A 261,527-nucleotide genomic window follows, 5' to 3' on the forward strand; every position below is an offset into this window, starting at 1 on the left:
AAGAACTGGAAAATACTTAAATTTAGCAAGTCCAAAGTGCATCTAGGTCATCTTCTATTGCCTTAACTTATGTATGTCCTGACACTGGATTTCTATGATGATGGAGGAAAGAGTGAGACTGGTGACCCTGCTCAGCTCTGCTTCACTCAAATTATGTGAAAGTCAAGATATTATCCTTATGATGTCATTGGTCTTAAGAAGGAAGGATGAACAAAAAAGTGTTGCCTTTTGTCAGAATAATAAATCATAAGCTTATTTCTGAAAAATGCAAAACAAAATGTGTCTGGATAAGGAATATAAAAGGCATTCATTTTGGAGAAGAGACAGCAAAAGTTACTTCAAGACACTGAAAGAACATTGCTGGGAGGAATAGGGTGGTCAATTTGGGTTCAGCAACTGAAAGGTAAAATATGCCTTCTAACAGCATCCTATTATAATTAATTATTCTTGCTAAGTGTTAAATCCAGTCATCTCTGTATTGCTAAAGAACTAAAAGTCTATTCAACACCCCTATAAATTTCAGCACCCTAGGGCAAAGCCCTAGTTGTTCTACTTCAATTACAGCTCTGACCTTCTTTATATTTTCTGTGATGTAGGTAATTACAAAGTAGAACATGTGCATGCAACTTGAAGCACAGGGAATAGTCAGTAGGTGGTAAGAGTTCCTGCTTTCTTCTCAAACAAACTGAATTCTAATGGGCCAATCTAAAGGCAAGAATGAATGAATATCTCTAGTTCTCTTGGGCCACTGAAGCATACAGGTCTTTGCAAGCAAGTCATGAGCACTTCTTTTTTCCATGTATAAGCGAACAAGCTCTTAGCAAAGTTTAATGACAGAGTTGAGACCAAAGATTCCACTCTAACTAACAATCCTAAGTGAAATAGGTTTGATAGTCTCACTTCAGTGCATATGATGAAAGCACTCTGGCACAATTGATAGGATGTTCATGAGGAGGTAATATACAAATCCCCAGATTAAATTACTTTTCACCCCCAAGAGATATTTATAGTAGTGATCTATCAAGGTTACAATGGAATGTAGTGACATGACAGTGAGAATGCTACCCTTATGTAGGACTATAAAGATCCCTTAGGTTTTTACCCTATTTTAACTGAAAAAATTTTCATTATAAAATATTTTTATTATAAGAAATTAATTCTAAAGACTCATCTTCATTTTAAAATTTTAATTAAAATATTAAATATGCTATTTATTCTGTTATGAAAGAAATAGCTCTTGCGGTTTAAAATAAAAAATGAAAAAAATACCAGAAATATGAAATAATTGTATGCACATACACATAGATTAATTTTATTGAACACAATAAGCAGATTTTTCTGCCTATCATTATCAATTATTGCTAATATCTCATAATTATCATAGTGAAAAATTGACTTTTATAGGACTTTTCATGAGAAAACCACAAATTCAGTGGAAAAAAAATAAGAGATCAAAATAACAATGCTTTTTTATTTCCCTACAATTTTTATTTAAAGGAGTTAATTACAATAAAATCAAGGTTACTGGAATATTTCCTCACCCTAAGTACTAAATATTTGCCAAGCTTAATTGTTTCTTCTTAATAAATAATCAAAAAAGAAGTAAAATGATTTAAAAGTTCAGTTAACACCTTAATTATCTAGCAACCTTGATTATCTGGAACACAGCCAGAACCCGCATTTAAGCAAAAATGGTATCAGAGGAGCCAAAATAAATGACACTGAATCCATGTATTTCAACATTTTAAAAGTTCATACATTTTAATTTCATTAAGACCCTGCATACTTTGATCTCCCTCTCTCCCTCCCTTTCTCCTCCCTCCCTTCCTCTCTCTCTCTCTCTCTCTCTCTCTCTCTCTCTCTCTCTCTCTCTCTCTGTCTCTTTCTGTCTCTCTGTCTCTGTCTCTGTCGGTCTCTGTCTCTCTCTTTCTCTCTCTGTCTCTCTCTGTCTCTCTGTGTCTCTCTCTGTCTCTGTCTCTCTCTCTCTCTCTCTCTCTCTCTCTCTCTCTCTCTCTCTCTCTCTCTATCTGTGTCTCTGTCTCTCTCTCTCTCTCTCTCTCTCTCTCTCTCTCTCTCTTACACACACACACACACACACACACACACACACACACACACATTCTAAAAGGCCTAAATGGTTTCCCAATTAACAGCAGATCAGAAGCACAAGTGAGTAGAAATTATGGAACAGTCAAAACTAGGCTTACTAACAACAGTAAGTGATGACTGGCAATCTAATAACAAAAGAATGGGCAGGAAAATTATTAAAGGCAGACACAAGGGCTAAAAAATAAAAGCCCACAAGACTAAATATATTTAGGGTAGAGGCAGATAATCCTAAAGGTATCAATATTCCTTGATCCTGAAGGCATCATGATTTCTCCTGGATTATAATCATTGATTATAATCATAATTATAATCATTACATAATCATTATAATCATAATCACTATGATACTTTTGTAGAAAATCTTTAAGTCTAATAGTCTCTATTTAAATGTGAATATTAGCCCCCTCTGCTTTTTCTTTCATTGCTTTTCCACAGATCTTTTAGGAATAGAAAGGAAGAATTTAGTAAGAAAATTCATTTTGAATTTTTGCCTGCTTCCCAGATCATCATGGCTAAAAACTTTCCTCTCCTTTTAGTGCTGATGAGTCTCTCCATCCACAGGTTGACTAGTCCTCATACGGCAGAAGATCTGTTGACAGGGCAATACTCAAAGGTTTTCTAGCTTTATAGACTCTGTCAGAGTTTGCACTCCCCTAGTACCACCTCTGAAAGCCTAAGGATGCCACTATGACACAGTGAACCGTCAGAGGAGGAATTCAGGGAAGATTTCCATCCAAAACAAAAGAAAATAATTTTCCTTAAAGTTTTAGTGTTGAAAGGGGATATGTCTCAATTTGCTCATATTTAATACATCCCCTGTTGAAACCAGATAAGTGAGGTGTTAACATAAAAAACACCATATAAATATATTTGTGATCATGGTCAGAATAAAGAATTGCTACACATATCCCTTGCTGATGAGCCAAGTTTTAGGTGAGACAAATAAGTTGGGACATATATGTGTGAGGATAAAGCAGCAGCGCTGGTTTTCATGTAGGGTTTATGGAGCTCTTTCTCACTACAAAATAGAGTCTCAGAAACTTATTAAGTCACAATTAAGTGTAGTGATTTACATTGTAAAGTGAAACTGTGCCCTGAACAGGAGAAGCACTAGGAAAAATTTCCTCCTTCAAGAAGAGCTTGATAATATGTTGAATTTACATAGTACCTGCCTTCCTTCTGGAGAATCCAAAGTGTATTCCCATTTTTTCTATTATTTTTTTCTCACTTAACTGTATATGGGGAGAATGCCTCCACTAGAGGACTATAATATCTGAAAAATAACCTTAGATTTTCTAAGGTTTTGCTGATGAAGATCAAGTTTTCTCAGTTCCTCTCATGTTCTGATAGATCCTTCATGTCACTCATCTGTTTCTGCCTATAAATTCACTACAGGGTATATTCCCAATGCTCTGAGCACCTTCTTCCAGATTTCTTGGCACCTAAGTGACATAGTAGGTAGAGTGCCAGGCTTGGAGTCAGGAAGACCTGAAATCAAATTTGGCCTCAGGCACCTAAAAACTAGGTAACCCTGGTCTTTTAACCTCCATTTGCCTCATTTTCCTCATTTGTAAAATGGGATAATACTACTACTTATCTCTCAGGGTTGTTGTAAGAATAAATGAGTAATATTTTGTGATGTTTAGCCCAGTGACTGGGCTATATGCACTATATAACTTTCAGCTATTATTATTAGTTACCAATGGAGCCTGCACACCATTCATTATTTATCTCTCTTGCTTTATGATAGAACCAAACCATCTTCTTATCTTTTTTCCATCCAATCTCATATTTTTCTGATGATCCCCTCCCCTTTACTGCTTCTTATTTGTAATATGTGTTTGCAGCCAGCTCATGTTCCCCATGACCCTAGTCTAGCCTTTCCATCTTGGATGTTCCTCAGCTAGAATCTAGACAGCATCCCCAAAACATAGTGGCACTTAAAAAAAAATTCACCTTTGTTGCCAGAAGTAGCTTTAGGGTGTTAGGCAATTTCCCAAAAATAATCCAGTCCATTGTCCTACTAGTCCTCCAGACTCCATCAAGATGAAGAGGGTTCAATGATGGGCTTAGCTAACACCAAGGTTCTAGACATCTATGGCTGTCATCAAGAATCAATTGTTGCTAGTTGAAGAAGCTCAGCAGCACCAAGTGTTTTGGTTTTGTTTCATTTTTTTTCCCATCAGTAGCAACTCATTAAGATCAACTAATAAGGTAGAGAGAGATCTGATCTCCACAGCTGGAGGAAATACACATTAAAAACACCAACCTTTTATAATTCTGAGGTCTCAAATGCAATACAACTGAGTTATCACTATGTACCCAGTTCTGTGTTCGGTGCTATAGGAAGCCTTTTCTGATCTCTCCATGTTCTAGAGACTTCCCTTTAAGGTTTGTTTCTAATTTATCCTATATATAGCTTTTAGATTGTGACTCCTCAAGAGCAGACAGTCTTTTTGCCTTTTTCTGTATCCCTACAGCTTTGTGCAGTGACTGTCACATAGTAGGCACTTAATAAATATTTACTGACTGACTGACTAAAGAATTGGGAGAAGGATAAAGAATGGCCATGACTTCAGGGAATTTACAATCTCATTAAGAAGATGAAAAATGCATAACTCTGATAGTAACATATGATATTATATGATTAAATGCCAAGGTGACTGGCAAGAATAATAGTTCTGAACAAGGAGATATTAAAGTGACTGACTGGTACGCTTGCTTTGACAGCATATATACTAAAAGTGGAATAATACAAAAGAGATTAGGATGGCCCCTGTGTAAGGATGGCATGCAAATTAGTGAAGCATTTCATCTTTATTTGATATTGTATTGATTGCCTTCTCAATGAGTGAGAGGAGCAAAAGGGAGAAAAAGAATTTAGAATTCAAATTTTTAAAAGAGTTTAAAATAAATAAATAATTTTTTCTGAAAAAATTTTAAAGAAAAGTGACTTCAGACTCATGGTATTATGGATTTCTAAAGGGAAGGGTCTCATTGCTGTAAAGTAGAATAAACATGAGTCTATCATATAAAGAAAGGGAATGAGGCATTTATATAGGGCCTATTACATGCCAGAAACTCTTCTAAAACACTATTTTAGAAATATCATCTTATTTGATGTTCACAACAACCCTGAGAGATAGGTATTGTTATTATGATCCTCATTTTATAATTGGGGAAATTGAGGCAAATGAAGGTTAAGTGCCTTCTCCAGGATCACACATCTACTAAATATTTGAAGATGGTTTTGAACTCAGATCTTCCTAACTCCAGTCCCAGAGTTCTATTCCCTGAATCTCTTAGGTGGTGCCTAGGCTATACATACACACAGGACTCCAAAGCTGACTGTTTTGACTGAATCAAATAGGAATGTCTGTCAAACAACAAGGTTAAACATTATATTTTCCCACTGAATTGATGGCAAATTGACTAAATTGACCAAACATATGTTTCTTTGATGATGCCGTATCCACCTTCCCCAAATGAATTTATCTAAAAAAGACAGTGATACATAGAAAAGAATTCTGCACTAGGAATCAAAAAGAGCTGGATTCAAATTCTATCTTTATTATTATCTAGTTCTGTGACCTTGAGCAAATGATTTGCTGGCACTTCGGTTTTCTCATTTAATAATCTATAGATTGGACCAAATGTCCCTTGTTTTTAGCAATTATTTATTACTGGGCAGTTAGGTGATATGGTGGAAAAAACAATGATCTTGGAATCTGAAGGATTCAACCTCAGAAACTTTTTAGCTGTGTGACAGTGAACAAGTTATTTAACCTTTAATTGCCTCAAAAAGAGAAAAAGGAAAGGAAAAAATAGTTACCTAATATCTAATAGCACTGAGTTAACATGGTGGATATAAAAGATGCATAAGATATAGTCCCTGACTTCAATCCTATTATGGAAGCAAAATTCACATTAAACAGATAATAATACAATGCATTTTACAATTAAGTACCCTCAGTACCAAAATATAGGAAGCAAAAATCTCCCTACTATGTACTTGATGAGTATTTATAACAATCCAATCCAACAATTAAGTACTTCTTAAGTGCCTACTATATTCCAGGCACTGGAAAAGCAAAGACAAAATGAAAAATTTTCCCTGCTGTGAAGGAGTTTACATTTTACTAGAAGGATACAACATGCAAAGAAGAATATATATATATATATATATATATATATATATATACATATGCATATGCATATATACAATAATTTAAGGAAAAGAAAGTAGTAATTAAGGACAGCAAAAGGACCTTGTATATAGGTAGTATAGCAGGAATTGATTTTGAAGGAAGCTAATTCTAAGAGATGGGAGAAAAAAAGGCAAGCCTGTCCAGGGATTGGAGGAAAGCCAGCCTGTATAAAGAAATGCAAGAAAGCTAGGGCTAAAATGCCCAGTTTGGGTATCAGCAAGTAGACAAGACTGAAACACAAAGTATATGAAGATGAGTAATATGGGAATAAATTTTGAAAGACAAGTTGAAGCCATATCATGAAAGGTTTTAAATGCCAAGCTGAGGAATTTGTGTTTTATCCTCAAGGCAATTCATGGATAAATAAAATGTGAGTGCTTTCAGACACCTGGAAGAAAGGTAACTACTGTATATAAAAAGTGTTATTGCAATATGTAAATTATACATGAAAAACATAAACACATAAGAAAGTGACAGCTTGTAAGCATGCATATTGGGTAAAACTAGACCTAATGTAACCATACATTGATATTATTATGAGTTCTCAACAAGGCCTGAATGAAAAAGACAGGGACATCTTTCAGTTTTAGAGATCAAAGCTTTTCACGGGTAGCATTCCAAAAGAACATGAACTTTAGAGCTTAAATCATTAGAATTAGGAAAGGACAAAAAAAGCTTTGCTAAACTGGTAAGTCCCAATTTTTGTTTCTTTGTTTTTACCAAAGATAGTCTATCCCTTGTTCATGAGACATTTGTTGATTACATATTGCAGTGCTAATTCTATGCATCTGAAAAAAACCACCATAAAAATAGCTGTAGCTTATGTGTTAACATTGGCTGGATAAAGGGGAAAAGAAATGATATGAAGAAATTGAAAAGACACTCCAAATTAAGTCAATATATATTGGTGACTTTGGCAACAGAAGAAAAAGGTGATGATGGGGAGAGGAAATTATAGAGGCCAAAAAATTTGTAGATAATATAGAAATCCCATGACTCCGTATCACGACCACTTTCTTCCCAAAGAAGGGGGAGGACTGACTGACAGACATAAGATATGGCAAGCACCAAATAAAATCAAGAAAAATGAAATTGATCACATTTTATCTGAAAGGAAAAGACTTGTGAATGTAGAAGTTATCTTTAAGTAAGTGGTTCTGAGTAATCACACCATCAACACAGAGACAAGATCAGAATGTACAATAAAGAAAAAAGAATTAGAAAAAGATAAGGCATATGATAAAAAAAACATTTACTTCTGAATTACTTAAATAAGTTATTAAAATTATGAAGTGAGAAATAGACAACAGAAATTACATCAACACTATAATTTCATTCAGAAGTTAAACCAATGTAAATTAATTACTCCAAGAAGCCCAAAAGAGCCCAGAAAGCATCTTACTTAGCCAACATCTGACTTACTTGACAGATGGACAGAGATAGCTGCCAAATGCAACACCAGGCTGGAATTATAAATTCATCTATAAAATCTTTTGAAGAAAGATGATGAACAATTATAAGTAGCAACATCTTACAAAAAAACAAACAGTAGATGATAAATCTAATTTGAAGAAACTAGTTTAAATGATAAAACTACTTTAAAGACAGAGCAAAATATTCAACAAAGCAATGTTACTCTGAAGATGTTAAAAAAAAAAAAAAAAAAACCTGGAGTACAAAGAGAAGAAAAATAGAAAAAAATATTCAAAATTAATTTTAACAACATTAATGATAGTAAAACCATTAATCACAGTCCCTTAGGTGCTCATAGAGAAGGTAGAAATGTCATTAAGGAGAACAAAGACAGAGAAACCACTTTGACTAAGTGCCTATGGAGGAAATCTATGCTGGAAGTAATATGGAAGTAAGGACATGGAGGGAAAAACATTCGAAGTATCTAAAAGACAAGGAAAAAACCTTGTTAAAACTAAAGTAAGTTAATCAAGAAAACATTATAACTAACAACCTATATAACTATTCTTCCAACTATACTTAATTTTTATGATAGTTATTTATACATAAATCAAGGACACAGTAAAAATATTTAGTAGGAGAAAAGCAGGCTTTCAGAAGTGATATTCTACAGCAGACCACATTTACTATCTTACAACTAAGTTTAAAATGTAGAGAATATTAAATGCAATTTTGCTCATTGCTTGTTAATTATCACTTGTTAATTTCATAGAACAAAATGCTACCTTATTGGCCCTTTCATAGGAAGTTATCTCCAATTATAAATCAAAATTGTTCAGGATTCCAAGTAACCTGCTGTTAATAAACTTCAGGGAAGAAATGCAGCAAGGAGATACATTCACCACTTTCATATAGAAATCCAAGGTATAGTCTAAGTAGAAAGGGGAATCCCTATGGAATCTTCAGCTACGAAATAAGGGAGCTGCATTAGGTGATCTTTAAGGGTCCATTCTAACTATACAGTCTTATGTACATGTCTCTTCATCTCTAAAATATGGAACCAAGGTAAGAATATTCCAAAATTCCCTTTATATCTTTAACCTTGTTGTCTTGTTTTGAATCTAGAAAGTTAGTGAGAGAAGGAGGAAGATACATGTGGATTTTACTTTAGATAGCAGTAATATGAAAGAAATCAGGTCTTTACTCTTACTCATAAGCCAAAGAAAGAAGCAGTGTGTTTTTTCATGTGGAATCTTTTCAGTTGGAATTTTTCATTTCTTTTTATCTTTTTTGGGGGGGGGTTATTAATTTAAACTTTGACACAGGGACTGAGATTTAGTTCAAAATAGGGTTGGCAATATATGTTAGATCTTCTCTCCAAGTCCACTTTAACCTTATGTTTCTGTATTCTTATCCTGGGCTATCTAAGCCATGCCATTGTAAATACTGTAATATTAAAAAAACAAAGCTTATTCATCAGAGCATATAACTTGGACAGATATGGCAAATGGAAGTTGAACTGTATCCAGAATTGAACAGGAGGAAGACAGCAGGTTGGATTGCCTTTGGGAAATTGTAAAGTTCTACCAATGACCCCAAACGTCTCCCTGAAACAAAGAACCATTTTTTTCTAAAATATTCCTCCAGCAAAGTTGTATTTCTACAAGTCTTGGAATATATCACAGTCTCTGGATAACTGAAGAAACACCCAAAAAACAATGGAAAAGCTCACAGTATATGAGCAGGCTGCAACATATCAGAGATAAGGAATTATGGCAATGAAGTCATATAAAGGACATTATCATAGCACTGTTTGCCAGAAAAAAAAGACGGAATGGTCACATAGCAAGAGTGAAGGACAACCCATGGGCCCCTTTGGTGTTCTCATGATACCAATAAATCTGGAGGAAAGATCCTTCCTGGTGAGTTCCATGACATGATGCCCATGGAAGAATTATGAAAAATATAAGCAAAAATCTTATAGGAAGGACAACCCTTAGATGGGTTGCTGTCTGTATAACTGGATTTCATATTGATGAAATCATGGAATCACTGTAAGGAAATGTTAAAAATTTAGATCAATTTGGACCAATTCTTCAAGCTCCAGCTCAAGTTCCACTTCCTCCATTAATCTTCCCTGGCCACTCTAACCTGTTCCTGTAAACTCATAGCATTTATCTTGTATGCTTGACCTTGTGCCCTTTTTCAAATTAAGTCTTCTTTAAAATACTGTTTTCTTGTGTGGTTAACTTTCATATGTCAATGTCTTGTCTATCCAACTAGATTTTGAACTCTGAGGATTGGAACATTTTCTTTTACATATCCCTATTGTATTTAGTGCATAATAATGTCTGTTAAATTTATTAGAATGACTCAATTGTAAATTCAACTGTGATATTGAGATCAAATGTATTATTTTCATTTCCAAGGTGTAATATGTGCCAAGAATTCTTCCAGATTTCTCCCCCAAAAAAAATCATAACAATAAGTCGACAAAGCCTAGGACCAGTGAGAAACACAAGTTTTCACAATGAATCATTTAATAAAGTAAGATTTAGAATTTATAGTACCTCATCTTTTACTTAGCAAATTGAAACACATCACATTTCTTGGGCTGATTATAATATTAAATCTTGCATTTTATGACTCAAGAAGACCTAAAGTGATTTCCAGGAGAATTTTTAATAGGATATAAGAACTCTTTTGAAAAATGTAAATGTATTTAGAGCTTGCTACATGTATATTTAGTTGCAGAGTATACTTTGCTTCATGTAATATAGTATGAAAAGGCAGATTGGTGTAGTCTGTGTATGAGCACAATCACAATAATAATATCTATGAAAATTCAAGTAAAAAAGAATACAATTCAACTTAGACTTCAGAGGATTTGTTGAATTATAGCTCTAAACTATTGGCAGACATGGTGACCTAGTAGATGAGATATCTCTTTTTAAATAAAGTGTTGATGTTTACTTATGTATTATATATATATATAATTTTTACTTATATATGATAAATGTGAAATATATATAGAAGAATTGCACATGTTTAATATACATTGTATTACTTGCTATCTAGTGGAGGGGATAGGGAAGGGAAGGATCAAAATTTGGAGCACGAGGTTTGGCAAGGGTGAATGTTGAAAACTATCTTTGCATGTATTTTGAAAATAAAAAGCTATTTTAAAAAAAAATTAATTTCTGCAGATGGATATAGCTGCCTCATAGCTGAGGCATTAACTCATGAAGTCTAACAGGGGAATTCAGACATAATGTCCTCCCCAAACCTCTGCTTCCTACTTAGAGGATGGGAAATCTCCTAAATAGTATGATGCCAGAGTCTTTTAACCAGAGAATTTCCTAGTTCATGTTAGTATTCTAAAACCTGACCTTCCAAAGAGAGAAGGGGATTTCCTGACCAATGTGACTCTTGAAAAATGATATCCATGTGACTTCCCACAATTGTTGTTGTTGTAATTCATCCTTCTTTTTTAGAAAAGACCAGTGACATAATGGGTGGTGTCTTGATGCTCAAGTGAATTGGATTTAAATGAAATAGAGTTGCACAAAGTTGTCAGTCTCCCTTCTAGAGTCATCAGAGTTCAGTGGCAAAACAAAAAGTCTGGATGACTCACCAAAAAAAGAGAGTGGGATGAGCAGCAAGGTGATGCAGTAGATAAAGCACCAGCCCTGGAATCAAGAGGACCTGTGTTCAGATTTGGCCTCCAACACTTGACATGTACTATCTGTGTGACCCTAGAAAATTTACTTAACCTTAATTGCCTCATTTAAAAAAAAATTAAAAATAAAAGTCAGGATGGCTGATGATGACTTAGGATGCAAAGGATAACCTTGGTATCTTTAAGGTCTGACCAAGGTCTAACAGCTCACAGCATCACCTTCATAGCCATTGGAACAAATTGTTCTTATCTACCTATTCTGCCAGTGGAAGCTTTTGAACACTTGGTGTAGACATTCCCCCTAATTCACCAAGAGGCTGGAGGACTGTCAGTTACCTTCAAACTGCTTTAGTCCATCTGCTGAGACAGTCAGGTATGGCCACCCCACGAGCTATATAGCTTCTTGGAATCATAGCTGGAGGATCAGTAAGAATGAAAATCATAGCAAAGGGGTACAGAAGACTTGCATGTACTTTGTTCCTCCCATTCCTGAGTTTTAGGGATGATTTAAGTCTAATAGAAAGGGGAGATCACTTGTCTAGTAGCTGAAGAATGTTCACCTTTTTGAAGGAGTCCAAACCACATGGTGCATCATAAGTCTGGGAGGGAAGGACTATGCTATCTATATCTTAGGGGAAAGTTGGGTGGTCAATAAAATGTCATGGTATTGCCCAATAGGCATTTCTTCCAAATGGAATCCCAACTATAGTCTGATGTCGAGTCAGAACAATTCTAGGACACTGATAGGGAGAAAATAGGAATTAGGATTCCCCAGAGAAAAGAGATAATTACACAATTGTTGACAAGCTATTGCAGGTTCCTCATGTGTTTTCTGTATCTGTTTAGAAACTCTTTGGAATTCTTTTAATCTCTTACGTTTTCTGCAAGATGAAATAAAAGTTATACTTTACTTGATACACATTTTTTACCTTGAGTGTTTATATAGGAACTAGCAACTCTTTTGTTGTTGTTATTGTTCTTCAGTTGTTTCTCAGTTGGGGTTTTCTTGGCAGAGATAGTCATTTGCCATTTCCAGGCATTTTTCGATTCCTGAAAACTGAGGCAAACAGGATTAAGTAAATCGCCTAGGTCACACAGCCAGTAAGTGACTGAGGATAGATTTGAAGTAATGAAGATGACTCTATACACTGTGCCATCTAGTCTATTTATGAAAACCTATACAAAAGATATATTTAGACATTTGTCAGAGTATATTGCTGATAGGTGGATAATGAATCAAAAGAGATATCAATTTTTAAGGATACCTCCAGATTTGTTTGTATGAACTGAACAATTGAGCTACTTGTTTTATATAAAATGAGGGGAGTAGATTAGATGACCTGATAATCCTTCCATTTCTTAATCTATGGTCTGTTCTTCTTTTTGGATCAATGCTTAAAATCCTGAGGAAATAAAATATTTATATTTTGATCTTCTTTTAACTATTCACTAAATGTTTTTGTTAGAGCATTATTGATAACTTAACTAAGTAAATTATTAAATTATTCATACCAGAATAGGCTGTCACAGATAGAAAAAAGATTTACACAGCAGAGTGGGAAGATATGTCGCCTTCTTCCATGCCTGAGTGCAAATCTTGCCATGTAGCCTCAGACGGAAGCATAAGCATGGATGGGGAGAAGGCAGAGTTGGCAGCCCATGTAACTGGGTATGCTCCTGGTCACACATACCACTGTTACACTTCCCCTGTGGCCACTTTCCTGATCCACTTTTAAAGCCACATAGGAAAGCTGCACTGATGGCACTTTCTAGGGAGAATTCAGGAGTGGGTCAAAAGAAGGGTTTTCTCTTCTCTGCACTCAGGCAGCTGCCCCTTGGAGCATGAAGCAAAGATTCAGATGAAACAGACTGAAACAAAAGGCCATTTAATCAGAGAGCAGTTGTCCTCTTAAATTTCTCCAATGTGATGAATCATAACAGAAGGCAAAAAGGCAGATTGAATCATTGTCAATTCACCTATCAATGCAGAAGATGATCACTTAACTTTTCTTTCATCAGATCTGAAATTGTTAACAAAGAAGATTTCCATCTTTCCAAGATGGAAATATAAAGTGGAAAGATGAAAATCTCCCCCCACCCCCGGCCCATGCATAATAAAAATTAAAGCTCACTCTGTAAAAGGAGCATGTTGATTTGGGAGGTTGACTCTGAAAGTAGACATTTATACTGAATGAATATATTTGAAATCTGTTTGATGCTTTTGCATAATAATAATAATGGTTAATAATAGCTAGCATTTATATAGTAGTTACTATGTGTCAGGCATTGAGTTAAACACTTTGAGATTTTTATATAATTTGTTTCTCATAGAAAACCAGAGAAGTAAGTACTATCATTATCTTCCTTTTTTTACAGACAAGGAAATTGAGGCAAAAAGAGGTGAAATTACTAGCCCAGGATCTCAGAGCCAGTAAACATCTAAGGAATCCTTTTGAAAATAGTATGTAACTAGAGGAATCATTTGAGCAATATATTTTAAGTGGAGGAAAATTTCTAATTTATCAAATCCATTACATTTTAGGTTTTTCTTTTTAATCAATCACACTTTTAATAGGAGTGATTGGGATGAAAAGAGGCTGAGAAATAACTTCTTGACTATTATGGAAAAAGAGAAAAGGAGACTTGTATTTTGTTTTAGCCTAGGAATAAAAGGTATTCACGGCTAAAATAGTTTTAAGGTTTTTGATTTGTTTGGTTTTTTTGTTGTTGTTGTTGTTTTTTTTAATGAGACAAAGTATCCCTATCGCACCCAAGCTGACGTGCAAGGGCCACTCATGAACTTGATGTCAATATTGATGAGCATGGACACTTTGACCTATTTCATTTCTAATCTCAGCCAGTGTCTCTGAACAACTTGAGGGCTTACCATATTGGTGCCAAACAGCATAGACACCCAATTGGCTTTAGCCCTTCTTTAGCTCAGAACTCTTAAGCTCAAACAGCCCACTGACCCTCATCTTTCCCAGCTGTAGGGAATTACAGGAATATGCAATCGATCCTGGCTGAAAATAAATTTTTATAGGGAGAGTAGGGAAAGAAAATGAGGGTAGGGGAAGAAGAGAAAAATCCAAAATAGCTAAACATTGTTCAAGAAACCCTATGCCCAAAAGAAAATATTAACAAGATTTCTGCTTAAAAAGAGAAAAATAATTTTAGTATTATTTAATGGAGGAATGTGATATCTGAGTCCAAAATGCAGGTATATTCCAAAGAGTAGCCATGATGACTTCCTCTCATCATCTCACTCAAGTCCACTACTAAAAACTATTTCAGAGATGAGGTGATATTTCAGTTTTCTGCCCTTGGGCTCTATGTTGAGACTGTAAATATTAAAGGGGTAGTTTCACAAAGCTATGGCTGACTGTGAAATAATAATTGGAATAGACACCACTAGTTTGTGTCACAGAATTGGGTGAGTAATTATATAATGAGTGAGACAAGTGAAGATGGAGACAGAGATGTATATACACTAATCTTTTCTGTTGGCCAAATGAAGTTCAGTAGGCTAACAAATATGCTGAAGGTGTACTTGTGAACTATATACATTGTCCTCTACTTAACTCTACTAGAGAAAATATATTTTTCACATATCTGAAACTAGTAATGTGAATAAGTCTATTTTAAAAGGTAATGTTGCTAGGGATGATCTTCCCTCAGACTGATTCCATCCATGTAAGGAACTCCGAGTATGGAAACTCTTTCCACAAACGCACCTCCAATGCAAATTCCCCCAGAGCAGAAGGTTTCTCCATCAAAGAAGATTATATATAGAAAATATTCATTTGCAACTTATATTCACAGAAAGTTGCCTGGGATCACTGGGAAGTTAAATGACTTGCCCATAATTGTTTATTGTTGTTATTCAGTCTTGTCCAACTGTTCATGATCCCATATGGGGTTGTCTTGGCGAACATAATAGAGTAATTTTTTCTCCTGCTCATTTTACAAGTGAGAAACTGAAGCAGACAGGGTTAAGTTACTTGCCCAACACCACACAGATAGTGTCTGAGGTTACATTTGAACCCAGAAGATGAGTCTTGCTGATTATAGGCTTCAGCACTCTATCCACTGTGCCTCTTACCTGCCCCTTGACCATGGACACAGTCAATATATGTCAAAAGCAGGATTTCAATTACCCAAGTATTCCTGATTCCTAAGGCTGACTCTCTGCTCTATTCAATCTATCATGTTGCCTCTCTTGAGTTAATGTATTGCCATTTTCCTTTATCTTCAAAATGCCACTAAATTTATGACACCCTTCCCTATTTCCTGTGAAAAGAAAAGATAAGAAAGTTATTAAGAACAATTTCTATAATTTTTAGGTTGTAAAAATATCACGTTTGTTTCTCTGTTACAAATGATAACATACACAATAGGTCTGTTTTACTTTAACAGCACATAGATATGGAGATCAGTTTCACTAACCTGAAAAACGACTTGACTAGGAATTTTCTTTTCTTTTGAAACTTATTAAAAATACTCATGTACCACATTTTTGCCTTCACTTGATATAAGGATTATAACACCAAGAAAGTGTCTGGTTCTTGGGGGATGTTCTTTGAAAGCCTGGAGAAAATCACACTCCTAGCACCTGAAGGATCAGTAGAGGATAGTTCAATTACAGTCAGAAAGTACTGCAAAGAAAATTCGTACATAATTCTCACAGTGCTCATTACCTTTGGCTTTCTGCCTTAGCAACTGCCATGTACTACATCAAGCGTGTAAATGTTCATTGCAGAATGCGCTCTTGGCACAACCTATGGGCCCTTGTGGCAGAGACTGGGTTAAGAGAAAGCAAGCACAAGACATCTGAAACATGGTCCCCTAACTTTTCAAAAGGTTGAGGTTTTAATCACATGACATATGTTGATACTAATAATAATGTCCAGCTATGCTATGTAGCAATTAATTAATTAATATACATAGCAACCCTATGAATAGGGATGCAAACCTTACTGCCATCTTCCTTTGGAAATTTTCTATTGATGTTCATGGTGGAGCTGTTTGTTTTTTAATGAAAGGTTAAAGAATTTGTTCAAAGTCATATTTCAAGCCTGCCACAGAATCACAAGTAGGACTCATGGTTCTAATCTCTTAGGTCTATTAGGCTGTGCTGAAGTCAGCAGAAGTTGTCTACCCTGTTCTTTCATCTCGTATTTTCTTCCCCCTGTCACATTTTCTTTGGTTTCAAAGAGTACAGACCAGAAAACAAGTGCCAGGGCAATTAAATTTTGTCTGCTGATAAATGAACCTCATTGTGATAGTATAAAATAGGAGCCTCCCTCTGTCATGGAAGTATTCCCCTCAAGAGCACTGCATGGGGAATCAAAGGACCTGAGCTCCAGTCCTAGCTTCTTTACTAACTATGAAGATTTAGGCATATTACTTTATGTCTTTGATACCCTGGTTGTTTTATCTGTAAAATGAGAGTTGAAATTGATAAATGGTCAAAGCAGACTTAAACGGGCAATTTTCCAAGGAAGAAATTCAAGTTAGCAATAGCCATATGAAAAGATGTTCCAAATTGCTAATTAGAGAAGTGCAAATTAATGCAACTCTGAGATTCCACCTCATACCCATCAGATTGGCAAAGTTGACAAAAAAGGGAAAATGAGGAATGTTGGAAAGGATGTGAGGGCAGGGGTGAGAAGGAGAGGGGAAGGCACATTCACACATTGTTGGTGAAAGTATAAATTAGTCCACCTGTTTTGGGAAATAATTTGGAACTCTGCCCCTAACTACTAGGCCTATACCCTCAAAGAGATCAAAGAAAGAGGAAAAATTTCTACATGTACAAATAAATAGACATGTATATTGTATATATATATATATATATATATATATATAATACATTTTTTGTTGTTCAGTTGTTTTAATCATGTCTGACTCTTCATAACTTCATTTGGGAGTTTTTTGGAAAAGATATTGTACTGGTTTGCCATTTCCTTCTCCAGTTCATTTTATAGATGAGGAAACTGAAGCATACAGGGTTAAGTGACTTGTCCAAGGTCCTACAGATAAGCAGTATCTGAGGCCACATTTGAATTCATGTCCTTCTGACTCCAGGACTGGCATCTATCCACTCTGTCACCTACCTGCTCATATAATATGTGTGTATACACATGTATCTGTATATATATATATATATATATATATATATATATATATAGATAGATAGATACATCTGTGTATGTATGTGTGTAGCTAAAGAGAGAGAGAGAAAGAGATGTAGATAAACAGAAAATCTCTTTTTTGTGATTAAAGAACTAGAAACCAATGGAGTAACCATAAAGTGGAGAATAGCTGAATAAATTATGGCTATGAATGTGGTGAAATATTATTATGATATAAGAAATAAGAAAAAGGTCAGTTTCCAAAAACTTTGGAAAGATTTAAATGAAGTAGCATAGAGTGAACAAAACCCAGAGAACAATTTATATAGTAATAACAACTTTGCAAAGGCAAAACCTTGACAAATAAGAACTTATGAGGCAGCTAGATGGTACAGCAGATAACTGGGGTCAAAAGAATCTAGTTCAAACCCAACTTCAGATACTTACTAGCTGTGTGACCTTGAACAAGTCTTAACCCCAATTTCCTTGCTTAATGAATGAATGGTTAAATGGATAAGTGAATACATAAATAATAACTCTTATCAGCATAATCAACAACCTCTACTCCAGAAAACTGATAATAAGCATGCTATCCACCTTCTGCAGAGAGCTAGTCAAGTCAAGGAACAAAATGAGGCTTTTATATATCTAATATATACATATATATATGAAATGCCCAATGTGGAAATTACTTTTGCTTGACTATGCATGTTTGATACAAAGTTCTCTCTTTAATGGGGGGTAAGGAAAGGTAGAAGGGAAAGAAAATAGATTTTGGTTACTTGAAAAACATTTTTTTCAAATGAAAGAGTTGAACTGGATATTCTCTAAGGTTCTTTCAGAACTCTAAAATCTGGTAATTAAATTGTCACCTGTGTTTTTTTAAAGTTTCATCTTGAAATTATAAAATGAAGTTATCTCAACTGAAAGAATATCTTGTAACTTTTTTTTCTTTTTGCCATTCTGTAATAGTGGCTAATTTTTTTTTAAATTTAATAGCCTTTTATTTACAGGATATATACATGGGTAACTTTACAGCATTAACAATTGCCAAACCTCTTGTTCCAATTTTTTTTTTTTTTTTTTATTTAATAGCCTTTTATTTACAGGATATATACATGGGTAACTTTACAGCATTAACAATTGCCAAACCTCTTGTTCCAATTTTTCACCTCTTCCCCCCCACCCCCTCCCCCAGATGCAGGATGACCAGTAGATGTTAAATATATTAAAATATAAATTACATACACAATGAGTATACCTGACCAAAACGTTATTTTGCTGTAGAAAAAGAATCAGACTCTGAAATATTGTACAATTAGCTTGTGAAGGAAATCAAAAATGCAGGTGTGCATAAATATAGGGATTGGAATTCAATGTAATGGTTTTAGTCATCTCCCAGAGTTCTTTTTCTGGGCATAGCTGGTTCAGTTCATTACTGCTCCATTAGAAATGATTTGGTTGATCTCGTTGCTGAGGATGGCCTGATCCATCAGAACTGGTCATCATATAGTATTGTTGTTGAAGTATATAATGATTTCCTGGTCCTGCTCATTTCACTCAGCATCAGTTCGTGTAAGTCTCTCCAGGCCTTTCTGAAATCATCCTGTTGGTCATTTCTTACAGAACAGTAATATTCCATAATATTCATATACCACAATTTATTCAGCCATTCTCCAACTGATGGACATCCATTCAGTTTCAGTTTTTAGCCACTACAAAAAGGGCTGCCACAAACATTCGTGCACATACAGGTCCCTTTCCCTTCTTTAGTATCTCTTTGGGATATAATCCCAGTAGTAACACTGCTGGATCAAAGGGTATGCACAGTTTGATAACTTTTTGAGCATAGTTCCAAACTACTCTCCAAAATGGTTGGATTCATTCACAACTCCACCAACAATGCATCAATGTCCCAGATTTCCCGCATCCCCTCCAACAATCATCATTATTTTTTCCTGTCATCTTAGCTAATCTGACAGGTATGTAGTGGTATCTTAGAGTTGTCTTAATTTTCATTTCTCTGATTAATAATGACTTGGAGCATCTTTTCATATGACTAGAAATAGTTTCAATTTCTTCATCTGAGAATTGTCTGTTCATATCCTTTGACCATTTTTCAATTGGAGAATGGCTTGATTTTTTATAAATTAGAGTTAATTCTCTATATATTTTGGAAATGAGGACTTTATCAGAACCTTTGACTGTAAAAATATTTTCCCAGTTTATTGCTTCCCTTCTAATCTTGTCTGCATTAGTTTTGTTTGTACAAAAACTTTTCAGTTTGGTATAATCGAAATTTTCTATTTTGTGATCAGTAATGATCTCTAGTTCTGCTTTGGTCATAAAGACCTTCCCCTTCCACAGGTCTGAGAGGTAAACTATCCTGTGTTCCTCTAATTTATTAATAATTTCATTCTTTATACCTAGGTCATGAACCCATTTTGACCTTATCTTGGTGTACGGTGTTAAGTATGGATCAATGCCTAGTTTCTGCCATATTAGTTTCCAATTTTCCCAGCAATTTTTGTCAAACAGTAAGTTCTTATCCCAAAAGCTGGGATCTTTGGGTTTGTCAAAGACTAGGTTGCTATATTTGTTGACTGTTTTATCCCTTGAACCTAATCTATTCCACTGATCAACTAATCTATTCCTTAGCCAATACCAAATAGTTTTGGTAACTGCTGCTCTATAATATAATTTTAGATCTGGTACAGCTAAGAATAGTGGCTAATTTTATATGGCTAACTGAAGTCTAATCTTGCACTCCTGTTGCAAATCAATAAAAACCTAAAAAACTCAAAATGTGAGCAACCTAGATATAGACACATTAACTGTCAGGTGAAATATATAACATACTTTGAGAAATCAAATTTTATTTAAGTTGACTTGAGGTATGCACAATGTATTAGTATATGTTATATATGAACAAATTCAATAAGCATTTTAAAAGTATCCATTCTGTAAAGAGCAGGTCCTGGATTTCCAGAGCTTACAAATTTGGGCAAGATTCTGCTCCAAGGAAGAAAATTTACAAAGTCATTAATTAGTTTGGAATCACTGGACAATTTATCAGTTCTAATTGTTTGCTAATTTTTTTCTGTTTTTATTAAAGTTGATGCTTATGACTAAATGTATTTGTATTTTATATAATTTAGTTTCACATTGTTAGATATCCAGACTTAATTAATATTATAAAATACTAGCATTTATAATGAAGACAAAGACTCCTCATAAATTTTTTTTCATAATTAAAGTCTTCCTTTAAAACGTTTTTCAAAGAAGTTTATCCAAAGGACCTATTTTCACAAAATTTTCCAAAAGATCTGTTTATAGCAGCCTTTTCTCTGATAGCAAAGAATTGGATATTGATGAGATGACCATCAATTTGGGAATAGCTGAACAAGTTGTGATATATAATAAAATGGAAAATATTGTGCTAAAATGATAAGCAAGATGCCTTCAGAAAAACCTTGAAAGACTCATGAATTAGTGTCAAGTGAAGTGACCAGATCCAGGAGAACATTGTACACAGTAACTGCAATATTGTATAATAATCAAGTATGAATGACTTAACTATTCTCAGCAATACAATGATCCAAACAATCCCAAAATGTTGACATGATGACAAATGATATCCACCAGAAAGAACTGATGTTTGAATGAAGACCAAAGCAAGGATTTTTCACTTTTTATAGTTTTGTGAAGTTTTTGTTTGTTTTCTTTTTACATGACTCCTATGGAAATGTATTTTACATGATTGAATATGTATAGTCTGTATCAAATTGCTCACCTCAAGAAAGGGTGAAGGGAGAGAAGAAAGGAGAGAATTTGGAACTCAAAACTTTTAAAAATGAATATCAAAAATTATTTTCACTTATAATAGGAAAAAATAAAAGATTATTTTCTAAAAGAGCAAAGTGGTTTCACCCAAATGAGCCAGAAGAAAATATCTGCTTATTTGGAATTATGCCCCAAAAGCTATAAAACTGCATCCCCTTTGACCCAGCAGTGTGTCTACTGAGTCTTTTCCCAAAGAGATCATAAAAGAGGGAAAAGGACCCATATGTGCAAAAATGTTTGTAGCAGCCCTTTTTGTAGTGGCAAGAACTAGAAATCTAGTGGATGTCCATCACTTGGTGAATGACTAAATAAGTTATGGTATATGAATGTAATGCAATATTATTGTTCTATAAGAAATAAGCTTGCTTATTTCAGAAAAGCCTGGAAAGACTTGCATGAACTGATGCTGTGTGAAATGAGCAGAACCAGAAATACCAAATATACAATACTTGTGCACAGAACACAGTAACACCAAGATTATGTGATGATCAACTGTGATGGACTTGGCTCTTCTCAGCAATGTGATGATTCATGACAATTTCAATAGACTTGGGAGGGAAAACACCATTTGCATCCAGAAAAAGAACTATAGAGACTGGATGTAGATTGAAGCATAGTTTTTTCACCTTTTTTTTGGTTTGTTTATTTGATTTTTCTTTCTCATACTTTTTATTCCTTTTTGGTCTGATTTTTTGCACAATATTACAAACATGGAAATATGTGTAAAAGGATTGTAAAAATCAAATTGCTTACTTCTTGCAGAGGTGGGGGTGATAGAGGGAGAGAGAAAAATTTGGAGAAGGTGATGGAAGAGAAGAAGATAATGGAAAAAGAGAAGATAGTGGAAGAGGAGGAGAAAATAGAAAAGAAGGAAGACAAGTTATGAATGCTATTATGTCAAAGAGACAACTTTATATTTTATTGAGAAAGTGATAGAGAATCACAGCTCATTGAGCAAGGGATACTGATCTGTTCCACAACTCCAAATTATAGATACCTATGAAATACAGATTGAAATATGGCATTCCCATATCAATAAAATAGGTAACAATAACAATTATTAGGAAAATATATATGCATAAAGTTTTTTTTAAAAAAAAGAAAATAATAATGTTTAGGTAGTACTTTAAGATTTGCAAAGTTTATTACATATGTCATCTCATTTGATCCTCACATAACCCTACGTAGGTAGGGTGTGTGTGTGTGGTTTTTTTTTTCACACATGAGGCTAAGAGAGGTTAAATGTGACCTTCTAGGGTCACACAACTAATAAGTAATTGAACTCAGGTCTGCCTGATTCCAATACTATATTACCCAGATGCTTCATTAAAAAAGAGTTTCAATCAGAGAAATTCCAACTCTGACTTGCCTAAATCTGGAATTTAGCTTTCTTTCTCTGCATTCTTTCCATTGATAGTTGGCTTTTTTGTAAATAAAAATTTCAGTTCAATTTTGGACATATTGTTATAATATAGCCCATTATTGTACATATTAATCTCAGTTAAACTGAGTTCCTCCTGAGTTGGATGGGGTGAAAAAACAACCATAATCAATAAAATATAGTTAATTAATTAGATATTAATCTTGTCTTTCAGAATCAGTAGAGAGAGTTCCTAATTTACCATTGGATTAAATTGTAAAAATTCACTTATATGTTAGATATCTGGAATCTAATTTGAAAGATATTCTCCATATAATAGCTAGATTCTTAGCTCAGCCCACAAAATACCATTTTATCCATAATGTAGTTCTAATAATATTGTAGACTTTTTTCCACCATTTGTAAGTATTTGGAAAGGAAAAACTAATTCAAATTTTCAACATAGGGGGCTAAGCACACATTTTTCCCAACAAATCTATTTCAATAAAATTAAGAATTCTTCAAGACATTAGACATGACTCCATTTTCAAATACAGGAACCATGGAGGAAATGATGCTTGTCAAGGAATAGGATAGAGATAGGGCTACAAATATTAGGGATAAAGATTAAGAAAAAGATGCATATGGTGTTTTCTCAGACAAAAGTGTTTTGAGATTAGTGTGTTTAAGGATGAAGAATCATGGCACAGTGATCAGAGCACCAACCCTGATTAGTTCAAATTCTGCCTTAGATACTTAACACTTACTAGCTGTGTGACCCTGGACAAGTCATTTGATCCCAATTGCCTCATAAATAAATAAATTAAATTAATAGGAATGAAAGTTTGTTTTTGTTTGGGGGGGGGGGTTGCTGAGGCAATTGGGGTTAAATGACTTGACTAGGGTCACATAGAAGAATGAAAAATTTTAAACCACTAAAACAAACATAATTTTCTCTTCTTGTGTAAAACACATAGTTTCCCATATAAGATATGTATGCCTAAGTGAGTTATTTGAATATAAACTTGGTTTGTGGGATGCAGAGCAGATACCTCTGGAATCGTCCTTTTCTCTTCAAGGAAGATTGGGATTTCTGCCCGAAGAGGAGCAAGAGATAAGTACCAACTGAATACTTGTTCCTTCCTTCATTCCTTCACTTAACTCTAAGAGAGATATCAGACTAGAATTATATCTATCTGCTTCTTCAAATGTTATTGATCTAGGAGTACAGTTTAAAGGATTTAAAACAAAGCTATTTCTATGTTTGCTTTTTCCCCTCTTTTAGCACTATTTTATTTTTCTCAATACATGCAAAGATAGTTTTCAACATTTATCTTTGCAAACCTTGTGTTCCAAATTTTTCTCCCTCTCTCCTCCTTTCTCCCCAAGACAGGAAGCAATCCAATATAGGTTTAAAATTCCCGATTTGCTTTTAAGCTCCACATTTAGATCTGATGTTGTCTTGGCCCTTTCTCTGTAAACACTGGTTAGCAGAAAAGATCATCACAAATAGCAAATAACAACCATTATTTATTCAAGAAAGCAGCAAATAGAAGTGGGAGAAGTTATACAAATTGTTGTGTAAATTAGAACAAACCAGAAAAAACACAAGAGTTGAATGAACTCTTTAAATGGGAGTGAGATCAGATCTTAACTCTTTGATCTCACTTTAGGGGAAATTCTCCAGTCTCTAGGGAGGTGAGCTAAAAATCAGGGATATGTTGAATTGCCAGTTTCTCTAACATGTTTGTAGCTTTCAAACTCTTTCTATTAAAATATGTTCTCTGTCTTAAGGGTCTTCTTCACCTGAGAAGCTCTGTCACTATCTGATGTAATCTGGAGCATTGCACCAGCATTTTCCTCCACCAAATGGGAATCACATCTCCTTCCACATAAGTAGCACATACATAGTCCAGAGTTTTGGTAGAAGCCCTTCCATTCTCAAAAATGTCCTCATATTGACTCTGAGATGAAACCTATCTTAATATTAGCATTAATACTTTATCTCTCTTCCCACAGATTCCACTCTCAAATTGTGTTGAAAGCAGAGAGGATTTGGGGAGGGGAGACAAGAATGTGAATCAAGTTTTCTCAGCAAGTTGGATGGGGATAGTGATGGGTGTGGCCTTAATACCAGCCCAATTTTGAGGGCAGAATCTTCCCCAAAGAACTGCTACCTCAGGTTCAAGATACTCAAAACCAAAGCTCATGAGACTAGTAGTGATACATTTAACTTTAATAGTCAGCCAGAGGACACATTTAGTTCCATGCAAAAAGCATTCAATGAAGTGGTTAGTAAGAAAGGCAGCAATAAAACCTTTTTTCCATAAACTTGAGATTTATTCTCCCACAAATCTGTTTTCAATGGGAAGAGAAGACCCAATGTTGGAGAGATACACACATTGGGAGCATGTATGTGGCCTGGTGGAGCTATGGAGGGCATTTAGATAGTGAGGACACACAATTCCTGAAAAAGGCATTTTATGTCTATAACACTGCAGAGTTGGTAAGGATGTCAAGCTGCTCCCCAAAGGTCCCTGCTGGATACAGTTCTACTGGACATGTGTTCTCAAACAGCATCATAAAGCTGGCTGGCTGTTATTCCCACCAGCTGCTGATCTGCTGGATGTGTTGTTTTTGGCAGAAGTAGCTCCACAAGGGGCTTCTCTTCTAGATGTTTATGCCCTGCCAGAGGGTGCCAGGTCCCACAGGGCACACAGCTGTGGAATAGCTCTCTCTTCCAGTTCCATGACTCACCTGATACCCTTGGTTCACTCTTCTTCAAGAGAAAAATTGAATCATCAGAGATCTTCCAGCTCAAAAGCCATAAGACTTAAAAAAAAAAAAAAAATACTGCTTTTAGGGAAGCATCTACCTTTAGTCACAGGACCAAAAAAATCCTAAAAACCAAAAAATTAAAAACTCTTTTCTGCTTCCTCCCCCATTCATTATGAAGGAATGAGAAGTGTTGTTTCCTTTAGAATACTGATGTTGGGCTTAGTCTCTCCATGAGAAACATCACCCTACCTCACGGGGAACATTCCCTATGTCTTTTAATTTTAGTCTCTGGAACTTAGATCACTCCTGTTCATTATCATATAAAGCAGCATGATAGAGTAGAAAATGTTCAGTATTTAAAACCAGAAGATCTGGTCTCAAATCCCAATTCTGCCAATTATAACCTTTTTGCCCCCCTAGCCTTAGTTTCCTCTTCCATAAAAAGAGGATATTGGACAAGATGATCTCGAATGTTTCTTATGGCTTTAACTCTATGTTCCTGAGAACTTCCCGCCAATAACTACCAAACTTCTTCTGTCCTCCCATATATATGAATAAGCAGGTAAAAGGGCACAGATATTTTTCAGTATATATGTTTGTGTTGCGTGTACAGATACACAAAGATATGTATACATGTATTATGTTAATGAATATATATAAATATGTGTGTATATGTATAACCAAAGTGCAAAGAGGCTTGGAACTTGTCCCAAGATTGGGCTTGGTTCGTGGCAAGAGAGACTTAATAATTAGTCAGACCCTGAGGGCAAAGTCAAAGGGTGGTGGAAGGAAGAGAAATAATCCTGGAAGAGAGGGACTTCCTATAGTCGTTCCAGCTGCTGAGGTCTCTGGCCCTCAGCTTCTTTATCTACCAATTGAAAAATGGAGCCTAGAGTTTCTAAAATCTCTTCCAGTTCTAGATCTATGATCAGTGGCTTTCTATGATAAATTCCAAGGAGAAATGTGTCTCTCAGAAAAGAGTGCCCAGTAAAAGAGAAAGTTGTTCTTCCTTCTTTGCCATGTGTCAAACCCCCTACTTTGTTCCCTAGATATTCTTACTTATAGCTCTGATATACTGTAATCATAAGGATCTCTGACACTGAGTAGGTGAGAAGAGCTCATCTGGGATATAACTAGAGGCAATTCCTAAAACATCAGGAAGTTGCTATTCTACTAAAGACTAGACCATTACTAGAGAAACAAAGTAAAACCAAGCAGAGAGTAGTTTGCCCAGAACGTGGCTATGTCCAGGCTGTGCAGAAAGAGAAAGAAGTACGCCTTAGTGTAGTACTATTAGCACCTCTAAATTTGAGCCACCTGGCAGCAAAGCCCCTGATCACCCTGCCCTAGTTACAAGTTTGCCATCTATAATTTTGGCTATTCCACATTGCTCAAACTACTACAACAAACCAAGAATTTCAGCCAAAACACCACAAAACTTCAGCAGTTTCTAGAATTCTTAAATATAACTTGAGCCAACCATATATCCTTTTGGTAGAGGCTTTTAGAATTATTTTTCTTTAAAATGTATGTTTAAGATTATTACCATTGTATATATAACATATAGAAGGCTAGCCTTTGAATCAATATGACCTGACTCCAAACCCTGTTCTAACATATGCTGGCCAAGTCACAACTTCTCCGTGCTCCCAAGCACCTCTCTAACATAGGGGTTCTTAACCTGGGGTCCATGAAGTGTGTTTTTTTTTTAGTATACATTATTTCCTTTGCAAGCTCACATTTTATTTTATGCATTTAAAAAGAATATTCTGAGGCTTCGTCAAACTGCCAAAGTTGACTATGACACAAAAAGGGTCAAGAACCCCTGTTTTAAGACTAAAAATCGCAGAACAATTGGTGATCTACATTGGTACAAGGTGTTTCCTCCCTGGGAGTTCCATATATCAGTGAAATCCCAGATCTAGATTACCTCAAAATCATTACACTATTAATGTTCCCAGGCTTTCACGTATAGTGTCTACTTAGCCATCTATCTTAATAGTATTGCTGGATTACTAGAAGATAATATTAAGTAAAAATTTACTTACCATGTACAAAATTCAAGGGCCTTAGTTCCTAATTTTTATTGGCTCTAATTCTTTTTTCTTCATTTTTGATAAAGACACTCTGCATAGCTTGTTGTGATGATCTTGTTAATGGGATTTTTTAAATTCAGTTTTTCTTTAATAGCCACTAAACAGCTTTACCCATCCTAATAAAAAGAAGATGGCCTCATGTTCCAGGATACTGCCAGTGACTTCTGCGTGGCCTGGCACCAACCTATAGCCTGACTTTAGATTCAATCCTGTTAAATGGAGGTCCGAGGCTACTGACCAGTCACACAAATTGGTCTTACAAAGTTAGCTAGCTGATGATAATGAATTACATTTTAAAATGTAAGGAACAAAATATTTACTCAAAAATAACTCATCATACACTCGGGTTCTTTCTTTGTCAGGGATTCATAGGTGTTATCCCAATATTCTGTGTCAAATATTCTGTGACAATATTATCTGAACAGAGAGAAAGGAGTTCATCTACGTTTTGGAAGGATAAGAAGATATGATCAAAATATGAGGTGCTATTATTTGAGCAACTTAACCATAAGCTGCCAAGGAATAATGTATATACAATAAACTATAATGTGTCATTATCAATCCACACTCTTAATTGTTTCTTCTTGGGAGGTTAATGGTGGCTTTTTATCAAATCTTGTGGAAGGAAGATGTAAAGGGAGATAGATTGCAAAAGATAAGGATAATGGGTGAATAGATAATGGAAACTAACATCTCTAGCCACTGAGGAAAACCCAGCAGTGCCCCATATCATGCTTGTTTGTTGAAATCGTCTTCTTGGTGGCCATTTTGTGAGTTCTGAATGTCTAGCAGCCAGTTCTAAGCAAACACACATGACTGATTAAAGAAGAAAGGGAACTATTTTTACAGGGGCCATTAAACTTTAACTACCATCTGGCAGCGAATGATTAGAGAAGATCAAAATTAAGGCAGTCAACACAAATGCCGTATGGTTACCTCAGGGAATTAACATGGATAAAGACAGTGAACTTGTGGTTCAATAAATAGACAGACATGAGAGGGAAGTGATGAACACATCCTTTATAGTTTTGGACCTCATGGTCATATTCATTGCCAAAGGAGCTGAAAGGAAGAAGAAATAACAAAGTGGCCATGAGAAAATTTGAAACACCTGGGAATTATCAGATGCTCTGCACCCGTCATAAAAAAAGAAAGTTAAAGGGCTACCCAGGACCACACTGTTTGGGTTTCCTCTCTGCTCAGGAAGGAAATGTTTATAGGAGAGGTGTGATGAACTTGGCAGGTAGTTAATATTCAGATTAGATGAATATTTTAAAATAGGAAACAGTTTTATATACTCTTAAGAAGGAAGATATTAGTGAAGTTATTTTGTGAAAGTATTAAAACTCTGGAAATTCTGATTACTGTTGTTTACACACAAATTAAAGGAGTCATTTGGGAGTTCATGTAGGGGAGGGGGAGAGAAAAGAGAGAATCCTTGAAAAAAAGCAATTGGTAAATTAAGTAAATTTTTTTGCCTTTTTTACTGGGTACTTGTCTTTTTTTATCAATTGATATGTCCACTTAACATAAATTCAGCAGCATGTGACATGAAATACAGGTGTAAACACATAGGAGAGAAGTATTTGTTTACAATTATAATAGCTGGAATTTAAAGAGCATTTAAGGATTGAAAAAGCACTTTATAAGATAACTTATCTTAATAATCTTAGAATACAGGTGTTATCTTTTCCTCTATTCTTCAAATAAGGAAACTGAGGCTGAGACACACAATTTAGCAAATATATGAACTTAAGTCTTGTGAACTCCAAGTCCAGCACTAAACCCACAGTGCCACCTAGCTGCCCAAGATAAGGGAATGTGTGTAAGAAATTATAACAGGAATACAGAAAAGTATGGGAAGACACAAATTGATGCAAGGTGAAGTAAGCCGAACCAGGAAAACAATCTGCTATACACAACTACAATAATGTAAATGGAAAGAAAAACAAATCAATACTGAGTGCCATAAAATTATAGTGATGAGATTTCACCACATAGGTGAAGAATGTGAGGGCATTTCTTCTCCTTTGAAGAGATGGGTGATAACAGGGAGAGAACACTGAGTAGAAAGAATGTCATATCTTTTATGACTTCTTTAGTTTTGCTGAACTTGTTTTTTGTCTTTTTTATTTTTTGCTATAAGGGATGGTTTTCTGAGGAGGGGGGAGAGAGGTATACATTGGAAAAAAGCAAGTGATTTTCAAAAGAAAAAGAAAATTTATTTTTTAAATAAAATGATTTATTTTTAAAATTGCATTGGGAGGCAGCATAGCATGGTCAATACTTTGGAGGTAGAAAGAACTAAGTTCAAGTTCTATCTTTAACACATACTAACTGTACAATAAGCAAGTGACATAGTTCTTAGTGTTCCAGCTAATTCTCTAAGCTTATCAACTGGAGTGAAGTTGCTTCACTGATCTTCATCAGAAGAGGCAGTTTCCACACAGGAAGCTTCCCATGCTGATAAAATCACAGATCTAAAGGACAATTACATTATTATTTCTCTCTCTTTCTTCTCTCCCTTCCACTTCTCTTTCTCTTTCTTTCCTTCAAGGTAGGGCATTTAGAATTTTTAAGAGATTATAGGACACAAAAGTCTAACTTTAGGCAGTCCTGAGGTAACTGCAGCAGGTGGGTAACTCAATGGGTTTTCATCTTGATAATCATTTGTCCAAGATAGAGACCTACCCACATTATTAATGTTGCTAGAATGAAGGGAACTGATTTTTTGTCTCTTTATCTGGACATAGTTAATTTCATCCACTAAAACTAAAACATTCCAGATCAGAACAAAGGTAAAAGCATGACAACAGATACACTGGATATAGTAAGCAAAACCAGGACAACAATCGATTGTACACAGGTACAATAATGTAAACGGAAAGAATGACAAAACTATCAATACTGAACACTGTGAAATTATAATGATCAAATTTCACCATATAGATGAAGTATGTAAGGATATTTCCTCTCCTTTGAAGAGGTGAGTGATAATAGGTGTGGAACACTGAAGAGAATGTCAAATCTTTTTATAACTTTGTTAAGTTTGCTGAACTGGTTTTGTGATTGTTGTTTTTTATTCTTTGCTATACAGGATGGCTTTCTGGAGAGTGGAGGGAGAAGTATAGTGGAGGGAGAAGTAATAGAGTGAAAGGTACCTTGGAGTTCACCTTGTCCAATCTCCTGACTTCACAAATATGGAAACCAAAATATCAATGAGGTTAAGGGGTTTACCAGAAGTCAGTTAGGCAGTCAATAAATACTTATTCAGCCCCTACTATGTCCCAGGCATAGTACTAAGCTTCAGTGATATGAAGAAAGACAAGACAGTCTCTAACCTTGAGAAGCCCACAATCTAATGGACACACAGTGAGTGGGCAGCATAGCAAAAAGTAGAACTCAGTTCTCCTGCCTATCTCTCCAGAGACATCATTCCACAGTGTCACAATAGTCCTCTCCACTTCTATTTTCCAACTAAGATTTCCTTTTGCCCACCCATTTTACCTCAAAGACATACTCAGAAATATAATCTTTAACCCCCTTTCTTACTTAGTTGATTTGGGCTCAACTTTCAGCTGGGAGCTGAGGATAAAAGTTCAGTGAGTCACAAATATGTGAAAGAAACCTGTTGAAGCTAACCAACAAGAGAAAAAAAGATACTTCTTCTATTCAAATAAAAATCACATTTGTAAAGCGGTTAGTCCAGTGCCTGCACAGATTAGGTGCTTAATAAATGCCTGTTTCCTTCTTTCCTTCCAATTCTATGAAAAGAATAATTGATACAAGGACTATATTAGATAGTATTAGAATTTATCTGTACAAGGACTTGCACAAATAAAAATTAATGGGGGAGATTCTTGTTCTGATTTTTTCTAATCTTAAAAATGTTTCTGCTTTCTTTGTTGATATTTCCAGGAAAATATTTTGCTTATTTTTAAATGTTGTGTGTGTAAGCCACCTTTTCAATACTTAACTCCAGTACAAAAAAATTTTCAATTAAAATTAAATTTATGATATGATTCACACATATTCATCCCATGTGCTAGAGCATCCAGTGTGAAATGCAAGATAATTCAGTGGCATGCCAGAAACCTCACCCATTTCCTTATGCTTTTGTACTTCTGGAATCTCTAAACATCTGGTGATTTTACCATCAGGAAATAGTGCAGTGTCCATCTGTTAATTCAGGCTTTTGCTTGATTCACCTGGGATGATCAACCAGATGTGGGCGTCCTTTACATTATTAATTATTTTCAGGCTTTCCTTTGTATATGCCTTAGGAGGCCAAGGTGTGAGGTACAGACTTATATAAAATCACCAAAAAAGTTAAAAAGTAACATTTTTTTCTTTGTAGGTATAAACAAGTGAAATGCATTTAGTTTATCATGCTGAATTAACATCACAGAAATAAAAGTACCATATGTCATACTTTAAAAAAAAATAAGTTATTTGTAAAGAACTTAATCTTTTCTATTTTATATTTTGAAAATACTTGACAATATTCCTCATCTTCTCCTCCTTGGCTCCAGTGTCTGATAATATATATATATATATATATATATGATCTTTTTCATCAACATGAACATTTCTACTTCTGCCCTTGATTCTGTTCTTTCCCATTACATCCAATACATTACTACTACAGTTATTCCTTCTCTCTAATTTTCAATTTTTCCCTTTCTGGTGGCATTCTCTGCTGCTTGCAGATGCTCCCCATCCTTAAAAAAAAACTTCACTTTACTCTACTAAGCTCTCATATTATTATCCTATTCCTTGCCTCCCTTCCAGCTTAACTCCTAGAAAAGTTATCTCCATTCCTCTCTCCTCTCTATTTCTTTACAGTATGTCTTCAAATCTCATTACTCAAACAAAACTGCTTTCTCCAAAATTAGCAGTATAACTCCTTAATCCTTAACCTTATATCTGTGAAGTTTTTGACATTGGTGACTATGCCCTTTCCTTCTTGGGTTTTTATAACAAGTGCACTGCCCTTGTTTTGCTCCTTTCAAGGTGACTGAGCCATCTTGGTCTCTTTAACTGGATCATCATCCAATGTTATCCTTGGCGCCTATGAATGGTTGCAGCCCAAGGTTTGGTCCTGGGCCTGTTCCTCCTATACATCTTCTACACAAAACCTTTCCTCATCTCCTTGCTGCTAGTGCTTTTTTCTTCTAACCCCTCCCCAAAAAAATTACCTTATATTTATTTTGCATATATTTATATAGATACCTGTTGACTCCCCTAACAAAATGTAAGTTTCAGAAGAGTAGCAATTGTTTCATTTTTGTCTTTTTTAAGTCCAGCAACTAAGGGTTTTACACCCTTAGTAATGCACATAGTTGGAATCTAACAAATGCTTGCTGATTGTCTAAATAACCATAGAATCGACCATTATCTCTCCCTCTCCCTCCCTTTCTCTCTCTCTCTCCCTTCTTTTTTCCTTTTCTCTTTCTCTCTCTCTCTCTCTCTCTCTCTCTCTCTCTCTCTCGCTCTCTCGCTCTCTCTCTTTCTCTCTCTGTCTCTCTCTGTCTCCCTTCTTTTTTCCTTTTCTCTCTCTCTCTCTCTCTCTCTTTCTCTCTCTCTGTCTGTCTCTCTCTCTCCCCCTTCTCTGTTTGTCACTTCCTCTCTCCCTTTCTCCATATATGTATATTAATCCAGTCATAACCTCTCTCCCAAATTTCAGTTTCATATCTCTAACTACCTATTAGTCATCTAAAACTAGATGTCTTCTAGACATCTTAAACATTGATGTGTCTAAAACTGAACATGTTATATTTCACCAAAAGCCATCCTCCCTCTTCCTAACTTCTCTATTATTGTCAAGAACACAACTATCCTCTCAGTTCAACCTAGGTGCAATCTTCACTCTCACTCACCACTATTCCCATAGCAAATCTGTTGCCAAGTCCTCTCATATCCCCCCATATACTTTTTTCTCTCTTCTAATGTTGTGTCCTGTTGGTTCAGGCCATAATCTGCATAACAGCCTTTCTGGTAGATCTCTTTGCCTCCATTCTTGCCCCAATCTAATCCATCCTCCATTTAGCTAGTTTTCCTAAACACAAATTTAACCACATTAACCCTTATTCAGTAAACTCCAGTGGCCCACTATACAAATATGAAATTCTCTCTTTAGTTCTTAAAACTTTTCCTAATCTGGTTCTTTACTATCTTTCCATTCTTCTTAGACTTTCCTCCCTTCCACATATTCTAATTCAGTAGCACTGTCCTATTTACTGTTCCTCTTACAAAAGTCCTCTTGTGACTCAATGTATTTTCATCAGCATTTCTACCTGCTGGGAACTCTCCATCTCAGCTCTCTCTTAGCTTTCATGGTGTCTTTCAAGTAAAATCCTACATTCTTCAAGAATTTTACCAGTTCCCCTAAATGCTAATGCCCTCCCTCTAAGATTATCCCTAAGAAAATATAGATAGACATAAGTAAAGATAGAGATCGAGATGATATAGATATTATTTGTACATCATTGTTTGCTGTCATGTCCCTTATTAGATTATGAGTTTCTGGAAAGCAGGAACTATTTTTGTTTTTCCTTGTATCCCTAACATTTAGCATAATACCTAGCATACAGCAGCCAATTAAATATTTGTTGACTTTAATTTATGAGGCCCCTACACTAATCTTTTCCAACATTGTAGGAGCTATCAGAGTTTGATTTTCCGCAGTATAGACTTAAAAGGAGCCAAGGTTAGTCCACTCTATAAGGTACCTGGATATGTGCTTTTAGTGGAGGGTATATCCAACAATTAACTAAAAAGAGGAAAATTTTTCAATTGCATAGAAACATATTTTATCTAATTTTAATATAACTTCTAAATGATTGCTTTTCTCCAACAGTCTAGCAAAAGTTTCTTATGAATGGATGAATAAAAGGACATTTATTAAGCATTTACTATGTGCTAAGTCCTCTGTTATTTACCAGAGACAAAAAGAGAAAAAGTGAGAAAATCTCTGCTCTCTAGGGGGAGACACAGTCTCAGAAAATGGAAATATCTAAATGTCATTAAGATCCTCTATTCAATTAAATGATTAATTAATGTTAATTGATACATAGGACCTGAGTTCATCTAATCCAATTCTTCATTTGATAGTGGAAAAAAAATGAAGTCTAAAGAGACCAAGGGCCCTCTTGAGGTCATACACCTACATGTGACAGATCTGGGATTTAAACCTACTTGTTCTGATTATAAATACAGCATTCTTCCCCTCCCCCTTTGCCATATAGCCTCTCAATTGAGGCACTTACAGAGATTTTTGCTACTTTTAAGACACCTGAACCATTCCCAATAAGATCAGGAGTGAAACAAGGTTGCCCACTATCACTGTTACTATTTAATATTGTATTAGAAATACTAGCTGTGGCAATAAAAGTTGAGAAAGAGATTAAAGGAATTAGAGTAGGCAATGAGGAAACCAAACTATCACTCTTTGCTGATGATATGATGGTATACTTAAAGAAGCCCAGAAATTCTACTAAAAAGTTATTAGAAGACACTTGGTCCTTGCTGCCCCTCTTCACAGCTCTTCCCAGATCTCCTCCCTGCCAAAATGATCTTCAATTTTCACATGATCCTTACTTATTTATATAGGAATTCCTCTAATAATAACAAGATATAGAAAATTGACTCAAATTTATAAAAACACAAGCCATTCCTCAATTGATAAATGGTCAAAGGATGTGAACAATTTTCAGATGAAGAAATTAAAGTGATTTCTAGTCATATAAAAATGCTCTAAATCATTATTGATAAGAGAAATGCAAAATAAGACAACTCTATATACTTCTCAGATTGGCTAAGATGATAAGAAAAGATAATATACATGTTGGAGAGATATAGGAAAAGTGGGACACTAATGTGTTGTTGGTAGAGTTCCACTGGATCTGTATTCTAAAGAGATCATAAAAGAAAAAAAAAAAAAAAAAAAAAGGAAAAGAAACCACATGGGCAAAATGTTTGTAGCAGCCCATTTTATAGTGGCAAGGAATTGAAAACTGAGTGGATGCCCATCAGTTGAGCATGGCTGAATAAGTTATGGTATATGAATGTAATGGAATATTATTGTTCTGTAAAAAATGTTGAAGAGACTGATTTCAGAAAAGCTTGGAAAGACTTACATGAATTGATGCTAAATGAAGTGAGCAGAACCAGGAGGACATTTTATACAACAATCAGATTAAGTGATGATCCAGGACAAAATAGTTAATGATTATAGTAATCTAGTGTTTGACAAACCTAAGAACTCACTATTTGACAAAAACTGCTGGGAAAACTGAAAATTGATATGGCAGAAACTAGGCATTGACCAACACCTACCAAGATATCAAGTTATATATCAAGATACAAGGTATACCAAAATATACATAAGATAAGGTTGAAATGGGTTCATTATCTAGACATAAAGAGTGATATTATAAGCAAATTAAAAAAAATAAAGAATAGTTTACCTCTCAGATCTGTGAAGAAGGAAGGAATTGGTGGCCAAGGAAGAACTGGAATACGTTATTGAACACAAAATAGATAACTTGGATTATATCAAGTTAAAAAGTTTCTGTACAAACAAAACCATGCAGACAAGATTAGAAGGGAAGCAATAAAATGGGGAAAATTTTATATTCAAGGGTTCTCATAAAGACCTCATTTTTAAAATATATAGAGAATTGATTCAAAATTTATGAGAATTCAAGCCATTTTCCAATTGATAAATGGTCAAAGGATATGAACAATCTTCAGATGAAATTGAAACCATTTGTAGTCATATGAAAAAATGCTCTAAATCACTATTGATCAGAGAAATGCAAATTAAGACAACTCTGAGACACCACCACACCTGTCAGATTGGTTAAGATGACAGGAAAAGATAATGATAAATGTTGGAGGGGATGCAGGAAAACTGGGACACTAATACATTGTTGGTGAAGTTGTGAACTGATCCAACCATTCTGGAGAGCAATTTGGAACTATGCTCAAAGGGATATCCAAATGTGCAAGCATCAAGGATTTTGATCAAAGCAGTGTTTCTGCTCGACTTATATCCCAAAGAGATCATAAATGAGAGAAAGGGTTCCCCACATGCAAAAATGTTTGTGGCGGCCCTCTTTCTAGTGGCAAGAAACTGGAAACTGAAGGGATGGCTGAATAAGTTATGATATATGAATGCTATGGAATATTAGTGTTCTATAAGAATCAATCAGCAGGATGATTTCAGAGAGGCCTGAAGAGCCTTACATGAGCCACCTAGCTAAGTGAAGTGAGCAAAACCAGGAGATCACTGTGCACAGCAACAAGGTTATATGAAGATCAATTCTGATAGATGTGGCTCTTTTCAACAATGAGATGATTGAGGCCAGTCCCAATGATCTTGTGATGAAGAGAGCCATGTGCACCCTAAGTGCAGGGAACTGAGTATAGAGCACAATATTGCATTTTCACTCTTTTTACTGTTTATTTGCATTTAGTTTTCTTTCTCATTTTTTCTTTTTGATCTGATTTTTCTTGTGCAACATGATAATTGTATAAATATGTATACAAATATTGGTTTTAACACAAATTTTTAACATATTTAACATATTGTATTACTTGCCATCTAGGGGAGAGGGTAGAGGGAAGAGAGGGAAAAATTTGGAGCACAAGGTTTTGCAAGGATCAGTGTTGAAAATAAAAAAAAACTGTAAAAAAAATTTTAAAGATTATGTGATGATCAACTGTAATGGACTTGGCTCTTTGCAACAATGAGGTGATTTAGGGCAATTCTAATAGACTTGTAATGGAGTCATCCACTTCCACTATGGATACTGAATGTTTCCAAATATATAACATAATATTTTCACCTCTTGTTGTTATTACAATTTGTTTGCTTTTTGCTTTCTCATTTTTTTCTCTTTTTGATTTGATTTTTCTTGCACAGAATGATATGTTTAAGCTATATTACTTGCTATCTGGGAGAGAGAGGTGATGGGGAGGAAGGGAGAAAAATTTGGAACACAAGGTTTTGCAAGGGTTAATGTTGAAAACTATCTTTGTGTGTATTTTGAAAAATAAAAAGCTATTATTACAAAAAAACAAAATAAAATAAACAAATCTGATTTTCCCATAAAAAAAATAACAAGATTACATGTGATGTTTTATTGTTACAAAGCATTTCATATACATTATGTTGACCCTCTTAACCTTATTATTCTCTTCAAACTCAATATGCATCAAAATTTACATTAATTTTTCTACATCTATTTTGTGTCCTAAAACAAATCTTCTGAACTCATCTTCTGAAATTGCCAAAGTACAGGTTTGAAGGTCAAAGTGCTTTAGAATAAGCCCAAACCTATGACCAACTATAACAAAGGATAAATAATGAAGTGTGATGCCCACCTTAATGGAGAAGTGATAGATTCAGATTTGGAAAGGGAATCTTTCTCCCTCTCTTTATCTATCAAGTGTGGGATAAATGTGGGAGGGAAAAAATACTCTTTTATGTATTGAAATTAAAATTTCAAAATAAAATTAATGGAGTAAATGCAATAATCACTGTTGTTCCTAGGGAAACAAATGATCAAAAACAATTCTCTCCTTTTAATTGTTGCATGAAGGACTATGGAAACAGAATGTTGAATATACTGTCGGTACCATTACCACTACCACTAGAGATAAAAAACAAAAAGGAAAATGACCTAAGTGTACAAAAATATTTATAGCAAACTCTTATCTGTGGGAAAAGAATTAGAAAAAGGGGATGCTGTACAACAAGAGAACTGTTCGGTTCTGCACACATATATTGTATCTAGAATATAGTGTAACATATTTAACATGTATAAGACTGCTTGCCATATAGGGGAGGGGATGGAGGGAGGGAAGGGAAAAGTTGGAACAGAAGTGAGCACAAGAGATAATGTTGTTTAAAAATTACCCAGGCATATGTTCTGTCGATAAAAAGTTAAAAAAAAAAAAAAAAAAAAGAAAGAAAGAAAGAGGGGATGCCTATCAATTGGAGAATGCTATTGTACTATAAGAAACAATGAGCAGGATGATCTCAGAAAAATCTAGAAAGACTTCCATGAGTTGATGCAAGATGAAATATACTATTGATGCAAGATGAAATATCCAAGACAATTCTGAAGGATTCATGAAGAAAAATGCTATCCACATCGAAAGAACTAATGTCAAAAATGCAAATTGAAGCATTTTTGAGATTTTTTTTTAGTCTATGTTTTCTTGCACAACATATCTATTATGGAAATGTTTTGCATAATTACACATGTATAATGTATATCAAATTTCTTGCCTTTCCAATGTGGGGGCAGGGAGGAGTTGAGGAGAAAAGAAGGGAAAAAATTCAGAACTCAAAGTTTTAAAAACAAATGTTATATAGGACTGCTTGCCATCTAGGGGAGGGGGTGGAGGGTGGGAGGGAAAAATCAGAACAGAAGTGAGTGCAAGGGATAATGTTGTAAAACAAAAATTACCCTGGCATGGATTCTGTCAATAAAAAGTTACTATAATAAAATTTTAAAAAAATAAAATAAAATAAAAACAAATGTTAAAATTTGTTTTTCCATATAACTGAAGAAAAAAATAAAATATTAAATAAATTTAACTTTTTTAAAAGAATATACTTTGTAACAAAGTTACTGGGTCACTCGTTTTTGCCTTATAGATTTGTTTTGTTTCAAGAGATTATTCTTTCTGGGACAGATATGGAAATACATGGAGAAATTATTGTGGTGTAAAAAAAAAAAAGGCATCAATAAAACTTTTAAAAATATAAAATAAAACCAATAGAATCACATTTGTTACATTACTGCCATGTTTATTAATATTTCATATTTATGTATTTTATAAGTGAATATGATGGAGAAACTTTGGTAACTCCTGGCATTTTAAGACTTCATATGGTTTCAGATTAGACGTCTAATTTGTGAATAGTCCTGTAGATGGTTTTTCCAGATTGCAACCAGTTCCTTAAATTCCTGCCAAACAAATAACAACAGATATATTTTTAGGGATTTGAAAATTGCAGTAGAACAACTTTTTTTCCTTTGTTAGGATCTAATAAAATAACTAAAAGCCTCCTTCCTATCTTCCATGTAGGCAGACCCAGGCCTGTCATTCATTCAACCTTATACTTCTTCAGGTTAAGACTATTCATTCTATTCTAATTCATCTGTCTTTCCTACAAGGGCCTAATTGTTCTTGGATCCATGCCAAACACAGAGATCTGACCCCACCTGAACGGTATTTGAAGTCAGAGATAAAAGATCAATTAATCGTTCCACTCAGCAACTTTAACATGCATGGTTGGTTAAAGTCAAGAATCTCCACCTTTCTGAGAATCTGAGAGACAAATTCTATAAAAATGTTTTCATTGCCTGTTTTCAAGAGGTTTCATATATTTGATTCTCTCTCTTTTTCTGTATTAACTTAGTATCTTGTTTTCACTATTATGTCATGAAATTTTTCTCTACATGTAACTGGAAAATATTCCAAAGAAAATCAATTAGGGAACCGTTCCCTGAAGTTACATGGACTAGTATTCTGGCCCATAAACTGAATAATGTCTAACTCTGGGAAATTCACTTAAAATATATATAATGTGCACTCATCATTTCAGCTATTTCTCATTGATAGGATGAACCAGTACTGGAAACTTATAATTAGGTGTGTCAAAAATTAATTTATCAATCAATTATTTGAGACTCAAAATACATTTTTCTAGAAAAAAGAATGTTATAAATTGTTTCTAAGTTTTCAAACAAGCCCACAATTGGCATATTTAATCCCAAATGTAGCTCAAATGCTATGTATCTGCCATTTTTCAGTAGCAAAAAATAATCTACACACATCTTTTTTTTTCTAAATGTATTTCCAAACACATACACAAAGAGTTTCCTGACGTGTTCTAATTCTAATTACTAAACAAAGCTGGAAAATAATAGATACTTAATGTTTACAGAATTATTGAATGATAAAGATAAATATGAAGTAGGTTTTTAAAATTATCTTAAACTGATTTTTATGGGGAAAACATATTTAGAGAAAGGTTTAAAAAAAAAGGGAGACATAAGAAATTCTTGTAGAGATTCTCAAAGTGATCCTAGACATTATATTAACGTAAGAGTACATTAGATGTTATGGAATATCATTGTGTAAGAAACGACCAGCAGAATGATTTCAGAGAGGCCTGGAGAGACTTACATGAACTGATGCTAAATGAAAGGAGCATGACAAGGAGATCACTGTGCACAGCAACAACAAGATTATATGATGATCAATTCTGATGGATGTGGCTTTTTTCACCAATGAGATGATTCAGGCCTGTTCCAATGATCTTGTTATGATGAAATCCATCTACACCCAAAGAGAGGACTATGAGAACTGAGTCTGGTTCCCAACATAGTATTTTCACTTTTTTTTATTGTTGTTTGCTTGAATTTTATTTTCTTTCTTTCTTTTTTGACTTGTCCAGGGTCATGCAGCTAGAAAGTGTTAACTGTCTAAACCAAAATTGAACTCAGATACTCCTGACTTCAGGGCTGGTCCTCTGTCCACTGCAACACCTACCTGCTCCCATTTAGCAACTTTCAAAGATTTCACAAAAATGTTAAATCATAACACTAACTTTTCCAATTAAAAGTAATTCACTATATTATGTATTTGTTTATATTGTGAAAACAAGTAGTATTCTCCATATATATATATAAATAATTTACATATTAGAGGGTAATAAGAAGAGTATATATATATGGACAGAACCCTTTCTAGTGCCTTATGCTATGAGCTTGCTAATGGGTACCATGACACATTCTGTCATTTCTCATCCCATAGGAGCCTGTGTCAAAAAAGTACTACCCAAGTACTACCCACTCAGTTGACTTTAAAAGGAAAAGCAGTTGTCATTATCACTTTAGCCTTCTACTCTTTTGAATATAACTTAAGACTAAGCAGTCTACTCTCCTTTGGATTTTTTATAAACAAGTATAGAATTCTATAGAATTACCCTGGAAGTTATGGAGCCTCTATATGATAATATGAGCACATACTTCTCTAGGTGACCTGAGATCTCAGAACCATAGCTGCCTCTTCTGTTTTGTCTTTCTTTCTCTGAGCACAGCTGACGAAACAGCAATCCTGAATTGGGCATTTCAAGCCTTCACAATTATCTTATGTACTACAGGGATTTGGAGTCACTGAGACGTCCAAGTGATTGACAGCAAGGGTTCTCCCTGAAGTTATTACTATCCTTCTTGGAGTGACCCCCATCAGGATGATGAGTCCAAGCTATGTTCTAATTTATTAGAAGATATGGACCTTGACAGAATTGTTCAGACATTGCAGAATCAAGGTAAAGGTCAAATGGTCAAAGTGTTTTGTGTTTTCATGTTTAGAATTTAAACATTAGTATTATTAATTAATAATCTAAATAACAGCCTTCTGGGAGAATATAATAAGAGAAACAAGTTATATTTTGAAGTCTTTGGCAAGATGTGCTTACAAATCTCGTATTTTTCACATTTCTTTCATGGTATAAGAAATACTTTTCCTAAACATGATGATCTACTTTGGACATACAGCAAGTGCTGTTTTAGAAGAAACCCTGAAAATTCCTTTTAGAGAAAGATTAGGCCTCTGCCAGACCTAAAATTTTGTTTAAGAAGTAGCAGAGAAGTTTTCCTTTACTATGGAGGCATAATTTATCAGAGTTTAGAAGAGTTTGAGTCTTTTGGGGGAACCAAGTTCTCCCAGGTCTGAACTCAATATATTGGAGCCCCTTATTGGAAGAGAGCACCCCAGCACAGCCCCATGATTATCATTACATAAATATCTATTTATGAAAAACAGTATAACAGACATAAATAAAAAGCTGACCTTGGAATCAAGAAGATTGGTTTTCAAGTCCCACGCTTAACGCATACTAGTTATATGACTCTGGATGTACCCCAGACAACTATCTAAGTTTGTAAGTTGCAAAAGAATTATTGATATGCATTAGTAAAAATAAAAACAAATTTTAAATCTTCTCTAACAGTACTCTATACTAATGAAATCACACAGGTATAGTCAGAAAAAAAAATTTGTCATAATAATTTAAAATGCCAAAGCAAAGAAAATGATAAAGATGAATTTTTTTTTCATTAGAGAACACCAAAAGATATTTACAAGGGAAATCCTACAATGAAACGCAAATTACGGTAATGACAATTTTACAGGATTAATTGTATCTAGTCAAATCCCTACAATTATAAAGACATTTATAAAACACTGAATTCTAGAGTTCCATTCCTAAGGGCCATTAGAATAGTCTGTTTTCCCAAAGGGAGAATGCTCTCCTCCAGTGCTAAGTTATAGTTACTGAAGCAAAATGAAATTGAAATACAACCAAATATTTGTTTTATTTATTTTTTAATCATGTCTGCAAACATCTGCAGATGTGCTCCCATGTAGCAAAGCATGTGGCCCAAAGCTGGAGCTGTTTGCAAACAGCAGGATGATCAGGCAGAAGAAATGACACTTGCTGTGTGATGAAAGCTGCCCTTCTCAAGCCATGTTTGGTTAGCACCTATGCCCTGCTGAAATTGGCCTAGCACACTCTCCACTGGCATTCTGCCAGCCTAACAGATGGGAATGAATGTAATACTGCCAGAAAAATCAGGATATGCAGTAATTTTCAGCATTGGGGTTAAATTTCTTTCCAAGAACACTATCTGTACTGAAACTACATGGTGATATTGATGACTTTCATGACTTGAGCTGCATTAATGAAAATTTAGATTGGTTTTGAAACTAATCAAAATACATAACCCAGAGGATCCCTAAATGCCTTCCTAAAAGTGCCAGAGTGAAAAGTTTCAGACACTAGTATAGGAATGCACTTACAGACCTTTGCCAAAGTAATTCTATAATTTAGACCAATTCTGATAAGTAGATCAGTTGAGTAAAACTTGTAGAATTGCATGAAACATTCTCAGCTATCCTTCACTATGTACTAGTTATGTATTTTCAACTAAAAACATTCAAAGTCCATTTTTATCTGAGTGCTATTTTTTAAATGTCACAATTTTCTAATTTGCTGTTACAAGGTTTAAGACTCATAAAACTGAACATTTTCTGCTCTGATGTCCAAATGATAAATGTAGAACAAACCAAAAAGCAACTGTTGCCTCTTGTAGGAAGTCTCTCCTCTGTATCTTCTTTTCAGGAAAAAAAAAAAAAATGTAGCATTTCGAGGCAGGGAAAACCTGGGTCCCAATTCAACTTCTGACATTTACTAATAGAGTGACTTTGGGCAAATTAAGCATCCCCTCTGAACTCCACTTTTCTTTAACTATAAAATAAGGGTATAGGTGTAACTTATAGAACCTTGTTGGGTTGCCAAAGAATCAAATAAGATAATATATATGAAACATTTGATAAGTCTTAAGGAACTATCTTAATGTTAGCAATTATTTTTCATTTCATGAACACAATGCTCTAAGTAACATTTGAACAAGATGAGGGAGATCTTTCAAGACAGTTGTGAAAATCGAGTAAGGCTTCATCTACTTCAGAGTTTGAAAAGGCCTGAAGGACTTTGTGTATTGACTCAAGGGCATACTTAAGTCCTCTTCCTGCTATCCTCCCACTACATCATTTTCTCCCTATTTCAATCAAATACGGGCAACTATGTACTTATTGGCCAAGTTCAGTTTCTTGGGTAGTTCCCTCGTTTAGAATGTGAGATCCTCAGCCAATGAAGATGAGGGTCAGTGGGGAGGAGGTATTTGCGTTAGGGATTAAAAGTGTTAACCCTGCCCCAGAAGGTGTTTCCTCCCTTCTTTTGTCTGCTCTATCCTGTGGGACGCCGTTTTTGTCAGTTTATTAAAACAAAATGTTGGTAGCTTACTTTATGGGAGGTAGTGGTTATATCTCCGTACTTAAATGGTATATTACTTTCTAGAAGTATTGGATAATTTGTAAACTATGAGTTATGCCTTAAAAATTTGTCAGCTGTTGGGTATGTATAAGTTTTATGAAATTTGGTTAAAAATCATTTGCAAACCTTGAAGTTTAAACTTTAAAAATTTTTTTTTGATTTAAAGGGACAAGAAAAATTATTTGCAAAAGCAATTAATAGTTTAAATGGAGCATCTAGTATTGGTTTGGGAGTGGTTAAAGTATGTTGGAGAAGATTTGAGCAAGTAGGCATTGGGAGGAGAGAGATAGAGATGGAACAGGAAGAGATGGTGTGAGAGAAGGAAGAAGAGAGAGGAAAATAGCTTTCCAGAAATGGGGAACAAAAAGGCACAAACCCCTAGTGAATTTGCCATTTGCCATGGAAAAGAAGATACCCCATGAGGTTGGGGCCTGTCTAGCTGGCAGACTGGATCCTGGAGGAAATGGCACCCTTAAAAAGTTAGCTGTGATAAGTTGGGGTCGGGAAGCATGGGGGAATGAGGGAAGGGCGACCACGTGGAAAGGGACAATATAACCCCTCTCCCCCCCATTAAGTATGGTGGCTTTTTGGCAAACTGCAGCCTCTTTGCTGGTTTGAATATTAATTACTTCTACTGTTTAAAGGAACAGCCTACATTTATATGCTATTAATAAATGAATGTTTATTTTTATTTTTCAAGTCTGTAGCTGCTCTAAGACGTTTGTTGAAACTAAGTTTTCTGAAAGTAATTTATTTCTACTAAGATCCCATCAGTCTAAAGCAAATTATTTAATGTTTATTTACGTGCATAATAGTCTCCTTGTTTAAGGAATATGATAAAGAAAAACAAAAACAAAAAAACCTAGAGCAGGATTTTAATTTGATCTGATAATTTGATAGTTATTTCCAAAGTTTAATTCTTTTTTCTAATGAAGAGAGTATTAATGTTAAATCTCAAAGTTTCATTTATGTGGAAACAGGATGGACAACATGCGATTTTTTCTTTGTATTGAGTATTTTAAAAGCAAAATGATCTGTGTAGTATTAAACTTAGAACCATCTACTTAGATATAAAGGAGAAGCTGTATAAGCTGTGAACTTTCTAGGATGAATCTCTTACTGTGATCCTTGAGAACTAGATTCATCTGAAGCTTTGATTAATGATAATTGTTGTGGGAGATATCTTTTGGGACTAAAGCTGATATTTATTTGGAGTTTTGAATTCAGGTATGATTGTCTGCATAGATCATCAAATTCCACCATCTGAAAGGAATAGACTCTGAGCCATGAAATTCCAACTTCTTGGACCTGCTGCTGCAAGTGCCCCTTGTCTATGACTCACTCCTCACTCTTTTCAGTCCAGACGCCACTGAGTGGGTAGTCAGCTCTATGCCCCTGGTCAGGCTGAAGCAGCTTTTTGGTTTGGTCTTATAGCTATTAGTGGTATTATGTTACTCCCATTAGGTTGTTATGATGAAGAACCTTTATAAATTCTAAAATGCTAGAATTTACATTTGTAAATATATAATTACATGTGTAATTATGAGCTATTACTAATTATTATCTATAGACAATAGTTAGACCAGAATCATGTTCTCCCAGATTAATGTCTGTCCTTTTCTACTATACTTCATTCCACACCAGCACTTTTGTTATGAATCCCATTCATGACAGATTCCCAGCATGTAGTATGTTACTACAATGGTTGATGAGATAAAGGTTTTATATCTTTAGGTTATAGACATTCCTTCTTAATGTATGACAGGATAAAATGTTTATCCATTTTAGATGTCATTAGAATATCAGTAACCTCCCTCCATTGTGTCATCCTAGGGGCTTCCCCCATTAGGTTATCCCCACCCGGGTACCGCCCCCATTGTGTTGTTGTTCTTGTTATCCTATAAAAGGCTTGCCCTCTGATGCTTCAGGTCTGGACTCTGAGATGATAGTCTCATCTAGCCCTGGACCAACCATGGATCCATTGGTCCCAGTATCTCTCTCCATTTAATAAATTGTTGAATTGGTCTCTAATCTCTGTCTTGCTCAGTTTCTCCAGCATTACAAAGGGTCTCTTAGATTGAGGGTGTTAAAAGGACAAGGGTGGGAGCCAACGGCCCAAGACCTACAGGAGCCAGAAGGGGATGAGGAATTCAATAGGGGATGTGAAGTTGAGAGATCTCGGTGTACAAATAAGAGGGAGGACTGAATGAGATGAGGTGAGATCTTTCAAGACAGTTGTGAAAATCGAGTAAGTCTTCATCTACTTCAGAGTTTTGAGTAGGCCTGAAGGAATGAGCATTGATTTAAGGGCATACTTAAATCCCCTTCCTGCTATACTCCCAGGACATTATTTTCTCTATTTCAAATATGAGCAACTATGTACTTTTTGGTCAAGTTCAATTTTGGGGGCAGTTCCCTCCTTTAGAATGTAAGAATCCAATGAGGATGAGGATCAGTGGTGGGGAGGGAGTATCTGTGTTAGGGATTAAAGTGTTAACCCTACCCCTAGGAGGTGCTTCCTCCTTTCCATTCTCTGCTTGACCAGAACATATAATAAACTTAAAGCACTCTCCAGCTTTTTTATTAAATGGTGATCCTTCATCATTTCTGAACCACACACATTCAGGTTCTTAGAAACCATTTGTGTATGCCATCTAATCAGAATCAATGCTCATTAGTCCCTATTTTTCTGAATCTCCAGTAAATAACAAGGAATCAAAATAAGCAACAGGAATTTTTAAAATCTGTTTTCTTTTTTAAATAGAATATTTTTTTTCAATTTCATGTAAAGATAATTTTAATGTTTATTTTTTATAAAATTTTGAATTCCAAATTTCCTCTTTTTCCCTTCCTAAAACAGTAATTTTTTGATATATGTGCAGTCATATTAGTCATCATGTGAAAGAAATAAAAAATTACAGTTTGCAAAAGGAAAACACGGCATACACACACACAAAGAAAATGAAAGTATTTCCACTTTTTTCTCTAGATATAGATAGCATTTTCCATCATGAGTCTTTTGGAATTTACTTGGATCATTATATTGCTGAGAAAAGTTAAGTCGATCATGGTTGATCATACTATAGCAACAACAATTTTCCATACCTGTCCTAAAAACTAGTTACTATTTATTGCCTGTCTCTGGGGAATACTGATGAAGCCCCTATTAAATGTTCTGTCTTCCTAACCCATCAGAAAGGGGATTCATAAATCTTACCAAAACACTGATGTGTATTAGAAATTAGCATCTGCAAACTATTTGGTTTCATAACCTTTCTCTCATATTAGCAGAATGAAGAATGCAGCTCACCATAAGAGAATGCAGCTTACCCTACGTTATGGAATCACTTGCTTACTTCTGTGCTGTAGCCTGGAATAAGTAACCTCAGCTAGTGAGCAACCCTTTACCCTCAGCCACTCAGGGTCACCTTCCTCCCTATCAGGATTTAAATTAACATAATCTTGGATAAAGCAAGCTTTAAAGCAAAGGACTTTAGGCTGTTCATATTAAAATAGACTATTTTTCTCCCTGTAAAAGAACTTCCTTAAGCAGCAAGCAGAGCCAAAACATTTACCCACTGGTTTACATATCTTCATTGATTATTTGACAGAAAAGCAGGAAATATAAATCTAAAGTGTTAAGAGTTACTAGTAATGATAATATTTATGCTACCTATTTTATTAGGTTGTTTTGATGAAGAACCTTTATAAATTCTAAAATGCTAGAATTTACATTTGTAAATGTATAATTACATGTGTAATTATGAGCTATTACTAATTATTATCTATAGACAATAGTTAGACCAGAATCATGTTCTCCCAGATTAATGTCTGTCCTTTTCTACTATACTTCATTCCACACCAGCACTTTTGTTATGAATCCCATTCATGACAGATTCCCAGCATTTTCCCTCTTAATAACTATCATTTTGCTATTGAATTCCCTAGAGATCTTTCCAGACTTGAATCCTTGAGAGCAATGATTGACATTGAGGAAACAGGCAATAAAAATAGTTTCTTAGAGACCAGTGATTCAAACTACTCCTTGTATCCTATGATAGTTTCCTATCCAAGCAGAACTGTTTTGTACTTTGTGAGTGGGAGGTAGAAAAATGGAAGCATGGGGAAAGAAGCACAAATTAGATAGAATGGTGATAATTCTTGGACCCTATAGGAAACAGAGGAGAGGACATGAGATACAAAACTTCTTTAACATAGGAATGAGAATGATGGCTTCTTTTGTATATGGTATATTTCAATTCTAACCACAAATCCATGAAAGATTTTCCATATTTCATCCATCAAAAAACAGACCTTGTAAGGAAAAATACTTTAAGTCACATCTAGAATAGTTTCCATCTTCCATAAGGTTGCCAAAATAATCTTCCTAAGGAGAAGGCAGTTATCCATCTCAAAAACCTTCAATGGTTCTCTATTGACTAACATGTAAACTATGAACTTTTTGGTCAGGCATTAAAATTTTGTTGTTTTTTTCCCCCCAGGGCAGCTAAGTGGTACAGTGGATGGGGTACCCATCCCTGGAGTCAGTAGGACCTGAGTTCAAATTTGACTCGGATATTTGACACAAGCTGTGTGACTCTAGGCAAGTCATTTAACTCATTGCGTGGGGGGGTGGATGCCAAAAAAGGGGGGGGTTAATTATCAAGGATTTTTTTCTCCCTCTTACCTTTTCTCCACTCCCATCCTCACCCTTTAATTTACATTTCTATATTTTCATGTGGCTATAAATAACTGGGATTTCTTCCCATGAGAACTGTCTATTCATGTTGTTGTTCAGTAATTCCAGTCATGGAATATTACTGTTCTGTAAGAAATGACCAACAGGATAATTTCAGAAAGGCCTGGAGAGACTTACATGAACTGATGCTGAGTGAAATGCAGGACCAGGAGATCATTATATACTTCAACAACAATACTATATGATGACCAGTTCTGATGGATCAGGCCATCCTCAGCAACGAGATCAACCAAATCATTTCTAATGGAGCAGTAATGAACTGAACTAGCTATGCCCAGAAAAAGAACTCTGGGAGATGACTAAAAACCATTACATTGAATTCCCAATCCCTATATTTATGCACACCTGCATTTTTGATTTCCTTCACAAGCTAATTGTACAATATTTCAGAGTCTGATTCTTTTTCTACAGCAAAATAACGTTTTGGTCAGGTATACTTATTGTGTATCTAATTTATATTTTAATATATTTAACATCTACTGGTCATCCTGCCATCTAGGGGAGGGGGTGGGGGGGTAAGAGGTGAAAAATTGGAACAAGAGGTTTGGCAATTGTTAATGCTGTAAAGTTACCCATATATATCCTGTAAATAAAAGGCTATTAAATTAAAAAAAAAAAAAAAAAAAGTAATTCCAGTCATGTCCAACTCTTTGTGACTCCATTCAGGGGTTTTAGACAAAGATACTATAGTGGTTTGCAATTTCCTTTTCCAGCTTACTTTTCAGATGAGAAAATAGACAAACAGGATTAAGTGATTTGCCCAGTCACACAGTTAGTGTCTGAAGTCAGATTTGAACTTAAAATCTTCCTATCTCCCAGCCCAGAGCTCTATCTACTACAACCCAGTTCCTCTGTGTATTCATATCCTTTAACGATTTAATTGGGGTATGACTCTTATTCTTATCAATTTGAACAGTTTCTTATGTATCTTGAAAATGAGACTTTTTTATTAAAGCTTTTTATTTACAAAACATAAGCATAGGTAATTTTTCAGCATTGATTTTTACAAAACTTTCTGTTCCAAATTTTTCCCTCCTTCCCCTGACTCCCTTCCCTAGATGGCAGGTAGTCCAATACATGTTAAATATGTTAAATCCAATATACGTAGACTTATTTATACAGCTATCTTGCTGCACAAGAAAAATCAGATCAAGAAGGGAAAAAAAAAAACCTAAGAAAGAAAACAAAATGCAAGCAAAACTCAACATAAAAAATGAAAATGCTATGTTGTGGTACACACTCAGTTCCCACAGGCCTCTCTCTGGGTGTATATGGCTTTCTTCATCACTGAACAACTGGGAATGGTTTGAATCATCTCATTGTTTGAAGAAAGTCATGTCCATCAGAATGTATAGTCTTCTTGTTGCCATGTATAATGATCTCCTGGTTCTACTCATTTCACCTAGCATCAGTTCATACAAGTTCTCCAGACCTCTCAGAAATCATCCAATTGGTCATTAAGGAGTGGGAAAAAGTCTGTACTGAAAAAGAGGAAAGGAAAGATATAATGGAAAAATTAGTTTACATGAAGAGGTACAAAAGACCTATTACAATAGAGGAAAGGAAGGGAGGGGAATGAGCATTGTCTAAAGCTTTTGGCTCTGAGAGAATAACTTAATCATTCAGTTGGATATAAAAATTTACTTGACCCTATATAAAGAAGAGGAGAAAGAGGAAAAGTAAAGGGAAGGACAGGGAGGGCAAAAACACTAGCGGAAAAAGGTAAGAGAAGGGGGAAAGGATTGATAGAAGATAAGGTAGTGGGTATCCAGGAGTGGGTTTAAATAAAACACTAAGAGAAGGGGGAAGGGTGATAGATGATTCTAACCAGTTCCAATTGTTCAGTGATAAAGAGAACCATCTACACCCAGAGAGAGCACTGAGTGTGGACCACGTACATAGCATTTTCATATTTTCTGTTGATGTTTGCTTGCATTTTTGTTTTCCTTCTCAGGTTTTTTTTTTTTTTTGTTAATTTCTAGATCTGATTTTTCTTGTGTAGCAAGATAACTGTTTAAAAATGTATACATATATTGGATTTAACATATATTTTAACATATTTAACATGTGTTAGACTACCTGCCATCTAGGGGAGGGAGTAGGGGGAAGGAAGGGAAAATTTAGAACAGAAAGTTTTGTAAGGATAAATGTTGAAAAATTACCCATGCATATGTTTTGTAAATAAAAAAGCTTTAATTAAAAAAAAAAAAGAATAGAGACACTTGAGCAAGAAAAAAAAGAAAAAAAGAAACTATCAGTAGGATAATTTCAAAGAAACCTGGAGAGATTTACATGAACTGATGCTGAGGGAAGTGAGCAAGATCAAGAGAACATTGTACAAGGCAACAGCAAGATTACATGATGAGCAATTCTGATGGACATGGCTCTTTTCTAAAATGGTTATGAAATGGTTAATGATTATGCTTATGTTGATTTAACATATATTTTTTACCATGTTTAACATATATTGTATTATATGTCATCTAGGATCGGAGTAAAGGGGGAGAAATTGGAACATAAGATTTTTCAAGGAACAATGTGGAAAATTTTTCCTTGCATATGTTTTAAAAATAAAATACTTCAAATAAAAAAAGTTTAGAAAAGGGAAAAAAAAGAGTTCAGGAAGCTACAATGTTACAAATGTATAGGATTCATCCCTACTACACCAAACATCCACAGATTAGTCTCCTACCTTTAGAATAATTATAGGAGCCTTCTCTCTAAGGAATGCCAGCCTGTTTATGTAAATACAAATTAGGAGAGTATGTTAATCCAGAAGGAGAGGGAAAGAGAACCCTAGAGAAACAAGGATGACTAGAGATTCTGGACTATCCTATAGAGCTGGGAAAGCCTCAAGTGTGGGTCCAGCAATGGTCTCTGAAGATCAGAAAGCAATCTAGTTAAGATACTGATCACTAGGTTATCTACCTAATAAGGAATTCCTCAGACACAAAACTTCTGAAAGACTATTATCCACTAGTCACATAAAACTATAATTTGAGTAATTGAAGAAGCAAGGGGGAAAACAATCACAGATCTTTGAAGTATTTGAATAAATACTTGTACTAGAACCAATCAATTAGCAAAAAGTATTAAGCACCTACTATGTCCTTACTAACATGGGTTCTATTTCACTTGATTTCATCATAGGATTGGTACTGGAAGAGTTACAAATTTAGCTAAGACACAGTTGAGAAGTTCAATAACAAATTTTAGGACTCTTCCTACTAACTTGATATATAAAACTTGAAATTAGTCATTTAAGTTCTCTGTGAGTCAATTCCTCAAGGAGATACTACTTACTCTATCTGCCTCATATGGTTGTGAAAATAAAACGAACAAATTCGTATAAAAGTGTTTTGAAAAAATTTGACAAATATATTTTCATTACAATGATGATGAAAGAAAACTAACCCAAGCTTGTACTTGGCTTTACTTTTTTTTTTTTTTTAAACAGCTTTTATTAAAGCTTTTTTTCCCTTTTTCTTTTTTTTTTTTTTTTTTTTTTTTTTTTTTTTTTTTTTTTGCTGAGGCAATTGGGGTTAAGTGACTTGTCCAGGGTCACACAGGTAGGAAGTGTTAAGTGTCTGAGACCAAATTTGAACTCAGATCCTCCTGATTTCAGTTCTGATGTTCTATCTATGCACTACCTAGCTGCCCCTCAAATTTTCTATTTTCAAAACATATGCATGGATAATTTTTCAACATTAACTCTTGTAAAACTTTATGTTCTGATTTTTCCTACCTCCTCCCCTAGATAGCAAGTAATCCAATATATGTTAAACATGGTAAAAAATACATGTTAAATCCAATATATATATACATATTTATACAATTATCTTGCTGCACAAGAAAAATCAAATCAAAAAGGAAAAAAATGAGAAAGAAAATAAAATGAAAGCAAACAACAAAAAGAGTGAATATGTTATGTTATGATCCACACTTAGTTCCCACAGTCCTCTCTCTGGGTGTACATGGTTCTCTTTATCACAAGATCATCGGAACTGACCTCAGTCATCTCATTGTTGAAAAGAGCCACTCCATCAGAATTGATCTTCATATAATCTTGTTGTTGCCATACAATGTTCTCTTGATCTTGCTCACTTCCCTTAGCATCACTTTATGTAAGTCTCTCCAGGTCTCTGAAATCATTGTGCTGATCATTTCTTATAGAACAATAACATTCCATCACATTCATATACCATAATTTATTCAGCCATTCTCCAACTGATGGGCGTCTATTCAGTTTCCAGTTTCTAGCCACCACAAAAAGGTCTGCCACAAACATTTTTGCATATGTAGGTCCCTTTCCCTCCTTTAAGATTTCTTTGGGATATAAGCCAAATAGAAACATTGCTGGATCAAAGTTCACCTTTATTTGTAAAAAGAATTTAGACAAGTTTAAGTGTTTACAAAATCTGATCATTTCCAAAGCATTATCACATTAGCTCATATTCAATTACAAAGACATTAGAGTAAAAAGAGAGCAAATTGTCAATCTTTTTGATATAGATTATCCATTCTGCAAATTATTCATCTGCTTGGCTTTACCCGTTACTTACTTATTCTTCGCATGAAAATGAAATTAATTTTTAATATTTATCTAATTTAAATATGAGTTTGAAAATAAACTTGCTAGGGGGAAATCATATCATGTATGTGTATGACTGAACATACAATAAACTAATTTTGAGAAGCCCTCCATTATTCTGTTCTCTGCTTTTATCTCAATCAGTAATTAAGAATTGACTGCAATGCTTAAAAAAAAAATAGCCCTATAGTCTTAAAAATATAATTGGCTCAAGCCTAAAGTTTATATAGCATGGAGCCTAGTGGCTAGTGTTTCATTATGCTGACTACAGATTTTTTCCAACCCATTTTAGAGTTGGGGAGGGGGGAAAATTGAAACACAAGGTTTAGCAAGGATCATTGGTGAAAAATTATTCTTGCATATGTTTTGAATATAAAAAGCTTTATTAGCAGCAGCTAAGTGACACAGTGGATAGAGCACCAGCCCTAAAGTCAGAAGGACCTGAATTCAAATCTGACCTCAGACACTTAACACTTCCTAGCTGTGTGATCTGGGCAAGTCACTTAACCCCAATTGCCTCAGCCAAAAAAAAAAAAAAAAAAAAAGAAAGAAAGAAAAAGAAAAAAAGTAGCATTACAAAGAGATATGTGTGCAACAAAAAAGAGTTGGGATCTTTTTTGTTGTAGACATATTTCTTTCTAATGCTACTTTTTATGTAATCAAATTCTACTATAATCAACAAAGCTCCTGAAACTTCATTTAAAAAGATTTGACTTGTAAATAATAATTGCTATTCCAATTCACAAAAACTATAACTGATGTTATAAAAATAACATTACATTTTACTACGATCAAAAGACTTTCAAGCAACTTTTAGCAAATATAATTTAATGGTGGATTTCAATTCTATTATTAAATGAATCTTGAATTCATTTATCAACACATTCCCAACTTATAGAAATCTAAGATAAAGATAGAATAAAACCACTTGACTAAATAAAACTTTAGTAATAGATTAAATTGGTAATATAAAAATAGAAAATGATGAGAGTCAAATACTTTAAGAATACAAAAGCGAATATAATATAGAATCATTGAAACTAGTGTTTCCATGAGACCATGGTTGTAAATTTTGAATACTCGTTTTAAATAGAAATCATCAAAATTTAAATTTAGAGAAAAGAGTTAGAAACAATAAAAAAAAAAAACAACTATGAAGAATGTCACCACTAACAATATCTAATTTCAGTGAAGGACTATGCGTGACTTTTCAATCTAGAATAGTAACCTAATGAATTTGTTACTTTCTGTGTCTATAGTTTGCATTTAGTGTATCTCTCATAGAGAAAGGCTGCACACAGATAGGGTGCACCCTGCAAATGGAAAAAGAGATTAAACATATAATTTTCAATAATCACCCTTGAAAAGAGATGGCTTTCAAAGGGATTGCTGATGAGAGTAAGCTACTTCCTGAATGCTCAATAGGAGATTCAGGATTCCTCTTTAAAAAGGAAAGCAACAGCTTAAAATGTAAAAAATATAACATATACTTTAATATCTGGAAATGCAACAGATCTGTCATGAGGAAGTTTTAATAAAGTTTTGGGTGACTAATGTAATGTTTAAAGAGGAAAGTTTGTTTTGAGTATACATGGACAAAAGAATTTTGTACAATAAATCTTAGAAAAATGGAATGAGAAAAAATATTTTCAGTAAATAACTCAAATGTCAGCATCCAGAATTTACATGGAAATATGTGTATAGATATATAAACATACATATAACACACACACACACACACACACACACACATATATATATATATGTATATACCTTTGTAATGCCAAAGAAACTGAGCAGGACAGAGGCTAGAGACCAATTCAATAGTTTATTAAATGGAGAGAGAAATTGGGACTAGATGGATCTTGGTCCCAGGACTGGATGAGACAATCATCTCAAAGAATCCAGCCCCGACTACTGGGACAGCAAGCTTTTTTATAGTATAAAAAGAACAGTGACAAAATGGGAGAGGTACCGAGGTGGGGATAACCTAATGGTGGGGGAGGCCCTTAGAATGACACAATGGAGGGAGGTTACTGATATTCTAATGACATCTAAAATAGATAAACCTTTATCCTGTCAAACATTAAGAAGGAATGTCTATAACCTAAAGATATAAAACCTTCATCAACCATTTAAGAGGGAATGATTGTAGCTTGGGGTTTTGGGGCAGAGCAACTGAGGTAGACTTCTATCTCATCAAACATTAAGAGGGAAAGGTTATAACCTGACTAAATAGGACAATTGGAAAAACTGGGTCACAGCATTAAAAAGGGAACTTTGGCACAACACCTTTCATTAGAGAAATGACCAAAGAATAAAACTAGTTTGGGATGGAGTTGTAACAGTGATAACTGTGTCCCCACTCCTGAAGGTCAGGTATATTACATTTCACTACTTGCTAAGAGATCTCTATTGTCCTTAGGAGACTTGAGGATTCTTTCGCTTCTTCCACTTCTTCCATTGACACAGTACTGCACCAATTTTAAGGGTCCCCTAAACAATCCGATTTTATTTAATCACTTAGCAGTAAGAATTACTTTAAAGGTATAGCTAATATAATTAAAAGGAACAGATGCTTTGTTATAATATGCTATTGCTAAATATGAATGGAAATACAGGCCATTATTTCCTTAATTGTCTATGTAAATCTCTTAATACTTAATGCTTACAAGTTAGTAACAACATATAGATTAAGTGTTTGTAATATAAGGAACTGTGAATAAATATCACCTTTTTCTCCTTCAGTCTTCTACAGCAATATTTTTGTTTTTGTGGAGTTAAGACTAAATAATCTTGTAATGGATTTCAATAATAATAAAGTCATAGTGATGTATAGCAAATAAGACTAAAATACATGTATAAAATTTTTAAAACGATATAGCCAGAATAAACATATGAATATTTTCCCTCAAGACCTAAAGGATATAATCCACCACACACACACAACCTTGGAGTCTGGAAAAGGGAGAAGAACTAAGTTCCTTATATAAATGAGTTCTTACACAGCCATAATCTTAACAAGTTTCAAGTCCAAAGCCCTTACTAAACTTATGTTCTTTGCGTTCTCAGAGTTTCATTACTAGGTTGGTTGCAAACCCCAGCCTAAACTCCTAGGTTTTCTACTGTTTGCATCTAGAATTAAAAAGGATAAATGCGATAAACCAAAATTCTAAATTTACCTCTTGGAGCCACAGGGGAAGAGAAAGTGGCCCTTCCCTACCCAGCTAACTACATAATACCCCTGCTATAAATGAAAGAGCTCTTTCTTCCCCAATCCATGCCAATGGGGGGGGGGGGGGAGGGGGGGGAAAGGAAAAAAAAAAAGAAAGAAATGAGCTCCTTGTCTTATATCAATTTTAAAACACAGCCAGTTTTAGCTACGGAACCAATTTGAAGAGGCTGCTGTCACCTATATGGTGGGTCTATACAAGATGTGTTCTCCCAGAAGAAAGTTCTTGGAGGTTCCTTTTCCATCTGAATATGTGCCAAAGCCCCATAACAGAGAAAATATTGGTTTAGTTGGTAGGCAACATATAAAGCAGAAACTGTATTAGATATGGAGTCAGACACTGTATAAGGGACTCTGCATGTGTGTAATTTAGGATTAATTATTTAATATCTCAGTTCTATTTCCTCATAAAATAACAAGATCAATAATAATATTTACATTAGTACTTTAAGTTTTGTAAAGCACTTTATAAATATTTTATTTTCAAAACAATCCTGTAAAGAAGGTGCTGTTTTCCCTCATTTTATATTTGAGGAAACTGAGTCAGACAGAAGTTTAATGATTTCCCCACGGTCACAAAGCTATTGAGTATCTGAGGCCACATTTGAACTTCAGTCTTTTTGACTCCTGTGGGCAGTTAGATGGTATAAGGAACAGAACACCAGACCTGAAGCCAGAATGACTCATCTTCATGAGTTCAAATTTGGCATCAGACATTTAATAGCTGTGTGACCCTGGGGAAATCATTTAACTCTGTTTGCCTCTGTTTCTTCATCTGTAAAATGATCTGGAGAAGGAAATGGCAAACCACTCCAGTGTCTTTGCCAAGAAAACCCTAAATGGGGTAATAAAGGGTCAGACATGATTGAAACAAATGACCAACAATAACTTTCTGCCTCCAAGTCTAATGTTCTGTTCTATCAGTTAATAAGCATTTATTAAGCACTTACTATATCCTGGGTACTATGCTAAGCACAAAGAAAGACCAAAAACAATTCTTTGCCTTATAGGTGCTTACAATCTAATGGGGAATATCTATGTACAAACAAGTTATCCTGTGATAAATAGGTAATACTCCATAGAGGGAAAGTACTAGAAATAAGAGAAAGACTTATAGAGGGTAGAATTTTAGCTAGGGCCTAAGGAAAACTAGGGAAGTCAGAAGGCAGAGGGAGGAAAGGAATTTCCAGGTATGAAGGACAATTAGTGAAAACATCTGGAACAGAGAGATGGTGTGTCTTGTTCTTGGAACAGAATGAACAGTGACTGAATCAAATACATGTTGGATTAGGGGACAGGAAATGGGGGAGCAGGGATGAAGGATAAGGGAAAGATAGAAAAGAGAAGGGACAATAGAGTATAAGATGTTAAAAGAATGGAAAGGTGGGAGTGGGACAACTAGGTTGTGAATGTCTTAGAATGGCAGAAGGTTTTGTATTTGATCTGGATGAAATTAGAAGGCAGTGGAGTTTACTGAATGGAGATTAAGGGAGTAACATAGTTGGACTAAAGCTTTAGGAAAAATCACTTTGATGACTGAATGGAGGATGGACGAGAGTAGGGACAGACTTGAGATAGGCAGACCCATCAGCAACCTATTGCATTGTGCCACCTAGCTGCCTTGAATGGAGTTGATCTAGATGATCTTTCCAGTTATAAATCTATGAGCCTTTGAAATTCATACTGACCAGATTTTTAAAATTTCAAAATACCTAGACAACTGAGACATAAAAATCATGACAATCTTAAGATACCACTTTATACCCACTAAATTGACAAAAATAGCAGCAAAATAATAATAATAATAATAAAAGTTGGTTTGGCTATGGAAAAGAAGGCATTTTATTACATTATTGATGGCTGGTAAAAATCATAAAAATTTTCATTATTTTTGAACTATACAATCCCATTGTTGAAATTTTTTTTAAAAATCATGTGGACAAAAGGAACTGTAGTAAAAGATTTATAGCTATTATACTTATAATAGCAAGTATATATATATATATATATATATATATATATAAACAAGTTTTATGTCAAATGAATAGAAAATGGCTAAATACATTATTCTTGTATAATTCTTGCTAGTATAAATCATCATTGTATAAATTGCTTTTTGTTCTGCCTCTTTTCCCTTGCACCAATTCATAAATATCTTTACAAGTTTTTTAAAAAATCATCCATATCAGGGGACAGCTAAATAGTGCAGTGGCATAGAATACTAGCCCTGAAATCATGAGAACCTGAGTTCAAATCTCACCTCAGACACTTAAATACTTCCCAGCTGTGTGACCTTATGCAAGTTACTTAACCCCAACTGCTTCAACAAAGAAAAAAAGAAATATATATATATATATATATATATATATATATATATATATATCTTTATTTATTTTTTAAAATTGTTTTAATCAGCCCAAATCTGCTTTTTCACCCTCACATCCTACTTCAACCCCATTTACAAATAGAAAAAAAAAAAGTAAAACTCATTACAAACATGTATAGTCTATCAAAAATAAATTTCTACATTGGCTATATATTTTGTTCTATCATTAATCCTCTAGAATTATTGTTGCTCATTACATTGAAAAGAATTCAGTACAATAGAATGACATAACATTTATATAATATAAACATAAGATAAAAAATATATAAAACATAAAACATTTATAAAATATAGCTTTGTCCATTCCTCAATTCATGGACAGCCTCTCAGTTTCCCATTTGTTGCCATTCCCAGTTGTTTCCATTGTTGCCACTTCAAAAAGAGCTCCTTGTTTTTTTGCCTTTTTAGAGTTTATTTTGTTAACCACAAATCCCTTTTTTGGGGTAGCCAAGTGGCACTGCTGAGTCTAGAGTCAGGAAGATGTATCTTCCTGATTTCAAATCTTGCCTCAGATACTTATTAGCTGTGTGACCCAGTGCTAGACACTTACCCATGTTTTTTTCAGTTCCTCATCTGTAAAATGAGCTGGAGAAGAAAATGGCAAACCATTTCAGTACCTTTGACGAGAAAGCCCCACAAATGGTCATGAAGAGTCAAACGTGACTAAAAAAAACTGAACAAAAATCCCTTCTTTAAGCTACCTTCTGTTTAAATTCCCTCTTCCTATTTTCCTGCTGTGTAAAATGTCTTTCTATACACAATTGTATGTGTGTGTATTCTTTCTTTGGATAAGTTCAGACGAAAGTTCAAATGTCAGCCACTTCCTTTATCCAGTATTTTCATCTTTCCCTTTCTATTCTTTTCCTAAGACATAATAGAACCCACATTTTCAGGCCTTGTCTAATTGAACTGTGTTCCATAACCTCTGATGATGATGGAATTTAGTGGGTCAAATATATTACTTTCTCATATATGAATATAAGTAGTTTATCCTTATGTAATTTTTATCATTGTTTGTTTATATTTACATTTTTCTCTTCACTCCTGTGCTTGAATTTCAGAGCGTCCTCAGAGCTTGGAAAAACTTTTTTTTTTTTAAATGGTAATTGGGAAATATTTATTTATTTATTTATTTATTTATTTATTTTGGTTTTTATTTAATAGCCTTTTATTTACAGGATATATGCATGGGTAACTTTACAGCATTAACAATTGCCAAACCTCTTGTTCCAATTTTTTACCTCTTACCCCCCCACCCCCTCCCCTAGATGGCAGGATGAGCAGTAGATGTTAAATATATTAAAATATAAATTAGATACACAATAAGTATACATGACCAAAACATTATTTTGCTGTACAAAAAGACTCAGACTCTGAAATATTGTACAATTAGCTTGTGAAGGAAATCAAAAATGCAGGTGGGCATAAATATAGGGATTGGGAATTCAACGTAATAGTTTTTAGTCATCTCCCAGAGTTCTTTTTCTGGGCATAGCTGGTTCAGTTCATTACTGCTCCATTGGAAATGATTTGGTTGATCTCCTTGCTGAGGATGGCCTGGTCCATCAGAACTGGTCATCATATAGTATTGTTGTTGAAGTATATAATGATCTCCTGGTCCTGCTCATTTCACTCAGCATCAGTTCGTGTAAGTCTCTCCAGGCCTTTCTGAAATTATCCTGTTGGTCATTTCTTACAGAACAGTAATATTCCATAATATTCATATACCACAATTTATTCAGCCATTCTCCAAGTTTCCAGGGAAAAACTTTATTTTGTTAAAAGTCTAATTATTCCCCTGTACATACTCAGTTTTCTGAGGAATTTATTCTTGTCTATAAACCCATATGGTTTGCTTTCCAAAATTTTTTACTGCTTCTTTATAATAGTGGTTGCTAAACCACATATGATCCTTTTTTTTTTTTTTTTTTTTTATTTAATAGCCTTTTATTTACAGGATATATGCATGGGTAACTTTACAGCATTAACAATTGCCAAACCTCTTGTTCCAATTTTTTACCTCTTACCCCCCCACCCCCTCCCCTAGATGGCAGGATGAGCAGTAGATGTTAAATATATTAAAATATAAATTAGATACACAATAAGTATACATGACCAAAACATTATTTTGCTGTACAAAAAGACTCAGACTCTGAAATATTGTACAATTAGCTTGTGAAGGAAATCAAAAATGCAGGTGGGCATAAATATAGGGATTGGGAATTCAACGTAATAGTTTTTAGTCATCTCCCAGAGTTCTTTTTCTGGGCATAGCTGGTTCAGTTCATTACTGCTCCATTGGAAATGATTTGGTTGATCTCCTTGCTGAGGATGGCCTGGTCCATCAGAACTGGTCATCATATAGTATTGTTGTTGAAGTATATAATGATCTCCTGGTCCTGCTCATTTCACTCAGCATCAGTTCGTGTAAGTCTCTCCAGGCCTTTCTGAAATTATCCTGTTGGTCATTTCTTACAGAACAGTAATATTCCATAATATTCATATACCACAATTTATTCAGCCATTCTCCAAGTTTCCAGGGAAAAACTTTATTTTGTTAAAAGTCTAATTATTCCCCTGTACATACTCAGTTTTCTGAGGAATTTATTCTTGTCTATAAACCCATATGGTTTGCTTTCCAAAATTTTTTACTGCTTCTTTATAATAGTGGTTGCTAAACCACATATGATCCTAAATGTGGCTCTTTGGTACTTGAATTTTTTCTTTTGGATTGCTTGCAGTATTTTTTTTCACCCTGGAAACTCTGGATTATGCTTTTTTGTTTCTGGGATTCTTCGTTTGGGGGTTTCTTTCAGGAGATGACTAGTAGATTCTATTTCTTCTTTGCCTTTTGTTCTAAAAAATCTGGACAGTAGTGTTTTTTATATATATAAATATTTCTTGAAATAGGAAGTTTGTGGGTTTTTTGTTCATGGTTTCCAAATAGTCGGATGATTTTTCATTTTTTTCTCCTTAGTTTTCTGATGTTATTTTTGTTATGAAATACTTTACATTTTCTTCCATATTTTCAGTCTTTTGACTTTGTTTCCATATTTCTTGTGGTCTTATAGAAGCATTAGTCTCTATCTAGTTCATTCTAATTTTTAGGAATTAGTTTCTTGGATAAGGTTTTGTATTTCTTGCTCCAAGTTCTTAAGTGCGTTTCCAATTCTTTCTTCTTTAATTCTTGTTTCTTTTCCAATGTTTTCCTCAAGTGCTCTCATTTCATTTATAAAAAACATTTTAACTGTTTAAATTCATACCTTTGTCACTGCAGAGCCAATTCAGTCTTTGCTGAGTTGCTGCTTTCTGTAGCTCTTCACCTGCAATGTAATATCTTCCTACAACAATCTAAGGCACTGCTAGATATTTAGCTTGATAACCTCAGAAGGTATGTTTATTTATTTTGTGAAATGAATCCCTGGAAGCTAATTGGAGAAGCCTTAAACATTTTAAAATTTCCCTTTCTCCCATTGTCTTTCATGGCCCCTAAAGTCACAAATAAGTTACAGAGGAGGCAAACAGGAATAAGTGATTTGGCCAGGGTCACACAACTAAGGAATATTTGAGGCTAGATTTGAATTCAGAAAGATGAGTCTTCTGCCTCCAGACCTAGTTCTCTATCCACTTATCCTACATATACCCTCTTATTCTATTCCACTTTTGTCCAAACTGTTCTAGAAATCTTCCTTGTGGTGTCAACCCAACATACTGACAGCATTCCCCTAGATCCTGGGATGCTATTTTATTATCACTGAAGCATAGGGACTTCCTTTTTATCTTTTCTCTTGTTATTCTGACCATCTTTTGTTCCTTACTTCTGCTGCAATACCAGTCTACTTCTACATTTCTGATAATACAACTACACTACCATTTTTGTATATAATCTGTTACTAGAAATGTAAAATAATCTACTTAATGCCCAATATTTTTCTCCATTGCCTTTTGTGTGATATGTAACTTTGTTTCCTTAACAAAGAGTATTGCATAATTTATAGCCATACAGTATAATTGGGGAAATACTGCTATTTAAAATAAGGGTTGTTGGTTTTTTTAGAGAGAAATATTGCATAATTTCTCAAACACAAACCAATTTTCTTAATCCCATCACCCCATTTAATTTGGGGCTCAGTTCAACATCCATTAGAAATATCTGTTCAAAACATAGACATAGGTTTGCCTAGACTATAAGCTAAGTATACCAGCATACTTAACCTACACTATGTTATACATGTGCGTGGCATATGACTGAAGATATATACAAATACACACATTCAAACATATATACATATAGATCAGGTCTATGGGATGTCCATATTATTACATATCACAGTTTGGATAATAAGCACTTTATCCATTTGATGTTTCCTATTTGAATGTCATTTAAGAGGTGCTATAATTTTATATCTTAATTAGAATGATTTCAAAACACAATGGAGAAATGAATGTAAAAAATAATTGAACACCATGCCTGTAGATTTTACAAAAACAAAGAGGAATAGACTTAGAACCAAGATAAGAATGTACAAAATCAAAACATAAATATTCAGATTATTAAATGAGGTATGAACTGACCTTGAAAATATTCAAGTCCTGTATTGGACACATAATGACTATGGGATTCAGAGCAAGTTATTCTTTCATCCCATGTTCTTCTTTATGCTCAGTGAACAACTCTATTATCATGATTTCAATGATTTTCTTTATTATGAGATTCCCATTACAACCTATTCAATTCTAATTTCTTAGCCAATTTGAGCACATTGAGTATTTGTTTTGTTTTGTCAAACTCAATAAATACAAAAGTAATTTGATCATATCCTCAATAAACTTATTCCCCTTCCCATTTCTGTCAATGGCACCACATCCCAAGCTAGAAACTAAAGTCATCTTTTAATACCAAATTCTGACATTTTTTTCTATTCTAATCTAAATTGCTCAAAAAGCATTTAAGAAACTATAATATGCCAGATACTGTGCTATACACTAAACATCTTTCTCTTCATTCCTTTCTACCATCTGTCCTTCCTACCTCACAAAATTATTATAGTAATCAAATACTGTTAATACATTCTACCTTCAATCCTTCTTAGATTGGACTCCAAAGGGTAAGTAAGAATTCAATCTGTAAAAAGACCAAAGTAGAATATTCCAGGCATAGAGACCAGTAAGAGGAAAGTCATGAGGCAAAAAACCTCAGGATACATCATTGTTAAGGGACAAGGAGAAATTTGGCTGGAGTATTCAGAATATGTTCTGATACACACAAGCTATGTGACACTGGGCAAGTCACCTAACCTCCCAGGAAAGAATAAGATGAGATAAAAGAAGAAAAATACTTATTGTCTCTAAGTACATTCTATATTACTTCTATTATTTTTAAAATACTGGCAGGCAAAGATGTTGGGGGGGGGAGGAAGAGAGTTGTATCTAGTTCATAGCATAGTACTATATCCATAAGTAATATTTATTTGATTGATTAATATGTGTTTACATATTAAGCACTAAAGCACTACTATAATTTCCAAATCATCACTCACATACAGGTTCCCATTGTCTAATTTCTGGTTTATTGCAAAAGCATCCTTCTTTTTAGTCTTCACTCCCACCGCCCCCCCCCCCGACATACTGTGTATGTTACTACCAGAATAACAAAATAACTATCTACATTACATCACTTACCTCTTTAAAAATCTATGATAATGCCTTATTTTCTATCAGATCAAGTCTAAAATCTACCTATCACTAAAAACTCATCATTATCAAATCACTGACATATCTCTGATTTTATTCATGCAGGACATTCCCAATATAGACATTCCCTCCACGAGTATGTGTGTGTGTGTGTGTGTGTGTGTGTGTGTGTGTGTGTATGTATGTATATGTATGTATGTGTGTGTGTTTGTGATTTTTCTGTGACTATAGAGTAAGCAGGGTAAGCAAAAGCTCTCCCAAAGTTCTGACCTTTATCATGGAGGAAGGGACATTGCAGTTGAATGGGAGTGGAGGGAAGAGGGAAATTCTCTCCCAGGTCAGGATCAATGAAAGCCAAGATTTTGACCTCTGCTATATCAATGTTGACCTTGTGACACAAAATCCTGTGGGATATGGCTTATCAGTATACACAAGTAATCTGACTTTCAGCCAATTAATCTGCCTTTGAGCTCAATTTGCCTAAAGCAAACTCTTTCCCCCATCATGTGAGTAGTCTCTCTATTTTCACAATCTTGTGATTCTAGTAACAGTGCCCAGCTGTAACTCTCTTTTCCTCCAGCTGCAAGAAATGAACCTGGGAAGTCTGCTTTTGTTTCACATTACTGATCCTCAATTTCAGCCACTGGAGGTGATTTCCATAGGATCAGGAGTACCTGCCATGAAGATCTTTGAGCCAGGATTGCAAGCTTGGCGGTGCAGCTACCCAACTCAGCATGGAAATCTTGAGAAGCCAAAGTACCTGAGACTTGAATTGGAGGAGAATTTTGGATTTAAAACTAGGATTGTGCTCTATGGGAAATAAACTAAGCTATAAATCTAAATCCCTTTCTTTCCCCAAAGAATGAGGTGATGTGAAGAAGAAGAATTATGCCTCCCCCCCCCCATTTGGGGGTAGTGTATCTGCATATTTATGATTTTATATATATATATATATATATATATATATATATATTTATTATAGTTTTTTTAATTTACAAAATATAGGCATGGGTAATTTTCAACACTGACCCTTGCAAAACCTTCTGTTCCAAATTTTTCCTTCCTTCCCTTCACCCCTGATGGCAGGTAGTTCAATACATGGTAAAATATATCTTAAATTCAATATATATATATATATACACATATACATAGTTATCTTGCTGCACAAGAAAACTTGGACTTAGAAAGAAAAAAAAACCTGAGAAGGAAACCACAAATGCAAGCAAATAACAACATTGCTCTATTGTGGTCCACACTCAGTTCCCACAGTCCTCTCTCTCAGTATAGATGGCTTCATCACTGAATAATTGGAGCTGGTCTGAATCAATTCATTGTTGAAAAGAGCCAAGTCCATCAGAGTTGATCATCATATAATCTTGTTGTTGCCATGTATAATGATCTCCTGCTTCTGCTCATTTCACTCAACATCAGTTCATATAAGTCTCTCCAGACCTTTCTGAAATCATCCTGTTGGTCATTTCTTACAGAACAATAATATTACATAACATTCATATGCCACAATTTATTCAGCCATTCTCCAATTGATGTTCAATTCCCAGTTTCTAGCCACTACAAAAAGGGCTACCACAAACATTTTTGCACATTCAGGTTCTTTTTCCTTCTTTAAGATCTCTTTGGGATATAAGCCCGGTAGTAACACTGCTGGATCAAAGGGTATACACAGTTTGATAACGTTTTGAGCATAGTTCCAAATTGCTCTCCAGAATGGTTGGATGCATTCACAATTCCACCAACAATGTATCAGTGTCCCAGTTTTCCCACATCCCCTTCAACATTCATCATTATCTTTTCCTGTCATCCTAGCCAATCTGAGAGGTGTGTAGTGGTATCTCAGAGTTGTCTTAATTTGCATTTCTCTGATCAATAATGATTTGCAGCACCTTTTCATATGACTAGAAATAGTTTCAATTTCTTCATCTGAAAATTGTCTATTCATATCCTTTGACCATTTATTAACTGGAGAATGGCTTGATTTCTTATAAATTTGAGTCAATTCTCTATATATTTTAGAGATGAGGCCTCTTTCAGAATCTTTGACTGTAAAAATGTCTTCCCAGTTTATTGTTTCCCTTCTAATCTTGCCTGCATTAGTTTTGTTTGTACAAAAACTTTTTAATTTGATATAATCAAAATTTTCTATTTTGTGATCAATAATGATGTCTAATTCTTCTAGAGAAATTCCTTCCTCACCCAAAGGTCTGAGCTCTTCTAACTTCTTTAGACATTTCCATTCTATACCACTTGGGTGCATATATATTTAGTATTGATTATTGATTCATTATTTAGGGAACCCTTTAGCAAGATATAATTTCCTTCCTTATCTCTTTTAATCAGATCAATTTTTGCTTTTGCATGATCTGAGATCAGGATGGCTACCCCTGTTTTTTTTTTTTAATTTCACCTGAAGCATAATAGATTCTGCTCTAGCCTTTTACCTTTACTCTGTATGTATCACTTTAAATGTTTTTCTTGTAAACAATATATTGTGAGCTTTTAATCCAGTCTGCTATCTACTTCCACTTTATGGGAGAATTCACTCCATTCACATTTACAGTTAAAACTACTAATTTTGTATTTCTTGTCATCTTATTATCCCCAGATTAAACTTTTCTCTTTCCTTCTCCCCTTTCCCTCCTCCCTAGCATTTTACTTACAAGCACCACTTATCTCAAGCAGCCCTCCCCCTTTAGAATCCCTCCCCTTTTAGAATCCCTCCCCCTTTTTTATACCTTTCCCCCTACTCTTTCTGTTTTCTCTTCTATTTAGCCTACCCCTTCCTTTTTTGACTTTTCCCTCCCTCTTTTCAATAAGATGAGAGAAGTTTCTCTCTAAACCAAATATGTCTAATATTTTCTCTTTGAGCTAAATCTGATGAGAGTAAAATTCACACAATGTTTATCCCCTTGCTTCTTTCCCTCAATTGGAATAGGTTTCCTTTGCCTCTTTGTGAGATGTAATTTCCCTCATTTTACCTCCACTTTTCCCTTTTTCTGGTACAATCCCCTTTCCACCTTTTTATGCTTCTCTTGAATCCTGTATTTGTGGGTCAAATTATTTGTTTAGCGCTAGTCTTTTCTTCAGAAATAAATGGAATTCATCTGTTTCATTGAATGCCCATCTTCTTCCCTGGAAGAAAATGCTCAGTTTACGAGGGTAGTTTATTCTTGACTGCATTCCAAGTTCCTTTGCCTTTTGAAATATCAGATTCCTGGTCCTTCGATTCTTCAAGGTGGAAGCTGCTAGATCCTGGGTGAGCCATATTGTGGCTCCTTGGTATTTGAATTGTTTTTTTTTTTTTTCTGACTATAGTTCTGAAATTTAGCCACAATATTCTTTGGAGTTTTAATGAGGTCTCTTTCAGGAGGTGTTCAGTAATTCTTTCAAAGGCTATTTTACCTTCTGATTCTAAGACATCAGGGAAGTTCTCTTTGATGATTTCCTGAAAAATAGTGTCTAGGCTCTTTTTTTCATCATGGTTTTCAGAGAATCCAATAATCCTTAGATTTTCTCTCCTAGACCTATTTTGCAGGTCAGTTGTTTTCCCAAATAGGTATTTTACATTTTTTTCTATTTTTTTCATCTTTTTGCTTTTGCTTGACTGATTCTTGATGTCTCATCAAGTCATTCATTTTCATTTATTCAATTCTGATTTTTAGTGAATTATTTTCTTCATTTACTTTTTTTACTTCTTTTTGTATTTGTCCAATTGAGTTTTTAAATGTTGTTTTGTTCTATGGATTTTTTTTTCCATTTCACAAATTCTGTTTTTTAAGGAGTTATTTTCTTTGTCCACTTCACAAATTCTGTTTTCCTAGGAGTTATTTACCTTTTCCAGTTCACAAATTCTGTTTTCCTGGGAGGTATTTACCTTTTCCATTTCACAAAATTCTGTTTTTTAGGGAGTTGTTTTCTTTTTCCACTTTAGAAAATCTTATCTTTTAATGAGTTACATGCCTTTTCCAAACCCTCTTGCAGAATTTTCCTTTTCTTTCCCCATTTTTGTTCTACCTCTCTTTTGAGATCCTTTTTAATTTCTTCTAGGAGAGCCTTCTGTGATGGGGACCAAGTTATATAACCTTTTGGGGCTTCATCTGGAGACATTCCGCTTTTAGTCTCCTCTGGGTTTGAAATCTGTTCTTTTCTTTCATCATAGAAACTATCTATTGTTAGAATTCTTTTTGCCTTTTTACTCATTTTTTTAAAAAATTTAGGGCAAGGGAAGTTTTCTAAGCTTCCTCTACAGGCAGTAGCAGTGCTGCAACCACTGTGCTGGGTCAATGTTGACTCACTCAGTGCTTGGTGGGAGTGGCCAGGTCCTGTGAGACTGGTGCTTTGGTGTTCACTCTTTACCTTTTGTGTTTGTGTTGGATGTTTTTGAACTTCTTTGCTGATCTACTGGCTTGCAACCAGGGTAGAGTAGCCAACACTGTGGTAGAGAACTCCCCATAGATTTTCCACCATACGGAATCTGCACTGCTCCATGGAAACCATACGCTGCCCTGGGTCTGCACAGAGTGCACTGGTGTCCTGCACCTGGCCTCCCTCCATGTCCAACCCAAACAGACCTTTTCTGACAATCTTCAAAATTATCTTCTGCTGTTAAATTGCTGTATTCCCACCATTTGTGAATTCTGCCAGTCTAGAACTAATTCAGAGGCTGAATTTGGTAATTAGTTGAGGGTCCAGGGAGAAGATCAGAAAGAAGCATGTGTCCTCTCTACCATTTGTATGATTATATTTTGAAATAAATATTTTTCTTTGCAAAAGCTCTGCTGTGTTACACATAATCAGGGAAAACCAAGACATGGAGGGAAAGAAGACAGAGGAGAGAAGGAAGAAAAGAAGGAAGGAAGGAAGGAAGGAAGGAAGGGAAGAAGGGAGGAAGCTAGTAAGTTTCCACAGCTAATTAAAACTACTTCACAAGTCCACCAAATGGAATTTAAGTAACATAAAAGGATCACACAGAAGGAAAAGAAATAAGCATTTATATAGTGCCTCCTAGGTGCCAGGCATTGTGCTAAGTGCTTTTTTACAAATATTATCTCATTGATTCAAGCCAGTCCCAAAGATCTTATGATGATGAGAGCCATCTACACCCAGAGAAAGGACTGTGGGAATTAAGGATGGATCACAATATAGCATTTTCATTCTTTTTGTTGTGTTTTTTTTGCATTTTATTTTCTTTTTCATTTTTTTTTCTTTTTGATCTGATCTTTCTTGTGCAGCAATATAATTGTAAAAAATATGTATGCATATATTGAATTTAACATTTTTTTTTTACTATGTTTAACATATATTGGATTACTTGCCATCTAGGGGAGTGGGTCGGGGGAGAAGGGAAATTGAAATACAAGGTTTTGCAAGGGTCAGTGTTGAAAAATTATCCATGCATATGTTTTGAAAATAATTGTTTTTTTATTTTTATAAAACCCTCAAATAAAGAAAAAATAATAATAGTAACAAAAGAATCATTGCTTAACTTGAACTGGCTGGTTGGGTTCCCAGAGAAAAGCTGGGACTACTCCTCACAGATTATTGTTTGTCATTCATTCTCAAAAAGGGCCAATAACATCCAAATACTTTGATTTGCAAGTGAATCGGATTTAAGTGAGGTCGAGTTGAATAAGTCAGCAGTCTCCCTCTCTCCTTGATCTACTTATATCTTTCTTTATTTGAGTAAAGAGTCTTTATTATTTGGGTTGACATAATTCCTGTTTATTGGTAAGTAGACTTGTGTTTCACATATTCTGTAGTTATTTCAAATGCAATTGCTATTTCTCTCCTCCTGATGAATTTTGTTGACAGTATGTAGAGATGCTGACAATTTCAGGGAGTTTATTTTATGACCTGGAACTTTGTTCAAGTTGTTAATTATTTCAATTATTTTTCCCTTTAAATTCAGTCATTGCCTATATGATTTTTTTACTTTCTTTTTCTTGTTTTATTGTATAACAAGCATTTCTAGTAGAATAACAGTGATAATATACACATTATCCCAATCCCACTGGCAAGACCTCTAGGTTATTATCATTAAAGATAATGCTGAATCTTAGTTTTAGATAGATAGAACTGACTATATTAAGGAAAGATCCATTTATCCTGATATTTTTTATTTTTTAAAAACAGGGATTGGTGTTTATTGTCAAGTTTTCCTGCATATAATGACTGATGTAATCATATCCTTATAGTTAATATGGTCAGTTATGTTCATAGTTTTCCTAATATTGAACCAGCTCTCAATTCTTCACATAAATACAAGCATCATAGTATGGGGTAGGACTTCTTCACCTTTTTTCCACTCACTACCGCTTATAGCCTGAGAAATGTCTGTGACCCTATTTCGAACCTGAGCTGAGGTGTTTCTGTCAGCATTCATGCGTGTACAATGCAAAGTGTACATGTTGTATGTTTAGAACCAAGACTGGGGTGAAGTTGCACAATGCACATGGGCAGGGGCTACCAGAAATAGCTCAGATTCATTAGGAATGGGACTGAGTGAGACAGACAGGTGAAGCTTTCTCAAAAAGTCTATGGGACTAGGCCTCAGTCATGTGACCCCTATTTCCAGAGATCAGCAGAGCCAGAAGATCAGGCCCTGGGCCCAAGAAAGTCACATGGTCTCTAGGCCTACCTGTCTCTAAAGGCCAAGACCCTAGGTCAGTGACAGGAAGTGAAAGGAAGTGATGTGACCCATAGGAAGCAGACAATGTTGGTGACCACTGGTCAGTGATGGTTACTTCCTTTTGGTCTATCCCATGAAAAGGCTTGGGTCTTTTGCTTTTTAACCAGCTTTACCACTTCCAGCTTGTCAGGTGGAGGAGCACATGTTGGGAGCTGAGAGGCCTCTTGGGTGTGTCTGGGCCTCTCCCTGCAGGGACAAATAAATGCTTTTTCTTTGTACCTGAAGATGTTTCTGATTAGTTAATTTGGGAAAGGGGGTCTAGCACCTGTCCTACACGATTCAGCATTTGATTTTGAATTAATTTTTGGTACTGCATTCAGAAACATTTTACTCTTGCTAAATTTCTCGTAGAATTAGAGAGAACTTGAAAATAAAACAACAGAACTTCAGGCTAAAGTATTTAAAAACAATGTTTTTACTATCTTTTAAATGATATACACATTACAAATTCAGAAACTGGGCTGAATATCAATTATGATTAGCTATTACAAAATTCTCTATTGCAGGAATAAGAACAATCAATAAATATCCATGGAGTAAACTGATAGAATGTTATGTTTGAAGAATATGAAAGGGGCCAGTGCTGTATAATACAGTATAAGAAAGACTGGAAAGTTAGAGAAAACCCAGATTAAGAAAAAATTTGAAACCCCAACATAGGATTTTATATTTGATCCTGGATATGATAATCACTTGAAAGATATAGGTACAAAGATAAGATTCTGTAGGCCTCAGCCCTCAGTTTCCCTCCCTGTTCATGGAGAAATTACACTACAGTAAACTATTATTCACCCGTTTTGTAGCTGCTGAATAATTCTGAGAACAAATATAGTTTAAAAAATACCATCCTGGGTGGATTCTGGCCAAATCCACCAAGGATGCATTATCTATTTACTGGAACTTGCCACTTTAGGAGGAAAACTTCACTCTTGACAGACTCTGACAGGACCGGCCCCTTTTCTGGATTCGCTTAAGAAAGTGAAGTCAGTATTGCTGGCATTTAGCCACCTTTGTTCCCTGGGTTATTTAAGTCATGATAAAGCAATACCCAAATTGGAATCTTACATATGAAGAAGAGGCTCTGCCTGGTACTCTCCTGGTCAAGACTTGCAGGGCTGTGATCCGGGATTCCTCAGTCTGAAGTCTGCAATGTTGGTGTTTCCCTAATCGGTGGTGTATTCTTTCTTCTCTAGGCTATGTTTCTCTTTGTATTGTATTAATTATATTAATCATAGCATGCATTAAGTACTTTTGATGCAAGAACTGCACTAATTCTTGTTTTCCTTTTTTTTTTTTTAAATAATTCATTGTTATTAAACATTTTCATACAACCTGGTATCTTAGGTCTTGCTGTGGGAACAAGCCATTCTGTAGGAGCAAATGATAAATCTTACCCTAATATAATTGGCATCACACACAGGATTGCTATACAGGATGCTGCTCTTAAAAAAGATAAGCGTGGGAGAAAAGGAGATGTATATTCCTGGTTGGGATAATTTGCCATCTTCGTCAAAGTTTGGGCATAAGGCACTGAGACATGTGAGGATTAGAGGTCTCGCATAAAGCAATGATCCCCCACATAGGTAACAAAATGCAACAAATTCCTATTGAAAAAGGGAAAGAAATGACAGGTATTTGTAGGAGGGATTGGGCTTTATTAACTGTGTACCATGCTTTATTAACTGCCTACCATCCTGTCTGTAATGATAGGAACTGGAAAATATTAGAGAAAGTTACACTGGAAAAAGAACTTACTGTCGACCCTTTATGTTGGGAGATGAAGCTAGAAATTATCAGAACATAGCAGAAAAGACTGCAGTAAGAGTAGCACAATATAAATATAAGAAGAGGAAGGGGAGGATTAATCAGAAGAAGGTGTGTGCTGTGATAGTTTCGGCCCCAGTTGACTAGGATCCAGATAAATAGGATAGTAATGTATGGGATGAAAGTGAGGAAGAGGATTTAGAAGAGAAAGCATGGAAAGAACATGAGGAAAAATATCTAAACTATTTGGCTGCGCACCCAGTATATAGGAGGAGGTTTGAAGAGGGCCCTAATGGGGCTCAAAAGACTAAGAATGTCACTGAGGATTTTACACAAGAGATTACTGACATCATTGCCTGCTTCTCCCAAAAGTCAGGAGAGCTCTTAATTACTTGGGTAGTCTGTCTTAGTGATGGAGGAGCAGAAGAATTTGGTTGAATTCCAGAGGCTGTATCAAATTTATTAATATATGTTCCAATCCCTTTGTTCAACAGGCTTTTAGAGACTGTGCTAATACAAATAATGCTGCTGGTGCTCCCATAAACACCTACCTTTTGGAGACAGTATGTGAGGATCTAAAGAACCAATATCCTAATACTACAATGTGGCCAAATAAAGAGAAAATAAGAGAATACCTAGAAGATGGTATTCAGAGGTTAAAAGAGGAGATCATGAAAACTGTTATAACGATAGGAGACACTGATACATACACTAACAGTCCCATAATAGCTTTCTATTACAACCCAATAATTAAAACTGCACCTCCTGCTTACAAACATATCATGCTAACCTTGCTGTTGGCAACCACGGGAGAAAATTTAGGGGCAGTAATAGATAAAACATCTCAGGAGATCTGGGGGAGTTTGATCTTGCTCCTAAAGGCAGTGATGATCAGTCCAAGCTGATTAACAACACTCAAAACATATTGTCTAGGCAAGAATTATTTACTGCCTTACTTAAAGCAGGAGTAAAATGGGAGGAGATTGATGGAATTCCAAACTCTGAAAATATATCAGATGTAATATATAATTGGCATAGAAATTTTGAGAAGGATGACTAACTATTAGAGGGACAATATCAGTTTGCTGTAAGAAAACTATGAGCTATGCTTTAAAATTGTCAGCTCTGCTGGACATGTATATAAGTTTCATGAAGTTATTTAGCTGTTTATATTGTGAATCTTAAAATGTTTTGAAGAAAAAGAAAACAAAGGAAAGGAGAAAAGAGGTGATTTTATATACATGGGACAAGAAAGATTGATTCACAACAATTAGTTATTATATTGTTAGAATTCTTACAAGGTGTTAAGTCACTGGAGTTGATAGAGACAATAATTATCTAATTTAGCATGGTACTTAACAGTTCTCTAGTTCACTAATGTACTTAGTACTTATTGGAGTTCTACAAGATTCACACCTTTAAGAGAGCATATTTAAGCTAGGAGTCTCAATCAGGATTCACTCGGGGACATTCAGGGCCAAAAGGACAAGCCCACTTTCAGAGGCAGAGACAGATTCATTCCATCTTCCACCTTTGTGCTGGCTGGAGACTGAAGCACAAACCTTTAGATTCAGAGGGAGCTAGAGGCAGAAGCTGGCAGAGGCAAAGGACTAGTGGCAGGAACCAAGGAGAGAGATAAGCCTCCAGAAAGCTAACCGGTCCAGAGGAAAGGAGACAAAACTTAAAAGGAAACAATAAAAGATTTGGACTTTAACTCCTGGCTGCATTTGGGATGATTACACTGAACTGAAATTAAGGCTGCCTCCAGAGACCTCAAGGAAACCCCAAGGAAACCTGCTCCCAGAGAACATTATATTTTAGAGAAAAATATTACAAAATATCATTTGGAAAGGTGTTGATTTTTAAAATAATTTTAATTGGTGTGTATGTTAAAAGAATTTGAGACAACTGTAAATTACATGGGATTCCTATCCATTTTTGTGATAGGTTATGTTATGTTTACTTGGCTATCAATTGTGAAAATTGTGAAATTAATAATTGTGTAGGGGTTATTGTCAAAATATTGAAACCTGAAATTAAGGATTATTGATTAGGAAGGATATTAGGAGAGAGAGAGAGAGAGAGAACAGAATGTTGGAGAAAGCTTTTGAGGAGGCAAAAATAGCAATACAAACTACCTTGATTTATGGCCCTTGAAGGAAGGGCCAGTGGAATTACAAGTTTCTGTATTAACTGACTATACAAATTGAAACTTGTAGCAAAAACAATGAAATAAAAATGTCCCATTAGGATTTTGGTTCAGAAAACTGCCCAATGCAGGTTTGAACTACATAACTTTTGAATGGCTAGCAGTTGCTAGCCATATATTGGACCATAGTAGAAATAGAACAATTAACTATTAATCACAAAGTGATATTGAGATCACAAATTCCTATTATGAATTAGATTATGGGCACCCCTATTTAAACATGCATGGTTTACTGATGGAACTGCTAAACACATAGTTCAGGAATGCAACTGAAAAGCTATTTTTCATAATCCTGTCAAAAAAGTTACATTTGAAAGTACTGGAAAAGGGGGAAACAGCCAGTGAGCTGAATTAGTTACTGTTTATCAGATGATTAAACAAGAGAAAGGAGGACAATGTCACATATTTACAGATTCTTGGGCAGTGGCAAATGGATTAACTACATGGATGCCTGTATGGTATATAAAAAGTTGGGCCTTGTATGAGAAACAAGTCTGGGGATATGAAATGTGGAAAGGCATATGGGACTGGGTTCAGAATGCTAACATTTCAGTTTTAGTTGTAGATGTACATACTGATGTGAACACTCCTGAATGTGAGTATAATGCATCCCTAGATTGGTTAGCCAAGATCAGAACCACACAAATAACTCCTGAAATGTCTGAAGAACTGTTGCCCTTGGCCAGATGGCTCCACATAACCACAAGACGTTTGGGACCTCAAGCTTCCTCCAGATGGGCCCTTGCTAGAGGAATATCTATCCCTGTTTCCATATTGAGAGAAATTACTGATCAATGTGTGCAGTGTCAACTATTTAGAGAGAAACCTATTCCCAATACCATAGTAGGGGAAATAGGGAGAGGAAGTCTGCCTGCACAAATTTGGCAAATTTTGGACCATTACCTATAAGTCAGGGATGTCAATATGTCTGCATTTGCGTGGACACATATTCTGGAGTATTAATAGTCTGCCTGTATAAGAGGGAGACCCAAAAGAACACCTGTAAAACCTTGGATATTATTACTTTGTATTATGGTTCCCCAATGCAGATTCAAAGTGATAATGGTTCCCATTTTAAGGGGAAAGAGATTGATCAATATTGTCAGGTCCATAATATAAAATGGATATATCATATATCATACTATCCACAAGTGATGGTTTGATTGAGAGGATGAAATAAAAACTGAAAAAGTTAGGTAATAATACATTATCTAAGTGGAAAGATAACTTATTTGAAGCTTTACAACAATTAAAATAAGAGCCTTATGGGTGATGGTACTTCACTTTTTAGAATAATAACCTCCAATTTGCAAATAAGAATTGCACGAACATGTTCTAAAATTTTGAAGTGGTAGTCATATGATGATTTCTTTACTTTGGCTTCCTATCAAGGGACTCCAGGATCAGCTGGGTGTGACCTGGCTACTGTAGAAGACATTGAACTTGGACCAGGGAAGACTGGCATATATCATATAGGTATAGGAATAGAGATTCCCTTGGAATACAATGGTCAGATCCTCACCCATTCCAACATAGCTATTAAACAAGTTCAAATAGTGGGTGGAGTTATTGAAGTGATTACAGAGTAGAAATTAAAGTGTGTCTCCATAATTTCAGCACCATTGAAATATATATGGCCTTTAAAAGCACTAGAATTTGTCAGTTAATTATAATACCTTGCATGACTGTTCAATGGGAAAACCTACTGACAGGCCAACTATTAGCGCTACCCAAACTGGTGATTTTGGCTCAACAAATATGAAAGCCAGAGCAAGAAAGGCCACCAAAATCATAGCAGAAGGAAGAGCAACACTGTCATAATTTGTTATTCAGGGGAGGACACATGGCATCACATTCCTAAATCACAAGTATATTTACGGGAATGATTATGTTTTGTAGTGTTCCTGGGAACTGGTTCACAAACGGACTGCTGGAGAATTGCTGGGCAGCAGTGGACTCATTTGGTTATGGGATGGAGAAACTCTACACTACCCCACACACAAGGCAACTTTACTTGTCCTTCTTATCAGCAATGTCCCATCATGAATTAGATAGTGGGACCCAGTGCTGAACTGTAGAGAGCACCTGTGCAGACATTTTTACGCCTTTTGCTTAATAATTCAGAATTGCTTAACACCAGTATGACTGTATCCCCAGAAAACAGATATACATGTTGTATCTCACCCTTGACATTCACTACATCACATACATACTCACGGGTTCAGCAAGCCATGCATGGTAATTGTACCCAATGGAATGTCATGGTGCCCACCTCATGCCCCATAAACAAGGCAGATGAGGGGAAATATTTTATGTATGTTAATGCTACTCCTATAGTGAATAGTACTATCTGGGTTACCCATTATGCCACTAATAACAGGGGTACCTGAACCAGCTGTAACCCTGCCACCCATTGTTAGAATGCTATCTACTTGTAAAATTGTAACTCAAAGAACCAACAAGCATATCCTCTATTATCATGTTAGCTTTCCACCTCTCAACTTATGTTCCAGAGTAAAAACAGCATGGTGTATAATACATTACTTGGTGGTGTAGGAACAGGTTTGGATATAGTAAATTCAATAGATCTTGAGACCTTGGCCCACAGACTGCGCAGTGCTAGACAACATGTATCTCAAGCTTTGATAGTTAATGCCCAATGATTATCCACAACACTCCTGCCTCACCAACTTACTCTTGATTATCAGAAACAATTCCTTGTGGTATTTCATTCCTTCCTTATAGCCAATGTTAAGATAGGTATTAACATAATTCAGCTGTTTAATTGGACAATATGTTCTTTGCAGAACATGTATACTCATACAAAAGGAAAATGCACAGCAGTTAATGATGGATGGAACTGTTGATTTGTGGCATAATATTTTTGGAAAATATCTTCCTGAGGATCATTGGATTTCCTCTTCTGTGACAGCCCCCATTGACTGATGTCTCATGCACTGGCACCATTATACATTTTATGGTTCAACATCACACTGTAATGTGCCAATTTCATGTTATTCCATTTGTTTTATATATTTATTTTGCTTTACCATATATTGTAGGACGGTATATAGACTTGGATAATGTAACCTGTTCTTTAGATAATTGTGTTAGTTACTATCAAGGACTCATCTGTAGAATGGTAACTAGGCAGATGGAGCCCTGTCTGTTAAACCATTCATCAAATCTATGTGATCTCATTTTGTATCCATTGTCTAACTTTTCTCTGTTATATGAAGTTTCCTCACAGCATGTATGTATATTCTCTAATGATGTTACTGATCTGTCTTCAGTAGGGCAAAGTGCCTCTTTTTCTGGTTGTTTACTGAATGTTTTGTGTCTCCACTGGCAGGGTGATGATTTGTACTTTTTCCCTGACACAGTGGATGAAGTTACTTTGGAGTGGGTATCCAGAACTCTACCTCTACCTTATACATATCTATCCTTGAATCCTCTAATCTCTGTTCTCAAATCCTCTAGAATGTTATATGATCAATATATCATATCCATATGCAATATATACATATATATATATATATATATATATATATATCAGAATTAGAAGAATTTATACTCACTTTACAAGTAGAGATAGCCTATACCACTATAACTGCAAAATGGCCTACGGCCTATATCATCTTAAGGCCAAATGACATATAAGGATAAGATTCTGTAGGCCTCAGCCCTCAGTTTCCCTTCATGTCCATGGGGTAATTACAGTACAGTGAACTATTATTCACCCCTGTTTTGCGGCTGCTGAAGAACCCTGGGAACAAACACAGTTAAAAGAACACCATCCTGGATGGATTCTGGCCAAATCCACCAAAGACACATTATCTATATACTGGAACTAGCCACTCCAGGAGTAAAACTTCACTCTTGACAGACTCTGGCAAGACTGGTCCCCCTTCTGGATTCACTCAAGAAAGTAAAGTCAATATTGCTGGCATTTAGCCACCTTTGCTCCCTGGGCTATTTAAGTCATGATAGATCAATACCCAAATTGAAATCTCACCCATGGAAAAGAGGCTCTGCCTGGGACTCTCCTGGTCAAGATTTGCAGGGCTGTGATCCGGTGTTCCCCAGCCAGAGGTCTGCAAAGTTGGTGGTTCCCTGAATCTGTGATGTATTCTTTCTTCTCTCCCCCTCTAGTTTATGTATCTTTTTGTATTGTACTAGTTATATTAATCATAAGATGCATTTAGCTTAGCTTTTGTTATAAGAACTGCCTGTTCTTTAGATAGTTCTTGTTTTCCTTTTTTATAATTCATTGTTATTAAACATTTTCATACAACCTGGTATCTTAAGACTTGTTGTGGGAGTGAGCCATTCTGTAGGAGCAAATCATAAATCTTAACCTAACACCTCTGAAGTCTATTGAATGGGATGAGAAGAGGGAGAAAGGTGTCATGGTCAGCCATAAACTTTAGGAAGATCACTGAGAGCTGAATGGAAGATGGCCTATAATGAGAAATGAAACTGGGAAGACAGCCATAAGGGCATTATAATAATCTAGGCATACAGTGATAAGCGTCTGGACCAGGGTGGCACCTGTGTCAGAGGAAAGGGTTTGTATAGAAGAGATATTGAACATGTATAGGACTGCTTGCCATCTAGGGGAGGGGGTGGAGGGTGGGAGGGAAAAATCAGAACAGAAGTGAGTACAAGGGATAATGTTGTAAAAAAAAATTACCCTGGCATGGGTTCTGTCAATAAAAAGTTATTATAATAATAAATAAATAAATAAATAGAAAAGAAGAGATGTTGAAAACATAGGATCACTCAGGCTTGACAACAGAATAAACATGAGGAGGGTGTGAGAGTGAGGAGTCAAGATTGTTGACACCCAAGTTGCAAGCCTAAATGAGTAAGAAGATGGTGGTGCTCTTACTAGTAAAAGAGAAGGTAAGAAAATAAGAGGATTTTGGAAAGATGAGTTTTGGATAGCTTGAGTTTAAGATGTCTATAGGACATTTTGTTTTAGATGTTCCCTAGGCAGCTAGAAATATGAGACAAATGGGCAGGATAGAGATTAAGACTAGATTAATGGATCTGAGAATTATCTGCATAGAGATGACAATTGAATCCATAGAAGCACCAGCGGTATCAAGGAAGAAAAGGACCGTGGGCAGAATTTTGGGATCACTGAGCTAAGTGATCTTAACTTGAAGATCCAGCAAAAGAAACTGAGAAGGTACAGTTAGACGGGTGATTGGAGAACAGAGATACAAAAACAGAGAGAGAAGAGAGAATATCAGGGAAGAGAGTGATCAAGAATGTCAAAGGCTTCAGGGAGGTGAAGAAGGATGAGAACAGAGAAAAATCAATTTGGTTTGCTAAATTTACCAAAAACAAAGCTAGATCCCTTGTTTATTCTTCCAATTATAGAACTAAGTATATGCCTTTGATCCAGCAGTGTTACTATTGGGCTTATATCCCAAAGAGATTATAAAGAAGGGAAAGGGACCTGTATGTGCACGAATGTTTGTGGCAGTCCTCTTTGTAGTGGCCAGAAACTGGAAACTGAATGGATGCCCATCAGTTGGAGAATGGCTGAATAAATTGTGGTATATGAATATTATGGAATATTACTGTTCTGTAAGAAATGACCAACAGGATGATTTCAGAAAGGCCTGGAGAGACTTACACGAACTGATGTTGAGTGAAACGAGCAGGACCAGGAGATCATTATATACTTCAACAACAATACTAGATGATGACCAGTTCTGATGGACCAGGCCATCCTCAGCAACGAGATCAACCAAATCATTTCCAATGGAGCAGTGATGAACTGAACCAGCTACGCCCAGAGAAAGAACTCTAGGAGATGACTAAAAACCATTACATTGAATTCCCAATCCCTATATTTATGCCCACCTGCATTTTTGATTTCCTTCACAAGCTAATTGTACAATATTTCAGAGTCTGATTCTTTTTGTACAGCAAAATAACGTTTTGGTCATGCATACTTATTGTGTATCTAATTTATATTTTAATATATTTAACATCTACTGGTCATCCTGCATCTGGGGGAGGGGGTGGGGGGGTAAGAGGTGAAAAATTGGAACAAGAGGTTTGGCAATTGTTAATGCTGTAAAGTTACCCATGCATATATCCTGTAAATAAAGGGCTATTAAATTAAAAAGAAAAAAAAAAAAAAAAGAACTAAGTATATGAGCTAGAGCTGATTTTTGATTATCATCCAGGTTAGTCCTTTCATTTTTGCTGATGAGGAAGGTGAGGGCCAAAAGAGCAAAGTGTTTTTCTCAAGGTCACAAACCTAATTAGTTGCACTGAGATTAGAAGCCAGAGACTTTTTCAAAGAGGTACTTCACAATTTCATTCCCCCACAAACCAGCTTCCTGCCCCTAACCTGAAGTGTCCCACTAGATCCAGAACAATTTTCTATGCATTTAAAGACAGGAAAGCCGTTTGGGTGAGACCAAAAGGTGCCTGTCATTCTGCCTTCCCCCAGGCCTGTCACTGAAGGCCCAAAGTTCTCTAGAAAGATTTGTCTCTCAAGGGGAAATAAAGATTCTAATGAAAAAAAGAACTCTTGTTCTGCGGGAAGCCTGGAAAGTGAAGAAGATGAATCCTTAAAAAAGAGCAGAATAGAGATTTGGTCAAAATGGATCCTCAGCTGTCCTTCCCTTAGCCTAAGCCGCTCCATTCAGCTACTGCAGCCACTCGCCCCTGGGTACAGTCAAACCCCGTTGTCCTTCCCAGCTCGTTCCTAATAAAGTTGTTACAAAGTGACCTTGAGCGTCTATCTCCCCGAACCTCCACCCACTCGGCTTCCCCCGCCTTCTCGGCCGTAGCCCCCTCCTCCTCTCCATCCGGGTGCTGGGGCTGGGATAAGAGGCTGACTGCGCGTGCGCGCCCATCCCCACTCGGTTCGACCTCTGCCGCAGCCGCTTGAGAAGGTAAGTCCCGGGCGCGTCGGAGCCGAGCTCGGCCCAGTCCGCTTCCTCATTCATTCGCGCTGCCTCGCGCACCGGGTGCTGAGTAAGGACAGGAGGGACGCGGCGGGCCTGGGCTGCGGGTCCCGGGGGCGGGAGTCGGGGAGCCAGCCCCACGCGCGCATTTGACCTTAAAGCCCGTTTCCTCTCTCCGCAGATAGCAGAGAAAGCGGCATTAAGCCGAGCCCTCGCCTCCCTCCGCGTGATCCAGCCGCCGCCGTCCCAGCTGCACCTAAGATGTATGCCTGCGCCAAGCTCGCCTGCTCCCCCGCGCTGGTGAGTGGCTTGGGCGCCGAGAGCCGGGGCTGCGGGCGCCGCGAGAGCGTCCGCGCTGAATGACAGGGGGGGCCAGCCAAGGCCGGAGCGGATCCTCGGTGCAGGCCCTAGGCTCCCATTGCCCGTTGTTCCTCGGTCTGCTTCACTGGGACGGAGGAGCCCTTCTTTTCCCCTCCCTGGCCAGGGAGCTGCAGAGTTTCTCCTCGGCCTGGGAAACTTAGTAGGGGGAGGGGGAGAAGAGCGCGGCGGGGCCTAGCTGTCAGGCTTCACCCTGGTGTAGGTCACCTCTTCCCCCACCCGGGCTCCGGCCCTTGTCAGTCGGTGTGGCCGGGCCCGGCCCTCAGGGTCAAGGAAGGGCCTCCAGTGTCATTGCCACGAGCGCGGGAAGAGGGTCTGCGGGGAGGGGGCCTAGTTCCGGCCGCCGCGCCAGCGAGAACTCCTTGCCTGTAGGTCAAACTCCCGCAGCCCCGGAGGGAGGGACTTGGGCTCCCCGAATGGGCGGGGAAGAGCTGGAGAAGCGCTGCTCGGACGGCGGAGGGGCTCTGCGCTTTCGGGGTGTTTGCCGGGACAGAAGGGCCCCTCTGGGAATCGGGACAAAGTTCTCTTAGGACTCGCAGTGACCTTAGGCCCTTGGAAACCCAAGGGCATAGGCCGAATTGGAAGAGATCTCCTAAGGATTCCTAAACTTTGTTTTCTTAGAATATAACTTAATGCTTTTTTTGACTAAGGATTAGTGTTTTACCAGGACTAAGGCTTTTTTACTTTTCTTCCATTTTTAGAAGTGAATTTTGTTTTCAATGACAAATAGCTTCAAACATAACCTAAGTCTCATTAGGTTTTCCTTTCCATGGATCTGGATTATTTGTTTCACTTAATAGGTTTTAGATTTACTAAATAGTGAATCACTGGGTTCACTGGATGATTCCTAGAAAGAGTTTGTAGTGCTGTAGTATTAAAATTAAAAATTTTGAATCAGAACTTTTTTGAAAGTGTAATTCAAATGTAATACATTTTGAAATATGTATTTCAAAATACACTTTTGAAAGTGTAATCAATTTCAGTGATCCTGAAAGACCTCCAAGTCATTTTACAGTATAAATACTTTTCTCCTTTTCTAATCTGTTTTTAACCATTAGCTTTCTTAGAATTTTGGGTGCCCATCCCCCAAAAAAGTCAGTGAAACTCTGCAGAACATGTGTTTGCTTAATATATGAGAATTTAATTTATTTTTTATTTATCAGATCCGTGCTGGATCCAGAATTGTATACAGACCAATTTCTGCAGCAGTGTTGTCTCGACCAGAGGTCAGGACTGGAGAGGTAATTGGTTATAAGAGAACTGTTTTAAACTAAAATGTCTTATGGGTTTTGTGTGTTAATAATGGTATCTTTTTGTATCCTCTCTTAACAAGAATAAAATAAGGAGTAAACACAAGTTCTAGAGATTTAGCCATTTGAAAAAAGGTCTCAACACATGGGACTCAAATGGTATAGATCTTGACTTAAACTTTTTTCACTCAGGACCCCTTTTTCCAGAAATTTTGTGTATAGGTATATAAAATAAATATGCAAATCAAACATTTACAGATAATATAATTTTGTCCTGGGGGGCGCAGGGGTGGGGAGACATTCAGTTATTAAACCTCCTATGAGGTCATGACCTACAGTTTAAGAAGCTTGGTTATAGATCATTTATTTAGAGCTGAAAGGGAAGTTAGATCTTTAATATACAAATTCTGGTTCCACCTTCATATTTTACAAATGAGGAAACTGGGACCCAGAAAGGTTAAATAATTTGCTTAGGGTAACAGATAGCAGATCTAGGTGATGTGTACCATCTCCAATAAGAATATTTCTACCTATGTCTTCAAGCTAAAACTATAGTAGTAATACAGTTAGGACAATAAATTGTTTGGCCATAAAATATAAATAGCTAATAAACACAGGTGCTCTGACTTCAAATGATGTATATTTGTGCTCACCTTATATGCCCCCTATTTCTAATACATTTCTTACCTCCATGTATTAAAACTAAAATTGGAGCAATATGTATGGGATTAGCTTGACAATACACTTAATCTACCTATTCATTTGACCTTTGTCTTTTTGATTTTTTTTTCCCCATAGGGCAACACAGTATCTTATGGGTCCCAGAACAGGATGTCTCAGCCAGCACTAAGGGAGTTCCAGACCAGTGCTATCAGCAGAGACATTGACACTGCTGCCAAATTTATTGGTGCAGGTGCTGCCACAGTAGGAGTGGCTGGTTCTGGTGCTGGTATTGGAACTGTCTTTGGTAGTCTGATTATTGGTTATGCCAGGTAACTTTCCATATCTGAAAATTCATGATCATGTTTATTGCATGCACTCTAATGTGTTTTTAAATTATTTTTAAAATTTCCATAGTACACTTCTTAAGTATATTTCCCTGATTATGATTTAAGGTCTTATTTTTAAAAATCATCTTTTGGTTTAATAACATGCTTAATATAATCTATTACAATCCCTGAAAATATATGAAATATCCACATCTTAAACCTGTGTGTTTCCACATGTCAAATGATAAAATGGCTCTCAAAAATATTTTTGAAAACATTGCTTATTTTTTCAAAATAATCTTTGTGTTTTCCCTCCCACCTTATTTCTGATGTACTTAAGGTCTTGCTTTCTAGAAATTTGATTTGAGTTTGCTTATAAAGGCATACCTGTTGAAGTTCTTTCTTAATATCCACTACACAAGAAAAAATTGACCCTTAGTATAGAAATAGTTATTTGTTTAGAATTCTTTCAGATGTTTTAACTTAGAAATAAAATACTTAAGTGTATACTTCCATGGAAAAATGGTTTTCAAATAAAAACTTAAGGTTGTCAGAGTTCATCTTATTAGATATGTGACTTTCCAATAAAACTAATAACGAATGTTTGTACAGTTGAAAACTGATTTAAGCAGCATCTTATGGCAACAACCTAAAAAAAAAAAAAAAAAAAAGACTTCAGCCTTATAGACATTGAAACTTAGCTAATGTATCTAAATAATATATTTCCTATCTTTTTTTTTTTTTTAAAGAAACCCTTCATTGAAGCAGCAGCTGTTCTCATACGCTATCCTGGGATTCGCCTTGTCTGAAGCTATGGGTCTCTTTTGTTTGATGGTTGCTTTCTTGATCTTGTTTGCCATGTAATAAATTGCTGCTTGAAATGTTGACATTTAATACAAATTACGGATGTAATTCTGTGTATCTTACTGTGGCTCCGAAAACTATTGTGTTGGTGTCATGGAAATGTACATTATTTCCAAAGTCATTTCATTAAAAATGATAAATTTAATTTTTGCTGTCACTTGTACTTATTATGTTGAACTTAACACAGGGGAACACATGCTGTAGTATAAATTATACTGCTAAACTGAATGAATCCATTAACTTTTTATCTAGAGTGGTTTTTGAGTGATGTAAAAGGAAGATAATTGTATATATGGAATATATATTCCATGTTTTTCATGTTTGCCTAAAAAATGTATATATAAATTTCTTTCATGAAAAGTACAAAAGTTGATTTTTAAATCAATATGGACTTGAATTGGTTGGCTTTTATTGTTACTTAATCTCTAGTGTGTATGTACAAAAGCCAAAGTAAAGAGTCTTTAAAATTAATCACATCAGATGTTTTAAATACTTTTTAGCTGTTACAAGAATATAAAAAATCTGATTTTATTTCAGATATCCATCTTGATTTTATGATATTAGCAAAGCTATTTTTTAGATTGACTGTGGTTCTCATTTGGTATCATTTAAATCTTATATTCCAATAAATTTATATAGCCAAGTAATACCTCTAAGTCTCACTGGTATTTATGTGAAAGTATGAGGAATAGGATTGGCTAAAATCTATCGTGATTGGTCCCAAGTGCCATAGCCAGCCCAAACTTAGACCGCTGGCAAGAAAAGGAATACTATGTAACGAAGCAAGTTAATGTCAGCTTTTCTCTGTATGCAAAGATGTGTTTATGATTCCCATTCCTGGTCAAAAAACAAAAAGGAAAGTAAGGTATGTGCTGTTGCCAGGGTGTGTTAATCTATCACTATAGCTATTTTATCTCTGGGAACTTGTGACAATGAATTGGGTTGTCAGCACCTTATCTTTTTTGAGAGAAACTACTGAATTGTGTAGAAGAAACCCAACCATCAATTCATATCTATATTAATTTTATTAGTAGACACAATTTTATATGAATTCTTTAATAATTCCTAGAAAGAAGCAATTTTAAAGGTGCTCTTTTTCTAAAACCTATTGTTCAGTAAATTAATGTCTTTCTATCTTTGGTAATTTAGACAACATAAAATACTCAAGTGATACTACTTGAAGGTGATAAAGATCCATTTTAACACTAGATTTGTTGTTAATGAAGCAAAACTTTATATTTGGATTGTTATTCATAGTTTGAATATCACTGAAGGAAAGAGTATGGCATTAATGGATTTTTGAAGCAATTGGCAACTTTAAAATATTGTATCACTTCTTAAATGCAAATATATCATGTTTTAGAGGGTGAATTTTTTATACTCATTCAAGAGTTTCTGCCATGTATAGACTGAAAATTCAAAGATGAATTAAAACATCTGCCTATAAAGAATTTATAATCGGATAAGACATTTAAACAAATGATCATAGAAAATATAAAGTATTTTAATAGAAATACAAATGAAATATCAAGAGAATTTAAATATCACTTTGACCTGGGTAAACAAGTCATCTTTGAGCAAATTCATTTAGGCTGGGCCTTGAAAGATGAGTTAAATCTCAAAAGGCAGATATTGGAAGAAAAACATTGTAGATAGGCTATCAAGAGAGGCAGAAAAATAAAGAATGTTTAAGGAATGGTAAGGACTGGTCAGAGGGGAATACAGAATTCGAGTACTATGATATAAGGTCAGATCACAGAAGTCCTGGAATTCCAGCCTAAGAAACTAGAGGGAAAATCAAATAAGTCATTCTGTTAACTAGGTCCCTTCCTGCTTTTCTGATACTGAGTTTCGTTTTGGACACATGTATATTCAAATGAAATATTTAGGCAGCAGAAATTAGGGATGTACTTAGTACATAGTAGTCATAGTTTTTTGGTGCTTTGGAGAGATCAATGTTGATGATTAAGATTATCTTCATAAAAGTGAGAGGGTTTAAAGTGCTGAAAAAAAGTAAAAAGTCAAGGGTATAAAATATTGGAGAATCACCTTAATTGAAAGAATAAGAAGAAAGATAGTTAAGGAAAATTACAATGAGCGGTCAAGGTAGCCACAATATATCATGGCATGGAAACCAAGAAAGGAATCAAACTCAAATACCACAGAGAAGATGGGTGAAATGACATTTGATGTAACAATTAGGTCATTGGTAATAGCTAAAGAAATACTTAGGGCACTGATGCAAGTCAGATTGCAAAGAATTAAGTAGTGATTGTGTGTTGAGGCAGTAAAGATGGTCAGCATGTCTATTATTCTGAGAAGTTTGCTAGTGAAAGTAAGAAAAGAGATGGACCTGTAGGAGAGTACCAACCAGACTAGAATTGTTTTTTAACCTGTGGGTGACTGGAGTCAAACAAAACACTACAAACAGAAGAGTCAATAGTCGAACAAATAACCTTATGTTTAAAGTAGTGTTTTTATATACGAAAACCACAAGAAGGTAGGACCCAACACAGCCCTCAAGCAGCAGTTCCCATAGCTGGGATCTCTTGAGACAATACATTCTTGGGTTTTGAGACTATGAGAACAATCTTCTAAGCTATAAGAATCCTCGAGCCTTCTGATGGTTTCAAATTGTTAGGGTTTTTGAGCCTTTTGATCATTCAGTTGGGTACTGAATCACTTAATGTAGCTGGAACAGGAGTGAAGCATCTAGTTTGGTACACTTAACAATTATGAGAATGGGAATTCAGGAATTGTCAGGAGATTTTGATTGATCACATGCTTCTGGCTCTGCTTATGAAATTCATAAATCCCTCAGAGATCACCTAGTGCCAGTCAAAGCAATACATTTTGCCAGAGAGTAAGATCACTCAGAAGGTGAGCAAAGGATTGTTGTTATGCCAACTCAGGGCACAACCTGCTTGCTAGGTCTTAGCTCTCAAAATAGTGTCTTGACACTATCTTGACAATAGCAAAGACCAATCTTGATTCCACAGGCAAGATGGGAAAGATGCTAGTGAAGAGGGAAAGACTGAAGGTGCAAGAGACAGAGATTATTCTTAGAGCAAGTTCCTAGAAGAGGTGGGAGGCAATGTTATGAGAAGCCCAGATGGAAGAGGTTAGTCTTAGAAAGGATACTTCATCTGATAGAGAATAATGAGAAAAGATTTAATGGTGAAAGGAGATAAATTTCAGTAGATTTTAAGATTTAAAGCTGAACATTGGAGATCATCTAATACAAAGCTTTTTAAACTATGGGTCATGTAACAATGTGAGGGTTGTGAAATTATGATTTATTATTAGTGGATTTTGCCTATTTATATAGGCATTTATATATGCCTATTTATGCCTATATATATGCTTATTTATATAATTATATACTTGGGGGCACATAAAAATTTCTTGGGCAAAAATGGTTTGTGAATGGAAAACATTTAAGAAGCCCTAATCTGATCCACTCTACTTAATTTATCAGATACACAGGCTCAACGAGGTTTTAACCTTGGGCTTAGTCCAGTGTTCTGATCAATTTTCCTAAGGGAAGAGTGTGGGGTGGGGGTGGGGATGGACATGGGTGATACAGGGCTAGTCAGGGATAAGTAGTGCTGTTAAAGTCAGTGAGGGAGCTCCTGGTTCCCTCTGTACAAGCCTGGTTCATAGAATGGCCTTCACATTTGTATTATAATCTGTGGCCCAGCTGAGATGATCTGGAAAGCTTAGAAGAGCTCAGCTAAGGTGCCCTGGAACAAAAGCATTTCACAAGAAGTCATAGAATTCTGACAGCTAAAAATAGCTAAAAAGGAACTTGGAGACCATCTCCTACACTTTCTACCTGAAAGATCTTTTATTACAACATGCCACAAATGGTCATCTAGCTTTTGCATGAAGATGTCCAAGAAGGGAAAACCCACCATCTCTCCAGGTAGCACATTCCGCACCTGGACAATTCTAATTGTTAGGAAGTTTTTTTGTTTTCCAAACTGTTAAGGACTATACCTAAGTGGGTCAGTTCTCCGGAAAGCCCTCACAGATGTGAATTATAACACACTTGAAGGAGTTGCAAAAGCAGCCTTTACTGACACAGATGTTGCTTGTGGATTGGGAATGAAATAAATTGGAAGCAAGCAAGAAGAGGAGAGAGGTCAGAGAATGCAACTGCCTGGAGTCTCCTTGTATCATTATCATCCTCTCACATGAAGGAATCTATTCTGCTGGTCAGAATTAGATCCCCAGCAGCCACTAGCAGGTTGCTCCTGCTAACAAGCCTAAATTCTGCAACTTCAATCAATTGTTCTGGGGCTTAGTCCTATACCCTTTTGTGTTATTTCAGTTTTACTCTCTCTAGCAAGGCTTATCAGTCCCTCCCTTTGGTTTAACATTTCTATCTTGGTGACTCAAATCTACATAATCAATCCCAGTCTCTTTACAAAGCTGCAACCCCATTTCACCAGTTACCTACTGGACATTTCAAGTTGAATGTCTAAAACAAACCCCAAATATCCAAAACAACTTACGATCCTCTCCCCCAAACCCACTGCTCTTCTGAACTTCCCTTTTGATGGAATTTTTCCCATTTCTAAGGTTTGTGATCTTTTTTAATTAATTTTTTTTATTCATTTTAAGTTTAAAGACAAAATAAGAAAAAAAAGAAACATTTTCATGTACACAGCAGAACATGAGGATTCAATATAAAATATATTTATATTTCACAAAAATCTACATAAAAAAAAATCCTACACATTGTTTTCAAAATCCAGCTTTTTTTGTTGTTCTCTGCTGTATACATTTTATATTTTTCTCCCTTCCCCCTACAATTAAACACAAATACGCAGATATACACATATACACATATGTAAGATCATACTATGCATATTTCTATTTGTAAGTTCTTTCTCTGAAGGTGGATCATTGGTCTATCTTCCAACATTTTTTCTAAATTAACCAGCTCATCATTTCTTATATCACAGCAGTAATATTATAATATATATATATATATTTTTTTTTCCTCCCTAACCCATTTCTGATATCAGTTCTACATTAGCAGCTCCACCCCAACTTGCTTCTGTATCAATTCTTCCTTTCATGCCTCATTTGTATGAAATAATTACTCCTATGCAGTTTTATTTTTAGAATCACACTATTATACACAGCTCGGCCCAAGTCTTTCTTTCAAACTATCCAATGATGATGACAGTCATAAGAGTATTGGTGACATGGTCATATAAAGGTAAATAGTTTGACCTTTTTGAGTTTCTTATAATTGATCTTTAAATCTTAGGTCTAATATGTCAAATTTTCCATTAAACTCTGCTCTTTTTGTCACAAATACCTGAAAGTCTTTAAGTTTATTAAAATGTCCACTTAAAATCAGAATTATACTCAACTTTGTTGGGTTAATTACCCTTGGTCATAAGCCTGGCTCTTTTGCTTTACAAAATATGTTTCAACACTATAGTTCTTCAACATAGTAACTGCTAGGTCTTGTGTAATCCTAATTGTAGCTCTGCTATATTTAAATTGGTTTTTTGTTGTTGTTGCTTGACATATTTTTCTCTTTACTTTTTTTTTTTTTTTACTTTTACCTTAAAAGTTCTGAAAGTTGATTATGGTATTTCCTATAAGTTTTCTTCCTGGGATCTCTTTCAGGTGGTGATTTGTGGATTTTTTTTCTATTTTTGCTTTACCTTCTTGTTCTAGAACTTCAGGGCAATTTTCCATAATAATTTTTTGTAATTTTGTATCAAGATTCTTTCAGTTGTAACTTTCAGGTAGTCTGACTATTCTTATATTGTCTCTCTTCAATCTGTTTTTCAGATCAGTTGTTTTTCTGATTTGATGTTTTACACTCCATATTTTTCATTCTTTTGCTTTTGTTTTATTTCTTGATGTCTTATAATGTAACAAATATCTTATAAAGAATTATTTTTTCATAATTTTCTTTCTTTTTTTTTTTTGGATTGCTCTATTTTTTCTTCAGTGTCTTTGATTTTTAAAGTCCTTTTAAAGTTCTTCTAAGAATTTTTTTTTTTTGTCTTCTTTGCTTACTCATTTTAATTCTAGCAGCTTATTATCAAGTTCCAGTCCTAAGGTATGGGGAATGAGGCCCCAAGCTACAAGTCCTTCTTATTGTTAATTTTCTGAGCTCTGTCCTGGGACCCAACCTTGGATATTCCTCTCCACCCCTAAGCTATGGCTATGGACCCCAGTCATATTGTCCCATAAATGATCTTGCTCCCCGTAAAAGTGCCAAAGGGATGATTTGGCAGCAGCAACTTCAATTGAACTCTTTGCCCTAGAACTGAAACTAGGTATATTCTGCTCTCCATCTTTCTGCTACCTCACTCAAGAGGTGTATGTTAGTTCCTTCTCTCCCTTAATCACAACCTGGGTCCACTTCTGGTCAGCACAACTGTTTATTATTCCTTGACAATGGAACATGCCTTAATATTCTCCTATTCAGTTATTCAACCCCTATCTTGTATGTGATGTAAAAGCGCCCAGGGTTGAGCCTGTTTCCCATCCCATCTGCCCTCAGGACATGTTTGTTGATTCCACAGAGTCAGCCTGAGGAGGTTTGCCTTTCACTCTGACCAAATCTCTACCTCTGTTGGTCCAGTCTTTCTTGAAGTCTTCTCAAGTTGTCTTGAGGACAATTGCTTTCCTCCAGCTTTTATTTCTGCTGTTCTGTGTTTACATTGAGGCAATGTTCTGTCTTATTTTATGGAGACATTTTGGAAAGCCTAAAGTTTTCTGACCAATTCCACCATCTTCCCAGAATTCTCTCTCATCTCAGTATTATTCTTCATTTCTGCTTCTTCCTCACTCCACATTTATAATCAATTGTCTAATACTTGGCCATTTCTACCTCTCCATTTCTCCCATCCATCCTCTTCTCACTCCTCAATAGCCACCACTTAGTATATATCTTCATCACTTCTCACTTGGTCTACTGGAACAACTTACTACCCTCTGTCTCATGTACTTCCTCACTAAACTCAATCCTCTACACAGTGCTGAAATGATTTTTCTTCAAGTGGAAATTTGACATTACTTCTCATATTCACTAGACTCCAGTATTTCCCTTATTGTCTATAGGGCATATGAATTCTAGGACAATATAATCTCCTGTTTAGTTTTTAAAAACTTTCACAATCTGACCCCTTCTTTCTTTCTAGCCTCATTACTCTCCTTCAAGTACTTTATGGTCCAGAAAAAATGGAGGTCTTTCTGCTTCTCACAGCACTCCATTTCCTCTCTGTACTGGCCATCCCCATTCCTAGAATGAATCCTCCTAGAATGAATGGAGGAATAGAATCCTCCATTCTAGGAATTTACTCCCTTCTGACCTCTATTTTACAGAATTTGTCATTTTGTTCAAGTCCTTCAGCTCAGATACTGCCCTCTACATGAAGCTTTTGCAAATCTTACACACTTCTAGTGCTTGCTTTCCCTTGCACTAAACTACCTTACATTTATATTATCTTTACTCTGTATATACATTTATGTTGCCTTTCCATAACCTGACCAAAATTTATTAAACATTTATATGCCATTCACTCATAAGAGAGTGAAGATACAAAAAGGACAGAAATATAACAGCTATTTCATTTTTGTTCTTGCACTCCTGTATCTAGTATAGTAAATGCTTATTAAATTTTTATTCCCTTATTGTTTTATGATTTGCTCTACGTAAAAATAATAGCTAGCAGTTATATAGCTCTTTAAGATTTACAAAGTACTTCATAAATATGATCTTATTTGTTCCTCAGCAAGATGCTATCATTATTCCCATTTTCCAGAACAAATTTGATCTTTTCCGCATAATAGCTCTTCAAATTGTTATACACAGCTATCATCTTCCCCTTTGTTAGTGTACTGGAAAGATGATTATTGAACCCCATAGTTAAGCAATCTGGATTCAGGTATTAATACTGCCATTAATAACTATATAATTTTTTTTCATTTTATGATCTTTTTTTCCCCAATTGAATGCTGAAATTTTAAAAAAAGTTTTAAGTTACAAATTCTAAGCCTCTCTTTCTCCCTCCCCTTCCCCTTGCCTGAGATGGTAAACAATATGATAGAGTTTATACATGTGCAATCACATAAAACATCTGCATATTAATCATTTTGAACAAAAAGATCCTTTTTTAAAAAAGAAAAATGGCATGCTTTAGTCTGTATTCAGACAGTATCAGTTTTTTCCTTGGAGGCAGTATAAATATGCTTCATAATGAGTCTTTTGGGCTTGCTTTTGGTCACTGTTGCTGAGATTAACTGAGTCATTCACAGTTCTTCATCATACAAAGCTGCTGTTGCTGTGTATAATATTCTCCTAATTCTGTTCACTTCACTTCACTTTGTATCAGTTCATGTAAGTGTCTCCAAATTTTTCTGAAGTCATTCTGCTTATAGCACAATAATATTCTATCACAATCATATGTTACAGCTTGTTTGGCCATTTTTCCACTTAATGGGCATCCTATATTCATATAGAATTCTTTCCTATCATAGAAACAGCTGCTATAAATGTCCTTTTTTTTTTTTTATGTCTTTGGAATGTAGACCTAACAGTGGTATTATTGAATCAAAAGGTATGCAATTTTATAGCCCTTTTGACATAAATAACTATATAAGTTTTCATAAGATACTTTACCATTCAGGGAAGATGAACAGAAAAGATAACATGATCAATAAATTCTCTTACATTGCTAACATTCTAGGATCCTATGACCTACTTGCAAGGGTTAGAAGGACTACTAATGCTATGAAGTAGCAAGGAGTCATTCTGAGTTTATAAATGGATTGTGTGATCTCTACTCAGTAGCCAGATAAAAAAGTTTGAAAGAAAAAGTGGTAGAAAGAGAACACCAAATGTTCCCCAAAAAGGAGATTATGTGAAAATGTGAATGGAAGAGTTCAATGAAGCCTTCTTTGTGATTTGTGACAGAGGGCTATGCTCTTGGTAATAAAGGCAGCAAAGACTCTGCTAAAAAAAAAAAAAAAAAAAAAAAACTAGCAGAAGACATTGCAACAGATTCCAGCCAATCTATAGCTCATAGGTGATTGTGGCACACTTAAAGAAGGCTCTTGGTTCTATGATGCTCTGTTACTATGTGCTTATGTCATTTATGTAATTATGTGTAATACCTTCTATATTGATGGATTTATGTATACCTGTTTTAAGAGTGAGCCCCTTCAGAAACCCGCTAATCTGATGTCCTCTGGTGTTTTCATCTCCCTTCCTGAGATAGAATGATCACTTTCTGTTTATGGTGTTTTCACCCCTTTTTTGAGCAGTCAGGGAAGGCATAGGGGTTCTTTTCTTTTTGGGGGTTCTCACCTCCTTGAGAAGTCAGGGAGGTCATGACCATCTATGTTCTAAAACAAAAGAAAATGGGAGACGTTAGGATTCTTACAAGGTGCTAAGTAAGTGGAATTGAGGAGACAATGGTTAAATCTAGTTTAGCATTGATTTAATGCTGCAACAAATAATGGTTTCCTAGTGATGTAATGATTGGTGTGTACTCAGTGTGGAGCCTATAAGGAGGAGCTGTCAGGGCCAGAAAGGACAAGCACACTAGAAGCTCTCAGAGGTTGAGACAGATTCATTCCATCTTCCACCTTTGTGCTGGCTGGAGACTGAAGTACAAACCTTTGGATTTGGAGACATTCAGAGGGAGCTAGAGGCAGAAGCTGGAAGAGGCAAAGGACTAGCAGCAGGAGCTTTCAGAACCAAGGAGAGAGAGAGATCTCTATTAAAGCTAACCGGGCTCCAGGAAAAGAGAAAAGACTTTGAAGAAGACAATAAAGGATTTGGACTTTAATACCTGGCTGCATTTGGGGAGATTAATGAACTGAAAGGAAGGCTGCTCCCAGAAGCCCCCCAAGAAACCTGCTCCCAGAGAACATTACATTTTAGAGGAGAACATTACAATATATATTATATGTTAAATGATATATAATATAATAATAATAGTAATTAGAAAATCATCCAAAAACCTACTTGAAACAATTAACAGCTTTAGCAAAGTTGCAGGATATAAAATAAGCCCACACAGATCATCTATATTACTAACAAAAAGCAGCAAGATATAGAAAGAGAAATTCCATATAAAATAACTGTAGACAAAATAAAATATTGGGGTGTCTACCTGCCAAGACAAACCTAAGAACTATATGAACACATAATTATAAAACACTTCTCTCACACAAATAAAGTGAGATTTAAATAATTTTTTAAAAATATCAATTGCTCATAGGAAGGCTGAGCTAATATAATTAAAATGACAATTCTACCTAAATTGATCTACTTTTTTTAGTTAGCCAGTCGAACTGCCAAAAAATTATTTTCTAGAGCTAGAAAAAAATAGTAACAAAACTCATCTGGAAGAACAAAATGTCAAGAATATCAAGGGAATTAATGAAAAAAAATATAATAGGTGGCAGAGTTATACCAGATCTAAAGCTATATTATAAAGCAGCAGTCATTACAACCATTTGGTACTGGCTAAGAAATACAGTGATAATCAGTGGATAGGTTAGATATTTTCAACACAGTAACCAATGATTCTAGTACTCTAGTATTTGATATACCCCCAAACTCTTGTTTCTGGGATAAGAACTCACTCTTTCACAAAAATTGCTGTGAAAAGTAGAAAAACATATGTCAAAAACTCAGCATTGACCTACATCTCATACCACCTACCAAAATAAGGTCAAAATGGTTACATGATTTGGGCATAAAGGGTAATAACATAAGTAAATTAGATTTGCCTATCAGTTCTTTGGAGAAGGGAAGAGTTTATGACCAAAGAAGAACATTATAAAATGCAAAATTGACAACTTTGATTACATTAAATTTAAAAGTTTTTGCACAAATAAAACCAAAATAAACAAGTTTTAAAGGGAAGTACAAAGCTAGCAAAAACTTTTTACGGCCAGTATTTCTATAAAGGTCACATTTCTAAAATATATAAAGAATTGTGCCAAATTTGTAAGAATACATACAAGTCATTCCCCAATTGATAAATAGTCAAAGGATATGAACAATTTTCAGATGAAGAAATTAAAGCCATCTATAGACATATGAAAAAATGCTCTGAATCACTATTGATTAGAGAAATGTAAATTAAAACAACTTTGAGATACTACCTCATACCTCTCAGATTAATTAAGATGACAGGAAAAGATAATGATAAATGTTGGAGATTTGGAATGTGAGAGAACTGGGATATTAATACATTCTTTGTGGAGTTGTGAAATGATCCAACCATTCTGGAGAAGAATTTGGAACCATGCCCAAAGGGCTATCAAACTGTGTAGTCTCTTTAACCAACAGTGCCACTACTGAGTTTATATCCCAAAGAAATCATAGAGGAGAGTAAAGGACCTACATTTGCAAAAATGTTTTGTGGTGGCAAAGAATTGGAAAATGAATAGATACCCATCAATTTGGGAATGGCTAAACAAGTTGTGGTGAATGACTTCAGAAAGGCCTGGAGAGATTTACATGAACTGATGCTGAGTGAAACGAGCAGGGCCAAGAGATCATTACATACTTCAACAACAATACCATATGATGACCAATTCTGACGGACCTGGTCATCCTCAGCAATGAGATGAACCAAATCAGTTCCAATGGAGCAGTAATGAACTGAACCAGCTACGCCCAGCGAAAAAGAACTCTGGGAGATGACTAAAAACCATTACAGTGAATTCCCAATCCCTATATTTTTGCCCACCTACATTTTTGATCTCCTTCACAGTCTAATTGTACAATATTTCAGAGTCTGATTCTTTTTGTACAGCAAAATAACGGTTTGGTCATGTATACTTATTGTGCATCTAATTTATATTTTAAAATATTTAACATCTACTAGTCATCCTGCTATCTGGAGGAGTGGGTGGGGGGAAGGAGGGGAAAAATTGGAACAAGAGGTTTGGCAATCGTCAATGCTGTAAAGTTACCCATACATATAATCTGTAAATAAAAGGTTATTAAAAAAAAAAAAAGTTGTGGTGTGTGAAGGTAATGGAATATTATTGTTCTATATAAAATGATGAACAAGCTGATTTTAGAAAGGCCTGGAAAGATTTACATGAATTGATGCGGAGTAAAACAAGCAGAATCAGGAATACATTGTATGCAATAAACGCAAGAACCAGGAATACAGAGTACACAGAATCAGCAAGATTGTGGGATGTTTGACTATGAAAGATGGGTTCTTCTCAGTGGTTCAGTGATCCAAGGCAATACTAACAAAACTTGGGATAGAAAATGCCATCTGTATCCAGAGAGAGAACTATAGAGAATAAATGTAAATCAATACATGTCATGTTCACTTTTTTTCTTTTTATTTCTCTCATGGTTTTTCCCTTTTGTTCTGATTTTTGTCTCCATGACTCATAAAAAATTGTGTCTTGTCATATATTGTATTTAGCATAAACTGTGACATATTTAACATATATAGGACTGCTTGCCATATGGGGGAGGAGGTGGAGGGAGGGAGGAGAAAAGTCAGAACAGAAGTGAGTGCAAGGGATAATGTTGTAAAAAATTACCCAGGCATGGGTTTTGTCAATAAAAAGTTATAATCATAAAAAAAAAAATTGTGTATTGTAAAAAGTTAATTAACATGGATGAGAAAAAAACAATAAAAATAATTTTAAAATGATTTTTTAAAAAGAGAAAGCAACAGGATTAAGCTATTTTCTCTGAGACTTATATGTAGATTATATGATTGACTTCCAAATTTATCTAATGTAGAAATTCAGGCTCTTAAAGCATATTTTAGTAAGAAGTTCTCAAAATTAGATTAACTTTTTTTTTTAAACTGGTAAATTTCATTTCTTTCTTTCTTTTTTTTTTTTTAGGTTACCATTTTACAAACAAAATCTATCAATAATGGTAAAGAAAGTGAAATTATTTCAAAGTATCTGAATGATAATCTTCCCTTCCTCCCCAGGCAATTGGGGTTAAGTGACTTGCTCAGGATCATATAGCTAGGAAGTATTAAGTAACTGAGGTCAGATTTGGACTCAGGTCCTCCTGACTTTAGGACTGGTGCTCTATCCATTGCACCACAAAGCCGCCTCAAAATGACAATCTTAAATGGCAGAAGAGTTCATTTTGCTGTAGGACCCACTTCAATTTTTAAAAGGTTCTTATATTAGGTAAGTATAGAAATAACAAATTGCATATAAACTGAAATTCTCTGAAATTTCCAGATTAAAGAATCAAATTTGATTGTACTAAGTTATATTAAATCTGAATTATCTATTAGATTTGGAACCAGACTGTAAGAAATGAGCAGCAGGATGAATACAGAGAGGCTTGGAGAGACTTACATGAACTGATGCTGAGTGAAATGAGTAGAACCAGGAGATCATTATACACTTCAACAGCAATACTATATGAGGATCAATTCTGAGGGAAGTGGCTATCTTCAACAAGGAGAGGATCCACATCAGTTCCAATTGATCAGTAATGAACAGAACCAGTTATATCCAGCAAAAGAATACTGGGAAAGGAGTGTGGACCACAACATAGCATTTACACTCTTTCTGTTATTGTTTGCTTACATTTTTGTTTTTCTTCCTAGTGTATTTTTACCTTCTAAATCCATTTTTTCTTGTGCAGCAAGACAACTGTATAAATATATATACATATATTGTATTTAACATATACTTTAACATATTTCACATATATGGGACTGCCTGCCATCTAGGGGAGAAGGTAGAGGGAAGAAGGGGAAAAGTTGGAACAGAAGTTTTTGCAAGGGTCAATGTTGAAAAATTACCCTTGCATATGTTTTGTCAATAAAAAGCTATAATTTAAAAAAAAAAAATTGGAACCAGAAAAGAAAAGCCTACATTAGAGCTGTCTTAAGAATAAAGCCTATTGGGGGCAGAGCCAAAATGGTGGAGAAGGCATATGTGACTTTCTAAGCTCCTCTCATATTTTCACAACCAATTATTAAATTCAGCCTCAAAAATAGCACTTGACTGTTAAAATCCACAAAGAGTAGAAGTACAACAACTTACCAGCCCAAGATAATCTGGAAGATCGCTGGGAAAGGTTTGTTCTGAGGGGACGGAGCAGATCAGCGCAAGCAGGGAGATAGGAGAGACTAGAGTCCAGAGCAGACCAGGGGCAGGGGTGGCCTCTGGGGCTAGAAAAGTTATAGAGATGACTCTGCCATAGGCTAACTGTTCTGCCTTGATTACAAAGCAGACCAGCAGAGAAATTAAAGCCAAAGGTAGAGGATACTCTAAAAACACCAGAACCTAACAAGATCTGGCTATACCCACCCCAAACTGGAAGTGACTCAGCACAGACTACAACACAGTCGTGCAGCTGCAATCTGCAGCACCAAGCTCTAGCAGGCAGTCACTAATCTGCATGGTAGGGGGGTGCAGCCCGGGGCAGCATCTAATCTGCACAGTGGGGTTTTGGCCTGGGGCAATAAAACTCCTGTTGAGTGACTGTGCTTCCCTGGGCAGAGACACTTCTGGTCAGTGAGAGACTATTCCCTGGACAACTGCCAATACCCACAGCCGCACTGCAGGCTTTGACTTGGGGTAGTGACACTTTCACTGCTCAGCCCCTAGCCCCAAGGCCATCACTAATCTGCACAGCGGGGTTCTTCATAGGGCACTTTCACAGCTCAACCCAGGCCTAGTTACTTCCGGTGGGGAACTTTTTCCCAGAGCACTCCCATCCCCCACAGCTCTTTGCAGCCCATTGTCAGGACAGCTATTATCCATACACCTATCACTGCTCTGTAGAGGAAGCTGGTAACCTCCTGGCCTTGAAGGCAGACTCTACAGGCTTTTAAAAAATGAGTAAAAAAAATCAAAACGACAATTGATAGTTTCTATATAGAAAGAGAGCAGGTTTTCAACCCTGAGGAGACTAATAGCAGAAGTCTCCAGACAATTGTTGGTCCCCAAACACAAAAGGCTCTCCTAGAAGAGACTATTAAAAAATCTTGAAAGAGAGATAGAAGAAAAATGGGAAAGGAAAGAGAAGCTATGCAAGAGAGTAACAACTTCCTGAAATGTGAATTGGAAAAGGTAAAAAAAACTCCCAAGAAGTGCAGGAAAACAGAATTTGCGAGTTAGAAAAAGCAAAGAAATCTGAGGAAAGTAGGACTTGTGAATTGGAAAAGATAAAGAACTCACAGGAAAGTAGGATTTGTGAAATGGAAAAGATAAAGAATTCCCAAGAAAGTAGGATTTGTGAATTGGAAAAAGAAAATAACTAACACTCTCTCTCTCTCTCTCTCTGTATGTATGTATATATATATATATATATATATATATATATATATATATATATATATATATATATAGTGAAATGGAAAAAAAATTCCATAGAGCAAAACAACTCATTTAAAAACTCAAATGGACATATAAAAAAAGAAGTTAAAAAAAAAGCTAATGACAAAATAACTCATTAAAAATCAGAACTGAACAAATAGAAATGAATGATTCATTGAGACATCAAGAATCAGTCAAGCAAAACCAAAAAAATGAAAAATCAGGAAAAAATATTAAATATCTACTTGGAAAAACAACAGATCTGGAAAATAGATCTAGGAGAGATAATCTGAGGATTATTGAACTTTTCGAAAATTATGATAAACAAAAGAGCCTATCTTAGATACTATTTTATAGGAAATCAAAGAGAACTGCCCAGATGTAATAGAATCAGAAGGTAAAATAGGTGGTGAAAGAATTCATCGAACACCTTCTGAAAAAGACCCTAAAATAAAAACTCTAAGGAATATTGTGGCCAAATTTCAGAACTATCAGACTAAGGAAAAAATATTACAAGCAGCCAGGAAAAAACAATTTAAATACCAAGCTGCCACAATAAGGGTCACTCAAGATCTGGCTGCCGTCACATTAAAGAATGGAAGAGTCTGGACTCTGATATTCTGAAAGTCAAAAGAACTTGGAATGCAGCCAAGAATAAATTACCCAGCTAAGCTGAGCATTTTCTTTCATGGAAGAAGATGGACATTTAATGAAATAGATGAATTCCATTTGTTTCTACAGAAAAAACTAGATCTAAACAAAAAATTGATATCCAACCATAGGACTCAAGAGAAGCAGAAAAAGTTAAAAGGAACTCTTGAGAACTGTATTTCTGTTGTGGATATACGTAAAGACCACATGTATAATTTGATTTTACTGATATAACATAAAAAAGGGAAGTAGAAATGGAAAGGGGATAGTGTCAGAAAAAGGGAAAAGGGGAGATAAAAAGAGGGAAACTACATCCCACAAAGAGGGAAAGGAAACCTATCATATCTGAAGGAATTTAGAGAGGGGAAGGAACATTGTGTGAATTTTACTCTCATCAGAGTTGGCTCAAAGAGAAAATAATTGACATATTTGTTTTAGAGAAAATCTTCTCTCACCTCATTAAAAAATGGGAGAGAAAAAGGGAAAAGGAAAAAGAGTAATAAGGAAAGGGCACAAGAAAGGGGAAGGCATTTAAAGGGAGGAGGGAGAGCTCCTAAAGAGGGAGAGCTGTGTGACGCAAGTGGAGCCCATAAGTTTTATACTGGGGAAGGAGGTAAGGGGGGGCAAGAAAAAGAAAAGCATAATCTGGGGACAATAATTCGGCAGGAAATACAGAATTAGTAATTTTAACCATAAATGTGAATGGGATGAACTCTCCCATAAAGCAGAGGCAGATTGCAGACTGGATCAAAAGTCAGAACCCCACAATATATTGTTTACAGGAAACACATTTAAAGCAGGGAGCATACAGAGTAAAGGTAAAAGGCTGGAGCAAAATCTATTATGCTTCAGGCGAAGTCAAAAAAGCAGGGGTAAGGGCAGCTAGGTGGCACAGTGGATAGAGCACCAGCCCTGAACTCAGGAGGACCTGAGTTCAAATCTGGCCTCAGATACTTAACACTTCCGAGCTGTGTGATACTGGTCAAGTCACTTAACCCCAATTGCCTCAAAAAAAAAAAAAAAAAAAAAAAAAGCAGGGGTAGCCATCCTTATCTCAGATCAAGCAAAAGCAAAATTTGATCTAATTAAAAGAAATAAGGAAGAAAACTATATCTTGCTAAAGGGTAGCATAGACGAAGTAATATCAATAGTAAATATATATGCACCAAGCGGTATAGCATCTAACTTCCTAAAGGAGAAATTAGAGAGTTGCAAGAAGAAATAGACAGCAAAAGTATAATAGTGGGGGAGATCTCAACCTTGTACTCTCAGAATTAAATAAATCAAATCACAAAACAAATAAGAAAGAAATTAAATAGGTAAATAGAATATTAGAAAAATTAGGTATGATAGATCTTTGGAGAAAACTGAATGGTGACAGAAAGGAGTATACTTTATTCTTGGCAGTTCAGAGAACCTATAAAAAATTGACCATATATTAGGACATAAAGACCTCAAAATTAAATGCAGGAAGGCAGAAATAGTAAATGCTTTCTTTTCAGATCATGATGAAATAAAAACTACATTCAACAAAAAGTTAGGGGTAAATAGACCAAAAAGTAATTGGAAACTAAATAATCTCATCTTAAAGAATGATTGGGTGAAACAGCAAATTATAGACACAATTAATAATTTCACTCAAGCTAATGACAATGATGAGACATCATACTAAAATTTGTGGGATGCAGCCAAAGCCGTAATAAGGGCAAATTTTATATCTTTAGAGGCTTATTTGAATAAAATAGAGAAAGAGAAGATCAATGAATTGGGTTTGCAACTTAAAAAGCTAGAAAAAGACCAAATTAAAAAACCCCAATCAAATACTAAATTTGAAATTCTAAAATTAAAAGGAGAAATTAATAATATTGAAACTAAAAAAAACTATTGAATTAATAAACAAAACCTTTGGTAAATTTGATTAGAAAAAGGAGAGAGGAAAATCAAATTCTTAGTCTTAAAATCAAAAGGGAGAACTTTCCACCAATGAAGAGGAAATTAGAGTAATACGGAGTTAATTTGTCCAACTTTATGCCAATAAATTTGATAACTTAAGTGAAATGGATGACTACCTCCAAAAATATAGGCTTTCCAGATTAACAGAGGAGGAAGTAAATTGCTTAAGTAGTCCCATTTCAGAAAAAGAAATAGAACAAGTTATTAATCAACTTCTTAAGAAAAAATCCCCAGGACCAGATGGATTTACATATGAATTCTATCAAACATTTAAAGAACAATTAGCCCCAATGCTATATAATCTATTTGAAAAGATAGGGAATGAAGGAGTTCTACCAAATTCCTTCTATGACACAGACATGGTACTGATAATCTAAACCAGGTAGCTTGAAAATAGAGAAAGAAAATTATAGATCAATCTCCCTAATGAACATTGATGCTAAAATCTTAAATAAGATATTAGCAAAAAGACTACAGAAAATCATCCCCAGGATAATACACCATGTGATCAAGTAGGATTTATACCAGGAATGCAGGGCTGGTTCAATATTAGGAAAACTATTAGTATAATTGACCATATTAATAACCAAATTAACAAAAACCTTATGATCATATCAATAGATGCAGAAAAAGCATTTGATAAAATACAACATCCATTACTATTAAAAACACTAGAGAGTATAGGAATAAATGGTCTTTTCCTTAAAATAATCAGGAGTATCTATTAAAAACCATCAGTAAGCATCATTTGTAATGGCGATAAAGTAGAACCATTCCCAATATGATCAGGAGTGAAACAAGGTTGCTCATTATCACCATTACTATTCAATATTGTATTAGAAATGCTAGCTTTGGCAGTAAGAGTTGAGAAAGGGATTAAAGGATCCCTTTTGAGGGGTAATGAGGAAACCAAACTATCACTCTATGCTGATGATATGATGGTATACCTAGAGAACCCCAGAGATTCTACTAAAAAGTTATTAGAAATAATCCATACCTTTAGCAAAGTTGCAGGATACAAAATAAACTCACATAAGTCATAAGCATTCTTATATATCACTAACAAAATCCAACAGTTAGAGTTACAAAGAGAAATTCCATTTAAAGTAACTACTAATACTATAAAATATTTAGGAATCTATCTGCCAAGGGAAAAATCAGAAACTATATGAGCAAAACTACAAAACACTTTCCACACAAATAAGTCAGAGCTAACCAATTGGAAAAATATTAAATGCTCTTGGATAGGGTGAGCAAATATAATAAAGATGACAATACTACCTAATCTATTTATTTAGCGCTATACCAATCAGACTCCCAAAAAACTATTTTAATGACCTAGAAAAAATAACAACAAAGTTCATATGGAAAAACAAAAGGTCAAGAACTTCAAAGGAATTAATGAAAAAAAAAAATCAAATGAAGGTGGCCTAGCTGTACCAGATCTTAAATTATATTATAAAGCAGTAGTTTACCAAAACCAGTTGGTAATGGCTAAGAAATAGACTAGTTGATCAGTGGAATAGGTTAGGTTCAAAGAACAAAATAGCCAATAACTTTAATAATCTAGTGTTTTACAAACCTGAAGCCCCCAGCTTTTGGGATAAGAATTCACTATTTGACAAAAATTGCTGGGAAAATTGGAAATTAGTATGGCAGACACTAAGGCATTGACCCACACAAAACACCATACACCAAGATAAGGTCAAAATGGGTTCATGACCTAGGCATAAAGAATGAGATTACAAATAAATTAGAAGAACATAGGATAGTTTACCTCTCAGACCTGTGGAAAAAGAAGGAATTTATGACCAAAGAAGAACCAGAGATTATTGATCACAAAACAGAAAAATTTGATTATATCAAATTGAAAAGTTTTTGTACAAACAAAACTAATGCAGACAAGATTAGAAGGGAAGCAATAAACTGGGAAAACATTTTTACATTCAAAGGTTCTGATAAAGGCCTCGTTTCCAAAATATAGAGAGAACTCTATAAGAAATAAAGTCATTCTCCAATTGATAAATGGTCAAAGGATATGAACAGACAATTCTCAGATGAAGAAATTGAAACTATTTCTAACCATATGAAAAGATGCTCCAAGTCATTATTAATCAGAGAAATGCAAATTAAGACAACTCTGAGATACCACTACACACCTATCAGATTGTCTAGAATGATAGGGGAAAATAATGCAGAATGTTGGAGGGGATGTGGGAAAACTAGGACACTGATACATTTTTGGTGGAATTGTGAAGACATCCAGCCATTCTGGAGAGCAATTTGGAACTATGCTCAAAAAGTTATCAAACTGTGAATACCCTTTGATCCAACAGTGTTACTACTAGTTTTATATCCCAAAGAGATTTTAAAGAAGGGAAAGGGACCTGAATGTGCAAGAAAGTTTGTGGCAGCCCTCTTTGTAGTGGCCAGAAACTGGAAACTAAGCGGATGCCCATCAATTGGAGAATGGCTAATAAATTATGGTATATGAATATTATGGCAGGATGATTTCATAAAGGCCTGGAGAGACCTACATGAATTGTTGCTGAGTGAAATGAGCAGGACCAGAAGATCATTATATACTTCAACAACAATACTATATGATGATCAATTCTGATGGACGTGGCCCTCTTCAACAATGAGATGAACCAAATCAGTTCCAATAGAACAGTAATGAACCCAGCGAGAGAACTCTGGGAGATGACTATGAACCACCACATAGAATTCCCAATCCCTCTATTTTTGTCTGCCTGCATTTTTGATTTCCTTCACAGGCTAATTGTACACTATTTCAAAGTCTAATTCTTTTTGTACAGCAAAATAACTGTTTAGACATGTGTACATATATTGTATTTAACTTATACTTTAACGTAGGATAGTGTAGTTCTTACAGACTCCCTCTCTTTGGCCAAAAAAAGTAAGTGTCAAAATATTAGGAGAAAAATGTTTCCAGAGTTAACGCCTAGCAAATAAGCTATACCTTAAGGTTGGCATAGCAACAATCTTTTGTGTTCATCCTATAGATGATCTTAGTCCTAACAAAATCCTAGGTCATGAAGTCCTCCTATGAATCAAACTTGTCACATTGCTGCTGTTATCCCTCACTGTCAGGTTACCACTCACTGTGCAGGCATTGGTATAAATAAACATTTGAGATCTCCCTCAATTTACCCCCTAATAGGGGTGGGGTGTTGGTACATGCTTCTTTGCCTGTTAGCCATTTCCCTCTGAAATGAAACTTCTCTAGCCTACTTTGTCTCTGGCCACTCATTGGTTACAAGCCAGGACTGTTTGTTTGATAAGAGAAAACATTATGTGGTCCAGGATAGAGCCCGGAGGGCTCTTTTCAGATACTGGGCATGATAAGAATGAATAACCAACAAAGCCTCAGAAAGAGAAGTCACATAGGTAGGAGAATCAGTAAAAAAAAAACTTAGAGAGGATATCATGGAGGAGAGCATGACCAACAGTATCAAAAAGTATTGGGTCATTAAGAAAGATGAAGACTGAGAAAAGGCCATTAGATTTCATCTAATCAGGAAAGTCAGGTAGTGGGTCACTATCAAACAATTTTACCCCGGTAGGGGAATATCACAACTGCAACCGATCCCAATTCATAAAACACTTTTTTTTTTCTTTTTTGGCCGAGGCAATTAGGATTAAGTGACTTGCCCAGGGTCACTCAGCTAGTAAGTGTTAAGTGTGTGAGATCACATTTGAACTCAGTTCCTCCTGAGTTCAGGGCTGGTGCTCTATCCACTGCACCACCCAGATGCCTCCATAAAACAAATTTATTTGACTCATCATAAGTTTTTAGCAACTCAGAACAGATTAAGATTATACAGAAAATATTTTAGAAGTTTTTCCCCACCCCCACTCATTTTCAGAAGAGTAAAATTACTTTCCTGAGGTCACCAGAATACTAATCAGTAAAACTGAGATTTGAGTTCTAGTTCTAGTACTCCAAGTACTAGTACTAGAACTAGAACTCCAAGTCCAGAACACTGGCACCAGGACTATTTATGGGATCCAATTAAGATAAAAAGGGGGATAGTCATAGAGCAAAGCACAGAAAACAGGGTTCTTGAAGAACCCTGGTGGAAAGAAGTGAATGAAAGGAGTTGTTAGAGTTACTGAGGTTAGGAGATAAGGAAGCATAAAGTCATTGACTGATGAATTCAGAAAGGCTATTGAAAGAAAAAGCTTTTGAAGAGACCACAAGAAAAAGATTCTGATGCTAGTGTCTGCAACTTAATTGGTTGCTAGTTGGGCCTTTTGCCTTCAAAAATTGTCCATCTTTATTTTCTATCATTCTTCTGATATGACATTTTCCCCTAATATTTAAAAAAATAATTTATAAAAGAGCCATCATTAGATGATTATTCAGTTTATGGAAGTATTCTCTTTCTGAAAGGATTCATGGAAGAGTTTCTTTAAATAGAAAACTTCCCTGGTGCATTTAAGTAAATCATTAACTACTTGGCAGGGAGGTTGAGTAAATCAGGAGAGCAAGAGCATTTTAAAGCCAAAATATTAGGAGTCACTGCCAATTGAAGATTAATCAGAAATGAAGATAAAGCATCCCAGAACTTTAATGTATGTCAATGAGAAAATGATTGATTTGCAAAAATTAAATGCTCATGTTTTCAGGAACATAGCCATGGTGTTCAAGATATCTAAGGTACAATTATGTTTTTTCCTCCTTGTTGAACTATAAAAATTTATGAAATTTTCTTGCAATTGCCTCTCTCTTACATAAAATGTTGAGGAGAGTAAAAAGACACGATTTTAATGATGCATTTCAGATTTGTTTATGATCTATTTACTCTGCATTTTGCAGATCAATATTTTTACAATTAATTCTTTTAATCTCTGATAGATGAGGATTGTGGATATGAGTTTGTTTTTTTAAACAGTTCATTTTAATGATATGCTTTGATGTTTGCTATTAAATTTGGGAAGTTACCATAATTTTAATTTTTAATGTTCAAGCATTAATAGCCTGGCATCCTTCTTGTCTTTAGAGTATTGAAAATTAGTTTTAAAAGAGGATTGAGTTGGCTTGTGTACATGTATGCATGCCAAAAATCTGTTAAAAGGTCCAGTGCCATTACAAACTTATTTTTAAAGCCAGATACCATTATTGAACTGCACATTCTTTACCTTTGAAATATAATCTATGAATATCCATACATCAACTTAGATTTTATTTTATTGGATACATTTATATATAAAGATAATTTTAGAGTGCATGTCATATTAAATATTAATAACTTAATCTACTTTAAAACAGAATAATAGAATTGTATCTATGCTTGGAAACTTAGAAATCAGTCTTACTTCTCACCCTCCCTCATATTAGATAAAATTCTGTGTTGAACTAGCTTAAAGTCATTATATTGATTAAACCAAAATTAAAACCCAAATCTCCAATCTCCCAGTTCAGTTTTTTTTTCATGCCAGAAAGTATTTAAAAAGTGAACATTAAGAACAAAAAATTGATTAGAGAATACTGATATAAATTTGCTCTTCTAGAAAGTGCTATTTATGAAAAGTTCAGAAATTTCCTTATGGAAGCGATTTATTATAGTTTTCAGAACTGAATACCAATGCCTTTAACTTATTTCATTAAATAGTTCACAAGACAAATAGATGACTAGTATTATTAAACATCATTGAAATCCATATATTATTATATATTGTATTATGTATTATATAGAGAATTTGGATTAAGTAGTCCAGGCACATCTACTTTCCATGATCTTTAGGAGCACAATTGTAACGTAATGGTAGAGCTATAAACCATGTTTCTGGAAAGTTCAAATGAAAAAGCTGGCCCTTCATTTTTTTATGTATATTTGATAAAATCAATATTCTTTACAAAGTTATCTGTAAAGGTGGCAGATGTTCCTTTGTTTATTGGAATTATAAGTGATGTCTGTAATGCAATAGCTACAATAGAAATTTTGGCATTATTTCCCTGTTAATTTTCTGTAATTTTTTCAGTGGTTCAGCCATTTACTTTTCAAAAGGCTGAAATTAATAACTGAACTTTGTTGAACTGCTAACAACTCATATTTTAAGTTTCCAATATTCTTGAATTTGCTATTAAAAATGCATGATGGCTCTAACTAGAAAAAAATGGTTCTACATAACAAGAGGAAAGAAAAAGTGAGATAACTGTTGCTTTCTAAACATGAATAAAATTACTGTGTGGGCAATATTTCATAATATCAATTTCCTTTCTACAATTTTGAAAGAAAACAGAATGTTATGCTTCTTTGTCTTTAAATTAGCAGATATTACACATTTTATCTTTCTAGGAGAATATAATCTTTTCAAAGTATAGAGGCTGATTTTTTTTCTTTTTTTGTATGACCAGGGCTTGGTGATTCAAAAATTCATGACTGATAAAATTAATAAAATAAATATAAATTATAAATTTTATAATTATAAAATAAATAAATATAAATTTAAAATTAATAAAAAATTTTATCATGACTGATAAAATTAACCCTTTAAAAAAGGTCACAAGATTTGAAATTACAAGACCTATATTTGAAGCCCAACTTTGCTTTGTGTGATGGTGGACAGGTCTCAACCTCTTTGGGTCTCAGTTCATCTGTAAAATGAAGAAATTTGGAAGGCGCATTTAAGAATTCTTCTAATTCTAAATTCCAATGTAAGTACATAGCAGAAATGAAAAGATAAGCCCCTCTATATAAAATTTTGTGGTTAAGGGATTTCTTGATTGGATTACTAATGAATATTTTTTTTTTCCATTTTTAAAATACTCTTAAAAGCTGAGAGATGCCATTTACATTTATCACAAAATTCGGGATGTAAGGGACTTTTAAAATGATCGCATCTAAGTCCTTTTATTTTTACTGGAGAAGAAGTCGAGGGCAAGGGATGGGAAATAATTTTCCAGCATTACACAAGCAATAAATGAATAAATGATCCAGGATTCTCAGCATCCAGAACACCAAACTGACTCCTTGAGACCTATTTTAAAAAAATGATGAATTAGTTTAGCCTAAGAAAGTAATTTCCACCTGGAAACAGGAATCCAGACCATCCAACTTCAACTGTGGACAAGGTAAGCTTCAAATTCTAGTACTAAAGGGAAGAACCAGTCCTTCCCCTCCTTCCCCGCCATAGTACAGCAAAGGTGACCAGCAGGTCACTTTCCTTCCCAGTCAGATAAAGTTGAGGCAGGGTGGGCAAGTTTTTTTCAACTTAGATCTCACGTGACTAACTTGTATTATTTGAAAATAAGAGTCCAAATCCTCGGGCCAATTTCAGTGTAGTCAGAGAGGAACTTAAGCAATGGACTATCGAGTGCACCCACCTTCTTTCTTAGCCTTTCTTTTTCTCTTTAAGCGTTTAGAAATTTAAAAACCCTTTCGTAACTTAAGCCCCGCCCCTGACTGATGTGGCAGCCGCAGGGAGAGCCCCTTCAGGCAGCAGAAAAATGCGCACGCGCTCAAGGACGGGAAAGCGGCGCCGGAGGGATGGGCAGGGGGCGTCGCGTTTCTCTCGGGAGGAGTGACCAAAGAGCGCAGCTCTTCCTAGCTGTCCAATTGGAACACAGGAACTCTTAAGTGCTAACTAAGCAACTGGGTTTAGGATCCTCCCTACGTAACCTAAACTAATCCTACCACCTGGAGGACCTCGGCGGGCCACGCTGCCAAACTCCACGGCAGGTGTACCGCCTCACATTCTTCCTGCCAATCTTGATCTGCCGCACTGTTTTTAACCAGAGAGAATTCTCCATTTTCTTCTTTTTCCCGCCTTCTTCCCGCCCTTTCATGTTCCTCGACCAATCACGGGAGCTTGACGGTCTCGTTTTCCGCCTCCTTTATTCCCTTCTCCTCCTCTTCCTTTAATGCCATTCCAACGCTTTTGCTGCCCCACCCTCTCGGGACCACGTGACCAGAAATTGGTCCTGCGGCAGGAAGGGGAGGGAAAGAGAACGTGGGTGGGGAGATGTAAGAGGGAGGGCGCAAGGAAGGGGCGGAGGGAAGGGTTGTCAGTAAGATCTCGCGAGAGTGGACGGAAGCCTGTGGGAGCCCGTGGCCTTTAAAGTGCGGTACAGCCCTTTCCTCCGGGGGTAGTTTGTAAACAGCCGTGGGTACCGGAGCTCGTGGTCACGGCCCCCGCATTCGGGGGTGGCGCGCGAGCCAGGGGAGCGGGGAAGGTGAGTGATGGTGGGGATCAGGGTGTCGGACGGGAGCAGGCGGGGGGCACGGAGGAAAGAAGGCGCTAACATGGCGACGTCGCTCGCTACAATCCCCACCCCCCACCATCCACTCCTTCTCGGCTCGGGTCCCTGTTCCCTCGGGCTGCTATGGCAGTTCCGCCCCCGCTGAGGCCTGGGTGGCGCCTGCCCTGCGGCCTTTGGAGGACTGGACCGTTAGGTAGGTGGTTTACCCGGTTCCGGGTCTTGCCCGCTCGCGCGCTTTCTTGAGCTCAGAATAACTGCATCTGCTCTCCTCCCCCACGGCCACGGCCTCTCCCGGCTTTCGGAGAGGCCTCTTGGGGGCTGTGTTCTCGGCTGGAAAGGTGGGCGTGACCCTCAGGTGGGGGTCCCTTGCCGGTTACCTTCCTCTCTGGTCAGGAGCGGGAGTGCCTCTCCACGCCCCCGCGCCTCTTCTGCTGCTGGGTTGGGGCGACGGAAGCTTGGGCAGCGGCGTGGAGAAGATGGGCACCTGGGCGCTCTCCCTTCTCTGACCTGGGTCATGGGCATCCTCACTACCAACTGCACTCGTGCTTATAGTATAATGGCTTCGTGCAGGGTTGGCTTTTTCTCTTTCTTTCCCTCTTCTTATGTGAACACAGATTGAATCAGATTTTCCCTATCAGTGACCTCCAATGCTGTACAGCAAAGGCTTTGACAAGGAATCATCTGTGCTTTTCGCCCTTTTCCCTTTAAAACCCTACGGCACCTGTGGGGCTGCCTTTTTACTCTTGTGTTTTCTGTGCTCTTCCGAAATTGGGAGGGATTTGGGGCAAGAGCAGAGTTGGGAACCCCATTTGTGGGTGTGTGCCTACTGGTGTGCTCTTAAGGTCTGGTGTAAAATCCTCTTCTTAAGAGGATGTTGGGGCCTACGGGCAAATCCACTATGTAAATATAAGTGACAGATTACCCATGTTCTTATTGAAGCCAAACCTTTTATTGCTGAAGGAACATAGGTTCCAGAATTTTGTTAACCTTACTATGTAGGGAAGATAATTAATTGTCTGAATCCAAGGAATATTTTGAAAGCTATCTATATTTAACTTTAGAACATTTTATTTCTCATATTAGAAAACATTTATTACAAATACACGTGTACGCACATGCAACTACTCTCATCTGTTTTTGTAAAAATTTATTCTTTTTAGTAAAAACTTATTTTAGAGGCCAAGAAATTTGTGGAATTGGGATTTAAATACTAAGAAATTCAGGTCATTGGATCAGTTCTATTATCACTTTATATTTGTGACTTTGACCCAAAGAACTTATTAACACAATACATAATCCTTTGAACAGTCTTATAAGTGTATAGAATGAACCATTTTTCTGATTTGAAGATGAAATCCCAGAAGTTCTGATCTACCAGTGCTTCTCTCCTACCCCTCCTTCCCAATTATTTTTCTGTCTGTGTATCTTATTTTTACCCCAACAGAACATAAGCTCTTTGAGAACTTAAACTGTTTTTTGTTTTTATCCCCAACACTTGGCAAGTAGTAGGTACTTAATAAATGTTTATTGATTACTTCATCTTAGAAGACTAAAAGTGAATTGTTTTAAATAACTGATCTGTCACTAAGTGATGAATTATAAGTTGTAAGCATTTCCCAAGTGTTTGTTGTTTTGTGTTGTAGTTTATAAAAATGTTATTTTGCCTTATTGGGATATTATTGTCTTCTCTCTATTTCCAGTACCTTACAGTAGATACTCAGAAAATGTTTGGTTGAAGGATACATAGGGATTTTTCTTAAAAAACAAAACCTGTAACTAAAGTGTGTGCATGCACACACATACTCGACACTCACTCGACTGCTACTGTTCATACCTTGAATAGGAAGAACAAGGTGATGGATGTTATTCTCAAAATACTTCCTAGACTGTTGCATAGAATCTGAGTTGGAAGGGTCCTCAGAATGCTTTATCCCATACCTGAACAAGAATCCTCTCTATGCTATCCTTAACAAGTACATATTAATTCTTTTTGTCTGATGACCTTTCACTACCTTATTTCCTGAGGCCCATTTCCTTATGGCAGTGTTTGCAATAAGCAACTTTTTTCTTAAATGAAGTCTAAATCTGCTGTCTTGTAGCCATTGCTTTTAGTTTTGTCCTAGCCAAAAAAGAACAAGGCCAATCCCTTTTCCACATGATAGCTCTTCAGACTACAGGTATTTGAAGACAATCCTATACCTCCCTAGGTCTTCTCCAAGTTAAATATTCCCATTTCCTTTAACTGAATCATATATAGCATGATCTGAAAGCTCTTCACAATCTTAGTTGCTTTTCTAGATATTCTTGAACCTATAACAAACATTCTTTCTAAAATGCAAGCAACATAAAGATATGGTCTAATGCACAGTATAGTTGTTATAACCATCATTATCCCTTTGTTAACACAAGTTAGTATCATTTCACCTTTTCTGTCACCCATATCACTATGTTCCCTTAAACTGAACTTGCAGCTGCAAGGTCTCTTTCAGATGACATTTCTATTCCAAATAATTATGTTTTCCCTATGCTGAACTTGTGAAGTTTTTATTTTGAGCCCAAATAAGGCTTTTGCATTTACTTAATATATCTGCACTGCCTGCCATCCAAACAGTGATAACAAATAAATATCAGATAAATATCAAATACAGAAGCCTATTTCTTTATCACTCTTTAAATCTCACATACTACTACAATTCTTATCATTTCTTTTATTGATTATTGTTCATCTTGGAGAATGATAATCTTAAAAGTTAAGAGTGTTTTCTAGAAGTCTTAGCATTAGTTTAGTAGCTTGTTACACTTTAAGGTGGAAAAAAATTGTAAATTGTAAAATTTACATTGTAAGTGTATGAAATTGAGTATTCAGTGGAATAATTTTTGTGGAGATAGTAAAGTGTTTTGTTGGAAATAAGAGTGACAAGATCTGAGGCAATGGTTCATTTAACTGAAGGCTCATTGATAAGTGAGATTTTTTGTTCTTGGTGAAAATTTTTATTTAATATTTAGAACAGAAATGACTGTTGAGAACATTTCACTTCATTTTCTCAGTTTCTTATCAATAAGTCTTGAATTTTGAGAATATGATCTAATTTCAAGGTAGTAATGAAAATAGCTGACATTGATATAGTACTTTGAAATTTATAGATAGCTCATTAGTTTTTCAACAGGGCTGTGACACTGGTACTTGGTGTTATTAGACAGATGAAGAACCAAAATTGTGATTTGCTAAAAGTCAAAATTAGTAAAGGGGTCAATATTTGATCTTCCAAACTCCATGCCCATTACATTACATTACATTAGTATGCACTATGACATGCAGCCTCTCAAATAGTTTTAGGGAAGTAGTGAATAAACAAAAATAAAAAATATTTAGAAGTCAAAAATATTTTGTACAATAGTAATTAAATTTTAAAATACTTCAGTTCCATTAAGGTCATTATTTTTATAGATATGGGTACCACTTTATCACTGTAAATGGCAGACCCTCTCTATGTGTACTTATATACATATACAACTGTTTCTGTCAACTTCTTTCACTGTAGCTAATCTCAAAAGCATTTTAATATATAAAATACATTTTGCAGCTTTTCATTACTTCAGATCTTTGGACATGATAGACATTTTTATGTTTATTTAAAAGGAATTGAATCTGTTTCTGAAGATCTGATTATGCCATCAAAAACTTTTAGGTAACTAGAATAGTGCAGAGCCTCCTGCCTTATATAATGAGGACTGGTTAAATGAAGTGGTTGGTTTGATCTACCATCAAACATTAAGTTCCTAATGTATGGTAGGCATTTATGCTGGGTAATGGGAATAGAAAGGAAAAAGTGAAATGGTTCTTGAACTCTAGGAAAAGAGGAGAAACACATAAGAGCTACATGAGTCTTAAGTATTATCATGTTAAAGAGAATTTAGACTTGTCCTGATTAGAAGTTTAAAAAGAGGCAGATTTTAGCTGTCTGTATAGGAAAACATGATAAATTCTTAGAGCTATGGAAAAGTAGGATGAGGTGTCTTGGGAGCTACTAGATTCCTTGTTGGAAACATTGAAGAAGCAGCTGGGTGACAACTTTTTAGGTATGTTGTAGAGGAGATTAGTTGTCTTTAATAAACTAGTTAGACTTAATGGACTAGTCCATTTTTACTGGTTTGTCCTAATTGGATTTATTAGACTAGGATCTTCTGTAACTCTAGGGTTCTTTATTAATCTTTAATTATCATGCCATAAAATAGCATTTAAAAAATTATGAAATCAGGGCCGCTAGGTGGCGCAGTGGATAGAACACCAGCCCTGAAATCTGGAGGACCTGAGTTCAAATAGGGTCTTAAGACACTTGACATTTTGGCTGTGTGACCTTGGGCAAGTCACTTAACCCCAATTGCCTTAGCCAAAAAAAAAAATCAGAAAACCCTTTCCTACTGATAGTCTATTCCTGGCTTCAGTCTTCTTTTTGTAAGTTGTGTTTGTTTTGGGGACAGTATCTTCTTCCATTAAATTTTATATAGTTGAAAAAGTCCTATTATGGTAGCACCTTAAATTTTCACTTAGTTTATTGTTTTTTTTTTTTTTTAATGGATTATGTAAAAGTAATGAAATCCATTAGTTAACAAGCTTTTTTCAACATTTGGAACCGGAATGAGAATCGTGATGTTTTATTTTGTATTTATAGGAAAAACAGATAAAGAGCTAGTGTTGCATTTAAGAACTAGATTTAAGTCATGCCTTTTCTTGGGAAACTGCTTGCATTCTCAGTACTCAAATTTTCTCAGAATGTTTTAAAATATATAATACAAAAACATATTATAAAAGGAAAAAATGATACTGATAAAAAAATTAAGTATTTTTTAAAAAAAGGTTCACAGGTTAAGAACTTTAGCTTGAAGACTATGTTCCTGTCTGATAAAGATCTATATTATTAATGTTTTTATACTGAGTTACTTATACTGATAAAATCAAAGGTCTACATACACAAAAGGTAATTTTTATAAATTCCTGTTTAAAGCCCTATTTATTGAATATTTTCTTCATATATACCTCATTCTTTGTATGATCTAAGTTTTCTGTGACTGATTCTTTAATCTTTTATCAAAGACAGAGTTTTATTTATTTCTATGATAGCAGATTAAATTTCTTCCATTTATTTCATTTCCCTCTCACTACCAGAATGTATAGTCTTCCTTTACTACTTCTTAATCTTGAAGTTTTTTATTTCCAGCAGTCTTTTGTGTTTTCCCAATTATTATATTAAACTCCAAACAGTTTTAAAATATCTGCACATGGCCAAAATTTTTAATGCCTAAAATTTCTAGTGATTAAAATCAAACTGCATCTTGTACCTAGCTGACCTCCTAAATAAATATGGCATCAATAGTATTTCTTAAACATTACTTTTTTTCTGTTCATTTTAATAAATGAAAAAATTAAATTTTAATAAATCTTAGATTTATGCTAGGCATGGAAATTGAAATGTGCAATATTTGTTAAATGTCCTTTGTCATTTGTTTTCATCTCTAGCGCAGTATATGTTTCTTGAAGACTGATAACTTCAAAAAAATTTTTTTTAATTTTTTTATTAAAACTTTTATTTACAAAACATGGGTAATTTTTTCAAAATTGACTCTTGCAAAACTTTCTGCTCCAAATTTTTCCCTCCTTCCCTTCAATCCCTCCCTTAGATGGCAGATAGTCTAATACATGTTAAATATGTTAAAATATATATTAAATTCAATATATGTATATATATTTATACAGTTATCTTCTTGCACACAAAAAAAATTGGATCTAGAAAGAAAAAAAATCTGAGAAGGAAAACAAAATTCAAGCAAACATCAACAGAAAGCGTAAAAATGCTATATTGTGGTCCACGCTCAGTTCCCACAGGCATGTGGGATGTATATGGCTTTCTTGATCACTGAACAATTGGAAGTGGTTTGGATCATCTCATTGTTGAAGAGAACCACGTCCTTGATCATCGTGTAGTCTTCTTGTTGCTGTGTATAGTGATTTCCTGGTTCTGCTCATTTCACTTAGCATCAGTTCATGTACATTTCTCCAGGCCTCTCTGGGATCATCCTATTGGTTGTTTTAGCAGAATAATAATATTCCATAACATTTATATACCATAATTTATTTAGCCATTCTCTAACTAATGGGCACCATTTCAGTTTCCAGTTTCTTGCCACACACAAAAAGGGCTGACACAAATATTTTTGCACTTATGGGTCCCTTTCCCTCCTTTAAGATCTCTTTGGGATATAAGCCCAGTAGAAACACTGCTGGGTCAAAGGGTATGCAGTTAGATAAACTTTTTGAGCATAGACTGGTAACTTTTAAACTAAACTTCTGAAAGTACCTTACACATTTCTTGGCAGTTAATTCATTTTCATCGATGAGGGAATAGTGGGGAAAATCCCCTGAAACAATTTTTTTTTTTTTTTATGCTCACATGTACTGTGTAAGAAGGAATAGTTGTGAGGCAGCTAGGAGGTCCCTGAAGTCAGGAGGACTTGAGTTCAAATCTGGCATTGGACACTTAACACTGCCTAGCTAGTGTGACCTTGGGCAAGTCACTTAACTCCAATTGCCTTAGCCAGAAAAAAAAAAAAGGAATAGTTGTTAGAATGAATGTTCTATATAAGGAAATGTTATTTTAACTTCTGCTTAATATGTTTTCCTAGTCTGGAAATATTTACGTAATTAAAAGATTTCATTTTGGTTCAGACTTGTCTGAGTTTTCCCTTCTATAAAAGGAGGAAATCTAATTATACAGCATGTTAAATATTCTTGTTGCTTTAATATGTATTGTTTCATTTAATATATTTACATCAGTGTTTGTCTCATAACCCTATTATATTGCCTAAACATTATAATACCTAACACAGCTTTTATGTTGTATGGTCTCCAAGGTCCTTTTCAGCTTCTTTTGAAATTCCTCTGATGAATAGCTTACTAATGAAGCCTTGCCACTTTGGGAGTTTATGCTTATCTTTCATGATTTTGACCTCAAATGATTAGAAATGAACAGTATGTTGGTCAACAGGCTCTTATTAAGCACCTACTATGCCAGATGTTGTGCTCAGTATTGGGCATATAAAAAAATACAAGACGACAGGCCCTGCTCTCAAGTTCACATGAAACAGCAGACAATAAGAAAACAATACTTTAGTTGTAGACAAGATAAATTTACTATGTTAAACAGAAGTAAGCTACTAAAAGGACCAGGACTTAAAAGTGTTTCTTAAAGGACCAAGCTGCATGAACTGACACTGTACTTTTTATCCATCAAACAAACAAAAATAGATAGGGTGAACATTTTTCAGAGTAAAATGAAAATAAAATTCTTATATATGTTGGCATTTCTCCTTCTAAATGATAAGGGGCTCAGGAGAGGTGTCTCACTAAGGTAGAATCTAAAGATAGAGTTTGAAAAAATCCAGAGAAGCTTTGAGGCAGAGATGAGGAAGGAAAGAATTTCAGGTACAGTGTACAGTCAATGAAAATGGGAGGTGGAGCATCTTGAGAAGTAATACAAGAAAAGCTAATCAAGTTATTATGAATTCTAACATGATTTCATAAGAGCCTTTTTTTCAAACATAATTTTATATTTTTTTAATGCTATTATTTTAAGTTTCTTAATTTCTATTGATATCTTTAAAGTCAATATATTTTCATGTAATTAATCAGTGACTATTATCATGGTTTTTAAAAAAGTTTTAGGTTATGATATATCTTTCTGAAATTTTGCTCCACTCAAGCTCTATTCTGATTTTTCATTATCATCATGGTAGCAAGCCTAAAACCTTTGAGAGTGGGTATGCTAGTAGCATATAAACTCTGATAAGTTTTACCAAGCTGGGAAGATTTTTAAGGAGAGGCCTGCTTATGGCCAAGTTTGTCCAAAGGCCAACTTAGCTCATCACCTGGTTGATTGCAGGATGATGAATTTTTTGGACACAATATTTTTTGAGAAGTGTCATTTTCCACATCAGTGAAAGGAGTATCTAATCGAATGAAATAGCTCCTTAAAATTTTGGAGAAAGTATATTTCTTTTGACTAGATCATAACTCTAGGAATATATTTTTTGTTGAAAGCAGTATAAGTGCCTCTTAATATGTAGAATGGAAATATTTATGTGTATACACGCCCAGACACAAATTTTTGTACATTTGTATATGTGCATAAATATATTTGCGTCTGCACACAATAGATATGTGGCAGAATAACTTGAAAAGTTTCTCTTCATATCCATAGCATCTAAGTATGTTTATTTCATCAAAAAAGAAGTATAGCAATTTATTCTTACCCCTATGAAGATCCTACTCTTATGCCTTGGGCATTTTAGGTTCTTGGCTATAACACAGCTCTGGTGAATGCCCCGAAAAACATTTGACTATGGGTCTGTAGTTTCATCCAAAAGACCAGTCTCTTTTAAGTGTGGGTCTCATTTCCAGAAATTTGGTCCATAGTTGCATCATGGCAACTCATGAAAACTGTTTTAAGGTGTAGAGTGTTGTAATATGTTTTCTTGGAAGCAGCCATAACTGAAATCAATGATATTTTAAAATAACCTATTGTCAAAAAAAAAATTATTGGGCTAGATAGAAAATAGCGTTTTATTCAAATTGGATCAGATTTATATTTTTATTTATACCTGTAATAAAGGGTACCATATTCCTACTTTGCACATATTGAAATTAAGATAATTTTCTTTCTCATCTCTCAAAAGAAAAGAGATAATTGGTAGTATTGCCATATTAGTGATACAATTAAAATAATCTACTCTTTAAAAATTCTGCAAAAAATTGGCATTTCTGTTTTCCTCCACTTTTGTACATACCCACACCTGTAAGAAGTTTTTTAATAGTAGTACTACTCAGAATGAGTCCAGAATTTTTTGGGGGGGAAGGGGGGTTGATTTCCTCACAGCGATCTTTCCTTCCTCCCCAATAATTAAACTTTGAATATACTCAAGAATGATTTGAATGTTTTTCTAACTTAGAAATCAGTACACCAGACAAATTTATGAACAGTCATAATGTATTACTCAGACTATCAGTAAGTCAAAGGAAAATGAGTCTTAGGTATATAAAAGTTGAACCAAATATGTAATTCTTAGCTCTTCATTCCAACTGTCAATGCTATTCTGAATAGAAAAGTAAATCAAATAAAAGGAAATTATAAAATCCGAGTCCAGTGTTTCTATGTTAAGCAGTTTGAAGAGCTTGTTATTCCAAGGGTTTCTTGGGTTTCTAAATTTGTATATTATAATTTCTCTTAATAGATAACTTCTAATTCTAACAACTAGTATAGGTTTATAATATCATCTTATCTTCTCATTTACTCTTTTCTATAACTTTTTTATGCTATTCCTTTTTATTTGGGATATTCCATATCAACATTGCCCTTGTTTTATATGCTTTAACTCTTAATTTAATTCTTAATTTTCCAACTCTTTAATTTTTAATTATCAGGATGACTTTCTAACTTGAAAGTGTCTCATTTCAAAACAGATTGCCAAGGATTTCAAGAAATGTATCTAGCAAAAATGGCACGTCCCATGCTTAAAAACAGAAATTGGCAAATACAAAGCACATTCAAAGCTCTACTAGCTAACTATAAATCTTGCCTCATTTTAGCTGGGGTTTTAACAAAACAATGTAAAGCTTGATGATTTTCAGGATCAGAAATTTCTAGATGAGTACTAAACAACTCAGGAAGCACCAGCTTGAAAAGGGGTGTTTCTAATAGGATTAGTAAATTTGTCCTGGAGTCCTTATGTTGATCTAGTTGACTACTGCCAATTTTTAATGAACCCGGTGATTTATTTGTAGTCTAAAGCTTTTTTATATTATCTTTTTAAAAAACAATCTTTTCAAGAATTCTCCTTTAGACAGATCACCCCCTCCTAATATCATTTTTAATAAAGCTATCAAGATAACTTTGCAGAAGTTGGCCACCCTTGGGAAGTTTGTAAACTGGCTTTCTCTATACTGATTCTTACTATTTTGTTAAGTGGTAGTCTTCATAATTTACTATCATTTTTCTTTATACAATTTTTATACCCATTTAAGGGCCAGTATTTTCTTTTGAAAAAAAATTATTTTTCAAAAGACGGGTAAGGATAGTTTTCAACATTCAGCCTTGCAAAATTATTGTTTCATATATTTTTCCATCCCTCTCTACTTCCTCCCTCCCTTAGATAGCAAGTAATCCCATATAAGTTAAATATGTGCAGTTCTTATAAATATATTTCATATTTATCATGCTGAACAAGAAAAATCAGATCATAAAGGTGTAGGGGGGACAAGCAAACAACGAAAAATGTGAAAGTACTGTTATCCTCTGGATGCAGATGGCTCTCTCCATCACAAGTCTATTGAAATTGTAGGCCAGTATTTTTTGACTAAGGTAGGTTTTTGGTTCTTATGATCAGGCAGTTGATTTATCTTAGTTAAATTATTGAATGAAGTTATTTATAGTGTCCTTTTGAAACGTCATCCATATCCCATTTTTAATATTAATAAGTTGATTAGGTTATATTAAATTGAGTTTTTAAAATTTGTCATATCTCTTTATCATTTGTCCTTTTCTTTTAGCTTTGAATTTTGATCTAACAAATCGGTGATCTGAGTCTTTACAAACAGCAGTAATTATTAGCAAGTCATTTTCTATTCCCACATCCAGTTGGTTTTATTTTTTGTAATTTGATGCTCACCACAATCAATGCCTTCAGATTTTTTAAAAAAGAAATTTAACTATGTATAGACATAAGGCTTATATAATCTTTTGATCTTTTTCATTCCTTATGCTTTTGAACCATATTTTCCAACATTTTTGGTCCCATTCTGCCCAATATATCCTTTTTCAATAAAGACACAGTATTGGAATCTATTGCAGGTTTTACTGAATTCCAAGTAGTTTTTCTAAATTTTCAGTCCTGTATAACTGTTGCCTCAGTTGTCATCACTTAAGTTAACACTTGTGTTCATGGTAGCATTTTTTTAAACTACAGTAATAAAAATAGCATAGTATTTTAAGGTTTGCATTGTTCACATGATCTCTAAAAGATCAGACCCTAAATTATAGGAAGTTACGTAGAGACCCCCACAGGAAGCAGACAACATTGGCGACCATTGGTCAAGGAGGGTTACTTCTTTTTAGTCTATCCAATGAAAAGGCTTGAGTGTTTTGTCATTTAAACCTGAGAAGCCAGGAGCTGGTTAGGTTCAAGCACTTGACGGGAAGCTGGGATGTGTGTGTCTGGGCCTCTCCCTGCAGGGACTAAATAAATGCTTTTTCTTTGTACCTGAAGATGTCTCTGATTAGTTAACTTAGCACTCGTCCCATACAAGAATGTAATATTCTTGTATTATAACACACCTCTTAATGTGAAGAAACAAATTGCAAGCAATTGAATGTTGGATTATGGCACATTCTAAAGTTTTTTCTTAAACCTGTGATTAAAAATAGATCAAGTCCATTCAGAAATAAAACAAGAACTTATGTCTATCAGGTCCATTTTGATGATTTTTCATTTTCAATTAAAAAAATAGTTTCTTAAAGGTGGAATTTTCTATAGTAAAATATTTACCTATGAAAACTATTTTGAGAAACTTGCCATATGTGTACATACACACATCCACATATGACAACCTGGCAGGTACCTATGGAAATTGCAGATTTCAGAGGGCATCATGTAAAAGGAAAAAGGAATCTCTAGACATGTTGATATAACCAGGCGACCTGGGGAGTCACAAAGAAGACTATTCATGGTCAGGAGACCTAGTCATATCACAGATTAAGAATTAAAAGGAACCTCAGTTGTCATTTAGTTCAGTTTCTCATTTATCTAATCAGGTGAGAAAATTAAGGCACAAAGAAGTCATTTGCCAGAGATCACACAAGTAGTAAATGGAAATAAAAGGGGGGTTCAAGTCTAGGTCGTCTTTCTCTGGCACTCTGTCCACTGGGCCATGCTGCCTTTCTCCAACATTGCTACAAACTTCTTTTGATATCAGTTGCAGTTTTCAATTGGTGGTTTTCAGTTCCCTTTACGAAATTCCTAAGGTTCCTTTTGGCTGTACAGTTCTGTGATCTTATGTTAACCCTGAGAACAGAATAAGATTTCTCAACAGTAGACCTCATGCTTCATCAGAATCATTTTAGTTCATGTAAGTGAAAATTTAACCAATTTTATTTCAAAATACACCTCTAATCTCCTTTTTTTTTAAATATCAAAATGGAACCTTGTACTTTAAAGTTTTCTTAGTCATATAAATATAGAATTGATTTTTCCTGCATCTGTAACTTGAAGTAGATGTGTTAGACAACAAAGTACAACTTTTAAAATTATAATTTTTAAACTTAAGGTTTTGGCAATACAATTTTGTAAGTAAAAATGTAGAAAAATTATACTGCTAGGCATGTGTTCCAATGAGGTCAATGACAAAAAGGCTTATGTATACACCAAAATATTTATAGCAGCAATTTTTATATAGCAAAGAACTGGAAATAAAATTGCTAACATTCAGTTTGGGGAAAGTTGTATAAACATACATATGAAATATGCAAGTGGTAGAACCAGAGTGTAGTGAAATGTTGCTGTGCTATTAAAAATGATAACTGAAAAATGACTAAGAAAAGGGAAGCAAAGGAAGACATGAACTGATGTAAAGTGGATTAAGCTGAATCAAATTAAAATATAATCTATTATACATCAATAATGACAACAGAAATGGAAGGAACAATAACAACACATCTGGTATGTAATGAGCACTATGTAAAGGTTAGCTATTAATAATAAAAGTTTATAAAGCGTTTTACAGATGGTAACTCATTTGATCCTCACAGAAGCCCTTGAAGTGCTTGCTGTTATTTTGATTTCCCACCTGAAAGATTAAAGTGACTTGTCCAGAATCACCCAGCTAGTAAGTATCTGAGGCAGGATTTAAGCCCAGATTTTCTTGACTTCAGGCCTAATATTATCCACTGCATCACTTATCTGCCACAACAATTGAAATTTAATGCTTTGAAGTTATAATGACCAAGGTGACTCATCCCTTCTCCTCCCTCTCCTCCCCCCAAAAAAGATAGAAAGTTGCCTCTTATGGTTATGGACCCTATACAGACTTTGATGTGTTGATTTTGCTAAACTCTTTAACTTCTTGAAAGGGGTTATTGAGAAGTATAGATGATGTGAAAAAGATATCAAAAAATTTATGTGGGAGGGAAAGCTGCTTTACAAAAACTTCCTACCTTATAGGAGTTTTGAAACCCCTTATTTTGGGACTGAAATATCTCAGAGAGAAAGGATTCAACTTAAGATCCGGATTTTAACTGTGTAGGTATTTTCCCCATACACACATAGTAATTCTAATTAACCTTCTAATGGCAAGATAATGATTGATGTGTCTGCTCTGCCACCTACTTTGAAGTATCTTTCTCCCTCATCACTATTGCCCTGTTCTGCCTTGTTCTTAAATCTTAGTTAAAGCCATTTTTGTTAAAGGATGTAAAGCAGGGGGGTAATGAAACAAAAGTGTACTTTTTAAAAATTTGTGTTTATGTAATGGCAATTTAGCTGTCAAGGGTACTTTCTGGACTCCAAAATTCTTAGGTTCTGTACAGTGGGAAGAGATACTTATTTTTTAGTTGTTCTTTAGATTTTTTTCTTGCTCATTCATTTCTCAGTTTTGTCCGACTCTTTGTTATCCCATTTAGAGTTTTCTTAGCAAAGATACTGGAGTGGTTTGCCATTTCCTTCTTCAGCTCATTTTACAGATGAGGAAACTGAGGCAAACAGGATTAAGTGACTTGACCAGAGTCACACAGCTAATAAGTATCTGAGGCTGTGTTTGAATTGAGGAAGTGGAGCCTTCCTGACTCCTGGGCCAGCACTCTATCCATTGTACCACTAAGTTGCCCGTTATATATTCTACTTAAAAACAGTGTTTTACAAATTCTATTTTCCTTGGAAAAAGGGCTTTTATTCATTTTATAAATATTTTATTCTTCCTTTTAAAAAATTTTTTTAAATAACAATTTTTTAAAACATATCAGATAACCTATTTTCATAATCTTTGTATTTTATTGAAAGCTAATTAGGTCAGGGGATGAGAATTTCAATTGCTAAGTACCTGCATGACAGTTGTGGTTTTATCTATAAAATGAGATGGTTGAACTATATGATTTTCCAAAGTCCTTTCCACTAATAGATCCTATGATCCTGACATAAAATGACCACATAAAAACTTTTTTGTTACTGTTATTCAGCCAACTGCATTATGCAGTTATGTTCCCATAACAGCCTTATGTGCAGGTTACCCTCATGATAATCAGGTAGTTTTCATCTTCTCATGTTGTAGTAGTTTTTTTTTTAATTCATTTAACGTGAGATTTTGCTATAGACAAGTCCCCTCACAACCCTGTTAAGTTATATAAGTATTATGTCTTTGACAAATGAAAAAAACTTAGACGTGAAGTATTTTCTTTAATAGTATAGCTAATAGTATCATTAACATTTGAACCTTGTTTTGTTTTGCTTTCAAAGTTAGTGGCTTTTTCTTTATTAATGCTTCCTACCATAGAGTAAGAAAAATTTTTGTCTCTAAAGAATCTTATTAAACATAAATTGTTCATGATCTTTTATGGTTTTGTACAAATACATATTAAAATGTTAAGTTAAATCAAAGGTTGGCAATGTTTGTGGCAGATAACTAAATAAGAGAACCAAGAACCAAGTTTTTGACTCTGGTTTGGTTTCTTGTTATGGCAGAAAGGAAAAATGTTAGTGTCCACAACTAGATAAGAGCATTTGGGATTGATTTTTCTCGTCAAAAATCCCTCCCTTTTCCAATCTCTTATATTCTACTAGTCAGCCATTCAGGCTCTTCTAATATGCATCTAGTCCGTGGAGCCCTATTTGAGTAATCCATCATGTATATAGTTGTGCTAATTACTTTAATCCATTAATAGATAAAACCACCATATTTCTTAAAATATAAGCAGATAAAAGTGAAACAAAGAATCATACTACAGTGGAAAGAGCACTAATTTCAACATTGGAATCTGAGTTTAAATTCTGATTTTGTCACTTCTCTAAGTACCTTGAAATCACTTAATCTTTCTGGGTCTCAGTTTTTCCTCATCTGTAAAATGAAGGAATTGAAGGCCTATATATAATCTTGAGAAATATCTAAAGGAGATTTAATTTTCCTTTTCTTGCAAGAGAATTTTCATCTAAGAAACCTAGCTGCTTCTCAGTTTATCTAGCCCATTTTACTGCTGTCAGAAATCTGCTTTTGTTCACCCATAGATTCTCCAGAACAACCTGTTTTTCATACTAGGTATTCATAAGTGATATGTTTCTCTATTAGAGACCAAAATACTGAAAATCCTCAATGATGTAAATACTGGCATTATTGGCAGGGTAAATGAATTACTTGTTTTCTAGTAACTTTGGTAGAAATAATGAAGTTGTCAACCATATTTCATGGTTGTTTTAGATATTTATTGTTTGTTCCTTAGTGTTTCAGTCTATTTTTTTTTTTTTAACATTGCAAAACCATTTTGTTTTTCAGTATCCTTGCCATGAAAAGTGGATGCGATAAGTTGTTTGCCTTATGAAATTCGAGTTACACGTGAATTCTGCCAGGTACATATTTAGTACTGTTAAGTAAATTTTGTTTAAAATATTGAAGGTGCATTACAATGTGCAGAACCTTTTTTTTTTTTTTTTTTTTTCCTATGAACACATTTGGTTTTAAGTGGTGTTAGAAAATTCACGTGATTTAGTCTGGAATTCTTCCAACATTTATTTGTGTTTAAAGCTGTCATTATAAATTCATTCAATTCACAAGCATGTTTTAAAATGTGTGTATTGCTAATTTTTAGTTTGAATTAAATAATTTTTGGAAAATAGTAACTAATAGATAAGACTGCTATATTTCTTAAAATGTAAGCAGATATAAGTGAAGTATGGTACAATGGACATAATATTTTTGGCCATGCATTTTTATCCTTTTGAAAACTAATTCTTTGTATCTTTAAAATCTGTCCCACATAACTCTATGAATTTCTCCAAATTTATATTTTAAATAGCATACTTTTTCTTTGATTTTGCGATTTTAGTTGTTATATACTTACCTAAGACATCTAAGAAAGGATATTTGAACTTCCCATTTATTTGTCAATAAGAATGAAGAATCAATATAAAGTGTATTGGAAAAAAACAAAATGTTTATAGGTTTTCTTTTCTTTTCTTTTTTGTATGTATTGGTTTATCTCTAGTGTTATAAAGACATTTTTAAAGATTTAAAAAGGTTCAATAAAATATTCTTGATAAAAGTATTCTATGTGAGTGAGTAGTGGAATTTAAGTAGTGGGGAATGGGGCTTTAATTACATAGTTAAGGCATGAAACATCATAGATGTGTATTTAAAAAGGAATCTGAGGATTTAAGATTCATTTTTGTTAGTTCAGTTATTATTCAGTTATGCCTGACTCTTCATGATCCCATTTGGGGTTTTCTTGGCAAAGATACTGAAATGATTTGCCATTTTCTTTGTACCTCGTTTTACAGAAGAACAGCTGAGGCAAACAGGGTTAAGTAATTTGCTCGGGGTCACATTGTCTGAGGCCAAATTTGAACGAGGGGTGTTCTTGACTCCAGGTCCAGTAGTCTTAGCTGTTATGACATGCTTAAAATTCAATTTAGAAGCTACTGTCTATCCTCCCTGATGCAGCCATTCTTGTTTATTACCTTTATACCTTGAATATATTGAGTATGGGATGTATTTAATAGATGGAAGATTGCAATAAGTTCCCTTACTTAGACCTTGTATTCATTTACATATCCAGAAAAGTGGACTATTAGTACTAACAATCTATATGCAAGAAAAGGTAGAGGAAACCTTATGTCAGTTCTTAATCTGCTGCTAGTTATGTTTGTGACCTTGAATAGGATATTTATCTTTTTTATATCTCAGTGACTTCATCTGTACAAAGAAAAGTTAGGCTAAATCTTTAAAATTTTGTGAAATGCTACGCAGAAAGGAAAATGAAAACTGGAAATTCAATCTGACAACTATTTATTAAAAAGTTATGTGAAATATACTATGAAAAGGTACAAGAAACCTTGATTGGATTTTATAAGGAAGAAAACCATTCAGAGGCTTTAAAATTTAAATGTTAAGACAAAATTCTAATCTTATTTTCAATATTTCTGTTTTCATTTTAAAAATGAAGCATCTAACAAATTATTTTAAAATAAGGAATTGTGTTAAGGACCATGCCTAAGTGTGAAAGGGCAGGTCAATTCTCCAAAAGCTCTCCACAGCTATGAATTATAACACTCCTGAAGGAATTGCAAATCAGTCTTTACTGATGCAGATGTTGCTTATGGATTGGGAATGAAATAAATTGGAGGCAAGAGAGAAGAGAGAGGTCACAGAATACAACTACCTCTCAGTCTCCTTGTATTGTTATTATCTTCTCACATGAAGGGATCTGTTCTATTGGTCAGAATTAGATCCCCAGCAGCCACTAGTGGGTGGCTCCCATAACAAATGGCGCCTGAACAGGGAGAAGAAAAAGCACAAGAAACAAAGAAACAGCAATGCTCAAGAGCTGTTCGTGAGTAGGATCCTCCCAGGAAAGTTCCTTCAGTAACCTATGGGGAAAGAAAGGGAGAAGAGATCCCACTAAGACTTTTTCAGTCAGAGTTATTGAAATGGGCCGACACATCAAAGGGCCATGCTAGGAGACTGATGAGACTTATGAAAAATGTCTGTTTTGATTATAATCTGCTTCTCCATTTGTCAGAAAGTTTACTTCCATGACATCTCATAAGATTCAAAACCTGCTATAGCATCTCACCCTGCAACCATCCAGAGGAATAGGACAGAAAAGACTTTGATAGTGCTCTCTTTGCATTCCTTAGGGTGTTGACTTGGATAACAGCTGCTTCACAGTATGGATAATTTTACTGACTGCTGTTGTGGGGTATAATATGTGTTCCCATAAAACAAAAAAAATGGGAATATAAATGAAATATGCTTTCTAAAGCCCCACATTGGGTGCCATTTGTTATGGGAGCAACTTGCTAGTGGCTGCTGGGGATCTAATTCTGACCAGTACATGTGAGAAGATGATAGATATAAGGAGACAGAGAGAGTTGCATTCTCTGACCTCTCCTCTTCTTTCTTGCCTCCAGTTTATTTTATTCCCAATCCACAGTTGTGGGGGCTTCTGTGGGGGCCTTTTCACACTTGGGCATAGTGTTTAACAGAAATAGTGGCAAAGCATACAACTTAGTGAATCTGCCAACAACTATACAGTTCTGTGAAGCATACATTTTAATGATAACATCTTGTATTTTGCAAATATAGATTGCCTTTCTCCTGTAAAACACCTGGCTACACTAGAATTTTGTGAAAATGGGAATGGAAGAGCCTTGAGTGATCATTTAATTTTATTTTAGTCAGAGCCATAACCCAGCCATAAAAAAGAATCATTTATTTTGAAAGTTCTCCAGAGCAGGAAGTTTCAAAATCTCAGTAATTCTAGTATTTGACATGTTCATAAACATCTTCCTTATTGTGTATCTCAGGTCTTTTCTAATTCATCTTGTAACATAACTATATATTAAAATTTTAGCTCTCAAGTGAAGATTAGTATTGATCCCTCTGGTTTCTGCTTTTTTGAAAGCATATTAATCATGTATTTGAAGTCATATCTTCATTAGACAATTTTCTTTTGGTTCTGTTTAGCTTCTCTTCACTTTATCGATATTCTTATTGATAAATTCTCAGAACTTTAGACATTTTCTAACCAAGATATAATACAGAAGTGTTGTAGAATAAAGAAATAAGAAGAAAAATGGGAAAAAAGTTCTTTAGTGGTTATGTCCCAGGCATTGTGCTATGTGCTGGGTAAACAATTATAAAAAGAAACTGACTTCCTGCTCTCAGAATATTTATGTATGTTATTTCTCCCATTAGAATATAAATTTGCTGAGACTGGGAACTGAGTCTGGATAGTAGACAAAAGAGATAGTTTTGGTCTAGGGAGTCATAGAAATGACATGCCTTTCCATAAGTGATGGTATTGTTGTTTTGATTTATATACCTAGAGGAGAACATTGAAAATGGAGGTGAAAGCAGGCAAATGATAAGATAAATTGGATAGCCTAATGGGATGTGAAAGCAAATTAAAGGCTGGTATAATGGGCACAGCTAATAGATATGCTAGCTTAGTTTATATTCAAGTTACCAGCTAACTTGGCTGATTAGAGTGAGAGCCTCAAAGAGGAGTGAATTGACTTCCTGAGAGATTGAGAAAATGAAAGTAATTTGTAGGTTTGATACTATATTTTACTATATATTATTATATAATGCAGTTTTTGTTACTATTTTTCCAAGTGGTTTTAATGGAATATTTTAATTGAATGGTTTTTTTTCTCTAGTGATAATCAAGTCAAAACAAGGTCTTCCTAACTGTGTTTGGAGAACATGTTCTTCATCAAGTTGGTCCTGACAGGTTTTTGTCATAAAACAAGTTTTCTTTCTTTCTTTTTTTCTTTTTTTTTTTTAAATAACTTTTTATTGACAGAACCCATGCTAGGGTAATTTTTTACAACATTATCCCTTGCCCTCACTTCTGTTGCGATTTTTCCCCTCCCTCCCTCCACCCCCTCCCCCAGATAGCAAGCAGTCCTATACAACATGTTAAATAGGTTACAGTATATACTAGATACAATATATGTGTGCATAACCAAACAGTTTTCTTGTTGTACAGGGAGAATTGGATTCAGAAGGTATAAATAACCTGGGAAGAAATAACAAAAATGCAAACAGTTTACATTCATTTCCCAGTGTTCTTTGTTTGGATGTAGCTGCTTCTGTCCGTCTTTGATCAATTGAAACTGAGTTAGATCTTCTCTTTGTCTAAAAAATCCACTTCCATCAGAATACATCCTCATACAGTATCGTTGTTGAGGTATATAATGATCTCTTGATTCTGCTCATTTCACTTAGCATCAGTTCATGTAAGTCTTTCCAAGCCTCTCTGTATTCATCCTGCTGGTCATTTCTTACAGAACAATAATATTCCATAACATTCATATACCACAACTTACCCAACCATTCTCCAATTGATGGGCATCCATTCATTTTCCAATTTCTAGCCACTACAAACTGGGCTGCCACAAACATTTTGGTACATACAGGTCCCTTTCCCTTCTTTAGTATCTCTAGTAATAGCACTGCTGGATCAAAGGGTATGCACAGTTTGATAACTTTTTGGGCATAATTCCAGATTGCTCTCCAGAATGGTTAGATTCCTTCACAACTCCCCCAACAATGCATCAGTGTCCCAGTTTTCCCGCATCTCTTCCAACATTCATCATTATTTTTTCCTGTCATCTTAGCCAATTTGACAGGTGTGTAGTGGTATCTCAGAGTTGTCTTAATTTGCATTTCTCTGATTAATAATGATTTAGAGCATATTTTCATATGGCTAAAAATAGTTTTAATTTCTTCGTCTGAGAATTATCTGTTCATGTCCTTTGACCATTTATCAATTGGAGAATGGCTTGATTTCTTATAAATTAGAGTCAATTCTCTATATATTTTGGAAATGAGGCCTTTATCAGAACCTTTGACTGTAAAAATGTTTTCCCAGTTTATTGATAAAACACGTTTTCTCTGCAGTTCTTTCTCTATGTAGACTGTATGTAGCTACAGGTAATCTTGTTCATGAACTTGGTACACTTCTTTCCTCTTACTCCCTTCCCCCACTTAAGTCAGAATCCCATTTCAGACTTTGCTTGAGCCCTGGTGATATATAGCTCAAAATCTCAGATCTCATCAGTAACAAGATAGCCTTTAATGTCCCTCTCACCTTTTTACTGTGCAGCCAGATATATTTTTTTTCAAAGATTTACTTTATCTTTTCCTTCCACCAAAACTTCTCTGTTTTAATTTTCATCAGGGAATATTGGTTTCAATTAGGAACTGAGCAAATTAAAATTTGCAGTTGTATCTTGAAGTGAGAAATTTGAGAGGACCATATGCCCTTCATGTCCTTTGAATACAAATACTGCAGACTTTGAATTTCAGCAAGGAATTTAATAGATATACAAAGTCTTATGGTCCTTAATGGATAAAATGGAGAACTGTGGGCTTAATGATAGATGACTTTCTAGCTCACTAAAAACCCAAATAACTTACCATTATTTAGGCTGGAGAAGAAAAGATTTAGGAATTGGAGGTTTAATAACTAACTTCAAATATTTGAAAGGATGTCATGTGGAAGAAACATTAGACTAATAATTATAGCTCTAAATGGGAGGAGACCAAAGGATAGAAGAAAAGGGGAGATGGATTAAAGTTTATTGTAACAAATTCCTAATAATATAGCTTATTGTAACAAATTCCTAATAATTAGAACTATCCAAATGAATGATCTGCCTCATTAACTACTTTTTTCCAATCATTTGAGGTTTTCCTGTAGAAATGGGATGATACATTCATATACGTTAAAGAAGGAATTCATCTGTTAGAGAAGTGGTTAAAATAGATCATTTTTAAACTCCTTTCCAAAACAGATTTGATGATTATAGTTTGTATTTTAAAACATTTAAATATTTCAAGGAATGGAGTGAAATACTCAAATTTCACCAAACGAAATCAGATTTTAAAAATTTGCTTTTGTTATATGAAAAACAAGGTTGCTTCAATTCTGCAACTCGCATGTCATCAATGCCCCATCTCCCCTGGGGCCTTCTTCCCTCTGATTGTGTCTGAGGGCATTAGCTCCTCACCAGAAGCTGCTCTATTCTAGGAGGGGCTAGCCATTTCTTTATCATGTATGAATCCTTTCACCCTCCCTTCATTTTATACTTTTAAAAATCTCACTGCAGATTGTAAACACTCCTAGGCCAGGGAATTTATTTGGGATGAAGGGAAGGAGAGGTATCCCTAGCACATCTGCACTATACCCGGCACATTGTTTTAGGTGTTGGTTGATAAAATGTCACATTAAGCAATAGCAATGTAAATTATAATTTGTGATAGCATGTAGGAGTCTTTTATCTGCAGTCATTTCCTTATTGTAATTTTTAGATTCAGAGATTGAAGACAGTAACTTAATTAAATTACTAATTTAAGTGAGAAAATTACAAAATACAACTTATATTTGAAAAACATTGGTATAAAAATACGTTAGATACTCGATTATTAAGGATTACATAAAAATTTATTGAGTAACTTCTGTGCAGAGCGAAGGGGAAAAAAAGGTATAGTTGAGAAATGTGAAGTATATTTGGTCATATTAAAACTAGTAATATTAATAGGGGAAAATGGTAGTGGTACCAGTTTTAGAATTTAAAGAGTAGGCATAGAATAGAGTTTTAGAAGCTGCAAAGGACCTTAGTGATGTTAAAAAAGCATTTTAAAAAATAAGATTTCTACCAGGATCCTGCAGTTGTATTTTAAAATATCTTTAGACAATTTCCCGTATGTTGTCTAGCAATATAATAGTATTTTAAATAGATAATAAGAACATTATTTGTTAGAGAAAAAGGGAAAATTTTTTTCTTCCACGTTTTTATAATTGTCATGTAACTTGGGGCAGGAGGGAGGACTTTATCTCACAGAAATTACCATTTCTGCTCAGATAGCTCCTAGTTCTGAAGTCTTTTCTAAGTTCCAGTTCATGTTAATAATTGCTTGTTGGGTAGCATCAACTGCATTTCTCACAGATAAACTTAGGACTTCCAAAATAAAACTCTTTACTGTAAGAGATATGTGTCTTACCAAGAACTCCACAGATCTACTTTGATTAAGCCAGGAAAGGATTTTTATTCAGTCTTGCAAGACCTGGTGTCTGGAAACTGATACACTTTAGAATTGTCTGAACATGCCTTTTTATACCCTGGTCTGTGAAAAGCAATTGATTTCCCATTGATTGAATACTATACACCTCCCATCAGCAGTCACCTTATTTGGACATGCTTCAATCTTTCCTCTGATTCCCAGTTGACTGGGTACTATAGAGGTTACAGTCTATCTGGAACATCTAATTCCCCAATATGAGTAAGAGTCTCTATCCCTGATTATATCTCCATCAATGTTCACTTTATTCTAATTTTTGCTTTCCCTCTACAAGTTTTGCTTTCTTTGTTCCATGTTAACCCAACTATGTAACTCTTTGGAAACTAAATCCTCATCCAGGTCTCACATTATTTTGCTAAACTTATCCTTCTTTCAATTGCCCTATTTCTGCTAAAGTCCATGCAGTTCTTCCAGTCACCCAAGTTCACAACCTTAATCTAATTCAACTCTTCCTTCTCCCTCATCCTCCATTTCCAGTCAGCTGTTGTGTCTTGTCAGTTGTAATGTACATTATCTTTGTCATGTGTTCTGTTCTCTGCATTCACATGGCTAATCCCTTAGATCATTGGTTCTCAAACTTTTGTTTTCAGTATCTTTATCCTATTGAAAATTATTGAGGATCTCTACAAAGCGTTTTTGTTTATCTGGATTATATTTATAGACATTTACCATATTGGAAATAAAAACTACTTTTGAATATGTAGACCTTCTAAAAGGGTTTGAGATCCCCAGGAGTCTCTATACCATACTTTGAGAACTACTGACTCAGATCAAACCAGTCTTCATCATTTTTCTGTAGAAGAGGGGTTTTTAACTTTTTTGTGTCATGGATACCATATGATGAAGTCTTTTGACCACTGCTTAGAATAAAGTTATTAAATATATAAAATACTTAGGTAATAAATTTTGCTTTAAAACACTTATTAGTATTTTTAAAAAGTTCATGACTCCCAGGTTAAGATCCCTTGCCTTGCTCTAAAATTATAATAGTATCTAATTAGGCTGTTTTCATTCTCTCTCATTTCCTATCTATTTTCCATATAGCTTTTAATAGTCATCCTGAAACAGTCGGTGTTAATCTTTCTGCTCAAGAACCATTTTTGATTCCCTATTGTGTTCAGGATAATAAAGATTTCTTAGCTTGCTTTTTTAAAACTCTTTATAGTTTGAAATCAATCTTCCTTTCTAGACTTGTTTCATATTTCTCCTTTTTACACACTAATATAAATTGACTTAATTGTGGGAATCAAGGAATTTTATTTACTACCACCATGTCTCCACCTTATTCTTGCCTTTTGGCTTTCATTCAAGGGTCAACCTCTCCTTTCTTGATAACCATAGTTACTATTGCTTTTTCTATTCTCAAAATTGTGTGTGTGTGTGTGTGTGTGTGTGTGTGTGTGTGTGTGCACCTACATTTATATTTTCTAACTTTTTTTATGAGACATCTTAATATATACCCTTCTAAACAGGATAAATTATGAAGCCCTCTAGTCATTCCTAGTTCTTCTACCTAACTATATTACCAATATTTCCAGATTCTTAGAAGTGTTCTTTATACTATTCCGTGTTTCTTTTTTCTTTTGAACCAAATGGAAAAAGTAGTTGAGTGACAGATTAATTTGTAATTTGAGGAAGCCAAGAGTTAACTTTGGTGTATATTATAATGGAAAAAGATTTTCTGATAATATGTTTGGGACTGTCTCCTTTCTCCCTCTCCCTCTCTTAATTAAAGTCAGGCTTTTTCTTATTCATATGTATGAAGACATGAGCACACATTAAATTTCCAGACAACACAGGGTCAGTAATAAATAGCATAATAAATAAATAAATATAGTATTTAAATCAGTATTTAAAATAATAAAATAGGGCTAAAACAAAGCATCCTGAGTTTGATGATAAAATAAACCCAAGATTTATTCAGCAACTTGCTCTTAGGGAATTTATATTATCTTCTAAGTAGAATTCCAATCAGAAATTTACCACTCTAGCACTTTATACAGATAAATAAACAAGTTGGCAATAGTAATTACAAGTATAGTTTAAAGGTTAAAGGAACAAAATCTTGGTTGGGGTAATGTTAACTATTATAGTTGCAATTATTAAGAAAACAGTTGGAAAACATTTTGCATATGTGCTATTTACAAAATGGAGAACAATTTCCAACATGGAATGATTTAGTTAAACCAAGTTATATGCTTCTTTGGAATCAAGGTTCAAAAAAAGTTTCCCTATAGAATGGAAAGAAGGGTAGAAGTCAGTAAAAATGAAATTTAATGGGGTTGGGACATGAGAAAATGATGTTCAAAGAAGAGAAAGAGATTAAAACTAATGACTAAAGAGCATAAACCTTTTTATGGTTGGGAATAGGATTAGGAATAGGTATAGGAGAAATAGATGGGTATGGCTGCTTACATCGGTCAAAATTAAACTGAGGAGGTTTTGAATTGGACCAGGCTGAAATTTCTAAAAAAAAAAAAAAAAAAAAAAAATAGTAAAAGCTGTGTAGATAGTCTTAAGTGAATGCTACTATGGTGGCTCAGGACTTTCCTAGCTTTGAGGGCCTAACCATTGTATTACTCTCTTTCAATAAAGCCAGTAATATGATCTAGTAGTATTGCCTTTTTTTTTTTTTTTCCAGATGTGTGCAAAGGCAGGTTTATTGTATGGGCAAGCTTTGTTGGCATTTTATTACAACTCAAGCATAAAAACCACATCCCAGAAATTCACTAATTCTTTATAAGTGACATCAGCACCTTTCCCTAACAGATAGAGACTCCCTTTCAAATACACTTTTTTTTTTTTTTTTTTAGTAATTATAACTTTTTATTGACAGAACCCATGCCAGGGTAATTTTTTACAACATTATACCTTGCACTCAGTTCTGTTCCGATTTTTCCCCTCCCTCTCTCCATCCCCTCCCCCAGATGGCAAGTAGTCTTATATATGTTAAATATGTCACAGTATATCCTAGATACGATATATGTGTGCAGAACCAAACAGTTTTCTTGTTGCACAGGAAGAATTGGATTCAGAAGGTAAAAATAACCCAGGAAGAAAAACAAAAATGCAAACAATTTACATTCATTTCCCAGTGTTCTTTCTTTGGGTATAGCTGCTTCTGTCCGTCTTTGATCAATTGAAACTGAGTTAGATCTTCTCTTTGTCAAAGAAGTCAACTTCCATCAGAATACATCCTCATACAGTATCGTTGTTGAAATATATAATGATCTCTTGGTTCTGCTCATTTCACTTAGCATCAGTTCATGTAAGTTTCTCCAAGCCTCTCTGTATTCATCCTGCTGGTCATTTCTTAAAGAACAATAATATTCCATAATATTCATATACCACAGTTTACTCAATCATTCTCCAATTGATGGGCATCCATTCATTTTCCAGCTTCTGGCCACTACAAACAGGACTGCCACAAACGTTTTAGCACAGACAGGTCCCTTTCCCTTCTTTAGTATCTCTTTGGGGTATAAGGCCAGTATTAACACTGCTGGATCAAAAGGTGTGCACAGTTTGATAACTTTTGGGGCATAATTCCAGATTGCTCTCCAGAATGATTGGATCCGTCCACAACTCCACCAACAATGCATCAGTGTCCCAGTTTTCCCTCATCCCCTCCAATATTCATCATTATTTTTTCCTGTCATCTTAGCCAATCTGACAGGTGTGTAGTGGTATCTCAAAGTTGTCTTAATTTGCATTTCTCTGATCAGTTGTGATTTGGAACACTTTCATATGAGTGGAAATAGTTTCAATTTCATCATCTGAAAATTGTCTGTTCATATCTTTTGACTATTTATCAATTGGAGAATGGCTTGATTTCTTATAAAATAGAGTTGATTCTCTATATATTTTGGAAATGAGGCCTTTATCAAAACCTTTAACTGTGAAGATGTTTTCCCAGTTTGTTGCTTCCCTTCTAATCTTGTTTGTATTAGTTTTGTTTGTACAAAGGCTTTTTATTTTGATATAATCAAAATTTTCTGTTTTGTGACCAGTAATGGTCTCATCTTTAGTCACAAATTTCTTCCTCCACCACAAGTCTGAGAGATAAACTATCCTATGTTCCTCTAATTTATTTATAATCTCGTTCTTTATGCCTAAATTATGGACCCATCTTGATCTTCTCTTGGTATACGGTGTTAAGTGTGGGTCCATGTCTAATTTCTGCCATACTAATTTCCAGTTATCCCAGCAGTTTTTGTCAAATAATGAATTCTTATCCCAAAAGTTGGGATTTTGGGGTTTGTCAAACACTAGATTATATTTGACTATTTTGTCTTGTGAACCTATTCCACTGATCAACTAATCTATTTCTTAGCCAATACCAAATGGTTTTGGTGACTGCTGCTTTATGATATAGTTTTAGATCAGGTAGAGCTAGGCCACCTTCATCTGATTTTTTTTTTTTTTTCATTAATCTCCTTGAGATTCTCGACCTTTTGTTCTTCCATGTGAATTTTGTTATTTTTTCTAGATCATTAAAATATTTTCTTGGAAGTCTGATTGGTATAGCATTAAATAAATAGATTAGTTTAGGGAGTATTGTCATCTTTATTATATTCTCTCGGCATATCCAAGAGCACTTAATATTTTTCCAATTATTTAAATCTGACTTTATTTGTGTGGAAAGTTTTTTGTAATTTTGCTCATATAATTCCTGACTTTCCTAAAGGGAAAAGGGTATCTACCAAAGGGTAGATAGATTCCCAAACATTTTATGCTGTTGACAGTTATTTTTAATGGAATTTTTCTTTGTATCTCTTGATGTTGGATTTTGTTGGTTATGTATAAAAATGCTGGGGATTTATGGGGATTTATTTTGTATCCTGCAACTTTGCTAAAGTTATAAATTATTTCTCAAATCTTTTAAGTGTTGTATTGCTTTTTAAGAAAACATGAAGTTTGTATAGACATTTGAAATAATTGACTGTTAACTATCATGGCAAAGCTTAGGGTGTAAACATCTTAAAAGTTCAAAGATACAAAATTATGGTTTGAGTCCATATAAAAACCTAGAATTACTGGATTTAATATTTAAATTAAAGAGAACTTAATCATGTGTTACAACACTTATTTTGTAGATGAGCAAATTTGGGCCTAGTTCAAGTGACTTAACCAAAGTTACAGAATAAGCAGAAGATTGATATTTAAACCATCTAATTAAAATCCATAGTTCTTGCTTTATTTAAATGTGTATTATGCAAATTTGACTTTTGGGTAAAGAATTCTGAAAAAAAATCTGCCTTCCAGTGCTGATTTTAAAATTGTGCTGGATTTTTATATTGTGCAGGTACTGCTAGTAGAGATATTAAAGCAGCAATGAAATTCCCAGAGTTTCTGTAAAAGATAATAGATGAAAGTCTCTGTTTGAGCAAATCTTTATGATGTAGATGACACCAGCCTAATCAATGCCATTTTGATCCTACATCTTGTTGGAAGAAAATGTGCCAACGCATATATTTTCAAAAAATAAGTTACTTTTTTTTTTTTCCTGGAGGAGATATATTTGTGATTTGTGAATTAAAACCTGTTCTTGTGCACCACTCAGAAAATTTCAGAATGTTGAAAGGGATCTGCCAGGCAACACTATCAGTGCATTAATTCATTAACCTTAGGCTTATCATTTTTATACAATGACTTTTGCACTGCTTCATTCTCTAAGTAGAGAAGTTTTGTAATGATAATGGCATTCTTTTCAGAATTCTGCTTATTTTGGATTAATGCCCCAGGTTACCCTCCCCATCTGGATGTATTCATTGAAAATGTAAAAGTGGTCTACCTTATTACAGTCTTTGTATCAAGGAGTGATTGCAATTTCAACGCATTTTATTTACTCACCACATTTACCCAAGCAATATCAGCTTTGGATACAAGTATAGACATTGAGAGATTTCTGGAAGTCGATGAAAAGAAGAAGAAATTCGTCGATGTTTTCAGTGTGGAAAAGTTGAACATTTGAGAGCTCATTGTAGGTATGGAGATAGAATGAGAATACAGGCCTTTTAATCAAACAGGGCAGTATTAACACAAGAAGACACTGTTTCAAGTTCTTCAAAACAAAGAAGATTCAAGAAACATCTGATACTGAAAGAGCATGGCTGATAATGAAACTGTTAAAATAACTTTAAAATCTTCATAAATCATTGGACAGTGGATTTCTTTGGGATTATTTCTAGGATTATGGACATGTATAATGTATATAAAAAAATTGTTTACCTCAAAGCTTACAGGAATCATTGGATTCCTGGCACATGAACTAATGAACAATGTTTAAATGTGTAAATTCTCATGTTAATTCATGTTGTTTGTTACATTACTACTAGCCTGTGTTATATTGCTATGTGCTTATGTAACTATGTGTAATGCCTCCCATATTGATGGATTTATGTACACCTTGTTTCTTTTTTTTTTTTTTTAATTTATTTAATAGCCTTTTATTTACAGGATATATGCATGGGTAACTTTACAGCATTAACAATTGCCAAACCTCATGTTCCAATTTTTCACCTCTTACCCCCCCCCTCCCCTAGATGGCAGGATGACCAGTAGATGTTAAATATATTAAAATATAAATTAGATACACAATAAGTATACATGACCAAAACGTTATTTTGCTGTACAAAAAGAATCAGACTCTGAAATATGTACACCTTGTTTCAAGTGAGCCCCTTTAGAAACCCACTAATCTGATTTGATTTTCTATTTCCTTTGGTATTTTCATCTCCCTTCCTGAGATGTCAGGGAAGGCGTGATCACCTTTTTGGAGTTCTCACCTCCTTAAGAAGTCAAGGAGGTTATGACCACCTATGTTCTATATTTACCAGCAATCCAGAATTATGCTAATATGTGACAAAATATAACAGAAATATGTATGAAGAAAGTTTGGAGAAAAGTGTGCCTGCAGTTCATTACTAATTTTCATGGATTTCACAAGGATGAATCAAAGAAATGAGTAACAAGATTGTAAAATTAGCACAAGATTTGGAGCAAGAAGTAGATGAGAATGATGTGGAGTTGATTAAGTCTTATGAAAAAGAAATCTGATTGAAATGATAGCTGCAAAGGCTCAGAAGAACATAGGGAAGCTTCAGGATCTGAGATTGAAACAAAAAGGTTCACAGTTAAACAATTGGCAGAAACATTTTATCATTTGAGTGGATTTTTTTTTTTAATGGAAAAGATGAATTCAGATACTTCCAAGATTGCTTAAAACTTGAAGAATAGTTGAGGATAATGCTGCTTGCTATCATGAGATATAGGAGGAAAAAGAAAGCCATTGATCTAAATAATCTCTTGATAACTTATTTTAAAAAAAAGTTGAACAGTTAATCACCACTGATAAAAGACTAGATACATTAGGTAGGGAGGGGGCAGTATACTGCACACCTCATTTATTTTACCTTTCATTTCATGTTACTGTTGTGGTATAGCATTTATTATGTTTGCATTTTAGCATGTTTTATTGACTTGCATAAAAAGATATTTTGTATATGCCTTTTCTTATATAGACTTAGTGAAGTGAGTAGGTGGGGACAAATTTGCATCACATAAAAATTGCTTTATATTGAGTTCTTTGGAATGATCCACTTACCTAAAGTGAGAAGTCTTTATTTTTTTACATGAGATTACATAGATTGTAATCTCTTGAATAGATTGTTGTATAGAATGTGTTGTTTAATTGAACATTTAGATAATTATTTTTTCCTTTTTCTTTTTGTCTTCTCTCCCCTACTTTCTTCACCTTGTAGGCTTTATTCCTTCTTCTCTCTGTAATTCCCTCAATACCTAGATTTCTTTCTACTCAGCAAAATATCTTATACCTTTGTATTGCTCTGGATTTATCTTTTACTCAAGTCTTTTCATTCATTTTCTGATCTTCCAAATCAGACCTCAGGGATTTTTTTTTTTTGTTTATGCTCACTATGAGGTCTAAAGTCAAAATTATCTGTTTTCTTTAGGCTGGATTGACTAGGTAGCTGGCTACCCTTTTAATCATTTTGCTTTAAATTAAGAGGTAGTCTAGGAGATGATTTAAATGTTCTCTTTAATTACTTTCATTGACCTTCCAAACTTCTTTTCACACATTGTACATCATTCCATGTGTTAATTGTGTGCAATTGCAGCTATTATGTTGTCACTGTTACCTGGTAGTGGTTTATTGATAACTGAATAGTACTCATTTTAATGATATTGAACACAGTAATTTTGGCAGCCTTTAGAGCATAATGTTTCTGAAATCTTTAATATTGTCATATTAGTAAGAATACACAAAAAGTTTGAAATGTCTTAGTGCAACTTTCAAACTCCAAGTCATTAAAACTTAAAATGACATTATGATTAATTACCAAAGAGGTAAAACTTCACACATTTCCTCCCAAAAGGAATTGATTGAATGTGAATGAATTCAAGTACTGTGGTTGGGTTTTATTTTTGTTTTGTTTGTCAGTTTATCTCTTTTCTTCCTTAAATCATGTCTCTCTCTTATAAGAGAGTTTCCACTTCATCTGGAATTCTGAAATAGTGTTAATTTGTAAACTACTAATAGTAGCTCCGACTGGTGTGGGAACTAGAATAAGATAAGATGATAGTATCCCATTTAGTGGGGATGACCCAAGTAAAGTCTTAGAAATTTCTCAAAAAACACTTAACTAGAGAGAGAATTTCTTGTAATTTTGAGGAAAATTAAGATTTATTGCTCTATTTCTGTTCCCCTTTACATACTTACAGTAATTCTTTGTTTAGAAATATTGGAATATAAGATTTATTCATAAAAATGATCATACTTGGTATATAATTTTTATTTAGATAATTGTAAATAGAATAACAGATTTTAGGAATGGAATGCATCTTAGAGGCTAGTGCTTCTCGCACTGCCTCATTTTATAGAAGAATCCTTAATAGAACAGAAATGAAAATATCAAAAGGAAAGGATGGCCAAAAACTATGGAAAGGTTACAATAACAAGAGTTTTGCTCTATGGTACTATCTTCATTAAGGCCAGGTAAAGAAGATGTGAAGGGAAGGGTTGGGGAAGGAGAGAATTCAACATGGAAAGAACCCCAAATTCTTCTACATTTAATATACTTATACTATAATGTTCTAAATGGCACCCACCTGGCCTGAGGATGGTATCATTCCATAAGAAAGTGTTTTCTTCTAGAGAAGTTCGTGAAACTAGAACACATGAAATCAAAAAATGTTTACAAATGTTTTGATTCTCCAACAAAAGCATATTGTATAACCTAAAGCAGAATAAATGGTCTTTCAAAACACCAAATTAAGTATACAGCATTCTATATAATGTCTCTTATCTCCTTTCACAGAACTAAAAAGGTTCCTCAATGGCATTCCCTCGTCCCACCAAAACAAAATTTTCCTCCCTTCCCAGTCTTTCTCTTTACCTTCTCACCCACTCCTCTGCAGACTTTCTTCTTCCTTAGAGAATACAGGAGTCACCTTTTCATGCTAGCCCTTGATATCATCTGAATACAAAACATTCCCCTCTATCTTCCTCATTCCCTCCCACCTTTCATGTACTGTTTCATTTTATAATATAGTCCCATAAAAAATATTGCTTCACCTTTAGGCAGAATGCTATAGTGTTTGGTTCATTCCAAAATATCCTCAGGCCTGCCTCTTTACCATTACCTTAACTTGAGTTAAGTTTCTGGACATATCCATATCCTGTTTCTACATTTTCCTTCAAAGCTCTGTTGTAGCCGATAATGATGCTGTGGCTCTGGCTTTCAGTCTCAACTTGTTTCTTTAGTTTAACATTTGGATTTTCACAGTATTGAAAAGGGGGAAGAGAATCTCTTATAAGCCTATATAGGTCTGGTGATTAGTGCAGATTTGATGTGAAGAGCATGATGAGCAGTAGCAAATGGGTTGCTTTGTGAGCTGAAAGTAGGTGTTATGGTTCATGTAATTTTTTACCACTTTTTACCTCTTGGTGTCCTAAACCATGGAGGTAGCTGAGATTTCGTTATTTCTTGAGTATGTTTTCTGTTTTGAAGAGATCTGAGAAGTTGTGAGGTACAAACTGTCTAGTTCTCCATCTTGTTGGTGATCCAGAATCTTTAATCACTTAGAAACAATGATTTAGATAATATTGAAAATTTCTACTTAACTTTTATGTTGCAATGCAATTTGAATCCACTATTTATTTCATTTAGCCTGGTAATTGGGACTTATAGGTAATATTAATACGTAAAACATGAGGAAAATCAGGTTAAGGAAGCTCTAGAGGCTTGCCTATAGTCATCAATTTAGTTAGTGACTGATGGTGGCAATCAAACCCAATGGAAGTTTGTTGGAGGCAAGACACAAACTTAACTTCATCTCTAGTCTTAACCCATACTCAGAGGATCAGATCTAAATCTTAGCACTGAATCCAGATGGTTCTGGAGGAGAAAGTGAGGCTTATGACTTTGCACACCCTTCCCTCACATAATCCAATTTACTTAAATTTTATGGCAGCACCTCCCTGTAATCTTGGTGTACTTGTCTTCAAATACACACCATCAAGCCTCTTACTATGTCTAATTCTAATTCTGTTCTTCTGGTGGTGAATCTACTTTTATACTACTTTCCTTTTTTATATACTGTAAACTCTCTATGCAGTAATCTTTTCTTCTCTCCCTTCCCCCATCCCAGGCAATTCGGGTTAAGTGACTTGCCCAAGATCACACAACTAGGAAGTGTTAAGTGTCTGAGATCAGATTTGAACTCGGGTCCTCTGACTTAAGGACTGGTGCTCTATCCATTATGGCATCTAGCTGCCTTTGCATTAATCTTTTGTTAATAGTTAGGATTAAAAGAGAATTCTCTTCTATAACTATTGAGGGAAGGAGAGCTTGATTGACTACACTTTGTAGACTGAGGTAGAGTTGGAGGGACACTAACTATGTACTGATCCAAAGTAATAATCCTTTGATTAGAAGCACACATAATCATTTCCATTCTCAAATCAAAACGTGGTCTGAAAGATTTTGCCAAGCTCAGACTACCTCTAGTCTTGTCCACAGATATTTTCATCATGCAGTGTGGTGGCTATTTTTTTCCCCCCTGTAAATATGAGAAAATGACAGTTGGAGCACTTTCATTCCCCTTTTTTTAAATGATGGTATATTGTTCCTCATCCCAGCCTTACCTGTATATCTTGGCCTCCTTGAAATGCTTTTCCTTTTCTCCTCTGTTTTTGATTCCTGTCCTTTCATAAAGATGCAAAATCCCAGTTCTTCCATGACCTTCCCTGACTTTTAGCCCCATCTTGGTGTTTTGGAACATAGAAGTACAAGACCTTAATTCTAGTATGCGTTTCATTATTTAACTAGCTATATGATGTAAAAATCACTTAATCTTTATAGGTATCATTTTCCTTATCTATATAATATTACACAACTGCCATTTAAAGGGTGGTAGTGCAAGAACAAATATGAATTATATAGCCCTTGAGGGCACTTCTTCCTAAACATTTATTTTACTGCCAGAAATCAAATTCGTGAGTCAGCAGCAACATTCAGAATCTTCTGAATCAGCCTCTGCTCCCCTCCCCCATATGTTTCTTTTCCTAGAGGAAATACTGAGTCAAAAGAAAAAAACAGCACCAAATAGCAAAGTAAAATAAATTGCACAAAAGAGCCCTTATGTGTACAGTAAGTGTCTAACTTGATTACTATGTATCATCAATTGGAGAATAAATGATGAAGAATCTCATGTGATCAAAGAAGTCTTTTAGGCCAAGGACATATGCATAAATGAGTCTTCTCACATGTCTAATGGTGCTGTTACCAGTATTTTATGAGGATGTCAGGCAAGCTCCTTTCTCTAGTAAGCTGGAATCGTCTGTTCTAATCTCTTTATCACTCCAGCTCTATTTTATCAATCATTGACTATTATGTTCCAAGCACTGTGCTAAGAGTTAGGGATACAAAAAGAGGGAAAAGACTGTTTTGCCCTCAGTCTAATGGGGAAGACAGCATACAAACATATATATGAAACAAGCTATATATAGAATAAATATGAAATAATTAACAGAGGAAAAACACTGAAATTAAAGAGGGCTAGGGAAAGCTTCTAGAATTTAGGGTTTTGTTGTGACTTTAAAGGAAGCTAGAGATGTCAGTAGTCAGCGAAAGTGTAGCAGATTTATGGAGGACAGTGAGAGAAAATACTGGGTAGCCCAGAGATAAAGAGTGTCATGTATGTATGTGACTAGGTTATGAAAGTATTTTCCCTCTCCTCCACCCCCTCCTATACAGCAAGCAATCTTAATATAGGTTAAATGTGTACAATTCCTTGTTGTTTTTTCTTATAATTGCCTTTTATATTTTGAAAACAAAAAGCATTTATAAGAAAAAGCAACATGCAAAGATAGTTTTCAGCATTCATCTTTGAAAAGGCTTGTGTTCCAAATAGGTTAAATATGGATTTCTTATAAACCTATTTTCATAGTTATCATGTTGCACAAGAAAAATCAAAGATGAAAGAAAAAACATAAAGAAACAAGCAAAGAAAGAACAACAACAAAAAAAGTGAAATGCTATGCTCAGATTCCCATTCAGTCTCCATAGTTCTCTTTCTGGATGTGGATAGCTCTTTACATAACGAATTTATTGTAATTATCTTGAATCGCCTTATTATTGAAAAGAGCCATGTCCATCACAGTTGATCATCACATAATCTTGTTTTTACTATGTACGTTGTTCTCTTATTTCTACTCACTTCACTTAAAGCAGTTAATGCAAATCTTTCTAGGCTTTTTTGAAATTAGTTTCCAGACAAAAGGGTAGGTACCAACATTTTTGCACATGTGCATTCTTTTCCCTTTTTTATGATTTCTGGGATACAGACCCAGTAGAGAAACTGCTGGATCAAAGAGTATGCACAGTTTGATAGCCCTCTGGGCATACTTCTAAATTGCACTCTAGAATGGTTGGATCATTTCACAGCTCCATCAACAATTTATTAGTGGTCCAGTTTTCCCACATCATTTCCAACATTTGTATTTTTTTTCCTGTCATTTTAGCCAATCCGAGAGGTACCTCAGAATTGTCTTAATTTACATTTCTTTAATCAATAGTGATTTAGAGCATTTTTCATATGCCTAGAAATTACTTTAGTTTCATTGTCTGAAAATTATTCATTTCTTTAACCATTCATCAATTGGGGAATAGCTTGTATTCTTTAAAATTTGACTCAATTCTCTATATATTTTAGAAATGAGACCTTTATCAGGAACACTGAATATAAAATTTTCTTCCCCTCTAATGTTGCATTTGTTTTATTTGTGCAAAACATTTTTAATTGAATGTAATCAGAATTATCTATTTTGCGTTTTATTATGTTCTCTAGTTTATCTTTGGCCATAAATTCCTTCCTTCTCCACAAATCTGAGAGGTAAAGTATTACTTGTTCTCTTGATTTACTTACAGTATCACTCTTTATGTCTAAATCATCTACCCATTTTGACCTTATTTTGTTATAGGGTGCTACGTGTTGGTGAGACCCTAGGTTTTGCTATACTATTTTCCAATTTCCCAGCAGTTTTTTTCAAATAGTAGATTCTTATCCCACCTGGAGTTTTTGGGTTTATCAAACACTAAATTACTATTTTTATGTCTTGTGAACCTTTTTTTTTTTTTTCTTTTTAAACTCTAAAGTAATTTCTTGGCTCTTTGATTAGTATGGCACTGAATAAGTAAATTAATTTAGGTAGAATTGTCATTTTTATTACATTAGCTCGGCCTATACATGAGCATTTGATATGCTTCTGATTGTTTAGATCTAACTTTATTTGTGTGAAAAGTATTTTGTAATTGTGTTCAAATAATTCCTAGCTTTGTCTTGGCAAGTAGACTCCCAAATATTTTATGTTATCTATAGTTATTTTAAATGGGATTTTTTTCTGTTTCTTACTGCTGGACTTACGTCAACAACATATAGAAATGCCAGTGATTTATATGGGTTTATTTTATATCCTGCAACTTTGCTAAAGTTGTGAATTTTTTCTAGTAGTTTTTTAGTTGATTCTCTAGGATTCTCTAAATATTCCATCATATCATCTGCAAAGAGTGATAATTTTCTTTCCTCATTACCTACTCTTAATTCCTTCAATTTTCTTTTTTCTGTTATTGTTAAAGCTAATATTTCTAGTGCAATATTGAATAGTAGTGGTGATAATAATGGGAGGCCTTGTTTCACCCCAGTCTTATTGAAAATGCATCTAAATTTATCCCCATTACATAAAGTGCTTGTTGATGGTTTTAGATAAATTCTATTTATCATTTTAAGAAAAATTCCCATTTATTCCTATGCTCTCTGGTGTTTTTAATAGGAATAGGTATTGTATTTTGTCAATTTCAATTTGAATTTTCTGCATCAATTGAGATAATCATTTGATTTCTGTTAGTTTGATTATTGATGTGATCAGTTATGTTTATAGTTTTTCTGATATTGAACCAGTCTTGCATTCCCAGTGTAAATCCTACTTGGGCATAATATATTATACTAGAGATAAATTACCATAATCTCTTTGCTAATATTTTACTTGATTTTTTCCATCAAAATTCATTAGGGGGAAATTGGTCTGTAATTTTCTTTCTCTGTTTTGGACCTTACTGGTTTAAGTGTCAGCACTATACTTGGGTCATAAAAGGAATTTAGTCGATTCCTTCTTCCCCTATGTCCAAATAGTTTATATAATATTGGAATTAATTGTTCTTTAAATGTTTGGCAGAATTCACTTGTAAATCCATCTAGCCCTGGAGATTTTTTTCCTTAGGGAGTTCATTGATGGCTTGTTCAATTTCTTTTTGTAAAATGGGACTATTTAAGTAATTTTTTTTCTTCTGTTAATCTAAACAATCTGCATTTTATAAGTATTCATTCATTTCATTTAGGTGATCAGATTTATTGCCATGTAAATGGGCAAAATAGCTCCTAATTATTGTTTTAACTTCCTTTTCATTGGTGGTAAGTTCACCCTTTTTGTTTTTGATACTGGTAATTTTCTTTTCCTTTTTCTCATCAAATTAACCAAAGATGTATCTATTTTGTTTTTCATAAAGCCAACTTAATCATTTCCTTTCAGTTTCATTAATCTCTCCTTTGATTTTCAGAATTTTGAGTTTGGGGTATTTTAATTTGTTCTTTTTGTAGCTTTTTAAATTGCATGCCCAGTTGATTTTCTTTTTATTTTATGAAAGTAAGTATCTAGAGATATAAAACTTAACCTAAGAACTGCTTTAGTTGCATCCCATAAATTTGATGTGTTGCCTCATTGTCATTCTCTTGAATGAAATTATTGATTTTGTATCTGATTTGTTATTTCACCCACTCATTTTTTAGGATTAGATTATTTAATTTCTAATTTTTTATTTTTTCCATGGCTCTTTATTACATGTAATTTTTATTGCATCATGATTTGCAAGATTCATTTACTATTTCTGCCATTCTACATTTGATTGTGAGGTTTTTAATGCCCTAATACATGGTCAGTTTTTCTGTAGTCCTATGTCCCACTGACAAAAAGGTATATTCCGTTGTTTTCCATTCACTTTTTTTCCAAAGATCTATCATGCCTAACTTTTCTAAAATTCTATTCACCACCTTTTTCTCATTTCGTGGTTAGAATTATCTTAGTTCTGAAAGAGGAAAGTTGAGATCTTCCACTAGTATACTTTTACTATCTATTTCTTCTTGTAACATGCTTAACTTCTCTAAAAATTTAAATGCTATACCACTTGGTGCATATATGTTTAGTAGTGATATTTGTCCATTACCTATGGTAACCTTTAGCAAGATTTCATCTTTTAATTATTTCTATAATTAGGATTGCTACTCCTGCTTTTTTTTTTTACTTCAGTTGAAGCATAACATTCTGCTCTAGCCTTTTGCCTTTAACTCTGTAGGTATCTCTGCTTCATATGTGTTTCTTATAAACAATATATTGTAGAATTTTGACTTTTAATCCAGTCTGGTGTCTGCTCACGTTTATGGGAGAGTTCATCCCATATACATTCACGGTTAAGATTACAAATTCTGTACTTCCTGCCGTCATGTTTTTTCCCAAGTTAACACTTTTCTCACTCCTTTCACCCTTTCCCTTCTCACCAGTATATTGCCTGTGACTACAACCTCCCTCAATCTGTCCTCCCTTTTTTTCAGCCCCCCCTCAGTTCTTATCCCTGTCTTTTTATCCTTACTTTTATTTCTGCCTTCCCTTCTATTAGCCTTCCTCTTTTTTCTCTGCTCTTTCCCCCTCCTACTACCCTATAGCATGAGACAAATTTCTCCACCAAATGAAGTACATATTATTTTTCTCTTTTAGCCAAATCTGATAAGATTAAGATTCAAACAATGCTCATTCCCCCTCCCTTCTTTCCCTCAAATATACTAGATCTTTTGTGCCTCTTTATGTGGCATAATTTACCCTATTTTATCTTGCCTTTCCATTTCTTTTAGTACAATCTCTTTTGTGTCCCGAAATTCCTTTTTTTATATCATAACATTAAAGTCAACTTATCTCTACACCCTCTTAAGAATGTACTCCTAATTGCCTTGACAAAGGTACAGTTCTTAAAAGTTGCATGTGTCTTCTTCCCATGTAGTGACATTTTAGCCTTTTAAAAACATTTTTCTGTTCAGTTCTGGACTTTTAATCAGAAATTGAAAATCTTCTGTTTCATTGAATGCCCATATTTTCCCTTGAAAGATTATGCTTAATTTTGCTGGGTCATTAATTCTTGGTTGTAGGTCAAGTTTCTTTGCCTTTCAGAATATCATATTCTAGGCCCTCTTATCATTTACTGTGAAAGTTGCTAGGTCTTAGGGAATTCTGATTGTGGATCCTCATATTTAAATTGTTTCTTTTTAACTGTTTGCAGTAATTTCTCCTTGATCTGATAATTCTGGAATTTAGCTACTATATTTATTAGAATTTTCATTTTGGGGTCTCTTTCAGGAAGTGTGATCAGTGAATTCTTTCAATGACCATTTTACCCTCTCTTCTAGAATATCCGGACAGGATCAGTGGAATAGGTTAGGATCACAGGACAAAATAGGCAGTAACTATAGCAATCTAGTGTTTGATAAACCCAAAGACCCCGGCTTTTGGGATAAGAACTCACTATTTGACAAAAACTGATGGGAAAATTGGAAACTAGTATGGAAGAAATTAGGACTCGACCCACATCTAACACCACATACCAAGATAAGATCTAAATGAGTTCATGATTTAGACAGAAAGAGTGATATCATAAGCAAATTAGAGGAACATAGGATAGTTTACCTCTCAGATCTGTGGAGAAGGAAGGAATTTGTATCCCAAGAACTCGAACTCAAAATTGAACACCAGATAGATAATTTTGATTATACTAAGTTAAAAAGTTTTTGTTCAAACAAAACTAATACAGACAAGAACAAAAGGAAAGCAATAAACTGAGAAAATTTTACATTTAAGGGTTCTGATAAAGGCCTCGTTTCTAAAATATATAGAGAATTGATTCAAATTTATATCCAAGCCATTCTCCAATTGATAAATGGTCTAAGGATATGAACAGACAATTTTCAGATGAAGAAATTAAAACTATTTTTAATCTCATGAAATGGCCCTCCAAATCAATGTTGATCAGAGAAATGCAAATTAAGACAACTCTGAGATAACACTGCACACCTCTCAGATTGGCTAAGATGACAGGAAAAGAAAAGGATGAATGTTGGAGGGGATGTGGGAAAATTGAGATACTGATACTTTGTTGGTAGGGTTTTGACCTGATCCAGCCATTCTGAAGAGCAATTTGGAACTATGCTCAAAAAGTTATCAAACTATGCATACTCTTTGACCCAGCAGTGTTTTTACTGGGCTTATATCCCAAAGAGATCTTTAAAGGAAGGAAAGCGACCCACATGTGCAAAAATGTTTGTAGCTGCCCTTTTTGTAGTGACAAGAAACTGGAAACTGAGTGGATGCCTATCAGTTGAATAAATTATGATATAAGAATGGTGTGGAATGTTATAGTTCTATATGAAACAATCAGCAGGATTATTTCCAAGAGGCTTGGAGAGACTTGCATGAGCTTGATGCTAAGTGAAGTGAGCGAAACCAGGGGCAACAACATTATTATATGACAGTCAATTCTGATGGACATGACTCTTCTCAACAAAGATGATTGAGACCAGTTCCAGTGATTTTGTGATGAAGAAAGCCATCTATACCCAGAGAGAGGACTGTGGGAACTGATGTTGTCAAATTATCTGTCCATATGTTTTGAAAAATAAAAAAGCTTATTTTTAAAAAATAGAATATCTGGATTTGATTTTTTGAAAGATGTCTTTTTTTTTTCTATTGTGCTTTTTAGGTAGTTCAATAATTGTTACATCGCCTCTCCTGTATCTGTTTTCTAGGTCAATTGTTTCTTTCAGTGAAGTATTTTACATTTTCTTCTTATTTCTTCATTAAAAAAAATTTTTTTTTATTGATTTTTTGATTTTTCATTGGGTCATTTACTTCCATTTGCCAAGTTCTAATTTTTAGTGAATTATTTTTCCTCCATTTTGTAATATAGCTTTTTTTCCCCCTAAAATATAAAGATAGTTTTTAATATTCGCCTTTGTAAAACCTTGTGTTCATATTTTTCTCCCTTTTTTCTCTACCTTCCTTAGATAGCAAGTAATCCAAAATGTTAAACATATGCAATTCTAATGAAAATATTTCCACCTTTATCTTGCTACACAAGAAAAATCAGATTTAAAAAAAAGCAATCAAAAAAAACAAATGTAAATACCGTGTTGTGATGCACATTCAATTTCCATAGTCCTTTCTCTGGATTCTGATGGCTCTCTCCATCACAAGTCTATTGGAATTGACCTAAATCACCTCATTATTGAGTGACCCATGCCCTTCACAGTTGCTGATCATCACACAATTTTGTTGGTAGTATACAATGTTCTTTTGGTTCTCCTCACGTAGCATCAGTTCATGTAAGTCTCCCCAAGGTCTTTTTGAAATCATCCTGCTGATTTGTTTCTTATAGAAAATAATATTCCTTTCCATTCATATACTATAACTTATTCAGCCATTCCCCAACTGATGGGCGTCCACTCAATGTCCAGTTCCTTAACACTACAAAAAAAGGGCTGCTAAAAACATTTTTGCTCATATGTGGGTCCTTTTGCCTTTTTTGTGATCACTTTGGAATACAGACCTGATAGAGATATCCAGTTAGCCTTTCAACCTCCTTTTGCATTTGGCCAGTTGTTCTTTTAAAGAAGTTTTTTTGTTCAGTGGATTTTTTTTTTCTATTTCACCAATTCTATTTTTTAAGGAATTGTTTTCTTCAATTTCTGTGCTTTCTTTGCCAAATTGTCTTTTCCATCAAAATTTTCATAACTCTTCAGCAATACTCATTTTATCACTTTTCTTCTACTTCCTTTAGATCCTTTTTGAACTCTTCCAAGGGAATCTTTTGAACTTGAGATTTATTCATGTCCCCTTGAGGCTTCATCTGCAGCCATTTTGCATTTGCTGTCCTCTTTTGAGTTTGTGTTCTGGTCTTCCTTGGTTTTCATTGTAGCTCTCTATAGTAAGAGCTGTTTTTGCTTTTTTGCTCATTTTAAAAGGTTGAGAGCTATTCCTAAGGCACAGGGGAGATTGCCTTGAACTGCAGGATGAAGCTGTGGAGAGGGGAGAAGAGCAGTTTCAGCAGAATGATGCGGTCAAAAGCCAGATTATAAAGACTTAAGTGGAGAGTAAGTGGAGGCATTTATTGTGGTCAGCTTTTTTGAAATTAGGTACAAAAGACAGAAGTGTTAGGATAACAGCAGGGATACATTTTTCTATTTCATTGTGCTCTGTTATCTACTCGTTGGCTGCTATGCAATTTCTCTGGGTCCTCTGCTAATTTCTAATGATAACTAATGAATTGTACCTCTTATGGCCTTTCCCTGAAAAAAAAAAAAAGGACTGAATTCAATTCTTAGTAAAGACTATTACAGCAAGCACAGACAGCAGTAGCCCTTAGGCTCAGATTATTTTTTTTTTTCAACTACTTTTCTCCAGCTGTCATTCTGAATCATAATCTTGTCATTGGCCATTTCCCATGGATAGAATAGACACTTCTTCTTCACATGGACCTCACAAAATCCTCATTGCTTCAAGACACTAACTTCTTAATGATTCTTTTCCTAATGCCACTTCCCATACTAGTGCCCTTTCTATCTTGTATTCGTTTTATATGTACTTATATGCAACATACACATATGCACATACATACATACATATATGGATGCCTTGGCACAGGCGTGTGTGCACGCACACATACATACACACTGTGCTTCCCAATAGAATGTGAATTTTTTATGACAGGGATTGTTTTAATTATTTGTGTTTATATACCCAGTACCTAGCACATAGTAAGCATATAATAAATATTTATTATTTGGTCATCTGACTTATTTTCTGAAATTTTTATTAATTCTTGTCATGTTTCCTTGTCACTAGTCTGGATCTACTTCAGATCATCCTGTTAATTCAACAAAACTGCAGTGGAGCATGGTGGAATGGGTGTTAGAAGATTGCTTTCAACCACATCTGTTCTTCCCTCTTCCACATAAATATTTAATACTTCATCCCATTATTTTTAATGTAAAAGAAAAACCACAGGTATCTGGAGGAATTCAGGAATAAATATAGGGCTGAAGTTTATATGCAAATAAACTGAGAAGAAAAACTGAAAAGGTCTAGATAGAGATAATAGAACCAGCAATGTTTGCTTATCAATTCTCCAATCAATTCTCACCAGTGAATAAAATAACTGTGCTTGCTATTATTTATTTTATATCTGTAAAGTTACATAAATATAAGTTAACAGTGATCTTCTCTTTTCATTTCTTTAGTCTGAGCCACACAATAATTAGTAATCATTCTTCATTGCTATTTTATATCAAGAAGCATTTATTAAATGCTTACTATATTCCATTTAACTAAGTTAAATATTGGACATAAGCAGTATGGCAAAAATAGTTCTTGTTTTCAAGGGGCCATTTTCTAAATGGGGAAGTTATATGCAATTATATATATATGTAAGGTGCATAAATGGAAGGTAATATGTGAGGAAATATAGTAGCAGTGGAGTGGGAATGGACAGGGTCAAGAAAAGGCCTCTAGGAGAAACAAGATTGGAATTGAATCATGAAGGAAGCTAGAAGTCACAGGTGTGTGAGCTGAAAGAAATCTAGGCATGAAGATTGTAGATTGAAAATCCTCTCTGAAAAACAGCAAATTGGCCAGTGTCACTATTTGTCAGAGAATGTGAAGGGACCTAAGTCTTTTAAAAAAAAAAAGAAAGAAAGAAAAGAAAAGTTACAAATAGGTAAGGGAATAAAGGATTCTAAATACTAAAAAATATTTTATATTTGATCTTGGAGGCAATCTAGGGAAGCCACTGGAGTTTGAGTAGAAGGTTAATATTGTTAGACTTGTGCTTTTAACAAAAATGACTTGATCTCTTCCAGCCTCATTTTCCTCAGTTGAGGATGCTTAGGGCGGGGAAGAGACTTCGTGCAGAGAAACCAACCAGAAAGCTATTCTAGTAGTTTTAATTTTGAGGCGAAAGGACCCTTCACCAGATGCTAACTATGTGAGTGAGGAGGAGACGCGTGCGCTTACACACACACACACACACACACAGGATAGAAATGATAGGACTTGACAATTTTGGATATATGAGATTGACTACAAATAAGGAATCAAGTGTGATATTACGGTTGTGAGCCAGCATATCCGGTAGAAAGCTGGAATGGGGTGCCCTTGACAGTAATAAGGAAATTACAAACCAGGGGAATATTTGGGAGGAAATAGAATGACTTTGGTTTTAGACATGTTGATTGCCCAAAAGAAAGTTGGTGACATGAAATTAAGAATCCAAAAGAAAGATTAGGGTTATGCTTATATCTGACTATCAGTTTCTGGAAATTATGAATAAAGGCAATAATTGAACCTATGAAAATTGATGAAAACACCAAGCAATGTAGTATAGAAGATAAATAGGAGAAAGCAAAGAACAGCCTTGGAAGACACACAGTTAATGACCATGGCATGGATGAAGATCCAGCAGAAGAGCAGTTATAGGTAGAAGACCAGAAGACAGTAGTATAACAAAAAACCTATGTAATGATAATTATTTATTATTTCCATCATTGTTTTTTACTGGATATATAGTTACATGTTAGGTAGTCAGAATTCTTTTTTTTTTTTTTTTCCTTATCTCTTTTAATTAGATCAATTTTTGCTTTTGCTTGATCTGACATAAGGATGGCTACCCCTGCTTTTTTGACTTCACCTGAAGCATAATAGATTCTGCTCCAGCCTTATTTACCTTTACTAGTAGTCAGAATTCTTAAATCATTTTATGGTATTTTAAATTTTGGAAAGCACTTCACACAACAGTTCTTTCAAGCTGTGAGTGTTATAGCTTTGTTTTACAGAGGAGGAAACTGAGGCTGGGAGAGGTCAAGTGACATGGACAACAATTGAGAAATAGAAGTTTAAATTGGATTTTAAACCAGGTTTTATGACTTGACAGTCACTCTTCTCTAGTATGCCATATTGCAAACTATCAAAAAATCAACATTACTTTTTAAAGATATAATTTTGTAGTAAGATTTATTTAAAATCATTTTGTTGCCTTCTACGTCTTAATCATAAAAAATATAATTTTCAGATTCTCCTCACTTCTTCATGTGTTACAGAATTATTCTGGCCATTTGTGATTTTATTTTAATGTACAACCCTCTTACTGAATATGCCATTCAAAATATGACTATTAAGATTTTAAAGAATCTCTTCTTGAGGGAAAGGGATCCACATGTGCAAAACTGGTTATGGCATCCCTTTGTATAGTGGCATGAAACTAGAAACTGAATGGATGCCCAGCAGTTGGAGAATGGCTGAATAAGGATATATGAATGTTATGGAATATTATTGTTTTATAAGAAATGATCAGCAGGATGATTTCAGAGAAGCTTGGAAAGACTTAAATGAACTGATGCTAAGTGAAATGAGCAGAACTAGGAGATCATTGTACATAGCAACAGCAAGATTATATGATGATCAATTCCGATGGACTCTTCAACCATGAGATGATTTAGCCAGTTCCAATGATCTTGTGATGAAGAGAGCCATCTACACCCAGTGATAGGACTGTGGAAGCTGAGTGTGGATCATAACATAGCATTTTCACTTTTTATTGTGGTTTGCTTGAATTTTATTTTCTTTCTCACTTTTTTTCCCCTTTTTGATCTGATTTTTCTTGGGAGCAAGATAATTGTATAAATATGTATGCTTATATTGGATTTAACAAATTTTTACTATGTTTAACATATATTGAATTACTTGCCATTTAGGGGAAGGAGTAGAGAGGTGGAACACAAAGCTTTTGCAAGAGTCAAGGTGGAAAAATTATCCTTGGATATATTTTGGAAATAAAAAATTTCTATAAAAAAATAAAGATATTAAAAAAGGAAAGGATCTCCTCTTGAAGCATATCTGACTTTTTTAAAGCTTCCCTAGGGATTTGATGAATCACAGGTATAGTTATCTTATTTTGAATTTCACAGTTTAGAAGTACATTTAAGTTTTAAATTTGTCTTACTCAGGTTCTCAAATACTGTCTCCTCTTCTCCGGGGAAACAGAAAAAGTAATCTAATATCATTTATTCGGTTTTTAAATTTTTAAAAAATGCATTTTAACACAATAGATATATTCCAACTACACAGCTCACATTATGCATTTCCCAAAAGCATTCAAGCAAAAATGTCTAAAAAGAGTCATTAAGATTAATAATATAGTTCATTTGCTGCTTGTGGCTTACTTATTAAGAGAACAGAAATATGCTTTAACTTGATTAATTTGTTAACCAGTTGTAGGATAACACTTGATTCAGATCAATTTGGTGCTTCAGGTTTGTTATGAGAACAAAATAACTACTTAATGAATGTAATTTATGGCTTAAAGCTTATTTGCATAAGACTGCCCAGAGCCTGTATAACAGATAGAATTAGTAAGAGCTTGATAAAAAGAAAAAGTTTGGTCTTCTGGCTTCCTGTGGACTCTTGTTGGATTCTTGAAAGGAGAGCCCTGGGAGGATAAAAGGGCAGGTACCTTAATCACATCCCTATCTTATTACTGCTGTAGAGAATTTTCTCTTGAATGAGATACAAGAAATTCTCTTCATTGACCTAAGTTATCTTACTCCCAAAGGGAAAGTTCATTTACTTTGCATTGTCTGGTAGAGTCTCTTCTTTGATTTCTGTTTTATTTGAGTAATATTTTGAGTAGTTTAACTTATTTGCTATATATTATAGAGCTGGCATTTGGAATGAAAGGGAGTAAACTTATTGCATAGATAGTATGGGCACTCTTCTATTAAGGGAAAACAGCAGGTCAGCTTGAACCTAAAAGTTGTCCCTTAGACTAATTATTTAAGGCAACAGAAATAATTTTAGCCTAGTACTTCCTCTCTTTGAGGAGAGCAAAGTGACTAGACTCTGCTGTCAACCTCCTGTTTACCCCTGACTTGGAGGATGATGGGGGGGGGAGGGGAGGAGGAGATTAGAGATAATGCATACATCCTGCAGGCTATCTCTAGACACAACCTATGTGGGCAGATAGGACCCATCTGGGTGACACAGCTTATCACACTGCTTAGACTAATTTTCTCTGAATCTATCATACTTGTCATTTCTTAAGAGTGCGGTGATAGACTCGTAATTTGTTCAGTCAGTCTTTGGTTAAATAAAATAAAATCTACTTTCTTTCTAGTTCTTTGGAGAACTAAAAGAAATATGGCCTATGAATGTAATAGAATATTGTTGTGCTGAAAGGAGAAATGACTATGAAGAATTCAGAAAAAAACATGGAAAGACTGCATGAACATAGGGAACTCGTAAAGAAAATCCTTTTACCAAAGCAGCTCAGCATCTTCTCTCCAACTTATAATCTTAGTAACATAGACTACCCATCCTAGCTTTGCTTTGTATTATTATTTGATCAATATGCTACACATATAGTATGTGTCAGAGGCAGGGCTTGAATCCAGGCATCTCTGACTATCCCATTTTGTCCACTATTTCAAGATGTCTCTCTGAGGAGAAATCAGTTTTGCTCAGGGTATCTTCCAATTCTTTTTACATTTATTTTTATGTCATAGTTATTCCCTTTGTATTAAAGAAAAATAGATTGCTAAAAAAAAAAAGTTAATTAGGTAAAATCCTTTTCTCAGTCCTCATCTTCCTTATCTATTATAACTACCCTACTTCTGGACATTCTTTCCTTTGTTAGATTCCCCTCTCTCCTGATAATCTTCTCTTTGTCTTAATGATGTTTTCTCAGTCCTTTTTTGTTGGTTTATAATATTACATGCCCTCTGACTTTGGGTGTCCCCCAAGGCTTTATCCCGAACTCTCTTTTCTCTGTACTTATTCTTCCTTGATGATCTTTGTTTTCAAGGTTTCTGTTATCATTTCTAAACAGATCATTCTGGAATTTATAAATTATCCCTTATCTTGCTTCCCGAAAATTTCCAGTCAAAAATTCAATTCAGCTAACATTTATTATGTACCTGTTACTATACCAGCCACTGTGATGAGAAGGTTGGGTGGGAATAAAAGGGTAAAGAAAAAGACTCTGCCCAGAAGGAACTTAAATTCTCCAACATGTATTATGTACCTGTTACTATGGCAGCCACTGTGATGAGTTTACCACATACCAGTAATGACTTCAGGAGACTTTGGTAAAAAAGATCTTGTTATGGGGCCAGAACTCTGAACTTGAAACAAGGATCCTTATAAGGTACTAAGTGGAATTGATGAGACAATGTTTATCTAGTTTAGCCTGATGTTTAATAGTTTAATATTAGTTCAGTATGATTTATTTAATCTTACAACAAATAATGGTTTCCTAGTGATATGATGATTGGTTTATACTCATTGTAGAGCATATAAGTTGGGAGCGTCATCTAGATTCATTTAGAGAACTAGAGAAGACAAGACTGGGGCAAGAAGAAGACTAGGGGCAGGAGCTCAAGCTCTTGGAATCAAGGAGAGAGAGAGTCATTTTACCTTGAGACAGGCTCCTGGTGGCTGGCCTGACCTCCTGCACTTACCCCACTAAGACCAAAGCCAGACTGTAAGGCTCTCCAGAAAGCTGCCCAGCATCAGGCAAGGAGACAATGAAGACTCTGGACTTTAACACCTGGCTACTCTTGTGATGATTACTCTGATTGAAAAGAAGGCTGCTCCCAGAGACCCCAAGAAAAAACGAACAAAGAACATTACAGGGTCTAGAATGAGACCTATGTTTTTCAGAATTAGTTATAGTGATGATTGTTTTGCTTGCCTATGCTTATTATGAGTGCTTCTTTTAGGGAAAGGGGCAGGAAAATTGGTTGATAATGATAATGATATGAAAAGAAACAAGTTTTAGTGAAACATTAAAAAAGAAAGAAGAAATTCAGAATACATTGATAAGCAAGGCAATTATGTTGCTATTGTGTTAAATATACTGTAATATATTTTTGTTTTTGTTTTTGCTGAAGCAATTGGAGTTAAGTGACTTCCCCAGGGTCACACAGCTAGGAAGTGTTAAATGTCTGAGACCAGATTTGAACTCGGGTCCTCCTGACTTCAGGGGTGGTGCTTTATTCACTGTTACCTAGCTGCCCTTGTTGAGGTATAGATCAAATGTTGAGGTCTAGATTTGGGGTACCTAAATGAAATTAGGATTTATTAAGGTCTAGTGGCAGGTTTGGGGTACAGGAAGTCAAACAGAGCTCCCCTGCAACCCCCTTGGATTCGGCGGTATACGAGGTCTAGTAGTGGCGCGAATTCCCAATAAAAGCACTTATTGGCCCGGAGAACTAGATTGATAAAAGAGGTATATTATTGAGTTTAGAAGTAGGAGATAGGTGAAGGTAGAGATAAGGAGGGCACTGGACGGTCCAGTGGACAGAGGGTCCTCACATGGCTACCATGTTTGGAATCTCTGCAAAGAAGGGTTCTCAGCGTGGCCCTTTTGTAATAGGAGACTTAGCTCAAGGGGCTTTTGGGTGTAGCCCCAAAGATGGCTCAGATCCGGGTGGGGGTGGGACAGGTCAGTATCTTCTTATGGAATTCAAAGGGACCAGGATTTGTGAGTCAAAGGGTAATTTACATTAACTAGGTGGGGTTGGGAATCAAAAATTGGAATCTTTCCCGCATCACCCTTGTGTAATATATTCTTTTAAAAATAATTATACAGTAGAAGTTCACACATATAGTCATCTTTTCTGTTATTTACATATTGAAGTGGTTTTTGTTGTTGTTAAGTTTGTAATAAAGATGTTTTTTTTTTTTTTAAATCAAAAAAAATTGAAAATCCCTTATTTCATTGAAAGTCCATCTTTAGTTTGGGTAGTTGATTCTTGGCTGCAGTCTAAGATCCTTTGCCCTCTGGAATATAATATTCCAGATCTTTTAAAATGAAAGCTGCTAGGTCCCGGGTAATCCTGATTATGACTCCTCAATATCTGAATTGTTTCTTTCTGGCTGCTTGCAGTATTTTCTTCTTGATCTCATAATTCTGGAATTTAGATATAATATTCCTTAAGCGTTTTCATTTGAGGATCTCTTTCAGGAGGTGATTGGTGGATTCTTTCAATTATCTATTTTACCCTTTAGTTCTAAGCATAGTTTTCTTTGATTTCTTGAAAGATGTTGTCTAGGCTTTTTTTTTTTTCCTTCTGCTAGAAATTTGTTACATTTCAAGTATTTGTGGGTTCTGTCACTCCAAAACCCAGTCAGAGGCTTTTTCTGGTGTTGATTCTGAGGGAAACCAGGAAAAACTCAAAAGACCTTCTATTCTCCACCATCTTTGCTCCACCCCATAAAGATTTTGTTTGTAAATTCATTGCATTTAGAAAGCCTTACATTCTTTGCATTTGTATCTACCCATTAGGTACTTAAGAAATACTTGTTGAGGGTTGATCTCTGGAACCTGTTTACAAATGAGACTGAATTGTCAAGTTTAGTTTATTTTATTTATTTATTTTTTTTATGTAATAGCAACAACTTTTTTTTTTAATAGCCTTTTATTTATAGATTATATATATGGGTAACTTTACAGCATTAACAATTGCCAAACCTCTTGTTCCAATTTTTCCCCTCCCCCAGATGGCAGGATGACCAGTAGATGTTAAATATATTAAAATATAAATTAAATACACAATAAGTATACATGACCAAACCATTGTTTTACTGTACAAAAAGAATCAAACTCTGAAATATTGTACAATTAGCCTGTGAAGGAAATAAAAAATTCAGGTAGGCAAAAATATAGGGATTGGGAATTCAATGTAATGGTTTTTATTCATCCCCCAGAATTCCTTCCCTGGGCTTAGCTGGTTCAGTTCATCACTGCTCCATTGGAACTGATTTGGTTGATCTCATTGCTGAGGATGGCCAGGTCCATCAGAATTGGTCATCATATAGTATTGTTGTTGAAGTATAGAAGGATCTCATGGCCCTGCTCATTTCACTCAGCATCAGTTCGTGTAAGTCTCTCCAGGCCTTTCTGAAATCAAAATCATTCTGTTGGTCATTTCTTACAGAACAATAATATTCCATAATATTCATATACCACAATTTATTCAGCCATTCTTCAACTGATGGGCATCCACTCAGTTACCAGTTTCTGGCCACTACAAAGAGGGCTGCCACAAACATTCGTGCACATACAGGTCCCTTCCCCTTCTTTATGATCTCTTTGGGATATAAGCCCAGTAGTAACACTGCTGGATCAAAGGGTATGCACAGTTTGATAACTTTTTGAACATAGTTCCAAATTGCTCTCCAGAATGGTTAGATGTATTCACAGTTCCACCAACAATGTATTAGTGTCCCTGTTTTCCCACATCCCTTTCAACTGAATTGCCAAGTTTAAAAAAAAAAAAAGAAAAGGGTAGCATATTGATATAAATTATTGGGTCCTGATTTGTTTAATAATAAAATTAAGGCGCTTCATGGTCATTTGGACCAGTTCAGAGCAGAGATTAGTGTTAGTAGGTAGAATATCTCCATAGCTCTTCTTTCTACTACATCCATTCCTTTTTCTTGTTAAGTATGGATGAGGAAAAGAACCCAACGAAAAGCAAATGTGCAATAGAGGGATTCTCCTTATATCCCAATCAGGTAACATTGTACAGTGCTATATACCTCTTTCAGATAATAATTAATTGTTTAAGAACTATATGAGATCTTTCAAATTATTAGCGTAAAAAATGTAAATTGATAAGAATAGAAATAATGAATCATTTTTAGGTAAGATATACATTGTTAATAAGTATACATAGATTCCTAGTTGTATATCTTATGTTAGTATTATGTATTTGTTGGTCTTTATAAGATGTGTTATAAAGGGTTAAGATACTACCAAAATACTCATAAAGAAAAAAATATATTTTTAGCTCTTTTTAAGGTAATCTAAGTCATCGCAAACGTATCACTTGTGTTAGAAAATAAAATTGTTTTGAATTGGTATGTTTGAATTAAAAATGTTCTATAAAGGTCTTATCTTTTCAATACAGGCAGTTCAAGGACCTGTGGAATATGAGTGATGACAAACCCTTTCTATGCACTGCCCCTGGATGCGGCCAGGTAATGTGATCACTTTATCCATTTGTGTATGTGCAAGTTGAATAAATAACTAAGAATAGAACTATCCCCCAGAAATTTTTAGAAAGTATTTATAATTTTAATTTAATAGATATTTTAATAGGTAGCGTATTCTAGTTTGAGTTGAACATAATCTTAAGGATTCTATCTTCTATAGAAAAAACATTCCAGATATTGTAATAGTTATATAGGTTAAAGCTACTATAGTAGCTTTATGGTATCATCGTTTATTTTGTTTTTTGTTTTTTATGATAAGAAAACATAGATAGGGAAGAGAAAAGGGGGAGTACCTTCAGTTATAAAATTAGTTTCATTAAAATATAATGTGAGAGTAATAAAATACAATTTAATTTTTAAATGTATTAAAAAATGAAATTTAGATTAAAAATACATGGTCTTGCAGAAAAATGATGATCTGTTTTGTACTGTTTTAGAATTAGTTGGTAATTGATTAATACTGTCCTAAATATACTTGAATTCTCCAATTCTATTAACTATTAATCTAATTGCTGTCAAATTTATAATATATACTATAGGAACAGTGAGTCAAAATGAATGTCCAGTGCTCATGTGTGTGATGTCTGTGTATATTAAAATATGTATACATGTTTATATGTGCATACAACACACATGTTTGTATATATTTCTATCAACATATGTGTGTGTTTTATAATCTTAGTAAGCCTTTTCAAAAGAGACTTCTCTGGGTATGGTAAGTAGGAGTTTTATCACTATTTCCTGTAACAACCACTTATAAAGTTAAGCTTTTCTATGATTATTATATCCGAAGTAATACAAAATAAAAATGTTAGATTTCTCCCTTTTTTTCCTTTTTATGAAAATAGAGGTATTTTGATAGTGCTAAAGATCAGGTCTCAGAGTCAGAAATAGCAAATATCCAATCCCAATACCATTTCTGTGTGACCTTGAGCAAATTATTTGATCTCTTTATGTCTTAAGCAAATTGGATCAGTCATGTTCCTGTATCCATTTTTCACACTCCCATCCCCTTCCCCTCCCTCCCCCCCCAAAAAAAAAAAAGTCTGGACAAGAGAACAATGAAGTAATTTTTCTCCCAGGAAGTTTTTTTTTTCCTTTAGTAGGTTTTTTCCTCCTAAGATAGGCCATCCTATATATTGGCATTCTATAATTTAATACTTCATTATATTCTTGGAAAATAGGAGAAAATTTCTCAAATCCTAAGAGGTAATCAAGTCAATCAAAAAATATCAGTGCAAATCTCTTATATAAATATAAGCTATATAAAATAGTTTATATAGTATTTCATCTATTATCAGTAACATCTGGGTATTCCTTTCTTGTTATATTCTTAGTATTGTACAAAGAAGACTGTTAAATTTTCTGAGAAAGGTAGAAGCCATGCCCTGGAAAGGGTATTTGCTCAAATGTATCAAATTCTAAGTTACTATTACTAATTGCCATTCATCAATAGAATGTAAGCTCTTTGAGGGCACAGTTTTGGTTGCGGTTGTTATATTTCTAGAACCTGGCAGTATCTTCTCTTAGAAGGTATTTGATAAATGTATGGTGACTTGAATATTCATTGAATCTTTCAGTAGAACCTGATGAAGTCTAAGAGTTTGGGCATATTGTTCCAAGATAGTCATAGGATCTCAGTAGTCTTCCTCCAAGATTCTGTAAAATTATAAACGGATTGGATTTCTGAAACATTTTATTTAAGTTTCCAATTTTTGGACAACTTATTAAAAACCTTATCTTGATACATATGAGATTCTTATATAATGAACAACATATAGAAAACTATAAAAGGCATAGAATTGTGCCAGTCTTGTCACTGTCACATATACTATGCTCTTGTCTTCTCTGACATTGCCATCACCCTGGTGCAGAGCCTCATCACTTTATTTCTGGACTGTTGCAACAGATTACTGATTGGTCTCTTCCTCATGTAGATTTCCCACTCCATTCCATTCCATCTTCTACTCAGATATCAAAATTGAGCTTTTAAAATCACAGGTCTGACTGTGTTATTTTCATCCTTCCCTTCCTTCTGTGTCTCCATTCCCTTGCTCAATTTTTAATAAATTCCACTGGCTTCCTTCCCTGTCAATAATTTGGCTTCCCTTCTACCTTTCCAGTTTTGTTCTACCAAATCACATTATCTGTGTGCCAGTGATATTGACTTCTTTGCTGTTTCTCTACATAATTTTACCACCCCCACCCCCCCTTCTCACTTTACTGGCTGATTGTTTTGCTTGGATTTCTCTCCCTCCTTATTAAAGACTCCTGGTTTCTCTACTTTTCTCTAAGTCCTAGCAAAAATTGCATTTTTCCATAAGAAACCTCCTTAATGCTAATCCCTTTATACTTTTGATTTTCTCTAATTTATCCTGCAGTAGTTTTCATATTGTTTCCTCCTTGAAACTATGAGCTCCTTGAGAGCAAGGATTGTACTTTGTCCTTTTTATCCCAGGATCTTATTAGCACAGTGCCTGGTACATGTAAGTACTTAATAAATACTTGTTGACTTACCGATTAGTCAGAAAAAGAAAGTTGCTGCTAAATGAAGGGAAACTCTTAGGCCTTTCTTGGAGAGGTAAACAAAGCTGCTGAGGGAAAATGGTTTTTGTATTCAAAGGCAATAATTAGAAACATTTCATAGGCTCTTTTGGTGATCTCATAAATTGTACTGTCAGTATTGTAAGTACTTGATAAAAGACCACCATGAAAATAATTGAAATTTATTCAGCTCTTGCAAAAGATGAAGAAACTGGAATATTCTTTGAAGAGCTTTTTAAGACCTCTTTAGTAAATCAACACATACTTTGATATTTAGTTTAAATGCAAAAAAGTCTAGATGTAAAGATGGCAAGAAATGGTGGGAAATACTGTTGAAGTTGTTAATGCTTAAAATTGCATAAGACTTTTGGGAAATCCTTGGATGTACAGATGTGTATGTGAATTAAATTGCTTATATGTTGACAAATAGGAACCAGTTAGATCAAACTTTTCCTTAATCAGCTGTCTGTATACAATCAGATTACTGTCTTGTTAACAGATACCAACATCAAAATTTGTGCAAATCTGGAGGAACAAAAATTAGGAAAACATAGTGTCTAATAAAACAACTCCCACATAATCTAATTATGCAAGTTATTGATGAAATGAATGAATGAAATGAAAAATGGATGGAAGAAAATATATCAAAACGATTATAAAAATTTTAATAAGACGACCAAAAAAAGCTCCCAAACTGCCTTAGTCAGTAGAACACTTGACTTACTTGGTAAACAAACAGTTCTGGCAGCAAAGTCCACCTTTAGTTCAAAATATGGAGGTGGGTTTTTGCTTATTTGTTTTTTATGAAATCTTATAACAGCCAGAATCATCTAAGGGAAATGAGTTTCAAGAAAATTGGAAACCTCATCTAAAAGCAAAATCATTCTTAGGACATATAATACAAACCTTGAAGAAGGAAAAACAGACAAAAGATGGAGATCTGGAAAGAGAAAAGATTTCTTTGTTTTTAAATATCAATTTTTTTTTAAACCTTGAAATACAGTATATTCTTCAGTTCAACATGTGTTAAGAACATTCTTGGAAATGTTACTGGAGAACAGGCAGGTTTTTTTGGATACTGTATTCCACAGTAGATTAAATTTTTACCATCCCTCAACTAAAGTTGTAGAGAAGACCAAGATTTGACTGCCCTATCTCTGATTTATAAATGCATCTGATGAGGTAATTTACTTTTAAGGCTTTCTAATAAAATATCTTCCCTGCATATGTAAGTATATGACATTCCTTAAAAGAGGTAACAGATAACTTTGATTGATTACCCTTTGATCATTCATATCAAGACCTGTCCCTTTTCATAGATGAGGGCTACACAGAGGTCAAGTTGAAGAGAAAGATTCTCTGTAAATTGTGAGATCCAAAAGCTTTAGTTTATGTGGTTGAAATTATATTGTAGGCATTAATTCCCAAAGTATCACAGAGCTTCCTGAAAAGAATTTTCCATGAAGAAAAAAAAAACAACTCTTTAAGTAGATGAAGAATGTCTGTTGTTTGGACTATGGTAGGCATTTGGACAGACAACCTATATTGTTCTCTGAGCAGTGTATTAAGCTTGTACAAATCCTGCAAATGTACAGTTTGATTTGTTCCCATAATTTAACAGGAAGAAGAAAGTGGACTAGATGTTTGGAAAATTACAAAGTTCTTCAAGCTTCTCTCTGAAGCAAAGGCCTATCTTTGTAATTGTGAACTGGTGTGGACGTATAGCTGTGGTCATGAAGATGTGAATTTGAGGATCGCCCAGAGGGCAGTGGGCAGGTACATGATGGGAATAAACAGGTTGCAACACACTACAAAATAGAAAAGTAGTGTAAAGGACATAATCAAAGAAATATATGATTGAAAAACAAGATTGGCTTTGTTGCATGATGAGGAAGATCACAACTGGATAGCATGATAGTCTCATACCTGTCAGGTGAATATGAGAAAAGCTTCTGCTACTTTGGCTTGTACCTCCTTTGGCTCTGGAGAACAGTTATACAAAATCAGAAGAAATTAATAGATTGCATCTGCAACATTGAAGAAAATACCTGCTTTGATGAGATCTTAAGTCCAGTAAAGTATTATAGTGCTTATCACAAGAGAAAGAAAATATCAGTACTTTATGGCCAATATTTATGTATTTTAATGTTTTCATAATATATAATTGAAGAATCTTATTTTTAATGTAGGTAGACTAAATCATTTGCTTTTTGTGATCTAAGTGAATTTTACAGGTATAAAAATAGTCCTACAGAATAGTTTCTTGGTTATATTGTAGTATGATCCAGTTGAAGTCTCAGTATAAGTGGGACTGCTTTTAAATTAGCTATGTTTTATGTGAGCAGGTGGCTATAGAATCACTTTTATAACTTTTGTTTATTTAGGATATGGAATATGGCCAAAATGTAACTTTAAAAAATAAGAACTTAAAATTCAAATGACTGCTGCTCCCAGCAGAACTTTGAGAAGCTATGCATTTGTGTCATCAATGCCAAGCAATTTTGAATTTGTTTTCAGAGCAGCACATAACATTTTGGATAGCTCAGAGGTGGCAATTTTTCTTCTTTTGAGGATTTTTTTTTTCAAATAGCCAAAATTTCCTTGATCCAGACCTGAATGATCTGATTGAAAAGTGAAATGTAACTGTAAAATAATTATGTTCATTCATTTTTTATGCCTTATAATCTGACTACAAATTCAATTTTTTTTTCTTGGAAACAATTCCAAATTTTTTTTAAATAATAAAAGCATATTCATTTGGATGCATAAATTCAGACTATGTTGTCTTTTTTTCTTAAAAAAATATTACTTTATCGCCATCCTTTCTACATGTACTAGCCACAATAAAATCTGCCTTGTGTCAAGCAGTAATCAATTAATATTAAATCTTATAAAGTATTAACAGTTTTCTCATTCAGCAGACTTTAAAAGTATCAACAATAACACCCTTGAATTTAAATAATACTAATTTAGCAAAGGTGCTAGATATTAGATTTTTAAAGCCAATTAAGGTTGATACTCTGATTTAGATACTTAGATACTTATGTATGTCTTTTATTAGTATTAATATTAACTTTAAGCTTTATACCTATAAATTACTAAACATTTGAAGCAGAAAATCTTTTTCTACTGTAGCTCTGAGATGTTGACTATTATCTACTGCTACTTTTTAAAAATATATAACAAAACCTATGTTGCTATTTGGATATTTCTTGTATTTATGAAAATGATCATTAATTTATTGAAATTAATTTTGAAATAGTATCCTAAAAATTTCAATAAAAATAGTAGATATATTACAGAAGACTTAATTTTACATTTAATCTTAAATATTTACATTTAATTTACATTTAATCTTAAATATTACAGAAGACTTAATTTGTTATTAGGACTTGGTTTTGGTGATATTTGTTTTAAATATTGATAAAATGATTGCATTAATTTTTAATGTTCTTTTAAGAAATTTATTATGCTTTTCTGTTTTTTATTATGGTCTTAAATAGTATAAAATAAAGCCTTTTCACATACACTAGCTAAGTCTTTTTTTTAACAGGCACAGCATTTGAGAATGGTATTGTAAATGACAGTGGTAAGTGAGTTTTAAAAAAAAAAAGCATCTATTAAAACAAAATGCTTTTGTATTTGCTAGGTGATTATTATTATTTAACTTCCTAAGTAATTTTAATGGTCTTGAAATATTATGTTGACCTATTGGACATCTGGCATTACAGTCTGTGTGCTTTAATTTTATACAATCAACGATTTTCAGATTTGAATGAATAGAATGGATGGAGAGATGTTTTATAAGATAGTTTCTGCATCAGTTCTGTAAGATTATAGAACTACAGAACTGCCTCCAGATGTCATAGAATTAAGAAAATCATTTATATAGATCATAAAGAAATAATCTGGTTTCATCTGCTTACTTCTTGGCACATTACTCTTAACTCCCTAAGACAATTATTTTTCTTAACTTTTAAAGAATTCTGGGGATAGATCTACCTTAAACATTCACTAATTAACTGTTTCTAAAGCTTAGTCAGACCTTACACTCAAAATGTTTTGGGATTTTTTTTTTTTTTTTGTAATGAAGCAAATATTCATGCTCTAATTAAAATTCATATTTGTGTTGTGTTTTAAAGAATGCATTATTACTGACTGATTTTGTAGTAAATTATAATTTTGAGTGATTTTGCAAAGCTGTTTTTATGGCAAGCAGATAGCAATATCTTTTAGGTAGTCTTGTTCCTTTGTGCTTGGTATTAGTAATCTAAATTACTATAATTTATCCAGTAATTGTTATCTTTATGTTATCTTTGAATCTTTATCATGAGACTTACCTTATAATCATATTCTTTTACTTCCTTGTTATTTAAAAAAACGCACTTTAATGTAATCTTAGATTAATTAGTCTTGTCTTAAGGTCACCCTATAGTTAAAGTTATAATGAGGATTTGGTGCTTGTGCTTAATAGCCAATGAGAAAAACACTGGTATTGCTGTCTGTATGTCTATGTGTGTCTAAAGAAATACTTGCTGATCTGCAGTCCCCTTGATATTGAAGTCACTTTGAGCTTTCTTTATGGTATCAGGATGGGTAGGGTCTAATTTGTATTTTATTACAATTTTATATATCTTTTAAAAAGTTAAATAGTAACATTGTCTTACTATAGTGGATTGGATATTTTCTTTAATATGTAGAAATTCTGAAAAAGTTGTTCTCTGAAATTTTTGCTTGGAGGATTTTTTATCTACATTCTCAGTAGTTCTTTAACCAATTGCTATACTGTCAATGAATTTTCTCATTTTTTTTCCTGTAAAAATGTGCAGTACTGTTGAACAGCATAATCCCAGGTAGCAGATCTGAGTGACTACTTTATATAATAATGAAAAGCTTTGGCACCAAGGTGTTCTGTTATTCATGATTTACCAACTTAATTTGTTCTTTGTGAAGTCAGCTATTAGCTTTCTTGAAATTTCTGTATAACTCTCTTAAGTTTCTAAAGATATTTGTAATATGTTGTACTAAAAGTTAGTCTCAGAGGATCAGTAGTTACATAAATACCTTTGTTGCCATATTTTTATTATGGTTTCAAAAATCAGTTGAATAATGCGGTTTGTTTCTTTTGAGGAGTGGGAATGGGTTGGATCTGCAATTCTTGAGTGTTTACTTCAATATGTTGTAAGCGTCTCAGGTTTCTCAAAATTTGTTAATATCTCAATATTCCATACATTTAACTGGATATTTTGGCATAAAAATAATTAGACCGGATTCATGCCTTGACACTGCCACTAAATTTGGAGGGACACGTAGAATGGATTATTTCTAAAAATTCCATTTTGTGAATCTTTTCATTTTGTTAAAATCACAAATGCAGTATATTGGTTCATGTAGGCATATCTACAGTATATTTCAGCCTAACGTCACAGTGGGGTCTGATAACCTCTTCTCGAAGTGGCAAATATTAAGTAATATCTCATTTTTGCTGGAAGTAATCCTTTGCTCTAATTTAAGATTTTGGTAGATTGATTGTCTCTATCATATTCTTAATTGTTGATTACCATATCAATTTTCTTTAAAAGTTAGATCAGAATTAATTTTGTTCTAATGACATGTTATACTCATTTATATCATATCCTTTCTGTGTCAGTGATAAATAATATTTGATGTCTTTTTCCTTATAGATGCAGGCCTTCTTACTATATAGTAATTTTTGCTTTACCATCAGACTACTTCTAGCTCGATTTTTTATTTCTTTTTGGCCAGTACATGATAATGTCTTGCAAATTACCTTTGCTCAATTAATATTGAATGAATGAATGTGTGTTATACATGTTGGATAAAGTAAATCACATTTTCCCATTTGTTCCCTTGATAAATATCTGAAATAATTTCCTGCTGAATTTTTATTTGGTAGTGATTGCTACCATTTAATTTTAAAGCCCCCTTTTTTAGAGGCAAAATAATATTTTCTTTAGGGAATAATAATTCTAGTTTGGCTGGAGTGTCAACAGTGTGCAAATAAATTTAGAAAGTTTTGGTAAAACTAAATTGTGAAGGACTTTAACAGTCACACCAGAGGAGCTTGTATTTCACCTTAGAGACAAAAGGAAGCCAGTGAAGCTTCTTGAACAGGAGACTAAAATGGTCAGATTTATGCTTGAAGGGATATCATTTTGGCAACTGGGTAGATGATGAAATGGGGAAGGGAGAGACTAAATACAGGGATACTAATTACAGTGCTGTTGCAGTAGTTAAGGGTGATTAGAATCTGAATTGAGGCGGTGATTTTGTGAAATATAGCATGAAGATAGATTTTTATAACATTTGACAACTGACCCACTATGAGGGATGAAAGAAAAGGACTAATCAAAAGTTATGAACCTAGGGGAATAGAAAAGTTAGAAAGAATAGGTGATTCGGTGGCAGGGAAGGATAACAAGTTCTGTTTTGGGTGTTTTAAGTTTAATTTACTATTCAGGTAATGATGTCTAGTAGGTAGCCCACGATGGAGGAAATAAATGGAGTTCAGGAGTATGATTAAGACTGGGAGTAATCTGCATTGAGATCATGATTCAAACCCATAAGAACTTATGAAGTCGTCACTGAGAGAGTATGTCAAGAAAAAAGAGAAGCTGACCCAGCACAGAGCCTTGGGGCCCACAGGCAGTGGGACATAGTAGTTGACCCAGCAAATAGATGGAGAAATGTGGTTGGCTAGACAGGTATAAGAGAAGAAACTAAGATTTAATAGATCACCCAAAAATGATCGGACTTTGGGGAACCTAATAATGCTAAACTGTTAAAGATAGATTTTGTAAATCGGAATGTCATCTTATTTGCAGTGAGATAAAAGATAGCTCTCTAGTAAACAAAGTACTTGAGTTGTGCAATACATGGCACCTGAAAAACATTGGTAATCATAAGGTTGCTTAGCGATCATGGGGTCAGAACCAAGGGGTGTTAAACAGTTTTTTATTTCATTTAGGGCTTGAATTTAGAGAGAATAACATGTAAAAAAAAAACACCTTTCTGATAATTGGGATACTTTCTTGATACAATATGGATTTAGACTGTGACAAAAAAAATCCAAACACATTCATATTTTAATTGTTGCCCCCCATTAAATTCTGAGCACCTTGAGAGTAGGGACCATCTTTTACCTTTCTTTTTCTCTCCAGCACATACCATAGTGCTTGGTATATAATAAGTCTTTATAAATGTTTATTGCATTTAGACTACCATTCTCCATTTTGCTTTTGTCATGGACAAATTTTACTTTATCTTACTTTCAGGTGGTATTATCTGGGAGAAATCCTAACCCCACAAAGTTTGGGAAACACTGTAGCATTATTTCATTCAATTTAGGTTGATACTTAGTAACTTCAGTTTTTCAGAGGATTATATTTTCTGGCATTGTTTCTTAAATTCAACTGAAGGGTAGTGCTACTTTCAGAGTTACTGATCTCAAAATTTAAGAATTGGAAAACACCTTAGATACCATTAGTCCAACTTCAGCCTGACCAAGAATCTTCCTCAGTGTCATGTAATGTTATGTAACCATCTTTTGCATCCCTTTCAATGGGGAGGCTGAGGAAGGGGGGTGGGGGGGTGGGGGAGTGTGAATGGAGGAACTTTTTTTTTTTTACACAAAACTTAAAAAGTACTCTAATGCATACCATAAATTGTTCTGAATTTAGAATAATCACCCTTTATTTTAGTTTTCTCATGTAATTTTCTTAATACTACATACCTGTACTTTATGTGTCCCTTCTCTGTCCCTTTAAAACAGGTAAGTGGTATATATCAAGTGTATTTTGTATGCATTTGTCTTGATGTTTACATTCCAGGCATTTAACATTAAGCAGTCTAGATCAGTTTAATATTTTCTTGAAGTGCAATTGCTAACAATAAAATTCATGAACAACAGTTGGTAGGAGGATATTTATTAAGGGGAATGATGAATGTAAAATCCCATGAGAGGAGTGGAGAATTGATTGTAATTGCCATAATGCATTTCAGCAAGAAGTAAAGAATTCTAGGACACAGTCATGGAGAAGAAAAAATAAATACACTAATGTTTCATGTTCTGTGAGCTAATTGCAAACCTGGCATGAAATGGAAGTATATGATACCTAGATCTACTGATAAAATTAAGACTTCCAAATCTATCAGTATATTGTGACTAAGTCGCTAGAAATTCCTAATAAAGATAGATAAATTCAGATGGACTTTTATCATTTAATTAAACAGTTCGATATACAATGGTTTCAAAATATCATGCAATTGCAAGTACTTGAATAGCCAAAATTACAGCTGACAAAATAATGTGAGTTTTCACACTTGTAAAAGTATATTAGGTCGTGCTACCTTATAAAATAATGAGCTCTTCATTGTTTGTAGTGTTCAAATGGAAACTAGATGACTAACTGCCAGGTTGACTCTACATTGCTCTGATCCCATCTTACAGATGGTTAATTTTTCCTATTGTCAAACATTTCATCAGAAACCTAGGAACATTAATGATTAAGAAAGGTTTCTATTTGGTCCATGAACATTTAGCAGAATACATTCTCACATGTGATAAGATCAACATTTTTTTTTTTTTTTATTTAATAGCCTTTTATTTACAGGTTATATGCATGAGTAACTTTACAGCATTAACAATTGCCAAACCTCTTGTTCCAATTTTTCACCTCTACTTCCCACCCCCTCCCCCAGATGGCAGGATAACCAGTAGATGTTAAATATATTAAAATATAAATTAGATACACAATAAGTATACATGACCAAACCGTTATTTTGCTGTACAAAAAGAATCTGACTCTGAAATATTGTACAATTAGCTTGTGAAGGAAATCAAAAATGAAGGTGGGCATAAATATAGGGATTGGGAATTCAATGTAATGGTTTTTAGTCATCTCCCAGAGTTCTTTCTCTGGGCGTAGCTGGTTCAGTTCATTACTGCTCCATTGGAAATGATTTGGTTGATCTCATTGCTGAGGATGGCCAGGTCCATCAGAATTGGTCATCATATAGTATTGTTGTTGAAGTATATAATGAAGGTCAATATTCTTGAGTAAATGTTTGGATTCAGTTTTTAAAAGAAAATAAAGTTAAAGAACAAAGAGATTTTTTTTAAAAAATGTATGGATAAAGGCAATTGATAAATGTATAAAATAAAATCATTAGATTAAATAATGTAAGATCTTTTAAAAACTCAGATTCAGTGATTTTAAGAGATTGCTGTTGAGGAAAAGGCAACACCACTGAAATTCGAAGGGAAAAGAGAAGTAAATGCATTTATATGAAAGTAAAACTTAAAATTTAAACTTAAAAGAGAAATCTTAAGTCTAGCAAAGCTGTATGTATGTATATACTACATTGTTTTTCTTTCATCAGAATAATTGCTTACCTTTTGTATTGCCTTTTTTGTTGCAAAAATAGATGTTGCTTCCATAGGCTATATGCTTCATACAACTTGAGACTACTAAAAAATGCTATCTAACAGAATTCCATACTTTTAATAGTAAGATAAAGACGCTTGGTTACAAGTTTTATAAAAACCATATCTGTATAAAACCACTTAAGAATTTCATAATATTAGCTAAGTAGATTGTGAGCCATTCTGTATTTCATAGATTGGCATTTGATTTCAGACTTCCAAAATGTATTGTGTAATATTGTCTAATACTTCCTTAGAACAATGAAGCCATAGCCCTATAGTAGTTCATTAGACAATTTTAGTTCAACATAAAATTTTAGAATCAGTAGTTTTGATGAAGAAGTAAAGTACATGTGGAAGATAATAGCTCCTAATGGAAATATTATCTGGTGCTGAGGTGTCACAGAAAGGACCAGTAAAACCCTAATTGAACCAGATTTAAATGAAATTGGAAAATGTAACAAATAAAACACAGTACAACATGGCTAATACTAATTTGATATTCTAAGGGTACATCTATATCTCTTTTGAGTTTGAAACTATTGATGTAGTGCAATAAGCATCTGAGCAGAAATTTTTTTGCTTGGTTTAGGTTTTTAAAGTGATTGCTCTGGAATCCTAATTATAAGAATATGATAAACATTCCTTCCCCTCCCCCCCAAATGTGCAACATGTACATTTAGTAAATATTTCTTAGGAGCAAGTTGATGTACTGAAGGTAATAGTCATTATAAAAATATAAATCTTTTTTATACTCACTCTGAGCATGTAAAGAATTCATGTTAGGACTTGGAATTAGACATAGCAAACAGCACAGAAAATAGTACATATCCAATTTTAGAGAAGAAGAATTTGTTTTTATAATGATGCTAAAGTTCATTTTTAAGTGAATTTTAAAAATCCTTTCACTTCATTTTAAAACAACTTTTGTTATATTAAGTTCAAAAGCATTTAATATAAATAATTAATTTTAAAAAATCAATAAAACTAAGACTTTTGGGTCAACTAATTGCTTAAAAATCGTGCTTTTGTGCTTAAGGAATTCTTTCATTCATCATACAGGGTCATTTTTTATGTGTGGCCCATTATATATATATTTTTGTGAGAATGTAAAGAATGCAAATTTTATTTTTTTACTTTGTATAGGACTAATATTTTCAGAAGACTTTTTAAAGTTAAGATCAGTATTTATGCTAGTTTTTTTTTTTTTTAACTTAAAGGTGGTAAGTATTTTTTAACTCTTGAAAAATGAAACACCATTTTTAAAAGTCAGGTTTTTTAATGTGTTCATTTGCTATTGAATATTGACTCATACAATGTTACACATAACATGAAAAGTAATGTAAACCTACGGATTTATATTGTTTACTTAACTTGTATTTTTTTTTTTTCAATTTTTCATCAGAAATGGGTTGTATGTGTTAAAGATATATTTCTGTAGTGTTTATTCTTATATTAGAGTGCCTCTGATCACTTGGTTTCTACCATATTGATATCTACTAACAAAGATAGATTCCTTTTTAGTTAACAGAAGAACTACTACTTCAATGTTAATGGTGGTTTTACATGTTGTGGAAATGAATTTCCATATCATATTATTTATTTTGATCAAATTGAAAATCTTAACTGTATTTTAAAACTTTTTGCCACAGCGTTTTACCAACGAGGATCATTTGGCTGTCCATAAACATAAACATGAGATGACACTGAAATTTGGTCCAGCTCGTAATGACAGTGTCATTGTGGCTGGTTAGTATATGCTTTTATTAATAGCTTATATACATCGTTCTCCTGGAATGTGCACAATTTTTGTGTATTTTTTTGTACATAATTTTGTGATATCCTTTACACTGGTGAAAAATGCCAATAATTTCATTTGCAATGAATGTTTGCAACATGTATTTTACCCATTACATATCCATTTCCACTTCTGATCATTCATTCACTTTTTTTTAATATGCTTTTGAATGTAGGTTTCTTTGTCATTATTATGGGAATTAGTGGGAATTTTTTTGGAGCATGCAAAGGTTGCTAATTGAATTTATGTGATATTAATAAATATTATCTTTGACTTTCTTGAATCTTATTTACTAAGTATTCTAGAAATTACTTATAAAGCTCAAAACACCTGTCTGCTAACTTGGAATACCAATTAGCAAGTTCATGAATTTGGATTCTGTTTATGCTTCTCTTAAGGCTAATTTTATCTGTGAAATAAGATTTAAAATCATTAGTGACCCTGAATAAAAGAAAAAGAATCTGGAATTTGATATATTTAAGTTTCATTGTAATCCTCCTATCAGCACCTGAAATTTAGTCAACACTTTTCTTTACCAAAACATAACTTTATTAACTAGTTTTTAAAGTAGAAACAAAGTTAATGAATTTGCTAATTGTTTTTCCTGTGCTAAACATTAGGTAATAGAATTTTTTTTTCATATATGTATATACAGATCCATATTTGTAATTGTAGTTTCAAGTCTGATGATAACAGTTGTGGGGGAAAAAGAAACGTGGAAGTTTTTTATTTGGGAATTTCATAAAAAATATTATATTCTTTACATTGCCTCAAAACTACATCCAAATTTTTAAAAATAATTATGAAATGCTCATTTGTCTGTGAAAATTTGTATTCAATTTCTCCAGAGCCATAAATGCTTCACTTGGTTTGAATCAAGTTCAAAAATCACATACAGTCTAAATATTGCTTCTTTTAGCAAAGTAACATTTACAAAAATGACCCTCTAATCGAAGGATAATCCTTGAAAATAGATAAATTATGCACCAGAGTTTTGAAATAGTGCCATTTAAAAAAGTGTTAATGTACAATAAATTTGGAGGCAAAGATAGAGTGGTGTATAGTTTTAATGTATTCTCAGTGCTCAAAATATTTGTAATGAAATTTAGATGATAGAACATTTCAGAATCTTTAAAAATGAATTCTTCATGATAAATTAATAAACTTTCAAGAATGCCTTAATTTTTTAAAATCTTGATCTTAGAAGTACTTTTCTCTTAAAATTTCAAAATCTCAGATTATTCCCTTAAATAAATAAATATTTAAATGAATAAATGAACTTTTAAAAAGATCCAAAAGATAAGGCCAGACGGGAAGGCAGGGGTATGCATTTCTGGATTGTCTTGGATATACACTTAATAATAGGAGTTTCCCTAGAATAAGCTTGACCTCACAATTCTAGAATGTCAGGAACTTTGTGATTCTTTAATCACATGCCATCACAAAGTTGAAAGGGATTTCAGAAGTCATCTCTAATCCAAATGGATCTGAATTACAACATTACTTTCTGCAATATTCCTAAGTGGTCATCCAGCCTTTGAAGACCTCCGTCATGGACAACTTATTACCTAAAACTTCAAATTTCTTAACCACTACTGACCAAAAATTGTATAGACTACTCCAGGAAGTAGTGGGTTCTCCCCTCCTGGAAGTCCTTAAGTAAAGATGAATGACTACTTGGCAGACATTTTATTGGAAATTTTTCCCTACAAATATGTTATAGTAGTCACTGAAATCACTTCCAGTTTAGAAGTTATTTAATTCTATGAAGGTTCTGTGTTGGCAAAATGTTTTACATTTATCATTTCAAAGGAAAAGAGAAAAATATATAAATACTTTATAAAGCCTCCAAATTGTTAAGGCATCTTGGTGATATATAATAGAAAGAGCTCTAGACTATCAAGAAGAGCTAAATTCAAATCTTGTGTCAGATACTTACTAGTCCATATGACCATGGGCAATCACTTAATCTCTTTTCTGCTTAAGTTTTCTTACCTTTAAAATAAGTTTAATCACAGAACCTACTCCCAAGGTTTTTGTGAGCATCAAGTCAGTTAACTTTTATCTGTAAAACACTTAGCAAGTGTTAAAATGCCATCAGTGCTATTTTGTTTTTAATAATATCTTGCCTTAACAGACTTCTTCAATATCTGCTTTTCAAACAGGCTATTGTATATCTTCTGAACAGTTGCATTGGCATTGAGTTAATGCTCATTAGACCCATCTTAACTGAGCTTAAATTGTTGGATTATACTAATTTAACTTTCCCTTGAGCAAAGTAGTGAAAACTTAAGTTGAAAAAGGAACATTACTAAAACTATAATTCTACCCTCTCAGATATTACCTTATACTTCAATGAGCTCAAATTTAAAATTTGTTTTTAAATTCATAATTCAAGGAATTTGACAAATTTAAAAAATCAAATAAAAATATCCATATACAAATTTTATATATGTACATTTGTATGTACATATAAAATTAATGTTGATTATGAATATTATATATACTTTTTAATATTCACCAATAGTTAACACATTAGTGGTTTTACCTTTGTTGATATGTGAGTTCTCAGAAATCTTAGTGATTTGTTTTGTTTTCTTTTATTATGACTACTTTAGCATATTCATTGGTAAAAATTGATTTAAGTTTATGCTTTTTCAAATGAAATCTTAGTAGTTCTTTTTCCTTCCCCTTTTTTAATATTTATTGAGATCCTGGTGAGAACAGTTGAATAAACAAGTCCAATTGAAAACAGAAATCAACCTAGACATAGTGTGCTAATTGATCATTGATGGACATGAGATAAAATATAAATATTTACACAGGAAATTAGTTTTATAACTTTGTTAGGAGCATGTTACAGGATCAGGCTTCAAGAAAGACATGCATATCAAATTATATACACAGTAAGTCAAAATATAACAAAGATATAGTTATACTGATGTACATACATGCATATGTTATATATGTGCATACATATATATATATATATATATATATATATATATACAAATAGTTGTGGTTTTATGCATGTATATATAATTAGTGATTTTTATATGTGGTATGCATATATGTGCATATATGCACACATAGAGTAAGAATTCACAAGTGTTTTTTTTTTTTTTTGGCAGTTCATACCAAAACCAAATACAAGCTAATTAATGTTTCAAGTAAAGATAGAGCAATTAGGAGATTGATAAATTATCTGTTCACCTATTTGAATTTCATTGATGTGCTTGCAATTTAGATGCTGTTTTTCTTATCAGGGAAACAGCATTAGAAAATAGCTTTGAAGAGTTGAACCTGCCTTCCTGGTTTAAATCGCAAGATATATTAAAATTTGTACATAATTCTATATAATAACAGAGCTGATCAAAGTAAAAGTCTTAATTATTATACACATTAATAGACATTGGAAATAAAAGGCTAGACTGTTAAAATGCATAAATCTGTCATTCCTTCAGTACAGTTAGTAACAGGTATTTTTACTTTAGCTATTATGTGTGTATATATTATATACATATTACTGTATGTAGTATGTACATACAGACCCAAATATTGATAGTTTCTTTACTTAAGAAACACGCAAGAGTTACTATTGTTAATATACATGATAAAAAAAAAATTTTGACAGCACACTTCACTTACTTTATACAAACATAAGTAGCATAAAAATTAGATAGCTTCAGAAAATGGTAAGTAGATATTTTAAAATGTTAAAAATGTTTTCTTTATTCCATAATCGTGTCAACATTTTAGCCTGCCGATCAAATTTTATTCTCTACCACCCTCACCTCTTTCCCAACCCCCCCAAGAACTGATTTCAAGATAAATTGTGATCTTTTCTTTAATTTTTCTTAAAACTTATTCATTTTCCAGCTACTTCTACTTTGTGTTTTCTCACAGACAAACCTAAAATGACTTATACTGACATGATGGATAGTAATAATGATATTGATTGAATATAATTGATCCCTGAGTGATATAGCCAACTATTTCTTGGATAAGGAGCAGGGAAGACTTCTTTAACTAATTTCTATGAAGCTGAAGAAACTGCTGTAGTAATTTAACTAAATCTTGTTTGCTTTAAAGGAAGAGTACTTTCCAAAGAAAAGATAAGCAGCTGATTGATTCAGTTACTTGCTGTTTTTGTGTCAATGACCAAATTTTAGAGTATCTTTTCTAATATTTAAAATATTATTTTTAAATTTCAGATCAGACACCAACACCAACACGATTCTTGAAGAACTGTGAAGAAGTGGGTTTATTCAATGAGCTAGCAAGTCCATTTGAAAATGAATTCAAAAAAGCTTCAGAAGATGACATTAAAAAAGTATGTTGGCAGCACTTGCAATTTAAAAACTTCATAGCGATACTGCTAACTGTTATTGTAGTATCTTGATTCATGTGTTTACATTTACTATTTTTCTGTTTTTTATTTAATGACTTTATTTTAATGAACATTTGCATTTTAGATGCCTCTAGATTTATCCCCTCTTGCAACACCCATCATAAGAAGCAAAATTGAAGAGCCTTCTGCTGTGGAGACATCTCACCAGGATAGTCCTTTACCTCATCCAGAATCTACTACCAGTGACGAAAAGGTTAGACATTTATATTTGTTGGAAATATTCAGATTAATACAGTAAATTATCACATTCGAAAGCTACATACTCTGAATAAATGAGTATAAACTTACTATTCCATCTTATTAACTGAATTCTGTATAACAGTAAATTGTATAATTAAAAAAAAATCAGGGATTTTTGGAAAATAAAGATTTATATGTATTGAATAGTAATATCCTTTTTATTATAAAAACAGAAAGCAGGAAATGAGGTATAAGTTAGGGGTGTTAATATAAAATTCGAACTTCTGATGATCCAATGTCTGGTAAATGTTTTAAACTTGTTATGTTGCAGATATAAGCCTGTATGTTGATGAACAAATCACCATATCATTCATGTAAATCTATATATATAGATAGATATGCAGTTTATCTACATATTCCATGACAGTGTTATTTCTGTTTATTACCATTCATCCTTATCTAAATACTCTTAAAGCCTGAGGTTCATACATTTCTCTTCTGTGCCTTCTCATTGTACAGTGCTATGCTACTTCTACATACTTTGTATTAGATTGTGATTTGTTTGTTTTTCCTGGAGTTGTTATCGTAGTTCCTCACATTTTAGCACCTCTGAATCCTCCTTATATTTTGTAGATCTTAGGATGTCACAGTTTCTTAGAAAATCCATGTTCATACTTTATAGTAAAAATCTTATGCTTAATATGTCATTCTACTTATTCAGGATTCCTTTCACATTCAATTTGACAAATGTTAAATTCCTGCCATGTCCAACAGACTAGGACAATAAAGATGAAAAACTGCATAATCCTTAGCTTTAAAGAGTTTGTATCTATTGGAGTATATAATGAATAATTAGAATCTTTCTCTTCTCTGTCATTTTTTTCACTTTCTAATCTCTACATAGTTTTGATTCCTCTGTCCTACCAGAATCACTTCTAATCTCTTAACAGATTTTTTTTTCCATCTAATTTAGTAACCCATAACACTTTGTTAAGCAGAGAGAGGTTAGACAGTGGTTTTTCTCAACTTCTTTTATCTTCAAATGGAGTGAGAGCAGTTTGCATTTCTAACACCATGTATTAGTGAACCCTTTATTCTTCAATCTCACAGCATGACCATAATATAGTGCAGCCTACTTGTAGCTGCCATACATATCTTTCTTGATCTTCAGGCCATCTAAGGCCTTCAGAGATCATAGGTAATCCTCTAAGATTCATAATTGTGCCACAGAACAGGAGAACATTTTTATTTTAAAAGATGGGCTTTTATGCTGGGCAGAAGCATGGGATCCTCAAAAGCTTTATATAGTTTTATACATTTAGTCCAGTTTACTCTCTTCTTCCTATTTGCTTTTTGTTGTTGCTTATCATTCACCTATAGTGATCTAGATACATGATAGAGAAATAAACCATTGGATAACTTTCCAATCACATCTCATAATCTAGATCAGTGGTTTCCAAACTTTTGTGTGTTTGACACCTCTGATATACATTAAAAACCATACATGAAAATAAAATGCTCTAAAGATGAAATAAATAACTTCTCTAAATAATATTTAAAATTTCATTTGTTAATGATTAAAAAACCATCCTTGCTGTCATTGCACTGGGAAGCTGTTTTTTTTTTTCTCCCCAAGAGAGTTTTGTGCTACCATAGATAGTACTCTGACCAGAAGAAGGAATATATGAATTTATAGAGGCAGTTGGCACCTGCAAAAGGTTGGGGTTGGTAAAGGAAGGAAAACAAGAAACTTCATTACATGGTCATGGGTAGAGCTAGAAGGCACATCAGAAACCAACCTTCTCATTTTAGAGAAACTGAGAGACTCAGAAGTAGAATTTCAACCAGAGCCTTTCTTCTTTTGTTGTTGTTGTTGTTTTGTTTGTTTTGATCTGAGGCAATTGGGGTTAAGTGATTTGCCCAGGGTCACACAGCTGGGAAGTGTTAAGTGTCTCAGGTCAGATTTGAACTCAGGTCCTCCTTACTTCAGGGCTGATGCTCTATCCACTGTGCCACCTAGCTGCCCTTCCCTTTGATTTTTTAATGTTACTTTTTCTGTTGTACTTTGCTGTGCTGTAATGACATAGCCAGTTCCTAGCAAGTAATGAAGTGCATATCTAAAAATGAAGAAGCATTTACAAGAATGATGGGGTTGGACAGAACTATTTTATAAATTGTCTGCTTTGGCCAAGCCTCTTCTTTCCAGGTTGCTTAGTAGGCATTAACAAGTGACTGCTCATTATAGCTTCTCTAGTAACATTTTCTTCTCCTGTTCATCAAGGTTATTGTTGAAGCTACTATTACAATGTATTTTAGGGTAGTCCACAATAATAGAAACTCCTTACAGTTTCATATAGCTAATAATTGTCAAAATTAAAATAATGTACTTATTTAAAGTAATATATGTGCTTCACCAGTGGACATGTGCTGGGTGTTAATAACCTTAGTGTGCCTAATAGGAATGGTAAATAAATGAATTGACAAGGGAACAGTGTCTTTATTGGTTGTAGTTATAGATCACTGAAAAACTTTGGTTAAATTTAAAAATTGTTTCCCTTTATTCTGTTGTTTAATAGGAAGTATCTTTGCCACAGACTGCACAGCCCACATCAACTATAGTTCGTCCAGCATCACTACAGGTTCCTAATGTACTACTTACAAGTTCAGACTCAAGTGTCATAATTCAGCAGGCAGTACCCTCTCCAACATCAAGTACTGTCATCACTCAAGCTCCTTCCTCCAATAGGCCAATAGTGTAAGTAAAGTAATTTGATAATTAAATGACATTATTAACTTTAAATTTATAATTTCTTCCATTCAATTGGGTATTAGGGCTGGGTGTTGGGACAAATTTAAATTTTCAGAAAAATTTTCCCTTTAGTGAATTAAACAAAATAATTAAACAAAACTCCCAGTATATTTTGCCTTCTTGTCCTCTCTTCTCTTATCCTTAAAACAAAAACTTAATTTCTAAGACAAAATTAAAAGCCCCTGTTATGAAAGACTTAAAACCATGAAATGTCGTGAAGGACATGGAACACGAAAAAGATGATTTTATATATGATCTTAAAGGTGACAAGAATCACTGGATTTTACCAAATAGGGAATTGATTTGGTCAGATTGTTCTCAAGGAGAGTCATTTTGAAGTAGAGGAAAGGGGGAGGTTAATAGAAGCAAGAACAGAAGTAGAAGGGAAAAGGATAAGAAAGGGGGACAAATTGTAAAAGGGGAGTGTTGTTTGAGGTGATGGTCAGAGTAAAACACTGGAGGGTGGGGACAAAGGGGGAAAGAAAAGAGAGAAATATAATGGGGAAAATAAGATGGTGAGAAATACAGAGTTTGTGATTTTAACTGTGAATGTGAATGGGATGAACTCTCCCATAAAATGGAAGCGGATAGCAGAGAGGATTAAAAACCAAAATCCTATAATAAAGGTAAAAGGCTAGAGCAGAATCTATTATGCTTTATCTGAAGTAAAAAAAAAAAAAAAAAACCGGGGTAGTGATTCTGATCTCAGATGAAGCAAAAGCAGACATAGATCTAATTAAAAGAGATAATGAGAGAAATAACATTTTGCTCAAAGGTACCATCGATGATGAAGTTCTGGTATCAATGTTAAACATATATGCACCAAGTGGCAGAGCATTTAAATTTCTAGAGGAGAAGTTGAGAGCTTCAAGAAGAATTAGATAGCAGAACTATACTAGTGAGGGATCTCAACCTTGCTCTCCCAGAACTAGATAAATCAAACCACAAAATAAATAAAATTTTAGAAAAAAGTTAGGTTTGATAGATCTTTGGAGAAAATGGAGACAGAAAGGAATATACGTTTTTCTTGATGGTACATGCAACCCACAACAAAATTGACCATGTATTAGGGGATAAAAACCTCAAAATCAAATGCAGAAAGGTAGAAATAATAAATGCAATTTTTCAGATCATGCTACAATAAAAATTCCATGTAATAAAGGGCCAGAGGAAAATAGACCCCAAATTAATTGGAAACTAAACAATCTACTCCTAAAGAATGAAAAACAACAAATCCTTGACACAATCGATTATTTTATTCAAGAGAATGACAATAATGAGAAAACATACCAAAACTTGTCGGTTGCAGCCAAAGCAGTTCTTAAGGGAAGTTTTATATTTCTAGATAACTTACTTGCATAAATCTTTATGCAAAGAAAGAAAAGATCAATGAATTGGTCATGCAACTGAAAAAGCTAGAAAAAGACAATCTCCAATTAAATAAATACCAATTTTGAAATTCTGAAAATAAAAGGGGAAATTAATAAATCTGAAAGTAAGAAACCTATTGAACTAATAAACACAACTAAGATTAGTTTTATGAAAAAACAAAACAGATAAATGTTTAGTTAATTTGATTCAGAAAAAGGAAAGAAGAAAATCAAATTGTTAGTATCAAAAATAAAAAGGGTGAACTTTCCACCAATGAAGAGGAAATTAGAGCAATAATTAGGAGCTATTTTGCCCAACTATATGCCAATAAATCTGATAATATAAATGGACGAATACTTACAGAATATAGATTGCCCAGATTAACAGAAGAGGAAATAAATTGCTTAAATAGGACCATTTTAAAAAAAAGAAATTGAACAAGGAAGATCAGTTTGAAAGGATGAATTGGAGTGTGGTGAACATTTAAGGCAGGGGGAGAGAGCCTTAGGCAGAAGGCTATTGCAGTCTTCAGGAATAATGTCATCAGAATGTGTACCAGAATGTTGCCATTATGGGGAGAGGAGATATGAGATATTAGGGAGGTAAAAACAACAAGGATTTGGCAAGTGATTGGGTATGGAATGTGAAAGAGTAGAATCAAGGATAACATATTAGGGCAGGACTGACTGACAGAGAGGGTAGTACTCTCAGTGATGTTAAGGAATCTAGGAAGAGGAGAGGAGTTGACTTTCATTTTGGATATGGTAAGTTGAAGATGTCCACAGGACTTCCAGTTCAAGATATAAAGTAGGCAGTTGGAGAATGTGCAATTGGAGGTCAAGAGAAAGGTTATATAAGAATATTCTCTACCAGGGATTATCTAAAAATTACTATTGTTATTTGTTTGTGAAGCTTGGAATCTTGGAACTGAGTGACCAGGATTCATGAATTATATGCGAAAGTAAGCTTTTTAAATGTGTATTTTGCAAAAAGTGGGAATTCAGAGAATTCCACTAACCAAGAGATTTCTGTTCCTTCAAGAATAAAATATAAACTCTGGTTATCTTAAAAGAAAAAAAGAGAGAGACATTATAGCCAGATAAGTAGATATGGAAATTATTAACATAGATGATGATCATAATTAAATCCATAGGAGTGATGATATCACCAAGTAAAATAGGAGAAGAGGGCTAAGGACAAAAACTTTGGCTGGGAGACACCCATGGTTAGATGCTATGGCCTGAATGAAAAATCCAGCAGAGAGAAACTGAAAAGGAACAAAGATAAGTATGAGCATGTGGAGAGAGTAGTGTTATAAAAACCTAGAGAGAGAAAATAATGGTGAAAAGGATGATCATCTCTCAGAGGTTGCAGAGAGATCATAAAAGATGAAGATTAAGAAAAAGCCATTTAGATCTGGCAGTTATGAGATCATTGATAATTTTGGAGGGAAAATAGTTTCAGTTGAATGACAAAGACAAAAGGCAGCCTGAAGTGAGTTAAGAAAAAAAATGGAAGTATTGCTCAGAATAGCATATGGGAAATGGGAATAGGAATATGGGAAATTAGCAGGGAAAAAATGCATTAAGTAAAGGATTTTTTGTGGGTGGGGAAGACATGTAGACAGTAGTAAAACAGCCTGTAGACAGGTAGTACTTGAAATTAAGTGACAGCATGGAATTGGTAAAAAGAGTTGATCTGCTGTTGAACAACAAATCACTTGTGCATAAAGAGATCTTCATTTGAGATCAGGAGGAAGGAAGAATATAGTCGTCAAAGGCTTCTGAGATGAGAATGAATATGAGCAAAATTTTGCCAAATGCCTGCAACTTTTTTCCAAGGGAAATTGCAGTAATTTCAAATTCTTTTTTTTTTTTTTTTTAAGGGTTGGCTTGATAATAAATGTTAGTTATAAAGCTCGATTTTTAAAAACAAGATTACTTTTTTCACTGTTTTCTTTTTCCTTACAATTTCATTTTATTTCTCAGTCCTGTACCAGGTCCTTTTCCTCTATTGTTACATCTTCCCAATGGACAAACTATGCCTGTTGCCATTCCTGCCTCAATTACAAATTCTAATGTACATGTTCCTGCTGCAGTTCCAGTAAGTATGAAATTAAAATAGGGTTTTAATTTTTTTTTCTGGTTAGCAAAGGGAATATTAGTAAAAGATAAATAGAAAATGTATTTCAAGGCTCATAATTTTTATTAGTAAATTGTATTATAATTTTTTAATAATTATATAATATTGTAGGGAAATTTTGGTGTAAAATATTTTTTCAAAGTCAGCTAGTGGTATAATAGATAAAGTGCTAGACTTGGAGTCAGAAAGATCTTAGTTCAGACCCAGTTTCTGATAGCTTGGAAGCTATGTCAATCAGTCAGTCATTAAACAGTATGTACCTATCAGTGCCAAACATTGTTGTAAGCAAATGGAGACAAAAGAATGGCAAAAGCTGATTATCTCTGCCCTTATAGAACTCACGGTCTTAAGGGTAAAGCAACATACAAATAACTGTGTACAAATTACAAACAGGGTAAATAGCAAATAATCAACAGGGGAAATTCACTAGATTTAAGAGGGTTTGGGAAAGGTTTTCTGTAGTGATACTTTAGTGAATTTGAAGGAAGCCAGAAGATGATGAAATAATATATTTCAGGCTTATGAAATGGTCCATGAAGATGCCAGTTGAGAGATGCAGTGTCTTTTAGGAACTGTGAGGAGGCTAGTACCACTGCATCATAGAATATATGGGAAGGTGTAAGAAATCTGGAAGGTTAGTGGGTGGGCTTCAATATAAAGAGCTTTGAATATCATAGACATATGATATATCTGTGGACAACTCATTTGATTTGACCTGTTGTCTGTTTCCTTATCTGTAAAACATGTAAAATAGCACCTGCCTCTCAGGGTTTTTATGAGTATAAAAAGAGACAATGTTTATAAAGTGCTTTGCAAGTCTTACAATAATAGATGAATACTAACATTATTAATATTAATATTGTTAAATTGGAGTAAAATTGGAGCTTTGTTAACAGAACAGCTTGTTAAAGCTGTTTAACAGAACATTTTTTTTAGCTTTTTCTTTAGTGGAAGGCAACACAGAGAACAGAGAACCAGGCTGCAAGTAAGAAGAATCTAGGTTCAAGCCCTGCTTGTTCTAGAACTATAGCCAATCTCATACTACAGGCATTTTACTATACAAATTATCAGACAGCACTGGTGGAGGGGATTTCTTTATATGAGATTTTCTTTACTACTAAAATGCTATGACCACTACTCAGAAATAAGACAAGGAGAGTTGAGGTTATTCTGCATCCAACATTACTATAATGATTTTTTTTAACATTCTCTTTCCTCCTACCATTCTCCCCATATGTATATATGTATACATATATTTCAGCTTTTATGTTTCTATATATGTATGTAGTATTCATAGTGCTTTTTAAAGCCAGATTTTTAGCTTTAAAAGTCTATTTCAAAGATCACTGTTGTTAATACCAGGCAGCCTGCAAGTGAATTTAGCAATTATTAAAAGCACCATGCTTCTGTATATTTTTGTGATAAATTTGGGAATATAAAGTCTCTGTGATTACTTCAGTAACTGAATATAATAATTATAATAATAAAATGCTGAAAATTCAAACTATGGTAGAAGCAACCTGAATGGCTAAAAAAGTAGTGTACTTTGACCTAATTTCAATTTACATCAACATCATAAAATTTAATCAAAAAGAAGACTCTTAAATTTCTTAGCAAAATAAGTATCAGCATAATGGTTTATAACAATTATTTTAATAAGGTTTTAAAATACAATTTAGTCAGATCCAACAGATGCCCTTCATTTAACGAACTGCTAGGAATTTCAGTAGGCACATAGTTGCTAATCTGTCTCATTATAGGTAATGTTAGATGTTACCTTGCAGATAGTATCTCTTGGGTTGAGGAATTGGTGAAAGTAACTATTCCATTAACCTTTTCTGAGAAAATATTAACTTCATCCTGGTCATTTCTGGTTTCTTTAAAAGTCTTATAAAAGCTAATTACATTTATACACTTAAGATATTTTTCAATGATATGCTGTTTATTTTTTGGTTTCAAAGTCTGAATATAACTGCAAAATTTGTGAGAATTTTTTTTTTTTTCAAGAATACATAATGAAATTATGAAACTCAGTAATCAGGACCGAAGGAGAGAGGGTCATGAGGAAAAAAATGCTTGTTGAGTTAAAGAAGAATTGTATATTGTATATATTTGTGTGTGTATATGTAAGCATACATATATTCATATGGACATGCACTATTCTCAGTTGCTAATAGGTTAGGGTGGGAGAAGTTCCAAATTTTTAGATTGCATTTTTGTTATATTACCTATTGTATAAACAGAATGAGGCTTCTACTTATGTATTCTGTAGAAAAAATAAATCATCACATCTTTGTGCAGCTTGTTAGACCTGTCACCATGGTGCCTAGTATCCCAGGAATCCCAGGTCCTTCTTCCCCACAACCAGTGCAGTCAGAGGCTAAAATGGTAAGTAAGGTTTTTTTAAAAAATCTTTTTAAGTTTCCTTCGAGTCTGTTGTGGATCTGTTTTTTATATAATGTCCCTGATTTATATGTGCCACTTAGTCCTTCTAAATGCTTTAGTCTTAAAGATTTTATTTTGTAGAGCATTAAAGAGTTGAATTCGTCAAGAAGACAAACTGTCCATAAAGTATAGGTTGATTCAGAAGACACAAGCCCTACTGTGAACCACACAATACATGTACAAAAACTAAGCTTTTCTTGTACTTGGTTGATTCAAACGTTCCAAACTCCCTTGCTCCTCCTAGTGGAAGTTGTTTGCATTGCAGCAGGAATTTAGCTCACTTTCTCCTAAGGAGGTACAAATGTAATGTTACTAATGTTATAGTAATCACAAATATTCTCTAAATTGGTTAGTTAGATGATCAGAGTTATATTAAGGAAAGCAACAGTTTTATATTTGTGCCAGATAGTAAGAAATCTAGTTAGAAAAAAGCTATTTTAACGTTGAGAAAAGTAATCACCTGGGAGTAAAAAGCCTGCATTCTAGTCTTAGCTCTGCCATAATTTTGTTGTGTAACTTGAAGCATGTCACTTAATTAACCTCACTGAATTTATTTCGTCATCTGTAAAATGAAGATGTTAAACTAGTATGTCCCCTTGCAATCTAAGAAAGTTATGAATGATTCAATGATTTTTAAAAATTTTTTATTTTTATTTTTTAATCACTCTGCAACTTAGATATTTCTGGGCTAGTTCTCTTTGCTGTCAGGGAAAAAAATCTTAAGAAAACATTTCCCAAATTTACTTAGTAATGGAATACCTTAATAGTATCATCATCCAGCTTGTGTGGAAGGATCTAGGTGGGTTTGGGCAAAAGGAGGAATCATGAAGATTATTTGTAGACCTTTTGTTGTAATTATAAAAGACGACAAGAGATTGAATGTGGGAAAGAGAAAGGAGCATGAGAAAAAGTTGGAAAACTCACACTGATGAATGAAAACTAAAGTTACAGGAGAAGGAAAACTTCTGCTGGATGTGAAGGTAGTTACTAAGACTAGGGGATCTAATAAAGGAAAAGAAGTTAGGTGTGACAAGTTGCTAATAGCACTCAGGTGGGAATTAGAAATCCTTAAACTAATTTTAAACTCAAGAGGTACACACAGGTAATTTGCCCCAATGTTCTTCTCTCGGTGAGCTAGTAGCAAGAACAACAAAAGACTAATGATTCCCCCTTCCTAAACATGAGAAGAATAGGAATGAATTTGCATTGTCCTGCATAGAGTATACCATAGTTTGGTAGTAAACAGGTGACTGCCACCTATTATCGGTTGATCTCCATTCTAAAAGAGAAAATGAAGGAGTTTTAGAAATGCCTTCCACTCTTCAAGTTAACTAGGAGAATGAAGTCTGTTTATTACAACAATGGAAGAAGCATTTAACAAAACAAAACAAACAAATAAAAAAAAAAATCTGAAGAGGTAGAAGGATATCCTTACCTGTGTCAGTAGATTGTAGGATATAAGAATGTCATACAGAATAGAAAAGAATAGGAGAGAAATTTGTTTATATATATTCAGCAAGCTAAGTACACATCAGTATTTACTTTGTATGTGTAGTATCCTAGGTATTGGAGATACATGTCACAAAAACTGTAAGCTTTCAGTGTGATTTTGTTATAATGAGGGAGATAAGTACATGTAAAAGATATATAGTATAAATAGAGAATAAGCAAATACGTAAGGTAATTATGGTAATGAATTCCTTATCTTATAAGGGATTGGGGGAGAGGGGGAGCACAGTGTTTGAGGAACAGAAAGAAGACCAATTTCATTGAATCAGAGTACAGGAGTGGGGTTAATGTCCAAAGAAATTAGATCGTTTAGGGCCAGGATATAAAGGCCTTAGAAAGCTAAAAACGAGTTTATATTTGATCATAGAGATAATGGGAAGCTACTGGAGTTGGTTGAATAAGGGCATGCCATAGACAGTTTGCACTTGAGGAAAATTACTTTGTTACATAGCAATATATAAGATGAACTGGAGTATTAGGATGGACCTATTGGCAGAGAGATTTATTAGCAGGCTTCTGTAATAATCTACGTTAACAGGCAATTGGGGCCTAAAGTAAGGTGATAGCTGTGTGAGTAGAGTAAAAAACAAAATTTGAAAAACAATTGGATATTTAGGATGAAGAAGAGTGAAGAGTTATGTATAATACCAAGATTGTGAATGTGAGACACTGGGAGAAAGGTAGTGCCTTTGAATGAAATAGAGTTTGATAAAAAGAAAAACAAAAAATCTTTGAAATGTAGTTCAAAATTGCTTACCAGAATAAGTAGACCAGTCCACAATTCCACAATTCTAGAATTGATAGACATTACTATACCTGAATTCCTATATTCCCTCCCTTATTTGTTATAAATTGCTTCGATTTGTGATTTGGAATTTTTTTTTCGTATGCTATAAATGGCTTGGATTTCTTCTCTTGAGAATTGGTCTCTGTATTCTTCAGCCACTATATATAGCTTGGAAATAGGACCTTTATCAGAGAAAATTGATGCAACGTTACTACTTATCTTCTGATTTTGTTTGAGAAAATAGTTTAGTTTTATATAATTAGAACTATTTTCTGTGATCCTATCTGCTCTTTAGTCATATATTTTCTTCTTTGACTCTCTAATTTGCTTATGCTATTAAAGACTTTTATGTCTAAGACATGTACCCATTAGTAGTTTAGCTTTGTATCTGTTGTGAGCTATTAGTCTGTACCTATTTTCTGTCAGATTGCTTTCCAATTTTTTTTACCAGATTTTGTTGAATATCCCGATACCTGGGATCTGGACTTATCAAATACTATATTACTGTGATTTATCAAGTACTAGATTACTATGTTCATTTGTTTTTGTAATCATGGACCTAATTAGTCCACAGGTAGCTTTCTGTTACTCAGTGTTAAATCATTTTGATAATTACTGCTTTTTAGTTTGAAATCTGAATTGGTAAGCCCTGTCCCTTCCTACTTTTTTTTCTTTCAATTATTTCCCTTGAGATTCTTGACTTTTTGTCTTCCTTTTTCCTCCCCATGCTTTATGAAATAATAATTTGGTAGTGTAATTGGTATGACATTGATGAGTAAACCAGTTTAGTTAAATTGTCCTTTTTATTACATTGGTTCAGTTTAGACAAGAGCAATTAGTATTTCTTCAGTTATTTAAATCTGTTTTTAATTTGTGTTTAAAAGTATTTTGTAGTGGTATTTATGTAGTTTCTTTCTATGTCTTGGCAGGCAAACTCAAGAGTTTTATGAGGCCTTTTTTAGTTAACTTTAAATGGAATTTTCTTTTTTCTGGATTTTCCTAATATATAGAATGAGTGTGAATACATTTTATTAAGTTGTTTCAATTTCTAGGGATCTCTTAAGGAAATTTTCTCCCATGTCATGTCCAAAAAACAGAAAAATATGTTTCTTCATTCCCTCGGTTTCTTTTTCTTATCTGTTATTATAGCTGGCATTTTTAGCTGTATCATCAATTATTATCAATGATACTGATAATAGATATTCTTGTTTTGCCCCTGATCTTAGTAGAAAGGCCTCTAATTTATCCTGATTCTATATAGAATGTGTTGTTTTAGGTAGAAACCACTTTTTTTTTTTTATTATAACTTTTTAGAGCCCATACCTGGGTAATTTTTTTTTTTTTTTTTTACAGCATTATCCCTTGCACTCACTTCTGTTCCAACTTTTCCCCTTCCTCCCTTCACCCCCTCCCCCAGGTGGCAAGAAGTCCTATACAGTTAAATATGTCACAGTGTATCCTAGATACAATATATGTGTGCAGAACTGAACGGTTATCTTGTTGCACAGGAAGAATTGGATTCAGAAGGTAAAAATAACCTGGGAAGAAAAACAAAAATGCAAGCAGTTTATATTTATTTCCCAGTGTTCTTTCTTTGGGTGTAGCTGCTTCTGTGCATCCTTGATCAATTGAAACTGAGTTAGATCTCTTTGTCGAAGAAATCCACTTCCATCAGAATACATCCTCATACAGTATCATTGTTGAAGTATATAATGATCTCCTGGTTCTGCTCATTTCACTTAGCATCAGTTCATGTAAGTCTTGCCAATCCTCTCTATATTCATCCTGCTGGTCATTAGAAACCACTTTTTAAGTAAAGATCTGCATATTGTCAAGTTTCCTAGTATTTTGTTTTTTGTATCTTGAAAAAACTTGTCTGCATCTATTGACATAATCATTCTTTTTTTAACCTTGACATCTTAAAATATAAAATGGAATTTTATAAATTAGAATGAAATACAAACTTTGAAAAAGCCTAAAATATTTGACATTGTTTTGGACAGTATTTATACATTGTATGTTATATATAAGGTTGAACACCATTTTTTTGTTTTGTTTTTATTATAATAGCTTTTCCCAAAAAAAAAAAAAAAAAAAAATACATGTGAAGATGGGTGAAAAGCCTTGTTCTGAATTTTTCTCCCTTCCCTTTCCCCACTTTTCTCTCCCGAGACAGAAAGTACTTCAATATAGTGTTAAACGTGTGTAATCCTTCTAGACATATTTCCACAATTGTCATGCTGCACCAAAAAAAATCGGATCAAAAAGGAAAATAAAACACAAGCAAACAACAACAAAAAAAAGTTAAAATGCTGTATTGTGGTCCACACTTAGTCCCCACAGTCCTTTATCTGGGTGTAGATGGCTCTCTGCATAACAAATTTATTAGAACTGGCCTGAATCATTTCACTATCGAAAAGAGCCACGTCCATTAGAGTTGATTATCATATAATCTTGCTGTTGCCATGTACAATGATCGCTTGATTCTACTCACTCCACTTAACATCAGTTCATGCAGGTTTCTCCAGGCCTCTCTGAAATCATCCTGCTGATCATTTCTTATAGAACAATAACATTCCGTACATAACATACCATAACTTATTCAGCCATTCTCCAACCAATGGGCATCCATTCAGTTTCCAGTTTCTTGCTACTACAAAAAGGGCTGCTACAAATATTTTTGCACATGTAGGTCCCTTTCCTTCCTTTAGGATCTCTTTGGGATATAGGCCCAGTAGAGACAACTGCTGAGCCAACGGGTAAGAACAGTTTGATAACTTTTTGAACATAGTTCCAAATTGATCTCCAGAATGGCTGGGATCTGTTCACAACTCCGCCAACAATGTATTAGTGTCTCAGATTTCCCCCATCCCCTCCAACATTCATCATAATCTTTTCATGTCATCTTAGCCAATTCGAGAGGTATGAAGTATACCATATGTTTTTAACATAAAAATAAAGTAGAAGAATGTGCAGGCAGTTAGGTGGCACAACAAATAGAGTTCAAATGAGTTCAATTCTGGCTTCAGACACTAGTTGTATGACACTGAGCAAGTCACTTAACTCTTTGCCTCAGTTTCCTCATCTGTAAAGTGAATTGGAAAAGGAAATGACAAACCACTCTACTATCTTTGCCAAGAAAATTCCAGATGAGGTCACGAGGAGTCAGTTATCACTGCAGTGATTGAACAACAATGTTGTTCTATCTATAGTTGGACTTTATATTTGGCAAAGTTATATTCTTTTTTTTTTTTTTTAATTTAAAAATTTTTAATATTCATTTCATGTTGCTTCAAAATCATAGAAATTAGGTAAGAGGGGAAAAAACAGAACCAGAGAAGCACTGCATTTCTCAAAAGTTTAAAATTTTCACAATTGTATTCTAATGTATGTGACTTAAACATCCTTGCAAATAGTGTGTCTAAAGCATGTCTAAACATGTCTAAAGCAGTTAATTATGCTAGGCAAGAAGCAGAAAATCATGATTACAATGACTAGAGAACATGTGACCCACTTAAGTAGATAATCATTCATCTTGGATTTCATGTTCAAAAGTTCATTCTATTTTTAAAAATTCATTAATGATATATGCTTATTTGACAAGATTTTCTAATTACATTAAAACCCAAGAGATTGGTGGCATTTTACAATCAACATAGATAACAAGCACAGTCACACACTCCTTAAATGCTTTTTATCAGCCAGTTACTATGTATAAGGTACCAAGTCAACCCCTATTTTTTAAGTGTTTAAAGTCTAGCAAGGAGAGAGAATATATACTTCTACATAGGAACAAGAGAAGCAGGCGAGAATTTGTAACTAGAAGGAATCAACAAATCAACGCTTTAGATAGTTGTGCTTGTTAAGAAATAAAACAGTCATTGGAAAGTGTGATTTGGTTTTATTTGAGTCATCTCTTTATCATTTATTTTTTCCCATCTGTTTATCCACCCAGAATAACAGATTTGACTTACCAAGGAATTCTCTATCAACTGTGAAGTTAAAAATGTACAGCTATTATATAATATAAATTGTATTCTGTACTATAGATATGACATATTATCAATTACATTTGCATATAACTTGGACACTGTCAAAGGACCTTTAGTCCAAAGATTTTGGAAGCTCAGATTAATCTGTGTATCTATTGTCAGTCTTGTCATTTTCTTCTAAAATGTAGGCTTACATTATTTTTTCCTTAATTGATTATACCTCCTTACTTGTGGATATGAGAGATAACAGTAGAAAATTCTGAGCTATCCTATAAATTTATTGCCATCATAATCTTGCATTTTGAAGTAAAAAAGCTATAATTCTTATGAGAACATCTCTGACTTAGTTTTCTTCAAGAAATTTTATGTGTTTTGTCTGCCACTTTATTCAGGTAAATACAATAGTTTTTGCAGACTCGTGCTATAAAGTAACACCTATATAGGAGAATGTTTCAAGGAGACAGCACAGGAAAGTGTGGAGTTCATATTCTTTAGGTATTCTTGCTGTCATCCGGAAGCTTACTTCTTTTCATTCAGAATAAAGTCCATCAGTTGGGCTAGACTCACCAGATCCATTTCTCCTTTCTTCCTCTTGTCATTACTCTTTGAAAGATCATGAAGACAGAAGATGTCCTTCAGGATTGGAAAAGAACAACAGGTGCCCTTTTACTTTTCAATAAAGGAAGGAGTAGAAGCTATAAATTACAGTCCAGTGATTTTGACTTTGATTTCTGGCAAAATTCAATAATGTTTTATTAAAAGATGTTAATAAGCATCTACAAAAAGAAAACATCATTTTCTTAATCAGTAACAGGTCGTGCTATATAAATTTTGTTGTTGTTTTTTTTTTTGACACTGCTACTACTAAATAAGAGTTTAGCTCAAACTTATATAACTTATACACTTACATTAACTCATAGAAAAAGTAAAAGTGTAGAGAACAGTATAGTTGACTACGTGCAAAATGGAATCACTCAACATATTAAGTGCCCTCTATATGCCAAGCACTATAGAAATCATTGGGGATATAAAGCCAAAAACGAAATAGCCCTTGCTTTCAGGAAGCTTACATTCTCTTGGAGGCAAAGGACATGTGAATTTATAAGGCTATCAAGAATAAAATCAAAATAAATGCAAATAGTTTAGGGAGAGGGGTAATAGTATTTGGAGGGTCAGAAAAGGCTTTATGTGAATAGTAGTGTTTTGAGCTGAGGAATTAAGTGATTGTGAGTTGAAAGTGAGGAATGAGAACATATCAAGCAGGAAAAGTATCTAGTGCTAAATCAAGAGAGGGAGTCATATGTAAGGAATAGCCAATGGGAAGACTGGATTTGTACGAGTCTATCATCACTGTGAATGTCGTGTTGTCACTTTGAAATGCAGTGATCCAGACATATATCCTTAGCCTACTGCCAGTTGGCTTTCTTATCAGTGACTTGGTTAAAGTTATAGATCATAGAAATAACAAAAAGTTGAATCAGTATCCAAAACGATATTTTCAATCATTCTGTCACAAACACTTATGCTTTCTATAGGCTAGTTTTTATGTGTAAGGTACTAAGGCAAAAGTGAAACATCTCCTTTTGAGAATTTTAAAGTCTAGTTAGGAGAGACAATGTGTACTTCCTTAAATACAAACAAAAGAAGGGAACAGAGAGGCCTTGTAACTGGAAGGAATCACAAAGATACATAGAAAGTGATCTGTAAGCTAAGCCATCTTGAAGGTAACTAGGAGTCAGAGATAAAGGAATTGGATTCAAGGAATAGGGGCCAGTCAAGAAATGGAAGTGCCATGTATGAGAGACAAGGAGAAGGTCAGTTTGGCTAGATTAATACTTAGGAAGGTAGATGCTGTGTAATATAACCAGAAAGAAAATAGGACCAGATTTAAATTAATTGAGCATTAAGAAGTATTAGGGAACCACTGGAGTTTATTGAATTAGAGGAATGATTTTTTTCAGTATTAACAGTTAAAGAAAATCACATACTCCAAGAAGTGATAAGAACTTGAAATAGCTGGTAGCCATGTGAGTGGAAAGAAGTAAAAGAAAAAATTTAGTAGAGGTAGAAATGACAAAATTGGGCAACTGATTGGTTATGTGGAGTGAAAGAAATTGAGGAGCTCCAACAGATAATAGCCTCCATCAGGATTGTGAATCTGCATGTGTAGAAGAATATTGGTGTTCTGAACAGAGCAAAGTTTAGAAGAGGGTAAAGTTTTAGCGAAAGATAATTAATTTTGTTTTGGGTATATGAGAAATATATTACCCTTTCAACAACAAAAAATGGTTGAACATTCAAAGTAATTTTATATTCTAAACTAAATATAAGATTATAAAACTAAGTATAAAATAATTGAATTATTTCATCTAGATTCATTCTATAAGAATTAAAAATAAGTCATTCAGAAGGACCTTATTTGCTTACTATTGTTGTAAAAACTTTATATTAAATTTCCTCATCTTATACATTTTGTTCAATATCACCATTTTTAATGAAATAAGTTGCAACTTGGAATATGCTTAATATAATGTCTGTCATATATGAAGGTAATTTTGATATTAGAATTTTTATTTGGATTATGATTTGTTATATTTAAGATACAGTTTTAAATCCAGTTCCATATCAAATTTATTTCTGTATATTAAAACAAAAATATGGTGAAAATGCTCACTCATAACATGTGATGGAAAATGTAGAAGAATTTTACAAGCTGTCTTACTAAGAGATGGGGGGAGGGGGATTTACTTTGATCATTTAACCAGTTAACAAAAATTAGCCTTTTTTGATAAAAAGTACTGGCTAATGATAACCACTAATTTGAAATAACAATATACTTAAAATTTAATTTCATGTGTTATTCCATTTTTAACAATGTTTATATATAAAATAAGCATTTTATATATAAACATTAAGAACTAGGAAGATCTGACCTTAAATGTGGCTTTAGACATTAGCTATATGATCCTGGACAAGTCACTTAACATCATTTGCCTTGTTTTCCTCATTTCTACAATGATCTGGAGAAGGAAATGACAAACTACTCCATTATCTTTGCCAAGACAACCCCAAAGGTTGGGGCCCTCAGAATTGGACATAACTGAAAACAACTCTACAACAAATATTAAAACTTCTTTTTGGAAGGGAAAAGTCTCCCTTTTTGGAAGGGAAAGATTGGCACACCTGCTACAGTCTCACAAAAACTCTCCTGAACAGTCAGTATTATCAAATAGTTCAAAATCTGCCAGATTATACAATAGTAACATAAGTGAAGGATAAATATAAATCAGAAAACCTTAATATTGAGAGTAAAAAGCATATGGTAGCTCATCCTAATTTCAAGATGGTTTTTAATGCTCATACCTAGCAGTCGTGGTTTTCAAATAGCTCAACCTGATAATCTCACTGCATAAAAGCAAGCATAACATCTTGACCATATGATTACACTGTCTATAAGGTATGATTACAAGGTAATGGAATAAGGGAGTTTATTCTGGTGGAATACAGAAAACACAAATGAGAATGTTTGTGTAGTCAACTATCTGTTGAAAATTGGTTTGAGGCCAAATGTTGAACCCTTGTGGAGGTTTGGAAACAATTTGATGATAGGTAGAGAAGCTGAAAACAAATGCTTAGTCATAAATAGCAAGAGTGACTTGATCACTACTCAATCATAGTCATTGTGCACATGATAATGAAGATTTTGTATTATTACAGAACTAAACCTGCAATGCTTCAAATATTCATTTGCTTGTTTAGAGGAAAAAAATATATTTGTAGTATAACTGGAAAATTATCTACTGCTTAAGGGATTGTTAAAGAATTTTTAGCAAAAAAACAACAACAACACTTTGACTATTGTCATGAGCTCAAAGGGAAACCACTGGTATAGAGGGATTCCCATGATTGTATTACCCTTATGTAGCATGTTAAAAGATTTGCAAAGTGCATTTCTTACAAGAGTTCTGTGAGGTAGATAGAATTTGTAGGATTCTAATCAACCTTAGTGTTACCCAAATATATTTGGAAAATATATAATTGGGAAAGTATAATTAAACTAACCTTAACTTGAAGTATCTACATTACTCTTTACCTCTTTTAGTATAGATAATAAATGATTGTGACATGCTTTCTTTGTAATAATTGTTCTTAAATACTAAAATTTATTGTCTGGAGAGAAGGAAAAAATGATTTTATTTGTTGATTGACTTAACAGTGGGAGATAAATGTACAAATGGAAGAGGGAGAAAAAATTTCCTGAAATGTTTATTTTTAACATGAGAATGATTAGATATGTCAATTGATACAAACATAATTTTACTTTGAAATAAAAATTTTTCATCTTGCTATTCTTTTTCTTTGCCTTATGGATCCATCTATGTACTTTTGTTCTTCAACTATACACTGGTTTTTCTAGGGTTTAAAAATAACCTTAATAATGAGTGAGGTTTTCTTTGGAGAATTAAAAAGAACTTGACTAGAAATGTTTACAAATTGTGCATTTTTACAAAATATACTTTGGAATGACTGAAAAACTAACCTTTAATTTATATGTACTCAGTGAATTACAATAAGAAGTTCGGACTTATTTGTCCTACATGAGCTTTCCTGTAACAAATCATATTTATTAAATTAATACATGTTACAAAATAAGGGAGTTTATTTTCATATTATATTTGGAAATTATTAAAGATTAGCTCCTCAGGTAACAACTTTTTGATTTTAGTTAACCAAGAAATTAGATATATAAGAATGAAATCATAAAAATGCTTTGAATGTTTAAAAAAAAAAGCCATACACATAAACTTCCGTCAATTCAGGTGGGAAATATAATCAGTCCCTTGCTGAAGACACAAAAATAGCAGTAACAGGAGATGTAGAAAGATTGCTACCCTTAAAATTTAATAATCCAATTAGATTTCTCATTAAAACTTGGCTAATACATATAAACCATATTTAAGTGATTGCTCATCATTTTTAATTGAGATGTTTAAAAAAAACCCTTTTCTTTTTTTTTGAATAATTAAAAGACTATATCTGAATGTTTTATGCTTTATTATTTCTTATGAAGACTATTAAAAAGGAATCAAATTGGAATTGTTAGAGAATATCAGAGTAAGAATGGTAAATTGAAATATTTGGGGTATGACAGTAGGGATTAACTTAAGATATAACAGGAAATCTAGTATAGGATATCTGTGGTAAAAGGTACAAACTCACCAAATCTAAACTTTTTGTTTTGGGAATCTCAGAATTATCCATATTGGGATATAGCATTTTAATTTTCTAAATGAATATTTTAGAACACTATAATTCTTTTTTGAAGTGTGTATATATAGTTGTAGGTTTTTTTTAATACGTAAGTTGATTTTAAATACTTTATAATGTTAAAGTTCATTTTACAGCATTTTAAAGAGCAGCTTTATACATAAATACATGTAATGATTTTGTCTTTTCATCAGAAAATGAATTATGTTGGAGGTAGGAAGAGGGGGAAATTAGTAATAATGAAAATTTCACTCAGGGGAAATTGAATAGATCATATTGCTAATAACAGAAGAAAAGAGCAGTTAGTCTGCAACATTTATTATACACTTGCTGCATGCCAGGCATTTTGCTAGGCATTGGAAATACAAAGAAAGGAAAAAGACAGTTCTGGTTTTCAAGGAACTCAGTAGCATTGAAATTGAAACATACAAACAGCTACATATCTGTGTATGTGTATATATGTGTAATACACACGCACACAGGCGCACATGTGCACACATACATACACGATAACATTAAAGATAATCAGCAGAGGGAAATTATCAAAATTAAAGAAGAATCAAGGGAGACTCCATAAAGATAGAATTTTAGCTGGAACTTTAAGGAAAGCAGACAGTAAAGATAAGGACAGAAGTGTTTCTGATTATCAAGCACAAACACTGAAAATGCCCAATATTAAAAGATAAAATGTAACATCTGAGGAACTGCAAAGAGGCTAGAGTTATAGGGTACATTTGGACAATTAGGCATAAGAAAATCCGAAGGAGAGAGATGGCCATGCCATAGCAAGGAGGTCACGTTTGATCCTAAAGCAAATTTAGAAGGAGAGACAATAAATCCAATTTTTATGTGCTGAATTTGAGGTACCAATGGTACATTGAGGTGAGAATGTCCCTAAAATACTGTACAACAGCAGCAGCAGTAATAATAATTAGTATTTATATAGTACTTAAGGTTTGCAAAAACTTGACAATGTTATTTATTTTATTTTCATAACAATTCTGAAAGTTGGTTTTATTATCTTCATTTTATAGATGAGGAATCTTAGGCAGAAAGAAGTAGCTTGTCCAGAGGCATAAGTTTAAATCACTCTAGAAGTTAACTTTTCAAAATATACCCTGCTTGACATCAGCCTATTTTCTCATTCTTATAATTTTTTCTTAAGTTTTTATTGAGCATCTATAATATACCTAGAACCCTGCTAAGCATTAGAAAATACACATTCTATAATGAAGAATCTTTTACATGATTACAAATAACATTCCAGGTTTCTGTCAAGCAACCTATTCAGATGTCAGGATAAGTTATGTAGGGGAAAAAAAATCCATTTGAAAGCAGATGTATGTATGGTGTGTAGGAGATTTGAATGTCATTAATTTTTAGTGTAATATAATTTTTTCAAAAGAGAATATTATGGAGAGAAGAGTCTTTAAGAACCTTGAAAGATAGTATCATTCAACTATTGCTGTTACCATTTTCTAGATAAGTAAATGGGTTTTGAGACATTTTTACTTGCCTGAGATCCATCCCATAGCTTTATGGAGTTGGGAATTGAAAGCTGGTCCTCTGGTTCCAAGACCTGTTTGCTTTCCACTTCTTGGATCATACTGTCTTTTCAGTAATATAAATGTGGGGAAAACTGAATCCGTATTTACATTTTTTGTTGTAATCTTAGAATTTTATTGTTGTTAACCTAGGTGAATTTTTCACTTATCATGTAAAACCCTTGCTCTGAAGCCCAAGCTGTTGTTGCCTAGAGCCTTCTAAGCTAGAGCTTAGGAAGTTAGTTTCTCTATCCTCTGTAGCTTACCATTGGAAGTGTGTAGCCACTAAATTCTGAAAAGTACTGTTACAGTTAGACCATAGTTTCAGAGTTAGTGTTCATGATAAAATGGCCTAAAAGAAATTCCAACAATGATATTAGAAAAATAACAAAACAGCAATAGTGGGGAAGCGGATTTTTCCTGCAGTTTAAGAAAAACTTGAGATATAAAGTTGATCAAAGACATATTAGGTGCATTAAAATTTCGCTTTTCATATTCCCACTTGCATGTTATTTCCTTATTAAAAAGCCCATAGGTTTAGTGGATAAAATGTAGTGAAGAAGATCTGGATGTGATCTTGACTGGATCCCGTCATGAATTAGTTATTTAATCCTGACATGGATAATGTCATTTCCTTGTTTATTATATGGCAGTGATACTTGCACTTCCTACCCCAAAAGGTTGTATTGAAGAAAGCATTTTGCAGACTTTAAATATATATGAATGTGACTCATGTTTACAAGGAATGTTACACAGATTTAGCAGAACAAATAGATGAAGCCCTTCCTTACTATTATTACTATTGTTGCTATTATCATTTTTGGCAAGGGAATCAAAGTTGAGTAACTTACTCAATGTCACACAGCTAATGTTAAGTGTCTGAGGCCAGGTTTGAACTCCAAGACCTAGTACTCTATCTACTGTAATACCTAGCTTCTCTCTGCCCTTCTTAATTTAAAAAAAAATCTCCATTTCCTTTAAGGAATTTTAAAACATGCATGTACATCTCAAAAGATAATATTGTATAATACTGAAATTAAACTTTCAAGTTGATTACCAGAAAAGCATTATTAAAAGGTTTTTTCCTGAAATTATGTTTAATAATTTTCTATTTATTATATAGTGGATTCACTATTCTACATCCATACTAACTCTGAAAGTTTTTATTTGATTTTCTCTTTATTTTATGATTATATTAGTCCTAGACACATGAAACATGAATTATTATCAAAAAGTCATTTTGTGTTATGAAAATATACTGAATTTGCTATCCGTTCAGATCCTGGCTTCACTATTTGCTACCTGTATGGCATGAACATTTAACTGTAGCCTCAGTTTTCTTATCTGTAAAATAGTAGTGATAATACTTGTACTACTATAAGATATAATATAAAGATCAAATGACATAATATGAAAAATCCTTTAAAATTGTACTAGTATAAAGCTTAAATAATAATCTCCTGCCAAAACAGTGTTGTAAATTTCCATGCTTTCTATTAGACTAAAACATTTAAAACAAGAAAACTTTAATCATCTTAAGAGTTTAATTTAAGAAGACTTGTTAAATTGTTTAACTTGTACCCTCTAGTATCATTCTATAAAGACTTGTGTGACAAACTGAGAAATATCTCTGAAAACAGTGGGTAGCCAGTAGGTTTTCTGCAGGGGGTTTCTACTGAGAGCTGACAGAGGGCAGCTTGGCAAATGTTCAGAAACCTACATTAACTCGGTTGAGCCCGGCATGGAACCTTGTGTTCAGCAGAATTCTTCTGACCTGCCTCTCTGCATGCCGAGGTAATCAGCAAACACCTAATGAGCCCACTCCAAAGAAACAGACCCTCTCCCAACCTACTTCATTTTCCTGTGTTCTCTGGGGGTGGAGAGACAAGACTTCATGAGGACTGATGATGCTGCAAAGACCACAATAATGATAATTAACTTGCTGAATTTAGAAGATTATGCTGTTAATTAGTTGCAAAATAAAGATAAGTAATAGAGCAGCAGATGGTAGGATAACACCCAGGAGAAGGAGGGTTATTACTCTGATGAGCTTTTGTGGCATATATGAAATATGGATCTGACTTTTTCATAAATTGTTTCTGGAGAATATTATCTTGTTTCTATGAGCTATGATGGAGTAGTCTATTCCTACTAAGTTTTGACAGATGTGATAAGGATTTTTTTTCAAGGGTAGAAGTAAGAACTTGAATAACAGACTAGCCAGATTACTTGTTTGAGTAAATATGGCAGAATTACCATCCAGCTTGAGCAAATCTGATTGAAATTTCTTTCATTGAGTTATACTGTGTTGATCCTTGAAAACTATTTTGTTATTGCTGGATGGTATAGTGTTATATAAAGTGCCAATTTCACAGTTTTCTTAACACTGAACACTTCATTATTGCTTAATGTAGTTACACATGTTGCAAAAGATTATGCATTATTATTGTTTCTAAATTCTATTTTTAATAGTCTTCAATTCCCATCTATTTATTGTCATTTTACAATGTTTATTTACTAGAGGATCATTCACCTCAATAATGATGGCTGTTTAACATTCCTTTTCTTGTTAATTTTAGACTTTTAAAATGCTAGGATTAACTTAAAATCTTATCTTGGCAAAAAAAAAAAAAAAAAATCTTTTAACTCTCCCAATAAGTTAAAGAGGACTTCACCAGAAGCCAGGCTGTGTCCTTGCCTCATGACTGATTATGTGACCTTGGGCAAGTGCTTTCAGGCCTCGCAACTTTAGTTTCTTCATCTTTAAAATGAAGGATTGGATTAAATGATCTCCAAGCTTCTTTCCAGTTTTAACTTTGTATGATTCTGTAAAATGTACCTTGTTTGTGAATCTTTTCTTTTGTAAATATTTTTGCCTAATCATTTGGATCAACTCTGAAATTTCCTTTATAAAAATGGGTGGATTGTCTTATTAATATTAAATAATATTAAATGTTATAGTAAGTTTTTTCAATTGCTCTTCAGTGTGCAGTATTTAAGTTGATGGTATGACCTTTAAGTTGGAATGCTTATATTTCTAAAGAAACTATGTTAATAGTATTATCTCCATTGTCAGATTTTTAGAATAATTGTGCTGTTGGTATGGAATTAGGGGTGATCTTCATTTAAACTATTGTATAAACTTATGATTAATAAGCTTGAAAATAAATTGGCGGCAGACTCAATGCTCTGTTAATTAACCCTTGCAATTCTCTTCTTACATTTTATACCCAGTGGCACACCTTTCAAAGCAGATTCATGGTAATCAATGTAACAGCATGAAGCAAACAGAGTTTCCTCACTGGTACATACTGTATACCCTAGGGCAATCAAGAGAAGATAATGAATGAATACTGATGTAGCTTTTAAGTGCTCTATCAGGTAGTAACTTGCCCTACTAAAGATTATTCAAGAGAGTGATGTTTATGTACTTCAGATTCCCCTATGTGCTATAACTGTATTTCATTAATGTTAAGAGTTAAGCTATTTTAACTATAAAACTTTTATATGCTCCTTGGTTCTATGGTATGTTCTTCCTAGGAAACTCAAAATGTTTGAGCCAAACTAATCGGTTGTGCTTCATCTCACTATCATTTGATGTTAGATATAGAGAAGGCTCAGATGAACAGTTACTAAATTATATGTTATTGTTGTAAAAATTTGGAAATTTTTTTCTGCTTTTGCCCTCTGTATATTCCCCAAGGCAGTCTCATCTTCATTGTTTTCAACTAATTACAGTTCAGGTTTTGTTGTTCCTGCCTAAGTCCACATTTTTCCACCTATGGCAACTTTAAGCATTACTTTAAGCTACTCATGTCTACATCATCTTACAAACCTTCTCAGCTCACTAGTGTTCAGTTTTTTATATCTCAGAACTACTGCTGCTTAAAACCATGGAATGTTAGAACTAGTAACGAATTTAGAAAACTCCTTTCCTGCCTTCTCCTGCCTTGACTTCACTCCATTCACAATCTTTATTTTCTGGTTATTCAACTATAATATGCTCTTCTTCTGAGTCTATTACCCCCTTTTCCTTTTGCCTGTCAAGCCCTAGCACTAGATTAATGTATACACCTTCACTTTTCCAATTAACATTCTATTGAACACTGATTAGGTCCACTACGAACTTATTAACTGACCCATATTGTCTTTTATTATTCTTTAAGTGACTGTCGTGATTCTTGCAGTAGCTATTCCAAACATCTTTCAGTTTCCCAAAGTTGATTTACTTCTTATTTTGCAGCAGAGGACTTGACCTCTTCTCTTCCACTGAGAAAATAGAGACCATCTAGACTACTACTTCTTTATATCTTAAAATGTCCAACCTCCACTCCCCTGGTATTTTCATCCTTTCATCCTATTTCATCCTTTCATCTCTTGAGGAAGATGATGGACCTTGACCTTGCCAAAGCCAGTCGTTCTGTCTTTGGATGATCCCATTCTCCCTAATCATCTGCAGTCATTCATCCTTGATTATTTTCTTTCTCTGTCTCAATCCCCCCCCCCCTCTCTGTCTCAATCTCTCTGTCTCTCTCTCTCTCCCTCTCCCTCTTCCTCTCCCTCTCTCTCCTTCTTCCCCTTTTCCCCTCTCCCATCGGTTCCTTCTGATACCTGAAAACATGTCCAAATCTCCCACAACCTTTTACTTCAAAACTAAAACAAACCAAATCTTTCTTTAAAACTTTGCTTCTTGTCCTCTTAACTTTTCTTTCATCTCCTCTCTTTTCACAATTAAATTCCAAGAAAGAGTTGGTTGTATTTTTTTTTAACCTCCATTTTCTACTATGTTCTTAACCTCTCCCAAAATGACTTCCTTAAATCTTGGTTATTGATGCTCTTTAAAGCCATATTTGGAGCCTTTTTTCATTGCTCATCATCTCTGAAGTAGGCCACTTTAGACACTGTAGACCTTCCCTTGGATTTTATATCCCTTTGTTTTCTATGATGTTGCTATTCTCTTGGTTTTTGTCTTATCTGTCTCACTAGTCCTTTGAAGTCTCTAAACAAGAGCAAAAATAGCAATAATGATAGCTAGCATTTGGACAATGCCCCTTTACGAATATCGCCTTACTTGAGCTTGATATCAGCCCTGGGAATGAGCTGCTCTTAGTTTTACCCAAGGTCACTCAGCTAGTTTCTGAGACAGGATTTGAACTCAGGTCTTCCTTCCTGACTCCAGGCCCAGTGTCATATCTACTGCATCACCTAGCTGCTAATGAATCTTAATCATTTTGTGCCTACTGGGCTTAGATGTTTCCTTGAGCTTTGTTCTAGTCCCTCCTCTCTTTTCTCTGTTCTCTTTCCCATCTTGATGTCATTGCCTCCATGAATTCAGTTGTCTTCTCTATTTAAATGGCTTCCAAAATGACATATCTTGTGGGTCATCTCAACTTGTTTAAAACAGAACTCATTGGTCTTTTCCTTTTTAAGCCTCATCTTCTTCCAAGCTTCTTTATTTCTATTGAGAGCTCAGATAACCAATATTCCCAATCCAAATATCATCCTTGACCTTTCACTCTACCTTCCTTCTCATTTCCCAATCATATATCAAAGCTTACAGATTCTGCCTCCACAACAACTCCCACTAGTCCCCTTTTTTCTACTTATTTTCCACTTCAAACCCTTGTTTTTTCTTCCTGAACTATTGCAATAAACTCCTAATTGATCTCCTTGCTTCTGGTCTCTCCTCTTGCAATTCATTTTCCACACAACTGCAAATTAATATTCCCAAGACAGCCTCTTGCTTAGAAGTTTAGAGTAGTACCCTCTTGCCTTCAGCATAAAATGCACACTCCTTAGCTTGACTTTTAAAGTCTTGTAGAAATTAGATTCTGTACGTTCCACCTATTTCATATTTTTCCTACCTATCATACTCTTCATTCCAATCAGACTTACCAGTAATAGATTTTTTGAATTTAACATTTTATCTTCAATCTCTGTGTCTTTATGCAAGTTATCTTCCATACTGGAATGAACTTCCTCTCTTATCACCTCCTTAGAATCTGGAGTGTTTTTTCAAGGCTCACTCAGGTTCTGCCTTCCAGGGGAGGTCCCACTCCCCTACCCCACTTTTTAGACCTACATATAGTATTTTCTGAGTAAAATGTGGACTCATACACAAAGGAATGATTTTTTTTTTGTACCTTTTTCACATAAGCATTTTCATAAATGTTGTGATAATAAAATTGGGCCACCCAACCATTATTTGTGTAGTGTTAGGAGTTGAATCCTTGAAATTATTCCTTTAGCAACATATAATTCATTTAAAGTTAAAAGCAATGAAAGAGAGATGATTTTGTAATAATCTGTTTTATTCTAGTTGGAAAAACAACTTTACTTAGGGGAGTCAGTCTCTACTTGCTGTCAAGAAGACAAAGATTTGAAGTTTGAATCCTTGTTTAGATATACAGTATCTAGATGACCATGAAAAAATAATGTAACCTCTTTCAGACTCAGTTTCCACATTTGTAAAATGAGATTGATAATAGCACTTATCTTTAAGCTTTTCCACAAATGAGATCTATAGCTTTTATTAGTAGTAGTATTCCATCTCCTGCCTTTGTATTTTACAAAGGCTATTCCCCTATGCTATACCTAGAATGTATTCTGTCATCCTAACCACTAAGTAAAACCCCTATGTTTTTTCAAGGATCTTAATTTAGGTGCCATATCCTATGAATGACTTTCCAGATTCCCTTAGTTAATATATTCTACTTCTTAAGTTTATCAAGTATTTACTTAACTGTGCAAATGTTATACCTACCTCCCACTAGAGTTTAAACATCTTGAAGGTAGAGACTGTTTTTAACATTTTCTTTTTGTCATTCCTTAATTCCAGGATGAATGAATGAATCCCAATAATCTATAACAGTTGTGTTTTTGAATGAGAAAGATTTTATATTTTTCTTCTCATAATAGCTAGTTTTCTACAAATATGCCCTAAAATCTGTATTTGAATTTTTTCTTATAGCTTGAGCAATTTAATATTTATACCTTTGTATAAACCTCTTTTTCAAATGTGCTCTGCTATGGAAACAAGTATCCCATCAATAGGGATTCTAGTAACTTTTTCACCTTTTCTTTGGTTGTGAATCTTTTTCTGATGTGTTCAAAGTTTATGGGATGTGGGCAATTACATTGAAAAATTATTTTTAAAAAAGATAAAGCTTTTAAAATACTTTAGGCTGTTCATATTTACACACAGCATAATATTTATCCTCATCAGCTGAATTGAACAGGGTAGATGTAGAGTTGGAAGGGACCTTACACATAATGTAGGTTGAACCTTCATTTTATAGATGAAAAACCAGAGGCTGAGAGTAGTTCAGTTCTTTATTTATTAATGAGATGGCAGCAACCTGTAGCAGCAGAATTCAAAGGAAATGTTCAGGTTTCTAGAAATACCACTTTTACTAACCATTGCTTTATACCTTTTAAAAATGCTCTCTTGAAAATAGTAGTTTAAGGTCTCAGTTTTCAGGTATATTTTAAGGATATATGTGAAGTTATAATTTGTATGGGTACTCATTCCTCTATGATTTAGCAGATTTTGTTGTTGCGTCATGATTTCCAGGCCCATGATATATGAATATCTGAACTTAGATATACTGTTTCCTGGGCAAGACAAACCATTCCATCGCCCAACCTGTATCAAAACTTATCTAGATTGTTATAAAATATTCTAGTATTTGTAGTATGCTGGTAAAGTTTTTAAGAACCTAAGATTAGTCAGTCAATAAATATTAAATATCTTCTTTGTTCCTTGATACACTGTGCTAAATACTTGACATACCAAAAAAAAAAAAGGCAAAAAAAAAATTTTCTATTTCCTAAGAATTCACAGTGTAATGTAGGAGACAATGTGCAAATAAGCTGTTTGCAGGATAAATTAGAAATAATCAGCACAGGGAAGGCCCTGAAATGAAAGAAAATCAGGAAAGGCTCTTCCCCCCCACCCCCATAGAAAGTGGAACATTAGGAGGGACTTGAAAGAAGCCAGATGAGGAGGAAATCACTACGGTCATTTATTAGTAGAGCAGCCCTAACATTGTCTACTTATTATCATGATGTAAATGGGCCTTTATAGGATGTTTACCTAGTAAGTCTCTGACTTGATTGTTGCATGATTTTTATTTCACATTTGGAAAGGGAAATCATAAAAGCTTCACTAGAATTTGTACATATTATAGCGTAATGGAGAAAAGGGTTGCCCACTCAAACTTTGGAAAATATTGAGTTAATTGAGGAACCAATTTCAGTCATTTGATAAATATAAGTTGTAGTTATTGAAAATATTATGCAGAAGATACAAAGAAATATGAAGCATAGACCTGTCCTCAGGAAACTGATAGTCTCATTGTCACGGGATCAAGAAATAGACTTGTGAATTTGGTTACCAACATATAAGGTAGTAAATGAAAGACCAAATGAATATTCAAATGTCCAACTTAACTTGCCCTTACAGAAATAAATAAAATATTATCTATATTTACTTCATTATAATATCAGATCCAGAGATATTTCTGAATGTGATGACATCTTTGTTCAGGAGTAGAAGCAAAATGTGATCATGAATTTGGTATTCATCTTTACTTGAACCCAGAGTTAGTTTGAATATTTAGAATGACCTTATCATTCTTTCTTAAGGATTATTACAACAATTAAATGGTAAACAACAGATTCAAAAGAGTCATCCTCCAGCAGCAGCTGGAAAAACTCCAAGGCTAGATATGAGTTTTCTTGCAGATGCTAGAGGACAAATGTTCTTGTCCTAGAACAGTGAATTAATGAGACAATAAATGAGCATTTGCCATTTATCATACTACTAGTGAGAGTTCCAGTTCACATGTGTATATACATGCACATTTGTGTGTGTATGCACATATATTCGTTTACAACATTGTGGTTAACTGTAGAAGGTATTCTGTTCAAATAAAGTTTAGATGATATTTTAATTAATGACAATTTCTTTTATCTCTAGAAAGTTGGGCACTATTAATTTTGATTTCTGTGTTAGTAAAGTTTTTGTTTTTCATAGAACTGCCTTAAAATAGTCAAGTCAGAATGAAATTTAAACATGTGCTTCCTTATTAAAGTTTATCTCAAAAGACTTTATGGATCTTTAAAAGATTTTTGATTCTATACATGGTACTTAAGGCTTATTTTAAATGTTAGCCTAATTCTAAATTAGTTTTAACAAGATTTGAATGCCTACAGATTTAATTTTTTTCTTTATGGCTTTGCCATCTAATGTAGCAAATCAAAACTCTATAAACTGAATAATTCTTAGTTGTATTGTCCTAGAAAATTTTCTGGTGTTTCATTAACCAAAGAAGTAATTTATTAGACTTATCTCTGCTGTTTCTGTTTGTGTGTTTGGGGTTTTGTTTTTCCTTTTGAAGAATTGGGCATAATTATTATAGTATGTGTTTTAATTTTCAGAGATTAAAAGCTGCTTTGACTCAGCAACATCCTCAGGTAACAAATGGAGATGCAGTCAAGGGACATGCAAGTGGATTGGGTAGGACCCAGTCAGAGGAATCTCGAGCACAGTCATTACAACAACCTGCTACATCCACTACAGAAACTCCGGTATACTTCATTAGACAACCACTATTATTGTTTATCTTGTATTATGTTGTGATGCTGCTGTCCTTCCCCTTTTTTCTTTTAAAGGCTAGCTTGCTATGATACATGAACGAAAGTAGTCTTTAAAGATGAACTTCTAAAGGAATGTTCTATTGTTCCCAAGTATAGTAAAAGTTCTAGGGAAAAACATACTGAAAATATTAATGGTAAATTTTTAGCAAATATTAGTGTCTCTGTCTCTCAATCATACACACATACACAAATGTAGACATATATATTTTTTAATATATATATATATTTTTTTTAAAGTATTAATAAATTGCTTTGTTTCTTGAATCTCATAGAATATTGCTCTTGTTTCTCTGTCTTTCTGTGTCTGAGTTTCACAAAAAAGTTTAATTCAAAACATGAGCTTAATGTTTTTCTTTTATTTTTATTTTTTAACCCACTCCACCCACTACATTATCTTCTATCACCCCTTCCCCCTTCTCTTATTTTTTTCCTTAGGAAGACATCAGCTTAATATGAAGCAACATATATGTTATACCATATGAGATATATAAAGCAATAATTTGTTGTGTAATGGATCTCGATTTAAATGAAAGGTATAAGTGAAAAGGATCAGTGTTCATATAAATCAGTAGTATTCACAACTAATTCAACAGGAAGTGTTAAATCTTTAACCCTGATACCAGTAGTAGAGAGTCTGAAATTTTAGAGATGGAATTTTTTTTAGGTGATCATCTATTCTAAAATTTTAATGAATTTTTGTTTGGAATATCTTCTGCTAAAATGGCAGAATTATTATTTGTATACTTAGTTATCAGTTGATTCTTTTAGCCTCTCCTGGGACCTCTTTCTTAGGAAACTAATGTTCTGTTTCCTCCTCATCTGAACTTATTTTCCTAATGGTCACAGTGTCCTGTAGTTTTGCTTGTGTAAAAGGACTGATGGTGTATCTTACATTGGAGGTCTACACTTGGGTCATGACACTGGTAAGGGGTTTCTTCAGACCAGAAGTTCTATGAAATCCATGAATTGGTTTTATTTTTTTCACATTTTGAGAATTATAATTTAATTAGTTTTCTTTGTAATCCTTTGTATTTTGTTTTATGCATTAAAAAACATTTTAACAAGGGGTAAGATTCACCAGACTGCTAGAGGGCTCATTTCATTTAAAAAAAAAAAAAAGAAGAAAAAAAGAGGGGGCAGAGGGGAGAGGAGATTAATAATCTCCTGTTAAAGGAAAAAGCAGTCAGTGAGATCTGACCTCTTTAATAAAGCTCACCACCTAAAAAGAAAGAGCTTCTAATATGTGTACAATATATGTAAGCTCATATGTATGCATTTATTATGTAGCAACTAAGTAGCAATCACTGTTCTGGGCTCCAGAGATAGAAGTTAGCGGGGAAAAAAAATAATTCTCACTCTCAGGTAGCTTATATTCATTGTACGGAGGCAGGGAAGAAGAGACTATATATTCAAAGTGTCCGAAAATTCTTGGTGCAGTTATAAACTATTAAAACTTATAACTGCACTAAAATTTTCTGACACAATGAGCACATACAGAATATATGGGAAGGTATTCAATAAAAAATAATTAAATACATATGCTATTTGTCCTTCATTCTCAAAGAGGACCATGATATCAGGGAAGGGATGCCATGACATGCAAGTGAATTGGATTTAAGTGAGGGAGGATCTGGGTCCAGTGGCAAGATATAGATTCAGGACGACTGGAGATGACCCTGAATGCAGTGGGAGACTTTAGTCTTTTTGAACTAAGATCTTCGGCAGGTTTCAGTTTGACTGAGGCCATGCCCATTTAGTGATTAGGGCTTGATAAAAATTGAGACAAAGAATGGCTAGCCTCTTTCACCTAGTTAAAAATATAAAATACCTCATTAAATAAATCTGGGAGGGGAAGACCCTTGTGTTTTTTCCCCCCAAAAAAAAACAAATCACTATTTGCATTTATTCTGAGCCAATCAGGACCCAAATGATGATCACTTGGGACTTGGCCTGAGACTTATTTTTGGTCAATCTATGAGAGTCATAGTAGTTTTGGTTTAAGAACTGCCTTAAAATAGTCAAGTCAGAATAAAATTTAAACATGTGCTTCCTTATTAAAGTTTATCTCAAAAGACTTTATGGGTCTTTAAGAGATTTTTGATTCTATACATGGTGCTTAAGGCTTATTTTAAATGTTAAACCTTAAGAAAAAAATTTAGTCAGTAAACCCTTAGATTTCTTGAAGTCCTCCCAAAAATGTTATTAAGAGCAGCTGTAGGCAAGGGTACGGTACTCTATGTGGACAGAGGGCTAAAAGAGAAGAAACAAAAGGAGGAAAGAAAAGAAGGAAAAAAGGGAGGGTCCTAGCATTTGGGGAAATTAATATTTTGGTGCTTGAGCTGAGTCATGAAAAAATTGAAAATTTTTAAATCCAGCATGGGGATGGCCAGTGCAGAATCGTGAAAGCCAGGTTAAATATGTATGTTTAACTTGATTGAAGAATACAGAAAAAGGGTTATGTCCATTGTGTCTTAAAAGCTATTGTGACTAAGTTGTGTAGGGCTTTAAAGCTAAACAGAGGAATTTACATTTTATCTTAGAGGCAATAGGAAGTTGTTGAAATTTTAGTATGGGAATGACATATTCAAATCTTTTTCTTGATTAAAAATTCAATTTTATATTAATAATATATGACTATATACTGTTTGAAGAAGATTTGACTATCCTTGAATTAGTGGTTTGTAATCATAGATGCAACTTTTACAGTAATATATCAAAAAATAAATATAATAAAACCTGTTAAATTATGTATAGAGAAATTAGGATTATATGAAGAAGAAAATATTTTAATTAAAAGAACATTTGCACCATTCCCCTGAAAACCTTTTATAACAATCTTATCGATACTTAGCATCTTATAAATCATAAATCAACTTACATGCTTAAAAATAAAATCCCGTAGCTAAAGCCTGATTACCAGTTTTTAGCCTTGGTCCCATGTATGGGAATTGGATGATAGCAGTCTGCTTAATGATATAATGAATTTCTGTTAACTATTTCACTATGTATAAATAAATATATTTTGTTTACTACAGGCTTCTCCAGCTCATCCAGCACCACAGACACAAAACACAGGTGGGCGTAGAAGAAGAGCAGCTAATGAAGATCCTGATGAAAAAAGGAGGAAGTTTCTAGAGCGAAATAGAGCAGCTGCTTCAAGGTGCCGGCAAAAAAGAAAAGTCTGGGTTCAGTCTTTGGAGAAGAAAGCAGAAGATTTGAGTTCATTGAATGGCCAGTTGCAGGTATGGCTTATACACATTTTATAACTAAACAAAAATTTCAGATTTTATAGTTAGCTTATCCAAACATCATAGAAGATAAACTTCTGTTAAATTTTGAATCTGTAATAAATAATAGCTTTTAAAAAACTTATATCAGAGATGAAGTAATATCTTTTTAAATAGCATCCAAACTATTATTGTAAAAAGGCAACACCAATAGAGAGATGAAAGAAAACAATGTTTAGCTATTTAGGAAAAATGGGTCCCCATCCTGGCCAGAAACTTCTTTTTAAGGTTGTGATATAAATTAATTTAAAATTAAAATAAGCATTATTGCTCCTAAATATTTTTGTCTTTTTTTTTTCTTTTGGTTTGTATCACAACTATGAAATTGCTTCAGTAGAGGTTTCTTGTTTTTAAGTTCCTTTGTTCTTTTAACTGTAGTTTGTTTTTTGTTTTCTTTAAAGTGAATATAGTGCTCGTGAAAGGTGCCAGATTGACAGCACTGGAAACTGAAGGCCTCTATTTATCCACAGACCAGGTACAATACGGCCAGTGGCAGTGCAAGCTTCCGACACTGCCCTGCCATGTGCCTCAGCTCCATTTCTGAGAGACCCATTGCGGTTCAAGCTTGTCTAGTTCCCATCCTTGTCTAGTTTTTTATTTCTATATACAGATTGCCAGTAAGGGTGCCATTCAGTACCATTTCTTTTTAGTGATCTTTTTAGTGCTGTGGATAACTCTCCACTAGGAATCTATGTCAGCTATCCCACTACATCAAATTAGGCATTACAGTAGGGGCTTTAATTATTGATAATGTAGTTTGAATTTAGAATCATTTAATATCAGTTAAAAAAAATTTAGTTTGCCCAGCTATTTTTTCCCAATTTAAAACAAATCTTTTATATATTTATAATTGAACTGAGAATTTTTTCATCTTATACCTGCCTTTCAAGATTTTTATTAATATGCTTATGTATTTATGATAGTTTAAAAAAGAAAAGAGATCTTATGACTTGAACTTTGTTTTACGTTAGGTGAAATACTTTTAAAATTTTGTTGATGTAGGTAATTTTGAATAATATTATTATAACTTGGATCTACAAAGTGTTTTGGTAGTGCTTTTTAGTTACTTATCCTGTTTTTTAAATGTATTGCTACTATATTGACCTTAAGGACTTCTAGTATATGCTAGCTGCCATATTACATTAACATGTTTTGTTTATATGGAGTAAATAAAAATTATTTGGGATAGGAGACCTAATCCAAATAACACTTAAAAAATTCTAAATATAAGGTTTTGAGGGGAAAAGCTTTACTTAAAGAAATGAAATGTTTGTAGGTGGTAGACTAGTAGTATGATCTGCTATAAAGATACTCTAAAATAATTTAAATAGTGAGTAAATGTTATTTTAAATATTAGTGACTAAAATTTTTAAGTTAAAATGATGTAAATTAATTTTCTTTTTGCCCTCTTCTAACAAAATCATCCACCTGAATTTTTGTTTAGTATTTAATTCACTTGGTTTTGAGACTGTGCCAGTTTTCTGCCTCAAGCACATATTTATAGCAACATTAACAACTTTTAATGAGATATTGATGTATCCTTAATTACACTGCAGTACTAGTGGCCACTGCTATAATACAATAGAGCTTTATGTTTTTAGAAAAAGTTGAGGATTCAGCATTCAAAATAAATGAATTCTTTAGTTTTCAGTAAGCTAAGATTCAGATTTTTCAAAAACTACTAGTTTCTGATTTGGATATGTTACCTTGATAAGGAGTAACAAGAAATGGGAGAGAGGATAGTTTCATCCTCTTTCCTGATATAATTTTAAGACTGATCTCTGCAATGAAATAAATGTTAGACATCCAGTATAACAAAGGAAAAAATAGTAAGGGGAAGGACTCAAAAGTGTGATCTCCTTGCCATAGAAAAGTACCTTTAGCAATGGAGATCATTTTTTTTTAATTTTACAACTTTATGATGTTAAGGGAGTTCCCTGGGCCATTGATAGAATAATTGACATGCCTGGCCAATCCTTCTAAGATATGAGACTTGAACTTAGATCTTCCTTACTTAAGGATTATTATGTCACATTGCCTTTCAGAAAAAAATTAATAATATAAGAAATGTTTTTATTGAATTGTATAATTTGGCTTCCAGAGCATAGAAGGTTAACATGCTTGTGGTAGATTCAGGGGAAAGAAATTTCTTTCAGTGAGCCAGCAGCAAAACCGTTAACTGTGAAGAACAAAATGACTTGTAAAGAAAATTGAATGTCAAAGAAATAATTAAACTATACTTTATGTGAAAACATTAATCAATCCTACATTTCCTTAATAATTCTTCACTTGACATGCTGGCATAGCTGATAAGCATTGTGGGCAGTAATGACCCATGATTTACTTATATGCTGTATTCAATAGTAAATCTAATAGGTTTTGAGGTTTGACTTCATATTTTAAGAGACCTGCTTTTTAAGATTTAATAGTTCATATTTTCTTTAATACCTGTCTAACTCATATGTAGTTTAGCATGTTTCAACTTTCTTTTTATTTGTTTAAACAAATTTGAGGGGTTTTTTTGTTTTTTGTTTTTTGTGAAAGTATTGTTACTGATCTAGAACCAAGCCTTGAGTAACTTTAGTTAGAAATTGTTAATTTTTTAAAGGCAATATACCCATTGATTAGTACCTTTTGCCTGAATCAATTTTTAAATTTTTTTCTGTAGGGAATTACTTTTTTATTTAAATGTTATTGCTGCCTTTTGTACTAGTTCTGTCTCATTGATTTTCTTCAACCTTTTTCAGCAGTGTACCCTTATCTGTAGCAAAACCATTTACAAAAAAGCCACATTCCACATTCATAGCTTGCCTATATTTTATTATCAATCCTTCAGGACTGAATTTATAAGACTATTATTATTATAGTTTATTTTCATGTTTTAAGTAATTGCCCACTGTTAATTTACGCAAATGATTTTATCTTGCTGGGCCCCTGTTTCATTTATGAAAATGAAATTATCTAGATGGCCTCCAAGATCCTTTTCAGTTCTAAATCTGTGATCCTCTGTCACTTGGTTTGTTGTCTTTTAAGTTTTTATTGGTGTGGAAAAAGAATAGAATCTTCCTTTTACTAAAATTAATTTCCTCACATTACCCTCATAATTAAAATATTGTGAATGTGCAGCATGTTAAGCTTTTTAAAGTTGAAGTAATGCTTAAAGTTGTGTGGAATACATACCTGCTTAAAGCCTAGGTTGTTGTTGTTATTATTTTAAAGAAAATAAAGAAAAACAAGGTAGAATTTAGTAAGTGAATTAAGACAGAAATAAGTTGGGTGTTTTTTCCCCCTGTTTTTCCTTGTGGGATGATGAGCACTTTTGTTTCACACTAATATGTAAAACAGGTAAAATTTGTGTTTCTTGATCTTCTATGGTATGGAGTAATTAGATCAGATTATTCCTGTCAGACTAGACATTTTCAAATTTCAGAACAATTGACAGTATCATTAAAACATTTTCATTCACTCTTGAGAGTATTTGTATATGCTTCCTACTCATTTGGAGTTTTATTAAGTTTGATTTTCTTTAGTGTATCTCAACAATCATGTTTTGTTCTTTGAGAAGAGACTAATTTTCTGTATACTTATGAATTATATACTGCATTTTTACTTAAAGTAATTTCAAATCTTGAATTATTACTGGTTCAGTCTAGAAGCATAGATTGTTAAAACTAGATAGTCCTTGGGGCAGGAAATGTAGAATAGTGGGAAGATTGTTGCTCTTTGTGTTAGAAAAGTCAGATTCAAGTTCTGGTTCTCCAATTAATACTGTTTTGCCTCAAGTAGCTCATTTTTGCTTTTCTGAGTTTTCTGTTTCCTCATCTGTTCAAAGGGGATAATGGTGCTTGTGCTATGTACCTCACAGAAAGATTGGCAGAAAAATTCTTTGTATGCATTAAAGCACCACATAAACATATACTGTTATTATCTTCTAGTAATTCCCTCCCCTTGTTTTACAGATAAGGAAACTGAGACCCAGAAGGGTGATGCTCACACAAGAAAATTAGTGGTATGGCTGACAACCAAGACTCCTATCTGAAGTGCCCAAATTGTGCTATATTTCTATATATTTTGTTGATGTGTTGAAAATTATATGACTTTATCAAGGATTTCATTCTGTTTTTACTAAAGTTTTAAATAATTTAGATATTCTCTATCAACCAGTATAAGATATTATTTGTAAAATGATATTTCCATCACAACTTTGAATAGTTGTGCCTAGTGATTAGTTGGAAAAATTGTTACATAATAATTGGGTATGAGTAAAAAGAAGCAATACAAGGAAATAAGTTACCCAAAGGGGGGAAAAACTATTATTAGTTCTCAGATTTTTAAAGTAGAGGTAGTCTAAGAAAGTTCTAGATGACTAGTCAGTGTACCTGGCCATTATACCATGACCAGCCATTCAGAGTAAATTGATTATTTTTAGTGTGATTTTTATCAGATTGAGATTTTTTTCATATGAATAATATAAATAATGTTTTAATATGATCCAGCAACATATATATCCATAGTAATGGAGGAGAGCAATGGTGTAGAAAATCCAGAAATAATTTATACTTGACTTTGAACTTTTTTACCATCTTCATTTCTTAATTATGTTTTGTTTACGTTAATATTGGGTTTTGGTCAATTATATATAGCACTCTTTTATTTTTCCAAATGCTTTCACATCCATTATCTGGAAATCAGTGTACTGTCTCCATTGATTGAGAGTAGGGAAAGAGCCAGAAATGGACTAGAATTAAGAGAAAGAATTTATATTAATTTGTGAATTATGGAGTTATTTGCACATGGTGACTAAGAAGTTTTTCTACAGTCCTTGGTTTCCATTTCCGTAGTCTTCAACAATCCTGTTTTTCTCTTGTCATATCCCTCTGTTATGAACTTTGATTTTCATCTTCTTTGTAATTGATATTCTTTTAAGGAAAAAAAGAAATGATTATATACCAAATTAACCCCCTTCCTGACGTAGCAACATCAACCAAGATGTTAAAGTTAATCATCAACTAAAGTGCTTGCTATACTAGTTCCTGTATCTGATGCTTATCTTTGTATAGAATTGTTTTTCTCACTAGTACATTGAAGATAATACAGAGTAAGCTGTATTTTATTTGGGTAATAGTTATTTACCCAGTTACTTACTCCCCTTGCCTTACCATTTTCCAGGATCTGCCCTTCTGTGCTCCCTTTTGCTAAAGAGTGCTGAATTAGAGTTGGGCATCGACAGTAACTCCCAGGGTGCCCCTAGACAAACTCTTTACACACCTTGACCTCAGTATCTTCATCAGATGAGTTGAAGCAGATGTTCTCTCTAAATCTGATCCTCTACCATATCCCCAATTCCAACTCTGCCTTTAAACTGCATGACCATGGGCAAGTCATTTAAACTCTATGAGCTCTAGTTATGACCCTGTTGACAAAATGGGTATACTACAATTGCTTCCTAATGTTTCTGCAAGAATAAGATGAGCTACCACTTATCTTTTATTATTGCTGGCGCTTTTAATGCTACTATTCTTGGGTTTATAATTCTACTATCATCACTGGCTTCCCAGTGTCCCTAAGCCTATGTCTTTATCCTTGAACTCACCTGATTTTTGTCTTATGTCCAAGCCTTACTTGCTACTCATTTTACCACTGTTCATAACTTGCATTATAGTTAATAGAAATTAAATCTATTTGTAGGCGGTATTGACAAGAATAGTCAAGTTTTGCACTTTAAGTTTAAAACTTTAGTAATTTCTGCTAATTATTAATTATTCTGCTAATTATTGAAAAGTTCACTTTTGATTGTTTATTCATAAACCAGGTAGTTTAAATTAAATGAACAGTTATAATACAGTGGTTGGTTCTGAAGCACAAAAATGATGATCTCATTGTTTTAAATTTTTAATGACTTTAAATACTCATCTTTAATTTGGACAGTGTAACACAATTTAGGAATTTAGATTAGATAGCATAAAAATGTTTTTAAAACTCCATGAGGAATTATCATTGAATCAACTTTTAATCATGATTACTAGTAATTATCCTATCTCTTAATTTATTTTACACATTCAATTTATGGTAAATGTCCATATCTTTGTATGTGGAGGAGAAAATAATGTAGAGTGTAATTGTTTTTAATTATGATCTTAAAATAATGTGTAATTTTGAATCATTCACTTGTACCTTAGGCATGTGCTGATGTATGTTTTAACAATCATCTTCCTGAGAAAAAAAGTATGTATGACAACACTTTTAAGTTTAATCTACATTATTCACATTCTTTCCCTTCACATTAAGTCTACACAATCAACAAAGCAAATAATCAAGCCTGATTTGTAGCATTTGCCAATTTCCAAGTGTAAATGATCACCATGAATTTATCAATTCCTTCCCTTTGAGTTAGTTACAGCACACTCTGGCTTAAACTTTTCCCAGTGTAATTTTTCTAGTGGTATAGCAAATTTGGTGTGAGCTATGATGCAGATAATGAAATGATGGAAATCTCCACGTAGTTTCCCCTCACACCCTTTCAAGTACTTCTTTGGTTCCCTTATTCTCTGGATATATGGTCATTATGACCTTGTATATAATGGGAATATTTTCTATTGTTATTTCAGAGACATAATCATTGAGAAACAAATCACATACATGTCAGGTATTGAATTAACTCTTGATTTATTTACATATAGATCCTTACATGTTGGGGCAGCTTGATCCTTCCATTCAGGTCTCAGGATCAAACTGGCAGAGTCAGGATCAGGTACAAAGAGGTGTGTGAATGGAAAAGTAGAGGAGTGAGTGTGTGCATATGCATGTGCATATATGTGTGTGTGTGTGTGTGTGTGTGTGTGTGTGAGAGAGAGAGAGAGAGAGAGAGAAAGAGAGAGAAAATGAATGAGAATGAGAATACGAGAGAGAATGAGAATGATTTTTGGAAATATTTTGGATTTTTCATGCCACTACTGACTTTAATTAGTACAGATACTAATAAAGAATTGACATTAGTTATACAGTAACACCTTGTTTTTATTTGGTATTTTCAGAGAGTGATGTGCTTCACATAAATGAATTTGACAAATAACTGATTTATTGCATTAAGCACCAAAACTAGGAAATATTTCTTCACAATGTTTAAGTACATCTCTGTCTCATCTCCGAATATTCTGATCTTAATATAATATTTTTTGATAACTTCAAGTTATCATTATGAATATAATCTATTGGACTATGTTCTAACAATGTCTTTGGAATTTACTTAGGTTTATAGAACTGTCTGCTCCCATATGAGATCCATATGATTTCGGATAGCTTGGCTTTTCTCATTCTTGTATATCAACCTTTTATAGTTTTAATGTCTCTTTCCTCTATTGTCTCGTTACTTTTCTTGTCTGTGAGTGAGCCTTCTGATGCCTTTATATATATTTATAAACTATCCTATGGAGGGAAAGCCCATAAATTTGAGACATTGCCATTTGCTCTTCAAGAAGTATTTCTTGTCTTGCTGATTCTAGGTTCATAGTTTTGAATGGTTCAGGTTGCTAGAAGACTAATAGTCAAATAAATGAGACATTTCCTATAATTAGAAATATTATCTTTATATGTCCATTGCTAATTACATATTATTGGTAAGTAGCTGCTACTCATTTATATAGATTATAGTATTTGAATGGTGATATTAAGAAAAGAGTAGGAGTGTTAATATTTCGATCAGAGTAAGGCCACTTCCAGGGGATACTGCTGTTCATGACCCATAGGAGGTACTGTTTACAATATTGAAGAGCTTCATTGAGTGGGATAGAAATCAACATTGGACTTTCAGTTTTAATTTTATCATATGGAGCCATTTAAGATGTTTCAGATGTTCATCTGCTATTCATACATGGTATCTAGTTTCTAGGTTATTTACCTGAGATTTCAGCATTTAGCATGATAATTTTAATCTTTAAGATGGTTGCACATTTCCCTTTGAAAATTGAAATATGTTTGTTGTTGTTTTGTTGGCTTCTTTTAAAAGTAGAACTCAATCTGTGTAAATACATTCCTGAAATGTCCAAATATAGACTGAAGAAAATTAATGGAAGGGTTAAAATGGAAGATAAAATGCACTGAAAGTGGATGGGCACCATAAACTCTTGAAGTTTAGTCAGGACCTCCAGAGCAAGAAGGAAAACAAATATTTTTCTTAAAATTGGATATGGAACAACAGTATTTCTAATATTATTTTTTAATGCTCATATATTATCTTATGCAAAAGTTAGTTTTTCAGGTTTCCTTTACTTTCTCATTGTTTCTAGTTTTACAGTGAAGGTAAATACATTTAGTGCAGTTTGGTTGAAGAAAGCCTCCAGAAGCCACAAACTAGTGTGAGAGTAACTTTTAGGAAAGAAACTTGCTGTCCACAAATTTAGAAGCATAGTGCATGGATATGGTCCTATCAGATTTATTAAAGTTTGCAAAGTTTTTGCATGTCTAAATACAAAAACTAATTTTGCTAATTAAGTATTTAGGTAACATTCCTATATGAGTTGTGAAGTTGTCCAACTTTCAGATATTAATACCTGCTTGCTTAAAATAGTAAAATGTATGTTTTGTTTGACTCTGGTAAGGCATACAAAGTTGTTTCTTCATCTCCAGAGTGAAGTCACCCTGCTGAGAAATGAAGTAGCACAGCTGAAGCAGCTTCTTCTGGCTCATAAAGATTGCCCCGTGACCGCCATGCAGAAGAAATCTGGCTATCATGGTGAGTAATGTCCCATTACCCACAGCCTGAGGCTGTGTCAGTGAAATACTGCCAGTGAGAACTGAACTAGCATGAAAAACATGGAAACAGCATTTCTAGGATTTAAGATTAAATACAAGGTTGTTGAAGAAGAGGATTCTGCCTGTGGTAATTTAAACCTAGTTTTCTAAATGCCCCAAATTCAGATTTTTTTTCACTTTTCTGTGGATGCCATCTTGTAAGGTCGTAGTTTTCTATAGATAAATGAAGTTTCCCAATAATTTTCACAGCATTGGAAGTACTAAAGAATAATATGTGTCTTTTCATGGCAGTACATTTTCTTAGATTGGCAAAGTGAAATATCACCTCTCCATCCCCAATTCTCTAATGATTTGAGTGGAAAGCAGCTGTCCTTACTTAACATTATATCCAAAATAGTGAATCTTATAACAGTTGTCATTTAGCAGCTCCTTTATTCTGTCTTACTAGATTCCTTGAATGTTTGGTGTATTCAGCATTGTGAACTTTGAAATTATTCCTTATAGTTACACAAACAGAAAACAGCAGTTTAAACTGTGAATTTCCTGTTGAGAGAAAAGCCATTTACAAAGAAATAAATGCTTTAAGATTTTGTGTTCAGCATTTTAAAGGTTAATTTTGCTTTTCCTTTTGAAACTTCATTTTGGGGGGAGGATAAAATGCACAATGTTAGAACCAGCTGCTGCTGTTGAATAAATGGCCAATTTTGTCCATCGTACACAAATTTGTAACAAATAACAAAGCTGGGAATGCATTAGGCAACATTCATAATATATAACCCACAGCTTTCGTTTTTATGATTTAGTGATATTTCAGGATATTTGTAAATGTGAAGATTGTTTCTGCCATATGTAGCCACTTCATTTTAATTTGCCAGTGTCAGTAATTCAGAAGAAAAGAAACATTTTCTATTGCATGCAAACAGTTCCTCAGGTGCTTGCGATAAAACTTAATGGCCACCATCTTTACTTGTAGTCGTTGTAAGCAGTTTCATCAGAATGGGCAATATTTTTTAATTTAAAAGATTCAAGAGATTTAGTAACTCTCTGTTGCCATATATATTTAGAACACTGATTTTTGTCAGTTTTGAGCACATAAATCTCAGTCCTTTGATATCTAGTCATTTTGACAGAATAGCAAATCTCATTGTGAAGTAAATTGGAACCATATAGAAATATGTTTGGGATTTATATTAACAATGATTGCTGCAGGGATGAGACTATTATAGCCCCCATTTGACAGAAAAAAATAATTTCATATAGAAACTTGTGGGGATAATATTATGCATACATGATTTTCCTAACAAGTGAGGCTTTCTTGAGTTTTGATAGTTTAAATATAAATGTATACTTAACTTTGGGTTTGAATGAATATCTTAAGAGTTAGAAAATTTACTAATAACTTTAAAATTGCCAGCCCTCGTTTTTTTTTGTTTGTTTGTTTGTTTTTGTTTTGTTTTTTTTTTTTTTGGTTGTTGTTGTTCAAATCATTTCAATATTGTGTCCAACTCTTCATGACAGGAGAATTAAGACAAACAGGGTTAAGAGTTGTCCAGGATCACACAATAAAAGTCTAAGACTGTTTTTGAATTTGTCTTGGTGCTCTTATACACTGGGTCATTTAGTAACCCTGGTACTCAGTTATCAGAAACAAATGTTTGTTTATCTTCTATCTATCTCTCTGTCTAATATAAGTACAGTTCCCAGTTTCTTCCTATCATCTATCCCTTATGTTCCTAGGAAATTCATCCAAGACCAAGTAAAATAGCTGTTTGAAAAATTAAATGGACAGGAATTGAATGTATAAAAACAGTATACCATTTGATTATGGAATTTAACAGAAGAATAAAATTACTTTTTGTTGCTTGGAGTTATCCATGCTGTTGTTCCCTTTCTTCCTCTCAATGTGAGTTTTCAAGAGTTGACAAAAAAGTCCCAAATATCTTGACAATGTTAAGTTAATTTTAATCTTTAGGTTTTGGACTGTAACTGGATTAAGTAAAAATTTTAAAATGCCATCAATGGTACATAACAGTTTGACTTCTTTAAGACAATAGAAGGTGAACAAGGTGAACAAGTTACATAAATGAAGGATTCATTTACAATTTGGAGAAAATGAAGGAGGTTATTAGATACTTAACACAAATTTTTAATGCGGTACTATATAGATATAATGGCATGAAAGTAAGTTGGTTTGCATAATTTTGTATACACACTTTTGTATATAGGACAAATCAGTGAGAGTGTATGAAAGTATGTTGAGACAAAATAAAGAATAATTTAAAAGAACAATGATATTATGAGAAACAGAACAGGAGAATGATCTTATGTGATTATAAATCATACTCTCCAGATTTGGCACTACTAAAATATTTGCCAAAAAAAAATTGTCCTTAGGAAAGATTATAATTGGTTTTTTGTTATTTTAAAATAATATGTACCAGTTAAGAGCATGACAATTCATAGGTTATTGGAGTGATCAAAGAATAGAAAATATTATTTGTTTCAAATTATAAAGTAAAACATACTTTTATCTCAAGCAAAGTTCAGAATAATAAACAAGATGCCGCACAGTTACTATTTTTCCTGAAGTGTTCCCAATGATCTCTCTGAGGCTTTATTGGTGATTGTAAATATTGATCATTTTCCCCCCTCACATTCTAGAACTGACGATACTAGTCTATGCTAATAAACAAATTTAACATACAAATTTTGCTATTAGGAATTTTCTGAATCAATATCCTGTGCTTAAAACTGTGAAACTTTGAAGTCTCATAGTGATATTTAAATAAATGTATTTTTCCTATTTGTTCATTTTGAAATATTTTTTCCAAAAAAAATTTTTTTCCTATGCCCTTTATCTCACTCAGATCAGCCTCATTATTTCTGCAAGCCACCACATTCCTTCTATTGATATAGAATACTGAAGCAGTGATGATGGATCTATGTATATTTTAGTGTCCTGTTTGATTAAACAGTTGTTTTTTCTTTACAGTTAACTCTGTTGTGTCAAATAATCTCTAAATCTGAAATTTAGAGGTCCCTTCCCACTTTAATTCTATGATAATCAACAATTTTTTTTGTTTTTGATGAGTTTTTCATGAGAAAATTGTCAAGATTCCTGCATATGAAAGAGTTTCCCTTCTCTATTCTCCATTAAAAATACTTTTTTTGCTAGTTGTAGACGGAAGATCTGAAGGATTTTATAAATGATCAATGCATTGATTAATCATGAGTCCAAAAGAATGAAGATGGAGCCATACCACTTTTCCTCCTGACTGAGAGAGGTGATAAACTTAAAATGAAGAAAGAAATAAGCATTTTTAGATATGGCTGGTGTGGGAATTTATTTCTACTAGAGTGTGCAGCTTATATTTGGGGTCTTTAATTTTTAGGTCGAGGGTTTTGTGTATGAAGGTGGGTTGAGTTTTTGATTGGATTTTGTTTTGTTTTGTTTTTGGTATAGTTTGTTTTTTTCCTAAATAGAGCATAAAGCAGCAGAGAGAACAGATTAATAAAATAAAACTTTTAAAGAGTAGGGGGAAAGAGTTGCAAGAAAGTCCAGAAATGACTATGAATTAAGCAGCATTGACTTTTTTTTTTTTTTTTTTTTTTTTTTTTTTTTTGAAGCAATAAAGGTTAAATGGCTTAATCCAAGGTCATATAACTACTCTCTAAGGTTGAATTTTGAACTCAGGTTCTCCTGACTCAAAGCTACTTCTTTATCCACTTATCCATTTAGCTGCTCCCAACTGGTTTACTGTTTTGTTTTTTCATTTTAAAAATGAAGATAAGGAAAATGTATGTGTGCATGTACATGTGAAATACATATATGTAAATTAACCTCAAATGATACCTTTTGGGGAATACATCTATTATAACTAGTTTCAGATGTCTTTTTAAAATTTTCTAAGGATCATATATGACTAATTCTGCCAGTGGAGAGTTCAAAGTTCATGGAACTTTATTTTCAAACTGTCCTTCCCCTGCAGTAGGAACCTCAGGCCTGATGTCTATAAGGAATGCCCTAAGTGAAGAGTGCATTTCTCAGTGGATTTTTGAAATACCTATGTTGCACTTCCCACTCTGCTACCAGCTGCTATGACCTTCAGCAAATTACTCCATGCACCTCTGTGGGATTCAATTTCCTCGCATTATTGCCCTTTAAGATAAAATACAAACTATTCTGTTTGGTATTTAAAATTCTTCACAGCCTGACCTCTGTCTACCACATACTTTTTTCAAGGCTTATTTTAAAATTTTTACTCTTGTCACTCAATTTACTTGTTCCTCACAGATGATTCCCTTTTCCTTCCTTTCTCCTACTTCTCTTCCAAGACCTGAGTCTCTTAAAACCTTAGCTCAGGTATCCAGCTGCTAGTGCCTTTAACTGTCTCAGTTTATATTTACTTTTTTCTATGTTGTTTCCATCTGATTGTAAGTTTCCTTGAGGGCTCTGTAATATCTGGCACATAAAAAAGAATAAAATGCTTTTGATGTGCTGTAAAATAAATAAAGGGTTACTCGCAGGTGGAGGGATATCTTAAGAAAATGAAGGTGAATAATTTTTTAAGTCCCCTTACAATTCTAACATTCTTTGAATTTAATTCTACTAATAACATTTATTCTAGGAAAACAGAGGAGTATATATTTGCCGACCTGGTATAAAGTATTGCTTTTCACAGCTAAATTCTAAATTTAAGAAAATAACATTTTCATTCCACTAAAGGAATAACGGAAGCCTATTTGTCCAGACAGCAAACTTTTGAATAGCCTTTTTTGAAAGTCTATTCTGTTGTTGTATCTAGAGTTCTAATGTGGATTTTTAAAAGTCTTAATTAATTCACATAACTGTAACAGCTGCTGGCATTTAGACTCTAAATATTGCTTATTCTCATGTGTATGCATCATTAGAATCAGGTGTTGTAATCATCCATTGCTGTAATAGTCAAAATCACTGCTGTTCTAAAAATGTAGAGGGAATAATTTAAAAACTTACATCTCATATGTAATAGCTTATTGTGGTATCTTTTTTGCTACATAATAAAAATTTTTATCCTAAAACCAACAGCTATGTATATGCATAGAACTAAGAAAAAATGTTTTCTCCCTAATAAACTGATAAATAGAAATGTCATTAAGGGGTTTTAAGTGACATATTTTGGCAACTTGTCCCCTTCCTTTAAAAAAAAACCCCATTAAACAAATATTTCTGGAGCTCCTACTCTGTGCAAAAACACTATAACAATTCCCCTTCATCTTAAAGATGTTTTAAAGAAAGCAGTGTCTTTGGACCACAAAGCACTATATGAATGGAAATTATTTGCTACATTTGTGCCTTTCAGTTGGCCATTAAAGATATGGTCAACTACTTTGAGAGGGGAGGGGGATTTCAAGGCACTATATACTACTACTGGAGGGAACAGAGGGATTGCCTCACTTAGCTTTATTTCAGTATGTCACACCTGCTCCTAGATAGTCAACAATTAATCTTAAAGAAATTTTTAGTAATCTAATGTTCAATGGCTCATCCTGCATACCTTACCATTGTTTCATTTGAGAAAAGTAAAAGCTTTATTTTTTTTTTTTCTCAGCTGCTGATAAAGATGATAGTTCAGAAGATATTTCCGTGCCAAGTAGCCCCCATCCTGAAGCGATACAGCACAGTTCCGTCAGCACGTCCAATGGAGTGAGTTCAACTTCCAAGGCAGAAGCTGTAGCCACTTCAGTCCTTACGCAGATGGCGGATCAGAGTACAGAGCCAGCACTTTCACAGATTGTTATGGCTCCTCCTTCTCAATCACAGCCCTCAGGAAGTTGATTAAAAATCTGTATTGCAACAGTTTTAGATATTAATGACTTTAAAGGGAAATCAATGAAAGACCAGTCTCCATTTAGGAGAAACCTATAGTTGTAAAAATTATTAATTTTTTTAAAAATTGAAATTAAAATTGGCTCTAAAGATTGAGATATGGGAAGATGAAAATAAGACTGAACAAGTTTCTAGTCTCTGTGGAAAGACTTTTTTCTTTCTTCTTTTTTTTTTTTATAAATATTGTTAGATTTACTAGTTCTTTTCTGTGCCCAATGTGTAAAGTGTGTGTATAGTACAGTGTGATTTATTTCACTTTTAATTTGATGTTATTATTTTAGCAAATATGAGGATATTACTAAATTTCCCTTCCCATTCCCCTGTTCCTACCTAAGTATCCTTTACCCCTCAACTGTGATGGTAGTATTGTTATGTCATTTATACCAAAGTTCTGCATAGTCCCTACTGACTTTGTAATATTAACAAGGTCATAAAGCACTAGGCAAGAGAAAGATAGTAACGGTTAAATTTGCTTTTAATCTTTTTGCCTTTTTTATTTTGCACATTGTGAGAGGAAGAACCATTGGAGAAAACATTTGCTTTATATTGTATTGTGGGGCTTTATTTGGATTTAAAAAATTTTTTTTTAAATGTCAATATGGTATAAGACATACAGTACCTTTTTATGCACATTCTTAAACTAGATCAGGGTCATTAGTTTAAAGGTGTGGGGGATTTGTTTGTTTTTTTAAAGAAATTAAAATGTTATTAGTATGTCAACCTTTATCATTTCAAATCCAAATAATAAAAGTATGCAGTTACCCTACTTTGTGAGGCTAAAAGACAGTAAACATATAGTGTATTATACAGGGTTATCAGATATCTAAAGATTTTTGAAATTAACTTGATCTTTTGTGAATTTCAAGTTACAAGCTGAGGAGTTTATGCATAATCAAGTATGGTATGATCACCAGAAAAACCTAAAGTGACTACACTAGACCACTCAAAACTTTTTTTTGTCATAGTCTTGTACTTGCAAGCTAAACTTGTACTTAATCTTGTGAAAGCACTGTCATCTTTTAGTAGCAAATTTTGATACCTTTCTCGTGGAAAAATCAGTATATCTTGAAAACAATGTAATTATAATGTGGAGTATGCGTGAGTGTGGGTGTGCACGCGTGTGCGCTTGTATGGATGGTTCAGTAGCTTATGCCAGCAGTCTTTGCTTGAGTGTTTAAAGATGCCTTCAATGTGATGCTGGCTAGTAGATGATTGCAGTTTAGAATGTTGTTTCCGTGCGGACTTGGATAACTAACATTCCATGGTGTTGTCTGTTACTGATGAGATGATTGGAGGGACACTTTTCTCATTATCCAATCATCTATAGGATATTGAGTTTTCTAAATGTGCCATTATCTATTCTTATTCTGCACTTATGTTCAAAATACAATACAATATTTTACAATAGACAAATTGTTTAAAAAAAATTAGTAGGTGTATGCTTTCAGGTAAGCAACTTTGTAAAATAGCTATAAAGCATACCCAGTAGCAACTTCTGGCGTTCAGGCAGGATTCCATTATGTAAATATAACATGGATATCTGTAATGCTTCTATAATAAGTTGTGTAGTTTGTTCTTCCTTCTACATGCTACACTATCTGCTTGATTGACATTTTAAAAATCTGTATGGAATGTCCTTGATGATTCTAGGAAAAGAATATGCTTTATATAGTAATCCAGTCTTTCTAAGGTCAAATCTACAAAAGCATCCAAATTATCTGAATACCCCTCTGGGACTTTTAAATGTAAAGATAATAGGAATTCCAAATATGTGGCCTATTAAAAATAATTTTAGTTGGCAATACAGCATCTAAAATTTTTGGTTTTAGCTGATTTCATAGCTACAGTTTAATCAGTGCAAATAATTTCTCAGTAATAATTTTGCCACAGATATGCAGAGAAGGAATTGATCTCAAAGGCACAAAATATGAATTCTGCAAGCAAGTTATATACTTCCTATTTTTTATCATATTTTTTGTGGGTTAGGTAAAGCCTCATTGGTTCACTCTCTTGAATGCTTCAAAGCATTTTTCTTTTTATTTATAAGTTTTTTGTTAATAGAACTCTCACAACTGTAAAATAAAATGACATAGATGTAAGGATATGTAAACAATTACTGTACTTTACTGAGGTTAGCAGAATTTTCATTATAAAGCAATCTGTATTCAGCAAAATGAAAACCATTATTAGTTGTACAAATTCCGTTTTGACTTTAAGTATGTCACACTACTTCTGTAATTAACATTTGGAGTCTTTACATTTAAAATGTTTCACAAACTGTACTGTTTTCTTTTACATGCAGTTTGCATGAGTAAATCATCAGAGAATAAAGTCTATCTTTAAATTACATTCCTAAGTTGATTGCTGTTCTCTCTGCACAGGGACATTAGCAATTATCTTTTTTTAAAAGAGCCTTATCATTGGAAACTCAGCTAATGATCTTTTTCTTTTTTCTGCTTCTTTGTATCTAGTGCCTGGTATTCTAATAGTACTCTAATGTTTTCAAAAATTGCCCCAAGTCACTCTCATGTAAGCATTGACAGCTATCAGGCACTTCTTGACTCTACACCACCCACTCCATAATTTGGCTTTCCTCTCCCTCTCTCCTTCATGCTCACACACAACTTTTTCCTTCCTCATCCATAAACACCCCAACTTTACTGCCATTGCAAGTTTCAGGGATCAACAGACCACCCCTTACCCTTACCCTTCTTACAAGGAAAGGAAAAGATGATGGAAACTTGACACAATATTTTTGAAAGGGTCCTACTGTCTTTAAAGCTTATTAGATGCATTAAAGCTGTTCTTTAGCCCAAATTTATTTAGATGAGTCTTTTCCTGACTACTACCATCTCAGTTTAATACCTCCCTTTCGCCATAATATATAGAAAGTATTACCCTTTTTTCCTTGAAGGATATTTTTGATGAGATATATTGGACTGTTAAATGCTAGGAACTCACTATTCTAGAAGGGGAAATGCATTTAAAATGCTATGAATTACTGTGAAGCCTGAATGAAGGATGATGAACTTGTCAGTAAGGAATGGACTTACCACTGCTTCAAATGCAGGAAGGTGTTCATTGTTTAGGAAGAGAGTACCTTATTAGCATTTGTAAAAAAGGATTAAAGTATTCAGTCATTTATTTTAAAAATAAGTAAACAGAAGCCTGACTTTAATGTGGGGTCTCCCTCTAGGATCATATTATGGATATCATTTCATAGGTTCAATTATGTGTGTAAACTTTGTTCAATAATACCCCTTTGAATTGCATCCAACAAACTCCTTATACCAATTTCAGTTATCTTTAGAATAGTTTATATTTTTTAAAAAGTATATAAAATAATATGAAATAAGATTGGGTGAAATTTTATCCACTCAGAGGTGGTTTGACAGATTAAGTTCAGTGATTAATTTAAATAGTAGAATTAATATTTTAAGCTAGAGTGGTAGAAAGTTTATTATTCAAACCATCTTTTGGCTAGGGGAGGAAGAAGTATGGAGGGAGTTATCAAGAAACCATAATTGTTCTATTTTAATAAAAGTAATTTTAAATGAGATTAATCCTTTGAAATTATTTATTATTTACTTTATTTTTATCATGGAGATAAGCAAAATTAATTCTGTAATGGAAGTCCAGTAATTGAATTAAGTGACTTTAAAAGAAGATAAGAATTCACCCTCCTGAGGGTTTGATAATTTTTTTCACTTAAATGATGTTGAACTGTTTTTTTTTTTAGCATTTCAATTGTAATAAGGCTTGACAGAAAGTTGTTTTTAATATACCTTGAGAGAAAGAGGATGAAAAACATTCCACAGGTGGCTTTTTTTTCTTAGTGTATGGAAAAATCTTTGAGAGAAACTGATTTGGCAGAATTTTGCCTTCTGAAATATTTCCATATATTTTATCTTGACCACACAACAACATTAACTACTAGAAACAAATGAAATTATCCTATTTTTAAATGTTTCCCATAACTTCGAGTATTATAATTGGAAGGAATTTCAAAGACCCTCTAATCTACATATAGAATATACAAATTGTCGGTCAGCTTTTGCTTGAATACTTTCAGAGAATTAACTCCTTCCTAAGGCAGCCTATTCCATGCCTTTGTCTCCTTACCTCAAGCCTAAATTTGGCTTTTTGAAATTTCATTCCACTATGGCTTTTCAGAGGTCTTGTGTATTTATTTGGTTACACCTCATTGCTTGGTCTTCCTGATTTTGCCTGAGAGTGATAGGATTGTGGATTGAGAACTGGCAAAGGCTCTCAAGGTCATCTAGTCAAACCCCTGTTTTTTATAAAAAAGTAAATGGATATCAGAAGGCTGTATTTTTTCTGTAGTAATCAGAGCCTTAATTCTAACTCAGATCCTGTGACATTAAACCCACCAGTCTTTACAATCTCATTCTCTTAGCCCTGGAGCATGCTAAAAGATACTTTTCTTCTGACTTTGCTGTCTAGCTTATATATATACCTCATAATGTAGTCATTTTGCAATTTTCATATTTATTACACTATTTGATCACAAATGAGACAGGCAAGGTAACATTTTTTCATTCATTTCTTCAATGTACATTAGATCTCCACTTTTCATACTCAATGGGAAGAATTAAACCAAAAAGTGTATTTTGGTAAGCCAAACCCCTGATTTGAAAATTAATGGTAATGGGAAATATTGACAAATGTAAGTTTGGAAAAAATCCATTTTCTGCTTGTTGGGTGCATCAATAATCTTGTCAGTAGCCTTCAACCTCTCAACTCATTCTGAAATAATAGCTTTCTAAGGAGAAAATATCCTGTATCTCTAACATGTCCTTGAATCCATCCCTATTATGCTGTATTTCTTTTCTCCAAAATTTGTCTTAGTTACATGTTATGTCTTAATTTTATAATACTTTTGATGTTGGGATTCAAACTTCCAAGTCAAAGACAATTTGCTTTACATTATCTCATAATTCTAATAATTAGGAAAAGACCCTTTTGTTGCTTTCTAACTTATTTTAATATTCTAATGGTATAATTAAATGAAGGTTGACATATAGAATTTTTTTTTTTTTATTAGGTTCCATTTCCTGTAAAGGTTATACAGAAGGAAGACTATCATTTTAGCAGATTTCTTTTTAGATTAAGCAATTTCAGTCTAAAGAAATAATTTAAGTAAACGACAAAGAGGTTGTTTGTTACAGCCTGCTGAAGAAATCTTGACAGATGAATTTTAACTTGACCTTTGCCAATTGTATGGCTTCCTTTTTTCTATGAATGTAAAGTATATCACTTTATGTTTGTGGAAAAATAAGCATGAATTTTAAGTTAATAAAAACTTTTCCGGAAGGACACACTAAGTAATTTTCTTATTTTTCATTTTCATTTATGTCATAGAATAAATGTTAAAGTTTGATCTCCCCTCCAAGCCCCACATTTCATTTAAACATGGGAGACATTGGCACGGGACCTTCCATCATGGTGTGCCCTCATCAGAAAACTTCTGTGCTCTAGGAGCAGAAGTGAATTAGTTCAGAAGAAACTAAAGATTCACATAATGAGAGAATCTACCCCAAATGTTCGTATCTGTTCCTTGCCTGTGGTAGGCAGAGCATTTAGTCAGCTAGTCGGACACATTATAACTTGACTCTAACAATGTCATTTTGGTCTTCAAGAACGAAGGGCAGCGGTTGCCTGTTCTCAGTCTACTACTCCTGTGACTTATGAGCACTCGGCATCATGTGGAATCACCGCAGCGGCTGCCTTCAGCCCACAACTACAACCTGCAAGAGCAGCGGGGTCACTGGAAGGAGCAGGAGGCAGCTTTAAGGAAGGCTGGGCGGGAACAGCACCTGATGAGCAAGAGATTGCTGAAGGACGGTGACCTAGAAGAAGCCAGAAGTGAGTTCCAGAACAAGCCCCTGGAAGAGCTGGCGGTGCTACACTTAGCTGGGTATCTCAACAGGCAACTGAGAAGGAGGCTTTAATCAGCCTCCGCATGGCCTCTAGCATCCTGAGACATGGCAGGCTTTTATCCGGCTAGAAGGCAGTAGTTGGACACTCGTTGTACTCCTGACTAGCACCTGGGCTTCATTCCACGTGGAGGCGGCTCAATGTCTGCATGAACCCATGCTGACGGTGGCGGAAGCCTTCTGCCTTCCACATCCCTATACCCTCACACACCATTCTGGGCACAGTGCTGACTTCATAGAGCTATGTCTACACAGTAGGTAACCTGGCTCTGGAGAGTGAGTCTGAGGAGGCAGCTTCTTCCACAGGTATTATTCCAGCTTGCTCTTTATGCATCGCCCTCCCATGCAGCTGTTCTGGAAGCTCTTGCCTACACTGTCAGAACTTTTTGCAGGCCAGTGAAGCTCCTAAAGAAATCATTCCCTTTGTCTTGGGCTCTGCCATTCTCTCGAACATACTTTGACTTCTACACCTTACCCCAGAAATGGGGGCTATAAGTTACTGTGGAGTTTTTCCTGGTGCCTTCACTACATTATCTTCAGCCAGCTGAATAATCCACTCTTTATTTCCCAAGGAGCTTTGTATATTCTGGGGCTATGGTTGATGGACTTGGCTAGGGCTGCTCAGGATTTGTGAATCCAGGACTCAATCTGTTAGCCTGTCCAGTACTTCAGTGCTTTGGTAACTTGCTGGCAGAGAAAGGAGCAGCACATGTTGAGATCCAAGCGGATTTTGGAGATGAGCAAATTTTAGTGGTCATCTTTATTCTCATGGAGTTCTTCATCCAGCATCAACCAAGTCTGGTTCTTGAGTGCCTCTAGGTCCTCAGTAACCTCACTAAAAAATCCTGGCTTTTGAATAGCATTGCTCTCTTTGGATTGGATGGGATGCATGCTGGTACTCACAATTCTGTGCAGCATTGCTGGGAAGGGCCCTTTCTATTGCCAGAGGCTCTGCCCCGGCCCATTACTCCCTCACGTGCTAAATATCCTGGTAGGCCAGAGCCTGGAGCTGTTGCACCTGCTGTTTGTACCCCAACCTGAGGCAGCTCAGGACTACAGCATGCTGGACAGAGGCCTTGGAGAAACACAAAGGAGAGCTTTACTTACCTCCAGGGACACATACAAGCTCTTCAGGAGGTGGCACTTCTCAGTGCCACTGAGAGGAAGTTCACTTGTACCAAATTCACTGGTATATCATCTTTCTCATTTGCTTGTATGAGCCAGCCCTGTTTTTCTGTGGTTCAGAAGTTATCATCTATGGTCCAGTTATTTTTCTCTTCAAGTCTGACTAAATGGCACTAGGTCCTGGCTGCTCAGAGTCTCGTCACAGTTTCTATCTCCCTTTCTTTGTTTTCCCTCTTTTGTATATCACAGTTTCTCTTAGAACTGAAAAGTTGCATTACATTAAATTTCTTCAGTCACCAAAAAAACCAACCAAAGGACAACAGGCAATCAAGTCACTATACATTGTCACTGCACTTTGTGTTCTAATCTAACCTTAAACCCACCTTACCTCCACTTATTCCTGTGTCTCTTAGGGGCACCACCATTTTTTCCATCCAGGTTAGCCACCTAAAAGTCATCTTATCCATTTTCATTCAACTGCCTTACCTTGTCGATTACCAAGTTTTACAGATTTGATGCCCTTAATATGCATCTCTCTCTTCACACCACAACTATACTAATTGAAAACTCACCATCTCTTGAATATTGTTGAGTCATTTCAGTCATGTCCAACTCTCTGTAAGCCCATTTGGGTTCTCTTGGCAAATCTACTGGAATGGTTTGCCATTTCCTTTTCCAGCTTGTTTTATAGATGAGGAAACTGAGGCAAGCAGTGACTTGCCCAAGCCTCGAGGTCAGATTTGAACAAGTCTTCCTAACTTCAGGCCTGGTACTCTATTCACTGTGCCACCTAGCTGCCCAACTACTGCAGTAGCCCAGTTGGTCTCGGCATTCAGGCTCCGCCACTCCTTAGGCCTATTGTTTGTGTATGAAACTGCAGGGGCTTCACAATAAATCTAGGTTAAAATAGAAACATTTGTTTGGCATTTAAAGTCCTCTGCAATCTTGCTGGAGCATCCCTTTCCAGCCTCCTTTAGATTTTTATCTTTAACACATCATGCTGGCCTTCTTGTACCTCACATATGCTACTTTTCAAAGCCCCCTGGCCCTTTGCATAGGCCTTATTCTGTGGTATAAATAAAAATGAAATTTCATATACAATGTTCTTGTTCACTTCTGCCCCTTTAAAATCTCTACCTCCTTTCAGGATTCTGCTGAAGTGCCACCTTTTTCTTTTTCTTTCTTTTTTTTTTTTTATTTAATAGCCTTTTATTTACAGGATATATACATGGGTAACTTTACAGCATTAACAATTGCCAAACCTCTTGTTCCAATTTTTCACCTCTTACCCCCCCACCCCCTCCCCTAAATGGCAGGATGACCAGTAGATGTTAAATATATTAAAATATAACTTAGATACACAATAAGTATACATGACCAAAACGTTATTTTGCTGTACAAAAAGAATCAGACTCTGAAATATTGTACAATTAGCTTGTGAAGGAAATCAAAAATGCAGGTGTGCATAAATATAGGGATTGGGAATTCAATGTAATGGTTTTTAGTCATCTCCCAGAGTTCTTTTTCTGGGTATAGCTAGTTCAGTTCATTACTGCTCCATTAGAAATGATTTGGTTGATCTCGTTGCTGAGGATGGCCTGATCCATCAGAACTGGTCATCATCTAGTATTGTTGTTGAAGTATATAATGATCTCCTGGTCCTGCTCATTTCACTCAGCATCAGTTCGTGTAAGTCTCTCCAGGCCTTTCTGAAATCATCCTGTTGGTCATTTCTTACAGAACAGTAATATTCCATAATTTTCATATACCACAATTTATTCAGCCATTCTCCAACTGATGGACATCCATTCAGTTTCCAGTTTCTAGCCACTACAAAAAGGGCTGCCACAAACATTCGTGCACATACAGGTCCCTTTCCCTTCTTTATAATCTCTTTGGGATATAATCCCAGTAGTAACACTGCTGGATCAAAGGGTATGCACAGTTTGATAACTTTTTGAGCATAGTTCCAAACTACTCTCCAAAATGGTTGGATTCGTTCACAACTCCACCAACAATGAATCAATGTCCCAGTTTTCCCACATCCCCTCCAACAATCATCATTATTTTTTCCTGTCATCTTAGCCAATCTGACAGGTGTGTAGGGGTATCTTAGAGTTGTCTTAATTTGCATTTCTCTGATTAATAATGACTTGGAGCATCTTTTCATATGACTAGAAATAGTTTCAGTGAAGTGCCACCTTTTTCAAGAAGTCTTTCTATTATTCTTAATTGTTTTTTTTTTAATAGCTTTTTATTTACAAGATATATGTATGGGTAATTTTTCAGCATTGACAATTGCAAAACCTTTTGTTCCAATTTTTCCCCTCCTCCCTACCCCCTCCCCCAGATGGCAGGCAGACCAATACATGTTAAATATGTTAAAATATATGTAAAATACAATATATGTATACATATCCATGCAGTTATTTTGTTGCACAAGAAGAATCGGACTTTGAAATAATGTACAATTAACCTGTGAAGGAAATAAAAAATGCAGACAGACAAAAACAGAGGGATTGGGAATGCTATGGAATGGTTCACACTCATTTCCCAGAGTTCTTTCACTGGGTGTAGCTGGTTCTATTCATTATTGAACAAATGGGACTGATTTGGTTTATTTCATTGCTGAAGAGAGCCACATCCATCAGAATTGATCATATAGTATTGTTGTTGAAGTATATAATAATCTGATTCTGCTCATTTCACTCAGCATCAGTCCGTGTAAGTCTCTCCAGGCTTTTCTGAAATCTTCCTCTGGTCATTTCTTACAGAACAATAATATTCCATAACATTCATATACCACAATTTGTTCAGCCATTCTCCAACTGATGGGCATCCACTCAGTTTCCAGTTTCTAGCCACTACAAATAGGGCTGCCACAAACATTCTTTATACCCCATCTCGAATCCCTTTATATCTGAGTATATCTATCCAAGTATACTGTCCTCCCCTCCTAATAGCTCATAAGCTCCTTAAGGCAAGAATTGGCTTACTTTTGTATTTGTATTCTTCATATCTTTCATGGACTAAATAAAACTTTATTGGTTGGTCAATGATAGGGTAGGAACACAGGAGCAGTAGTGAAGCTTTTAAAATTGGTGACTAATTTTATTTATTATGCATCAACTACCGTGTTAGGCATTGAACATAAAAGAAGAGTGAAATGTAGCCTGCCCTAAAAGAACTTCTTGAAGGCTAAATGGCTCAGTGGGTAGAAAATGCCCCCCAGTCAGAAAGACCTGAATTCAAATCCAGCTTCAGACACTTACTAGCTGTGTGAACCTGGGCAAGTCATTTGATCTCTCTTTGCCCTAATCCACTGGGGAGGGAAATGGGAAACCACTCTGATATATTTGCCAGGAAAATCCTATACTATTGGCAGACTATGCTCCACAGGGTCATGAATAGTTGGACAAAGTGGAACAACTGAGGAACAAAGGAACTTACATTTTAATGAGGAATGCAATATGTAAATAAGTATATTATATGCTTGGAGGTGGGTGCTAATATATGCCTAATTGCCTCACCCAAAAAGTGTGTGTGTGTGTGTGTGTGTGTTTTAACTAAAAAAGAAATCCCAGAAGTTTCAGTTGAATGTTAAGGTCTGAAATCTTATTGCAGAGGGCTTAGAAAAAAATGAGAGGAGGAAGTAGAGGCATTTAATATAGATGACTTTCTCAAATGTGGAGAAAGAAGCAATATAGGAGTCTTGTAGATGGAAGGGTGAAGTAGGGATATTTTTTAGCCCTAGAACTAAAACTAAAATATATTCAAGGAATCAAGATGCATCAATTGGCATAGTATATATTTTTTTAATCCAGAAAGCAAAAGGAACAGATACTTCAAAGTAAAATTATAATATCTTTGTGTCAATATTGCACCTAGTACTTCTAATATTCAGAGCAGGAAAGGAACTAGCAGATGGAGACTAAAAATTAAAAGTGAAGGAATAATAAGGACAATCTGCTGGAGAAGAAGGAAGATGGCATCAACGGTGCATATGGAGAGACTGATCTGGGGGAACCACTTCTTGAAGTAAGATAGGAATAAAAGATGAAGTATAAGTGAATATATATATATATATGAATTTCTGTCCTCAGTTGAGAGGATGGTGGAGGTGGGTAGGATGGGAAATTTGAGGCAAAGGGAGAAGGTTTGGAATATCCCTTGTGGTACCGGGGAAAGAAAGTCAATTAGATTCAAGTATTAACCTTGGTACAATGAGAAGCCAATAGAGATTGGAAAGCACAAAAATTTAGTGGACCAACTAATTTCAATTCTGTGATCTCCAGCTCTGTTGAACAAAAGAATGAGAGTCATCCAGAATTGGGGTTTGCTGACACGCAAACACTATTAATAGTGTAAGTGGGCAAAAGATTCTAGAATCTTTGCAAGGAATGCTTCATGGAAGAAATAGTCACTAGATGGATTGACTTGTTCTTTTTCTCTGCTACAATCTAGGTATAATTATTTTGATTTTCTTTTAATACCTGGCATTCTTTTTATATAAATTGCTAATAGCTCATTCTGTGCAACATTGATATTTATCATAGTATCTGAATTAATGTTATATCTAGAGTCATGGGACACCATCCTTCATCAGAATTTGCAGGAAAAGCAATAATTTCTATTTTAAGCATGTTGTAAGCTATTCTAATCTTCTCATGTCATTGCTAGACAACAATTAGACTATAATTGGATGTAATTAACTTTCCTGCAGACTAGAGTGTACTCTACTTATGACAAGGTAGTACTTAAAATATGAAAATCTGTTTCTCACCTTGAAAATATCAAAGGAATGCTTCCAGGATGATCGTTATAAATAACTGCTTCACTGATCAGCATAAGCTTTCAGTAAGCATCTTCTCATCAGTAGTGAGCTATTTTAGAAGTGAAAATGTATCAATAATTTAAAATCTTGAATAAAAAACAAGCAGGTATAACTATTGAAACTGTCAAATGTGTAAATAATTTAAATCTTTAAATAATATAATCTTTTTTTTTAAATTATCAACTTTCCTCCCTGCCAGAAGGGCACCAAAAATACATATAATCCACTTGGCGAGACTCCAGTAATATACATAAAATAACAATAGAACATAATAAAATATAAAATTCTATCGTATAGCTTATAATAATGTGTTATGTAAATGTTACAAGTTCAACCAACCACTCACTAAAAGTTTATTAAGCCCCTACCATGTGCCAGGTATAGTGCAAAGTGTTAAGTTCAGAAAAGTAAGAGATTTACAAAGATTAATCAGAGAAGCCTTCATCGATAGGGTATAGAAACCTACAATGACAGGCTTGAAAGGTTTCCTCTAATTCTGAAGTTCCATGATTTTAAGTTCAAGTAGAAATCAATTGCATTAATAATAATAGCTAATATGTGTATAGCATTAATTTGTGCCTGGTCCCATGCAAAACACTTTACAATTTTTTATTATATTTGATCCTTCCAACAATTCTGGGAGGGAGGTGCTATCATTGTTCTGATTTTACAGATGAGGAAACTGGGCAGACTTTCCCAGGGTCACACAACTAGCGAGTGTCTAAGGCCAGATTTGAACTGAGATCTTAACTCCAGGCTCAGCATTCTGCACAACCTACTTGCCTATGCCATGTATGAGATAATGAAGACTTTGGCTAAGAGGGGGCTTTAAGGGAAGGGATGAATACAAAATGGATATCATGGGAAATTCAAGGTTTGAGAATTGACTGGATAGGAAACATGAATGAGATGGTTGTGTCAAATGGGTCTCCTATCTAGTTGATGAGGAGAATAGCACTGTCATGAATATGAAGAAAGTAGAAGGGGCATTTGGCTTAGAGGTAGGTAGTGATTCATTTTAGCTTTAAAGTCAAAGAGCAATAGAAATATCCAAGTGAAAAATCTCTAGTAGGTATTTGGAAGAATGATCCTGGAGTTTCAATGAAAAGATAGAAATTTTGGAGTCCTTTTAATAGATAATAAAATGAATTTGTGAAAACAGCCATGCTAGTTGTGGAGGCCCATGGCTGTAATCTCTACAATCCAGTAGGCTAAGAACGATGGATCACTTCATTAGAGCTAAACTGATCTGCACAGAATTGAACTAATATGAGGAGCCAAGAGACAACCTAAGAAGGGTCAAACTAGCCCAGTTCAGAAATAAAACAAGTCAAAGGGCCTATATATTTCAAAGGTTCCATTGCACTTCAAACTTGAGTGAGATAGGGAAACCAAAACTTAAAAGAAAAGAAAAGAAAATTTAAGAACTAATCCTTTTTTTTAGTTCAATTCTGTGATTGACTTTTTGTTTTGTTTTATAGATACCTATTTATATCCATTTTCAATCTCTCCAGTATCAAATCCTCTCGTAATAAAAACAAGTAGAATCAGTATGCCAAATGACCTTATCTTTGGTGTTTGTGCTTTATTCCAGACTTTTAGTTCCCCAATTCTCTACTGTGAAGGGGAAAGTGTTGGTCATTTATTATATGGAACCAAAAATTATTATTAATATATATTATGTATATGTATAAAATATGTGACACCCTTTAGCAATGGCAATCTGATTTAGTGAGCAATGAGACAATCTGAGAGATTTGCAAGTAAGAAGAAAGAAATGACCAACCCAGAATGTTTTAACTGTTCTGCCCTTTCTTGCCCTCCCTCACCTGTACAGACAGTAAAACAAAATCAACATTTACTACCTACCCAACATAAATTGTTGTTTTTCTCATTTATAGGGACATATAGCTGCCTGCAAGTAATACTGCCTGTGAAAAATTCAAGTATAGTACTTAAATGCAAAATAAGATTTCCCTGCACTTACATTTTTTCTGATGAAAGGCTCAATAAAAATATTTTAGGAGTTTAGTCTGACCATTTTTACTATAAACAAAACTTAAAAGAGCACCACAAGCCCAGAGTTTTCTATATCACTTTTTGTGATGCTATCACTGATGCCAGACAAATGCATGATGATGGACATTTTTGAGCAGTATAACATCAGCTAATTTTCACTGTGGAGGCCAGTGCCTTGCATGTGGTTGGCTCTTCCCTAGGAAATTAGGGGTGTAATTTAATGGAGAGACCTTTGGACTTGAGATCAAGAAAGACCTAAATCCAAGACTCACCTGACACTAATTGGTCAAATTTGTCCTCTCTAATTCTCAATTTCCTCATTTGTAAAGTAATTATTTTATAATTATATATAATTTGCAATTATATATGGTTATGATACATAGGATTATGTAAGAGAGGCCGGATTTGAATTCAGATCTTTCTGACTCCATGTCCAGCAATGTACTTAGTAAAATCAAGATAATAAGCCTTGCAGACCTACCTAGAAGGTCATTGTGAGGAGTTTTTCAAACCTCAGAGCACTATATAAATATAAGCCATTACATTTGTTGAACTGAAATAATTTTTCATACTAAACTATGACTGCTGCTTATTTTACTCTATTTTCAATAAAGTTTTTTTAATTGTTTTTAAATGAGAAACATGACCAATCTATTGGCAAAAGAGAGACACTAAATTCAATGTATACAATATCCTTTTGAGGTGCCATGGACGTATTGTTCCAATGTCCACCATGATTGAGCTTTTCTGCCTTGAACAAGTCTTAGAACTTGGTTCAAGTCAAGTCAAAAAGTATTTATTAATTACTTTTGTTGTTATTTTCATTTGCATCCATCTCTTTGTGACTCCATTTGGTATTTTTTTTTTTTTTGGCAGATAGTGAAGGGGTTTGCCATTTTCTTTTACAGATCATTTTACAGATGAGGAAACTGAGGCAAAGAGCGACTTGCTTGGGATCACACAATTAATAAGTGTTTGAGTCTGGATTTGAACTCAGATTATCCTGACTCCAGGGCCAGTGCTCTATTTGTGGTGCATCCACCGTACTCTGTAACAGTTGTTTTCAGTCATTTTTCATTCATATCTGACTCTGTGACCCCATTTGGGGATTTCTTGGCAAATGAAAGGGGAGTGCTTTGACATTTCCTTCTTCAGCTCATTTGATAGATGAAGAAACTGAGATAAAACAAAGGTAAGTGACTTGCCCAGGATTACACAGCTGATAAGTGTCTGAGGTTGGATTTGACCCCAGAAAAATATCTTCCTAACTGCAGACCCAGCACTCTATGCACTATGGCACCTCCAGCTGCCAGGAAAAAGGTACAGCAGATAGATAGGGGTATTATGGGCTAATAGAATTTAGAGGTGAAATGGCCCTTAAAGATTATCTAGGTCAACTCTCATTTTGTAGATGATGAAATTGGGACCTAGAGAGAGTAAATGCCGTACAGATCTTCCTGAATGGAAGGATGGAGCAGCAGACTAAGAAAGACTGGAAAATTTAAGTTCAAATACGACCTCAGGCACTTACTAGTGTGACTCTAGGCAAGTCACAACCCTTATTTTCCTTAGTTCCTCATCTATAAAATGGGTTTACACTGGAGAAGGAAATGGCCAACATTTTCAAGTGTCTTTGCCAAGGAAACCCCCATGGACAGCTCCCAAGGTGCCATGTGAAGGCAGACACTATTGAACTATCCCAACAATGCAAAGTCAGCCATTCCATCCTAGACTCCTTTAGTTGTACACTCATGTACATGATGATTTTGTTCTATGGGAAACGATGAGCAAGATGCTCTCAGAAAATATGGAGAGTCTTCCATGAACTCAAAGTGAAATGTACTGTATATAAAGTAAAAGCAATGTTGCAGTACAATCACCTATGAATGACTTTGCTATTCTAGCAATACAATGATCCAAACCTACTCTGAAGGATTTAAGGTGAAAAATACTCTCCATACCCAGAGGAAGAGCTGATTGTCTGAATATAGAGTTAAGCAGTTTTTTTAACTTTATTTTTCTTGAGGAGTTTTTATTGGGGAAAGGGGAGACCTATTTTTTGTTTCACAAGACTTTTATGGAAATGTTTTGAATAACTTCACATGTGGGATGGGGAGGAAGAGTGCTAAGGGCCAGAATTCTGAGACAAGGATTCTTACAAGGTGCTAACTCAGTGGAACTGACAAGACAATGGTTATCTAGTTTAGTGGTGATTAATAGTTCAGGACATATACTTAGTACTTAATATAATTCTATAGAATTATAATTCTATAATTCTATCTATAATTCTATAGGTGTGAATATAGATTCACACCTATAATGAAGTAATTAAAATAGAGCATCTAAAGTGGGACTGAGAGACAGATTCATTCCATAGTCCACCTTTGTGGTGGCTGGAGCTTGAAACACAAGCCCTCAGACTCGGAGAGATTCATTTCCATCTTCATCAGCCTTGTGCTGTCTGACTTGTCCTCCTGTTCTCACTGAGAGCAAGGCCTGTCAGAAGGGCCTCAAGACAATAGCTCTTGCCAGGCAAGGAGGCAATAAAGAATTTGGACTTTAAACATGTGGCTATTCTCCTGGCTGCTCCAAGACCTCCAGAAAACCAACAAGAACATTACAGAAGAGAGAGAATTTGGAACTCAAAGTCTTAAAAACAAATATAAAAAATGATTTACATGTAACTAGGGAAAATAAAAATATTTTTAAAAATCTTTGAAAGAAAATGTTCCTATTATATCCTTATCATTAAATATGGAAATCAATTTTTTTTTAGGTTAACACATTTCCCATGTTATAAAATGAAAAAAAAATCTATATGCATGAATTTGACTTATATGAAAAATTTTAATGACAGCAGAGATTATCAGCATCTTTTCTCCAAAGAGTAAAGAAAACAATTTTACGTTGTTGCTTATATATTTATACATTGGAATGGTTATTCATTAATTAGGAGTACTTCAATACATAATTTATCAAAAAGTTACATTTTTAAATTTTTTATTAAATACTTTTTTATTATGAAACAAATTTGAAAATGTTAACTTTTTTTATAGTTAAAAGAACTCTGGATTTGGAGCCAGAAAATACCTAGATATAAATCCTGCCTCCTGCAACAAATAGCTGGATAACATTCAGAAAATTACATTGAAACTTACCTTAAGCTTTTATACAAAACAGAGATAATAGTATTTGTTCTACCTATTCCATAGTTATTAGGACCAAAGCATTTTGTCAACCACATGGAAATGTAGGCTGCTCTACTCAAAGATGGAAAGAAGAGGTCATTATATCCTAAAATATTTATAGCAATGCTTTTTTGTGGTAGCAACAAGTTGTAAACAAAGTAAGTGCTCATTGATTAAGAAATGGCTGAGAAAGTTGTAAAATGGAACAAGATATGTAATGGGGTAATGGAATTTTACTACCTAGTAAGAAATAGTGGAGCCAAAAATTCAGAGAGACGAGCAGATTTATATAAACTGATAAAAAGCAGAATATACAGAACCAAGAAAACAAAATACTATATACTATAGCTTCAGGTGTGCCATTAAAATTTTTAACAATCAGGTCCCTAACAATCAGAAAAGAAATAGTATGCAGGTCACACTTTAATATTTAATCTACATTGTTAATATTTTCTCCATTACTTAAGTCTAGCTCTCAACCAAACAGTAAATGAAATCTCGATTTATAGCATTTGATCATTTCTGAGGTATAAAGGCTCCTACTGAAAATTTCACAATCGGTTCTTCAGATTGGTTTGAGCTAACTTCAACACACCAAGTCTACAACCATATATTCCCAAAAAATAGTAACATAAAATCAAAATTTGATTCTGTGTAATGACCCAGCATGGCAGTTAAAATATAAAAAATAGACCTCTTTCTCTTCTTTGCAAAGGTGGGAAATATTGGGGGGGGGAGGGTAGAATACAGAATAAATGGCCAGAATTGATTGAACTGTTAGTATTGCTGAACTAGCCCTTTTTATTCTTTCTCAAGGTCATACAGGAAATTTGAATTTGACACTAGGAATGCACAAATGGATATGCTGCTCTATTCAAGTCATTTCGTAATGTCCAGCTCTTCACATGTGACCTCATTTGAGGTTTTCATGGCAAAGATACTGAAGCGGTTTGCCATGTCTTTCTCTAGTTCATTTTATAGATGAGGAGCAAACTAGTTAAGTGACTTGCTCAAAGTCACACAGTAAATGTCTTGGAGACAGATTTGAACTTAGGAAGATGAGTTTTTCTTACTTCAAACTGGTACTTTCTTTTTTTCCTGAGGCAATTGGGGTTAAGTGATTTGCCCAGGGTCACACAGCTAGGAAATTTTAAATGTCTGATATCAGATTTGAACTGGGCTGGTGCTCTATTCATTGCGCCACCCAGCTGTCTGAGACTGGCACTCTTTTAATGTAATCTGCAGTATATAATTTACTGTGATTAAATCAAGATTTAAATTTTAAAGTTTTGGCATATAAAAAAATGAATCTGAAGAAACAGCTTACACAACCATAGGATATATGCTGTGGAAATTTTTGTTGACAACAATAAAATTCTAGTTTGTTGTTTATGCCTCAAAAAAAGCATAATTAAAAAAAAAAACAGATGAATCTGAGATCTCTACATGAAGGGAAGGGTAAAACTGGTTAATTTGTATTCCGGTTCAAGGCTAGAAGTTTGTGCGTGCACAGCATATTAGGTGATCTCTAAGCATCCTTCCAATTTGAACATTACAGCTGGAACTGACTAATGTCACAATCAGCTAAGTGATTTCTGTCAATCAGTAAGCATAGTTGTAAGGACTCAGATGTTTACTTAACTGGAGAAAAAAATCTCTTCTTAACAAAGTAGCTGAGCAAGGTCAGAGATTCAACTCTTAGGACATACATACACAAAATCAATCCTATTCTAATAGAGCAGCATCTGAGTGACTTGTTTGTGAATTATTTGCTGTCGCATTATTTGAAGCTTTTTTCCCCTTTCAAGGCCACTAACTGCTTTAGCACATAGAACAAATTCATTTCGAGTAGGGACAGAGAACAGATAAGTAGAGGCTGCTTCTGGGAAAGCCATCTCTGGGTCCTATCACTGATAAGAGTCTACGTGATTTAGATGAGTAGACCAAGCAGAACAATGTGGGCAATCTACCCTGGCCATATGTAATCTTGCAGTTGCAATGATGAAGAAAATTAAATTATGGTAAGAGGTCTTTGTGGTGATGGGACCACACCAGTAGTCACTGAAGCTTAATGAGGAAGGAGGAAGGCCCAGGGCCAGAGGACCATGAAACTTGAAAGACCATGGAGAAGAAAATTCTCCCCATCCAACTTTTTATTTCTGGAAAGATGTTCCTTAGAGCCATTCTTAAAATCAGCTGTGCTCTGAAGTACCTCTACACACCTGTCAGATTGGTTAAGATGACAAGAAAAGATAATGAATGTTGGAGGGGATGTGGGAAAACTGGGACACTGATACATTGTTGGTGGAATTGTGAACTGATCCAACCATTCTGGAGAGTAATTTGGAACTTTGTCCAAAGACATATCAAAATGTACATATCCTTTGATCCAGCAGTGTTACCACTGGGCTTATATCCCAAAGAAATCTTAAAGAAGGGAAAGGGACCCATATGTGCAAAAATGTTTGTGACAGCCCTTTTGTAGTGGCAAGAAATTGGAAACTGAGTGGATGCCCATTAATTGGAGAATGGCTGAATAAATTAAGGTATATAAAGGTTATGGAATATTATTGTTCTATAAGAAATGACCAACTTTCCTTCCTTTCTTTCTGAGACAATTGGGGTTAAGTGACTTGCCCAGGATCACACAGCTAGGAAGTGTTAAGTGTCTGAGATCAAATTTGAACTAAATTCCTCCTGCCTTCAGGGCTGGTGCTCTATCCACTGTACCACCTAGCTGTTCCTCATATTCTTTCAAAAAGTTTTCTTCAGTTGAAACAGTTGAGGGTCAAAGAATGGTACAACCTCAGCATTATGGATAATTTAATATTCTTTACAGAATATTTGATACGATAAATATTCTTTGATATTAAATAGAACAATATTCTCATTGAAGAGTTTATGAGTGAATAAGTGAAAAACACTGAAGCATTCTTTTGAGATCATGTCTTAGGAGAATTGGTTGAATCAATTGGAGTTGTGTAAGATTGGAGAAGGGGCCAAGTGGTACAGTGGATAAAATGCTGAGTCTGAAGTCAGGAAGATTCACCTGAATTCAAATCTGGCCTCAGACATTACTAGCTGGGTGACTCTGGGCAAATCACCCCTTTTTTTGCCTCATTTTCCTCATCTGTAAAATAAATTCTAGCCGTCTTCAAGTAAAGCCTGTCATGATGTAGTAAATACTCAGACTAGTGTTCAGATACACTGGATTCCATTTAGTTGCATGGCCACAAGCAACTACCTCTTTGGGCCTCAGTTTCCCCATTGTTGGGATAACAAAAGGTATCTTTTTCACTGGGTTGTTGTGAAATAAGATAATATATATAAAATACTTTGCAAACTTATACAAAGGCCATTTTTGTGTTGATAGAGAGAATTCTTATTCAAGTACAGCTTGGATTAGATGCCATCCAAAGGGAAAAAAGGCAAGATGTCATCTCCCTTCCTCACTTGCTTCCTTCCCCTTTTCCTCTTCCAACCCCAAATTCTTCTTCGGAGAAGAGTCATATGTCTTTCCCTTTGTTTCAGTACAAATAGAACCATGAATAACTCCTAACTTTTGAATAAAACAAAGTTTTCATCTAGCTCATTGCCAGTTTTGCAAATTGAGATTAATAGGAAAGAAAACATTCAATGGGAAAATACATTTAGTGTTCCTGCTTTTACATTACCTTTCCTTTTCTGAGATAACTGAGACCAAAGGGTGACTTTAGTTTGCAATTTGCTTGAACAAAAACACCACCTAGTGGTAGCTAGAGATACGTTGAGTAGAGATAGACCAGAGGTTTTTTAACATGGGAAAAATTCAAAACCTTGGTAATTAGTAGATTTCCAAATGTCACTTTGGTAATTAGTAGATTTCCAAATGTCACTTTAATAAAAACTTTAACTTTGAAGTCGCAGCTCCAATTTTTAGCGTCAATTGCAGACATATTTGTGTGAATAGTCTCCTGTTGTGAAAAGTAACATTTTAAAAGGGCCAGTTCTATGTGAAAAAATTTCAAATATTTGGGGACCTAGTCGGTCATGAGTAGCATTTTTTGAGAATGGAGTATAGAGGATGCTCTCAAGTGGTTTGCAAATCTAGCTCTAGAAACCTGCACAAGTCAACATTTGCAGGCACAGGAACAGAGGCCCAGGTACATAAACATATACAACAGGCTAGACACAAATTCTGTCATGGTGTCCTTTGGGCCAGGGCTTCTTAAACTTTTTCCATTCGCAAACCCTTTTCACACAGGAAATTTTTATGCGACCCCAGGATACAAAATAGGGTTTACAAAATAGGTCAGCAATTCAAACATTTGCTGATAATAAATCATAAAGAAATTTATTTTAAAACAATTCTTTGGTGTGTATATATACATATATGTATATAATTTTAATTTTTTTTTTTTTTTTGCTGAGGCAATTGGGGTTAAGTGACTCGCGCAGGGTCACACAGCTAGGAAGTATTAAGTGTCTGAGGTCAGATTTGAACTCTGGTCCTCCTGACTTCAGGGCTGGGGTTCTATCCATTGCACCGCCTAGCTGCCCCCAATTTTACCATTTATTAAAAACAAAAGCAAATTTGAATGCCAATGAGATGGATATGCTTATTTATTTTTACTTAAAGAATTAAATCTTGGGAGAATTTTTGATACCTTTTTACTTTTGCAACCCCCATATTCAATTACACAACTCTTTATGGGGTTGGCCCACAGCTTTAGGTTTCACCTAAAGATTAAGGAGACACAACAAGGGAATTCAAACAAAGATGGAAGAATCAAGTAGTTACTAAAGGACAAAACTAGGTAGACAGTCTGGTCAAGGCAAACCCAGAAATCAATGGTCTAAATATACAGTAGATAGGAAACAGGAGTCAGGGCAAAGAAAGACTTAAGATAGTATGGAAATGTATTGGAAGAAGATTAATCTGAAATTAGTGTGTAACACAGGTTTTAGAGGGGTGAGATTAGATGTTAAAATACCACTAACGAGGTAATTACAATAATCCAAGAGTGAAGTAATACTAGAAAGAGATTATTTTCATAAATAATGTAGTCCTGCTTTCGTAAATCCCTTATTTTTTTTTTTAATTTTATATATTGATTTTTACAGTCTATATATTTAATGACTGTCCTCTTACCTAGTTACGGATTTTTTTTGGAGTGATATAATGTTTTTTGCTTTAAAAATTTGTATTTGTAGATAAGAATATTTCTTGCATATTTGTACACAGAGTTATGAGAAGTTCAAAATGATATAATAATTTGGTTTGTGCATATATAATATGTATATTATATTTGTTTTAGAAATAAATGAATAAAACATTTATTAATCATTTACTACATGCAAGACACTTTTTTAAGAGCTGGGAAAACACACAAAAAAAGTAAAACATCCCTACTCTCAGGGAGCTCACATTTTGATAGGGGAGACAACCCATATGGAAAGTATTTGCATGGGATGGAAAAGTCAGATGGGCCTTAGGATGCAGCAGCAAAGCAGATGGCAATGCATCTTCCTTTCTACAGTCATATCAGTTTCTTATGTTGAAGCATTCGACACTGTATATAGAAGCACTATTGTTCCAAAGCCTTTCAGGCTCAGGACCCTGTGTCGTTTTCATCAAGGAGTGAGAAGTGCTGATTAAGGTAGTCCTGGTGGTGTGGCCTGCTTGGTACAGGCTGCTTCCTATCTCTCAGATGTCTCAGAGGGCAGTGATGCTTCAGCCAGGATCACTTGGGGGTAGAGTGACTGGTAGTCGGTTGGCAGTTGCTAGGGATGGCTGCCACTTTCTCCATGATGATGGTTGTGAGATACAGACTGGAAGTAGGACCAGTCTTTGCAAAGGGCAGAAGTAAGGTGGTAATATTCCATGGCTCTTGTGCCTCAATGCCCATTGGTGGCATTTGGCTAGCAGTTGTTGCTGGAGGTGATGAAGAAAGTGGGGTTCCTCCTTCACAATGATTTCTCCCCCCAATAATGTCTGTGAGGTCTGAGTTAGAAGCAGGTTTGGTAATTAATGGGGCTCCTGGATTCAGGGTCCTGAGATTTGAGGAGAAACAGTGATGGAATGTGGTGGTGATGGTTTAACTTGCTTGACTTATTATATACAGGTTTTTTCTCCTAGCATAATGTAATCTCCTTGAGAGCAGAGTCTTTCATTTTTATTTGGTTTTGTATCCCCCAGTACCTGGTGCAATGCCTGATATACATTTTAGGTGCTTAATTATTGATTGAATAAATGGACATTGAATTGATTGAATAAATGTGACAGGCAAGAAACCAGCCATCCAGTAGTAAAAACGATGCAGCAATATTTGTTAAATTCCAACTTTGAGCATCTATATACTGGGTGTATTAGAGAGGGAAAAGACAAGATGCAGGGAATCCAGTAAGGAGATTATTGCAGTAATCCAGGCATGGGATGATGAGGGCTTGAACTGTGTGGTCATGGTGTGAGTAGATAAAAGGGACAGATTTAAGAGAGATGAGGGAGAACCAAAAAAACTTGATAATTGACCACACATGGGGGGTTGATTATTCTGAGACTGGATAACTGAAAGAATGGAGCTGTCCTCCTAGGGAAACTGAGAGGGAAGGGAGAATCAGAGAGAAAGATAGAGTTCTGTTTGTATATGTTGAATTTGAGATGCCTGTGATTTCTAGTTAGGGATGTCCTGTAAGCAGCCAGGTAGTTCAGTGGACAGGGTAGAGATCTTTAGTCAGGAGCTGTTTGTAATCTGACCAGACACTTAGTAACTGTGTGAACTTAAGCAAATTCCTTTACCTTCTCGTACTCCAGTTTCTTCATCTATAAAGTGGAAATAATAATATCACCTACTGAGAAGATTATATTGAGGGTCAAATGAGTTAGCAAATATAAAGCACTTTACAAACCTGAAAACTAAAGATCCATTTAAATCCTACTTATGTAATGAGGGTGATGATGTCCAGTAGACTGTTGGTGATACAGGATTGAGGCTCAGAAGAGAGGGCTAGGGAGTCACTTTTATGGAGGTGGTATTTGAATCCAAACCATGGGAGCTGATGAGTTCATAGAGAGATAGACCAACAGGGAGTGAAAGTATGTGTGTGTGGAGGGGGAAGTGAAAAGGTACTAAGTGCTATTTTTGTCTCCATTGTGCAGATAAGGAAACAGGCAAACAGAGGTCAAGTAATTTGCCCAGGGTTACACAGCTCCTAAATATCTAAGGTTGAATTTTAATTTAGGTCTTCCTGACTCCAGTTTAGAACTCTTTCCATTGAGCTGTCTAGATGATCTGTGATTTTAACCATATTATCAAATGAGACCACATATGTACAGGACTTTGTAAATTTAAACCTATTTATTTATAAATGCTTAAAATGCTAGCTATCATCATTTTTATTTAATGAATACACCTTCTGCTAAAGTAGATTGTAATTCTTCTGTCTCCTAAACCTGTGGAATTCTTCTTATTCCTTTATTTATATTCCAATGTGTAATAGTAGCAGAATAAGTTTTTTAATATCTCAAGGGTACCAACACTGAATTCCCAGTTTCTCTTTTATATGAGATTGGTCCACCTTCTTTTCTGGTCATACAAGTTCTTTTCTTTTTTTCCCCCTGAGGCAATTGGGGTTAAGTGACTTGCCCAGGGTCACACATTTAGGAAATGTCTGAGACCAGATATGAACTCTGAAGTCCTCCTGACTTCAGGGCTGGTGCTCTATCCACTGCTCCACTTAGCTGCCCCAAGTCATAATAGTTCTTAATGATGTCTTCTGTTAAGGCTTCATTAGTACTTCCTCCTACCATAGCTCTTTCCTTACCCTTCAGATCACTTATCATTTTGCATTCTTCTCAGATCCTTGTGTTCCATTATTGGTTGCAATATGTTTATGAAAAAAAGACTGACTTTTATTCAAACAATATGGGGACATTGATGTGCTATGTAGTTTCATCCATGAAATAGAAAGAAGTTAAAGACAATTTTCTATTTAAAAATCTTACTTTTAGAATTTCTTTTTGTTAAATGATGCTAATTGATAAAAAGCACAGTAGCAACAATAATCCAACAGTTATGAAATAGAGGGTCTTTAAATATCATCTAGTTCAGCCCCTTTTTTTTTTTTAACATATGAGAAAACTGAGGCTCGCTGAAGACTTTCTGAAATCCCACAGGTAGTAAGTCAGGATTCAGGCAGAATATATCTTTGGCAGTATCTCACATAAATTGCAAAAATTGAACAGATTCTACATTGGAAAGAAAATCATGAGTAATTATGAAAAGGCATAAATATTAAAAATTATGTTCTATACTCTAATGCAATAAAACAGTAATCAATAAAGAAAATGCAGGTAAATGATACAACCCTAAATAGAGAGTAATGTTACATTTGAAAATTAAAGTAAACTGAGAAACAATGATCTGAACATGATCAATTAGGCTACCAGTGACCAATAAATTGGATTAGTTACTTCTCTCAATAAATGACCAAAGACCTTGAGGTAGGGTTTACATATAGTTTGGGGGAGTAAAGAGCTGGGTAGGTGGGAAAGACAATGCAATTGATTGGATATTGGGAATGAGGGCCTAGCAACAATTTTCTTCTTCCCTCCTGTAACTATGTTCATTGTTTGAGTTCATCAGCAAGATTAAATATAGTGGGTCAGAATTCTTTGGGTAACAAACCAGACATCCTTGAAGGATAGTTTGACGATGTGAAGGTACTAGACCAGAATCCTTGATCTCCACCTGCATCCCTCAAGGATAATAAATTTTCCTAAGGCTTAAGGCAATAGTGATTGGCAGGAGAACGAAACTTCTAAATTGGCTGGTAAGCAAAGATAAAGAAATATGGCTTGAGCAAGCCTACAAAATGGCATAATAATACAAGATAGGCTGAAGAATCAATTAACTTTTTTAGTAGGTAATAAGGTTATAAAAAATGACAAGGTCGAAGAACAAACCTTAGAAATAAACATCAAACAAGTATTTATTAAGTGCCTTCTATGTGCCAGCAGGTTCTGTTATGTTGCTGAGGCACTAAAATAAAAATGAAATACTTCTTTCTCTCAAATAGCTTCCTTCTACTAGAGAAGACCATAATACATATAGATAAATACTTATGGAATAAATAAAAATAAAACAAGAAAGATCAAATAATTGTGGAAATCCAGAAAAGAACTTCTGATAGAGATGCATGTGGAAGGAAATAAGGGATTTTTCAAGGCAGTGAAGAGAAAAAAGAGAGTCCAAGGCACAAAGATCTGGAAGATGAAGAACTATATGCAAGTAAGGCAGTTTACCTAGATTATAGAGCTTGAAAAGAAGTAATATTAGTTTGGGCTATTGCAAAAAGCTTTTAAAAAGTAAGCAGAGAAATTAATACTTTATTAAGTATTAATTAATTAAGTATTAAGATCTGCAATAAGAAAACTCTCATTTCAGCAGCTGTGTAGAGGATGATTTCAAGAGGAGAGAGATTTACTTTAGTGGGCCCAATCAAGTCATGGTTGCCATACCCTTGATAAGAGATGATAAGAACCCGAAGTAAGATCTCTAGCAGTGGTCACCTGATGGGTATCAAAGGTCAAGTCATGACAGTTCTACCTTCACAATGTCACTCTCAACTGCTCCATGCTTACTACTTTTAGAGCAATTAGTTCAATATAAGAGAATAAGTTGAAAGTAATATTTCTGTGAACATGAAAAAAATGTCCACTAGATTTTTATCTTCACTCAGAGAAAATTTTGTGGAAAACACTGACCTCAGTTTGAACAAGATTGGAGTTATTTTAAATATATAATCATTTTGGTTTTATATGATAACTGAAGAAAATACTAAAAAGAGATATGTCACACTTCATATTACACATTACAATTTTTTAGATAATCTTAGAAAGTCTTAGTTCGGTGGAAATGAGGCAGAGAAGTGGGGGAAATCATAGGATTCAGAAGCAGTAAGGAACATTCCCAATACTATACATTTCACATGCAAATAGCTTGACTCTGGGTCCACCTGCTGGTGCAGGATTTTCTCTCCTGCAATCATAGGGGAAGGTACTTTCTTACATCATAGTCTGTATTTCTTTTTCAGGCTGAAAGGTCAATGACACTCATTTTTCTTCTCAAAATCCTTTCTACCCCTCCTCCCCCCTCCCTTTCAGCTACAGGCAGATTCCCTTTCCTGTCAATAATGAAAAGTTCCTGAATGATGCTTATAGATAGTACTAAAACAATCTGAACTATTGAGTAATGCTTAATCTACAGCCAAGTGACTTGGACCAATACCAGTATTGTTTCTGGTGTCATCTCTTTTCCTGTATTTACTTTCCTGTGTCTGAGGAATTCAATTAATGAGAGGCTAGTACTAGGAAATCTAAGGACCACAAACTAGGTCAGTAGACTAGATCCTAGATACTCATTGAGGATGTCCCAAACCGAAACAAGTTTTCCTACAAATGTATGTATATTTTTTATGCCAAAATCAGAGATAACAGGTTAGTGGAAATCTATCATCATTGCAAGAAAAAAAAAAAAAGCCTGAGTGTTTTCTTACTGTTAGTGTAATTAATTACCTTAGGATATTACATATATATACCCACACCTATATATATATATATATATATATATATATATATATTAATATGTATGTTATACATATAATATATATATGTATGTGCATATATGTGTGTGTATACACACATATACATGTATAATTGAGCAGGTACAATATGAATTTAACTGCCAATTATTTTTCAATCTGCCTTTAAATCTCAGCCGTCAAAAATCCAATCTACAACTAACAGGAGTTAGTCTCTTTTTTACCCCTAGGTACAATTGACATTATAAATAGGCAGGATCTTGGAATTAGAATAGACCTCATTAGGATAGAGGTTGATAGATTTATTTACTCAGTAGGAGGTAGACAGGTATGAAGAGCAAGATTTGGACTTAGATCCTCCGACTGAAGAATCTATATGCTCTGTCCTCGGTACCAGAATTGCTCTCTTTCAGAGACCTGTGTATTGGGGCAATTCTGTGGCATCATAGTGCAGAGTGCTGGCCTGGAATAAGGAGGACCTGAGTTCAAATGTGGCCTCAAAAACTTGTGTGATTCTGGACAGGTCACTTAATCCTGTTTGCCTCAGTTTTCTCATCTATAAAATGAACTAGAGAAGAAAATAGCAAACCACTCTAGCATCTTTGCCAAGAAAATCCCAAATGAGATCACGAAGAGTTGGACATGACTGAAAAACAAATGAACAACAACTAATACCAAGTGAAATAGAATAACAAAAATAGTGTTTCTCATCTATCTGAAACAAGGATTCTTACAAGGTGTTAAGTCAGTGGAATTGTTAAGACAATAATTATCCAGTTTAGCATGGTGATTAATAGTTCTCTAGCTCAGTACATATACTTAGTACTTAATATAGTTCTACAAGATTCACACCTATGATAAAGCTGGGACAAACTCAGCCAGAGTCAGAGCCAGAGAAGACAAGAGGACTGGAGGTGGGAGCTCTGGGAGCCA

The 261,527-nt window shown here is 34.3% G+C and overlaps 2 protein-coding genes, 1 non-coding gene and 1 pseudogene across 12 annotated transcripts; all 4 read left to right on the top strand.

The window, feature by feature from the left end:
• Positions 1-4,827: 4,827 nt before the first annotated feature.
• LOC111719768 lies at positions 4,828-4,930 on the top strand. The gene has a single exon (XR_002769758.1). It is a non-coding gene; the product is annotated as a U6 spliceosomal RNA (small nuclear RNA).
• Positions 4,931-82,696: 77,766 nt separating this feature from the next.
• ATP5MC3 (ATP synthase membrane subunit c locus 3) lies at positions 82,697-86,446 on the top strand. Of its 2 annotated transcripts, none has more exons than XM_031960426.1 (5): positions 82,697-82,805; positions 82,999-83,117; positions 84,359-84,436; positions 85,244-85,437; positions 86,184-86,446. In XM_031960426.1, exons 2-5 carry the CDS (start codon positions 83,079-83,081, stop codon positions 86,296-86,298), a joined length of 426 nt encoding a protein of 141 aa, XP_031816286.1. In that variant the 5' UTR covers positions 82,697-82,805; positions 82,999-83,078; the 3' UTR covers positions 86,299-86,446. The 2 variants fall into 2 exon arrangements, with proteins under 2 accessions (XP_031816286.1, XP_031816287.1); XM_031960427.1 differs by lacking the exon at positions 82,697-82,805 and adding an exon at positions 82,806-82,887.
• Positions 86,447-112,248: 25,802 nt separating this feature from the next.
• ATF2 (activating transcription factor 2) lies at positions 112,249-235,239 on the top strand. 9 transcript variants are annotated; one of them, XM_023499301.2, is made up of 15 exons: positions 112,249-112,432; positions 128,043-128,116; positions 164,994-165,063; positions 178,720-178,816; positions 183,080-183,198; positions 183,341-183,469; positions 186,033-186,211; positions 189,625-189,739; positions 192,080-192,166; positions 214,765-214,914; positions 218,019-218,225; positions 224,450-224,495; positions 224,951-225,021; positions 226,896-227,001; positions 232,613-235,239. In XM_023499301.2, exons 2-15 carry the CDS (start codon positions 128,085-128,087, stop codon positions 232,837-232,839), a joined length of 1,635 nt encoding a protein of 544 aa, XP_023355069.1. In that variant the 5' UTR covers positions 112,249-112,432; positions 128,043-128,084; the 3' UTR covers positions 232,840-235,239. The 9 variants fall into 9 exon arrangements, 8 of the variants coding, with proteins under 8 accessions (XP_023355069.1, XP_023355072.1, XP_012400293.1 ...); XM_031960428.1 differs by lacking the exon at positions 112,249-112,432 and adding an exon at positions 112,468-112,652; XM_023499302.2 differs by lacking the exon at positions 112,249-112,432 and adding an exon at positions 169,244-169,398 and having other exon boundaries at positions 128,100-128,116.
• A 225-nt stretch (positions 235,240-235,464) lies between these two features.
• Positions 235,465-240,670, top strand: LOC116422440 (annotated as a pseudogene).
• The last annotated feature ends 20,857 nt before the right edge of the window (positions 240,671-261,527 follow it).

This window comes from Sarcophilus harrisii, chromosome 3 (genome assembly GCF_902635505.1).
Source record: "Sarcophilus harrisii chromosome 3, mSarHar1.11, whole genome shotgun sequence".
In the NCBI taxonomy this organism is placed as follows: Eukaryota; Metazoa; Chordata; class Mammalia; order Dasyuromorphia; family Dasyuridae; genus Sarcophilus; species Sarcophilus harrisii.

Bases quoted from the DNA above. Each gene is read 5' to 3' on its own strand.
- ATP5MC3 (XM_031960426.1), top strand. From the start codon at position 83,079: ATGTATGCCTGCGCCAAGCTCGCCTGCTCCCCCGCGCTG. The intron at 83,118-84,358 runs GTGAGTGGCTTG...TTTATTTATCAG, and splicing joins TCGCCTGCTCCCCCGCGCTG to ATCCGTGCTGGATCCAGAAT. The intron at 85,438-86,183 runs GTAACTTTCCAT...TTTTTTTTAAAG, and splicing joins CTGATTATTGGTTATGCCAG to AAACCCTTCATTGAAGCAGC.
- ATF2 (XM_023499301.2), top strand. From the start codon at position 128,085: ATGAAATTCGAGTTACACGTGAATTCTGCCAG. The intron at 165,064-178,719 runs GTAATGTGATCA...TTTTTGCCACAG, and splicing joins CTGCCCCTGGATGCGGCCAG to CGTTTTACCAACGAGGATCA. The intron at 227,002-232,612 runs GTGAGTAATGTC...TTTTTTTCTCAG, and splicing joins GAAGAAATCTGGCTATCATG to CTGCTGATAAAGATGATAGT.